Consider the following 230,384-nt stretch of genomic DNA (forward strand, 5'->3'; position numbering starts at 1 on the left):
GGGCCAGGAGAGAGGAGTCCTGGGTTCCTCGCCTGCCCAACTCGGGGTGTGAACCCTGTCCTATGTCCATTGCACACGTGATGAGTCCAGAAGCACACCCTCTTACGTAGTCCTGCGCATAGGTGTAGTGGGAAAGATGACTACTTCACAAGACGGAGCTAGGTAGACACACACCTGGATGGATGGCTCTAGGGCCACAAGAGTTTTGCTCTGCGCAAGTCTCCATGGCAACAAGAGCCCCAGGCAGGACGGGACAGGGTTAAACACAGCAGATGAAGCACCCCTGTGGTGCTCAGAGCTGAGCTGCAGGATGTGCAAAACTCCCACCCTAAAGGACCTCCCAGCCAGGTGCAGGAGGTTGGAAACTGATCCACCGTGGCTGCTCCTAGGCTTCGAGCAGCTCCAACCTCAGGTGCAGTCCAAGCCAGCTCTTCACCTGCAGACTCTGGTGCCTTCCATCTGCCACTCCTGGGAGGCTGTGCACCCCAAATTGGATCAAACGCCTGGTGATGGAATTACTAGGAAGTGCAAGGAGGACAGGGGGTGCTGCCGGGGGGAAGGAGAAGCATGGGCAGCAGGCAGGGAGGGGGAAATTGCTGCAAAAAAGCAGCCAGCAGCTGCTGCAAAGGCCTGAAGGAGAGGCAAATGAGATCTGACCAGACTGAGCCAAGACAAAGGAACAGACAGAACCGGGCTCCTGTCCGGGGTCTGCTGACCACCTGCTCCAGACGGGAGGGGCGGTGGGCAGCCCCACAGAGAGTTAGCCAGAAGGAAGTGTCCCTTCCTTTCCCACCTCCCCAAACGATTCTACTCAGCTGAATCGTGAATTTGCCAGCCTCATGGGTTGGCTACTCTATAGGACTGTAGCATGGCAAGGACTCCAAAATAAACCTAAACACAGAAAGCAACCCCCATTCCTAGGGTGGGGAAGGAAGTTCCACTATCAGAGACCCCTTCTCCTCTGGGGAGGAGGCTCCAAGATGTTTGTCATTTGTCAAAAGGCCAATTTAGCGCCCTCAGAAATCGGAAATCAACAGATTTCATACCATCCGTCACTGGTACCTCCCTGTTACGGAGTTTATCTGAAAGGACAGGAAATATTCCATATGGCTCTTGTCAGAATGGCCCTGAAGAAGGAGACAAGATGCCCCCAAGAGTGGTGAAGAGAGAGCAAGGACGGGAATTTACCCTGAGATTAAAAGAGTGGGAGGAGGAAGGAGGCAACAAGAGGCAATGGAAAGAGACGCAGAGGAGAGGGAGGGCATGGGGCGCCAAGGAGAGAGAGAGACTCCTGCCGGAATGATGACGTCATGTTTTCCACTTATCTCATCTGGCATCAGCCACCCAGGGGCTTGTTTTCATATGAATGAGAATGTTACTCAGCTTGGTCTTTGTGTATTTCCCCCCCAAAAGCTATTTGTCTTAATCAGCATCTCTAACCGGAAGGCGGAAGGCGAAGGCACCCCACTCCAGTACTCTTGCCTGGAAAATCCCATGGACGGAGGAGCCCGGTAGGCTGCAGTCCATGGGGTCACGAAGAGTCAGATATGACTGAATGACTTCACTTTCACTTGTATGAATTGGAGAAAGAAATGGCAACCCACTCCAGGGTTCTTGCCTGGAGAATCCCAGGGACAGGGGTACCTTGTGGGCTGCCGTCAATGGGGTTGCACAGAGTCGGGCACAACTGAAGTGACTTAGCAGCAGCAGCAGCATCTCTAACAGCCCTTTTTCCACAACCTGCCCTTCTGGAGGCTGAAAACAGACATCCATCTGGATACATGGAGAACACCTGCACCAGGCAGGAAAACTAGAGGCACGAGAAAGATGCGGGGCGGAGTCACAGCTGCCCTTAGAAGGTGACCCCGGCAAGAGGCATCCACAGTGATCTCTCACGCCAGGAGGTGGGTCTCTGCTTTTCTCTGCACGATTTGCCCAGGAATGTCCACTCTGCCTCCAAAAGCCTGACTCGAAGACCTGGCATGCATGTGCGTGCGGGTTAAGTTGCCCCAGTCATGTCTGACTCTTTGTGACCCCATGAACCATAACCTGCCAGGCTCCTTTGTCCATGGGATTCTCCAGGCAAGAATACTAGAGTGGGTTGCCATGCCCTCCTCCAGAGGATCTTCCCAACCCAGGGATCGAACCCAGATCTCTTATGTTTCCTGCATTGGCAGGCAGATTCTTTACCACTAGCACCACCTGGGAAGCCCGGCAGACCTGGCACCTGGAGCCAGCTTCCATCAGAATCAGGGAAGAAATGAAATGAGAAGGAACCGGCTGAGTTGAGGAGAAAGAGATGCTGAGTTTAGGAAGCCTCAGTGCTCTTGCGGCTGTGGATTGAATATGATCCTCAGGCCTCAGACAATAAACCAACCAACCCAGACAATAAACGGGAAAGTGAAAGTCACTAAGTTGTTCCGACTCCTTGCAATCCCATAGACTATTTAGTCCATGGAATTCTCCAGGCCAGAATTACCAGGGTGGGTAGCCTTTCCCTTCTCCAGGGGATCTTCCCAACCCAGGGAGCAAACCCAGGTTTCCCACATTGCAGGCGGATTTTTTACCAGCTGAGCCACAAGGTAAGAAGCCCAGGAATACTGGAATGGGTAGCCTATCCCTTCTGCAGCAGATCTTCCTGACCCAGGAGTCGAACTGGGGTCTCCTGCATTGCAGGTGGATGTTTTACCAACTGAGCTAGGAGGGAAGCCAGACAATAAAAGCGGCAGACATCTGGAGGTAGAGATAACAGGTGATGAGCAAGTGCCCATCTGAAGCATCGCCTGTCCCTCAGCTCAGGTCAGACCTCTCCTCTCTCAGTCCCTGTTTCCTGGCCTGCAAAACCAGGACAACGTTAAATCACTTCACTTATTCCCTCCATGAATGAGTATAGAGTCAGGCCCAGAGACTGGGGCCAAGAGCTGGGAAAACGAAATACTACAGCCCTTCAACTAAAAGCACCATGCCTCCCTATTGAGCCGTCTTCTGAGCTTGCAGAGGGCCTTCACGTCTGACCCCACCCAGCCCGGGAGGGAGGAAACCTCCAGATGAAAACTCCAAGGATGCGGGGCTTCAGTGCTCTGTCCACAGCTCCATAACCGCTCATGGCTGGACCGGGCTATGGAATTGGGTCTCCAAGGTAGGAGGCCCACCCAGGTGGCCCACAGGTTTGAGGGTAGACTGTAATGGAGAGGTCTTGGAGGGGGGAGGTGGGTGCTATAGGCTGGAGGTTTGTGCCCCCCGAAAATTCATGTTGAAATTTTTTTTTTTTTTTAATTTTATTTTATTTTTAAACTTTACATAATTGTATTAGTTTTGCCAAACATCAAAGTGAATCCACCACAGGTATACATGTGTTCCCCATCCTGAACCCTCCTCCCTCCTCCCTCTCCATACCATCCCTCTGGGTCGTCCCAGTGCACTAGCCCCAAGCATCCAGTATCGTGCATCGAAGCTGGACTGGCAACTCGTTTCTTACATGATATTTTACATGTTACAATGTCATTCTCCCAAATCTTCCCACCCTCTCCCTCTCCCACAGAGTCCATAAGACTGTTCTATACATCAGTGTCTCTTTTGCTGTCTCGTACACAGGGTTATTGTTACCATCTTTCTAAATTCCATATATATGCGTTAGAATACTGTATTTATGTTTTTCCTTCTGGCTTACTTCACTCTGTATAATAGGCTCCAGTTTCATCCACCTCATTAGAACTGATTCAAATGTATTCTTTTTAATGGCTGAGTAATACTCCATTGTGTATATGTACCACAGCTTTCTTATCCATTCATCTGCTGATGGACATCTAGGTTGCTTCCATGTCTTGGCTATTATAAACAGTGCTGCGATGAACATTGGGGTACACGTGTCTCTTTCCCTTCTGGTTTCCTCAGTGTGTATGCCCAGCAGTGGGGTTGCTGGATCATAAGGCAGTTCTATTTCCAGTTTTTTAAGGAATCTCCACACTGTTCTCCATAGTGGCTGTACTAGTTTGCATTCCCACCAACAGTGTAAGAGGGTTCCCTTTTCTCCACACCCTCTCCAGCATTTATTATTTGTAGACTTTTGGATCGCAGCCATTCTGACTGGTGTGAAATGGTACCTCATAGTGGTTTTGATTTGCATTTCTCTGATAATGAGTGATGTTGAGCATCTTTTCATGTGTTTGTTAGCCATCTGTATGTCTTTTTTGGAGAAATGTCTATTTAGTTCTTTGGCCCATTTTTTGATTGGGTCGTTTATTTTTCTGGAGTTGAGCTGTAGGAGTTGCTTGTATATTTTTGAGATTAGTTGTTTGTCGGTTGCTTCATTTGCTATTATTTTCTCCCATTCTGAAGGCTGTCTTTTCACCTTGCTAATAGTTTCCTTTGATGTGCAGAAGCTTTTAAGGTTAATTAGGTCCCATTTGTTTATTTTTGCTTTTATTTCCAATATTCTGGGAGGTGGGTCATAGAGGATCCTGCTGTGATGTATGTCGGAGAGTGTTTTGCCTATGTTCTCCTCTAGGAGTTTTATAGTTTCTGGTCTTACGTTTAGATCTTTAATCCATTTTGAGTTTATTTTTGTGTATGGTGTTAGAAAGTGGTCCAGTTTCATTCTTTTACAAGTGGTTGACCAGATTTCCCAGCACCACTTGTTAAAGAGATTGTCTTTAATCCATTGTATATTCTTGCCTCCTTTGTCGAAGATAAGGTGTCCATATGTGCGTGGATTTATCTCTGGGCTTTCTATTTTATTCCATTAATCAATATTTCTGTCTTTGTGCCAGTACCATACTGTCTTGATAACTGTGGCTTTGTAGTAGAGCCTGAAGTCAGGTAGGTTGATTCCTCCAGTTCCATTCTTCTTTCTCAAGATCGCTTTGGCTATTCGAGGTTTTTTGTATTTCCATACAAATTGTGAAATTATTTGTTCTAGCTCTGTGAAGAATACTGTTGGTAGCTTGATAGGGATTGCGTTGAATCTATAAATTGCTTTGGGTAGTATACTCATTTTCACTATATTGATTCTTCCAATCCATGAACATGGTATATTTCTCCATCTATTAGCGTCCTCTTTGATTTCTTTCACCAGTGTTTTATAGTTTTCTATATATAGGTCTTTAGTTTCTTTAGGTAGATATATTCCTAAGTATTTTATTCTTTCTGTTGCAATGGTGAATGGAATTGTTTCCTTAATTTCTCTTTCTGTTTTCTCATTATTAGTGTATAGGAATGCAAGGGATTTCTGTGTGTTGATTTTATATCCTGCAACTTTACTGTAGTCATTGATTATTTCTAGTAATTTTCTGGTGGACTCTTTAGGGTTTTCTATGTAGAGGATCATGTCATCTGCAAATAGTGAGAGTTTTACTTCTTCTTTTCCAATTTGGATTCCTTTTATTTCTTTTTCTGCTCTGATTGCTGTGGCCAAAACTTCCAAAACTTTGTTGAATAGTAATGGTGAAAGTGGGCACCCTTGTCTTGTTCCTGACTTTAGAGGAAATGCTTTCAATTTTTCACCATTGAGGATAATGTTTGCAGTGGGTTTGTCATATATAGCTTTTATTATGTTGAGGTATGTTCCTTCTATTCCTGCTTTCTGGAGAGTTTTTATCATAAATGGATGTTGAATTTTGTCAAAGGCTTTCTCTGCATCTATTGAGATAATCATATGGTTTTTATTTTTCAATTTGTTAATGTGGTGTATTACATTGATTGATTTGCGGATATTGAAGAATCCTTGCATCCCTGGGATAAAGCCCACTTGATCATGGTGTATGATCTTTTTAATGTGTTGTTGGATTCTGATTGCTAGAATTTTGTTAAGGATTTTTGCATCTATGTTCATCAGTGATATTGGCCTGTAGTTTTCTTTTTTTGTGGGATCTTTGTCAGGTTTTGGTATTAGGGTGATGGTGGCCTCATAGAATGAGTTTGGAAGTTTACCTTCCTCTGCAATTTTCTGGAAGAGTTTGAGCAGGATAGGTGTTAGCTCTTCTCTAAATTTTTGGTAGAATTCAGCTGTGAAGCCGTCTGGACCGGGGCTTTTGTTTGCTGGAAGATTTTTGATTACAGTTTCAATTTCCATGCTTGTGATGGGTCTGTTAAGATTTTCTATTTCTTCCTGGTCCAGTTTTGGAAAGTTGTACTTTTCTAAGAATTTGTCCATTTCTTCCACGTTGTCCATTTTATTGGCATATAATTGTTGATAGTAGTCTCTTATGATCCTTTGTATTTCTGTGTTGTCTGTTGTGATCTCTCCATTTTCGTTTCTAATTTTGTTGATTTGATTTTTCTCCCTTTGTTTCTTGATGAGTCTGGCTAATGGTTTGTCAATTTTATTTATCCTTTCAAAGAACCAGCTTTTGGTTTTGTTGATTTTTGCTATGGTCTCTTTTGTTTCTTTTGCATTTATTTCTGCTCTAATTTTTAAGATTTCTTTCCTTCTACTAACCCTGGGGTTCTTCATTTCTTCCTTTTCTAGTTGCTTTAGGTGTAGAGTTAGGTTATTTATTTGACTTTTTTCTTGTTTCTTGAGGTGTGCCTGTATTGCTATGAACTTTCCCCTTAGGACTGCTTTTACCGTGTCCCACAGGTTTTGGGTTGTTGTGTTTTCATTTTCATTTGTTTCTATGCAAATTTTGATTTCTTTTTTGATTTCTTCTGTGATTTGTTGGTTATTCAGCAGCGTGTTGTTCAGCCTCCATATGTTGGAATTTTTAATAGTTTTTCTCCTGTAATTGAGATCTAATCTTACTGCATTGTGGTCAGAAAAAATGCTTGGAATGATTTCTATCTTTTTGAATTTACCAAGGCTAGCTTTATGGCCCAGGATGTGATCTATCCTGGAGAAGGTTCCATGTGCGCTTGAGAAAAAGGTGAAATTCATTGTTTTGGGATGAAATGACCTATAGATATCAATTAGGTCTAACTGGTCTATTGTATCGTTTAAAGTTTGTGTTTCCTTGTTAATTTTCTGTTTAGTTGATCTATCCATAGGTGTAAGTGGGGTATTAAAGTCTCCCACTATTATTGTGTTATTGTTAATTTCTCCTTTCATACTTGTTAGCATTTGTCTTACGTACTGTGGTGCTCCTGTGTTGGGTGCATATATATTTATAATTGTTATATCTTCTTCTTGGATTGATCCTTTGATCATTATGTAGTGACCTTCTTTGTCTCTTTTCACAGCCTTTGTTTTAAAGTCTATTTTATCTGATATGAGTATTGCTACTCCTGCTTTCTTTTGGTCCCTATTTGCATGAAAAATCTTTTTCCAGCCCTTCACTTTCAGTCTGTATGTGTCCCCTGTTTTGAGGTGGGTCTCTTGTAGACAACATATGTAGGGGTCTTGTTTTTGTATCCATTCAGCCAGTCTTTGTCTTTTGGTTGGGGCATTCAACCCATTTACGTTTAAGGTAATTACTGATAAGTATGTTCCCGTTGCCATTTACTTTATTGTTTTGGGTTCGAGTTTATACACCGTTTTTGTGTTTCCTGTCTAGAGAATATCCTTTAGTATTTGTTGGAGAGCTGGTTTGGTGGTGCAGAATTCTCTCAGCTTTTGCTTGTCTGAAAAGCTTTTGATTTCTCCTTCATACTTGAATGAGATCCTTGCTGGGTACAATAATCTGGGCTGTGGGTTATTTTCTTTCATCATTTTAAGTATGTCTTGCCATTCCCTCCTGGCTTGAAGAGTTTCTATTGAAAGATCAGCTGTTATCCTTATGGGAATTCCCTTGTGTGTTATTTGTTGTTTTTCCCTTGCTGCTTTTAATATTTGTTCTTTGTGTTTGATCTTTGTTAATTTGATTAATATGTGTCTTGGGGTGTTTCTCCTTGGGTTTATCCTGTTTGGTACTCTCTGGGTTTCTTGGACTTGGGTGATTATTTCCTTCCCCATTTTAGGGAAGTTTTCCACTATTATCTCCTCAAGTATTTTCTCATGGTCTTTCTTTTTGTCTTCTTCTTCTGGAACCCCTATGATTCGAATGTTGTAGCGTTTAATATTGTCCTGGAGGTCTCTGAGATTGTCCTCATTTCTTTTAATTCGTTTTTCTTTTATCCTCTCTGATTCATTTATTTCTACCATTCTATCTTCTAATTCACTAATCCTGTCTTCTGCCTCTGTTATTCTACTATTTGTTGCCTCCAGAGTGTTTTTAATTTCACTTATTGCATTATTCATTATATATTGACTCTTTTTTATTTCTTCTAGGTCCTTGTTAAACCTTTCTTGCATCTTCTCAATCCTTGTCTCCAGGCTATTTATCTGTGATTCCATTTTAGTTTCAAGATTTTGGATCAATTTCACTATCATTATTCGGAATTCTTTATCAGGTAGATTCCCTATCTCTTCCTCTTTTGTTGGTTTGGTGGGCATTTATCCTGTTCCTTTATCTGCTGAGTATTCCTCTGTCTCTTCATCTTGTTTAAATTGCTGAGTTGGGGGTGTCCTTTCTGTATTCTGGCAGTTTGTGGAGTTCTCTTTATTGTGGTGTTTCCTCGCTGTGTGTGGGTTTGTACAGGTGGCTTGTCAAGGTTTCCTGGTTAGGGAAGCTTGTGTCGATATTCTGGTGGGTGGAGCTGTATTTCTTCTCTCTCCTTTCGAAGAGTTGGGTTGCTTTTCTGGGTGCCTGATGTCCTCTGCCGGCATTCAGAAGTTGTTTTGTGGAATTTACTCGACGTTTAAATGCTCTTTTGATGAATTTGTGGGGGAGAAAGTGTTCTCCCCGTCCTACTCCTCCGCCATCTTGGCTCCTCCCTCTTGAAATTTTAACCCCCAAGGTGATGGTATTAGGAGGTGGGGCCTTTGGGAGGTGATACGTTCATGAGAGTGAAGCCATGAATGGTTTCAGTGCTCCTATAAGAGGGGTTTAAGAAAGCCCCCTTGCCCCTCCAGGCATGTAGTTATAGTGAGAAGACGGCCATCTGTGAGGAAGTGGGTTCTCACCAGACACCCAACCTGCGGCACCTTGACCGTGGACTTCCATCCTGCTCATCGGAACCTGTGTCCTTGGAGAACTGAGCTTCCATGCGTGAAATCCCACTCTCCTAAGATGACATCCCCGAGAGACCATGTGGCAAGCTCTGGATGGCAGCCCCCGCCACGCCCATGCTTCAGAGAGACACCTGGTAGGTGAGCCAAGAAGACTTCTGGCCTCCAGAGTCCAGCCATGGACGTCTCCCCAGGCACCGCAGAGCCAAGGAGGCCTGTGCCCTTCTGCATTGCCTGCCCACCATTTCCGTGACATCATATGGTCATTGTTTTACATCCTGCAATGTCGACAGAGTTGCTCTGCAGCAATGAATCAATCCCAACAAAGCCGGGCCTGAGCTAAGGACACTGGTCACACTGGTCTGGCCCCAGGTGCTGAGGATGACTCTCCAGGGCAAGGCGGGAGAAAGTGGCTTGAGTGTCAGTCATCCCAGCACCAGGAGAGACCTGCAGGGAACTTGGAAGCTCTGCAGCCAAGGAAGTGAGGCTACAGGTGAGGAGGGACAGCTCCGAGTCCTGGCAGTGGCGAAATTAGCGCTCCCTTGGCAGGCAGGCAAGGCTTCTGATGGTGTTCTACAGCCCACTCCTCTGGCCTGTCCATGGATCTTGGAAGCACGCTGCCCCCAGTATTAAATCCTTTTTTTTTTTTTTGCAGATGAAAGCCAGAGCAGTGTCTGATACCTGCAACTGAATCTGCCCGGGGCAGAGTCCACTCACCCTGCTTAGATTACCGATCAAACCTGATGCTGATCCATTTCAGAGACCACATCCCAGCCTTTTCACTGATTCTCTGCGCTCCCCAGAACCCTTCCAGTAAATGCCCTTTGCTTTGCCAAAATTGCTTTCTGTTGCTTGCAACCAGAAAACCCCAACCGAAATAAAAGTTAAGTTGCAAATTACAAGGATATGTTCTATTTAATCCCATGTTTGAAGAACTCACTTTTCAGATGATCAACAGTGTAGAAAAGAATGATGATTTCCATAGGATGGAAAGATGTAATTAGGAATTTTTTTTTTTTTTTGGTCTTTAGGAGTGGCTTTTTTGTATTGAAAAGAATATTCAGGAGCTACTTTGTATTTAAAGTTAATACTCAGGTAATTCAAAGCCTTGGTTTTCTTGAAGTTTTTAAGTTCAATTTAGAAATAAGTTCTATTTATAAATCTTTCAAATTTTCACAAATGATTTTAAGAAGACTTTCATAATTTAATTGAATTCCTTTAAATATTTTTAGCTGTACTGATAAAGCCAGCACACTCAATTTCCTTTTTAAAGTAAGTCAGTGGCTGGCAAACCGAACAACTTTTCCAAGTACCTAAGAAATTCTTAGAAATCTAATAAAATTTATCGAGATGATGATTAAACTCTTCTACATATTCCTATGTTGTTTAAAGACTAAAGCTGTCTTGGACATTTCAGCTTAAAATCTAGATGAACTGCTCAGTCCTCTAATAAGCCAAATTCTCCAGATCCTCTGCATAGTCACTGCTGGGGCCCAGCTTTGCACAGACGAGGCCTGACAGCATCTCCACCTGCAGTTCCTTGCTTTTCACCCTTGTCTTGCTTCTCAGTTCCAAGGCCAAGGACCCCTTGTGAGCCACTCACTGTTCCTGAACACACGCACCGACCCGGAAGTGTAAGGGAGTTGAGGTCATGCGGGAGAACCCAGAAGCACTGGTTTCTTGCTCTGGTCTCCTCCACTGTCCCTTGAGCAGACCATTCCCCGGTGTATTCCACACGGTTCCTCAGAGGTGCTTGAAGGATGGGGCCTCAGTGACCCACTGCAATGACCAACTCAATTGAGAGTGAGTGGAAGTCGCTGTCATGTCTGACTCTTTGTGACCCCAAGGACTGTAGCCCGTCAGGCACCCCTGTCCCTGGGATTCTCCAGGCAAGAATACTGCAGTGGTTGGCATGCATGCGCTCCTCCAGGGGAATCTGCCCTGACCCAGGGATCGAACCCGAATCTCCCACGTTGCAGGCAGATTCTTTACCATCTGATGCACCCTGTTTTATTGTGTTACTCCTATTCCCTGGCTTTCCTTATCAAAACAAATTACCTGCCCAAATCCCATCATAGCAGCTCTGCTTCCCGAGGTGAGGTAGCGGGTGGGATGGGGGTGTGTGGGCTAAGACAAAGACCGGTACATGCAAATTATTACCAGATTTTACACGAAAGTGACACCATGGATTTGGTTTGCCTCATAATCTCTGTTGTCAATTCCAAGTCACTCCCAGGTTAAAGGTTTCACTAACTGGGTAGCTTAAAACCATTGAAATTTATTCTCTCATAAACTTCTGGAGGCTGGAAGTGTGAGATCAAGGTGATTTCAGGACTGTCCTCCCTGTGAGCCTCTGGGTAGAATCCATCCTTACCTCTCCCAGCTTCTGACGGCAGGGGGCAATCCTTAGAGTCCTTCAGCTTACAGCTTCATCGGTCAGGTCCACTCTGCCTCCATTTTGATATGGCATTCTCGCCGTGTTTCTTCATGTTGTCTTTCCTCTGTGTGTGTCTGAGTCCAATTTTCCCCCTTCTATAAGGATACCTCTCACAGAATTAGGGCCCACTCTAATGACCTTATCTTAACTTGGATAAAGCTGCAAAGACCCTTTTCCCAAGTAAAACCACATTCTTTTTTTTTTTTTTTTGACTATGCTGGGTCTTAGTTGCAGCACTCAGAATCTTTGCTGTGAAAATGAGGGTTCTTAGTGGCATTCTGGATCTTTTTCCCTGACCAAGGATCAAACCCAGGGCCCCCTGTATTGAGCTCAAAGTCTTAACCACAGGACCAGCAGGGAAATTCAATATCGAATTCTGAGATACTGGAAATTAGAGCTTCAATTTGTCTTTCAATTCAATTTATAACGCCCACGGAGGGAACAATTAAGTAATTCTAATCATCTAGTGGGTTTCCAAGCAAACTTTGAGGTTTCCCTTCAGCTGACCATTTTGCAAACTGACCAGAGATTCTGGCAGGAGGTAAGAATGCAAACTGTAGGTCTCCAGGATGTGGAGAAACTGAATCATCTTCCATAGTCATTGTGCCAGGGTGAGTCTAAAAGCCCAGGCCTTCTGAATGGGATTATGGAAACAGAGATCATAACCTACAAATTCTTTCATTCAGCTTCAGCTAGAAAATGGGAGAGGAAGCAGATCCCCAGGAATCAGCCGTTGTTAAAGAATCCTGAGAAAATGAGAGATTGTTGATACAGGTGCTCTCTAGACAGAAGTCCTGGGGTCGCCATTAAATCTTGTTAGGTAGAACAGGAAGTAGTAGTGAATATTTACACACCTGTGAACAAATAACATAAGCTAATTCTGTTTACACTCGGTATCTTGTCATCAGAGTTGAAATTCTGTCTAGTTTGCTAGAAAGTACAAAGATATTTGCTGTAATATTAAAAGTTTTACCCTTATATTTCCAAGGATTTTGACTTAAAATCTTAAGACTAATATGTTTGTTTTTTGCAACTACATTTGAGAGGATGTTTACTGTAGAAAATGGTGTTTGTTCACTTGGAGGTATAAGCTTCACTTGTCAGAGGAGGTTGATCTTTCCCAACAATCTTGGTGACAAATTAATTCACTATGACAGCACTTGTCTGGCTCAGATGAACTCAACTCGTAGAAAAGGACTGGACTGTTTTTCTTATTATTAGGCACCTAGCTAAAGGGACATGCCTGTGTGCAACATGCCTTTATTAGTAGAGTGATTCTAATGGATTACCTTAACCACAATCTGTCAGGGTGATCCTACTGGTTAAGTTGCTTGAATTCATCACACCTTTCCTCATTCTTGAGTTTGAATGATCGTGTTCCTAAGTCACTGGCAGCCGCTTGAGGGGATGTGACTATTTACTTTTTTTCTCTCATGAATTCTTGTCATAGTCTCCCTACAATCCACAAATCCATCTGAATGCAACAAAATGCCATTTGATTGAATTCTTCAGATCTCTCTGACTTTATCTAGCTTAATAGTCATAACCTTCACCATCATACAAATGACAGGAGGTCAACTTCTCAAAGAACAAGCATCCGACGGGCACCCACTTTCACAGTTGCCATAAGGAATTTCCAGGTGAAAAGTAAGTAAAAACTGAGAGAAGTCTGATCCTTACAATGAATAGTTAAAACCCCTTATAGAAAATGAGTGGATCTTTGGCAAACGCTGTGTTCATTCATTCGTTCAGGTGCTCAGTCCTGTCCTACTCTTTTGTGACCCTGCGGACTGCAGCCCACCAGGCTCCTCCGTCCATGGGTTTTCCCAGGCAAGAACACTGGAATGGGTTGCCATGTTCTTCTCCAGGGGATCTTCCTGACCCAGGGATCAGACCCGTGTCTCCGGCATTGGCAGGTGGATTCTTCATTGCTGAGCCACCAGGGAAGCCTTTAGTGTGTGTATATATACATACATACATACATATGTATATATACACACATATATATGTATGTATGTATATACACACACACACATACACACACATGTATACAACAGACTATTACTCAGCCATAAAAATAATGAAATTCTGACATTTGCAACAACATGCATGGATCTCGAGGATATTATGCTTGGGAGAAAAGCCAGACAGAGAAAGGTAAATACCATATATTATCGTTTATATGTAGGCTCTGAAAAATGAAACAGATGAGTGAACGCAACAAAACAGAAACAGACTCTCAGATATTGAGAACAAACTAGTGGCTACCAGTGGGGAAGGGCAAGATGATGGTAGAGTATTAACAAGTACAAAGCACATTTATAAAATAAATAAGCTCCGAGAATATATTGTATGACACAGGGAATTCAGCCAATATTTTAGAATAACTTTAAATCTAGTATAATCTCTAAAAACATTGAATCACTATGGTCTACACTTGACACCAATATAATATTGCAAATTACACTTCAATTAAAATAAAGTTTAAAAAAAAAGAAATCAGGAAAGATGACACGCAATAGTAAAACCCTTCCATGGCAAAACGAAAACAAAACAAAAAATGCTCCACCCACGAAGAATGTGTCCCAAAGGTGGGAGGCATGTGCCCACAAAGCCATGCCTCTCTCTGTCTGGGCCTTGACCTGCCCACATGGCCCCTCGAGGCAGGCACTTCCTCCAGGACCTGTGAGTACGCACGCCTCTATTTCAGTTTCTCATACGGTTTGTTGAACTGGGAGACTCACCACCAGCACCCTGAGCTCCACTTAACAACTGTTCGTTTCACAGTATCATATCAACACTAAACTTGGATGAACCTTAAAAACGCTAAACAAAAGAAGACAGATTCAAAAGACCATATATTGTACAACTGCATTTATAAGAAATACCCAGAAAGCAGATTAGCGGTTGCAAGGATGTGGGGTGGGGGCAGGGAGGGGGGGTGAGAAGTAGAAGTGTTTAAAGGGTACAGGGTTTTCCTTTGGGGTGATGAGAAAGTTCTGGAACTGTAGAGTGGTGATGAATGCAAGACACTGAATATACTTAATGCCATTGAATAGCACACTTAAAAGTTATTTAAATAGTGAGCTTTCTGTTATAGAAGTATTATCACCAAAAAAAAGTCAAAAAGTGGAACAAAACAAAAAACATACGGACAAGGAGCTGGCATGGAGTGAGGGAAATTAGCCAGTCCCAGGAAAAAGGGGGAGGTGCTTCTGCCGGGGCAGCCCCTAGCCAAGGCGAACCGCAGGGCAGGGCCATCTCAAAAGCCCAGACATGCACCTGCAGTTTTCAGGTAACAAGGTAGGCTAATCCTTACACAACTGCCAACCAAGTACAAAAAGCTTCAACAAATTCTTATCGAAGGGCTGGAGACAGAAACGAAAGAAACTTTCTGCCTTTGTGGTGAAGAATGGTACCTTCCCCTCCCACCTCTACCTGCAGCAGCAGGACAAAAGCCTTTCCAACTCCGAGAGTTCCCGCTGTGCCCTGGAAATCCTGCACCACCCTTTTCCCTGGAGGACTCTGAGCGGAAGAAAGGCAGGGCGTTGGCGCCCTCCTCTGGTCACTGAGCGGCTTTGCTTTTCTCCGTCTGATTAAGGTGAGTCTCACCGGCTGGCTGAAAGGGACCGCAGTTTGCACTCGCTCCATTCCTCGAGGTGTTAGGGAAGCTGAGAAACCACGGTCCTGAAGGCAGCACAACCTTTATCTATATAATTAAATTTACCATTTAAACCATTTTACATGAAAGGTTCAATGGTGTGCTGTGCTTAGTCGCTCAGTCGTGTCTGACTCTTTGTGACCCCACAAACTGTAGCCCACCAGACTCCTCTGTCCACGGGATTCTCCCCAGGCAAGAATACTGGAGTGGGTTGCCGTGCCCTCCTCCAGAGGATCGTTCCAACCCAGGAATTGAACCCGGATCTCCTACATTGCAGGTGGATTCTTAAGTTTGTTCTCATTGTTGAGAAATATCACCACCATCCATCATCAGGATATTTTCGTTTTCCCAAACAGAAACTCCATGCGCATTAAACACTAACTCTCCATTTCCCTCTCCCCCAGAGCCTGGCAATCCCTAGGAATGTGACTACTCTAGGTACCTCAATTTCAAATGAAATGGTTTATTAGGTTTATATCTGGTTATATATATAGATATATATAACATGATATATTGGCATAAAAGTAATTGAAGTTTTGCATTGTTGAACACTGCCATTTAATATTGGAATTCATTCTTAAATAAATGTGGTTATGTTATACATCAGTTTAATGAGCACTTCTCGCTATTTTTTTTGCTATTGACTTATTACTGTTTATTTTATATTTATTTTAGACTACAGAAATTATACTGACAAAAAGCAAATTCAAGCAATTTTTTTATTCCAATTCAAAATGGATCGTACAGCAGTGGGAACAACCCCCAACATCAACAACCTGGCCCAGGAACTGCTAACGAACGTACAGTGTAGTAGCGGTTGAATAAGTTTTCAAAAGAGATGAGAGTGTTGAAGATGAGGAGCACAGGCCAGCCATCAGAAGTGGACAACAACCAATTCAGAGCAATCATCGACGCTGACCCTCTTACAACTGCACAAGAAGCTGCCGTAGAACTCAACATCAACCATTCTACGGTCATTCAGCATTTGAAGCAAATTGGAAAGAGGAAAATAAGTGGGTGCCTCATGAACTGACTGGAAATCAAAAAAATCATCATTTTGAAGTGTCATCTTCTCTTATTCTATGCAACAACAATGAACAACTTCTCATTTAGATTGTGACACGTGACAAAAAGTGGATTTTCTATGACAACTGGTGATGACCGGCTCAGTTGCTGGACCAAGAAGAAGCTCCAAAGCACTTCCCAAAGCCACGCTTACACCACAAAAAAGGTCATGGTCACTGTCTGGTGGTCTGCTGCCCCTCTGATCCACTACAGCTTTCTGAATACCAGCAAAACCATACGTCTGAGAAGTATGCTCAGCAAATTGATGAGCGCCACGGAAAACTGCAATGCCTGCAGCCGGCATTAGTCAACAGAAAAGGCCCAATTCTTCTCCATGACAGAGCCTGACAGCATGTCGCACAACCAATACTTCAAAAGTTGAAAAAATTGGGCTATGAGGTTTTGCCTCATCTGTCACATTCACGTGACCTCTCACCAACTGACTACCACTTCTTCAAGCATCTATCTAGACAAACTTTTGCAGGGAAAATGCTTCCACAAACAGCAGGAGGCAGAAAATGCTTTCCAAGAATTCTCAAAGCATGGATTTTTACATTACAGGAATAAACACACTTATTTCTCATTGGCAAAAATGTGTTGATTGTAATGGTTCCTTAATAAAGATGTGTTTGAGTCTAGTTAAAAATTTAAAATTCACGATCTGAAACCACAATTACTTTTGTACCAACCTAATAGTATTTGTCCTTTGGCTTCTTACACTTTGCATAAGGTCTTTATCAATATTTTTTTCTTTCTTCCTTTTTCCCTTCCCTCCTTCTTTCTTTTCTGCCACAAAGCATGTGGGAGTCTTACTTCCCCAACCAGGGTTTGAACCTACAACCCCTGCATTGAAAGCGTTGAGTCTTAACTAACCCTGGACCACCAGGGAAGCGCCTTCATCAATATTCTACCTTTGAAAGCAGCAGAGGACTTTTTAAAAAATTACTGATACCTGGGTCATAGCCCTAGAAAGTCTGAGGTCATGGGTCTGTGGTACAACTAAGCACCTAGGTAAGACCCTTCAGGTGATCCCAATGTTCAGCCAGGTGGAGCGCTGTTCCCAAACCAGGCTGCACATCAGAGTCACCCGAGGTGCTCCCAGCCTCGCCTGTCCCACCTCTGACCAACTCGTTCAGAATGTTCAGGAACAGGCCATCTTCAGCAACACCCTGAGTGACTGCTCAACACCCAGGAAACCCTTTGACAGAGCCCACTTTGCCTGCCGGTGACGCTGGGAACCCATCATGCAGATTGCCCCCAGCTGCAGCATTGACCTGCAGAGGGCGCTGTCCCCACCCCCCAGCTGCTGGAAACAAGATAGGAAATACTGCTATCAATATTTAAAAAGAGAAAGCTGAGTTTCAAAAAAAAAAAAAATAGTGATAATGACCATTTCCAGACTTAGCTATGATAGTCTAGATTCTAGCATAATCCTACTTAGGGAGGGAGGTTACAGGGCAGACATGCAGTTTCTTGTACTGTCCTCGTACAGAATGAGTGGAGAGGCTGTGGGAACCTCTGACAGATTCATGCAGCGGTGAGGACCTTACCCCTGCCTGGGCCCCAAACAGCCCTGACAGCTAAAAGAGGCATGTGGATAAATGCACAGGAACAGGGCCCTTATGAAATAGAATATGGAATTATTGATTATCAATTGTAGCAGAAAAAAAAGTCAGGGCCAGGCCAAGAAGGGAGGTTCACCTGGGGCTCCTGCCACCTGCATCTAAGCAGGGGTACCCCCCCCCACCAAAAGTTCTCTGCATGGACCCCTGGTCTAAGATAGCAGGCTTTGGGGCTGCAAAGGGTATTATACCCAGGGCTGAGGGCCCCTGGTGATGACTTTCAGAAGAGGAGGTGAGAAGGGGTCTCACGAGGCTACAGAGAGAAATGAGGAGGGCCTCACACCTGCCTCCACTCCATCCAGCTAGGCTGCCTCTGCCCGACATCACTGTTAGCTGTCACCCACTCAGAGCGCCTCTCTTCCCAGGAATATTCCATGCAGCCAAGGTGAAGACCTTAGCTCATACCAGGCCAGCCACGTGGGCAGAATCCTGCAGGCAGCACTTCCCAATGGGGTCCCAGGGAAAGAGCAGCAGTTCTTAATATAGAAGGCCTTCTCCAAGAAGTGCCAAGGTCCTAGTTGGTCTCCAAGAGCCCTGAACTCTTAAGAATGTAATGATGGATGGGAGAAGGGATTTACTGCTAGAGCCCAAAAGTTGGCTGTAAAATCCTAAGGGCCTCAGGGGAAAGAAAAGAAAGAAGAGAAAAATGTGAGCCCGGTTAGACTGGGCTATTTGCTACAGTGGATGGAGGTGGTTTTAAAGCAACTCCACTGAGTTTTCCAGCACTCTTTGAAATACAGGTTCTTCCATAAGTAGTGCATATTTGGGAAAGTTTCTCTCTCTGCAGGACATATATCTTGTACCCACACACACACACACAATGCCCCACTGAGTTCTGGAAGTTATACCATTAAAGGAATAGGCTTAAATTTGGTGAGAAATAGCAGCCTAATGACAGGAGGGGGTGGACAGCAGTCCTAACGGACCACGCTTGCCTTCCCTGTAGACTCTGTGTAGTTAGTTCAGCTTGTGCTGTTAAATAGTCCTAGAGAGGGCAGGGCAGAGTGGGGTACTTGGAGATCTCCAGGGCAGACTGGGGCACTGGGATATCTCCAGGCAACCTTCAAACCTGCAGTAACAGTGAATAAACCAGCAGAAGAGTAAGAAGCCCAAACTGAGTATCAAGTGGTCACTCAGGGAGCTGACCCGGAAGTGAAAGGGCTGTGCTCAGAAAAACAAAGAAAAGGGCCTGCTGGGCCCTTGGGGGCAGCTCTGTTCGCAACAGGGTGGGCGAAGCTGGGGGCGGGCGGGCAGGGGGTGTTGTTTGTTTTCTTGTTTGTTCGTGCAGCAAGCTGGATTTCAGTTCCCCAGCCAGGAATCACAGGGATCAAACCCAAACCCCAACCCCACCCCACCCTCGTGGCAGGGGAAGTCCCAGGAATTGAGTTTTGAGGCCAGAAATGATTTCCACCCCCTCACCCTGCACACCCAGCAGGCAAATCCCATCCCAGCAGGAACCTTTCAGTGGGCCCCTTGTTGTATTTTGTCCAACACCTCTTCATACAAAACATCACATAGCACAGAGAGTGCGTTGATACAGCCCAGGGAAGCCCGGGGAGGGCCAGAAAGAGAAGAAGGGAGGAGTGAGCGGGAAAAGAGACAAGGCAGTTGCCAGTTGGTTTTTCATTTTGAGTGGCTGTTTCATGCCCACCCGTGGGGAAAAAATCTTTGTCTGGTGCCTTCACTGCTTGAGAGCTCACCATTCACTGCTCTTACTAAATGAAAGTCAAAGTGTTAGTTGCCAAGTCGTGTCCAACTCTTCGCAACCCCATGGACTGTAGCCCTCCAGGCTCTGTCCATGGGATTCTCCAGGCAAGAACACTGGAGTGGGTTGCCATTCCCTTCTCCAGGGGATCTTCCCAGCCCAGGGATCACACATGAGTCGCCTGCATTGCAGGCAGATTCTTTACCATCTGAGCTACCAGGAAAGCCCTTACTAAAAAACACTGTAAGTGAAAAAAGCCTGAGATTCAGTCCTCTTCCATGGACTTAGGCCACTTGCCACACCGCAGGCTCCAACTCTAGGAATACTTAGAAGCACCCAGGGTAAGATTTGGACGCTTCCTTAGAAAAGGTATAAACCCACATTCCCCCTCCATCACCTCCCCACGCTACAGTCTGAGAGGGAGGCAGCTGGGAACAGCTTTGCATCGATACAAGGGAAACCAGAAGTTACAGGCTTTGATCCCTCAGGCAGACTTCATTTATTGACATGTATGTTTAAATCATATTTAATAAAAAGCCTTGTGATGTCCAAACTGCTAGGCTAGCCATTACTTTTCTTGGGAAAAGTAGCGCAAGGAGGTTCATCCATAGTTAGGTCTAGAAATCAACACAGATCCAAGTAAGCAAATGTTATTGCAGGTCTAAACCACTGCAATAAAGCAAATACTGTAATAAAGTAAGTCACAGGATTTTTTGTTTGTTTGTTTCCCAGTACGTATGAAAGTTATGTTTCCATTATACTGTAGTCTATCAAGTGTACAATAGCACTTGTCAAAAAGCAATGTACAACGTACATCACTTAATTTTAAAATACTTTATTCCTAAAAAATGCTAACCATCATCTGAGCCTTCAGTGGGTCATAATCTTTTTGCTGGTGGAATTCTTGCCTTGATATTGATGACTGCTGACTGATGAAGGTGGTGGTTCCTTGGGGTGGCTGTGGCAATTTCTTAAAATAAGACAAGAGTTTGCCACACTAATCACCTCTTCCATTCATGAATTATTTCCCTGTAGCATGCAATGCTGCTTGAAAGCATTTTACCCACAGTAGAACCTCTTTAAAAGCAGAGTCAATTCTCTCAAACTTCGCCACTGCTCTATCAACTAAGTTTAGGGAATAGTTTAAATCCTTGGCTTCCCTGATGGCTCAGTTGGTAAAGAATACACCTGCAATGCAGGAGACCCCAGTTTGATTCCTGAGTCAGGAAGATCCCCTGGAGAAGGGATAGGCTACTCACTCCAGTATTCTTGGGCTTCCCTTGTGGCTCAGCTGGTCAAGAATCCGCCTGCAATGCAAGAGACCTGGGCTCAGTCCCTGGGTTGGGAAGATCCCCTGGAGAAGGGAACGGCTACCCACTCCAGTATTCTGGCCTGGAGAATTCCATGGACTCTATAGTCTGTGGGGTCATAAAGAGTCGGACACAACGGAGCGACTTTCACTTTACTTTACTTTTGCTAAATCCTTTGCTGCCATTTCAGCAGTCTTCACAGCATCTTCACCAGGAGTCGCTTCCATCTCAAGAAACCATTTACCCGTCTATAAGAAGCAACCTCTCCTCCATTCAAGTTTTATCATGAGGTTGCAGCGATTCAGTCACATCTTCAGGCTCCACTTCTAGTCCTAGCTCTCTCGCTATTTCCACCACCTCTGCAGTTACTTCCTCCCGTTAATTATCTTACCTGGATTTTTTGGATAATTTGCTGCGGCTTCTACATCAGCACTTGTTGCTTCAGCTTCTACTTTGACATAGTGGAAATGGCTTCTTTCCTTAAACCTCATTGACCAACGTCTCCTGGCTTCAAGCTTTTTTTCTGCGGCTCTCTCTCCTCTCTCGGACTTCTTAGAATTGAGAGATAAGGGCCTTGCTCTGGATTTGGCCTTGGATTAAAGGAATGTTGGGACTGGTTTGATCTTTCATCCAGACCACTAACACTTTCTCTAGGTCAGAGTGGGCTCTTTCACTTTCCTATGATTCGTTTGTTCACTAACTGCTTAGCACAAGAGGTCTAGTTTTGGCCTGTCTGAGCTTTTGACATGCGTGATGTGTGTGCGTGCTAAGTCACTTCTGTCGTGTCTGACTCTTTGCAATCCATGGACTGTAACCTGCCAGGCTCCTCTGTCCATGGGCAAAAACACTGGAGTGGGTTGCCATGCCCTCCTCCAGGGGATCTTCCCGACCCAGGGATCGAACCTTCATCTCTTCGGTCTTCTGCATTGGCAGGCAGGTTCTCTGCCACTAGTGCCATTTGGGATGCCCAAGGCAATGGCACCCCACTCCAGTCCTCTTGCCTGGAAAATCCCATGGACGGAGGAGCCTGATAGGCTGCAGTCCATAGGGTCGCTAAGAGTCGGGCACGACTGAGTGACTTCACTTTCACTTTTCACTTTCATGCATTGGAGAAGGAAATGGCACCCCACTCCAGTGTATGGCACCCCACTCCAGTGTTCTTGCCTGGAGAATCCCATGGATGGAGGAGCCTGGTAGGCTGCCGTCTATGGGGTCACGCAGAGTCGGGCACGACTGAATCGACTTAGCAGCAGCAGCAGCTTTTGACATGCTTTCCTCATTAAAACAAAAGTTAGAAATGAACAGGCTTAAAATGAGAGATGGGCTCCTCTTCCTTTCACTTGAACACTGAGCGGCCACTGTAGGGTTATTAACTGACCTAGGTTATTAACTGACCTAATTTCAATGTTGTTTTGTCTCAGGGCACAGGGAGGCCCGACTAGAGGGAAAGGTGAGGGGACAGCTGGATGTTGGAGCGGTCAGAACACACACAACATATATGGATTAGGTGCACTTTCCTACATGGGCATGTTTGTGGCCCCCAAAACAATTACAAAAGTAACATCAAAGATCACTGATCACAGATCACCTTAACAAATATAATCATGCCAAAGTCTGAAATATTGCAAGAATTACCAACATGTGACACAGGGACACAACGTAAGGCACAGGGCACCCCTAGCGTGCTCGGCCGGAGAAGGCAATGGCACCCCACTCCAGTCCTCTTGCCTGGAAAATCCCATGGACGGAGGAGCCTTGTAGGCTCCAGTCCATGGGGTCGCTAAGAGTCGGACACGACTGAGCGACTTCACTTTCACTTTTCACTTTCATGCATTGGAGAAGGAAATGGCAACCCACTCCAGTGTTCTTGCCTGGAGAATCCCAGGGACGGGAGAGCCTGGTGGGCTGCCGTCTATGGGGTCGCACAGGGTTGGACACTGAATCGACTTAGCAGCAGTAGCGTGCTTGGCGCAGGCTTGCCACAAACCTTCAATTTGTAAAACATGCAGTATGTGGGAAAGGCAGTACAATGAGGCTCAATAAACTGAGGGCTGACTGTGAACAGACTCACGGTGTGTATTCCATTGTCAAGCTAATAGCCTTTCTTTGTTTACCGAGCATTAATAAGAAACAACACTTACAAATAAAACCAGTTAACCATCTAAACAAGTACACTGTGTTTAATACAGGAAATTGGATTTGTTCCCTTAAGTCATAAAATTCTGTTTAGGGAATTGAATTTGTTTGCTATGGTTGTAAAACGAGCTCACTAGTGAATTAATTTAATCCAGCATCCTGCACATGGTGTTGATTTTCCTGCTGGTCAGAAAATCTCCGATTCCTTGGATTGTTCTTCTCAGGCTTATAAGGGTCTAAAAAAATAAACTGCCACTCTAACAGCTCTAAGTCCAAACAGATTGCAACTTTTGTTTTTCCCTAACAGAGTCATAAATGTTTTGAGTTAAACTTGATCCCAATATTTCAGGGATCTAAAAAAAAAGTGCCATGATTTCTGAACACGGCTATCCTATCATAGAGAAAAGGTTTGGGTGTAACTAAATTGTACAAAATAGATCCACGTTGAACTTGTAAACGGAATCCTATTTCACAGAGTAACAGGGGGACCTGTTATCTGGCAAAGCATCTTGATGTAAAACCATGTACCATAGCTAATTTTACTGTTTTTAAGATTATTATATATTGACCGTTCCTTTTAAACAGAAGCCTGTGTTAATATTGTAGTTCATTCTTTCTACCACTTTCCCTTGGATAAATAGGCTACGATAATGACTGACTACTATTCCTCATCTTGGAATAACAATTTACAATTTACACAGACTGCTTCATCTGATCATCAGAATATCTTGTGTGGTGAGTTTCTCTCCCATCTCACAGATGAAGGAACCAAGACTCTGAGAGGTTATATGACTTGCTGAAGGTAACCAGCCAGTAGGTGACAAAGTCAGGGAGCGTTTTCAGATGCCTAGTCCTGTGTCCTTCCAGCACACACGATGTCAAATTAGGGAGTCAAGCTTCTCTCCTTCTCCAGGGAGGCTGTATCTGCCGATAAGTCAGTGCGAGTGAGCACTCGGAAAGCTTTAAACTTCTGTTCACATATTTTGCTATAGCAGAGCCCTGTGTCTCTACTAGCAAGGCTTAGCAAACAATTTTAACTCTCTGATCTACATTTCTGAAAAACATTTCTTCTTGAAGGGAGACATTCGGGCCATTTCCTGGTTAACATTTGCAAAGCGCTGCAGGAAACTCATTAGCTTGAAAGGAACAGGATCACGGCAGTCGAATTTGGAAACAGAAGGTGAGGCGTTAATTATTAACATGATATCACCCGAAGATTCACGCAGAATGATTAACGGTGCTGTTGGGAATGTTAGGACAGAATGAACAGAGCCCTTGAAGCCATTCCCGGAGCAAGAAAAGGCCTGGCTCCTGCTCTGAGTGTTCACAGCAAGGACCCAGCGGGAAAGAACAACTTGTTATTCTTATTCAGTTATGATTCTTCCTTATTAAAATGCATTAAGCCATTCCAACGCCTACAAGGTGACAGATTCAGGCTTTGTTGAGGCACCAGCATTTGCAATTCTATAAACTCAGACATCTTTGTTGGGCTGAGGCTCAAAGTTAGTCTTGGGTGCCTGGTGAGGGGCAGGGTGCACAGCTGCCCCTGGGATTCCAATCATTCACTGGGGAGGATCAGGATCAGACTCACATCCCCACGCTGCAGGCCGGAATGGACCTCGCTGAACACCTGGGTGCCTTCAGGAAGAGAAGGAACAATATCTGGAGAGTGGGTTGCGGGTGAGGAGCAAAATTAACTGGTGTTTGCAGGGCACCATCTATGAGCCAAGCACTATGTGAAGTGCTCCCTGTTATCTAACTGAATCTTTGTAGAACAACAACTCTGAGTTATCGTTTCCATTTTAGAGATCAGCACACTGAGGTGTGGTACACTGACTTACAGGGTCATGCGGGTGAGTGGCAGAGCCAGATTCACACTCGTGGGGGCAAATTCTAGGCCCCATCCTCCCAACTGCTCTGCCCTCCCTCGGGAGAAGAAGGGCGGTTGGAATTGACCCAGGGAATGGTAGGTGGAAGCAAGGACATGGATGGTGAAACATTCAGGAAGTAGGAATTTAAGAAGTGCCAAGGGAAATTAGAGGTTGGTGTCTATGAATAATCTTATGTGTCAGGCTTAGAGGTCTGTGCTTAACTTGGTAAATAATAGGAGCCTTTTAACACATACATAAATACAGAAAACACTTACTATACTAAGGTCGGACTGGAAGAATGTAAACTCTGTAATATAAATACACCGATAGTCAACCATAAGCAGTTTCACTTATCAACAGGTTATGTCATCAACAAGTTAAAACAGAAATGCCACAAAAGAACAAAGGCAAACACATATTTACTGAGAGTGAACAATGGCCATCCCAGGCTTTTCAAAGCATATCACTTTATACACTGATAGGCATTTAATTTTTACCTTAAAAGACCATTTTGGTATGTGTTCTATGATTATAAAAGTAATACAGGCTTACTGCAGACAACTTGGAAAATGCAGAAAAGCACCAATATGTGTCTGCCTGGTTTATAGCACTACCTGCTGGCTCTCCTACTCAGCTGCCATTTCTTTTAACAAAACCCACTCTAGTGTTTTTCTAACGTGTGAAGCATTCTCTCAATTACTCCCCAGGATTCGGTTCACACCGATGACCAGTACTAACCACACTTGTTAGGTCCTCAACTTCCTTCTGTGTCTTTTTCTCTCCCTTCTCCTCTCCCTTTAAGAAAACCCCATCTCATGAGTGACCTAAAGCCGGGGCCAAGCTACATGCACATCCCCACCCTGACCGCTTAGCCTGGCAGTGCTTGAACTCTTCTTTCGCTCTCGTTCATTCGACAGTCCCGATGTCTAGGGTTTAAAAGTAAGAAATGTCAAATCATGGCCTTAGGCTGGCATTCAGATTAACAAGCACCGCCTGGGGAAAGAAAAACTTTAAATACATAAGCATAAAAGTAACCTGTAGATGGGTTATAAGGAGAGAAAGGATCACTTTCATTTGTCAAAACAGGCTCCTCCTGAGGAGTGATAACTTCAGATGACTTTCAGACTCTTCCTCCTTGCAGTCAACATTCATTTTCTAATCACTTACTGAGCACCTATGAGGTCATACAGGAGATAAAAGGGTTTCCCCGATAGCTCAGTGGTAAAGAATCCACCTGCAATATGGGAGACACAGGAGATGTGGGTTCAGTCCCTGGGTCAGGGAAGATCCCCTGGAGGAGGGCATGGCAACCCACTCCAGTGTTCTTGCCTGGAGAATCCCATGGGCAGAGGAGCCTGGCGGGCTGCAGTCCATAGGGTTGCAAAGAGTCAGGCACGACTGAAGCAACTGAGCACAGCACCGCGCAGGAGACACAAAAATATGTGAGGTAGGGTGAGGCCTTTAGCAGTTTCAGACCTACAGGTTAAAAAAGTTTTCAGTGAGGTAAAAGATGTTAAGGGGCCTAAGGTGGCTGGAGTGCTCTGGGCATTCAGAGACGGGAATTCTCCCCTGAGGAAGGGGATCAGGCGTCTGATTCAGGTCTGGGAGTACAGACAAGAGACACACGTGAGATGTGCATGTGTGTGCGTGTAAGTGTGCCTGGGTGAGTGGGGGAGGGGATCTGAAGCAGGAAGAACAGACGGTACAAAGGCAGGGAGCCCTAGAGACCAGGCAGTGTGCAGGGAAGAGAACAGCCAAACTGAATGGAAGCAGAGAGAGGAACAGAAGACACTGGAAAGGAAGCGTGTGAGCCCATGGCTGAGAGCCCGGGATGGCAGAGTTTGGACTCCATTCCCACTCGTCTGGAACTACTCAGTCATTCACCAAATGTTTCCTCATCATGATGTGAAGTGAAGTGAAAGTCGCTCAGTCGTGTCCGACTCTTTGCGACCCCATGGACTCATCCAGGACTTCTCCAGGCCAGAATACTGGAGTGGGTAGCCTTTCCCTTCTCCAGGGGAATCTTCGTAGCCCAGGGATCGAACCCAGGCCTCCTGCATTGCAGGCGGATTCTTTACCAGCTGAACCACAAGGGAAGCCTGTTTCCTTATCATAGACCCCATCAGATAGAGACAGAAAAACAACTCATGGGCCCTTGCTCTCACCACGGAATTCCATGATGATTTAACTTTCTAGAAGGATAGTTTAAACTCAAAGACAGCTTATTTAGAGAAGAACAAAACCAGCCAAAATGCAACACTGGTGACAAGAATTTTTCCTGTTTTTGCTAAGTGATAAGCTGTCCCAAAAGTTAGTCACTAAAAACAACACTCACTTGATTGCGTACTAAATTGATTCAGTCATGTCCGACTCTTCGCGACCCCATGGACTGTAGCCTGCCAGGCTCCTCTGTCCATGGGATTCTCCAGGCAAGAAGGCTGGTGTGGGTTGCCATGCCCTCCTCCAGGAGATCTTCCTGACCCAGGGATCAAACTCATCTCACTTACATCTCCTGCATTGGTAGATGGGTTTTTTACCACTAGCGCCACCCGGGAAACCCCGCTCACTTGATTCCGTACTTGTACTTCTGCAGTTTGGGATGGTCTTGATGGAGACAGCTTATCTCTTTTCCATGTGGTGCTAGCTGGGGTAGCTTGATCGACAGGGTCTGGCTAGAACGGCCAACTTGTGTCCTACATCTGGGTCTCAGAACTCAGCATGGGCTGGTGTGGCCTGCACCCTGAAGACCTGTGAGCTTTGCAGTTGCCCAGCCTTGAGGCCAGAGACAGCAAAGAGCCGAGAGATGGCAATGGGACATTGATGGTTTCTTAGACAGGGGATCTGACACAAAGGCTCCTGGAGCAACAACTCACCATGTGCAGCAGAGGGCAGGCGGGCCATGCCAGCAGCCTCCTTCTCTACTCCAGGAAGGAGGAGGCTACCATTTACAGGGGGGAATTGATAGCAGGTGGCCTCATCAGTTACCAGGGAATAATTAAGCCTTATAATTAAGAGAATTGTATAGTCATGTGAGTGAATCGGGGACTGGCCAAGCAGGGCATACCCAGAGAGCAAGAGAACAACCTTCTTGAGAGGGGGAACCCCATAAAAGGGGTCCTCAGTTCTCCTCCACATGGCATCTCCGTGTAGTTACCTTGGTCTTCCTTCCAAAACGGAGACTTCAGCCATTCTTCTTCCTTCCTGGTAGTCTGGCTGTTGATGCAGCAGCTGGCTCCACCCAGACTGCAAACCAGGAAGCTGCTGGGGCTCTTAAAGCATAGCTAGAACCGGCACGTGGCCCTGCCAGCGCGTGCTAGTGGTTACCGCAGGTCCCAACTGCTACGTCACTTCCTGTCTTGACAGGAAGAAAGCAAGCCCACTCGTGCCTGGCTCCAGCCGCCCCTTCTGCCCCCTCCCACAGCCTGTCCCTCCCAGGACACATCGCACCCCCTTGTCTGTGTGATGTGGTCCTGTCTTTGGAGAGCTAGGACAGAAAACTGAGGCCCTGGTGCTCAGACTGGCATTACGATCCCCCTGCAGCATCTGTGGCCTTCTAGTGTTTTCCAGTTTCAAGGCTGGACATAGTTGGTCCAGGGATGACCCAAACGCCAAGATCAGCAGTAAATACCAGGATTTCCAGGAGAAGACTGAGAAGCCATCTGGCTGGAGGGAAGGTGGGAGGGACTGTGAGATTTTCCTTCTTGTAAGATTTGTAAGACTTTTTGCTTTTTATAAATCTATAAGATTTTTATAAGAGGGACTGTGAAATTTAACTCATTATAAGATTAATGTGACCCCACTTATAACTAGGATTGATCACCAAAAAACTGACATAGTAGCCAAGAGATGATTAATAAAAATGTATACTCAGTACACATAAAAGCAAAAGTTAACTGAGTCAAACAGAAGAGCAGCAGTGGCAGGTTTTTTTAATTAGTTTTATTTTTTTTACATTTCTAACCATCCATCAGTTATTCCATAACAAGGCAGTGTGCTGACTGAATGTAGGCTCCTGTAGTCAGGGTTTGAATTCCGCTTCGATTAATTTCTGGGTAATCTTGGGCAAATTAATTTCCCTGGGCCTTAGTTTTCTTGGGCTTCCCTGGTGGCTCAGATGGTAAAGAATCCGCCTGGAACGAGGGAGACCTGGGTTCGGTCCCCAGGTTGGGAAGATCTCCTAGAGAAGGGAACGGCTACCCACTCCAGTATTCTGGCCTGGAGAATTCCACGGACAGAGGAGCCTGGCGGGCTATAGTCCATGGGGTCACAAAGAGAGCGACTTTCACTTTAGTTTTCTTACCTATAAAATGAGGGTACTAATAGTACCTTTCTCACAGCTTGTTGTGAATATTAAATAATATTTGCAAAGTGTGTAGTACCCAGTGAACTGTAAACATGCTCAATACACATTATTCATTATTAGTATTCCACATATTACCATTACCTCGAGGTTTTTCAACACATGCTTCATCGATTTTTTTTCTCTTTATTAACTCTTGTTTGGAATGATCTTGGAGACACTGGCTGTTGACAATGATGAGCATCTAGAAACTGCCCTCCACACTAACTTCTTAGTACCTTGGCCAACTCTAAATAGGTCTCGCCAGAAAAAGGTATTAATAGCAAATGGCAAAGGATCAATAGCAGATTAAAAAAAAAACAAAAAAAAAAACTTCAGGTAATATTCTCCTAAACCTTAAAAATTAAAAAGAAAGGTTGGTGACAGAGATATCCTTAAGAAGAAAAATGCTGAGAAAAAAGCACTGAATCCACATATACTTTAAATGTTTTAAAGAAAGGACGCACCTTACCATCAAACTTGTGTGGAAGAAAATGAGATACGCTATTTAGAATTTACTTTCGATGTAACTATGCAATTCCACGGTCTTAAGTTTGCCATCAATTGCTCTCCCAACATCCCATTTTCTATTGCAATCACCAGAGGCAACGGAGCATCCGAAGGGTTAAAAGAGGGGGACTACCAGCCCCCAGTCATGCGCTCCGGGACCCACCTCCCTGCTGCTCTGTGTTTACAGGATTTTATTTGCATAGAAGAACTGCAGGAGCTCAGGATGGTAGTGGCTCTGAAAGAAATTGGCAAAGGGACACGTGAGGGACGGATCCAGTAAAGCTCCTCGACTCTAGAACCAGTAGATGGTCATCAAAGGCTGAGCTTGAGGATAAACAACTTTCAGGTTCTCAGAGGAGGAGGCATCATCACTGGCATTCACCCAGAGATCTAAGACAGGTGGTGCCAGTGGTAAAGAACCCGCCTGCTACTGCAGGAGACATAACGCAGGTTCCATCCCTGAGCCAGGAAGATCCCCTGGAGGAGGGCACGGCAACCCACTCCAGTATTCTTGCCTGGAGGATCCCCTTGGAGCCTGGTGGGCTACAGTCCATGGGGTCACAAGGGGTCGGACACAACTTAAGCGACCTAATACACACACACACGCAGAGATCTAAACAGGAACTGCCAATGTATTCTGTGCACAGTCCTCTGGGCGTTTTGCCATTTACATTGCGTTGTGGGTCAATTACAGTTGAAACATACAGTTGTTTTATGGGGGCAACTCCCTGGTGTGCCGACCACCTTCCGCCTTACACCGGCATCGACTGCGCAGGGACTGGAAGAACGTCTCCTGCCCTCGCTCACTCACCAGCTGCCGGCAGAGCTTAGGGTTCCTTTGATCCTCCTCATTCTGGAAGCTGTAGTCCTTGCTTTGTCTCAGATACGGAGAACAGGCTCGAAAAGTTGTTTTGCAGGCCTGAGAGAAATAATATTACCACCTAATGGTCACAAACGTGAGAGAGTTTTATAATTCCAAGCGAGGAGGAGGAATGCGCCGATCTGTGGTCTAGGGACCACTGAGAGGGTGAACTTCACTTCCAGAAAGTTTGAAAATTTGAATCTTAAAGGATTTCTGCTTATGTTTTTTATTTTATTTTTTCAAACTTTAAGCTTTTTATTTTGTATTGGGGTATAACTGATGAACAATGTTGTGATAATTTCAGGTGAATGGAGAAGGGACTCAGCCATGCGTATACATGTATGCATTCTCCCCCAAATTCCTCCCACCCAGGATGGCACATAAAAACTTTGAGAGGATTTATGCTTATGCAATGACCATGTCTATAACTTGGGCCTGTAGGGGAGGGCAGAGCCTGGGTTTACCACAACACTTCCTGTCTCATCAAAAGTAGTGCTGGATTGCTATATTTAAATGGGTAACCTACAAGGACCTACTGTAGAGCACAGGGAACTCTGCTCCATGTTATGTGGCAGCCTGGATGGGAGGGGAGTTTGGAGGAGAAGGGATACGTGTATACGTACGGCTGAGTCCCTTAGCTGTTCTCCTGAAACTATTACAACATTGTTAATCGGCGATACTCTAACACAAAATAAAAAGTTTAAAAAAAAAACTATTTTAAAAAGTCATGCTAGATTCCTAAATTCAATCTCAATCTCTCTCTCTCCCTCTCCCTCCCTCATGCACCGCCTTAAAGAAGATCAGTGATTTAGTGGAACCCTTTGCTGGGCTTCCCTGATAGCTCAGTTGGTAGAGAATCCACCTGCAATACGGGCGACCTGGGCTCGATCCCTGGGTTGGGAAGATCCCCTGGAGAAGGAATAGGCTACCCACTCCAGTATTCTGGCCTGGAGAATTCCATGGACTGTGTAGTCTATGGGGTCTGACCAAGAGTCAGACAGGACTGAGCGACTTTCACTTGCTCCTGATGGTTTTGAAACTCTCACCTGCTCTAAAGCAGCCCTGAGGTCCACCCAATCCCATGAGGACACATTTTCTCCAAGAATGAAACAAAAGTTTCATGGCTCAGACAGTAAAGAATCAGCCTGTAATGCAGGAGACTCGGGTTCAATCCCTGGGTCGGGAAGATCCCCTAGAGAAGGGAAAGGCAAGCCACTCCAATATTCTTGCCTGGAGAATCTCTTGGACAGAGGAACCTGGAGGGCTACAATCCATGGGGTCACAAAGAGTCACACACAACTGAACGATTAACACACTTCTCATTGGAGGAAGAAATGGCAACCCACTCCGGTGTTCTTGCCTGAAGAATCCCAGGGACGGGGAATCTGGTGGGTTGCTGTCTATGGGGTCACACAGAGTCGGACACGACTGAAGTGACTTAGCAGCAGCAGCAGCAGCACTTTTCATAGGAAGCTAAGAAGCCAAATCTGAACCAGGTGGAAAATCTGAACCAAGTGTGCTGACAAAAGCTAGCTGGGCATGAACGAATCTCCTCTGAGAGGAGCTGCTGCCCTAGAGAGTCAGCCAGCACCTCCCTGCCCCGTCTCCATTAACCTGACTGTATCTGGCATTGACAGGGGCCAGAACCAGGCAGGCAGGGCAGGAGCAGATGGAAAAGAACACCCCTGCTCAGAGAGGAATCAGGTAGCCATCAGAGAGGCACTTTCTCCAGGACTCACACGGATGCTCCTCTGAGCTTCCATGATGGACCTGGCCGCAGTGGAGGGCTTGACATCCCGACTCAGCAGGGCTGCCTCCCCGCTCCCTCCGCAAACGGTGCTGTGGTTCCAGGTGTTTGGTTGCCAGGAGAGGCTCAGACTTACCTTGGCCACCTGGGGATTCCTGTCCTGTAAGTGGGTCAGGAGGGAGTCCTGAGTCTGCTTCACCTGACGGGTGAAGAAGCTCCTCCACTTCCGTCCAGCAAGGTCAGCCAGTTGCCCAAACAAGACAAAGGCCGAGTATCTCAGGCTGTCATTCTCCTGTGGGTCCCCCGTGAACAGAACAACAAACCCCGGTCAGTACCACAGAGAGCTGCATCACGGGACAGCGCGGCCCTGTTCCCTGCACGTTCCAGGTGAGCCCTGACCTCCCGTCTCAGCACTCGGCCAGCTGGGCTGGGGGATGGAGAGAAGACCCCCGAGTCTGCACTGAGGCCCTCCTCCAGCAGACACGGGCATCACTGTGGCTACTCCCAGCTCCCCAGATTTTTTCTTCATTATTCAACGTTGTGGAGATTGACGATGTTTACAGGGTTTGAAATTCAAAATAACCAAGTATTATGGGCTTCCCTGGTGGCTCAGATGGTAAAGAATCTGCCTGCAATGCAGGAGACCCAGGTTCGATCAATTCAAAATAAACCAAAAAGGTTTATAAAAAAAAAAAAAAAAAAAAGAGTAAGTCTCCTTCCTACACTTCTCCACCTGCCACCAAAGTTCCCTCTCCACAAAGTCATATATTTTGTATGCAGCCCTTCGGAAAATTAAGAAGGAAAAAATAAAATATATATTATTATATAGCCCTTCCCACGTTTTTACACAAATGGACATGGACCATTCCACTGTTAGGCACCTTGGTTTTTCATCAGTCTCTCTGGGAGCTCTTTTCCATGTCAATCCAAACAGAGGTTTTTGGCGGGGCGGGGGGTGGGGGGTGGTGCTGTGTCATAGTTCATTTGACCCACTCCCTGTTAATATTCCCAGCATTTTTGCCAGGCCATCTCTATGTTGGTCTGAATTCTCCCACATGCAGCAGAAATCATTGATGAGGAACAGAGAACCAGAGTGGTAACCCAGTCTCCTGACTCATGGTGAAGGAATTTTTATATCAGTGTTTCCTGATCCTCACCAGCTCTAGGTGAACCAGAGGGAACCGGACTTGGACGGGCCTCCTCACACAGACGTTCAGCAAGACTGGACACCACTGATCTCTTGTGAAACAATTTTTAGCACGTGTAACACATACAGAAATTGCTTTAGTGTTGCACTTTCTCCACTGTTCTACCGGTGTGTGTGTGTTTAATTCGATTCAGCTGGTGCTCACGGAGTCCTGACTCCATCTGAAGCACTACCCTAATGCTGTGAGATGTACAGAGGTGTGTAAGGGGCTGTCTGTCCCCCCGGGAGTCTGACAGTCATCTGAAGGGGACATAGCACAGGCAGGCAGGGAAGAATGCTCTGACAGAGTTACAAACTGTCAGAAAGAGCTCCCCACAAGTATCCCCAGGTTTCACTTTGACAAGGGCTCTCTGATCAAAAATCAGTCTACCTAGCTTTAAAAAATGATTGCATGAGAAAATGGGTTACCTCTTTACTCATTAAAGCCAGACCTGGGGCAAGTTCCTTGACCCTCCCGGCCTCAGTTTCCTTAGTCACAAGATGGAGCTGATAAAAAGAGCTCATAGTCCATTAACCAAGAAACATGGGGCCAGAAACTTCTTGGAATTCCATTTTTCACCTCTCAGATATGGTGTCCTTAAGCGTTTGTTTTATGCATTACATAACACTCCCACGGAAGGGTCTGCAGAGTACCCCCTAAGCAAATGCGCTTGGAAAGGGGACTGAGGAGTTTCCCCTGAGGCCCTCGAAGTCCTCGTCCTCCCCGGCTCCTCCTCCTCGAAGTCCTCGTCCTCCCCCAGCTACCCCTCCTCGAAGTCCTCGTCCTCCCCAGCTATTCCTCCTCGAAGTCCTCATCCTCCCCGGCTACTCCTCCTCGAAGTCCTCGTCCTCCCTGGTTCCTCCTCCTCCTCCTCAAAGTCTGCGTCCTCCCCAGCTCCTCCTCCTCAAAGTCCGCGTCTTCCCTGGCTACCCCTCCTCGAAGTCCTCGTCCTCCCCGACTACTCCTCCTCGAAGTCCTCGTCCTCCCCGGTTCCTCCTCCTCCTCCTCGAAGTCCTCGTCCTCCCTGCTACTCCTCCTCGAAGTCCTCGTCCTCCCCGGCCACCCCTCCTCGAAGTCCTCGTCCTCCCCGGCTAGCCCTCCTCGAAGTCCTCGTCCTTTCCAGGTACTCCTCCTCGAAGTCGAAATCCTCCCCGGCTACTCCTCATCGAAGTCGAAGTCCTCGTCTTCCCCAGCTACTCCTCCTGTGCCCCCCGCACACACGACCTTAATGCCTAACTGCTCCTCTCCTCTGGAGGAAATCCAGTTTGCCGGGACCGTGGTTGCTGATGTGCACAAAGAATCCTCCCTCTTTCAAGGCCCATCTTTGACCACCATGTACACACACATAGGGTTCCATCACCTAGGATTCCATCACCTGCCCGCCCCCCACCCCGCCCCACCCAGGAGGATTCACTGTAATGGAGCCGTGAGTATATACACTCTGATGACGTTGACTCCCACATGTGTTAAATGACATTCCAGAGACTTGATAGATTAGGATTGATGCCCTGATCCCCGGTCCTATTTAAAAAATCCCTCCCTTTTCCCCTAAGAGTCCTTTCAGGACTCTCATGCCTGGAATTCTAGAACAAAGGCTTATGCTGCGCCCCCACCCCCACCCCTCAAGGTCGCATGGCAAACAAGCCCTGGCGATTAAGATGGCACCTCCAGAGAGACTTAGAGACACCTCCCTGGAGATACCTGCTTAATACTCCAGGGAGGTGGAGTGGAGACCTCCCTCCCCACCCCAGAGAGCCCTGGTTCACATCGAGCACAGGCCTCCCTGTGAAGGAGGGGAGGCAAATGTCCCAGCAGCTACTCATAAGCTTCAAGCTCCATACTTTGCGGGTTTCTCTTCCTCCGGTGGGGTGCAGGCACCCGGCTCTCACAGAGTTACTCCTGAGGAATCAGGTGTGAGGAACTCATGCAGGATGCTCTGTGAGTAAATGCAAGGTCTGCTCCCTGCTCTACAGGTCTTGCGTGTATGTGTGTATGTGTGTGTGTGTGTGAACTATGGTAAGCTAACTGATCAGCTGTGTGTGTGTGTGTGTGTGTGTGTGAACTACAGTAAGCTAACTGATCAGCTGTGTGTGTGTGTGTGAACTACGGTAAGCTAACTGATCAGCTGTGTGTGTGTGTGTGTGAACTACAGTAAGCTAACTGATCAGCTGTGTGTGTGTGTGTGTGTGAACTACGATAAGCTAACTGATCAGCTGTGTGTGTGTGTGTGTGTGAACTACAGTAAGCTAACTGATCAGCTGTGTGTGTGTGTGTGTGTGTGTAACTATGGTAAGCTAACTGATCAGTTCCCGAGCCCTCACATTCTGTGTCCATGCACTTTTTGTTCAGCCTGCCTTGTCACCCAGCAGTTAAGAGGGCAGGCCCTGATTGTAAAGCAAGTATCCAATTAAAAATCAATTATAAAAATTAAAATAATAAAATAGATAAGCAACAAGGATATATTGTACCAAGAATTACAACCATTATCTTGTAACAACTTTTAATGGAGTATGAACTGTAAAAATACTGAATCACTGTGTACCTGAAACTAGTATTGTAAATCAACTATACCTCAATAAAAACAGAATTCAATTAAAAAAAATTTTTTTTTAAACAGGAAAAAAAAAAGTGCAGGCCCTGGGCAGAGGGCCTAGTTTCATACCCACTTTCTCACACCACGATCCCTGGGAAAGCTACCTAACCTTTCGAGGCCTTGGTTTCCTCCTCTATAAAGTGAAGATAACAGCGCCTGCCTCACCGGGTTATCATGAAGGTGAGACGATCCATGTAAACTGCCTGGAGACAGGCCTGCACACAGTAAGACCTCACTAAACATGGACTATGCTGATCATCACATTTGTAAGAAACCGTTGAACACATGTGGGCGTCATCATCGTTAAGTGTGTATATACGCATCGGTTCTACTATGATGAACACTCCTTGAGGGGTGGTGATGGAATCCTTAATATCTTTATATGTCTTCCATAACCCCCAGCACAGTACCAGTCTCTCAACAAGAAAGTTGAAAGTGAAAGCCACTCAGTCATGTCCGACTCTTTGCAATCCCACAGACTATACAGTCCATGGAATTCTCCAGGCCAGAATACTGGACTGAGTAGCCTTTCCCTTCTCCAGGGGATCTTCCCAACCCAGGGATCGAACCCAGGTCTCCTACATGGCAGGCGGATTCTTTACCAGCTGAGTCACAATTTCTTAATAACTAGCGAATAACAGAGGCCTTGTTTCCCGAGCAACGCGTCACCCAGGGCTCACATTTGACTTTAAGAACCTGGAATTTTCCCGCATCGTCTCACTTACGTCATCGAGCAGAGTTCGGGTCTGGAGGGTGATGTCTATGAAGAAGGAGCCCAGGGCTTTCCCCTGCATCTTGCCCAGGATGATGGTCAGGGTTTTCATGCTTTCATGGATGACTTCAGAACTCACCGGGTCATACAGACCATGCACCAGCAGGTCTAGGATAATCTTCTTATACTTTCTCACCTGTTAGCAAGGTTTAGAAAGTGTTAGCAGCACAGCAATCGCTCTGCAGGGGTTGGAAAGCAACTCCACTTCTAATCATCCAATAACCTGGGGCTTTGGACTAAGAGGTCGTGGCTTTCTTCAGCACAGGATGCAATATCTCTCGGCAAAACAACAAACACTTTCACTAATCTGACCCAAGAACCCAGCTCGGTCTTGGAAGCACGGAAAGAGCAGTCTGGAGCCTGGCCTGTGGGTGGGTGAGGCTGGGGAGGGCATGTTAAGGAGGGTGGTGGGCTGGGTGACCTAGGGACCTGTGGCCTATTGGGGATTTTGACAGGGGATGAGACGAAATGGTCACGGAAGTGGACAGATGCTGAAGGAAGAAGTGGGGAAAACATCTTTTCCTAAACAAACATAAATTCTTAGAAAAATTAAATTCTTCTACTAAACATAAATTCTTAGAAAAATTAAATTCACCAGAGGGTGATGTCCAGCCGTGTGTTAACCTTGCCTGCGGTTCCGTATCCCAAGGCTGATGATACTGAGCAATGATGCTGACCCCAACGGAGTCACATGAGCCTCTGTGCAGTCTCCTGCCTTCGAGGGTGGAAGGAGCCAGTGACTTTGAGAGCTTCTGATCTCTCAAAGGTCACGGTGGTGATAGACGTCGTTCCCATGGTTCCCTTAGATCCCATGGCAGACAGGAGCGGGAGACACTCTCCTGCTGACGATGAAGAACTAAAGCTGCCGTGCTGTGTGAGGGCGGCCTCTGGGATCCCACGGCCAGTCGGCAAGAAAGGAGGGACGTTAGTTCTACAACCGGAAAGAACTGAATTCTTCCAACAGCTCCCAAAGCTTGGAAGATGACCCTGAGCTTCAGAAAGGAATGCAGTCTGGCCCACACCTTGATGGCAGCCTTGCGGGCCCCTGGGCAGAGGACCCAGCTGAACTGTACCTGGACTCCTGGCCCAAGGAAACGGCGAGATACGAACGCCAGGCCATGGAGATCCTTTACACAGCGTGGACCCCCAGCCCTGGGGACTCCAGGCCACGAGGGCTGGCCGAGTGCCCCCTGCCCTTCCTACCTTGTCCGGGGTCTCACAGGCCATGGTTCCCAGGCCTCTCATCACCATATGACGCTTTTTAACACTGGGGTCCCGGGCTGTCTCTGCCAAGATGAAAAACACATTCTTCAGAGGTTCCTGCTTCTGGAGCCTCAGATTCCAAGAGACCTAGGTGGTGGGTCAAAAATACATTGATTTGGGAGTGTTCAGAGTGACACCCTACCCATCACCAACCCTAATCCCTCCCTGTAAGAAAAACCTGTTTTGCTGCTCCATTTTACTCCTTTCTCCGCCTAAAGACACCTGGCTTTTACTGGGAATATATTGTTTAATCTACATATTGGAGAAAAGAATGGAGGAAGAGAAAAAGGGGTGGAGAAAAGTGATGCAGAGCTTATGTTGAGGTAGGTTTGGGGAGATTACAGAGAGGGGTGCCTGGGCAGCTGTGGATGTGACAGAGCTGAGACAACGGGGCTTTAGGAGCATTCATGAGATCTGAGAAGCCCAATCTCTTTAAACAGGACAGGGGAAGCTGTGTTCCCCAAGTCCCAAAGAAGGGTTTCCTTGACCTTCTTCCTCCCACAGCTCTTCTTGTTTTTCTGCTCCACCTTGTAGCTAAACCTTGAAAAACGTGTCTATACTCACTTTCTCCAGCTGCTCCATTCTCTCTTGAACCTTCTCCCATCAGGCTGATGGCACCCATACCCCCTCCCCTACTCTCTGTCCCCAGTATGACTAAATCCCAGGGTCAATTCTCAGTGTTCATTTCACTCAACCTCTCAAGAGCCTTTGACACAATTAGCAAAGCACATCGACAAGCATTTTGGGGCACCTGAAAGATGTCCTACCCCAGAATGTGAGCATCTGAGCAATGATTAGGAAAAGAAACACATAAATAATGCATATTGGGAAGCACTGTGTGGCTGATGCATAAATCTGGACTTCAGAGTCTAAACTCTAACTGTAGGGCAAGAGATGGGATATTAGGGCTTTGAGCCCTGACACCAAGAAGGGCGTGTTGTCCTGGGCATCACAGGACACGGCAATGTGTTGGAGTCAGAACCAAGACAATGCAAGATTAAGGCAAGATCCAAATTATCCTTAGTAGAGGGGGTGGGGTGGGGCTGGAGACGAGACCCTCAGCCCTATTTGGAGTTTGTGTGATACCAAGGCTCATCAGTATTTCTGAATATTCATTGCAGTTCATTCTATATTATTAAGTTCGCAGCAAGCTAAATTCTTCCCAACTCATCTTCTTGTTATCCTATAAACATTTCACTTGTGTTAAGAGCTGCCATCAAACTTTTTTCAGAAGAGGCACCTCAGTAGAAGGAAGGGAAGGAACCCACAAGCACACGTATCACAAAGTGGCTACTGAGACAGCCCATTTGTTCATAGTAATTTGTCTCAGACCTTGGAAAAGAAAGACATCACTGATGTGCTTCTCTTCTTGGGCTGGGTGGTGGGGCTGGAAAGGGGCTGGCCCAGCATTCTTCTCGGTGTTTGGTCCATGGAACTGAAAAAAGAACAAATCATCATATGAGCCACAGACACTCAAAGCCCTGTGCCAGGTAGGGCTATAAAGAAGCAGCATCCCTGAGGTTTGTCCTGGGGAACCTGTCACCAAGGAGATGGACCAATCACATCAGAAGATAAAGAGCAACACCAGCATCACAAATCATCAGGGAAATATAGATCAAAACCACGGTGAGATACCACCTCTGGGAGTGTACCCTCGGTCAAAGCCCACAGTGGGTTAGGGCTTATTCCTTGAAGAACCAGGTGGTAAGCCAAGCTATTTGTTCTTTGTTTATATACAGCTTGCAATTTTACCACGTGTGTATATTATTTAAAATATATCGGGTTGGCCAAAAACCCGAACGTTTTGGCCAACCCAATACATTATAAATAAATACAGCTTGCAAAGTGATTCTGATCTGCAGCCTGGTTTGAGACCCACTGGAGTAAACCAGCGCTTCTCAGACGTGAGTTATCAGAGGAACTTTGTAAAATGCAGATTCGGACTCAGTGGGTCTGGGGTGGGGTTTCCTGCCTTTCTTATAAGCTCCCAGGTAACATCAAGGCTGCCAATCCTGAGTACCACGCTTTGAGAGCAAGGATGCAAAGTTGGAAGCTACAGGAGATAAGACTATGCACTGGAAGTGCTGGCAGAGATGCCCCACTGCGCGTGAGAGAGCTTCAAAGGAGAAGCTGAAGCACACTGAACACATCGAGGTTCCAGTGGGATTCCATGCAGTAAGTTACACGGGAGAGGTAATAATAGCAATTAAAACAGGGAAGTGGTAGAAGATACGGCAACAGGAAGTAGTTAAAGGCCAGCCATGAAGGACTGACTAGAGAGTTTAGTTTTAATTGTAATATTAAATTAAATTTGATTAGCTTAATTATGTAATTAAATTTAATTTAGTTTTAATTTGTATATGAGTGAACCATTGGGTTTTTTTTAGATGAAATCCATGTAACATACAATTAACTATTTTAATAACATTGTGCAACCACCACTTTTATCTGGTCCTAACCTAAAATGCTTTCATCAAAGAAAATCCCATACCCATTAAGAAATTACCATTCTGCCCTCCCCCACCAGTCCCTGGCAACCATTAATCGGATTACTGTCTCTACGAATTTACCTACTCTGGATATTTAATATAAATGGAGCCAAACAATATTAGGGCCTTTTGGGTCTGGCTTCTTTCTCGTGGCATGATGTTTCTGAGGTTTATCCATGTTGTTGCACATACTCGTACTTTATTCCTGTTCATATCTAGGTAATATTTCATGGTATGGATAGCCACACTTGCTTAGCCATTCATCTTTTGATGGACAGTGGGTTGTCTTCACCCTCCAGGTGCTTCGAATAGCGCCTCTGTGAACAATGGTGAACAAGTGTTTGAATATTTGCTTTAATTCTTTGGGTGTATACCTAGGAGTGGGATTGCTGAGTCATATAGTGATTCTAAATGGGCTTCCCTCATAGCTCAGTCAGTAAAGAATCTACCAGCAATGTGGGAGACCCAGGTTTGATTCCTGGGTCGGGGAGATCCCCCAGAGGAGGAAATGGGAACCCACTCCAGTATTCTTGCCTGGAGAATCCCATGGACAGCAGAGTCTGGCGGGCTACAGTCCACAGGGGTCACAAGAGTTGGACACGACTTAGCAACTAAACCATCACCATCGTGATTCTATGTTTAACTTTTTGAGGAACTGCCAAACTGTTTTCTGCAGTGGCTATAATATGCAAGAGTTCCAATCTTCCCACATCACCAAAAGCTTAGTTTCCAGTTTTTAAAAATTATTATTACATTCATCCTAGTGGGTGTGAAGTGGTTTGCCCTTCTGGGTTTGATTAGCACTTTTTAAATGACTACTGGTATCTTTTAGTATGTTTATTTGTGGTTTGTACACCTTTTTCAGAGCCATGTCTATTAAAATCCTTTGCCTGTTTTTTAATTGAGTTGGTCTATCTTTTTGTTTATTAGTTGTAGAGTTCTTTACATATTCTGGATGTGTGTGTGTATGTGTGTGTGTGTGTGTGCTTAGTGGCTCAGTCGTGTCTGACTCTTTGTGACCCCATGGACTGTTGGGGATTCTCCTGGCAAGCATACTGGTGTGGGTTGCTTGTCCTCCTCCAGGGGACCTTCGCAACCCAGGGATCAAACCCAGGTCTCCCACACTGCAGGCGGACTCTTTACCATCTGAGCCACCAGAGGAGCCCCATACTCTGGATACTAGACCCTTATCAAGGGCTTCCCAGATGGCGCTAGTGGTAAAGAATCTGCCTGCCAAAGCAGGAGACCTAAGAAACCTGGGTTCAATCCCTGGGTTGGGAAGATCCTCTAGTGGAGGGCATGGCAACCCCCTCCAGTATTCTTGCCTGGAGAATCCCATGGACAGAGAAGCCTGGTGGGCTACAGTCCATGGGGTCACAAAGAGTCAGACACGACTGAGCCACGAAGCACACACACACACACACACACATCCAGAATATGTAAAGAACTCTACAACTAATTCTCTGTCCATGGGGGTCACACACGACTGAAGCGACTTAGCCCAGCACAGACCCTTATTGGACATTTGATTCACAAATACTTTTTCCCACTCGGTACATTGTCTTTTTATTTTCTTGACAATGTTTTTTATGCACAGTCGTTTTTAGTTTTAACAAAGTCTATCCATTTTTGTTGTTGTCATTGTTGTTGAGGCTTTCAGTGTTATATCTAAGAATTCACTATCAAATCCGGTCACAAATATTTACCCCTATGTTTTCTAAGATTTTTATGGTTTTAACTCTTAGGCTGTTCATCCATTTTGAGTCAGTTTTTGTGTATAGTGTGCAGTAGGGGTTCAGCTTCGCCAAAACCATTAACCTTTGTTTTGGTTTTTTAAAAAAACTTTAGTAGAAGAAATGACAGGTATGTAGCTACAGTGGTTCTCAACCCTACTCATGTTGGAATCATCTAAGGAACTTTGAAATGTTTAACACCCTGTCTACACCCCAGACCAAGTCTACCATCATCTCTGGAGGTGGGCCTGGGAATCAGTATTTTAAAAAAACTCACCAAGTAATTCCAATATGCAGTTACTGAATAGACTAGTGACCAATCATCTTGTTTTGCCCTGGTGATACTGTGATTAATAAGAAGAAACATATATTTGGTCTTGGCCCCATTTCTGGCACGGAGGTCCTAAAACCCTTGGAATTCCCTAAGTGATTAGAACCATAAAAGCATCTTCTCTTACGCTAATGAGGTGGCCCTAAGTCATCTGAAGGTGGGGACTGGTTGTCAGGGGAACCAATCCAGTGATCAGAGGGCTGGAACTTTCAATTTCACATCTTCTTCTCCTGGGAGGAGAGAAGGGCTCGAGATTGAGTTCAGTAACCAGGGGTGAATGATTTGATCAACCGTGCCTAGATAAAGAGGCCTCCACAAAACCCCAAAAGGATAGAGAGCTTCCAGATCAGTGACCACATGGAGCTTTAGGGCAGGTTGTGTACTTGGAGAGGCAGGGAAGCTCCTTGTCCTTTCTCCACATCTTCCTGTGCATCTCTTCCATCTGGCTGTTTCTTAGTTATATTTTTATAATAAACCCTTGATTCAGGAAGTAAAATGTTCCTCTGAGTTTTATGAGCTGCTCTAGCAAATTAATCGAACCCAAGGAATGGGCTGTGGGAACCTTCAGTCTACAGCTGGCTGGTCACACATACTGGTGACAACCTGGCCTTGGGATTGGCCTCTAAAGCATGGGGACTGAGCCCTTAACCTGTGGGATCTGATGCTATCTCCAAGTAGACAGTGTCTGAGTTGAACGGAACTGAACTAAATGGAAGTGAATCGTGCGGCACCCAGACAGTGCCCGCCGAGGAACTGGAGAATAGATTGGTGGTGTGCAAAAAAAACACACTGGGGCATGGCCCTGATGGGTTTCCTGGGACATGGGACTTTCAGAGCTAAGAGCCGAAAAGTCCTGGGCAAGCCAGGACAAGTTGGCCCTGCTAGTTTTGCTGGAGTTCTGAATTTATTTAATGCAGGTGACTGCTAGAACCCAGTCCTGTTAAACAGCTGTGCTTTGGAACATTTGACTCTTTGACCTGGAGGTACACGGGGATTTGGCTTCTCCATTATCTTTGCCCCCCTACCCCAACCCAAGCTGGTTTCAGTAATGCTCTCTTAGTCAGAAGACACTCAGGAGACCCATGAAAACACCTCTTCACCCTGTAACCCCTGTCTCTGTTGCTTCTTCATCCCTGGACAGCACACCTCCCCTCACCACTGCAATGAGGGACCCCCAAACCCCCCAGAACACTGCATTCCCACTAACTAGCAAGATTTTTTTTTTTACTGCAACGTGGCATGTGGGATCTTAGTTCCCCGAACAGGGATCAAACCCACACCCCTTGCATTGGAAGAGTGGAGTCTTAACCACCGGACCAGCAGGGAATCCCCTAGCAAGATGGTTTTTGTTGCTTGAATAAAGGCGTTCCCACACACTTCGCACTGAGCCAGTGGTTCTCACACCCAAGTGCACACCCAAATCACCTGGAGGATCTGTTAAAACACAGATTCCCAGAGCCCGTCTCCAGGGTTTCTGATTCTCTACACCTGAAGCAAGACCCATCAGTCTGCATTTGTAAGAAGCTCTCAAGTGATGCTGGGATGCTCCCAGTCCAGGCATCACCATACTTTGAGATCCAGGGCCTTTTAAAAAAAGAAACCACAGTATTACTATGTCATCCCCTTCCAGAATGAAGGGATTTAAAAATTTACACTAGCGCATGTATACCTGTGGAGGATTCATTTTGATATTTGGCAAAACTAATACAATTATGTAAAGTTTAAAAATAAAATAAAATTGGAAAAAAAAAAAAATTTACACTGAGGCAAAAAAAAAAAACAAAAAACAAACAAAAAAAACAAAAACATGCTTGGTTGTTCCTTTCTGGGGAATTTCTGGACACAACCCTTTGTATCAAGGAACCTGCCACTCCTCAGGCTGAATGCTCTGGATCGGAGCTGACGGGCGCTGAGCTGCGGGTATGTAGAGCTTAGAAGAAGAAAGTTCCCTCAATGGTCACTCCCCAAGGAGGGCACAGGCCTCAGTAATAAACTGCTGGTGTCCCTGTTCTGCTGCATAAGAAAATCATGCCTGAAGCTTCTCCCCATCATGCCTGAAGGAAGGAAAGCCAACCCGATTCCCTGGTCTTCACTCTGGCCTCTCTTGCAGGATTAGCACAGCACAGCTGAGGGCTTTAACCACCCAGGCCGCTTCCCCAGGCCTCAGGAGGGAAAGGCCTCACCTCTTTTTAAAATTTTTATTGATTTATTTATTTCTGGCTACTCTGGGTCTTTGTTGTTGCAGGCAGGTTTTCTCCAGTTGCAGCGAGCAGAGCCTGCTCTCCAGTTGCAGCTCAAGGGCCCTAGGGTGCATGGACTTCAGTAGTTTCGATTCCCGGGCTTTAGAGCACGATGCACAAGCTCATTAGTTGTGGCACACAGGCTGAGTTGCCCCATGGCATGTGGGATCCTCCCGGACCAGGGATCGAACCCGTTTCCCCTCCACTGGCAGGCAGACTCTTAGCCACTGGACCACCAGGGAAGTCCCAGCCTTGTCATTTCTTAAGAGCCACATCTAATGGAATTTAAGGCCATGGAAGGCTCTCAAGCAGAGCAAAGTACTTGAGGTTGAGCACCCTGCTTGGGGGATTCAGTTGTGTTTAGAAAAACACAGGGCCGCACAGTAGCTCACCAACGCCCACCTCCCCAGCACAAGAGAAAAACTGTGATCTCGTTTAGTCTCGAGGTATCAGGGCTCATCTCCATCTTTGGGGCAGGGAAAGCAAAGCATTTCTCACCGTGTTGGCTGGGCCTCCTATGTCAGAATGCCCCAGAGTGCTTGTTAGAAGTGCCAGGCCCGCTCCATAATTACGGGATCCGAGTCCCAGGGAGCAGAGGACCTGATGGCGTTTACAAGATGCCTGGTGACAGTCCACACAGCTGGCATAGAAGAACCTCTGGAATATTCAGGAGGAAATTTACCAACTCCAGAAGTGGCAAACTCCACTCACCTAAGGCTGCACATTGAATTTCTCTTTCAAAATAAAATTAAAATCAGGCCAACTGTACAGGCTATGACTTGGACATACCTCTTCGATACTCTTCTTAAATTAAAGGTTTGCTTTAAGAAATACAACAAATCTAAAAGTTACTTTGAGGCTGCTGGGCCCTTCACCTGAGTTTTGTCTCCCGAGCTGTGGCCTCTCAAAGGCTTGCCTCCACCCACCTGCCTTGCTGCCTGCCTCCCTCCTCCTCTCCGAAAATTAAGTCCTTTCAACCCAAACCAATCAAACAAAAGGATCATCTCCACCTGCTGCAAGACAGGATCTCCAAGAGGAATGTTATAAACAAACTGTGAAGAAACAGAGTGTGTGGATTTGAAGGCTTAGGTGTTCATAACTCCACCCATAAGCCCACTGGCCCCCAAACAGCCGTTCTTTGCCACGAGAATTGGGCTCTTCTGCTGGGTGACTTGGACTCCTGGTCTAGCATGACTGAGTCCGCTCAGTCCGGAGGACATCTGGACACCTTGAGCCTAAGGCCAGGCTCTGCTTGGAGTTTTGTTCACCCCTGTGCACATTCTTCAACAAATTCTTCCCCCTCTGGAAAGTCCTTCCCTCTATGCTGATGACTTGCCCCCGATGGGGACAGTTTCACCATCACAGCGACCCTGAAGCTTGTCTTCATGGCCCCATTGTGTTCTTACCTGGTTTTCCTGAACAGACCTGGATTTGGGGTGACTTAGATGAGTTTTGCCCTTGAGGCTGACTCCCAAATGCCTTTGCAAATTTAATTCCTTCTGACTGAAAATGTTAGATTTATAATCAATAACCTTTTAACTCACTAAAACTGAAAGCTATATTATGAAGACCAAAATTCTTATCTGTTAAATGAGGGAAAGAAACTGTTAGGTTTGCAACAATCCTTCCAACACTGAAGTTATTAATGATAACAATAATTAGTAGCTACCACCACTGGACACTCGTGTATGCTAGGCACTATACTTAGCACTTTGTATACACTGCAGGCGAGGCTGTTTATGACCTCTATGAACCAACCTGCCAGGTTAACCACATTCTGCAGGCCCTCTGTGAATGGTACCTACCAGTGCTTGTGGCCCATCGTACTCTCTGCTAACTTCTGCTGCGTTAGTCCTCATATGCTTACCAAGAACCGGTTTATAACAGCTGTACTTGTTACTGTAACCGTGAATTTTAACTATTATAGAAACTGATGAAATATGAGAAAGGGAGTTGTTTCTGTGAAAGCAAAATTGAATATTTTGGGAGGTTTCAACAATGGGGAAGCAGCTTTAAAAAAATGCTGTCCAATTAAGATTTGTGTGGGTGGACAGAAGTTTGAAAACAGTGTTAATAATCTGGAATGATTTACTGGAATTGGGATGTTCGTACAGAAAGCGATTTTACCTGAGTCTTCTCAGATGTCTTTAAGTTCTCACTACACTGAAAGAAACCCAACCTAGACCTCACAGATGCAGTGTTATGCATGTGGCTCATGCAAAAAAAGCTCAACAAACACTCCCTGGAGGATTCTATGTTCAAAGAAAAGGCCATAGCCCCACATTAAAAACTGGGAAATTCTACCTTTTAAGGTAAATATTTGATGTGATGTTTTATATCAATAATTCACTCCTTCAACCATAAGCTCTCTAAAATCCATTCCCAATCTCTCAAATAAGTCTTTGTTTTATTTCATTTAACCTTTACAATAATCTTGACAGATAGGTTTACTTATGCCCACTTTAGAGGAGAAACTGAGGTTTAGAGTGGTATAAACAACCTATGTCGATGTGTGCAGGCTGAGTCACTTCAGTCGTGTCGGACTCTGCGACCCTATGGACTACAGCCCGCCAGGCTCCTCTGTTAGTGGATTCTCCAGGAAAGGATACTGGAGTGGGTTGCTATTTCCTCCTCCAGAGGATCTTCCCCACCCAGGGATCAAACCCGCGTCTCCTGCACCTTCTGCATGGCAGGTGGATTCTTGACCACTGAGCCACCGGGGAAGACCGTAAACAACTCAAAGTAGAATAGCTACTAGCAGAGAGGAGTTTAAGATGCCAAAACTACACTTCCCATAACTGTGTCCTAAGCCTGTATCCAGCTCCTAGACGATGTCCTGAGTGCGGGCCAGGTGAGGACACACCACAGGGACACTTGAGTTTGAAGCATCAGTATCTTTTCAGCCCCACCCCCATCTAAAGCTCTTAACACAATGATCTTAATATAATCATCTATAATCTATTGGTCATAGATTGGCATAGTTTGTGAAAAGAAAAGAAAAAGTCATCAAATCGCCTACTACAGTTTTACAAAGGGAATATCAACTCTCTGATACGGTGACCCAAGTGACATTCCAGAAAGGTCTGGGGATGCAAGCAGACCGTGGCCTCTTCCAGCCGCAGCCCAGGTGGTCCCAGCCCGCAGCCGGCCCTTACCTGCGGTCACGTGGCGATGCGGCAGGTGCGGCCGGAGCCGGGTCACCGCGCAGAGCTGCTGTTCCCGGGGTAGCCGCCAGATGGGATGACTCGGCTCAATTTTCCCAGCCCTGAATTCCTAACAGAGGAGAAAGGAAACGAGAAGCAGAGTCTGTTCAGGATAACGGGTCAGCGCAGAGTGCTGGAAAGTGAGACTCATATGAGGAAAAACAAAACAAATCAAAGTTTAGATGGACTGAAGTGGGGGAGGGGACCGACCTCTGATAACCATAACGTTGTCTTAGGTGGACACAAGCCCCCTTGTACCCTTTCCTTCCCCAGACCGGGATGAGGTGTTTTCCCACCTCTCTGTGCTGTGTTCGCCCCTTATTCGCCCCTCACTCCGAGTCCCACCCACAGACAGGACTGCAATTCTGAGGCTCCTTCGCCTGCGCGGACAGGGCCCTGCCCAGCCGCGATCCCGAGGGCGGTCACTAGATGGCGGCATCACTCAGTGGACCGGTTCCAGGGAGCCCCCGCTCACGGCCGCCGCTGCGGCGCTTCCCTCCCTAATCCAGTTGGAGCAGTTTTGAATCTCAGGACGGGACACTGTGTTCCCGGCCAAGCGGCTTCATTGTGACTGACTGCTGCACCACCAGCCAGAGGGTTGACCGTTGATGCCCCTTCCTGCCCAGCAAACAGGTCCTGAAAGGACTGATTTGAATTTTCAATAATGTAAATGATTTATTGGGAAAACCAAGCCAAACAAAAAAGCCTGTGTATAAAAAATACTCGCGCAATTAAAGAGCCTCCCTTCCATCATTCTTTCTTCTCTGGATTCTCCACCCAAGTGCATAAATCTATTTGTTGATAATTATTTACTGTCTGGGTGTGTGTTGGGTAACTTGGGCAATGTGTGAGAAAAAGGAAAAAGTTCTATTTTTTAAGTTCTAGGAGCTTATGGTTATGCTAACAGGTAATGTTTATTGAATATTTCTGAGTGCCAAACATTGGGGTAGATAGTGTGTAGACTATCTTGTTTGATTCTTAGGTTAGTACTCTTAATTATGATCCTCATTTTCATGGGGAAATTGAGGCACAGAGATGACCTTGCTCAAGGTCACATGGTTAATTAGTGGCAGAGTTATAATTCAACCACAGGTGGGCTCATGTCAGAGCTTAGCCCGTTAGCCACGATAACTGGGCAGTGGAAAAGTTTGGGAGATCTAACTGGGAGACAAGTGGACAAATATAAACTGAAGTAAATCAGAGTGGAAGTTTGGAAGACAAAGCAGAGGGAGAGAAAACAGATGCCTTAAAAAATAAGAATGAGGCTAAAACAAAACCCTCTCTGGGCATACACGGGCACCCAGGTGACCTCTGAAAATGCAGTTTCAATGGGGAAAAGAAGCTAGACTACAGAGCTGGGGAACTATGTGGAGAGAGAGAATGAAGGCATCTTACTGCAAAAGGAAGGCAATAAAGAGACTAGAGGAGACAACAAGATCAAGAAAGGCACTCCAGTGTTGCTGTGTGATTTTAAAATAGAATACAGCTTGGAAGTGTTTCAAAACAGTTGCAAAGGAGACCTAAGAGGTGGGTAGTGCAAGCAGTGAATAGTGAGATAGGAGCAGCTGAAGGGAGGGAGCAAGGGGACAGGGGAGAGAGCTAGCTGTGCGGGGGAGGGAGAGAGGACCCCCCCCAGATCCCCACTCCTCATTTTTTTATCTGAAACTGGGAGACAACCGCAGAGATGGAGATACATCAATGTGAAAATGAGAAGAATGAGCAAGTTCAATTCATCCAAATCGGCCTCTCTCTTCTCAGGAACACCAGAGTTGGATTATCTGCCTAGAGTGGGAATAAGATTGGGGAGGTCATAGCCTTGTACTGAACTAATCTATGCAGTGTTTAGGATGACCAAAAAGCAGATAAAATTAAACCAGGCCACAGAAGCAGCTGAAGAAATAAAATCTATGCTGCAAGTGTCAGGATTCTCTGCCAAGTCTCACGGGTGATTCAGGACTGAAATATACCTGCCCCCCCCCCACCCCCATGGACGGAAATACAACAGATAGACTATTAATAACCGCTCAGGTCTAAAGTTTCTTTGTATTCAGGTGTTGAGACATTTGGCAGAGAACTAACGTGCTCCTCATTTGCCAGACGGGAAAACAAAAGGGCAGACAAGTCTCCCTGTTTGGTTTCAAGTCACAGAGAAAATCTGGGCACAACCAGAATTGGTACTCAGGAGCCTTGCTGATCCAAATTCTGCTCTGTTCAACACTTCCCACAAAGAGCATGGACACAGCTAACGACCCCAGAGAGTCCCAGACACAGCACAAACCTGGGAAGCGTCCAGACCAGGACACAATGCCCAGGGAACAAAGGTTCACCTAACATGGCTTTGGGACACCGCACAGCTCTTCTGGGAATGAGAAGCCTCTTTGATAATTTGATTGCAACAGATTGATGTACTTATGACACAATATCCTTCACATACTGTAATTATTTTATTGTTTAACAACTCTATGTTCACTCGCTCAATTAATATTTCCTTATTGTCGGAAGTTCAGGGGCTGATGCCTCTGGAAAAATCAAAGAGGGTAATTACTGAGTCTGCTGTTACTGATGAAAACGACGACAGGCAGAACTAAATTGGTCAGCAATTCACTGTCGACTTAGACTTGGCACATGAGGACAAATGCCTGGCAGTGATCAACACGGTTTCCTCTTTAGGGTCAGGATGTTCAGAAGACCCTCCTTCTGTACTTGTGTGTGGTCCCAGCAGGAAACTTGCCTAAAAGGGACGGCAAGTTTTGAGTTTCTTCCCTCTCGTCTTTTTTCCAGAAATACGTCCAGGTCAAGCCAAACTCTCCCTTCATTTTCACTTCTAAAAAGAAATCTAATCAGCTGCCTGCTGCTGCTGCTGCTGCTAAGTCACTCAGTCGTTCTGACTCTGTGCGACCCCATAGACAGCCGCCCACCAGGCTCCTCTGTCCCTGGGATTCTCCAGGCAAGAACACTGGAGTGGGTTGCCATTTCCCTCTCCAATGCATGAAAGTGAAAAGTGAAAGTGAAGTCGCTCAATCGTGCCCGACTCTTAGCGACCCCATGGACTGGAGCCTACCAGGCTCCTGCATCCATGGGATTCTCCAGGCAAGAGTACTGGAGTGGGGTGCCATTGCCTTCTCCGAATCAGCTGCCTGCTCAGCCACAAATTAGGAATGCCAGTTCCTCATTCATTCTTTCCTTGTTCTTCAGTTGCTTATGGAGCTCATAGTTTCAACAAGGCAGAGCGCTCCCAGGTGGCACTGTGCCCTCTGGAGACCGCAGAGGGAAGACATGGTCTTTTGTGTCTGTAGACATTGGTGAGGGCCCAGGACAGGAGGTGACAAAGAGCAGTTCCCTCAGGCTAGCCGTCGTGAAAGAATGCACCTCAGCACCTGGGCTTACCAGAAGCAGTTTAGCTGGGAGAGGCAGAGAAGAAAGGCTAAGGTGCTCAGGGTGCAGGGTCCCAGCTGGAGGACCCTGGATGAGTCAGGGAACCTTGTGCTCCCCAGATTCTTCCACAAGACCCCCTCATCCCCACCCCACACCAGTGGAAGCCCAGAGCTGCCACCACAAGCAGGAATCCCTTGGGAAACTCTTCTCCACCATCACCCTCCACCATTTGCCTCCCATTGGCTTCCCTTGTGGCTCAGCTGGTAAAGAATCCGCCCACAATGTGGGAGACCTGGGTTTGATCCCTGGGTTGGGAAGATCCCCTGGAGAAGGGAAAGGCTACCCAATCCAGTATACTGGCCTGGAGAATTCCATGGACTGTGGAGTCCATGGGGTCACAAAGTGTTGGACACAACTGAGTGATTTTCACTCTTCACTTTCTGCTACATATCTGGTTTATTTTAATATAAAAGCAACAGTCTTTTTGTTTCAAATCTTTGAATACAGTAGATAGCACAAGGAGAAACACAGGGCTTATCCCTCTTCAAATACCCTCAGGCACAGAGGGTAGAATACAGGGAGGCAGGAGCCTACCTACGAAGTCTCTCCAGTTCTACCAGCTATGAGCAAGAAGCTGCTCTCAGCCGTTTCCTTGTCCAGCCCACCATCTGGCTGCCCTGCGGTCTGTTTTCCTGACTATATCACTTGACAGTCATTGTCAGTACTGAAAGCAAGAATATGTTCCAACTTTTCTGTTAAGTAGCCTGAGATGATCTCAGAAAACAGTTTGCTACTCAACCCAGAAAACCCACTAAGTCATGCAAATCGAGAGGTTCAAACCTTCATGTTCACTGCCCGGACCATTGAAGTGTGTGTATCTGAAAAGCCGGCAAGTCTCTGAAAGATGTCACTTTGCAGAAGCAACATGTGCCCCTCTGTCGTCCCAGTGGCTGAACGCCCAGGCCGAGAGGGCTGGCACAGGGTTGGTGAACCCTAAAGAGTGCTGCGCGTTTGCCGCAAATGCTTTAATGTGCTGAGGGTGATCCTGAACTAATCTGATGTCACTTCTCACTGGGCATTGAGCTCATCCAGGTGAGCAAAGCCCCAGGGTGTGCCTCTGGGTTTACAGAACTCATGGTTGGATTAACCCCCACGAACTCCTGCCACTGTCCAGTGAGCCTTACTGAAAAAGGGCAGATGGCTGCACAGAGGAAAACGATGCCCCAGAAGAAACTGAAGAAGCAAAACCTTGTGTTGCAGGAATAAATTCAGCATAAAGTAAGTGCAAATAAAAGTAAAAAAGAGAAGAAGTTCAAGCTTTTGTTTGTTTGTTTGTTTGTTTATGACTCCATGGACAGTCTCTTGTGTCTATGCATGGGATTTCCCAGGCAAGAATACTGGAGCGGGTTGCCATTTCCTTCTTCAGGGGATCCTCCAGACCCAGCTATTGAACCCAAGTCTTCTGCATTAGCAGGCTGATTCTTCTTCTTTTTTCTTTTTTAAGAAGTTTGAGTTGAAACATCTTTCCTATCTGAGACATTAATTACCCACACCATCACCAGTACCCCCACAGCATCACCAGAACCCCTTACTTGCAAAAATAATTGTAAAAATATGTAAACATTTCCGAGCCCAACTGGTTCAATCTATAGCAATCGATGAACTGTGTTGAGCAACAGTGTTGAATAGAATCGGTTGAATCCAGAAAATACTCCGTGCTGTCTTACCTGAGCTGGGTGATGAGGCCTCCTCCTCGTAACTCATCCTGGTGAAAGACGAAGTGATTACTCCCAGGAACATCGAAGTCCTTTAAGCAAGCTCGGGGCTGGCCGTCAGTTGCGTTCTTGTCCTTGAAGATGAAACATAGGGCAGATTGGCATTTTATCACGAGTGGGAAATGCATAATAAGGCCTTTTTAGGCTATCTGTCCCTGACAGTTGCTAGAGATTCATTACAGGCCATACTATTTTGCAAACTTTGAAAAATTTTTTGTTCGTTTCCTGTTTCTGCCAGCGCCCAGAGAGAGAGCCCCAGGAGCCTCACTGCCGCAGAGAATTGAAACAAAAGATAGCCCGAGAGTCAGATCAAGCCTACCAACACGACCACAGGTCACATTCTCCCTGCTCTTCACATCCTCAGGCATTCTCATGCTCTTTGCCCTGTTGTCTCCCGCAGTCCTAGGAAGGGGATCATTCTCAGGCCTCTTCGACAGCAGGGAGGCTGAGAGGCTGGCAGAGTGAATAGGGGTCTTGCCCAAAGACGCCAAGCTGGTTGATGGGACCGGGCTTCCTCTCCTGCTTTGAGCAGCCAGAGTCGTTGGAGGGTTCGGCCACTCACCTCTACGGGCCGTTCGCACTCTGAGATCTTCCCTTCTCTCACCCTTGGCCTTTCTCACCTTGGTTTCTGCTCCCCTCCCACACCTCCCTGGTCCCTGTCTTCAGTTTGCTGTGGGCATTGCTTCCCAGGCTCCTTCCTCCTCAACGACTTGGTGTTAGGATTGTGTTTACTTTCCCTTCTGTGTTGCATTTACAGTAGAATCCGATAGAATTCCCGATGACAAGTGTGTAGGCATTTGATGACAATGAGAAAGACCTCAGTCACAGTTTGACCAACAGAACCATACATCCACATTCAGAAGTGCTCTATAATGTGGGCTGGATTAGAAACCCAGGCTGTGGGACTTTCCCGGCAGCCCAGGGGTTAAGACTCTGCCTGCCACTGCAAGTTCAATACTGGTGATACTGGTCGGGGGAATGAAGATGCCACATGTCACAGAATGGGGTCAAAAATTAAAAAAAAAGAAAGAAAGAAAAGCAGAAAGAAAGAGATCCAGACTATGACTGGGACAGTTGACTCTTCCTTGAGAGACTGGAGAAAATTACAGTAGTAGAGTAGAGCACTCTTTGTAATAGCCCACAACAGATGTGTTTCAACAACTCCATCTTTAATCCCACAACACCAACCTCCCACCATAGCTCCATCACAGTATTCCTGCACCTTTCCTGATATTGTTCATTTAATCGCTCCAGAAAAGAACAAAAGAAGTCAATCTGATCAACACACATCTGTTTAGGAATCAAGTCTGTAGCTTTAGGTTCTAGAGCAGCTGCTTCTCTTTCCTGCTGGTCTCTATTCCTTTGAGAAACGATACATTAGATGGTCCCCTGGAAGGAAGGGAAAAGGAAGCAACAAGCAAATCACCCAGTTTCACCCACTAGGACTTCTTTTTTTGTAGCTCTTAAGTTTGGGAGGGAAAGTTGACAATATCGACTAAAAGTCCGTGTGCCCCCCCACTTTTTTTGGCTGTGCTGGGTCTTCATTGCTGCACTCGGGCCTTCTCTAGTTGTGGGGAGCAGGGGCTACTCCCTAGTTAGCGGCCCATTGCTGTGGCTGCTCTTGTTGCGGAGCACGGGCCCTAGGGCAAGCGGGCTTCAGTAGTTGCGGCTCCCAGGCTCTAGAGTGCAGGCTCAACTGTTACGGCCCACAGTCTTAGTTGCTCCGAGGCATGGGAGATTTTTCCCAGACCAGGGATCAAACCCGTGTCCCTTGCGCTGGCAGGCAGATTCTTTACCACTGAGCGACCAGGGAAGCCCTCATGTGCCCTTTGATTCAGCAATTCTGTTGATCGTTGCTCACCCAGGGCAGAGATGATTTTTTTGTAAATTAGAAAAAAAGAATTTCTTCCTCAAGGCATTTTATGTTTATCTGCCAGAAAATTATCATAATAAGTATTTACAGGTGTGACATCCACCTGAAACTAACACAACATTGTAAATCAACTATACACCAATAAAAAAATTTTAATAAAATGAAAAATTAAAAAACTAAAGTTATGACGTCTACAAAGTGATTGGTGCCCATATAAAGGAGTCACTTTGTGTAGTGTACAACCTGTACAATTGTATACATTAGCCCTGCCTGCGTGCATGCTCAGTGGCTTCAGTCGTGTCCGACTCTTTGTGATTCCATGGACTGTAGCCTGTCAGGCTCCTCTGCCCATGGGGATTCTCCAGGCAAGAATACTGGAGTGGGTTGCCATGCCCTCCTCCAGGGGATCTTCCTGATCCAGGGATCAAACCAGCGTCTCTTATGTCTCCTGCGTTGCCAGGAAGGTTCTTTGCCAGTAGCACCACGTGGGAAGCCCACATTAACCCTGGTTACCTTATAAATACATACGAAGAACAACATCAGGATACACGTTAGAAAGTGCTGAGAGAAACTGGTTTTGTAATAACAAAAGGATTGTTGCGATGTCCATCGGTAGGGGACAGTTTAAATAAAAATTTGGGGCACATTTATATAATGGAATTCTAGGGAGCCTTACAGGAAAAAAAAAATGGAGATTTATCAGTTCAGTTCAGTTCAGTCGATCAGTCGTGTCCGACCCTTTGCAACCCATGGACTGCAGCACACCAGGCCTCCCTGTCCATCACCAACTCTGGGAGTTTACTCAAACTCATGTCCACTGAGTCGGTGATGCCATCCAACCATCTAATCCTCTGTCGTCCCCTTCTCCTCCGGCCTTCAATCTTTCCCAGCATCAGTGTCTTTTCCAATGAGTCAGTTCTATGCATGAGGTGGCCAAAGTATTGGAGTTTCAGCTTCAGTACCAGTCCTTCCAATGAATATTCAGGACTGATTTCCTTTAAGATGGACTGGTTGGATCTCCTTGCAGTCCAAGGGACTCTCAAGACTCTTCTCCAACACCACAGTTCAAAAGCATCAATTCTTTAGTGCTCAACTTTTGTTATAGTCCAATTTTCACATCCATACATGACTGCTGGAAAAACCATAGCCTTGACTAGACGGACCTTTGTTGGCAAAGTAATGTCTCTGCTTTTTAATATGCTGTCTAAGTTGGTCATAACTTTTCTTCCCAGGAGTAAGTGTCTTTTAATTTCATGGCTGCAATCACCATCTGCAGTGATTTTGGAGCCCCCCAAAATAAAGTCTGTCACTGTTTCCACTGTTTCCCCATCTATTTCCCATGAAGTGGTGGGACTAGATGCCATGATCTTCGTTTTCTGAATGTTGAGCTTTAAGTCAACTTTTCCACTCTCCTCTTTCACTTTCACCAAGAGGCTCTTTAGTTCTTCTTCACTTTCTGCCATAAGGGTAGTGTCATCTGCATATCAGGTAATTGATATTTCTCCTAGCAATCTTGATTCCAGCTTGTGCTTCATTCAGCCCAGTGTTTCTCATGATATACTCTGCCTATAAGTTAAATAAGCAGAGTGATAATATACAGCCTTGATGTACTCCTTTCCCAATTTGGAACCAGTCTGTTGTTCCGTGTCCAGTTCTAACTGTTGCTTCCTGACCTGCATACAGATTTCTCTAGAGGCAGGTCAGGTGGTCCGGTATTCTCATCTCTTTAAGAATTTTCCACAGTTTGTGGTGATCCACACAGTCAAAGGCTTTGGCATAGTCGATAAAGCAGATATAGATGTTTTTCTGGAACTCTCTTGCTTTTTCGATGATCCAACAGATGTTGGCAATGTGATCTCTGGTTCCTCTGCCTTTTCTAAAACCAAATTGAACATCTGGAAGTTCATGGTTCACATACTGTTGAAGTCTGGCTTGGAGAATTTTGAGCATTACTTTGCTATCATGTGAGATGAGTGCAATTGTGCAGAAGTTTGAGCATTCTTTGGCATTGCCTTTCTTTGGAATTGGAATGAAAACTGACCTTTTCAAGTCCTGGCCGATGTAGATCTGTATGTGCTGATATAAAGAAATGTTCAATATATATTACTAAGTAAAAAAAAGCAAGGTTCAGAGGAGAATATATTATAACTCAATGTTGTAAAATTTTTAAAAGAAATCTGATACAGCCCTTTTTTTCTTCCAAGACACTCAAGAAATCATTAACCAGAGTCTTTTTGGAGGACAGTAACTGCAGGAAGAAGGAAGCTTTTAGTTCAAATGTATACCTTTCTGTGTAGTTTGAACTTTTCTTACCAAATGTATTTATTGCTTTCAATTTAAAAAAAATAAAAAATAAATCAACAGGGGTAATCAGAATAGAAAGTTACAGGTCTTTTAAATTTTTTATTTATTAAAAAAAATGTTTGTTTATTTATTTGGCTACACTGGGTCTGAGTTGCATACATGGGATCCTCAGCTGCAGTCCTAACTCCCTGACCAGGGATGCAACCGGAGCCCCCAGCATTGAGTGCTAGAGTCTTAGTCAGTGGAGCACCAGGGAAGTCCTTACAGATCTTTTTTAATTCTTGCACTTTTGAGCATAAAAATATCTAAGAAACATTTTTTAATTGCTGTGCACATCCTCCCATAGAATACATTTAAAAAATAAACTACGGTTTTTTTTAGTTTGTAAATATTGTTGTTAAAACTTTTTTTTAGTAAAAGAAGTTCAGTTTATAAATATTTAAGGTAACTTGAGAAATACATAGTAAAAAAGAGAACAAAGCCCAATACAAAGATTTAGCTAATATGCAAACTCCTGTTCCATCTACATTTGGCATATGCAATCTACTTAACTGATTTGCTTCATGTGGTGAATTTTTTTGATAAAATTCAGCATTCCACCCTGGTTATCCTTGTCAAGCGCATAAATGTATCACTTTGCCCCCAGTGTTTTGGGTTGTCTCTTGTAGCAGTGGGGCTGAGAAGTGGGAATGGGTAGGAAGCTGGTGGAGGAAAGGGAAGACAGAATCCTCTGCACCTTTTAGGGCATTTTCACCTCTCACTTCATGCCTCTGAAAACAGAGACTAAACTCATGTATCTGTTAGACCACAAATACATTTAATCATAGAACAAGAGCATCATTAATCTCACTTTATTAATTCAGTTCTTGTTGGGTGTAAATTCAGCGCTTCCTGAGTTGCCTGTCATTTAAAACCAAGAGACCTGGTAGAAAGCCGATAATTGTATGTCATTTCACTTTATAGTACAAAGTGGGCGTAGAAGAATCAGATGAGCTGTCTTTCTCCCTTTGATCTCTGGAGAAAAGAGAATTCTAATTGTTCCTCTCTATTTGTTCCTGAATTTAAAACTTCGTTAGCATGGAAAAAAAAAACTGAATTCATTATTACAAATTTTGTGCTAAGAGTTCATTCTTCTCACATGAATATTTATTTAGGCTTCGGATACATAATTCCAAAAAGAAAAAGAGAGAGAAGGAAAAGAATGATTGTTTTTGGATGAGCAGAAGTGACATTGAATATCATTAAGTAACATAGCAACCCCAACTCTAACGATGAAGTGACATTTCTTTTTTTTTTTTTTTAAGAAAGAACTATTTGTATTTCTTTTAAAAGTCTCTCCGGGATGTAGGAGGAGGGCACACTGAATGTGATAACTTTTACAGAACATTTTCTACTTGGGAGTTTTGTATCGTGAATCACGCATTTGTTCCGGTGTTAAGGGTATCAGACCTCAATTTTGATTACAAGTTACACACATTCTACACGTTAGAAAGTAAGTTTTAAATACTGAACTCCAGGGCAAGGTCTTCCCTCAACCCATTAACGTAACAAATACTCTTTCTACTTCGCTGAATTTCTGTTTGGAGACGTTATTTAGAGCCCAGTATTTATTTGCTGGCCACATCTGCCCCGGGTGTCCCCCGACTGTGTCATTAAACAAATATTTGTTCATTCAATAAACATTTATTGAGAGTCTCCTCTGTGCCAGGCTCTCTGCTCAACACGAGGGTATAGGGAAGATGAAGATAAATATATAAAGAAAAAGACATGATCCCCACCCCCTAAGAGGTCACAGGCTGGCAGGCTATGGGCTCTTCCATCCAACGTCCATGAGGATGATTTTTCCTGTGCATTTCGGGCCAGGACTGAAGTAAGGCCAATTTACACAGTAGGACAAAATTCTAGGAGCCGCTCACTGGCAGGGGTGAGCGAAGGCAGACGGCATCCCCTGGCTGCCCGAGCTCCCCACGTGGCCTTTTCCTCCTGTCTGCTGCCCTTCTCTCAGTTCACTGACACACTCACGCTTATCTCAGTCAGTCCCCCCAAGTGTTTACACTCGGTGTCTATTTCTCACGCCCAGGTTACCCTCCCGGTAACCATCCTTCGTTTAACCACTTCTTCCAGGCCTTGTTCAGTCCCCACCTTGAACGTCCTTCCCAGGCCTAAGAGCCTGGTCAGCTTCTCCCCACGCACTTGCATTCCTGCAATGGCCTTTATCACCAGCCAACTTTTTAAAAAATAATTTTAATTTTTTTTGAGACACTGCCTTGGGAGAGACCTTGGTCTTCTCCTTACTTGTTGTTCAGTTGCTCAGTCGTGTCTGACTCTTGTGCCCCCGTGGACTGCAGCACGCCAGGTTTGCGTGTCCTTCACCATCTCCTGGAGTTTGCTCACGTTCGTGTCCATTGGGTCGATGATGCTATCTAACCATCTCATCTTCTGCCACCCCCTTCTCTTTTTGCCTTCAATCTTTTCCAGCTTCAGTCTTTTTGTAAGTAATAAGTCTTTCCTTTTCCCTGAAAAAAATTTTTATTTTTAATTGAAGTATACGGTTTTGTTTGTTTGGGGTTCTTTTTGGCCATGCCACAGCTTGCAAGATCTGAGTTCAATACTATATATATGGGCTTTCCAGGTGGCGCTAGTGGTAAAGAACCCAAACTGCCAATGCAGGAGACAGAAGACAGGAGACAGGTTCAGTCCGGGGGTTGGGAAGATCCCCTGGAGGAGGGCATGGCAACCCACTCCAGTATTCTTGCCTGGAGAATCCTATGGACTATAGCCCACAAGTCTTCTCTGTCACAAAGAGTCGGACACAACTGAAGCAACTTAGCACATACAAATACCATCTATATAGCATCTATATAGTATATAGTAAATATATGTAGTATGTGTATAGTATATATATATATATATATACAGAATCTGAAAAAGAATATTCTTTTTCAGATTTTTTTCATTATAGGTTATTACAAGACTATCACCAGCCTATTTGTATCCAAATTATTACCTAGGAACCTGTCTCCCCAACCTGGGGTCGGGTGCCCGTGGAAAGCAAGGCTTGCGTTCCAGTCTTTGCAGACCTCACTCCAAACCTTCGGGACCCAGTGCAGTGCTTTACACGGGTGTGTGTCTTAGTCCACTCAGGCTGCTATAACAGATACCACTGACCGGGTGGCTTAACAACAGACACCTGTACTTCTCACGGTTCTCAGAGTTCACAGGAGGCAGTGAAGCCCAAGGTGCCGGCGGCAGTGGCTGGTGAGGGCTGGCCTCCTGGTTGGCAGACGGCTGGCTGTCTTCTTGCTGTGTTTTCACACAGAAGCAAGTTCTCTCTCAGTTCTCCTGTGTAAGGGCACCAACCCCTTTCCTGAGGGTTCTGCTCTCTCGACCTGGTCACCTTGCAAAGGCCAGACCTCCAAATACCATCACACTGGGAACTAAGTTTCAACATAAGGATTTAGGGAGTCAGTCCTGTAGACCAGAGTTTTAGCAAATGATTCCTTTATTTATCTGATTCTTTACAATCTTCAGCACATTTTTAGGCTTTCTTTTTAACAAAAGCAAACATTGATCTAAGGCATTCCCAGCTCTTGAATTTAATTCTACAGAAGCAAAATAGGAATTGTAAGAAGTTAGCTTGCTAGAAAATAAAAAATGTGTTTTTTTCCCCTAATGGCTAATTAAATGCAACAACAGATTAAGTAAACGAACATTTTGTTCAGCACTAATTTCCTCTGTGGGGCAGGGAGGGAGTAAATTGGTTAGGACAAAATAGGCTTTCTATTTATGGTGTAAGAGATGGCTACTGGGTGAAGGTCTAGGGGCTACTATTGAATGGCTTCTAATAAAGAATCACCCTGGTGAGCCTCTTCAAACTGGGCAACAATCGCAAGATCTTCTCTTTCCTGGTGATGAAAATGTGTTGTGGAATAGAACTGGATGCAGCCAATTTTATAAGCAGCGTTTTCTATGTATTGCTAAGGCACACCACTCCCTCATTGTAGGAAACACTACGCACATAGCACAGATGGTCATCCAAGCACATGAGTTAGAGTGCTTCTCAAGATGGTGCCCTTCATGCGCTATGTTTAAAGTGGATAACGAACATAGACCTACTGTATAGCAGAGGGAACTCGGTTGAATGTTATGTGGCAGCCTGAATGGGAGAGGAGTTTGGGGAATAATGGATACATGCATATGTATGGCTGAGTCCCTTTGCTGTCCGCCTGGAACTGTCACATTATTAATCAGCTGTACTCCAATATAAAATAAAAATTTAAAAAAGAGATGGTGTGCTGGAGGAGTTAGTGGGCTGGGCCTTAGCATAGTTTTTACCAATGGCATTCGCTCTGTCCCGTGGCATTTGATCTGTCACAGTTATTTCGGTATTGATCCCACCCGAGCTTTTGTGAAATCCATCCTGAATCTGCCCAATCACTGGCCTCGAGAGTAGTCCTTCCATCTTCTTGCTGTTGCCGCACACCAAGGGCCTGGTGGAGGAGCCGTTTGTCTTCATGTGGTGACTATATAATGCAGTTTAATTTTGCTAATATAGTTTAGGCCAGCAAATTCAGAATACTGAATGGAAACGCGTATCTTTCTTGGAAGATCTTCGCTAAAGGTCTCTGTGATCTGTTTTTCCTCCCTCCACATCCAGGCATCAATCCTCTTCCACCTTAAGGACGCAAAACTCAAAAGAAGCACCACTTGCTGAATGTGGAACAGAGCAGGGTGTCTCTAACCCACGATGACTTTACAACTGCCATCAATATAGGCTTTGTCAACTAGGAGCAGTTCCAAATATAGGCTTTGTCAACTAGGAAGCCCCAGGGCACATTCAGGAGACGTGCTCTGAAACATGGGAACATTGTAGCCAGAGGGTAAATAAACCTCAGAATATGTGTTTCTGAAATCAAGGAGATTTTTAAATTAGTTAATTGGAAGTTGATTGTTTTAAAGGAAAGAGGAATGAAGAATTCTCGATTTTTATCTGCTTGAAAATTTTGACTTAAGGGCTACCAAAAAGTATGGAGGGTCCTCAAAAAGTTAAAACTATAACTACCAAACATATCTATGAAACAGAAGCAGACTCACAGATAAAGAGAACAGACCTGTGATTGCCAAGGGGGAAGTGGGATGGGGAGGGAAGGACTGGGAGTTTGGGATTAGTAGATGCAAACTATTATATACAGGATGGATAAACAACGAGGTCCTGCTATAGAGCACAGGGAATTATATTCAATACCGTGTGGTAAACCATAATGGAAAAGAATAGAAAAAGGATATATATATATATGTATATATATACATATATATATAAATAATTGAGTCATTTTGCTGTATAGTAAAAATTAACATAGCATTGTAAATCAGCTATACTTGATAAGTTTTTTTTAAATAAATAAAATCATTTTCATAAAGTCTACTTTTTCTTTTTTGCGGCTTTTTTTTTCCTGGATAAGTTAGCTCTCTGTACTTTTCCTGTTAATACCGTTCAAACCAATTTGAACCAGTATCATTTAATCTTTCTACAAACATTGACAAAGCTCTTTTTTTGTGTCTCATTCTGGGAATATAAAAATGGAGAAGAAACCATGTTTTTGGTCTACAAGCAGTTTATAATGTAGAAGAGACAGATTTATAAGCCAATAACATATAAGAAATTGGGTGTCATACGTCTACCAGAGAATTATAAGGGTGGAGGACAGAAAGGGCAGAGTCATCAGTTCCTGATGAAATAGAGTCAGAATTTAAGAATCTGAGTCATTAACATCAGAGACCTTTTCCAGAACTAGCATTTTCTGAGTTGATTGTATCTTCAAGGATTCCTCAGATGTGTCTTCCCTTAATTAACAATGGCATATGTCAAAACTCCTTTTTTTTTTTTGGTTGTATCGTGTCTTAGTTGAAGCACACAGGATTTTTTTAGTTGAAGCATAAGAGATCTTGTTCCCTAACCAGGCATCAAACCTGGGCCCCCTGTACTCATCCAGCACTCTTAGCCACAGGATCGCCAGGGAAGTCCCTGTCATAAGCTCTTTAATAAAGTCCTATTAGTTGGGGAAACTCTTTGTGTTTTCAGTGATGATAGATTCATTTGTCTTTGCCTATCTTGACGATCTCTGGTTCATAGGAAGATAACCAAAGGGCAAATTTGAATTCCCAGTTTCCTTCAAGGTCAATGGGAAATCACTCCCTTTTTTCCCTCCGGTCACTTGGCTCTCCTGATGTACAGCAGTACACAGCGCTAGCAACTGAGCGGCCAGCTGCTTGTGATCTCCAGCTTCTGAATTCATCCCCTCAACTTTTAGCTAAATATGGATGAAATTTAAAATTCCGTGACTTCTTATATCAACTAGTATTTTTAACCTGCAGATTGTGACTCATTAACAGGTCATGAAATCAGTTCAGTGGGTCTTAATCAGCTTTTATAGAAAGAAGTAGGATAGAAGAAAGCAAAATAGAAAATATCAGGATGCATTTCATCAAGTAAGATAAAAACTGGTGAAACTTTTTATTCCCACTTTTGTGTGTGTGTGTGGCCACAACATAAAATGTATTTCTTACTGTGTCACAGGGAGAAAATTAAGCCACTAGACTCTAATCTAGACTCTAATCATCATAAAGGCACTTATAACCAACTAGCAAATATTTGTTGAATCGACCTGATTTGTACGTGTGTTTGTGGATTTACTCAACAAACACTATGTCTGTATGTGTATATGACATTGACCATTGCAACCCCTCATTTAAATTTTGTGAAAATGAAGGATGAGAGCAGGCTTTCAAAGGTTAATCAGCTTCAGTAAATGCTCTTTTTTTTTTAAGAATAAATCATTCTGTTTACCAGGACTGCTTGATAACCTTTAATCTGGCTGGTATAAAATAGACCCTAAGGTCTCTAAATCATGTCCAAAACAGATCCTACAAAGCAGGAAGCGCCTGAGAAAGAAAGAAAGTAAAGTCGCTCAGTCATGTCCAACTCTTTGTGACCCCAAGGACTGTAGCCTACCAGGTTCCTCCATCCATGGAATTTTCCAGGCAAGAGTACTGGAGTGGGTTGGAGAATAGCTACTACTGGAGAAGGAGAATATCCCCTTCTCCAGGAGATATTCCGGACCCTGGGATCGAACCGGGGTCTTCCGCATTACAGGCAGACAGTTTGCCATCTGAGCCACCAGGGAAGCCCCTGGGTCATAAGCAAACAGAGCTTTCAGATCCTAATCTGTCCTGTGCTGGCCCAAACTGTTGCCTAACAGCCAATTTGAGCCGCTCAGCACACGTTCCTGGCCCCCTAGCATAGATGCTGTCTCAGGTACCTGTCCCTGTCTCAGGTAGCATAGATGAGAATAGATTAAAAGAACCTATCTTAAGGACTGAGTATAGTATCTGGCACATAGATAAACAGAGCAGGACCCTGTGGTCCTTGGTCTTTCATGCCATGAGGCTGAGTGCTGATTTTTTCTGGCTATGATGACTGCCCACCCCCACCGGCATTGCCACCATAGGCGTCGCTCTTCCTGGGAGCCACAACCTCCCTGTCCCTCGGTGGGCGGAGCCACCACTATCCAGAACTCTCAGTGCCCACGACGGTCACAGGCTGTACCCAGCTTGCAGATCTGGGCCAAGCCTGCAGGGGCCTGCACCGTCCCATCTGCCCTTCTGTGCTTCTGTCTCCCTGCTGTGTGGGCTAGATCATCCTACAAATTCTTCAGTTCTCTGCCTGCGGGTCCAGAGGAGTGGAATGGGGTGTTGGGAGGAGACTGGGGGGAGGGGAGTTGTGGCAGGGGTGTCTGGTGATGAATGCAGTCAATAAGACTCAGCCTCTGACCTGCTTGCAGCCCGGTGGAGGGCATCGGACTGTGATGGTCCACAGATAATCTGAGCAACTTGGGGAGGTGGCGGGGGAGGATCGCAGAGGCCCCCTTGCCATCCCTACAGCAAAACAGAGTGCCCTTCAGCAGGACCAGAGCTCTGAGGTTTCACAGCTGCTGCCGCAGCCCATGTTCCAGCGCTTCCTGGAGCAGGGGCTTATCGCGTCCCCTGTTCCCACCCCTGAAGGTCAGGCATGTTTCTCCCATCTAAGCGCCAAACCTTCTTTTGTGGGGAGCATAGACGTGGCTCCACTGAGATAGAACACCAGAGCCTACTACCCAGATAGAATCTGCAAAAGGGTCCATTTTTGTGCCCTCTGTTTTCCCTGGTGGCTCAGTGGTAAAGAATCTGCCTGCAATGCAGGAGACCTGAGTTCGATCCCTAGGTAGGGAAGATCTCCTGGAGAAGGGGATGGCTACCCACTCCAGTATTCGTGCTGGGAGAATTCCATGGACAGAGGAGCCTGGCAGGCTACCGCCTATGGGGCCGCAAAGAGCTGGACACGACTGAGCAACAAATAGTTTCACTTTTCCCAAATTCAAACATCACAGCAGCCTTGTCTGTGTCTTAGAGCAACGCAGAGTCCCAGCTTTCCAACGTAGACAGCTAATGAATGGAGCAACATAAAAATGAATGCTGAAACTCCCTTAAGGGGCTCCTCCTCAGAAACTGAAGAGAAATTCTTGCTCACTCCTGTGTGATCTGGAAGATCAATTGCATTCCAGAATCTTCTAGTTTAAAAAAGCAAGCAACCAGCAAGGAGTTTTAAATCTGCCATTTGTCTGGTTTTTGGCACAGCAGCAAAATGGCTAAATCTAGATCTGGGGTCAAATCCCAGCTTTGCCACTTAACATCACTTAACCCTCTAAGCCTCAGTTTCTCTCTCTATAAAATAGGGATAATCCCACAACCTACCATATTAGGTTGTTATGAGGATAGATTAAAAGAACCTATCTTAAGTACCGAGTATAGTATCTGGCACATAGGTAAACAGAGTAGGGGCCTGTGGTCCTTGGCCCCCATGTCCTCTGCCTGCCCTTCACAGACTGTGAAAAGCTTTAGCCAATAAATAAGTTTAATCAAGGAAGTGAGAACATGCAGAAACAAAGGAAAACAGTCAAAGGAGACCAAATAATAATAGTTTAGTCATTAAGCATAGTCAAGGACCTTGAGTTCCTTCTCAAGGGCTATAGATAATATTCTGAGCCATATCCTGTGAGCTGTCTGATAGATACAGAAACCAGCACAGGGAGAAGTGAACTATGCGACGGCCGATTGCAGATGATATAAGCTGCCACAGTTCTGAGGACTGGCCTCAAGAAATGGAAGCACACCGACCCTGAAATGAAGATTAACTGTATGTAAAACAATCGAGATGACGCTGGGCAGACAGCTGATGACCAATTTCGAGATGACTGTCAGAGCTGACTGAGCTATCTCTGCTTGTAGGCCTCTCCGTCTGTCTACAAACGCTCTAGCCACTGATCGTCGGTTGTGGGGACTCAGCCTTTGGACAGGATGGCCTTCCCCGTTTGCCAGCATCCAAAATAAAGCAGACTTTCCTTTCCGCTAACCTTGTCCTGCTTTGGCTTTTGAACAGCTGCACAGCCAGACCACACTTTCAATTACAATAGGAAACAATAAATGTTCATTGTTGTTGTTACAGTTATTAGCAATTATGAGAAGTGGTGAAAGAGTAGGACAAGGTAATTCAGACTAAGACAAATGATAGGGAGTTCATAGACATGTGTCCTTACTTCAAAGTAGAAATTAAATTTACTGTATTTCAGTGTATCCTACTTGTTTGCTTGTACACATGCCAAAACCAGAGACACAGCACATCATACAGTGGAAAGAACATGGACTTCAGGGTCAGACTGTGCTCACATCCCCGTCTTTTACTTCCTGAGACATTTGGGTGAATCATCTAACCTCTCTGAGCCTCAGTGTGCATGCGTGCATAGTTGCTCAGTCATGTCCAACTCTTCACAACACCATGGACTATATAGCCTTCCAGGTTCCTCTTTCCATCAGATTTTTTAGGCAAGAACACTGGAGTGGGTTGCCATTTCCTCCTCCAGGGGATCTTCTTGACCCAGGGTTCGAACCCGTGTCTCCTGCCTCTCCTGCATTGCAGGCAGATTGTTTTACTGCTGAGTCTTCAGGGAAGCCCCGAGGGTCAGTGCATTCATCTACAAAATGGAGTCATAATAAACTTGTACGATTGTGCTGAGGATTTAAAAAAACCCCTCTCTTCTCCTTCTCTCGCAGGCTGACACTCTGTCCCATGCGAACAAACAATTCTTACCCTATAGGAGCCCTTATCACATTGTACCATATTATCTCCCCCACCATAGTGTAAACATCTTAATTGGAGCGAGCCTGTTTTGTTTGCCTTTCAATCTCTGGTATTTAGTGAGGTCCTTGGACGTAGCTGGTGCCCAGCAAAAGCTTGCTAGCTGACTGAATGAATCACTGAAAAGGCAGAAAAATACAGTTGATAGGAAAACAAAATTCATTTACTCCCCATCTTCCCGAACAAGCTTAGTATCTCTTTCATAAGCGAATTGTGTTGTATGCTGAGATTTTCTCACTGTAGGAGATGGAATCTGATTCGTGCTTCATCTAAATCTTCACGATAAGTGGTATTACCATGCATCCCACTATATTCCAATGTCCTCTGGGTTCTGTGTTATCTGACCTTGCTTCTAAACTTTCTGCTGAATGGAAATCTTTTCTTAAATTATCATTACACAAATAACACACAATCACAAAAAATCATAAGTCTGGAAAAGTTAAACTAAAAATAAAACTAAAACACTCCAAATTCTACCAATAAATTATTATTAATATTTTAGGTATAAGCTTCTAAGATTTTTTTTACACAACCTTATTGAACTACAATTCATTACATTGTTGTATTAGCATTAGTTTGTATTACTAATTGTATTCTTGTATTAGTTTGCTAGGACAAGATATCAGTTAGGGTTCTCCAGTGAAACAGTAAAGGGTGTGTGTGTGTGCGCGCATGTGTGTGTTTGTGTGTGTGAGAGAGAGACAGAAAGAGAGAGATTTGTTGATTAATTTTAAGGAATGGTTTCACACGATTGTGGAGGTGCAAGTCCAAAATTGACAGGGCAGGCCGGCAGGCTGGAGACCTGGGGAAGAACTGCAGCCCAAATGCAGTCTTCTGGCAGAACTCCTTGCTCAGGAAGGTCAGTCTTTTGTTCTATTAATGCTTTGATTGACTGGATGAGACTCACCCACATTAGGGAGGGTAAACAGCTTTACTCAAAGTCCACCATTCAAATATTCATCTCATTCAAAAACACTTTGACAGAAAAGTCCAAAATAATGTTTGACCAAATGATTTTATTTTCTTGGGCTCCAAAATCACTGCAGATGGTGACTGCAGCCATGAAATTAAAAGACACTTGCTCCTTGGAAGGAAAGTTATGACCAACCTAGATAGCATATTGAAAAGCAGAGACATTACTTTGTCAACAAAGGTCTGTCTAGTCAAGGCTATGGTTTTTCCTGTGGTCATGTATGGATGTGAAAGTTGGACTGTGAAGAAAACTGAGCACTGAAGAATTGATGCTTTTAAACTGTGGTGTTGGAGAATACGCTTGAGAGTCCTTTGGACTGCAAGGAGATCCAACCAGTCCATTCTGAAGGAGATCAGCCCTGGGATTTCTTTGAAAGGAATGATGCTAAAGCTGAAACTCCAGTACTTTGGCCACCTCATGCGAAGAGTTGACTCATTGGAAAAGACCCTGATGCTGGGAGGGATTGGGGGCAGGAGGAGAAGGGGACGACAGAGGATGAGATGGCTGGATGGCATCACTGACTCGATGGACGTGAGTCTGAGTGAACTCCGGGAGTTGGTGATGGACAGGGAGGCCTATGTGCTGCAATTCATGGGGTCGCAAAGAGTCGGACACGACTGAGTGACAGAACTGAACTGAACTGAACTGAAATATATGGGCACTGGCTGTCCTGCCAAGTTGACACTTAAAAGTAACCTTTGTAGGCAGCCATGACAAAAATACCACAAACTGGGTGGCTTAAGGAATAGGGATTACTTCCTCACAAATCTGGAGGGTACAAGTCTAAGATTAAGGTGTAGCAGGGTTGATTTTTTTCTGAGGCTGCTCTCCTTGGCTTGCAGATGACTGTCTTCTCCCTGGATCTCCATATGGTCTTTACTCTGTGTGTCTGTGCCTTAATTTCTTCTTCTTAAATAGACACCGGTCATATTGGACTAGGCTTCATCCTAGTAACCTCTTTTTAAATGAACTTCTTTAAAGACCCTCTCTCCAAATATAGTCACATTATGAAGGGCTGAGGGTTAAGATCTCAACAAATGGCTTTTGAGGGGGCCATAATTCAGCCTGTAATGGTACCATTTTGAAACTGGGCAGGACCCTGTGGGGCCCTCCTGGTACAAAAAGACTTTCTGTGTCCCCTGTTTCTCGTTGGTAAAGAAAAGGCTTCAGCCTCCTAGACCTTCCCTGAGTACCAAAAAGCAGATTTAAACAGTTGTTAACCAGGGAACTGAGGGGATGCAGAAAGAAAGGAAGAGTCGTCAAGAAAACAGTAGTGCAGCAGTAAAGCAGAGTCCTCTGAACTGTGGTGCTGGAGAAGACTCCTGAGAGTCCCCTGGCCTGCAAGGACATCCAACCAGTCCATCCTAAGGGAAATCAACCCTGAATATTCATCGGAAGGACTGATGCTGAAGTTGAAGCTCCAGTGCTTTGGCCACCTGATGCAAACAGCCGACTCATTGGAAAAGACCCTGCTGCTGGGAAAGATCGAAGGCAGGAGGAGAAGGGGATGGCAGAGGGTGAGATGGTTGGATGGCATCACCAACTCAGTGGACATGAGTTTGAGCAAGCCCCATGAGATGGTGAAGGACAGGGAAGCCTGGCATGCTGCAGTCCATGGGGTTACAGAGTCAGACATGACTAAGTGACCGAACAACAAAGCAGAGTCCTAGTTCCTCCTCAAGCAACATACAACACATCTCCAAGTTCTTCCACAGGAACTGAGGCCCCCACCCTTACTTGGTGGAGGATGGTAACCACATGCTGAGACCTCAGACCAACAGAGGGCTGATGGTTGGGATTCCTAAAGTCCCACTCTGTTACTTCAGGACCAACCAATCAGAAAAATTCACATGCCCTGTAGCCCTCCCTGAATATTTTGCCTATAAAACTCTTCCTGGAAAACCATCAGGGTGTTTGAACTTTCTGAGCATGAGCTACCCATTCTCCAGGCTTGGCCCTGAGATAAACCTTTCTCTTCTCCAAACTCGAACAATTTTGGTTTGCCTGGCCTCATGGTGCATCTGACACACGAATTTGCATTCAGCAACAATTCAGTTCACTCACTGAAAGTGTATAATTCAATATTTGTTTTGTTTTTTTTTTAACATATTCACAGAGTTGTACAACTGAACTCTGGTCCACTCCCCTGCTGCACAGCAAAGTCAATGAGCTGACACTGGATTGTAGTGAAGGAGAGTACAGCGTTTATTTGTAGGGCACCAAAAAGCCCAGACACCCTGAGATAAATTTCAGGGAGAGTTTTTTTTTTAATTAATTAATTTATTTGGCTGCACCAGGTCTTGGTTGCAGCATGCGGAATCTAGTTCCCTGACCAGGGATTGAACCTAGGCCCCCTGCACTGCGAGCTCAGAGTCTTAGTCACTGGACTGCCAGGGAAGTCCCCAGGGAGGGGTTTTTAAAGGCAGCATTTGGAGTGAAGGTTGCAGCTCATGGACTTCCTTTTGATGGGTTGGTAGTGAGGTTCTTCAAGGAAAAAAGATAACCTTTTTCTTCCACTTTGGTCTGGTGTCTACGTGCTTCTGATCGGTAAATAGTCACCATTCTCCACTTGGGTGGGTGGTGGGGGGGTCTTAGTATCTGCAGAACAGCACAAGGATATGTATCATATTGCTATGTATATCCCTCAAGGTGGAACTAGGACTCTATTTCATTGCCAAATGATTGTCATTTCCTTTTTTGCCTAACTGCTTTTCTTTGGTCTCTGTGTTCCCTCACTTTCCTAATTAGTAACAGACGTGCCTGCTCTTTGGAACTCAGGGAAGTACTGGGAAACTAAAACCTTTTTCCTACAAACGAGAAACAGAGGCACTTTTGTATCTGGGAAGGCTCCATGGGGTCCTGTTTGGTTTCACAACCATCACCGTAATCAAATATAGACCAGTTTTATCACCCCCGAAAGAATTCCCATACCCATTAATAATTGCTCCCCATTCAGCACCCCCAGTAAAGGAAGGATCTAAAGCTCTATTCATAATTAAGGAAATGGAGGCCTGGAGATTAGTCCAGGGCTAGAATCTAGCTGAGGAAAACCACAGGGCTTCCTCCCAGGGAGGAATTTGAGATACTGATAGACAGCCACCTGTTCAGTCATACTCATTTTTCTAAGTGCCAAAGTGAGAACTGATATTCCCAAGAATTTTTCCATCTGTCAGTAAATCCCACGGCTATCCCAGCTGTATGATTGTGGAGCTAGATATCTGCTTCTTGTACTCATGTTCATCAGGGTGTTACAGTCTTTTGCTTAAGCATCTTGTTTATCCCCTCTTAGAAGCAGGTACAAAGTGCCCTTCTCAGAGAGTAAAGAGCCATCCAAGTCTGAAGCACGAGCTACCCACACACCTAGGGTTTAGTTCATAACATGGATGTCAGCAAAAAAAAAAAAACAAAAACACATGATATTAATTGTTCAGAAGTGCTGCCACAATATCCCCACTTGGAAAAGGCAGCCATTTAGTTCTCTTTACATTCTTTAGAAAGGACGATGGGAAATGCCACAATAAATTATGTCATGGGTTACACAGTTTTTTGGTTGAAAAACAAAATACAAGGAAGGGGGATTTCCTTTCTAATGATGTGCATCCCTAAGATGCTAGTTTCTTTAGACTTTTTGTCACTTTTCCTTACTAAAGTGACTTCAAGCACTGCACTTAGCAGCCCCATCAAACTTCTAGCCCCATAGGCTTCAAGCATTATCTTCAAAGACGTGCAGTTTAAAGATTCCCACCTAGTACACTACTGTTTTATAAAACGAACAAATAAGTAAAATTATTCTGGGGTGATGGGGTCTCTATAAAAGAAAGCATGGTAGGAGACAAGTTTATATACTCTGTCCACAGTACTCTGTCCACAGTGGGGTGGGGTAGGTACCAGATTGCAAAATAGCTTAATAAACCCAGAATCAGCTCTGGTTTGATGGCCAAACTAGGCTAGGGCCGAATTCCTATCAGTGAGCTAGGCTTATAGACACTTGCTTGGATTTTGCTTTGCAGTGTAAAGATATTTCAGACCTAAAATTTGATCTCTGGCCCAATAACACTTTTTTTTTTTATGACCATGTGGCAAGCAAGACTTTAGTTCCCCTACCAGGGATCAAAGCCCTCCACAGTGGAAGCTCGGGGTCCCAATCACTGGACCACCAGGGAAGTCCCATAAATTTTGAATCAAAAGTCAGAGCATGGTCAAAGTTGCTGATATACTCCTGTTTCAATTCATGCCCCTTTTAGTGTGACAAGCCAGTCCACATCCAGATTTCTAGCTCTTCAGGTCCAAGAATAGAACTGGAAATGTGCACCAGCCTCAATGTAGAAAAAGACCAGGATTCTACAAAGGTATACAAACTCTGCCCAGCCATATACCTCTCCCTCAGCCAAAACAAAGAGAGCTTATCAATTTTTGAGATGTAATCAAAAAGGATAATCCAGAACTTACATGCAGATTACGTGTTTGCTTCTCTATAATGTAATTATCTATTAGTAATAAAATAAGTTACCATTAGCAGCATTAATTGACTTTCATATGAATTCATTGAAATAAAGGACCCTGAATGTACAGACAGATCCAGGTCAACAAGAAGAATTACAAGGACCCAGAGTTTCTTCCCTTCAACTTAGGGAAAAGGTTTCTTTCCCAACACCCCTAGCTTTGTTGTAATGCTATTTCTTAATCACTTAAAATTCCAAAAGAAGTACCTTTGACCCACTTTTCTTTCTTTTGTGGCCATAATCCCTTTAGTCATCAATTTCCAAGCATTATTTCCTTGAAAAGTCTCACATCCTCCCTTCTTCGGTCCTCAGCCAGGGCAGGTCCTCAGGAACTACATGCCGCTCACGTCTTGCCCTAAGCTCCTCCCCATCTAATCCGCTTGGTACATCCATACCAGAACCCCTGTAATGCCATCTTCATTGAGTCATTCCTCAGCACAAACACATACAATGGTGGCCCCCTGGCACCTCCAACTTCAGCCTGTAATCCCCTACCAGGTTTTTGAAGTCCTTCACAAACAAGATTCCTCCGCTAGACTTGCTACTCTCGGATGGCAAGGGTGGTCTTAACGATCCCCCATTGTAACACAGAGTAGGCAGGGAGAAAATTCCAGCCAAACGAACCACCAACAAACCTTGAAGTCCACAGAGTAGGTCATACCACCCATTTGACCATAATTACTGGGACAGAGAGTTAATGAGTAGTGTGGATGTTTTGCGTTTATACCGGTGAGAAAGCACAGGAAGGGCATTTTGACAGGTCAGTACTTTGCCTGGTCTTGTAAGCGCTTGCAATCCTTCTCTTGAGTGCAGAACAATAAAACACAATTATTTCATGAGTACTTTTAAATGGTAGTATAGGCTCAGAAGAATTGATGTCAAATATTTCTTAAAGTTGACTGCAATGTGGTGATTTATAGGAATAATATATGTTTGGTCTTCATCCACAGCTCCCCAAACCCTTGGAATTTCCTGAGCAATAAGAGCAATGGGATATTTGGTCTCTTGTCTTCTGCTCCTGGAAATACTTCAGGGAAGTTGACATTTAGATCCCACTCAAGCATGGGACTGGCTGCCAGGAAAACTGACCATGCATTTAGAGGGTTGGAACTTTCAGTACCACCCCCATCTCCACTCCACGTTTCTCATTTCTGGGGAACATGGAGGGGTCAGAGGTTGAATCAGTTGCCTTTAGTCAATGATTTAGTCAATCATGATAATGCAATGAAGTCTCCATAAAACCCCCAAAAGGACAGCTTCTTGATTGTTTTTGGGGGAGCTTTCATGTTGGGGAACCAGAAAACTTCTCTGTCCCCTGAGTCAGACCCTAAATACATCCATCACAGAAGCTCATTTGTTCAGGACTTCTCCTTATGTATTTCTTCATCTGGCTGTTGATTCATGTCCTTTAATATCCTTTTATAATAAACTGGCACTCTAGCAAGTAAAATGTTTCTCTGAGTTTTGTGAACCATTCTGGCAAATTAATGGAACCCCAGGACGGGGGTGTGGGAACCTCTGATTGTATGGCCAATCAGTCAGAAACACAGGTAACAACTTGGACTTGCTCCTGGCTCCTGAAGTAGGGGGCAAGCTTGTGGGACTGAGCCCTTTACCTGTGGAATGTTATTCTATCTCCAGGTAAGACAGTGTCAGAACTGAGTTGAATTGCAGGACACCCCGCTGCCGTCCACGACTTGCTCGCTGTTGTGGGGAAATCTCCAAGGACTCTGGATGGAACTGGGTCCAGAAACCCTCTTCATTTACTGCACAGAATTCAAGGCTGTGGTGAATACCCTGTCTGACCACAGAACACTGTTTTGTTTGATCGCATACCCTTTCACACAAATCAGATATACTATAAATAGCACCACTTGAAAATATAAAAATAAAAGAACACATCACTGGGGAGATCACTTAACATTTCTAGGCCTCAGATTCCTTATCTAAAATGAGTTTGTACAAACCGGATGATCTCTGTGTTCCCTTCAATTTTGATGTTATTTGATTTCATATGCTAGACAACCATCTTCTGCTCCATAAATTAGTAAGTTAATTAGCTTGAGCATTTAGTTTTAAGAGCACACAGCCCAGTAAACTCCTGTATCTCCAGTATATTTCTATGGAATATTCAGAGGGTTGGAAATTATTTATTTTGATAAGGAAGGAGGTTTTTTTTTTTAATTTTGAGCACAACCATGCTGCCAATCATTACCATCATATCATTTTAAGAAGACATTTTAAAGCCAAAAATTTAGTCTCTGGATAAAAGATAAACCTTATATTTAAAACATTTACTTTATTTTTAAAAACTCATTGCAACCTCTTTATTTGTCTCATTTCACCACAGACTAAGGAAAACTTAGTCACAGACTGATATCTGTTGTCATCCTGACATCATTTCTTTTCCTCTGTGTGACCTAGAATGTATTAAATCCAGCTTCCCCATCTGCACATAAGGGTACAAGTAAATCCACCATTTCATCATCTATAAATATAAAATATAAAATTTTGGCATTGGAAGATGTATTAAATAGAAGAACCAAAAGACGTATTCCACCCCAATGTTTATAGCCGCACTATTTACAATAGCCAAGGTACAGAAGCAACCCAAATGCCTATCAACAGATGAATGGATAAAGATGTGGTATTACACTGGCGCAAAAGTAATTATGGTTTCGAACCTGAATTTGAAATCATTATAACTAGGCTCAAACACACTTTATTAATCAAAATAGGAGCCATTACAATCAACACATTTTTTAAAATTTAATTTTATTTTATTTTTAAATTTTACAATATTGTATTGGTTTTGCCAAATATCACCAAATGAATCCACCACAAGTATACATGTGTTCCCCATCCTGAACCCTCCTCCCTCCTCCCTCCCCATACCCTCCCTCTGGGTTGTCCCAGTGCACCAGCCCCAAGCATCCAGTATCGTGCCTCGAACCTGGACTGGCAACTCGTTTCATACATGATAGTATACATGTTTCATGCCATTCTCCCAAATCTTCCCACCCTCTCCTTCTCCCACAGAGTCCATAAGACTGTTCTATACATCAGTGTCTCTTTTGCTGTCTTGTATACAGGGTTATTGTTACCATCTTTCTAAATTCCATATATATGTGTTAGTATACTGTATTGGTGTTTTTCTTTCTGGCTTACTTCACTCTGTATAATAGGCTCCAGTTCCATCCATCTCATTAGAACTGATTCAAATGAATTCTTTTTAATTGCTGAGTAATACTCCATTGTGTATATGTACCACAGCTTTCTTATCCATTCATCTGCTGATGGACATCTAGGTTGCTTCCATGTCCTGGCTATTATAAACAGTGCTGCGATGAACATTGGGGTACAGGTGTCTCTTTCAATTCTGGTTTCCTCAGTGTGTATGCCCAGCAGTGGGATTGCTGGATGATAAGGCAGTTCTATTTCCAGTTTTTTGAGGAATCTCCATACTGTTCTCCATAGTGGCTGTACTAGTTTGCATTCCCACCAACAGTGTAAGAGGGTTCCCTTTTCTCCACACCCTCTCCAGCATTTATTGCTTGTAGACTTTTGGATCGCAGCCATTCTGACTGGCGTGAAATGGTACCTCATAGTGGTTTTGATTTGCATTTCTCTGATAATGAGTGATGTTGAGCATCTTTTCATGTGTTTGTTAGCCATCTGTATGTCTTCTTTGGAGAAATATCTATTTAGTTCTTTGGCCCATTTTTTTGATTGGGTCATTTATTTTTCTGGAATTGAGGTGTAGGAGTTGCTTGTATATTTTTGAGATTAGTTGTTTGTCCGTTGCTTCATTTGCTATTATTTTTCTGAAGGCTGTCTTTTCACCTTGCTAATAGTTTCCTTTGTTGTGCAGAAGCTTTTAAGTTTAATTAGGTCCCATTTGTTTATTTTTGCTTTTATTTCCAATATTTTGGGAGGTGGGTCATAGAGGATCCTGCTGTGATGTATGCCAGAGAGTGTTTTGCCTATGTTCTCCTCTAGGAGTTTTATAGTTTGTGGTCTTACATTTAGATCTTTAATCCATTTTGAGTTTATTTTTGTGTATGGTGTTAGAAAGTGGTCTAGTTTCATTCTTTTACAAGTGGTTGACCAGTTTTCTCAGCACCACTTGTTAAAGAGATTGTCTTTTCTCCATTGTATATTCTTGCCTCCTTTGTCAAAGATAAGGTGTCCATATGTGCGTGGATTTATCTCTGGGCTTTCTATTTTGTTCCATTGATCTATATTTCTGTCTTTGTGCCAGTACCATACTGTCTTGATGACTGTGGCTTTGTAGTAGAGCCTGAAGTCAGGTAGGTTGATTCCTCCAGTTCCATTCTTCTTTCTCAAGATAGCTTTGGCTATTCGAGGTTTTTTGTATTTCCATACAAATTGTGAAATTATTTGTTCTAGCTCTGTGAAGAATACCGTTGGTAGCTTGATAGGGACTGCATTGAATCTATAAATTGCTTTGGGTAGTATACTCATTTTCACTATATTGATTCTTCCAATCCATGAACATGGTATATTTCTCCATCTATTAGTGTCCTCTTTGATTTCTTTCACCAGTGTTTTATAGTTTTCTATATATAGGTCTTTAGTTTCTTTAGGTAGATATATTCCTAAGTATTTTATTCTTTCAGTTGCAATGGTGAATGGAATTGTTTCCTTAATTTCTCGTTCTATTTTCTCATTATTAGTGTATAGGAATGCAAGGGATTTCTGTGTGTTGATTTTATATCCTGCAACTTTACTATAATCATTGATTAGCTCTAGTAATTTTCTGGTGGAGTCTTTAGGGTTTTCTATGTAGAGGATCATGTCATCTGCAAATTTTGCCAATAAGAAATAAATTTGTTTATTCCTGTAGCAAAAAAATCCATGCCTCAGGATTCAATGAACTCTTGGAAAGTATTTTCTGTGTGGAAAATGTGAAAGTATTTTCCCTGCAAAAAGGTGTTGAGATGCTTGAAGAAGTGGTGGTCAGTTGGCAAGAGGTTAGGTAAATATGGCAGATGAGGCAAGCCTTGTAGCCCAATTTGTTCAAGTTTTGAAACATTGATTTGCAACGTGCAGTTGGGAATTGTCACGGAGAAGAACTGGGCCCTTTCTGTTGACCAATACTGGCTGCAGACCTTGCAGTTTTTGGTGAAGCTCATCCATTTGCTGAGTATACTTCTCAGATGTAATGGTCTCGCTGGGATTCAGAAAGCTGTAGTGGATCAGGCCAACAGCAGACCATCAAACAGTGCCTGTGACTGCTTTTGGCGTAAGCTTGGCTTTGGGAAGTGCTTTGGTGCTTCTTCTTGGTCCAGCCACTGAGCTGGTGGCCATTGGTTGTCATATAAAATCTGCTTTTTGTTGCACATAACAATCCAGTCCAGAAATGGTCTGTTGCTGTTGCATAGAATAAGAGAGGATGACACCGCAAAATGACAATATTTTTGATTTGTGGCCAGCTCATGCAGCACCTACTTATGGAGATTTTTCACCTTTCCAATTTGCTTCAAATGCTAAACGACCATAGGACGGTTGATGTTGAGTTCTTCAGCAACTTCTTGTGTAGTTGTGAGAGGACCACCTTCATTGATTGTTTCCAGTTGGTCATTGTCGACTTCCAATGGCTGGCCACTGCACTCCTCATCTTCAAGGCTCTCATCTTCTTTGCCAAACTTCTTGAACCACCACCGCGCTGTATATTTCTTAGCAGTTCCTTGGTCAAATGCATAGTTGATGTTGTGATTTGTCTCCTCTGCTTTATGACCCATTTTGAACTTGAATAAAAAAATTGCTTGAATTTTCTTTTTGTCTAACATCATTTCCATTGTCTAATATATAAAAGAATTAGCAAGTAATAATTCTTTAGCAAAAAAACATAAAGCAAAAAATGTGCATTAAAATGATGTATAACATAACCACATTTATTTAAGAATGTATTCCAATATCAAATGTGAAATTTCAACAATGCAAAACTGAAATTATTTTTGCACCAACCTAACATGTATACAATGGAATATCACTCAGCCATAAAAAATGAAACAATGCCTTCACAGCAACATGGATAAATCTGAGACTATTAAGCTTAGTGAAATAAAATACTGCATGATATCACTTACATGTGGAATCTAAAAAAATAATACAAACAATTGTATATGCAAAATAGGCTCACAGATGGAGGAAAAAATTAGTGGTTACCAAAGGGAAGAGAGAACGAGGGACAGGCAAATTAGGAGTATGGGATTAAGTGATATAAACTACTGTATATAAATAGATAAGCAACAGGAATACAGAACAGAGAATTACAGCCATTATCTTGTGATACACTTTTTTTTTTTTTTTGGCTATAATGAGTAGATTACTGCCTCGCAAAGTCCATAATTGAGGTCCTGTTAACAGTAGCCTCTGTAAACTCATTTCTTTCTAACCTGCAGCTGATATAGAAAAAAAGGAGGATGTATTCTGTCCGTCAGCATAAGCAGAGACAGTGGAGACCATGTTCCAGCCCCAGTGGCTGCCAGCAGACTGGACACCTGCATGTGATGAAGGGATGGGGTTCCAGGAGGAGCTGAGAGGTGCGTTACATGTTCAGATTTGAAAAGCATCAAACCACCCCTCCAGCTACAAAAACACCTTTGAAAAACATGACATTATCTTTTAGAGTAAAAAAAAAATTTGTCATGCAGTCACTCAGTCATGTCCATCTCTTCATGACCCCATGGACTGTAGACAGCCAGGCTCCTCTGTCCATGGGATTTCCCAGGCAAGAATATTGGAGTGGGTTGCCATTTCCTTCTCCACTGTGATAGGTTTAAAGAGAGAAAACCTCTTTTACAGAGTAAACTCTGTAAAAATACTGAATCACTGTGCTCACACCTGAAACTAATATGATGTTATAAGTCAACAATGTTTCAATTAAAGAAAACAAGCAGTAAGGTTAATTGGGCCCATCCATCCATCAGAGTGTGTTCGCATTCTTTCTGGTGCACCACCACCAGTTATCCTAACAAACAGTTGACAACTGGGCTGTTCTCGGATTCCCAAAGTAAGAATGGAATCATAACCACAGACAACCCTGAAAAACGCTTATTTACCATCAGCTTCCCTGTTACAGATCCCACATCTGCTTTCTGCACTCTGAAAAGAGACTGAGAAACATAAACTTGGTTAAGTGTATGCATTCGGTCTAACACAGAGAGAGGCCCCATCTGCACACGCTTCAGTTCAGTTCAGTCCAGTCACCTAGTCGTGTCCAACTCTTTGTGACCCCATGGACTGCAGCACGCCAGGCTTCCCTGTCCATCGCCAACTCCTGGAGCTTGCTCAAACTCATGTCCTTTGACTCGGTGATGCCATCCAGCCATCTCATCCTCTGTCGTCCCCTTCTCCCCATGCCCCCAATCCCTCCCAGCATCAGGGTCTTTTCAAATGAGTCAGTTCTTCACATCAGGTGGCCAAAGTATTGGAGTTTCAGCTTCAGCATCAGTCCTTCCAATGAATATTCAGGACTGATTTCCTTTAGGATGGACTGGTTGGATCTCCTTGCTGTCCAAGAGATTCAAGATTCTTCTCCAACACCACAGTCTAAAAGCATCAATTCTTCAGCACTCAGCTTTCTTCACAGTCCAACTCTCACAACCATACATGACCACTGGAAAAACCATAGCTTTGATTAGATGGACCTTTGTCAGCAAAGTAATGTCTCTGCTTTTTAATATGCTGTCTAGGAATTATAAAAGACGCTTACTTCTTGGAAGAAAAGTTATGACCAACCTAGATAGCATATTCAAAAGCAGAGACATTACTTTGCCAACAAAGGTCCGTCTAGTCAAGGCTATGGTTTTTCCAGTGGTCATATATGGATGTGAGAGTTGGACTGTGAAGAAAGCTGAGCACTGAAGAAGTGATGCTTTTGAACTGTGTTGTTGGAGAAGACTCTTGAGAGTCCCTTGGACTGCAAGGAGATCCAACCAGTCCATACTAAAGGGGATCAGCCCTGGGATTTCTTTGGAAGGAATGATGCTAAAGCTGAAACTCCAGTACTTTGGCCACCTCATGCGAAGAGCTGACTCATTGGAAAAGACTCTGATGCTGGGAGGGATTGGGGGCAGGAGGAGAAGGGGACAACAGAGGATGAGATGGCTGGTTGGCATCACTGACTCGATGGACATGAGTCTGAGTGAACTCCGGGAGTTGGTGATGGACAGGGAGGCCTGGCGTGCTGCGATTCATGGGGTTGCAAAGAGTCAGACACAACTGAGCGACTGAACTGAACTGACTGAGGATGGTCACAGCTTTTCATCCAAGGAGCAAGTGTCTTTTAATTTCATGGCTGAAGTCACCATCTGCAGTGATTTTGGAGCCCAAGAAAATAAAGTCTCTCACTGTTTGCATTGTTTCCCCATCTATTTTCCATGAAGTGATGGGACCAGATGCCATGATCTTCTTTTTTTGAATATTGAGTTTTAAGCCAGCTTTTTCACTCTCCTCTTTCACTTTCATCAAGAGGCTCTTTAGTTCCTCTTCACTTTCTGCCATAAGGGTGGTGTCATCTGTGTATCTGAGGTTATTGACATTTCTCCCAGCAATCTTGATTCCAGCTTGCACTTCATCCAGCCTGGCATTTCGCATGATGCACTCTGCATATAAGTTAAATAAGCAGGGTGATAATATACAGCTTTGCCCTACTCCTTTCTTGATTTGGAACCAGTCTGTTGTTCCATGACCAGTTCTAACTGTTGCTTCTTGACTGGCATACAGAATTCTCAGGAGGCAGATAAGGTGGTCCGGGATTCCCATCTCTTGAAGAATTTTCCATAGTTTGCTGTGGTCTACACAGTACATGTTTCACTTGTCTCTAATTTTCAAGGCTTAATTCAAATGTCCTCCCCCTCCAGGAAGTCTTCCCCACCCCTTCCAACCAGAAGCAATCTGCCCTTTTTTGAATTTCCTCAGTCTTGTTTCATACTATTTTATCTCACTTTTCAGTTTCTTCCAACTTTGTATTTAGTACTATAGTGCTATGCTATGCAAGTTGCTCAGTTGTGTCCAATTCTGTGCGACCCCATGGACTGTAGCCCACCAGGCTCCTCTGTCCATGGGATTTTCCAGGCAAGAGTACTGGAGTGGGTTGCCATGCTGTCCTCCAGGGGACCTTCCCCATCCAGGGATTGAACCCACATCTCTTATGTCTCCTGCATTGGCAGCCGGGTTCTTTACCACCAGCGCCATCTTGGAAACCTTGAATACTGTACTTTACCACTAGTGCTACCTGAATATTATAGTAAAAGATGTAAAAAAAATCTTACTTGCTCTAGTCAGTTGTAAAGTCCTTGGTGTTGAGAATAAAGTCTTTGGACTTCATGTGTAGCTAGGCACATGTAGCAGAAGATCCTACAGGAAATGGATTCTCAGTAAACTCAGGGAAGAATGAAGCAAGGGAAGAAGGAAAAACAACAACAACAACAACGAACAAACAAACCTTTAAGTCTGTAAGCTAAAGGAGAGGACTCTCTACCTGGAGAAGTCCTCTAAGGGAGTATTCAAGAGAAAGTGAAGAAGCAGAAAAGGAAAGAGAGTTGTGTTAAAAAGCCAACAGATGAGAGAAAGGGATTTTGTCTAAACAAACAAGGGGCAGAGAAAGTGGGGGAGAGGGATGCAGCTGGGAACATTTTCTTTATGGAAGATACTTTGTTTCATGACCTTCCCTTCTCTCCTCCTGCTTTTCCAGTCTGCTTGCTCAATGTGTTGACTTGCTACCAGAAAGAAGTTAGAGCTAGGCATGTATATGGGCTAACTGCAGACAGGCTTGCACTCTGAGAAGCCAAGTTAATTCCTTCCCTAGAATGTAAGGACTACTCCTCTGAGAGCAATCAACTGACTCACTCAGGAATTTTTCTCCACTGCCAATGAGCAGATTCGTTCCTACAAGGAAATCACTGGAACATCTTGTTCAGCCAAATCATTTCTTCTTCAACAAAGTCCAAGCCAGTTCTCACAATGCCAGGCTGTCCCTTGCTCACCCGGGATTTTGTCTGGATAGATCATCTTAGCCTGGGTCAGCAGGGGGTAGGACAGAACCTTCTGTCTTAGATAGAGGCATATCACCCACATACTGCTGTGTGATCATCCTTGCCAACTCAGAGCTATATCCATTTGACACTAGCTTCGTTTCAACCATTTAGCCTATCAGTTCAGGTCTGGTCTTAGAGCCCGCACCTCAGACTCAAGTATCCAGAACAGAACCCTTCGCCTTTTCATGCATCGTTTGCTTTTCTTCCTGATTCCTCAAGCCTTGATTTAACATCACTCTCCCAAGTCAGGAAGCCTTCAGATCTATCTACTAACCAGCCCTAAAGGCTCTTTCTCTCTTGGGCCTAATAAGATATCAGGATCTCCACCCATCTCTGCTGTAAACTCCAGAGATGAAGCCAGAGTTCCCCTCTTTATGCAAAAGTTGCCACTTAAGCCAATATTAAGTGAAAAAAAAAAGGAAAAAGAAAAAAAATCACACCTACCGTATAGCACTGGGAGCTATACTCAGTGTCATATAATCTACAGTGGAAAAGAATCTGAGATGGAATATATATATATATATCTACATATTTACCTGTCTATATATCTGAATCATTTTACTGTATACCTGAAACTAACACATTATAAATCAACTCAGTTCAGTCGTTCAGTCATGTCCAACTCTTTGCAAACCCATGGACTGTAGCACGCCATGCTTCCCTGTCCATCACTAACTCCCGGAGCTTGTTCAGACTCATGTCCATTGAGTCAGTATGCCATCCAACCATCTCATCCTCTGTCGTCCCCTTCTCCTTCCACCTTCAATCTTTCCCAGCATCAGGGTCTTTTCTAAGGAGTCAGTTCTTCACATCAGGTGGCCAAAGTATTGGAGCTTCAGCTTCAGCATCAATTCTACCTCAATAAAAATTTTTTTTAAAAAAAGATAATGACTATTCACACCACACAAAACAAAACAAAGCTTAAGCAATTTTTCTAGGAAGAGTTTTATAGCCACTCCCTTCACAGGAACACTAACTATCTATAAATAAACAGTGCATAGTTTCAGTTCAGTTCAGTCACTCAGTCGTGTCCAACTCTTTGCGACCACATGAATCGCAGCACGCCAGGCCTCCCTGTCTATCACCAACTCCCGGAGTTCACTCAGACTCATGTCCTTCGAGTTGGTGATGCCATCCAGCCATCTCATCCTCTGCCGTCCCCTTCTCCTCCTGCCCCAATCCCTCCCAGCGTCAGAGTCTTTTCCAATGAGTCAACTCTTCACAGTGCACAGTTTACAGTGTTCAAAAGTCACAGCCTTAGGGAGCTCCCAGGCTCTGTTTCTAGAGGCAAAGCTCACCACCCAGCCCCTTCCTCTGGCTGGATCTTCACCCCAGGAGTGGACAGGGCTCACAGAATAGTTGAGCTGTCCTCTATCAAGAAGTGGTTTGCATTTCTAAGACTCTCCTGTTCCATGTCTCTGACCAAAGAGTGATCACTTTCCATTTTCTTAGGTCTATTTTTTTTAGCTAACTAGTCTTAAAATTTAGAATCATTCCTCCCTCTCCCGCAAAACTGCAAGCTCTATCCTCTGTCCCTTCCTTTCCATTCCATCCCCATTGTCCTGGTTTAGGTTCTCTTAATATTAATAGGTTAACTAGTCTAGCTTATCCCTCTGCCCTCCTAACTGATCACTTGATTTCTGATATCATCCCAGAATGATACTTCTGAAGCACATTTTCATTATGTGACTACTTTCACTCCATGCAGGTATGACCTCTCCTAAAATGCTCAGCAACTCCACTGCTTACAGAACAAGGACACGATTACTGAGCAAGGCTTCCACATTTGAGCCCCAACCTGCCGCTCTTATATTCTCATAGTCTACATTCTGGCTATTGGAACAAGATCTAAGACTTCAAATCTCTCTCTCTGTCTGGAATACATTTTTACTTATCAAAGTCCTAGCAATCCTTTACACAAAACCCTGCACATGGGTGTTCTATAGCAACTTTATTCCTAACCAGGGAATCTTGGTTTGGGCCCTGGCTAGGGGGTCCTTTCTCTCCTACCAGTGGGGTCGTGAAATATTACTGGCTTTTAATCTGTTTTCCATATATAATGAAACCTCTTCCCTCAAACTCATTATGACTCACAGCAACTTGGTAAATTGTAACTTGGTAGGCAAAACTGAGACATTTATCTTTTCAGTGTACCCAATCCCTCCAGAAATTGGAAACTTAGGTTCCCAGCAGCCTTAGGGTGAATAAGAAAGGTCACCACCTGACAGCTGCAGGAATCTCAAGAGATTTGGGGGAACCTGAAAAGAGATGGATCCACCCAAATCTACAGAACCTGGAGGCAAAGCCCTTGGCATGGCTTTTGAGAGGCCTTTTAAAAGTTCAGTCTGAGCAAACAAGTTAATCTTAATTTGGCTATATTTGGCAAAAAATGAAGGTAATTTTAGAGAGAAAAAGATTATGTTTCAAAGGATATTAAATTCTAGTTTTCTTAGTTGGGGTCCATATCTAAGACTCACCTCCCAGCTAATTCTTTGTTATGTAACACAATTGTAAAGTTTAATTATTAAAAGATAATTTGTTTCTAAATTTGTTTCTGAAGCTTATCACAATGATTTATCTTTGGATAAAAATCAGATGCCCCACAAGCTGCAACCAGGAGATTATGCATACTGGAAAGGGCATAATTTGAAGAACTGTCTCCATCCTAGCTAAAAGAACCCTTACTGGGAGAAGGAAATGGCAACCACTCCACTGTTTTTGCCTGGAGAAACCCATGGCCAGAGAAGCCTGGCAGGCTACAGTCTGCCGTGTCACAAGAGTCAGTCACGACTTAGCTACTCCACAACAACGACTGGGTACTCTTCACTAGCTTGTTATGAATTCCCAGTAAGAAAGGGCCTCTGCCCTGGGCTGGTCTATAGAAAGGACTGCTGACCTGAACTGACACCCGTATCAGTGGAAGAAGACAGCAGCGGTAGGGAGCTGAACCCGAAACCCAGACCAGGCCTGTAAGACCCATCCGCCCAACTCAGCTGAACTGTTTCCCAAATGTTTGTCACCCTGTAACATTGAGTGGTATTGCTTTACTTCTAATCTTACTGTTGCCCCCAGTGTTTAGGATAAAAAGAAAATTCTCTAGTCACAGAATGTGTACTACTCATGACATGAATCGCTGCTTGCTTTAAGTCCACTGCTAAAAGCCCACGTAAAACGTTTGTGTTATAATCAGGTACAATCGATAACATGCATAGCCTATAAATTAGCATACCTCTGAGCTTCTTCACAATGTCTGATTGGTTTTCCCCTAAAGTGGATAACTACCCAAATGTGTAAACACACACACACACACACACACACAAAGAAGACCTACCTAGCACCGAGGGACAGGATGGACACGGGACAGGAAGTAATCACCCTGGGGTCAAGGGATAAATACTGAAAGATTGGCAAACAAAAGGGGAAATGATAGAAGAAATACTCACATTCTGAAGTATAGGGAAGTCCTTCTAGTTTAACTTGAACTTAATAATGACTAGAGCAGCCTGTTTGGTGGCCCACTGATCATGCTTTGTACATCTGCTTTGGCTCTTGAGGAAGGGAATGCATTTGAAAGTCAAAATGGAGTGGCTGTGGTTCAGGCATCCAAAGTGGGGCTGTGCGGCCACTGTGGGTAAGATTTTGGACACATTGTATGGCTGAGGACTTGAATTTTCTGAACACTGTTGGACTTGGGCACACTACCAGTTGCTTTCAAGCAGTGTCCCCTGGCAGCTGGCAACTGAAATGAAACCTTATGGTCTCAAAGTCTCCTCGTATAAGTATTAAATTTTTTACTTTAGATTAGATTTCAGCATAAAAATAAGACATATGTGTAATGGCCATAGCTCCTGTTATGTGTATAATACCACTTCAGAAGTTAAAAGCTAGTTTAGATAAAATTAGGCAACTGACGACCTGGCTACAACAAAATTTCCCCAGAAACACCAGGTCCAGATTGAATTTCAGGCTTATTTTCCTGAATTCCTCAGGGAACGAGATCTGTTTTCCCAAGATTTATTGGAGTTTGGGTTGTCACGCTTCCTTCTCCTTTTAACTGGGTCTAGTGCACCAGAACGGTTGACCAAGGTGCTCAGATCTTAAGCACACATTCTCCCTGCTCAGCGTGCACAATACACACTACTTTCCTTCGCCACAGCCTGGTGTCAGCCAGTTGGCTTTGCTGCACCGTGGGCAAGTGGATGCAAGTTCAATTCGGCAACAAAACTAACTGCATAACATCACAGTCATGGATAAACGTTACTCATTTGCACAAACCCATAGAATGTACAACCACCAAGAGTGAGCCTTAATGTAAAAACTATGGACTTCAGGTGAAAACGATGTACTGACTTTGGTTCATCAGTTGCAACAAATGGACCGCTCTGGGGTCCGGGGATGTTGATCTTGCATGTGCTGTGCAATGCGTAGGGTCAGAACGTATGGAAACATTGTATCCTCCTCTCTGCTTTGCTGTGAACTTGAAACTACTCTAAAATAAACAAAGTCTATTAAAAAAACAAACCTGAGCAATCCTTCAAGGCTCAGAAATAATGACGCTACTTCCCAAGCCTTCCTTGATTTTCACTACCTGAAAAGCTTTCTCCCTGCTCTGTGCTCACAGCATTTCCACACACCTTCTCCAGAGCACTCACCTGTTATTTGTATTACAGTAACATGTTCACATCCTATTTCCTCTTCCAAACCACAAACTCCAAAGGCCCAAGAAAGAACTATTCATTTTTTTAAAAATTTATTTGACTGCTCCAGGTCCCAGTTTCGGCAGGTGGGATCCTCGTTGCCTTATGCAGGATCCTTAGTTGAGAATCAGGATCCAGGTTCCGGACCAGGGATCTAACTGGGACCTCTGCACTGGGAGCACCGAGTCCCAACTACTGGACCCGGGAAGTCCCTGATTTTTATGTCTTTCAACGTCTAACACATTTCCTTACATAAATTTCCTTAAACACTATTTGTTAAGTCCTTTAATACACCAATGTTGAGTTTCATCAACAACTTTGTGTGTCAATAAATAGCTTTCAGTTCAACCTACAAACACTGGGACTTTTGCCAGGAATTATGTTAATCATTTCTCATATAACTGTACTCTCAGTCTAAAGGTTAATCTATACAAAGATAAACTTAAATAATAATAAATCCAAGTACGTTCCTGATAACTGTATGCTTATCTGGCATTTTACATAAGAACTGGTTCTTTTGTATTCCCTGAGTCAGAGAAGGAAAGGAAACCAGACAGATAGGGAACAATTTAAGGTCCCAGCAAATGAAGGATGAGATTAGATTTAGAATTTTGCAGGGTTGAAGGAAAGGTTCTTGCTGAGCTCCCTGGTGTGCCAGCTGATGAAGCAGCTGACTGAAGGTGCCGATTGATAAACAAGGTGATTTGACCAGCATCTTGCACATAACGCTAAAGAAAGGTATCTAGCGGGCAGACGACTGTCCCAGCAGTACGGTACGTTCTGGGTGAGTTCTGGCCCGGCATTCAGAGGAGCTGGGTGTTAGCTGGTCCTCACTCACTGAAAGGGCTTTAGGGGACACATTTACTCACCTGTCTGAGTCTCACTGCATCTCCAGAGAATGATTATGGCAGACTGAGCATTAGATCGCTCTAATGCTGCGATCTGGAGCAATCCCTTTGCTTGATCAGGTATTCTGAGTGAGTGACTTTGTTGCATCTATGGGAAGTATGAAGGGAGACTAAAACTAACACAGTTGAAAAAAATTAACAAAGTGGGGAACAGAATAGGGAAGAAACAAAATAAGCTCCACTCATGGAGAGTCTGGAGAGTTGGGCTATAAAATATGACCTTGATACAGGAAAGGGGAAGAGGGCAGAAAATACTGGACTTCAGACTTTTACAAAACCTCCCTTATCTCATCAGATCTTCACAGTAAGCACCCTAAGAGTTGTGTGAGATAAAGGGATGGTAAGCAGGTTCATTTACAGGTGAATAAAGTATTTCAGGACCCCACCCCAACGATAAAGTCCTTGAACAAATCTTGACAAGCCCCCTTCTGCACCTTTAGGCTCCTGTAATTTGTATTGGCTTGTTGCTGGTGCTGGCTTTACTCTGTGACTGCCTGGATTCCAGAAAGATGAAGAATCAAAAAATAACAAATAAAATATTTGCTAGACTTATGACTTGAAGTTGATTGCTTCTTCCCGCTACTCTGACATGGGGACATAATGTGACAAAAGTGTTATTTTTGAAAAATAAATTAGACAACCATTAGTGAGATGGAAGAGCTCTGGAAGAGAAGGGAGACAGAAATGTGACCAGGTAGGAGTTGTGGCAATTCCTGAAGGCTAGAGAAGGCAATATAAAGAGAAGGAATTGAGTCTTGGTGATAACTGGATTATAGGAGATGAAGGAAAAATATTCAGATTCGACTGTTATCTATTGAGCATTGATTATATTTCTTGTTTTATAGTTGGGTAGGTGCTTTCACATGCCCATTTAATTTGCTCTTCAGAATGACCCTGCAGAAATAAGTTTTATAAGAGATATTGAGGAAATCACCATGGTCTATGGCTAGGAAAGGATAGAATTTGAATCTAGATGTCTTAACTCCGACTTCCATGTTCTTTTCAACACATTATGGATATATGGGACTTCCCTGGTGGTCCAGTGGTCAGGCATCTGCCTGCCAGTGCAGAGGACATGGATTCTATCCCTGATCCCAGAAGATCCCACATACCACATGGCAACTAGGTCCATGTGCCACAACTACTGAGCAATCTGGAGTCCACGTGCCACAGCTGCTGAGCCTGTGTGCTGGGACCACTGAAACCCACGCAGCCTAGAGCCCATTCTCAGTAACATAAGGAGCCCACGCATCGCAACTAGAGAAAGCCCTCACATGCACAGAAGCAAAGACCCAGTGCAGCCAAAAATAAAAAACAAATACCTTTTTATAAAAAGACATTATGGATCTAGAGAAGCAGGATTTACAGAAACAGCACAGCTGGAGGAGCGGCCCACAGAAGGGACACACATTGGGTTTGATTCTGGATCCATGAATGTGAGCCATGGTGGGACATCCTGGAGATGTTCAGTGCTGACCTGGCTCACAGTCTTGCTTTCCATCCCCATTCACTTAAACGCAGTCCCTCCCCAGAGCCTGGGCCTGCACTGCACCTCTTCCCCGGGTCACACTGGATTCAGCCATTTCAAGCAACTGCTCCACCCAGTTACCCTAGCTGCTGCCCGTGACTGCCGAGCCTCCCAGGTTTGCGGTTTTCTCATTCCCATTCAGTTTAGTTCAGTTGCTCAGTCGTGTCCAACTCTTTGCAACCCCATGGACTGCAGCATGCCAGGCTTCCCTGTCCATCACCAACTCTGAGAGCTTGCTCAAACTCATGTCCATTGAGTCAGTGATGCCATCCAACCATCTCATCTTCTGTCATCCCCTTCTCCTCCTGCCCTCAATCTTTCCCAGCATTAGGATCTTTTTCTAAGGAGTCAGTTCTTCACATCAGGTGGCCAAAGTATTGGAGTTTCAGCTTCAGCATCAGTCCTTCCAATGAATATTCAGGACTGATTTCCATTAGGATGGACTGGTTGGACCTCCTTGCAGTCCAAGGGATTCTCAAGAGTCTTCTCCAACATCACAGTTCAAAAGCATCAGTTCTTTGGTGCTCAGCTTTCTTTATAGTCCAACTCTCACATCCATACATGACTACTGGAAAAACCATAGCTTTGACTAGATGGACCTTTGTCAGCAAAGTAATGTTCCATTACATATGCTTTGACTTTCTGGAAATGTTGGTCCCTTGCTCTTTCTAATCTATTTTTCTTTTACTTTTCTTGGAGCCTCCGTCTCTTCAAATGGCCCCAGACTCCTCGGCTGATCATTTAGATCCTGCTCTTACCAACACCTTTTATTCCCTTGCACCCTCTTCCTCTGTAGCATCTCAAACAACACTTCAAGCCTGGCTCAGTGTTACAATCTGCTTTCCTGCTTACTTAATTACTAGAGAAAAATGTCTCAATCTTGCAGAGAACACTTACAAATCCTCCAGCTTCAGCTGCACCCTCAGCAACTACCTCAATCCTTTCCCTGCCTGGTTTCCCTGTCAATTATTGTTGTTATTTAGTCACTAAGTTGTTTCAAACTCTTTCGTGACCCATTGGACTGTAGCCCACCAGGCTACTCTGTCCTTGGGATTTCCCAGGCAAGAATAACTGGAGTGGGTTGCGATTTCCTTCTCCAGGGGATCTTCCTGATCCAGAGATCGAACCCAAGTCTCCTGCATTGGCAGGTGGGTTTTTCACCACTGAGTCACCGAGGAAGCCCCTCCTTCTCTCTTGCCTCCTGTGTTACAGAGAAAACCTTAAGAGCACCTTGCATGCTCTCCCTGTCACCCTCCCACCTAGAAATGTATCAACACCCACTCCCTTCCTTACTGTGTTTCCTCCCATGACAGAGAATGGACTGTCCCTTCTGCCCAAGGCCAGCCCCCAGCCTCCTCTGCTCCCTCACAAGCTACACGCCATCTCTCTTCCTCTGCCGGCTCCTTTCTTTCAGCTTCTAAACGTGCTCCAGCTTCTCCTCCTAGACCTCCCCTGCCCTCAACATCCCCTTAGCTGTTGCCCAACTTCTCCGCTGCTCACCCAGACTGCTCGAGAGTCAGTCTCCACTTCCTCACCTCACACTTGCCCCTCACCCTGCTACAGCCTGACTTTCACCTCCAACCAGCTCATAAAACAACGTTCTGAATTGAGAGTGTTTTTATCTTCCTGGACCTCTCTGCTCTATTCTGTGTGTGTGTGGCAAAACACGCATAACATAAAAAGTACTGTCTTACCATCTTTAAGTGTGTAGTTCAGTAAGTAGTAAGTATATGCACAGTATTGTGCAACCATCTTGTAAAACTGAAACTCTGTAACCGTGAAACAACTCCCCATTCCCCTCAGCCTCTGGTAACCACTATTCCACTTTCTTTAAATCTGACAACTCTAGAGAACGTATATAAGTGTCGGTGTGTGTGTGTGTGTGTGTGTGTGTGTGTGTGACTTATTTCACTTAGCGTAACGTTCTCAGAGTTCATCCATGCTATAGGATGTGTCAGAATTTCCTTTCTATTTAAGGCTGAATACCATTTCATTGTGGGCTTCCCTGGTAGCTCAGACAGTAAAGAATCTGCCTGCAATCACAGGAGACCTGGGTTAAATCCCTGGGTTGGGAAGATCCCCTGGAGGAGGGCATGGCAACCCATTCCAGCATTCATGCCTGGAGAACCCCATGGACAGAGGAGCCTGGTGGGCTACAGTCCATGGGGTCGCAAAGACTTGGACATGACTGAGTGACTAAGCACAGCACAGCACACCATTTCATTGTATGAAGAGACCACATTTTCTTGATCCATTCATCTGTTGATGGACATTTCAGTTGCTTCCACCTTAGACTACTGTTTGCTGCAAACACATGTATGAAAATCTGAGACCCTGCTTTCCATTCTTTCGGATGCCCAGAGAAGCGGGGTTGCTAGATCAGATCATCTGCTCCGTGTTTAAAGCCCATCCTTTCCTCCTTCCTAAAGCTCTCTGCTCCACTGTTTCTGTGGACACCGTCCTTGTTGTCACATCCAGTTCTCTTTGTACCTCGCTTTCTCCATTTCCTTTCTGGATCTCCCTCTGCCTGCCCTCGGGGTCTGCGCCCATCAGGATCCATTCAGAAAAACAGAAACTGCCTTTCAAAGAGAGGGTCTTTGATGCAGAAAGTCGGTTATAGAGTCAATGGAAAGTTGAGAGGATGTGAAGGGGGATGTCAAGGTAGCCCAGCTCAAAAGCCACAGGAAGCCACTCCCACTCCCAGAACTGGGGAACAAAGGAAGAGATGAGGTGAACCCTCATCGTCGTTGGGGCTCAGGGTGGGCCTCCCCAAAATTTGCCACCGTGGCATATTATTTTGAATTAAAATTACTTAAGAAACAGGCTATGGGGACGTCCCTGGCGCTCCAGTGTTAAGATCCATGCTTCCACCGCTTGCAGGTTCTATCCCTCTTCGGGGTACTACAATCCTGCTTGTTTCAAGGTGAGGCCAAAACAAGAAAGGAACAGCCTATAAGAAAAAGACACCCGGGCACTCCTCCCTAAAAGCAGGAAATGAATCTCCCCTGTGAAAGGTGCCCTCCTTGCACCTGGAAGAAGGACGCCCTCGTTGCCAGAGCTGGGAATTCAGGCAGACAGGTCTGTATCCACAAACCCTGTTACTTCTTTAATGTACCACCCCAAGGCCAAACTCTGTTTATTTTTTTTTTTTACTTTTATTTGCATTTATTTTTTGCGGCATTTATTCCCGGGCCATAAGTTTTTGTTTCTTCAGTTTCTTCTGGGATATCTTTTTCTTCTGTGCAACCTCCTCTTCTGGTTTAGGAACAATCTGTTCTTTTTCAGTAAGGATCATCTCAATGTGGCATGGAGAGCTCATGTAGGGGTTGATCCGACCGTGAGCTCTGTAAGTCCTGCGCCGCATCTTGGGGGCTTTGTTCACTTGGATGTGCTCAATGACCAGAGAATCTACATCTAAGCCCTTAAGTTCAGCATTACTCTCTGCATTTTTGAGCATGTGTAGTAAAAATTCAGCACTCTTTTTGGGCCACCGACCCTGCGTCCAGCCCCACTGTTTAGCCTGTGCACACCTACCAACTCCACCGTTGTAACGACGGAATGGCACACATTGCTTCTTTAAAGTGACATCCTTCAGATACTTGGTGGCTTTTCGGATATGCATACCCTTTATGGCCTGGGCAGTTTCACGAGTGTTCTTAAAATGAACACGAAGATTTGAACCTCTTGATTTGCATGATTTTGTGGGGTTTTCTGGGTCAAGTGAATAGTGCACCATTTTTAGGGGTCACCTCAGGCCGCTTACCGGAAAAAGCCAAACTCTGTTTAGATTCTTCGCTAATTACATACCCAAAGTCTAGGTTTCTTTGTCCTGTCAATTCTTCACAAGTTTATCATTTATCTAAAAAGTATAAACGTGCTTATAGACATCTATAAGACCTCCATGCATAAATTGAACCTGTTTTGTTTTTTTTTCCCCCTCCTATTAAACTCTGTTATATCCGTTTTAATTATTGGACCAGCCAAAAGTACACAAGAAGGGTAAGGGGGAAATGTCCCCTCCCCCACATCCCCAAGGGGCAACTAGAAGTTCTCAGAAGGCCCCTTCCATGCAGTCCAGCTGGTACCTGGACGCTCACCCAGGGTGCTCAGTGCTGAGACTTGAGTAATAATGGTAACAATTAGAAGCAGGAAGAAACTCCATTCTGCCCCCTTCATGCTTCCCTGTCTCCCTTTAGTGGGTCTCACTGGCAGAAGCCAGCAGGAATCCAGCTGGTAAGGGAGGCGGAGGCGGAGGCGGAGGTGGGGGTGGTGGGGGGGGTGGGGGGGTGGGGGTGGTGGGGGGGGGTGGGGGGGGGCGGGAACCGGAAGTCCCAGCTGCAGCCTCAGCTAGCACAGCCTAGAGGGCAGATGTGGAGCTGGAGACGTTGCACAAGCGCTGAGCCTGGGCATCTAGCCTGGGCCCACCATTCTCACTAAACACACTTGAGGGGAGGCTTTTCAATTTTCTAGGAGTAAACTCTTACGTGCTGCCATGCCAAGCTAAGTTGCTTCAGTCCTATCTGACTCTTTGCAACCCTATGAACCTGTAGCCTGCCAGGCTCCTCTGTCCATGGGATTCTCCAGGCAAGAACACTGGAGTGGGTTGCTATGCCCTCCTCCAGGGGCTCTTCCTGACCCAGGGATCGAACATGCATCTTTTAAGTCTCCTGCATTGACAGGAGGGTTCTTTACCACCAGCCCCAGTAAACTCTTATGGTGACACCCAAACTTGTCTCTTTCTACTGAACTTCAGACATGTTTTTTCCTTCAATTGCCCGCTAGAAATCTCCAGTGCAGTGGCTCACAAATTCAACAGGCTACAAACTGGACTTGTCATCTTTCCTCCTCAGCCTGCTTCTAACCCTGTTCTTTGTCTCTATCAGGCCCCACCTAAGCCCATTAGCTCACCCAGAAGCCTGCAGTCTCCTCCTCTCAATAGCTTCTTTGCCTCTTAGATATCTCTTCAGATCCTCCCTCCCTTCTGCTCCATCTCTGCTCCATGGTCCCAGTTTGGGCCCCCATTCGGTTCCCCCTGGAGGATTCCATAACCTCCTCAATGTTCTGTTTCTTCTTGCCCCCCTTAAACTTACACAGTTGCCTAAGTGGTCCATTCAAAACCCATGTCTCTCCCTTCCTTTAATAAACTCTTTGGGGCTTCCCTGGTAGCTTAGAGGTTAAAGCGTCTGCCTGCAATACGGGAGACCTGGGTTCAATCCCTGGGTGGGGAAGATCCTGTGGAGAAGGAAATGGCAACACACTCCAGTATTCTTGCCTGGAGAATCCCATAGAGGGAGGAGCCTGGTAGGCTACAGTCCACAGGGTCGAAAAGAGTCGGACACGACTGAGCTACTTCACTTTCTTTCTTTTCTTTCTTTCAGTGGGTCCCACTGTCCTTCCCTCCTCTGGCCCTGCCTCCCCTCTGGCCCTGCCTCTCCTCCCCAGCATCATCTCTTGCCCCTGCTCCCCCATCCTGTACTCTGCTCCAGCAATTCTGAATTGCCCGAGCTATGCTATTTCTTCGGAGAAGGCAATGGCACCCCATTCCAGTACTCTTGCCTGGAAAATCCCATGGATGGAGGAGGCTGGTGGGCTACAGTCCATGGGGTCGCTAAGAGTCAGACACGACTGAGTGACTTCACTTTCACTTTTCACTTTCATGCATTGGAGAAGGAAATGGCAACCCACTCCAGTATTCTTGCCTGGAGAATCCCAGGGACGGGGGAACCTGGTGGGCTGCCGTCTATGGGGTTGCACAGAGTCGGACACGACTGAAGAGACTTAGCAGCAGCGGCAGCAGCATGCTATTTCTTGGGCTTCCCAGGTGGTGCTAGTGGTAAAGAACTGCATGCATGCTATTTCTCATCTTTTGTTTGCTCTGCCTGGAAAACCTTTCCTCCTCCATGGCCCCTTGGAGCTAATGCTGTGTGGCATTAGGGAGCTTAGTTTCCCAACCAGGGCCAGAACCTGTGCCCCCTGCATTGGGAGCACAGAGTCAACTGCTGGACCATTAGGGAAGTCCCTTCATGAATTTCTAAGCCAGTTTACCTCCCCATCTTAAACACTCTCTGGGACTTTGTGCTTCTCTCTTTGGAGAAAATATCTCAGTTATAAAATTGTATGATTGTTTAATGTCTGTTTCTCCCACTTAGTAGCTGACAAGCTCCACAGAGGCAAGGACTAGGCTTGTCTTGGAGTCTTAGTGCCTGACTTGATAACCAGCACATAGTAGGTCCTTGCTATGGTTTGTTTCTTGCTATGGTTTGTTGAATGAATGTCAATTAATGTTTGAATTAAAATTAATGTTTTCCTTTAATTTAATCCCTATATGAGAGGATGGATGTTCATTAAACTTATTGTGGTAATCGTTTCATGATGTATGTAAGTCCAGTCCTTATGCTGAACACCTTGAGTTTACGCAATGCTGTGGGTCAATTATATCTCAGTAACACTGGAATAAAAAATAATATGACACAATTAAATGAAAGTAATGTTTCCTCACCCTTATCTCAGATGCGTTAGGTGTGTCCTCTCTGTGTCCCCATTATACATGGTTCTTGTCCAGTCGCTCAGTCATCTCTGACTCTTTGTGACCCCATGGACTGCAGCCCCCCAAGCTTCCGTGTCCTTCCCTGTCTCCCTTAGCTTGCTCAAACTTGTGTCCATTGAGTCGGTGATGCCATCCAACCATCTCATCCTCTGTTGTCCCTTTTTCCTCCTGCCCTCAATCTTTCCCAGCATCAGGATTTTTTCTAGTCCGTGGGATCACAGAGAGTCAGATGTGACTTAGTGACTGAACACGCATGCAGGCACTCAAGAAAAATGTTTACTGAATGAATGGAGCCTCTTGAGGGGAAAAGAATAGGATCAAAAGTGGGAATTCATCATAGGACCCAGATTTATGCATCATCTCAATGGGTCACATTTAAGATTGAACTTTTGGGGTCAACCATCATTGAGGGGAAGGAGGGAGAGGAGATAGCAAAGGCAAGGCCAGAGATCCAGAGGGTAACTGCGCCAGGGACGTTAAAGAAAAAAAAAAAAGTTTCAAGAAGGAAGGACAAGTCTGCTGGGTCATATTTTGCTGAACAAATAAGGAAGTTGAGGACTCAAAAAAAAAAAAAAAAAAAAAGGGTTTAATTCCCCTAAAAAGAGGAAGTTCTGCACAGTTTTTAAAAACACTGTGGAAATGGAAGCCAGATTTATGAAAAAGAAGAAGGGAATGGTTTCCCAGGAGAGAGCAGAGACGTGGACTGTTTCTTGAAAGGGCTTGGCAGCGTGGAGGCGAGGCCAGCTCCCCTATTTGGATAAAGTAAAAGGAGCTCCCGAATACTCCCTCTCATGTTTTCTTCTCACTTCTCCTTTCTGTCCTTAGAAGTACAGAATGGGTTGAATTCATGACAGAGAGTTCAATTTCCCATTTCTTGCTGTTAGCATATTGTTTATTGAATACTATTTTCACTGCTGGCATAAAATAACATTCTCTTCCTTCCCCAAACTTACATAAGGACTCTGGTGACTTTTCATGTCTATTCAGAAATTGTGAATGAAATCTAAAAACATAAAGTCTTTTTTTTTTTTTCACAAAAGGTGCTAACATACATTTTTCTACCAAGAAAAAGAAAATTGAAAATGCTTTTAAAAAATATCTTCATGGACTCTCTAAAAAACATATTCTAGAGCAATTTTACTCCAAGAGTAAGAATGTGGAGAATAAATTACTTTCTTAACATGTCTAACAGTATGTGCCTCTGGCAACAGGGAGAGACGTGAACAAATGCCTCTTAAGAAGGATCAGAAGATGACAAACAGGAGTTTTCTAAATTAAACACCTTGGAGGCTGGGAAATCTAGCCAAGTTTCAACCTGAAAGCAACCTCTGCAATGCTGGCCAGATAAATCTGCCTTTGAGTCATAAGGCTGAATCACCAGAGTGAGGGAAAGCCCAGGCAACACTGTCCCAAGCAACGCTCAACAGGTGACAATGGAGGGAAATTTACTGAAAGTCACCAAAGACCTTTTGACAGAGAATGTCTCAACATAACTGTGAAATTGGAGCTCTGATGAAAGAAATTGCTACAGGAGACTATTTTCCAGTAATGAGAGTTGAACTCATAAATTGCCAACAGGTGGAACGAGGTTCCTAGCTGAACTCATACAAAGGCAGCCTTACTGGGAGTATGTGAACTCGGACTGAGAAAAGTTTATTCATTTTCAGCAAACTCTACCTGGAATTTAGCATTCTTTTCAATTATGGATGTAGGTAACAAACTACTAGGATTATAGAAACCATGAATTTTTGTACCGCCTTCCAGCTATTGCAGGCACTATGTAACATGATTTACACTCATCATTACTAGTTATTCAGCCTATCACTAGATTTTTATTTAATGCATTATAAAGTAGCATATGTATCATAATGCCAGAAATTTGAGGTTTAAAAATATTTTGTAGCTTTATTTCATTATAATTAGATCTTCAGTGACTCCATGTATTTCATTTTATGCATTAAAAAAAAAATTCAGAGGAGTCTGTAAACTTCACCAGACTCTCAATGCTGACCATTACACACAAAAGATTAAGTACCCTGGCCTAGTACTTTATGAATAAAGCTTATGGTTCATCATTTCTAGTTTCAGGCACAAAGATATGGACAAGATTTATACCATTTGGTGCCTTAATAAGTTAGAATCCAGATACAATTTTTGCAAGGTTGTGTTGCTTAGGACTGGTCATTTACTCCATGTTGTTCTGTGCAACTTAATTTTGGTTCAAGTGGAATAAAGGAAAGATGTTCTACCTCCCTTTGGATGCCTGTTAAGGCAGAATGTTCCCAGTTAATTGCTGGAACTGGTGTAGACCCTGACGTGAACCATCAGAATGGAATCAAATCTCCAGAGTGGTCCTGGGGTCCCCCAGACATTCCTAAGGCAATGAATGGCTATGGAAAGAACACCTAGAATTCCCAGGCCAGGAGTGCAGCTTGGTGCTGGTGGTGATTCATTCTGGGAAGCATTTCAGAATGCTAGTAAGTCTAAGGTCAAAGAGCACTGGAGGAGAGGCAGCTAGGTTTCCTTTGTGGTTAGACCACATCTTGTTGATGTAAAAAAAAGGTGAAATATCCAACTTAACAATGTCAGAGCTGTTTTAGGTTTCTGATATTCCATGTACCAAGCATTCATCATTTATTGCTCAGTAGGAAAACATATTGGATAATCAAACTCTCTTTATGAATTCAGGTTCTGTAGTTACCCTCTTGGCCAGAGAAATCTTCAACACTTTATAGAAATATGTCCCTGTACTGCCCCCAAGAGATAGAACCGCAGAGCTAGCTTTTCATCCCATGTAGTCAGAGAAACACGAAGCCTGCCTGGTCTATTAAGGACCTGTATACAGAATTATACTCAAGATACCAGGAACACTATTTGGATAATCAAGGCAAACATTCCTAAGATTTTGTTCCTAGACATCACTCAGACTTTGCATGCATCCTATTCCATGCAAACATTCCACCTGGTGCCTAGCTCATAATTACACATCTGGAGAATTAACAGAAAAATTGCACTGCTCATGATTTAAGCATTACAAATCCTCACTATGAGAAGGAAAGACTAATTGCATTTTCCCTGGCTCAGGAAATATTTGAAGGTATACAAAGTAACACTGGCTTATTATTCTATACTTAGAAATGATAGAAAAGCTATGATAAACCTGGGCTTCCCAGGTGGCGCTAGAGTAAAGAACTCACCTGCCAATGAAGAAGATGTAATAGATGCCAGTTTGATCCCAGGTGGGGTAGATCCCCTGCAGGAGGGCATGCCAACCCACTCCAGTATACTTTGCCTGGAGAATCCCATGTTCAGAGGAGCCTGGCAGGCTACAGTCTATAGGGTCGCAAAGAGTCGACATGTCTGAAGCAACTTAGCTCACATACATTCATGACAAACCTAGACAGTATATTAAAAAGCAGAGACATCTCTTTGCCAACAAAGATCCATATAGTCAAAGATATGGTTTTTCCAGTAGTCATGTATGGATGTGAGAGGTGGACCATAAAGAAAACTGAGCACCAAAGAATTGATGTTTTCAATTTGTGGTACTGGAGAAGAATCTTGAGAATCCCTTGTATTGCAACGAGATCAAAACAGTCAGTCCTAAAGGAAATCAACCCTGAATATTCATTTGGAAGGTCTGATGCTGGAACTGAAGCTCCAATGCTTTGGTCACCTGATGCCAAGAGCCAACTCATCGGAAAAGCCCCTGATGATGGGAAAGATTGAAAGCAAAAGAAGAATGTGTTGGCAGAGGATGAGACGGTTAGATAGCATCACTGACTCAATGGAAGTGAATTTAAGCAAACTCCAGGAGATAGTGAAGGACAGAGGAGCCTAGCATGCTACAGTCCATGAGATTACTAAGACCCCCCATTCACAGCAACATGAGTTCACAGAATCTAGGACTTCAGGAGTCTACTGTGCTTCTCAAGTGCCAATGTGCGTGGAGCCACCTGAACCTGTTCTAACAAGCTCCCAGGTGATACCAAAGTTGCTATTCCTGGAGCCCTCCCTTAAGGGTTTATAGACAATGATGATGCCAGGACTAGGATTTAGAATAAGTAACACTTAGCAGCAGCAGCAGCAACACCACCAAGCAACCAGCTCAGGAAGATCTTAGGGGCAGCCTTAGCAAGACCGAATCACTTTGGATCACTTAGAGGGTATTTTCACAATGACAATGACAGTAGTAAATTTTTGCCTTACTCTTTCCAGGTTTCTTGAAAGTCCTAGAGAAAAATAAATTGTGATGCAATATCATCCATAAGCATCAAAATGCTACTTTTCCTTGGGGGTAAAGTTTCTTCTATTATTAATAAGCCTATGATATTAACCTCTCTGTTCTTCACAAAGATTTCCAGAACTTTCCTTAAAATATTTTGGTAATGATGCTAAGTCACTTCAGTCGTGTCCAACTCTGTGAGACCCCATAAATGGCAGCCCACCAGGCTCCCCGTCCCTGGGATTCAAGACACTGCTTATTATGGTATTAGTTGACTCTTTCAGACAGTCTGCAAAGTTAGATTTATTTTAATTATGTAAGGAGTTGTTAGCACTTTTTTGGAGGTAATTATCATCATTAGCATGTCATTGTATTTTGGGAATAACAAAAACATTATTGTTTCTTAATGATAGTATTTACCTTCACCAAACGTTTTTATGTCTCACTCCCAGACTAGGCTAACAGGTTTGTTGCTACAGTGTCTAACACAAATATCTTTTGTGTTATACTGTTTACTTTCTCTTGTATTTTTAAACAGTTTGCATTTTTAATAACCCTGATTTATTGAAGGATAACTCCCAGTGCCACAGTCAGAATTCATTATTAATACTGCCTATTCTAAGAATTGTATTTATACAACTCTAACAAATAGAGTTGTATAAATCTAGTGATTAGGACAGTCTGTTTTTGCTATAGATAATGTGCCAACCTGAAACCAATGATGCTGCTCACATATATTCTCATTACAAAGAGACTGACCTTCCATAATTCTCTGGAACCTCAACAATATGGATTTCCCTTATGGAAACATGGGCTTCCCTGGTGGCTCAAACAGAAAATAATCTACCTGCAATGAGGGAGACCCAGGCTCGATCCCTGGCTTGGGAAGGTCCCCTGGAGAAGGAAATGGCAACCCATTCTAGTACTCTTGCCTGGAGAATCCCGTGGACAGAGGAGCCTGGCAGGCTACAGTCCACGGGGTCGCACAGAGCCGGACACGCCTGAGCGACTGACACTAGCGCTATGGAAGCACACTGCAGTGCTGGGGTGCAATCCAGCTGCTCCAGAGCGCGCCCTGGCAGTCCAGGGTGTCCAGTGCTGGGGCCGGGCTCATCCCCGGTTGGGGAAGAAGCCGCTTGGCATGGCCTAAAAATAAGGAAGTAAATCAAGCCGCTCTATTTCCATGGCATGTTTTTCCAAGCATTTTTCACTGATCTGGAGAAAGTGGGCAAATGTGTATCCATCTCAAGACAACTGGCTACACACCTCCTTAAACTGTGCCTCAGGAAGAGTTTTACAGGAAAGTCGTGTAGCTAGGTGTACACCGGCAGCCTGACCCTCATAGCTCCTCCCGCTTCACAGGTGGACCAGCCAAACCAAAGGCAAACCCAGAGATCCCAGCCTCTATTCCCAACAGCGCAGGACTCACACAACCATTCCCCACCCGTGTCCTTTTCTATTTGTTCTGCGACGTGCCCCAATTACCTATTTCCTCCTCCTTGTTTGCTGTTGATTTGGGCCTTGGCACCTTGTTTTACCTGATCATCTGCTTTGTGATTTACCCTTCCATGAAAAGCTTGTGCCTTCTTTCCAGGCTCAGCATCTCTTCTATTTTCTGCATGACTACTTTTTTTTGGCTGCTCTGCAAATCTTGTGAGATCTCATTTCCCCTACCAGGGACTGAACCCAGGCCAAGGAAGTAAAAGCATGGAATCTTAACTGCTAGGCTACTAGGGAACTTCCCTGCATGGCTATTTTGACAATCCCACAAGGCCTGGTGAGCCACATTCTGGGCAGCCAAGAATGGTCCCTTCCTTTTTCTTAGTGTGTCTAGTGGACGACAAGGAAGAAGCCTAGAAGAAAGGTATTAGATCCACAACAGTTTCCACAGGGAATGTCTGCTCCAAAAGAAACAGCAATGCATAATGCAAATAGTTTATTTTATGATCCCCCGGAGAAGGCAATGGCTACCCACTCCAGTATTCTTGCCTGGAAAATTCCATGGACAGATGAGCCTGGTGGGATACAGTCTATGGGGTCACAAAGAGTCAGGCACAACTGAAGTACTAACACTTTCACTTTAATTTTTTCAAACATGTATTTGTTGGAGTGGATATAAAATTCGTGCAGTAAGGTGTATGAGTTATGTCACTGAAATCTGACAAATGTTTATACTTGTATACACTTGTGTAGCTCCTGTCCAGACTGTGGTAAAGAATGTTCCCTTGTGTCTCTTTTCAGCCAACCCCCCTTAAACCTGTTTTACTGACTTCTATCATCAAAATTTCTCCTTAAGGAATTCCCTGGAAGTCCAGTTGTTAGGACTCCACACTGTTCCCGCTGTAGGCCCAGGTCTGATCCCCAGTTGGGGAACTAAGATCCCATTAGATGCATGGTGTGGCCAAAAAGATTAAAAAAAAAAAATTCTCCTTAAAAGCTAATTTCTTTTTCACTCAGTCATTTCTGTACTCATAGCACCAAGTAAAGTGTCATGATTGTCTCTCACACACACTAAGTCTAGCTTTTTAAGTATTATAATAAGCAGTATTAAAGTAAAAAATTATTTGCTTAATCCCAGAAAAATCAAAATTAAGAACTACAAACAGCCTTTCCCTAATTTTTTGTTCTGTAAGAAGGACTGTACTTTGGGATGATACAAATGGATCTTCATCACAGCTGCTTGGAGCCAGCTGTGTTTCAGAATCTAGAAACTTTGGGATTTGGGAAAACATTCCAAGGAGCATACACTGTATGTTTTATAATGTCCTCAGTGGGATCTGAGGTAGTGCCATAAAAATATTCATATTACTAAAGAGAAATATATGAATACTTACATCATGTTGGGAAACAAAGACTATAGACAGATGTGACAATTTCTTATTTGTCATCAAATAAACTCTGACACCACCAAAGTAACAGAATCCCCCCAGATGGGGAAAAAAACATTTTGGGTTGTACAATTATGGATAAGAGTTAGTGAACTTGTATGTAATATATTAAAAAACTTCTCTGCTTAAATCAAGATTCGCTCTTATGTTGTATCCTCCACCAAGCCTTCTAGGTAACATACGTTGAAGAAATAATTACTTCTGGGAGTACCTCTCTGCTTGCCAGATGAGATGCTGCTGGGATTCATGAATAAAGCCGATTAGATCTTCTAATTTACTGTTAAATTTTGTTTTTTTCTTAGCAGATTGGAGACAGTGATGGGCTCCAAAGTGAATTTCCAAAGGCCTTTGGAGACAAGCAAGCAGAAACATATGAACAGCACCCAAGAACTCTGAGTTCACTGTATTTTTCACCATTCATGAGAGCTGTTGAATGAAAACATATTTCCTAGTATGGAGGAAGCCGGGCAGCAGTGGGAGGCAAGAGGCTGTGAGCAGGGTGCAATGGTTACCCTCAGAAGCTTCTCACACTAGCAGCCTATCTCTCCCATCAAACTAAGTCAGCCCTGCATGCATGACCTCTACCTGACCATACAGACACATGCAAGAGATCTCATGATTGAAGATGCCTGCTCCAGAGCTATATTGGGCTTCCCTAGTAGCTCAGAGAAGAGTCTGGAGAGTCCCTTGGACTGCAAGGAGATCCAGTCCATCCTAAAGGAGTTCAGTCCTGGGTGTTCATTGGAAGGACTGATACTAAAGCTGAAACTCCAATACTTTGGCCACCTCATGCGAAGAGTTGACTCATTGGAAAAGACCCTGATGCTGGGAGGGATTGGGGGCAGGAGGAGAAGGGGACGACAGAGGATGAGATGGCTGGATGGCATCACTGACTCAATGGACGTGAGTCTGAGTGAACTCCGGGAGTTGGTGATGGACAGGGAGGCCTGGCGTGCTGCAATTCATGGGGTCGCAAAGAGTTGGACACGACTGAGCGACTGAACTGAACTGAACTGAGTAGCTCAGACAGTAAAGCATCTGCCTGCAATGCAGGAGACCCAGGTTCAATCCTTGGTTCGGGAAGATTCCCTGGAGAAGGAAATGGCAACCCACTCCAGTCTTCTTGACTGGAGAATTCCATGAACAGAGGAGCCTGGCAGGCTATAGTCCATGGAATCGCAAAGAGTTGGACACAACTAAGCAACTAACACACACACACACACACACACACACACACACACACACACAGCTATATTACACAATTCCATCTAATCTGATTTAGGTGATACGATGGTAATGTTGATGAAAATAATCAATAAACAATCTATGAGAAGAACGAAAAAGAACTTCATCTGAGCCAAGCCGAAGACTATAGCCCAGAGACAGATCTAGTGGAGGTGATGGAATTCCAGTTGAGCTATTCCAAATCCTGAAAGATGATGCTGTGAAAGTGCTGCACTCAATATGCCAGCAAATTTGGAAAACTCAGCAGTGGCCACAGGACTGGAAAAGGTCAGTTTTCATTCCAGTCCCAAAGAAAGGCAATGCCAAAGAATGCTCAAGCTACCGCACAATTGCACTCATCTCACACGCTAGTAAAGTAATGCTCAAAATTCTCCAAGCCAGGCTTCAGCAATATGTGAACCGTGAACTTCCAGATGTTCAAGCTGGTTTTAGAAAAGGCAGAGGAACCAGAGATCAAATTGCCAACATCTGCTGGATCATGGGAAAAGCAAGAGAGTTCCAGAAAAACATCTATTTCTGCTTTATTGACTATGCCAAAGTCTTTGACTGTGTGGATCACAATAAACTGTGGAAAATTCTGAAAGAGATGGGAATACCAGACCACCTGATCTGCCTCTTGAGAAATTTGTATGCAGGTCAGGAAGCAACAGTTAGAACTGGACATGGAACAACAGACTGGTTCCAAATAGGAAAAGGAGTTCGTCAAGGCTGTATATTGTCACCCTGCTTATTTAACTTATATGCAGAGTACATCATGAGAAACGCTGGGCTGGAAGAAACATAGACTGGAATCAACATTTCCGGGAGAAATATCAATAACCTCAGATATGCAGATGACACCACCCTTATAGCAGAAAGTGAAGAGGAACTCAAAAGCCTCTTGATGAAAGTGAAAGTGGAGAGTGAAAAAGTTGGCTTAAAGCTCAACATTCAGAAAACGAAGATCAAGGCATCCGGTCCCACCACTTCATGGGAAATAGATGGGGAAACAGTGGAAACAGTGTCAGACTTTATTTTTCTGGGCTCCAAAATCACTACAGATGGTGACTGCAAGCCATGAAATTAAAAGACGCTTACTCCTTGGAAGGAAAGTTATGACCAACCTAGACAGCATATTCAAAAGCAGAGACATTACTTTGCCAACAAAGGTTCATCTAGTCAAGGCTATGGTTTTTCCTGTGGTCATGTATGGATGTGAGAGTTGGACTGTGAAGAAAGCTGAGCGCCGAAGAATTGATGCTTTTGAACTGTGGTGTTAGAGAAGACTCTTGAGAGTCCCTTGGACTGCAAGGAGATCCAACCAGTCCATTCTGGAGGAGATCAGCCCTGGGATTTCTTTGGAGGGAATGATGCTAAAGTTGAAACTCCAGTACTTTGGCCACCTCATGTGAAGAGTTGACTCATTGGAAAAGACTCTGATGCTGGGAGGGATTGGGGGCAGGAGGAGAAGGGGACGACAGAGGATGAGATGGCTGGATGGCATCACCAACTCGATGGACATGAGTCTGAGTGAACTCCGGGAGTTGGTGATGGACAGGGAGGCCTGGGGTGCTGTGATTCATGGGGTCGCAAAGAGTCGGACGCGACTGAGCGACTGATCTGATCTGATCTGATCTGAGTTGTGTTCTGCCAGACTACAGAATGGGGGAGGCTTATAAAAGGCAAAGCCCACAAAACTGATTAGTTGTTTGTCAACAATTAGGATTGGAGCTGGCAAAAATTTAGTTTGCTTATTCAGCGAGGATTGGTTGGGGTTCAAAATGGTGACATAGTTATGGGGGAGGCATTGAAACCATAAAGTTGCAGCTGCTAGCAGCCATTGTTTTGAGAAAAGCTGGTGGTGTCCTTGAGTCTGATTACAGCTCCAAAAACTCAGGTTCTCAGTAACGCAGGAACGTGTCTGAAACCACATCCACAATGGCCATCAGACTTTGTTTTGAATGCTTGAACCACAGTTATCCCATTTTGAGTATTCAAATGCATTGTTTTCTTTCATGGTTATAGTATATGTGCAATGCACGTTTAATAGGCCACAAAATAGGCTGTTCTAGGTAGCATAGGAGAAGGCAATGGCACCCCACTCCAGTACTCTTGCCTGGAAAATCCCATGGATGGAGGAGCCTGGTAGGCTGCAGTCCATGGGGTCGCTAGGAGTCGGACACGACTGAGCGACTTCACTTTCACTTTTCACTTTCATGCACTGGTGAAGGAAATGGCAACCCACTCCAGTGTTCTTGCCTGGAGAATCCCAGGGACAGGGGGGCCTGGTGGACTGCTGTCTATGGGGTTGCACAGAGTCGGACACGACTGAAGCGACTTAGCAGTAGCAGCAGTAGCAGGTAGCATAAGGTTTAAATTAAATCAAGTTTAAGACAAAATGACTTTTTCATACCTCAGTGTGAACATTTCTTCCATCAGTAACAAAAAGGAAATATTTTTTAAAGCTTTTCACTGTGTTTAGATTGATATGGAAGCACTTCTGTTTAAATTTATTATAAAAGTCTTCAGAAGGGAAGTCAAATGATAATTGCCATTGCAGAAACAAAGACTGCTGGGATTTTATATTTTGGAAAACCTAGAGAAGCAGGAAAAGAATTTTAAAATGTTCATTTTGAGTTAACATCTCAACATTTCAGTTTATGAGGTCATAAATGCAATTAATGAAATAAAAGAAGTAATCACTTCTTCTGAACTACTACAATGCTTTGAGCTTATTCTTTACATGTTGCCTTTAAATTTTTTATAAGGAAATGTTCAATTATACACAGAAGTAGAGGATATAGTATAATAAGCCCCCTTAAAGACAGGACTCAGTCTTAACAAATGGTGGCATTTTGCTAATCTTGTTTCAACTATCATCATTTTCCTCCCTAGAACAATGTAAAGGAAATTCATGACATCATGATTATGTCATTTCATCCATAAATACATACCTAACAACCAACTTCTCTTTGAATTCACCCATGTGAAAAAATGCTTTATCTCCATATTATAAGGTAGACTCCTTGAAGACAAGCAGTTTATCTTTTTCATTCCTGTTTCCCAATTAGCTCATCTCAGAAGAAACTTTTTAAATTTAATTAATTAATTTTATTTTTTGGCTGCACCAGGTCTTCACTGCTGCTCTCAGGCTTTCTCTAGTTGCATCGAGCAGGGCCTACTCTCTAGGTGCAGCGTGCAGGCTTCTCACTGCCGAGGCTTCTCTTGTTGCAGAGCATGGGCTCTAGAGCCTGCAGGCTTCAGTAAACTGAGATGCGCAGGTCTAGTTGCCTTGAGGCGTGTGGGATCTTCCTGGACCAGGGGTCAAACACATGTCCCCTGAACTGGCAGGTGGATTTCCAACCACTGGACCAACAAGGAAGTCCTCACCAGAAACTTTGATATACACACAAAATAAACTACACTCTGAGCATTGCTTAATGAACACACGGCCTCAGACAGTGGTTCTTAAACTTGAATATGTATCCAAATCAACAGAAGGACCTGGCAAAACACAGATTACTGGTCTCCAACCATGGAGTTTCAGCTTCAGTTGGGTCTAGGGTGGGGCTTGACTATCTGCATGTCTAACAAGTTCCCAGGTGATGATATGACCATCCAGAACCACGCTTTGAGAACTCTTTCATTAGAACAAAGAAGACGTCAATAGTCTAAACCTGCCCACTAATTATTCAAACATTAATCATATGTGAGGACTTAGGAGGAATACAGGGAGAAATGATTTTTATAAACCCCCACTTTCATGAAGCTTATATTGGATGAGAATTACTTTAAAAAGAAATACATGCACGAGAACTATTAAGAAACACAGGAGCTGAAGTCTCACATTGGAAGATTCTTATGTAATTGGTATAGTGACCGCAATGCATTGTTTTAAGCTCGAAGGTAATTCCAATGTGTATTTACATACTATTACACCAGGGTTTGGGCTTCCCCAGTGACTCAGCAGTAAAAAAAAAAACCCCACCTGCAATGCAGGAGATGCAGGTTTGATTCCTGGTCAGGAAGATCCCCAGGAAGAGGGCATGGCAACCTAGTATTCTTGCCTGGAGAATCCCATGGACAGAGGAGCCTGGCGAGGTACGGTCCATAGTGTCACAAAGAGTCGGACACGACTGAAGAGACTGAACACGCATGCACGCATGCACGCACACACACCAGGACTCACTGAAGAGATTAGAGTTTGAGTTATGAAAGAGATTTTAATAGTTTAAGTGGGGAGAGGCTTCCCATTTCCCAGGCTAGGGGTGGGGGTGCCATTAGTTCCAGATGCTCTTTCTGGTCTTTCCAAGACGGTGAACTGCACATAAAAATACTCAAAAGTATTCAGAGTGTACACAGCATAATTTGTTTCTCTCTTCCACTTATTAGTGGTACCCTTGGGCAAGTCAACCTGTAACTCCTTTTGTAAAATGGGGATAATAATTATACCTATATCATAGTGTTAAGACAATTAAGTCATTTTAATATATACACAGGGAGACTCAGAGCCATGCTTAGCAGATAATAAGTGTTCATTGCATAATTATTTATTGAGCATCATCTACATGACTGGCAGAGAGACTGAGTGAGAATGCTTCACTTGTATCTGTATTCCTTTAACTTTACAAAGCCCTTGCTTATTTTTCATCACATTTCCTCCTTTCAAGGGCCTTTGATACAGGATGGGGGAGTTTAATTTGGTTCACCTGACAGGAAAAAGATGTTGGGTGATTTTTCAAGAGTGTGATAGATAGAATCATGTATTCAAACCTCCCAAAGAGTACTCTTTCTTTTGCTATAAATAAGCAAACAAAAACAAAAAAATTGAACTGAGGAATTTGTTCAACTCCTTTGCAGATATACCTTCCTATATACACATACATGTTCACAGGGATCTCGACCATCTTCTATCATTCCCAGATGATCTATAAATGGGATGTCTAATCTATCGATAATCTATATTCTACTTGGAGTTGTATTTCTCATTCAGCTGTATTTCCAGTCAAGGACTGTCAGCTCCTAACTCCATTTTCTGAAGAGAATTCTACATTTCAGAGAGGTCCTTTCATTCTCTCAAGGAAATTCACAAAGTGGAAAATGTAAAACAAGTTTGAGTAAGAAAGTCCTCTTCTGCAACATACCCATGCATACCGAAAGTTAATATAGCAACTAACATGTTCCTTTCATGTCACAGGTACTTGGAGATAGGTTACATAATGAAAGCATAGGAAAAAAGACAGATATAAGGAAAACATGAGTAATCATTAACAGAGACATAAAATCTAAAACCTTCCAAACTTTCTCTGATGGTTTCTATTAGCAAGGACCACTCCAAAAGACACAACTCCTGTAATACAGTGGTTGTTATTCTGTAATACACTGTAATACAGTGGTTGTTATTCTGCAACCAGTGAGGAATTTTCTGTATGATTGCAAACAAATATGTGGAAACTCATTCCAACACTTTAAACACAATTCTCTTAAGCTTTGAAAAACACTGTACTCTTTTGAATTTACCTTTTTAGCCTCTATCCAAAATTCTTGCTTGAATTGAGCTATTTCATCTGTAAGTGATGCTATTTTGATACAGTAATAATTAAAGTGAGACACCAAGATGTCTCAGTTCAAAGTTAAAAGGCTAAGTGCGATCACATACCACATCCCTAGGTCTCCAGAAATAATTTAAGCATACAAACAAATTTCAAGTATAGAATTATTTTTGAATGAATTTAAAGGGCCAGTATCTAATATAGTAGGTTAGTGGCACACAAAATCAAAGCAGTAATATTATCATTATTAATACAGTAATAAAATTTTAATATTAATATAGTAGTAAGTATTAATACAGTAGTAAAATAGCAACTTTAGATCTGGCATCCTTAATTTGACCTAATGGGAATTATGAGCTATCCTAAAGAAACAAGTATAAAATTAAAATAATATGACAAGATTTCTGTGCATTTTAACAGTAACTGTTAGATGTCATTGTTAGTCCAAACAACAGAAAACCTTATTTGAGGTGATTTATTCAAGCAGAGGTTTATTTCACAGAATAAGAAATATGGAATAAGAATCAAGGTGGACTGTGGCTCAGTAATACTATTGGGGATCCAGGTGCTTTGATCCTGCCAATATACTTATAGGCCTTCATCTTCTTGCTTTTCATCCTATGGGCCAATAATGGGTGCCAGGACTTCAAGCATTTCTGGTAAGAAGTGGGATGTGAAACAAAAGGTACATGCCAATTGAGTCTTTCTTAAAAAGCCTTTCCTTCTTTTAAAAACGCCTTTTCCAAAGTTCCATCTAACAGCTTCCATATATGTGGAAGACTCCAACAGGGTCCTCTTAGACCAGCACTGTCCCACTGAAATATAACGTAAGCCACAAACTGGAGTTGTACATGCAATTTTAAATTTTATGATAGCCATGTTAAAGAAGTGAAAAGAAAGAGATGACATTAATTTAAATAATATATTTCACTTAACCCAAAATATCGAGATATTATTTTGACATGTGATCAATATTTTTAAAATTGACATATTTCACCTTTTTTTTTGCACTGTTCTGGAACTCAGTGAGTATCTTAATTTAGAGTTGCCATATTTCAAATGCTCAATAGCCATGTATCACTGTACTGGGAGGAAGCCTCAAACCATTCCCCAAAGTGACTAAGAAGTGAATTGGGATGGACCAGCAAAACAGCATCGTCTGCCTCTTTGACATGAACAGATACTTCATTTACTAAGGAATGAGCTGATCTCAGTTTAACCGAAAGAAATCCCATCCATGATAAGCTCTCTGCAACCCTTCAAGTTGGGATGATTCTACTGTAGGACGGACTGTCTTTCAAAGACAAAATAATTTTACCTCTACTAATGAAGCATTTATAATGACACATAATTTTTAAATTTTCTGTTTTCAGCTTGAAGCATCTTGACAGTTTCTGGCAAGCAGGGTTGAGGTCATGCGTATTTTTAAAATACTTTTATTTATTTATTTTTGGCTGTGCTGGATCTTCCTTGCTGTGTGCAGGCTTTCTCTAGTTGCAGAGCAGGAGCTACTCTGTTGCAGTGCACAGGCTTCTCACTGTGGTAGCTCCTCTTGTGGAACACAGGCCCTAAGCACTGGGGCTTTAGAAATTGCAGCAGGCAGGCTGAGTAGTTGTGGTCTGCAGGCTCTAGGGAATGGGCTCAGTAGCTGTGGCACACAGGCTTCGTTGCTCCAAGGCATGGGAAATCTTCCCAGAGCAGGGACAGAACCCGTGTTTCCTGCATTGGCAGGTGGGTTCTTACCCACTGCACCAGCCAGGGAAATCCCATGTTTTTTCTAGTCTCTCTGTTCCATTGGTGGTTACTATAGCAGCCATAGTCACCATTTATCCTGTAACTACTAGGAAATGGCAACCCACTCCAATATTCTTGTCTGGAGAATCCCATGGACAGACAAGCCTGGCGGGCTACAGTCCAGGGGGTTGCAAAGAGTCAGACATGACTGAGCCGCTAAGCACAGTTTCCCCAACATGCCCCACCCTTGGATGCTCAGACAGGCACGGCTGCTCCAAATTTTACAGGATCGTCAGAGTTTAGGAGGCTAGAATTCACTTTTCTCTACTTCTGCTCAATCTTCTCTATCCTACATTTCCATCACTTCATGTTCTCATTCCATTTGCTTTGCCTCTTCTTCACCCTTTACATCTTTAAAATTCTATTACTATACTTTAAAAGCACACAAACTCCATTACAGCAAAGCATTTTCGGTGGCCACATTTTCTGAAATAAGGATGAAGAACTATCCTCCAATATCATAACCATGGGTGAATTATACATATATTAAGGTAGGGTCGCACTACTTTCACCATGTCCATTTAGGGTGCCAGTGCTTTTTTCTGAGAGAGAATATTCGAATATCTACTTATGGGGATGGTGATGACAGTAAATTCCCTGCGGGTCAAAAGTTGTGTCAGCCCATGGTTGATTCATGTGAATGTATGGCAAAACCCATTACAATATTGTAAAGTAATTAGCCTCCAATTAAAATAAATTAATTAATTTACAAGAAAAAAAAAAGCTGTGTCAGTAACCATGGAGAGCAGCAAAGAATTTGGCAGAAGAGCAACTCGAAGGCAGACAAAAATTGCTCAAAAACATCAAGTTGTTCCTCAAGGGCAGAGGCTTCACATTTCCCAGGCCCGCTTTCTTCTGCGTCTCCATTCTCCTGGTTGGCATCCTGGTCTTCGAATCTCTGCTTTCCTCTCCCTGCCTCCACAGGCAGTCCAGGAGCGGCCCACACGCCCAGCCTTCGTCGCTTCCCGCGTTCGGGTCCTGGTACCCGCCGACAGGTCCCACCCCGCCCCATCCCCGGCCTCGCCCGCGCCTGCGCAGAGCCTCTTCTCGCGCGAACGCGCGGCCATCTCCCCCGACCTACCCCAGCGCCCGTCGCCAGGATGGGAGGTCTGCGGTTAGCCAGCCCCAGCTCTTTCCGTGGGGCGGCAGCTGTCCTCTGCGTGTCCGGACTCCTCCCACCCTACACGCCTGCGGGCTCACTCCTGGCGATCGGGCCCATAAGGGCACCTGCCAGGCCCCCAAACAGTTACCTCAGGCTACCGGGCAGAGGAAGGTCCTTGGAGGCTGGGACCCGGGCGCCGGCGGCGAAGCCCCTCCCCTTAGGGCTGGCTTCCTGCCTCCGCATTGGCCCGCGCGCCCGTCAGTCTCACCCCCTTCGTGGGGCCGCCGCGGCGGTTCTCCCCGGTCAGTCTCCTCGCTGCGCGGGTGTACTGGCTGCCTCGGCTCGAGTCCAGCAGAGCCGGCTGGTCGGAGCCTGAGCTGGCGCCGGCTCCCTCCGGGAAACCTCGGGAAGGGGAGGGCCGCACTCGGCCCGAGCTGAGCATCGTCCGGGTGGCCTGCGGGGCCGCGGCCTCTCCGCCGGCAGCACCACCTGTCGCGGGGCAAGAAGCGGGGTAAGGGTTTCGCGCGGCGCGCGGCCGCGGGCCCCCGGGGCCGGGAGTTCCGGGATGCGAACGGGCGCCGGCCTTCTCACCCCGGTGGGCGGAGCCGCGCGTTCGGCCCGCGAGGACCCGCTGGGCGGATGGGAGACCCGGGTGGAGGGAAAGGAGCTCGCCGAGCCCGGGCTGAGAGCTCGGGGAGCGGTCGGGCAGCGGCTACACCCTCTCTGACCGTGGACACCTCTTCCCTTGCGCACGGTTTAGGAACGCGACTTAACCGAGCGAGATTCGCTGGTCCAGGGCGCCCCCCTTCCCGACCCGGAGAAAGGCCCGGTGGCCTCCGTAGCGCGAGCATCTTTTCTACCTTATATTCCTGCTCCCCTTAAAGACCGATTTTGTGGCTCTGTATCCCTTTGTCAAATAGTTCTCATTTTCTGCAGGGATGGATTAATGGCAGGAGTTAGACACTGTGTGTGTGTGTGTGTGTGTGTTTGGATCGTTTCCTCGCTTTAAAGGAAGTTTGTCGCAGGCTAGAAAGTTCCAAGATTGGAACAATTCTGACCATGTGAAACGACATCTGTGGACTAGCATTGGCAGGTGTTTCTTTGACGCAGGTGATATCCATTTTTGCCTGTGTGATGTTACACAGTGAGGTCCTGGATTTGACTTTCTTGGTCCGGAGATAATTCTAGAAAATTTACTTTGCCATTTGGTGGGAAGAAGCTTAATCCAAACAACGAATCTCAGCAGAAGTGCTTCCTTACAGAACACTTTCTCTCGTATCTGTTTATCTTCTTAATGTTTATGGCAATCACTTCAAAACAAAGCAGTTGATAGCACTGTAATTTGTTTTAGTGTTGCAATCGATAACAATGGAAGCACGGATTAATGTGGCACTCCACTCCAGTACTCTTGCCTGGAAAATCCCATGGACGGAGGAGCCTGGTGGGCTGCAGTCCATGGGGTCGCTAAGAGTCGGACACGACTGAGCGACTTCACTTTCACTTTTCACTTTCCTGCATTGGAGAAGGAAACGGCAACCCACTCCAGTGTTCTTGCCTGGAGAATCCCAGGGACGGAGGAGCCTGGTGGGCTGCCGTCTATGGGGTCACACAGAGTCGGACACGACTGGAGCGACTTAGCAGCCCCAGCAGCAGAGGCCGGAGCGCTGTTTCCTGCAAGAATTATCTCAAAATAATGCCCTGAGATTGTTATTCTTTATTATCTCCGGTTTAGAAAGAGAAGGGAAGCTGGTGGCCTAGTGGTAAAGAAGCTACATGCCGATGCAGGACCGCAGGAGACACAGGTGCCATCTCTGGGTCCAGAAGATTCCCTGGAGTAGGAAATGGTAACCCAGTCCAGTATTCCTTCTTGGAGAATCCCATGGACAGAGGAGTCTGGTGGACTCCTGTCCATGGGGTCACAAAGAGTCCGACGCGACTGAACAGGCATGCATTACAAAGGAGGATTAGGAAGGTTAAGTAACTTGCCCAAGATCCCAGGTTTTAAGTGGCAAAGCCTGGATTCAGATTCAGGTAGTCTAACTTAATAGCTTCAACCTCCTCTTAACCTTGTATGCTCCTTAAACATTGTTCATGTTGTAAAGCTAATTGCAGTGTTGTGCTCCTAAGTTTTGATCTTTAGTTGCCAAGCTTTCTGGATTTTAAAGAAGAAACAGCCGTTTCCTTACCCCTCCCACATACACACATACTGTAGTAGTTACACAAATGCTAGGTAAATATATATTGTGTAACTACGGTAACAGTTAAGTTACATGTTACATTACATGGTTTGCAGAAGTAAAGGGAAAATAGTTTAGCAATTTTCTTCTAGTGGTGGACCTTTAAATAGTCAACTTTGAGCACCGCTTTGTAACCTGTATCTGATTCTTTTATGGTAGCAATAAAGACTTGAAAGTTAAGCATAGAGGGAAGAAATGCTGATATAGCTTTACCATATGTTAGAGAAAATGTTGGGCTATGCTTTTGTAGAAGTTTTGCATTTTCTTGAGAACTAAAACTTCCTCAATGGTAGTAGTTTAGTTGATAAGTCGTATTTGACTCTTGCAACCCTATGGATTGTAGCCTGCCAGGCTCCTTGGTCCTTGGGATTTCCCAAGCAAGAATACTGGAGTGGGTTGCCGTTTCCTTCTCCAGGAGATCTTCCCAACCCAGGGATTGAACACTGGTCTCCTACATTGCAGGTGTATTCTCTACCACCTGAGCCACCAAGGAAGCCCAATAGTTATTCTTGCTCAATGCCGCTGCTGCTACTGCTGCTGCTAAGTCGCTTCAGTTGTGTCCGACTCTGCCTACTCTGCAGCCTACCAGGCTCCTCCGCCCATGGGATTTTCCAGGCAAGAGTACTAGAGTGGGTTGCCATTGCCTTCTCCGATTCTTGCTCAATAGTACTCCTAAAAGAGAATTGCTTACAGGTTTCACTTTTATAAGGTGTTTATGTATAATGTTTTTGTCTTTCAATATATTTGTTATGAAAACACTTTAAAATTCATAAAAGAAATACCCATTTACCACTTGAGAGTATCTTTTGTAAATTAACTCTTACTATGAAGCTGTTTGTGCATAAATTGTATTTAATTTCATATAAAAAGTAAGCTATTTTAAACTGCATTACATTTTATATTAAAGTAAAATTATAATCTGTTTTGGTGAATTTCAGGCCAACTCAACAACCATATTTTAAAACATAAATAACACTAAAATGTGTAGTTGTTTACTAAGGATCAATATTGGAGAAAATTCATACTAAATATCAAAGTTACTCCACATATGATTTAATGAAATGGTAATCATTTTATTAAAAGCTAACTAATTGAAAGTAACTATTTTAATTATTATACCTGCCTATTACACCTGCCCTGATCAATATATACAAATTTTTAAAGTTATGAAGAATATATTGATTATATTGTTTAGGATAACATTTGATATTTGCCTGGATCTGTATGCCATCCAAATTCTCATTCTTGACCTAATGATTTCAAATCATTTAAATAAATGTTAGCCATGATTATCCTCATAGCCTCATGTTTTTAAAGTTATATAGGGGTTCTTTTTTTAGACAAATTTTTATTGAAATATCGTTAATATACAAACTTTGTAGGCTCTTAAAATGGATTTCACTTTGGAAGATGATTCAGAAACAGCCTTTTAGAAGGCACCTTCTGACCTCCTTAGTTTATTACTACTGGTAACAATAATACTTAAATAAATAACATAGAGCACTTAGAGGGCACTGTGATAAGCATCTTACATGGATTATGTGATTTTAATCTTAAAATGGCCCTATTTAATAGGTCCTGTTGTTTATCATCCCTGTTTGACTGCTACTCGAGGAGATTGAGACTTAACTGTGACCTAGTCAGGATCATGGAGCTAGTAGTGTCTTAGGGGCAAAGCTAGAATTTAAGTCCCGTGATTTGATCATAGAGCTTACTTTCGACCACTCTGCCGGATTGCCTGGATGTGGATCTTATTGAATGAACCAAGTGAAGTAGTCAAGCTCTTTGTGATGATGATAAAGCTTTAAGGGGTTGATGCTACCGCTGCTGTTTAGTCGCTCAGTTGTAGCTGACTCTTTGCAACCCCACGGACTGTAGCCTGCCAGGCTCCTCTGTCCATGGAGTTCTCCAGGCAAGAATACTGGAGTGGGTTGCCATTCCCTTCTCCAGGGGATCTTCTGACCCAGGGATTGAACTTGGGTCTCCTGCACTGCAGTCAGATTCTTTACAGTCTGAGCCACCTGGGAAGCCTTGAGGACTTGATACTATATTTAAATATCATCATAACTGCACACAGCTGCTTAATAGGTTCCCTTCCCTTCCCTATTTTGTTGATGAGAAAAGTGAGACCTTCAAGTTAGGGGTTCCCAGACTTTTGGACTTCATCAGCAAGTTTAAAAAAAATAAAGTGTGTGTGTAGGTGGGCAATTGGGATCAGATGTAAGGTCCCCAGCTTTTAGTTCCATCGACGTTATGGACCTTTTTTAGAACTACTACAATCTACCATCCCCATCCTTTAAAAAAAAGTTTGTTTTTTATTTTTAACCACCAAAAAGGGAGGAAGATGATAATTACGACGTGGAAACAGACAATAAATTTTGTGTCATGAAAAACTATATTGTCCTAGTTTTTCTCATTTGGTTATAGGTCAGTGAAAAATGTGTTCCAGACTGATGCCAATTCAGAGACCATTTGGGAATGCTTGGGTGACACAATGATTCCAGACTGGTAATTAGCTGAGTCCAGATTCAGACTGAATGCCGAGCTTATGCTCATTGCACCTGGTCATAAACAGGAGAGAGGGTATGCTCAATTGTGTCCACCTCTTTGCGACCGTGTGGGCTGTACCCGCCCAGTCTCCTCTGTCCATGAAATTTTCCCGGCAAGAATACTGGAGCAGGTTGCCATTTCCTACTTAAGGGGATCTTCCTGACCCGGGGTCTCCAGCCTTGTCAAGTGAATTTTTGACCACTGCACCATGACTTCTCTCCAACTGACGTCTCCATTTCATTGAACTTCTGCTTTCTACCCCTAGCTAGGCAGCTGGGGAGAGGAATCTTCAGCAGTCAGTGACCTAGCAGTTTCAGTCCCAGTTGGGTTTAGAAATACCACCCAGAGTGTGAACTCACTGCCCACCCGCCCCTCCCTGCAAGGCAAGGTGAATGACACACCAGAGGAAGAAACCACAGGCATACCTCAACATCCAGGAAACTCGAGTAGTAAGCAGCTTCATTTTCCATATTTATTCAAAATGGGAAGCCCCACCTTCTTTTGTTTCCTGTTTTTACTTAACTCATTTTTACAGTTCTTTCATCCTGTCTTATAATATGAGGAGTTCAGGTGTGCGTTTTCCCCCTTTTATCTTGTTGCCTCCAGCTGGTATTAAGCCTACTGTCTGTCTCTCTGTCTCCTTAGTCCTTGGTTCTATTTTTGGCAGAAATGGGATTTTCTCCTTAAATTGTTTTTTGACTGATGCCTACTTGTTTTAAAGACATTATTAAAGTTACTTTTATTTTTTTATTTTACTCTCTATCACTTAGTAATAAAGTAATAATTTGAGTGCTATGACACCACTTCTATAAGTCTTTAATATTTTTCTGCATCTGTTCTCTCGTTTGATCATTACAATTATCTATGAGGTAGATTTGACAGGTAGTCTTTATTTTACAGAATAAATTCAGTATTTGACGGAAGCAAATTTATAGCCAGGAACTGAAGATAGAAGATTTTATGTCAGAATGTTGATCTTAAGTACTGAAAGGAAAAACTTGTTTCTTCCTACTCGCAGGCTCAGTTCTTTTGGCCACCAAGTGTGTTTTTTCCCCACACCTAGTTCTCCCCTTCTAGGCAGACACTGCCTGGGTGTGCTTCAGCTGAATTCTAACACTCTCTACCTGGAGATAGCTTCCAAGCCCACAAGTTAAGGACTCACTTCAGAAAGACTGCCCTCACTTCAGATGCCAATCAAAAGTCCCAGGTTTTGACCCATGCTTCTGACCAACTGGTTGTAGATCAGGGCTTCCCACACCGCCCTCCTCAGGTTAGATAGTTTGCTCTTCTGGCTCACAGAACTCAGAGAGACACTTATTTGCAATTACTGGTGTATTATAAAGGGATACATCACAGGAACAAATGGATGGAAAAGATACATAGGTCTGGGTATTGGGGCTGGATGCAGGAGGGCATGGCACTTCTTTATCCTCTGGGCTTGTCAACCCCGGACACCTAGATGAGTTCACCAACCTGAAAGCTCATCACCTCTCCTTGTTCAAAAGTCTTTATGGATCTTCATCTGTATTGGTCCCACCCCTTTTCCCTAGGGACCTGGAGTGGTACTGCAAAGTTTCCACTCTAATAATTACTTGATCTTTCTGATGATCAGCTCTGTTGTGAGGTTATGCAGTGGGCTCATCCTAAGTGAGTTCAGTGAGTTCAGTAGCATAAACTCAGGTATGGTCAAAAGGGTCTCCCTATGAATAGCAAAAGATACTTCTGTCACTCAAAATTTCAGTGGCTTTTAGGAGCTCTGTGCCAAGAACTGGGGACCAAGACCAAATATATTTTATTATACTTGTGGTATGACAAAATGTTGCTTTTTTTTTTTTCAGATAGTCTTTGATTTTAAATTAAAAAGTTTTTCAAACTCTTTTTTAGATTTGCCTACGTCACCACTAGACTACAATACTAATCCAGTCTTTTGGTACCAAAGTTTTAATTGTGATAAATAATGCTTTCTCTCCTGGAAGACCCATTGAAACATGATCAGCACTACAGTTTCAATTTCTGTCTTTTCAAAATTTATTTTGAAATACTTTGAAAGACTTGGTTGTATACATTATATTTCATTATACTTCATTAATTCTTCACTGTGTATTTTTAGAACAGGGATACCTGTAAATATGGTTATCGAACTCAGAAAGTTTTAAAGTATACAATACTTATAGTAGATTTTCCAGTTATGCCAGTTATCCCCAACCATGTCTTTGATAGCATTTTTGGGGATCAGATTTTGCATTTAGGTGTCTTGTCTTTTTAGTCTTCTTTGAATTGCAGTTGTTACTTAGTGTTTTTCATGACATGAACATTTTTGAAGAAAACTCGTCTGTTATTTTATGGTATGTCTCTCGTGATTTTTTAAATTACTGTTATTGAAATATATTTAACATAAAACACTGTGAAAGTTTAAGAGGTACAACATATTAATCTGATACATTTATATATTGTAATTATTGCCATTGTACTGATAATTAGCACCTCTGCATGTTATATAATTATAATTTATCTTCAGTTATTGGAATAATTAAGCTCTAGACTCCTTGCGAGTTTGATTGTAATACAGTATTGTCGCCTGTGTTCACCAGGCATTAGATCTCTTGGACTTCTCTCTTACGACTCTTGTTGGAAGAGTCTGATGTTTGTACCTTTAAACAACATCTGTCCTGTCCCTTACCCTTATTCCCATCTCTCATGATTCTTGATCATTTAGATTGCTTGATTCTGCAGCCATAGTTAGATACCACATTTATATAAAATATCCAGAATAGGCAAACTCAACACAGAAGGCAGATTGGTGGTTGCAGGCACTGGGGTAGTGGGGTACACCGCTTAATGGGTGTGGTGTTTCCTTCTGGGATGATAAAAATGTTTAGGAACTAGATAGAGGTGGTTGTGCAACATTATGGATTTTCTAAATCCCTCTGAATTGTTCATTTTATGTTATGTGAATTTCTGTTCCATAAAAATTAACTTAAAATCCTAATGTAGATGATTTTGCTGCACCCCCATATACAGCCTGGATTTCTCCTCAAGTAGAAATTCCATTAAAAGCTGTTGCGTGGAGGTTTCCCTGGTGGCTGGCTCAGTGAGAATCTGCCTGCCAATGCAAGAGACACAGGTCTGATCCCTGGTCTTGGAAGATCCCACATGCCGCAGGGCAGCTCAGCCCATGTGCCACAACTATTGAGCCTGTGCTATAGAGCCCAGGAGCCGAAAGTGCTGAAGCTCGAACCCTCTAGAGCCTGTGCTTTGCAACAGGAGAAACCGCCGCAGAGAGAAGGAAGCCTGTGCATTGCAACAGGAAGGTAGCCCCTGCCCACCGTAACCAGAGAAAAGTCTGCGCAGCAATGAAAACCAGCACAGCCAAATAAATAAAATCATGTTAAAAAGCTGTTGTATGATAATTACGATGGTTTGTGATGATTAAAGACATGAGCATTGTAAATTGATTTTTAGTGGAAGAATTGATACACAGAAGAATCCATTATATATTCTCATCAGTAAATATTTAAGATTTAATATGTAGTTTTCCATTTTGAAAAATTCCCATAATGTTTGTGATGAATGTGAAAGGACAAAAACATGTTTTCTAGCCAATTTGCATGATTTTAAAATAGTAATAGGTTTTCTACAAACAACGTTTTAGTACATTGAATGTAAATATTGACTTTATTAGTACCTTAAAACTTGAAGTCTAGATTAAGAATCGGATAGTTTCTCTTCCTCTGAATGTATGTATTCCAGGCTTTTTTCTGTTATAAGTCTCCACACAATGTTTACATTGAACCTCAGTTCAATCGCTGAGTCATGTCCAACTCTTTGCGACCCCATGAATCGCAGCACGCCAGGCCTCCCTGTCCACCAACTCCCCGGCCTCACCCAAACTCATGTCCGTCGAGTCGGTAATGCCATCCAGCATCTCATCCTCCGTTGTCCCCTTCTCCTCCTGCCCTCAATCTTTCTCAGCATCAGGGTTTTTTCCAATGAGTCAACTCTTCGCATGAGGTGGCCAAAGTACTGGAGTTTCAGCTTCAGCATCAGTCCTTCCAATGATCACCCAGGACTGATCTCCTTTAGGATGGACTGGTTAGATCTCCTTGCAGTCCAAGGGACTCTCAAGAGTCTTCTCCAACACCACAGTTCAAAAGCATCAATTCTTCAGCGCTCAGCTTTCTTCACAGTCCAGCTCTCACATCCATACATGACCACTGGAAAAACCATAGCCTTGACTAGACGAACCTTTGTTGGCAAAGTAATGTCTCTGCGTTTTAATACGCTGTCTAGGTTGGTCATAACTTTCCTTCCAAGGAGTAAGTGTCTTTTAATTTCACGGCTGCAGTCACAATCTGCAGTGATTTTGGAGCCCCCAAAAATAAAGTCTGACACTGTTTCCACTGTTTCCCCATCTATTTCCCATGAAGTGATGGGGCCAGATGCCATGATCTTAATTTTCTGAATGTTGAGCTTTAAGCCAACTTCTTCACTCTCCTCTTTCACTTTCATCAAGAGGCTTTTTAGTTCCTCTTCACTTTCTGCCATAAGGGTGGTGTCATCTGCATATCTGAGGTTATTTCTCCTGGCAATCTTGATTCCAGCTTGTGCTTCTTCCAGCCCAGTGTTTCTCATGATGTGCTCTGCATATAAGTTAAATAAGCAGAGTGACAATGTACAGCCTTGACATACTCCTTTCCCAATTTGGAACCAGTCTGTTGTTCCATGTCCAGTTCTAGCTGTTGCTTCCTGACCTACATATAGGTTTCTCAAGAGGCAGGTCAATGGTCTGGTATTCCCATCTCTTTCAGAATTTTCCACAGTTTATTGTGATCCACACAGTCAAAGGCTTTGGCATAGTCAATAAAGCAGAAATAGATGTTTTTCTGGAACTCTCTTGCTTTTTCCATGATCCAGCAGATGTTGGCAATTTGATCTCTGGTTCCTCTGCCTTTTCTAAAACCAGCTTGAACATCTGGAAGTTCACGGTTCACATATTGCTGAAGCCTGGCTTGGAGAATTTTGAGCATTACTTTATTAGCATGTGAGATGAGTGCAATTGTGCGGTAGTTTGAGCATTCTTTGGCATTGCCTTTCTTTGGGATTGGAATGAAAACTGACCTTTTCCAGTCCTGTGGCCACTGCTGAGTTTTCCAAATTTGCTGGCATATTGAGTGCAGCACTTTCACAGCATCATCTTTCAGGATTTGAAATAGCTCAACTGGAATGCCATCACCTCCACTAGCTTTGTTTATAGTGATGATTTCTAAGGCCCACTTGACTTCACATTCCAAGATATCTGGCTCTAGGTGAGTGATCACATCATCGTGATTAGCTGGGTCATGAAGATCTTTTTTGTACAGTTCTTCTGTGTATTCTTGCCACCTCTTCTTAGTCTCTGTGCTTCTATTAGGTCCTTACTATTTCTGTGCTGCATTGTGCCCATCTTTGCATGAAATGTTCCCTTGGTATCTCTAATTTTCTTGAAGAGATCTCTAGTCTTTCCCATTCTATTGTTTTCCTCTATTTCTTTGCATTGATTGCTGAGGAAGGCTTTCTTATCTCTCCTTGCTATTCTTTGGAACTCTGCATTCAAATGCTTACATCTTTCCTTTTCTCCTTTGCTTTTTGCTTCTCTTCACAGCTATTTGTAAGGCCTCCCCAGATAGCTATTTTGCTTTTTTGCATTTCTTTTCCATGGGGATGGTCTTGATCCCTGAACTTAACATTCGCTGTTTAGATGTTTCATACCCTGCCACACTTGTGTGAATTACAGAAAGGGTAAATATTTGGCTAACTGTAGTAGGTAATGTGTAAACAGTAGCAATGATTATTGTCATCGAAGGACTTGAACTGTTGTCAGAAAAAATAAATCTTTGCCTTCACACTGTTGCTTACTCTTTTATAATCCCTTCTATCTATAGAAACACAAATGTACTTTGAAAACCTTTTCATTTGTGGAAAGTGAAGCTTTCTAAATCTGCTTTTGAAAACTTGTCCCTGATATACCTACAGTTCTATAATAGGTTTCTCATTATCTTTATTTGCTTTGTTTTTCCCAGGTGAGAAAAAAGATGCTGTCCAGGTTTAAAATAGTCGCCACTCCTTGTACTCTGGCATGCCGCCATTTGCACACAAAAGAGAAAGGCAAGCCACTTATGCTGAACCCAAGAACAAACAAGGTTAGTAACATTAACACTATCATACATTTTCTCTCTTCCTGGTAAAGGTTTGATATATTTTAGATAGATATAGTATGAAAGATTTGTATTGTGTGGCTTTATACTAAAACTATTCGAAAGTGGGTTGTTTTTTTTTTCTTGCATGAACTTTTCTCTTTTCAGCGTTGCTTTATACCTTCTAAATTTCACCATCTCAATTTCTACCATCCAGAAAGAGTTGACTTTGTTTCCTAGTTCTAGCTTAAAAAAAAAAAAAAATCCAAGAATAGCAGATAGGTCAAGAGTTTTGGCCAGATGCAGTATATTTAGATTGACTTCATTTAGTCATTTTATTGCTTTTATAAATAAATGAATAAATGTTCTATAATTTCCTAATCCCTGATGGATCATTCATTCTCACTGTACTTGGACGGAAAGAAATAGAAGAGGCCTTTTCTTTTCCCCCTAGTATGCTTACCTGCACAATGAAGAGTCTAGTTAAGGGATTTTTATCAATATTGTGTCTGAAGGAAGATAACTCAGGATCAGCTAAAGTGGGTGCACTTCTGTGTACATCAGGAGGGCATTGTTGTGTCCACGAGCAGAAGACAGGTTTGTGAAACAAGTGGTGATGGAAGACAGAAAAGAGTAGAAGGGCAAGTGAGAGGAAGGTTGTTTCTGCTTTCAGGGCATCCGTTTTAGACTATGTCACGTTCACTTACTAACTCCGGGCCAGCAATTTAAGAATTTTATCAACTTTTATTATAAATGCTCAATACGTAAAATTATTTCTTTAATAACCATTTTGATTTCTCCTGCGCATTATAAATAATGGTTTTGAGTGTCCCTTAAATCTAGGGACAGATTTAAGGTAGGAGATAGGCAGTAAAACCTTGTGTGGCCAACTCATTTATCTTTAGCAATAGGATAAGCATTTTTAAATGAACTGTGTAGCTTATTAAATGAACTACACAGTTCATTTAAAACTACATAAAAACTCAGGGTTTTAACCCCTTTACATTTCCCAGTCTTAGATAAAATCTTATAAAGAGGAACATGACACACAAAAAATTTAGTGATTTGACTTTTTTTTTTTTTTTTTTCATTCTAAAGGTTCAACAGTTTTATAAGGTCTTTTCCAGAGAACTAACTTTTGGTTTAATTTTTAATTTTTCAGTTTTTTTTTTCTGTTTTCTATTTATTTTCACTCTAATGTTTATTATTTCCTTCCTTTTCGCTTCAGGTTTAGTTTGTTCTCCTCCCCCGCCACCCAGTTTCTTAAAGTAAAAGATTAAGTAATTGATTTGAGATCATTCTGCTTCTTTCCGCTACATCTACAGCTACAAATTTCCCTCTTAAAATTATTTTCACTGTATCCTATAAGGTTTGGTGTGTGTGTTTTAATTCATCTTAAGGTATATTCTAATTTGCCTGTGCTTTCTTCTCTGCCCACTTGCTTTTTATAGGACTGTATTAAGATTCCCCAAATATCTGTTTATTTTTATTTATTTTTTTCCCTTTATTTTTAATTTCTAATCTTGTTACACTGTGGTTGGAGATCATACTTCGGAAGACTTAAAACCTTTTAAATTTATTGAGACTTGTTGTATGGCCTGACAAAGGGTCTGTCTATCTGTACAAGGAGAACATTCCTTGTGCAGATGAAAAGAATGTATATCCTGCTTCTGATGAAGGAGCATCTGCTGGGTCTAGTTGGTTTATGGTGCTCTTCAAGTCTTCTTTTTCCTTGTTGATTTTCTGTCTAGTTGTCTTCTCCATTATTGAAACTGAGATACTGACATTTTCAGCTTGTTGAATTATCTTTCTCCCTAATTCTGTCAGTTTTGCTTCATGTATTTGGCCCTCTTTTGTTATCTTACAAGTATGTTTATATACTTAATGGAGTGTATCTTCTTAACTGGAGTGACCCTTTCAGCAAAAGGTTCTCCTCTGGTAATGTTTGTTTCAAAGTCTGTCTTCCCTGTTACTAACGTACCTCTTCCAGCTCTGTTTTGGTTACTGTTGGCATCCTGAATCTTTTTCCATTCTTTTACTTTACACCTATTTGTATCTTTGAATCAACATGTGTCTCTTGTAGTCAGCATGTAATTGGATCATGTTATTTTATCAGTTCTGCCAGCCCTTTTAATTTTAGAATTTCATCCATCTACATTAATATAATGTCTAGTAGGGTATGATTTATGTCTGCTATTTTGCTATTTGTTTTAAAAGTCTTATGTGGTTTCTGTTCCTTGTGTTAAATGTTTTCCATTATACTATTTAAATTCCCTTGTCTTTTACTGCCTATTTCTGAGTTCTTTTCTCAGTGGTTTGCCCTGGGGACTACAGTTACTGTCTTTATCACAGTCTAGTTCAGTTTGATACTAGTTGAATTAAATAGTTCACCAGAACTTTGCTCCTGTAGAGGTCTATCTCCTTTTGTGCTGCTTTTTTGTACAAATTATATTTTATACATTGTATAACCATCAACACAGATGTATAGTTATTATCTTACATAATTGTCTTTTAAATTGAGTAAGAGGCAGAAACCTACAAAAAATATATTTGCACTGTTTTTTATATTATGCAGTCATCTCACCCGTGTTCTTTATTTCTTTGCATGGATTTGAGTTACTGTCTTGTGTCTTCCATTTAGGCCTGAAGGATCCCCTTCAGTATTTCTTGTGAGACAGGTCTGTTAACAATGGATTCTCTGTTTTTATTTATCTGGGAATGTCTTAATTTCTTCATTTTTGAAAGATAGTTTGTAGAATTAGGAAGTTCTTGGTTGACAGTTGATTTTTCCTTCAGCACCGCCTATGGCTTCCGTGGTTTCTGATAACTTAGCTGTTACTCTTTTTCAGAATCCCCTGTATGTGATGAGTCACTTCTCTTTGCTTTCAGATTTCTCCTTTTGTCTCTGGCTTTTGACAGTTTGAATAGGATGTGTCTGGGGTAGAGCTCTTTGTGTTTTTCTTGATTGGAGCTATTGGGCTTCTTGAATGTGTGGATTAATGCTTTTCATAAAATTTGGGAAGTTTTTGCCCATTATTTTTTCAATTATTTTTTATCCTTTTCTCTCCTCACCTCTGGTACTCCTGTTATGTATATGTTGGCGCTCTTGATGGTATCTTTCAGGTCTGTTCATATTTATTCCATATTTTTCCTTTCTCAGACTGGATTATCTCAGTTGACCCATGTTTAATGATTTTTTTTCTTCTACCACTCAAATCTGCTTATTGAACCTCTTTAATGAAATTTTTATTTCAGTTGTATACCAATTTGAGAATTTGTTTGGTCCCTTTTTATAGCTTCTCTGCTTATCAATATTTTCTGGTTAGTGGGAGGTTATTCTCATCCTTCCCATAGTTTGTTAGACAATGGTGTTTTTTAGTTTTTTTGATGTATTTAGAGTAACTAACTTTTTTCTTTTTTTACTGAAGTATAATTGATTTACAGTGTTTCAGGTGTATAGCAAAGTAATTCATGTTATGCACACATATATATACTTTTCCAAACTCTTTTTCCTTATAGTTCCCTGTGCTATACAGTATGTCCTTGTTGTTTATCTACTTTATATATAGTAGTGTGTTAATTCCAACTTATTTATCTGGGAAACAACTAGATAAAAACTAGAACAACTAATTAAAAATCTTTGTCTAGTAAGTACAATATTTGGACTTCCTTGGGGGCAATTTCAATTAACTGCCCTTTTTTCTTATATACGAGTCAGACTTCGTGTGTTTTTTGTTTGTTTGCCTTTATGACTTTTTGTTGAATAGTCATTCCTCCCAGGGTTTGTAGTGTTGCTGTTGTCTGTTTAGTATCATTTCTGAATTCTTTCTTCTGGTTATATTTGCCTACTGCAATCTCTGCTTTGTTAACTTAGTAATCAGCGAATGATTAAGCAGAAACTTAAATACCTGGAACCATTCTTTGCCAAGGAGCTCTGTGTATCTGTGGGGGTGTGCCTTTAATTTTCTTTCTTGCATTCTCAGTTGTGTCCGACCCTCTGCGACCGCATGGACTGTAGCCTTCCAGGCTTCTCTGTCTGTAGGACTTTATTAAGGCAAGGGGAGGGTACCCCAAGGAGACTCTTCCAGGGGATTTTCCCGACCCAGGGATGAAACCAGTGTCTCTTGCATCTCCTGCATTGGCAGACAGATTCTTTACCACTTGAGCGACCTGGGAAGCCTGGGGCGTGCCTTTAGTACTCAGCTAAGCAGTTTACAGGGCTTCCCAGGTGGCGCTGGTGGTAAAGAACTCACCTGCCAATGCAGGAAACAACCAGGTTCGATCCCTGGATTGGGAGGATCCCCTGGAGGAGGGCATGGCAACCCACTCCAGTATTCTTGCCTGGAGAATCCTATGGACAGAGGAGCCTGGTGGGCTACAGTCCATGGGGTCACAAAAAGTTGGATACCACTGAGATGACTTCTCTGAACTGTGGTGTTGGAGAAGACTCTTGAGAGTCCCTTGGACTGCAAGGAGATCCAAACAGTCCATTCTAAAGGAGATGAGCCCTGGGTGTTCTTTGGAAGAAATGATGTTAAAGCTGAAACTCCAGTAGTTTGGCCACTTCATGCAAAGAGTTGACTCATTGGAAAAGACTCTGATGCTGGAGGGATTGGGGGCAGGAGGAAAAGGGGACAACAGAGGATGAGATGGCTGGATGGCATCACTGACTTGATGGACATGAGTTTGAGTGAACTCCGGGAGATGGTGACAGACAGGGAGGCCTGGCGTGCTGCAATTCATGGGGTCACAAAGAGTCTGACACGACTGAGTGACTGAACTGAACCGACCTGAACTGAGGTGACTTAGCACAGCACAGAAGCAGTTTACAACTATGTGTCAGCCTTCACTTCCTGTTTACACAGAGCCTCAAGGCTAGCCAGAGGTGGCTCAAGTCTTTCCTGGACATGCTTACAGCTATGCATATGACCCTCTAGGTTCTTAAGAATATGTCTCAGCTTTTCAAAGATCCCCCTGAACTTTTCAGTTTTCCTTTTCTGTTTTTTGGTTAACCTGTTTGCCCCATATGTTATCTACTGCCTTGGGGAGATGCTGCGTTAAATAATTACCTCTGATTGTTTACAACAAACTGTTCTGGGGGCTGGGGGAGAAGGCTATTCACACTGCCCGAGCTGCAAGTCAGGTCAAATAAAGACAGCCTTGTAGATAGGGTCTTCAGGTCTAACAATGACAGTTACCTGGATACTGGGCTTTAGAAGAATCTCCGACCCTTCCTGCCTTTCTCCAATGACAGCCAAGCTCTAATTTTCAAAGTGACTGCTTCACAGTGTTTGCTTTTTCAAGGTTACTGTGGAGCTGGGGAGGGGAGAATAGGAAGAAGGAAAGTTAAAATGCCATGAAGCTTTCTGTTCTTACTGAAATTCAGCAGTTTTTCTTGAATAAATGATCTCCAATTGCTGAAACCTTTGGTTAGTTTCCGGAATTCTGAACTTTTGGCCAGGGTTCTTGTTGCTTTTATGAAGGAAAATATTTTTTTAGAAGTCACTGACATCTCTTTGATAACAAAAAATTTAACCCATAGCTGAATACCAGAAATTGAAAAAGTTTATTACATAGGTTAATTTGTCTTAAGTGTCATTTCTTCTTCCCTCTTCCCTCTGTTCAACCTCATTCCTGTCTAGTCATGGTAACCTCTTAGTTTGGTTTGTATTCTTTCAAACTGTCTGTTGCTTTCATTTTTAATATGTGTGTGCATCTGTATATAACATGTAGTTTATGGGGATTTTCTAAACATAAAATAGGGAGTTTGTTTTGATTTTCAAGTTAACTTTTTTTCCTAACTGTGTATCTGGCAGGTCTTTCCACTATACACTTAACAACATATACAGATATGTTTATCTGTATGGAAGTGTCATAGGTTCGTAATTCTTCCATAATTGATGGACTTTTAGTTTGAAATAGACTGGAGAACTAGAAACAGTGCTACAACTAATCTCTTCGTATGTACCTCTTTGTTTATGAATATTTCTCTAGAATAACTAGGTAGAAGTAGAATTGCTATATGTGCATTCAAGATAGGGAAGCAATCTCAGTGTCCATCAACAGATAAATGGATGAAGAAGATACACACACACACACACACACACACACACACACACACTAACAATGGGATAGCACACAGCTGTCAGAAAAGAATGAAATTCTGCCATTTGCAACAGTATGGATTGACCTAGAGTATTATGCTTAGTGAAGTAAGTCAAAGACAAATGCTGTATGATGTCACTTATGTGTGGAATCTAAACAATAAAACAAGTAAATGGATGTAACAAAACAGACTCACAGATATTGAGGACAAATTAGTGGTTACCAGTAAGGAGAGGCAAAGGGAGAGGGACAAGGTAGGGATAGAGAATTAAGAGATACAACTACTTTGTATACAATAAATAAGCTACAAGGATATATTGTACAGCTCAGGGAAATATAGTCATTGTTCTATAATAATTTTAAATGGAGTTTAAAGAAATTGAATCACTATGTTGTATACTGGAAACTAACATATTGTAAGTCAATTATACTTCAGTTAAAAAAATAAAATATGTGCATTAAAAAAAAAATCTAAGAATACTTTAAAATTGGCTTTCAAAAAGCCTAGAGCAATTTATATTCCCAGCAGTGGTATGAGAGTAATTCTTTTACTATATTCTTACCAGTACTAGATATGATCAATCTTACAAATTTTTGAAAGTCGGGGCCAAAATGTTATCTGGCTGATCTTTTTATGTTTAAATTACATTTGGTAGGTTACATTACATTTGTTACCCCTGTAATTAATAATTTTTAATTCTTTTATTTTTTTCCTTTTTAGGGGATGGCGTTCACATTACAGGAAAGACAAATGCTTGGTCTTCAAGGACTTCTACCTCCCAAAATAGAGACACAAGATATTCAAGCCTTACGGTTCCATAGAAACTTGAAAAAGTTGAATGGCCCTTTGGAAAAGTGAGAGTTGATTAGACGTTTAGTTTTTTTTTTTAATTGATGTTTTGATCAAAAAAATTGGGAGTACTATTATGTATTATGTATGTATTATGTATGCATGAGAAATAAGTCTCATAATGAAACTTGTATTTTAGTTGATTTATTTTATAATGATTATATTTCCTTCACTTCAGTGAATAATTCCCTTATTTTCACTGTAGTAAAATTCAGCAGGAATCAGTTTTTTATAGTTAAAATCACAGAGCTTTAAGGTTTGAATTGAATGGTAGAAGCAGAGACACCCGTTCTGTTCAGCTTTTATTGATCACCTACTTTGTGTGCTGTTGCTAGCCACTGAGGATATAAAATGAGTAATAGACAGGGTGGCCATATAATATATCATCCAATCCAAGACACTTTGGGGAGTGAAAAAGAGGTAAATGAAACTGTCCCAGGCAAACTGGAATGTACGGCCACCCTGGTAACTCACAGCCTGCCTTCTAGGAGCTCATCCATACGGAGTTATGCTATGACCATCATTGTAGCTGTACTGCAGTGTGCAGGACAGCGAGGAAGAGGGACGTGCAGAGTACATTCTGAAAGCATGAAGACGGATGCCTTCTGCAGCCTGGGAAAGCACTTCCTGGAGGAAGTGATGCTTTAGTTGAATTTGAAACAGTATGTTACAGGGAGCAGGCAAAATGAGAAAGAAGGGCAGGGTATTTTGGGTAAAGGGATCAGTCTGACTATAGGACTAAAATATTCATTTGGTTTGTAAAGCATAGGGGATTATTGGATATTGGTGACAAGTGAGACTGGTTTCTTTGACATTATGGGGCATAATGTCAAATGAGTGAGTGAGTGAGAGTAATGAGTGAGAGACTACACACATATACATACGTACACACCTGTGTGCTGTGCTTAGTCACTCAGTCATGTCCAATTCTTTGTGTGACCCCATGGACTGTATCCCACCAGGCTCCTCTGTTCATAGGATTATCTAGGCAGGAATCCTGGAGTGGGTAGCATTCCTTCTCCAGAGGAACCTTCCCAACCCCAGTCTCCTACATTGCTGGAATCGTTACCGTCCGAGCCACCGGCAAAGCGCATATATGTACGTACGTACATATGTACGTGTGTGTGTATAGTCTCTCACTCATCACAGAGGGGAAAGAAAGTCAAAAAGTGGTGTGAGGGTCACAGAAGGAGTAGGGTGTTATGGGACCTGAAAATCGGAAAATCTAAAATGTATGTATGTGTGGTGGGGGATGGGAATGACCGAAAAAGACAGCAGAGAGTGCGCCACCTCCGCTGCGTTTGGAGAGCATGAGTAGAGAGGACTCTGCCTGAGTAGAGGGTGTTCCAGGCAGCAGGTGCGTCGTCGTGTGCTGCAGTGCCAAGGTGAGAGTTCTGGTGCGTTTGAGAAACTGAAGCAAGTTCAGTACAAAGACGAGGCTGGAAAGTAGTCAGGGAAATCTACTTAACTATTTTAAGAGCTTACGGCTAATAAAACTGGTGTTTGAAAGCCATTCAAGGAGAAGAGAACTGATCAGAGGTATGTTTTTAAGAGAATAGATTGGAGCAGGGGAAGTTGTTTGTATAGAGACTTGTTAGAAAGGGAGGAAACAACTGTGTGAAAGGTATTTAGCAGATAGTCTCTGTAGGACCTGTGGATTTATTAGGTTGGGATTGGGGAGGGTGGGAGAGGAAGAATTCAGGAATGGACTCCAGATGGATTCCCATTTGATCAGATGGTAGCAGGAGGAGGAACAAAAGAGAGGAAAAAACGAGTCTATTTTATGTTTAATTCAAGGTGATAATTGATTTTTCAGCCCAACATCTCCCTATTTTCTAAACTTTATTCTTTAAAAGCTGTTATTTATAGTTTTATATGAATTAACCATTGCGTCCTTCATGCTGCTTCTGTGCACTATAATAGACTTAAAATGCTTCTAAGTTTCCTGGATTATAAACTCCACGAGAACAGTGGCACTTCTTACATCTCTGGAGTTTACGATAGTGCCTGGCACATATTTAGTATTTAGTGAATATTTGAATGAATGCACTTTATTTTGTTTTCTTGTTTACATGTCAATCACCTTGAAGATTAGCTCCTTAAGGGTGAGGTGGTGGTTTAGTTGCTCAGTCGTGGCCGACTCTGCGATCCCTTAGACTGTAGCCCACCAGGCTCCTCTGTCCCTGGGATTCTCCAGGCAGGAATACTGGAGTGGGTTGCCATATCCTTCTCAAGGGGAATCTTCCCAACCCAGGGATTGAACCCAGGTCTCCTGCATTGCAGTCAGATTCTTTACCGGCTAAATTACTAGGGAAGCCCCTAAGGGTGGGGGCCTCATGGTAATTTTTGCATTTCCAGTGCCTGGTTCAGAGCCTGACTCACAGGGCTCAGTAAAGGTTAGCTGTTGCTTCTGATTCTTTTCATCATCATCATCTACCATTTAAGTGCATTTTTATTTTTTAATCCTGGGTATTACATAAAGATATATAGGGTTTTGTTTTCCAGGGGGAGGGGATCCTCAATTGTACATGTTTAAATTTCATTTCAAAGGCTAAAATCTTTAATGCTGTCTGATGTAGACATTATTTACTGTGCTCAATTTCAGATACATCTATATAATGGGAATACAAGAAAGAAATGAGAAATTGTTTTACAGAATACTGCAAGATGATATTGAAACTCTAATGCCAATTGTGTATACACCAACAGTTGGCCTTGCCTGCTCCCAGTATGGACACATCTTTAGAAGACCTAAGTAAGGCTTATTTTTAAAATATTTTTGCAAATTAACTATTATATAGGAAAAAAACCAGCACCGATTACATTTCTATTTTTTGTGTTGCAGTCTTATCCAACCACAGTTCCCTTCCTTAAAAACTTTTCCCTTCCACAAAAACTTAATTTGGACAGAAAGGGATTCATAAAAATCTAATATGTCATATTCTTCATTTTGTGGAAATAGCATCATTCATTCCTAACCTTCTTTAAGTTTTGATTGTTAGAGAAATTGTGCATTTTTGTACCGAAAAAATAAGTATTCTCCATTTTGGTAGCATATTCTGCAGAATAATCATAAAACTTTTTGACAATCTGGCTGACTAAGAGAGTAAATCTCATTTTTTATCAGTTTTATTTCTATTGCTTGTTGATTTTTATGATCTTACACAAATTTTAATTTCACATAGTTCAAGCACTTCCAAATATTTTAAGTGGAAAGGATGCTGGGGTGAGTGTTGGCTCAAGCCTTTGAGTAAGTAAGTTACTTTATCCCTCTGAATCCATTTATCATAAAATAGGGATTTCAGTACCTTTAAAAGAGCTGCTGAGAAGGTCAGATGGGGAAACTGATATGACAGTTCTTTATAAACTTTTAAGTGTTGTGTAAGTGCTATTTTTACTTAATTTGAGTTTTCTTGTCTTGTTCCTCTAACCTGTAGTCATTTCCCACCATCCTTATATCTTTCCAATGTCCTGCTTACATACTGATACAAATGTAGAAATTCAAACACCGTGTGACAGCATTTGTCCTCAGTCTCCTCTCCTCTAGTCTGGTGGCTCTCAAACTTTAACATGCATATGGAAACATCTGTGGGACTTACTTAGTGTTGATCCTTGCCAACTTTTCCTCTCCTTCCTATTCCCAAGATTCTGATGAAACAGAGAAAGGTCTGGAGGTCCGGATTGTAATGAACACCGTCGGTGATGGTGTTACAGGTATTCCCCGGAAGACACTTTTGAAAACACTGTCTGTTCTGTGCTATCAGTTAATGTGTCTAAACATTTCTGTGATATGGCCCAGCTCTTCAGCTCTTTTATCGTTTCATTTTCTCTTAGAGTAGTAGTATTTCTCAGTTCAGATAAAGGGAAGATAAAGGGAAAACAAAAGGATCCTGATGCCCTGCTCCCCTCCACCATACACACAGAGGTTCTGATTCCTTTAGTGTAGAGTTGGGCCCAGGTACTACTGTTTCATTAAAGCTCCTGGTGTGATTTTGTTGTGCACCAGAATTAAGAACTCACATGAAACATAAAGAGCTTTTGGATGAGGGCAGATAGTATGTATCATTTATGCAGTGACAGTGGGTTTTTTTTTTTTACATAGGAGATGGTCGGTGAGTCTTGGTTGGTTAACTCCAGGCCAGTTAAATCGGAATCTCTGGGGTAGAACCCTGGAATTTTTAAAAAGCTCATCAGATGATTCTACTGTACTAGGTAGTTATGGTTGAGAAACTGTTTAAACTGCTTTGAGCTAGGATAGTAATGCCAGAGTTAAGATGTCAATGAGAAGAATGGATAAACAAGATCCTACTGTATGGCCAAGGGAACTATATTTAGTGTTCTGTGATAAGCCATAATGGAAAAGAATATCAAAAAGAATGTGTGTGTATGTATATATATGTGTGTATATATATATATATATATAAAACTGAATCACTGATGTACAGCAGAAATTAACACAACATTGTGAATCAGCTATACTTCAATAAAAAAAATTTTTTTAAAGATATCAATGAGAAAGTTAAATATAAGAACCTATTGGCCCTCATTTCTACTTTCCCTGTTGTCCAGAACCTATGTTTCTTTCTCTCTCTTTCCCTTCTCTCTTCTTTTTTTGAAACCTGGATTGATTATCTCAATTGGATAACAATATACTGTATTTAGAATAACTTTTTCCTTTTTCCTAATGCTGCAAGGATGTATTTTTTATTTGAGATTACTGTAGTTTTCTTCTCTCCCTTCCTGCTTCTTCAGATTTCAAACTCCAGTGACTTTTAACAGTAGTTTACTTAGTGGTTTCATGTTCTGTTGCATTGATGGGATGTCTTTATATTGATTTTTGGAGGTATTTTATGGAGGTATATTGAGTTTATTTGAGCAGGAGATATGGATACATTTCTTCTTGGGTAAAATGATTGCATCATTTAATAAGAATCTTTGTTGCAGCTACTGTGTGAACAATGCAATTACAGCTTCAAGTAGCTGAAAATATTTGAAAATAAACCAGTGTTACTTAGATCTGCTTAGAAACTACACTGTGTCTTGATGTTTTTATTAAAATATCTAAATATTCCAATTATGAACAAAAACTTAGAAAAAAACCAAAAACTGTCATGAAATGCAAAGGTGTTTTTGTTCTGTTGCAGGGGATTATTTATTTCAATCTCAGACAGAGGTCATGTTAGATCAATTGTGGATAACTGGCCAGAAAATCATGTTAAGGTACTAATAGCACAACCTTCCTTTCACAATGTTTTTTCTTCCTATGTAAGTTACCTCTCAATTTCCAAGAACAGTTTTTTTCATTGTTGCTCTGTTTTACTTTATACTTACATACATGCAGATTTAGTGCTCTGAGAAAAACATGATTGTCTTTACAAAAGGGGATGGTATAGAGTTTGCCGTGGGAAAGCAATTGCAGTAAGGTGAGCCTGCTCACTTCAGTACCACTGGTACCTCCTGCCTTCAATTAATATTGTTCTAGGTAAAGAAAATACATTAAAATGCCCTAAAAACTTCTATTCTGGTGGGTGATGAGGAGGATTCATTATGTCTTTTTTCTTATAAATCCAAGGTAGATTTAGATTCTTAATCAATCTGGCTGTCTTTCACAAAACAAAAACTAAGGACTTATTTAAGATCTTTTTGTAGGCTTTTGTGTTTATTATAGGCAGTAATCTTGCTTGCCTTTGTTGCGTGTCTTCCTCACCAAAATAATCTTTGAATTATCATTTGTTCAAAGAGCCTAGAAAAAATTCAGTCAGATCATTAAGTTCATAGTATCATCTTAAAACTTTGTAGGTATATTTTTTATTTTACATTTTTTTCACCATTGCTGAGATTTTTCTTGTTTGGCTTCGGTTGTTGTTTGGAGTAGCATGTGATTTCTAAACTCCAGATGGCAACACACTCCAGTATTTTTGCCTGGAGAATCCCACGGACAGAGAAGCCTATTGGGCTACAGTCCATAGAGTCGCAAAGAGTCGGACACGACTGAGGACTTCACTTATTTTTCTCTTAGGATTAATCCTTATCAGCAGTTTGTTCCTCCCTACCCTGTTTAGTCATTTGAACATATTTAAGTTGATCCTCTAGTCAGGGGGCTTCCCTGGTAATTCAGACAATAAAGAATCTGCTTCCAATGCAGGATGTCCAGGTTATTTCCTGGAGAAGGAAATAGCAAACCACTCCAGATTCTTGCCTGGAGAATTCCAAGGACAGAGGAGCCTGGTGGGCTATAGTCCATGGGATCACATGGACACGACTGAGCGACTAACATTTAATACTTTCTAGTCAGAAGCATTCTACTCCTAAACCAGAGACAAAGAAATCAAATCTAGTTAATTCTCCTTTTTACATCTAGAGTCTAGAAATCCTCGAATTTTAAATATTCTTGGGTGGTTTATTTTAAAAGTTAGTTAAGAAACAATTTTATTTTTTAAAGTGAGAGTGAAAATATGTGAAGAAAATATTTTTTTAATTTCTTTTTTATTTAATAGCTTTTCTGAGATATGATGCACAGACAATGCAATTCACCAGCTTAAAATGTAAATTCAGTAATTTGTAGTATATTTGGAATTGTACAGCCATTATAATTTAGAAGACTTTCATCACAGCTCCCTCATCCCCACCCGCCAGAAAAGCCCTGTACCCATTAGTGGTCATTCCCTTCTCCCCAGCCCTAGACAACCACTAATGTACTTTCTTTCTCTGTAGATTTACGTATTCATGTGAATGGAATAATAGAATACGTGCTATTTTGTGATGAAGAGAGTCTTTTTTTAAAATGCTTTTGTTTAGTGCTCCATTTTGGAAAACTTTTAATTGGTATTTTTTTTGTGATTAAGGCTGTCGTGGTGACTGATGGAGAGAGAATTCTAGGTCTTGGAGATCTGGGTGTCTATGGAATGGGAATTCCAGTAGGAAAACTTTGTTTGTATACAGCTTGTGCGGGAATACGGCCTGATAGATGTCTGCCTGTGTGTATTGACGTAGGAACTGATAATCCGGTGAGTAAAATTACTTTCCCTCTCTGATCCTTCTCCCACAGCTTTATTGCATCCCTCTTTTAAAGATAAGAAGAGAAAATTCTGTGATTAGATGTTAGCCTTTTTCTTAAACCTCTTTTAATATCTATATGAATAACAATAGATTAATACTATTAAAAGTTTTTTAAGAAGAGCAATATAGTTATATTGTTATAATAATTATTAATTTTTTTATACTTTACAGTTTCTGTTTTACAGAATATGTTTACATTGGTTATGTAATAAAAAACTTCACATTTATGTTTGTTCTGTTTTATAGGCCCTCTTAAAGGATCCATTTTATATGGGTTTATATCAGAAAAGAGATCGATCACAGCGTTACGATGACCTAATTGATGAGTTTATGAAGGCCATTACTGACAGGTATTTTTTCTAAAGTTTGAGTATATGAAAGCGTCTTAAAAAAATAGAACCACTGTTTTGTTTTCCTTTATCTTTTGTGAAGATAGAGGAGAGTAAACGTTTGAGAACTTTGGTTCTTTCCTACCCAGTGTGATGTACTGATATGTGGTAGTAATGCTTTCCGCTTTGCTTTCCTCAGTTATCTGACATCCTGAGCACACTGAAATCTTGAAGTCTGTACTCACTGCTCCTAAGTAATACCTTCACTGTGCAGTTCTTTCAACCCTCAGCATCCAGGCTCACTTCACCATTTCAGTGAAATTCTTGTGCAGCTTTCATATTTTAAATTTTGGTCTTTTCTCTCCTCCTGTCTGCAGCATCTGACCACGTTTTCCACTGCTACATCCTTGAAATTTTCTCTTCTCTTGAACTAAAAGACTTTCCTGACTTAATCTTTCTCCAGCCGTTTTTGTTTCCTTTGTCATCTCCACTGATTTTTTTCTTGTTCTCTTCTGGTAAATGTGGGTGAGTATATAGTTCTTTCCTCTTTTGAGTCATGTAGCCTGTGACTTTTATGCTTGTGACTCTCAGCCCATGAAAACCTATCTCTGTAGTCCCACCTTCCTCTGAGGCTTGCATTTCCAATAGCTGGAATCCTCCCTCTAGAGGTTTTGTTGCTATCTCCTTCCCTTTCTAAATTGTCTGAAAGTGAAAGTGAAGTTGCTCAGTCATGTCGACTCTTTGCAACCCCATGGACTATAGCCTACCGGGCTCCTCTGTCCATGGGATTTTCCAGGCAAGAGTACTGGACTAGGTTGCCATTTCCTTCTCCAGGGGATCTTCCCTACTCAGGGATCGAACCCAGGTCTCCCGCACTGCAGACAGACACTTTACCTGTTGCCTATCTTTAATAAATCTAGCCTCTGTTAATAGCAGTAGCATGTACCCTCATCACCAAACCTTTGATCTTGTCTAATCTTTGACTCTTCCTTCTCTTCTGTCAAACCCATATAGTGTCATTCAGTCCTCACATCCAGTTGGTACTACCCCGTACAAGCCTCAGAAATGCATCTTTTCTTTTCCATTGCCACAGCCTCTTTGCAGATCCTCATGTCTCTTTTGGATTCTTCAGAATCTTCCTCTAGCTTTTCTCCTCACTGTTTCCTCTCCACCTTACCACCAGATTAGACTTTTAAAAACTGTTTTTAAACTACTGACATACTGTTTGTTATGTCATTCTTTGGCTTAATTTCCTATTGCTGAAGGGTAAAGTCCAAACATTTTATGATCTAGCCCTGCGCTACCTTTTTTTTTTTTTTTCCCTGGCTGCCCCTGGTGGCATACAGGATCTTAGTGCCCCAGCCAGGGCTCAGACCTGTGCCCCTTGCAGTGGAAGCATGAAATCTTAAACACTGGACTGCCCAGGAAGCTTTCCTGCCCTACCTTTTAGATTACTGGTACATGGACGATCCTAAAAATTAACTCCTTTTCAGAGTCAAAGTTGTTGCCATATCTAAAACTAAACTTTTTATCATCCCAGACATTGCCACCTCTTCCCCTTCCCCTTTTTAGTCATCCAGGCTGCCTTGGCATTTCAGTTGCTTTTCCCTCTTCCCAGGTGTGGTCCTCATCATCAAGTTCTGTTTGTTCATTCTGATGTCTCATAATTATCCCTTTCACTTCCTGTGGCTTCTGCTTCACGTCTTCTTGTTTTCGTGCCTCAGTACCTTCCTGATTATTTTCCCTTCTTTCTCATCTCTCTGTGCATTTGATATGTGCTACGCCTCACTGGCAGCTTTATCCTTCCTCCAGGGAGTCTTAGATGAATTTTTCCCTTCTCAAGCCTTCAGTGATTCTATATCAGACACAGAAAAAAGTCCCCTTCCCCAGTTTTGCTTTCAGAATTCTCCCTTATCTGGCTCTAACCTCCCTTAACCAACTTCTCCCTTATACTTTTATATAAACTCTGAAATATGTAGCCAGATTTGAAAATTCAGGAACAGCAAAATAGACCTTGTATTTCTTCCTACCACTTTACTTTCTGTTCTTTTGGAACCCAAATAAGGTTCCACCTCCTTTCATGCCTCCCCATACTTTACCTCACCAAGATGACTGATATCTTTTTTTGAAAGCCAGTGAACTCATACAGCAGTTTTTTTTTTAACTGCTTATTTAATATATACTTTACTGTGTTGCTGTTAACTGTGAACGTAATGAAAATTCACATATCAAACACATACTTTTTGAGACTCAGAGACAGAAATCTCTTCCTTTTTAGGAAGTTATTTGTGTATATATGTGCTGGGCACCCCCCTGAAAGTGAAAAGTGAAAGTAACTCAGTCGTGTCCAACTCTTTGCAACTGCATGGACTATACAGTCTTTGGCACTTGAAAATAGTTTGTACAGATTAGTATCCCTTTGGTCCATCATGGTGCTACATTCATTTTAACCATCCCATAAATTTTTCTGAATAATAGATTTTTCTATATGTTGAGTCTAGTCTTTCACAGACTCTAAAAATTGTTAGTGTGGCCTTAAGTGAACTAACTTAGTATATTATTTTAAAAATGTTTAAAAGTGGTATTTCATCACAACCATAACGGGCTTTGCTGTTTTTTAGATATGGACAGAACACACTTATTCAGTTTGAAGACTTTGGAAATCATAATGCATTCAGGTTCTTGAGAAAATACCGAGAAAAATACTGTACCTTCAACGATGATATTCAAGGTAAAGCAAAAACAAAAACTTAGGTTTTTTATTCCTGCTTAAACCTTTTTTGTAGTGTGCCCATTTTTCACTGTACCATGTTTTGCCTGTCTTACAGGGACGGCTGCGGTGGCTCTGGCCGGTCTGCTTGCCGCGCAAAAAGTCATTGGGAAACCGATCTCAGATCATAGAATCTTATTTCTTGGAGCAGGAGAGGTAAGTTTCTGTGAGCTTTTAAGTTTGAAAACCAACACTGTGCTTTAGACTGGAAAATGGGGCATAATGAACGTCTAATTTTGTTGAGATAGAGGGCATAAATTCAGGATCTCTGTTGTGAAATAGGTAATTTAGAATCTTCGGAAAAATATCACAAAGAATCAAGTTTTGTGTGCTTCATAAGGGAAGAATAGATCCAGTATTTCTCATACCATTATAATTCTCATATATAAAGTAACTTATAATATCGCATCACACTCTAATCTTTGTTTTTGAAATTTCTGTTTTGTTGGACAGGCTGCTCTTGGAATTGCAAATCTGATAGTTATGGCTATGGTTGAAAATGGCCTCTCAGAAGAAGAGGCACGAAAGAAAATTTGGATGGTTGACAAGTTTGGTTTATTATTTAAGGTAAGGTATTCTAAACCTTGGAGAAGCAAAAGTATGTTGTTATAATGATATTTTTAGAGTTTTCTTTTCATATTCAAATCATAATGTCTATGTTGGCACCAGATGTATTCTTTCTTGCTTTGTTTTCTGACTCCTGACTCTTTTAAACCTAGTGGCTTTTAATGGGAAGTCAGAAGTTCCTAATTAAATTGTTAGCAGGACATCTGATCATTTGAACAGAAATCCTTTAACTCTTTGGAGATCACAATCTCTTGTAGCAACCTAATAGAAATTTATGGACCTTTTCCCCAGAAAAAGGCATGTATTCCTAAGGTGAAATGATGGATGATAGGTTTATCCCAGGTCAACTTGGTATCCTTTATTCTTGCCCACCTTCCTATCATTGATCGCCATTTCTAATAGCTCAAGAAATGCCTTGTATCCTATACTGTGTAACACATCAAAGAATAGGTAAACTGTTTCATAGTTGAGCTTATGCAGTACACAATGCTGTTATATTTCTGTGGTGTTTATTGATATTTATAAACTACTTGTCATTTACATCTTTGGAGCAAGCTTATATCATTTACTTTGCTCTAGTTCCTGAAATCTTTTCTTAATTAGTAACAGTATTCTATTAGTACAAAAAATGAAATAAAAAACTGAAGTATATGAATGAAAAATCTTGAATGTTTAAATTTTAAATAATTTCTTAAGTATTTAAAAAGTGTATCACACATTGTGATTAACTTATTTAACCTTTTTTTTCCCAATCTCATTTGATCTTATCAAACATTTTTTGAAATTTTACAAATGAGGGAAGAGGTTTAAAAAGGTCAGGTCATTTTTCCAAGCTTGTAAGTCATGGAGGTGGAATTCCACCCAAGTAGCCTGACTATGAATCCTATGCTGTTAGTCATTCAACTGTGCCTCCTCCCAAAGCTATAACTGCCATATTTACTTGTATGTCAGATGCAAGGATTATTGAGACCTTGTACCTGGAAGACCATTGGAGAGTGTATATATTTTTGCTAGTACACAATGAGTTTGGTGCTTCTGTTTGTGATGTTTGTTTTCATAAATGTTTTGGTTCTTTATCATGTTTGCAGTAATCAAGTCTAGGATGATGTATGTGCATCTGCAAGTTCAGGGTATGTTTTTCCTTTAGCATGAGTTTTAGGCTTTGTATCTCTTCTTGGGACTCAAAACACTGTCCTCTTTTTTGAGACTTTGAGAGTTTCCGATTGAAGTCCTCATGGAAGAGATGTGGTCTTCTTGGGAGCAAGCATGTGAAGCCACTGTTCTGAGAACTTGGATCTACTGAGGCTGTATTTCAGTCTTTTAGTTAATTCCCCAGCCAAGTGATGATGGAGTTTTGCTTTTCCAGGCCCCTGCTTGTCATCACAGACAAGCTGGGGCTTGTCTGGAACTCTGATGTAAAAAATCACCTTTGCCGAGGGAGGTCTTTTCTTTTGCCGAAATAAGGATATGAATTTGTCATCCTGGTTGGTTTTTGCATTCAACAGGTTTTTGTTTGCTTTAAACTATTGAGAAATTAATCACTGTTCTAACATGTCAGTGGTATATCTCCCACACTTGTGACGCTACTATGGAGTTTATTTTTAATGGGTTTTGACCTGGGATTTGGTGAGGAAAGCATATTACTTCATTCAGCTCTTTTAAACCAGAATTCCCCTTTCCTGAACTCTTGGTAGTATAAGTCCATAATGTCTATCTAAAATTCTGAAATCCCTGAGTTTTTCCTGAAATTCATTTGGTAATAAATCTGACAGACCTGAAATTATATGCTAACTTTAGTAGCAAGACCAAAGATGATATTTCTAATTTTCACCTTTTGTACTTGATGTGACTATTCATAACTTCCGTTCAGTTGTGGAGTGCCCACTGAGAGAGTGTTTGTGATAAATTACACACCCTAGTATTCTTGCCTGGAGAATCCCATGGACAGAGGAGCTTGGTGGGCTATAGTCCATGGGATCGCAGAGTCAGACACGACTGAGCAACTAGCACTTATAATATATTATCATAACACATTTCTGAAATATGAAATTCTAAGCTCTAAAATGCAGCTAGCTCACATAAGGAATTGTATGCCTTTGTGCCCTGTTGGATTTAGGAAGACTTCACAGAGTAAATGAGTTTTTGAAAGGGATTATAAATTTTTGGTTATAATGGAATTTGATGCATGTTTTATATTTGGGTTTATGGGCAGTATGAAGAAAGAATTGGAAGATAATGAGTTGAAGAGAAATGTAAATGAAAAAGAAACATTCTTACTGTAGTAACAATATGTGACTTATAATGATGTCTTCTCAACTAATCCTCAATAAACATTTACTAAAAAATTGTATTTTATCTAAAAATTCAGGGGCGGAAAGCTAAAATAGAAAGTCATCAGGAAGCATTTGCTCACTCAGCTCCAGAGAGCCTACCTGATACTTTTGAAGAGGCAGTAAATATACTTAAGCCTTCAGCTATAATTGGTGAGTAAAGTTGTTGCCAAGTCATTCTGTTACTTACCTGTATAATGCCAGGCCTAACTTGCATGCAGGATTACTAAAAGTGAAATGACATATTTTACCTAGCTTTGAGCATATATGTTTCTGTGATAGCTTTGTTTTTAAATTGATCTTTATTGGAGTATAGTCGCTTTACAATGATGCATTGGCTTCTGCTGTACAGCAAAGTGAATCAGCTATATGTATGCCTATATTCCCCCTCTTTTTGGATTTCCTTCCCATTTAGGTCACTATAGATGTGATAGCTTTTTTTTTTTAACTGAAGTATACTTGATGTGGAGTATCATATAAGTGACAGCTGTACAGTGTAGTGATTCACAAATTTTAAAGGTTGTACTCCATTCATAGTTATTAAAAATGTTGGCTGTGTTCCCTGTGTTGTATGTGATAGCTTTTAGGTACAGTGTATACAGTTCTATTAACAGATGTTGCTTGTACTTTTAACTTCTAGAAGCTGTGTGATTGCTCATGCTTTGCTTTTAGAGTTGGTATGACTGGTGGGCTCAAAACCTGAAAAAGACCAAGGTTATTTGACAGACTGTACCAAGAAAATCCCTTGCAGAGTCAAAGATTTTCATTGACAACAAAGCTGAAAGCTTTTGGTATGTTTTAAGAGTCAGGCATTTAATAGCTGTCATCAGACTGTGTAACATAGCATTAACAGAAAATGTAAAGAGTATTTAAAAGAGGGACTATTTCATTTCCTATACAGCTATAATAAGATTTGTATATATATATCATTTTATATATGTATCATATATATATATACATCATATATATATATACACACACATATATATATCATATATATACACACACACACACATATATATATGTATCATTTTTCTTATATTTTACCAATTTCTTGGAGGAGCCCTATGGAATTTTAAATAGTAAACTGTTTTAAGTCACCAACAGTTTTTATGGTTAGGAAAAGGATATCTGTATTAGGTTCTTTACTAATTGAAACTCACAATTTTTTAGAGTGGGAAGTAATCTTTAAGATTGTGAGTGCATTTCTCTCAGAACTCAATTTTTTGTTGTTTAGTTGCTAAGTCATGTCCGATTCTTTTGTGACCCCCACAAGACTATAGCTCACCAGGCTCCTCTGTCTATAGGATTTCCCAGGCAAGAATACTGGGGTGGGTTGACTCAAGATGGAAACCTAAGAATCTGTCCATTGACTCCGGCCCTGGAGGATGAAGGAAATGAGAAAAAAAATGTTTCATTCTTTTAGAACTCATGGATTCCTAAGAATATGTCCACATACCCCATGTGACTACATGGGAAAACACTGAGTATACATTCCTTTTTCACATGAGGAAAACAAGCGCAGAGTTATTAAACAACTTGCCTGAGATGTTGTGAGTATCTCATATAGCCAGGAGTGACAGAGGAAGCACTAAAATTCTGGTCTCCAGATCAGTATTTCTCTTTATTACATGTCAGTTTATAAAATGGAATTTAAACTTTCTTTGACTGTTGAATGTAAGTCTTTTCATTGGATGAACTACGTAAGCGTTCAGCTGAGGCGTTCCTTGTCATCCCAGTTCCCACTCTGGGCTGAGTTCTTCTTTCAGCCATGCCTCTGTGCGCTGCACACTGAGCGCCCGGGACTGGTCTTCTGGTTTTCTCTTTACTCTGTTGTTTTCTCTCTCAACTCCTAAGCTGCCTGCATTATACTCACTTTTATATCCCAGTGACCTACATACAGTGTCTGAGACATTGTCAGAGCTTACTAAAAGTTCATTAAACTGATCTCTATCAAGAAAGTGGATGACTATAGTCAAGAAGATCTTTTTTTCCCTTCTAAACTCCTATTATTTTATAATGAGTACCACAGAGTATAACAAGTTAACATTTAGAGATGCAACTTTTTCATTTAAAAAAGAATTTTAATTGTGGTAAAATATATATAACTTAAAATTTGCCATCATACCCATTTAAAAGTATACAATGAGGTAGTGTTAAATGCATTCACATTGTACAGCCAGTTTGCGGAACTCTTCACCTTTTAAAACTGAAGCTCTGTGCTTATTAGACAACAATTACATGATGGAAGTAGTCTTTTTTTTCTTTTCCCTGTTGCACCATGTAGCATGCAGAATCTTAGTTCCCTGACCAGGGATCAAACCTGTGCCCTCTGCATTTGGGAGCATAGAATCCTAACCACTGGACTGTCAGGGAATTCCCTGGAGGTTGTCTTATACTCTTTTTTTTTTTTTTGCTCACAATTTACTATGTCTGGGGTAGATAATAAATATTTAAGTAGAAATTTTAGTGTTTTTATTGTTTCTCTTTTCAGATGTAAGATTGGAATTATCTTAGCAATGCAAAATTGTATCTTTGTAATGGGAGTTTACCTGTGCTTTTGTTATGTTAAACCTATTGTAGAAATGCTGTTGATGGGAATGCTGTATTTTACTTGTAATGAAGTTGCTTTTTTTTCCCCCCTTTATTTATGATAGGAGTTGCAGGAGCTGGCCGACTTTTCACTCCTGGTGTAATCAAAGCAATGGCTGAAATCAATGAAAGGCCTATAATATTTGCATTAAGTAATCCTACGGCACAGGCTGAGTGCACAGCTGAAGAAGCATACACGCTTACAGAGGTATTAATAACAATATGAAATGGTTATGTCTATTATTTTCCCTCTATTAAGGAGAGTTTAAATTTTAGTTCTTTTGAATTCTTTGCCACTGCCACTGGTTTATATTCCAGTTATAAATATCTGCTTATATACCATTGGAACAGTTGGATTTTCCCCTCCTATTCCACAGGGATATAGTTGTAATCTCCACAATGTAATCCCTTTCTGTATTGTTCTTGCAAGTGACCTTTAAGAGGCTCTAGGAAGTAGGTTTTTTCTTTTTAATTTGGGTACAATATTGTGTTAGTTTCAAGTATACAGCAAAGTGATTTGGGTTTGTTTTTTTTTTCTTTTTTCAGTTTTTTGTATTCTTTTCCATTTTAGGTTTTTACAAGATATCAAATGTAGTTCCCTTTGCTATACAGTAAATCCTTACTGTTCAGGAAGTGATTTTTAAAACCTTGTTTAACAGTGATATATAGCAGTAATTATTGAGACATGGCCTTAAGAATAATTCATATGTCTTAATTTTTAGTGTTCTATCTCTATTAAAAGTTGTTTTATTATGGAAAATTTGAGGTATATACAAAAGTAGAAAGAATGATACAATTTAACTCCCGTGTACCAATGTTTTTGTTATTTAGTTGCTAAGTCATATCTAAATCCTTTGTGACCCCATGAACTGTAGACAGCCAGGCTCCTCTGTCCATGGGATTTTCCAGGCAAGAATACTGGAGTGGGTTCCCTTCTCCAGGGGATCTTCCCGACCCAGGGATTGAACCCAGGTCTCCTGCATTGTAGGTGGATTCTTTACCAGTGAACCACTGGGGAATCCCATCATGTACCAATATTCAGCTTCAGAAGTGGTCAGCTTATTGCCAGTCTTGTTTCTTTGACATCCTACTCACCTTAGATTAGGAAGCCAGACTCAGGTGTATCATTTTATTATTAATATTACAGTATATCTCTCAAAAGTTAAGAATTCTTTTAAAAATATAATCACAGTATCATCATCACACCTCACAGGTTTTTTTATTTATTTATTTTTAATTGTGATTATTTCTTTATTTTTGGTTGTGTTGGGTCTTCATTGCAGCTCATTGGCTTTCTCTGGTTGTGGCAATTGGGAGCTACTTGCGGTGTGCGGGCTTCTCATTGCTGTGGCCTCTCTCGTGGAGCACAGGCTCTAGGTGCATGGCCTATCACACTTCACAGTTTTAACAATTTTTGAATGTTTATTTGATGCTTTTGTATAGCTCTTGGTTCTCTACTAAAATTTTGTCTTGGCATTTAATTTCTTGAATACATGAATTATAATTAAAGTAAGTATCTGATAGTAACAAATATCTTGCTATCAATCCATTTCATTATGTGTTTTGTTTTCTTCTTGGTTATCCAGTTCTTGTCTTCGTAAGCCGACTTTTGCTTTTCACTTCTTTGTTGACTGCTAGGTAGTGCAGATAAAGAACTGTAGCAATAATTTGAGGCTCAAGATGAAGTTAGCTTCCTCCACGGCGACTTTACCTATCCTTCTGGAGACTGGGGTGGTGGTGGTTGGTGGTTTAGTCACTAAGTCATGTCCGGTTCTTTGTGACCCCCTGGGCTGTGGCCTACCAGGCTCCTCTGTCCAGGGGATTCTCCAGGCAAGAGTAGTGGAGTGGGTAGCCATTTCCTTCTCCAGGAGATCTTCCTGAACCAGGAAGTGAACATGTTTCTCCTGTGTCTCCTGCTTGGCAGGCAGATTCTTTACCACCAAGTCACTTGGGAAGCCCTCTTTCTGGGGTAATCCCCCGTAAGTTCATCAGGATGTAGTCCATGAGAGGCCTCATCTGTGTTCACAGTTAACCTTTTCTCTGGAGTATAAGTCAAAAACCCTGGAGTATTTATTGGCACCTCACCCCTACCCCTAGTGGTCTATAAACTACCTTTTTTCCATCATCATGGGACTCGTGACACTTTTGCTGTTCAGGCTCTCAGCCACAGATTTTCCTTTTGAAATCACTCACCTGAAGGAGGAGAGCTTCAAATGCTGAGTTCGAATGTCTTGTTCTCCTCATTTTTTGAATCTTGACCATCTCTACCTCCAAGCCCTCCCTATCTAGGTTGCACTCCTATTTCCTTGAAACACATGTTTAATATATTTTATAGAGTTTTTCTCACTGTTACCAAAGGGAGAATTGGTGTGAAGCAACCTAGAAGACTATTCGCAAAGTAGAACTCTGTCTCAGAACTTTCCGAACTTCATATTCATGCTTTTGATATATTTAGCATTATATTTCTCGTTGTTATAAATTTTATTTTGACACATATATTCTCTCAAAATTCCTTCTGAGTCTATATTGCCATTTTGGTTCAGTTCAGTTCATTTCCTCAGTTCAGTTCACTTCAGTCGCTCAGTCATGTCCGACTCTTTGCAACCCCATGAATCGCAGCACACCAGGCCTCCCTGTCCATCACCAACTCCCGGAGTTCACTCAGACTCATGTCCATCGAGTCAGTGATGCCATCCAGCCATCTCTTCCTCTGTTGTTCCCTTCTCCTCCTGCCCCCAATCCCCCCAATCCCTCCCAGCATCAGAGTCTTTTCCAATGAGTCAACTCTTCGCATGAGGTGGCCAAAGTACTGGAGTTTCAGCTTTAGCATCATTCCTTCCAAAGAAATGCCAGGGCTGATCTCCTTCAGAATGGACTGGTTGGATCTCCTTGCAGTCCAAGGGACTCTCAAGAGTCTTCAACACCACAGTTCAAAAGCATCAATTCTTTGGCACTCGGCTTTCTTCACAGTCCAACTCTCACATCCATACATGACCACTGGTTTGCTCAGTCATGCCCAACTTTTTGTGACCCCATGGACTGCAGTATGCCAGGCTTCCCTGTCCATCACCAACTCCCGGAGTTTACCCAAACTCACGTCCATCAAGTGATGGACATTCAACCGTCTTATCCTCTGTCGTCTCCTTCTCCTCCTGCCTTCAATCTTTCCCAGTATCAGGGTCTTTTCCAATGAGTCAGCTCTTTGCATCAGGTGGCCAAAGTATTGGAGTTTCAGCTTCAGCATCAGTCCTTCGAATGAACACCCAGGACTGATCTCCTTTAGGATGGACTGGTTGGATCTCCTTGTAGTCCAAGGGACTCTCAAGAGTCTTCTCCAACACCACAATTCAAAAGCATCACTTTTTTGGCGTTCAGCTTTCTTTATAGTCCAACTCTCACATCTATACATGACTACTGGAAAAACCATAGCCTTGACTAGACGGACGTTTGTTGGCAAAGTAATGTCTCTGCTTTTTCTAGATTGGTCGTAACTTTTCTTCCAAGGAGCAAGCGTCTTTTAATTTCATGGCTCCATTCACCATCTGCAGTGATTTTGGAGCCCCCAAAAATGAAGCCTGTCACTGTTTCCATTGTTTCCTCATCTATTTGCCATGAAGTGATGGGACCAGATGCCATGATCTTAGTTTTTTGAATGTTGAGTTTTAAGCCAGCTTTTTACTCTCCTGTTTCACTTTAATCAAAACTAAAGGTTATCATCCCCCAAATTATCAATTAGTCTTATACAATGCCTGTTTGGTACGTATACTACATGTATTATGGGCCTTGGCATTTCCAAAATATAAAAAACTTAAATGTTTTGGGCGTATCAGTAGAAGACTGTTCAAACATTTAAGAATTTTATTTTTTAAGATGTACACTGAATGAGTGACAACTCCCCAAAGAGACTGGTTTGGTATACTCTATTCCGTTAGTTCTCAGTTGCAAATTTTTATATAAATTTTGCCTTAGTGTTACATAAAATAATGATATATATATTTGTCAATTCAGTTCAGTCACTCAGTCATGTCCGACTCTTTGCGACCCCATGAATCGCAGCATGCCAGGCCTCCCTGTCCATCACCAACTCCCGGAGTTCACCCAGATTCAACGTCCATCAAGTCAGTGATGCCATCCAGCCATCTCATCCTCTGTCGTCCCCTTCTCCTCCTGCCCCCAATCCCTCCCAGCACCAGAGTCTTTTCCAGTCAGTCAACTCTTCACATGAGGTGGCCAAAGTACTGGAGTTTCAGCTTTAGCATCATTCCTTCTAAAGAAACCCCAGGGCTGATCTCCTTCAGAATGGACTGGTTGGATCTCCTTGCAGTCCAAGGGACTCTCAAGAGTCTTCTCCAACACCACAGTTCAAAAGCATCAATTATTCAGCGCTCAGCCTTCTTCACAGTCCAGCTCTCACATCCGTACATGACCACAGGAAAAACCATAGCCTTGACTAGACGGACCTTTGTTGGCAAAGTAATGTCTCTGCTTTTTAATATGCTGTCTAAGTTGGTAATAACTTTCCTTCCAAGGAGTAAGCGTCTTTTAATTTCATGGCTTGCAGTCACCATCTGCAGTGATTTTGGAGCCCAGAAAAATAAAGTCTGACACTGTTTCCACTGTTTCCCCATCTATTTCCCATGAAGTGATGGGACCAGATGCCATGATTTTCGTTTTCTGAATGTTGAGCTTTAAGCCAGCTTTTTCACTCTCCACTTTCACTTTCATCAAGAGGCTTTTTAGTTCCTCTTCACTTTCTGCCATAAGGGTGGTGTCATCTGCATATCTGAGGTTATTGATTCCAGCTTGTGTTTATTCCAGTCCAGCGTTTCTCATGATGTACTCTGCATATAAGTTAAATAACAGGATGACAATATACAGCCTTGACGTACTCTTTTTCCTATTTGGAACCAGTCTGTTGTTCCATGTCCAGTTCTAACTGTTGCTTCCTGACCTGCATACAAATTTCTCAAGAGGCAGATCAGGTGGTCTGGTATTCCCATCTCTTTCAGAATTTTCTACAGTTTATTGTGATCCACATAGTCAAAGGCTTTGGCATAGTCAATAAAGCAGAAATAGATGTTTTTCTGGAACTCTCTTGCTTTTTCCATGATCCAGCGGATGTTGGCAATTTGATCTCTGATTCCTCTGCCCTTTCTAAAACCAGCTTGAACATCAGGAAGTTCACGGTTCACATATTGCTGAAGCCTGGCTTGGAGAATTTTGAGCATTACTTTACTAGCGTGTGAGATGAGTGCAATTGTGCAGTCGTTTGAGCATTCTTTGGCATTGCCTTTCTTTGGGATTGGAATGAAAACTGACCTTTTCCAGTCCTGTGGCCACTGCTGAGTTTTCCAAATTTGCTGGCATATTGAGTGCAGCACTTTCACAGCATCATCTTTCAGGATTTGGAATAGCTCAACTGGAATTCCATCACCTCCACTAGCTTTGTTCATAGTGATGCTTTCTAAGGCCCACTTGACTTCACATTCCAGGGTGTCTGGCTGTAGGTCAGTGATCACACCATCGTGATTATCTGGGTCATGAAGATCTTTTTTGTATAGTTCTTCTGTGTATTCTTGCCACCTCTTCTTAATATCTTCTGCTTCTGTTAGGTCCATACCATTTCTGTCCTTTATTGAGCCCATCTTTGCATGAAATGTTCTCTTGGTATCTCTAATTTTCTTGAAGAGATCTCTAGTCTTTCCCATTCTGTTGTTTTCCTCTATTTCTTTGCATTGATCGCTCAAGAAGGCTTTCTTATCTCTTCTTGCTGTTCTTTGGAACTCTGCATTCAGATGCGTATATCTTTCCTTTTCTCCTTTGCTTTTTGCTTCTCTTCTTTTCACAGCTATTTGTAAGGCCTCCCTAGACAGCCATTTTGCTTTTTTGCATTTCTTTTCCATGGGGATGGTCTTGATCCCTGTCTCCTGTACAGTGTCACAAACCTCGTTCCATAGTTCATCAGGCACTCTATCTATCAGATCTAGGCCCTTAAATCTATTTCTCACTTCCACTGTATAATCATAAGGGATTTGATTTAGGTCATACCTGAATGGTCTAGTGGTTTTCCCTACTTTCTTCAATTTAAGTCTGAATTTGGCAATAAGGAGTTCATAATGTGAGCCACAGTCAGCTCCTGGTCTTGTTTTTGCTGACTGTATAGAGCTTCTCCATCTTTGGCTGCAAAGATGTTTTTTTTTGTTTTTGGTGGAGGGATGTTTTGGTGTTACTCTCACTCCCTCTGCTGCTGAGTGAGAAAAATTCTTAAAAAATTTTTTTTCATATTTTATTGGTCAGTTAGTTGCTCCTACAACAAAGAACTTCTACTGAACATGGACTTCAGAATGAGACTTCTGTTAATAAGTTCTTGCCACTATAGGTTGATTATGAAAGAAGAATTTTAAAAGGATGGCCTGGAGAAGATGAACTACAGTTGAATCTTGCCATTCTAGAGAAGATGCCCAAGATCTTTCTAAATCTCCAAATTTACTGATGCCATGAGGACATAACATTTTCCCCATGAAGAGCTATATTGTATAGCCCACTTAATAAATCTATTAAAATTAATGGTGGCACAAAGATAACCTATATTACACACATTGTGGTAACACACATGGCATTAGCCATGAACTAACCCTTAATCTGGCTTCCCTGTGGCTCAGCTGGTAAAGGATCCACCTGCAATGTGGGAGACCTGGGTTCCATCACTGGGTTAGGAAGATGCCCTGGAGAAGGGAAAAGCTACCCACTCCAGTATTCTGGCCTGGAGAATTCCATGGACTGTATAGTCCATGGGGTCACAAAGAGTCAGACACGACTGAGCGACTTTCACTTTCACAACGTAAATCTTCAAAGAAAAAATTTTTTGTCACAAATAAAGCTGTACTTAGAACAGGTAGAGAATGGGACTGGCTACAGCTGTCTGGATTTGTAAGTCCAAGACAGTCACCTGGGCCCACCACTGGCGCAGTTGACTTGTTTCTGTACCTAAACCTAAGATCATTTTGAAACTGCAAGTATGTCTTGTAAAAGTAATAATTACTATACATAGTAGATCTTCAGAGTGTCCAAAGGGTCAAATTCTTGAGTACTAAATCCACTAGGGTCTACTGTCTTTCAAAGGACACTCACTCTTGGTATAATACACATGTTTGCATGTGCTCGTGCTCAGTCATGTCCGACTCTTTGCAACTCCGTGGACTGTAGCCCACTAGGCCCCTCTGTCCATGGAATTTCCCAGGCAAGAATAGTGGAATGGGTTGCCATTCCCTCCTCCAGGGAAATCGTCCCAACCCAGGGGTTCACCCCACGTCTCTTGCACCTCTTGCATTGGCAGGTGGATTCTTTACCACTGTGCCACCTGGGAAGCCCAGTGCACATCTTTTGATGTAGGGAGAAGCAGACAAAGCATTATCTAAACACTTAACATATTGTGGACTTCCCTGGTGGCTCAGTCGGTAAAGCATCTGCGTACAATATGGGAGACCCGGGTTCGATCCCTGGATCGGGAAGATTCCTTGGAGAAGGAAATGGCAACCCACTCCAGTATTCTTGCCTGGAAAATCCCATGGACAGAGGAGCCTGGTAGGCTATAGTCCATGAGGTCACAAAGAGTTGGACATGACTGAACAACTTCACTTTCACTTTTAATGTATTACATGACATTTCAGAGCACAGTACTAAAATTGATGGATACAACAATTTTGGAGACTTCCTTTTCTTTAGAAGACAACATGCCATATATTTTTGGAGTGACTGGTTACACCATATGCCTTTTTTATAAACTGGGGGCATTGTAGCATAATAGAAAAACCATGCGTTTTAGAGTTATGAAAACCTAGGTTCAAGGTTAATGGCTACAGTTGTGATACGTGACTTTTTACAAAGTATTTGGAAATATTTAAGCCTTAGCTTTCTGAGATTTTTAAAAAAATACATATTAGTGAAATGAGATGATAATCTTACAAGCCTTTTGTGTGGGTTAAATTAACTGAGTTAACACATATAACGGAGAAGGCAATGGCAACCCCCTCCAGTACTCTTGCCTGGAAAATCCTATGGATGGAGGAGCCTGGTAGGCTGCAGTCCACTGGGTCGCTAGGAGTCGGACATGACTGAGCGACTTCACTTTCACTTCTCACTTCCATGCACTGGAGAAGGAAATAGCAACCCACTCCAGTGTTCTTGCTTGGAGAATCCCAGGGACGGGGGAGCCTGGTGGGCTGCCGTCTATGGGGTTGCACAGAATCGGACACGACTGAATCGACTTAGCAGCAGCAGCAGCAGCAGCAACACATATAAAGCACCTGGTACAGAGCCAAAAACAGCAGATGTGCAGTAAATGGTAGTGATATAATTTTTGATGTTCCCCCCTCATTCACAGATGTGTATAGTAGTCCTCATTTATTATTAGGGATGATATTTTCTTACCATCTACATTTTTAAAGTTTTAAAGGAAAGAGGAGTGTCAGGTTTTGAATTTATTAATGGACATTTTTCAACTTTATTTGAATGTATGCTGTGCATATAACAAACCTCATTCTAATAAGGATTTTAATAAAAGGATGGGGAACACATGTATACCTGTGGCAGATTCATTTCGATAAATGGCAAAACTAATACAATATTTTAAAGTTTAAAAATAAAATAAAATTTAAAAAAATTAAAAAAAAATAAAGTAAATTGTGCCTTTTGCAGGTAATATGTTGATCTACTACAGATTTTAATTTTGTTTTCATTCACCTTAATTGTCTAGTCTACATAAAGTGACAAAATTGAGATTATTTCATTTCTCAACAGGGAAGGTGTTTGTTTGCCAGTGGCAGTCCGTTTGAGCCAGTGAAACTCAGTGATGGGCAAGTCTTTACACCAGGCCAAGGAAACAATGTATATATTTTTCCAGGTAAGTGCCATCATTATGTTAGAGTACTCATTAGTTACAGTAAAATTCTTCTTGAAATTCTTTAGAAATTAATATTTGAAAAACAATAGTATTTACAGGATTTTGCTACAAATGTACAGGAAAAGTCAAGGAATTAAGCAAACCCGTTGTGCTCTATTTCCCCTGAAAATTTATTTAATCATACTGTTCATTAAATTTGTTTTTATTACAGAAATAAAATAGTACATGGTTCATAAAAATGCAAAAGGAACAGAATGTTAAAAAATTAATTAACTGTGTTTATCTCCCCTTGATACCTCCTTATCATACTTACAAGCTATAACCACTGTGGTTTCCTTTGAGTCTTTGTGATGGTTACCGTCATGACTGGCACACGTATCTCCCCTTACCTTGATTCTTCTAACTCTAGACTGATACATGTGAACTTCCAACTATGACATCTAAGTAACAGTCCACACATACCTCCTATTACCTTCCTTTGTCTCTACTCTCAATTTCTGTTACTACTTTTAGTTTTCCTAGTAGTCAGCTTTATCTCTACATAATGAACTTAAAAGAGCTTTTGTAAGCAATTTAATATAGTTTTATTAGCTTGCCACAGTGAAAAATGAAAAAAAAATCTGGTATTTAGCTTCCTTATCTCTTATTTCATCTCTCAGCTATAGTTAGTTAATATTTCTGTTGTAGAGAAATTCTTGAAATTTACACTGTATTTTGTTGTTTTCCATGTTTTGTCTTTGGATTGATTCTGAAATTAACTGATGATATGTTATTCATGTCTAAACAAGAGTGTGGTTTGATAAATACAGTAGAACATGCAATTCTATATCACAAAATTTTTGACATTCAGAGTCTTTTAAGTGTCAGGTGTAATGAATCCTCCTTTAATTTCTTGCTTGCTTGCTTCATTTCATCTAATCCTACCCCACAGTAAATCATTTCTGTGGTGGTTCTCTTGCCCATGTACACTATTCCTTTGCTGATGTTAGCCTGAGCTATTTAAATTCCACTTGGTTTTCTTTTAAATTCCTTTGTTGTTGTTCAGTTGCTAAGTTGTGTCCTACTCTTTTGTGATCCCATGGACTGTAGCCTACCAGGCTCCTCTATCCATGGAGTTTCCCAGACGAGAATACTGGAGTAGATTGCCATTTCCTTCCCTATGGAATACATCTTTGAATAAGTTTTTGTTTTTAATAAAGCGTGGATGAAAACTGAGTTTTTATGTATATGAAATGTCTTCATTTTTTTCTCTGTTGGTTGGGTGAAGATTTGCAGATTCAAAGTCTTCTTCTTTTTAGTTGTGCTGTGTGGCTAGCTGGGTCTTATTTCACTTCCCTGACCAGGGATCGAACCCAGGGCCCCAGCAGTGAGAGCACTGACTACTAACCACTGGACTACCAGGAAATTCCCTCAAAGTCATTTTGTCAGACCTTTGAAAACATTTCTCCATTCACTTTTAGTGGCCAGTGTTGCTGACAGAAAATCTGGTGTTGATGAGATTCTCATTCCATTGTACATACTAGTTTTGTGTCCCTGAAAATGTTTCAGTGTTCTGTTTCTCTTTAGGATTTCTGAAAGATTGGTAAAATGCATTCAGGTTTGGGCTTTATTTCCATTTATCATGCATGTCTGCAAGTGGGCCAATTTACTGTATCTTCTTTTCCAAAGGATTTTTTTCCCTGTTTTTATTTTCCCCCATTAATTTCCATCCATTATTTCTGTTTTTTCCTTATGGAACTTGGGTTAGACAACCATGGTCAAATCCCTCTGTTGTCCTTGACTTGTAAATTTTATTCATGTTTTTGCCTCTTATCTTTTTTGTTCTGTAATATTGGGGATTTCTGTGGTGTTCATTCATTCATCTGTATCTGTTTTGGTTTTTAGCACTTCTAGTATATGTTTTGTTTCAACAGTCTTCTTTCTTTTTATTATGGAAAATTTCAAGCATATACAAAAGTAGAGGGAAGAATGAAGTCCCGTGTTGCCTTCTCCCACCTTTTGGCAGTTATCAACTGGTAGCTGATATATTGGAGAAGGCAATGGCACCCCACTCCAGTACTCTTGCCTGGAAAATCCCATGGATGGAGGAGCCTGGTAGGCTGCAGTCCATGGGGTCGCTAAGAGTCGGACACAACTGAGCGACTTCACTTTCACTTTTCACTTTCATGTATTGGAGAAGGAAATGGCAACCCACTCCGGTGTTCTTGCCTGGAGAATCCCAGGGACGGGGAAGCCTGGTGGGCTGCTGTCTCTGGGGTCACAGAGAGTCAGAACGACTGAAGCGACTTAGCAGCAGCAGCTGATATATTTAATCTATATTCCCACCCATTCCACCTTCACTGGGTTATTTTAAAGCAAATCAGAGACATCATATAATTTCATTAATAAGTACTTCTGTATGTGTCACTAAAAAAGTGAAAACATTTTTTTACTTAAACATAACCATAGTACTGGAATCACATCAAAGAAAATAAATGATAATTGCTTAATATCATATCAACTCAGTAGGGTCAAATATTATTTTTTTTTATTCCCAGTAACCTTCTATTCATAGAATAACTCTTTAATGGCCACTTTTCTTTTTAAAGCTAGCAGTGTCCTTTCAGCTCTCTTCCTAGAGTTAGTAAGACTCTTTTAAATATTTCTTCCTTTGTGTTGTTTTATTTTCCAGCAGTTTCTGGTGATCCTTCATTTATTTGTTTTAATGAAAGAATCATGTATAGTAAAATAGTGGCTTGGCATAAGTTTCCTTTGTACTTGTGTCTTTTCCTTGTGGGCTCTCCCTGAGCAACCGCAGCCAGCTGTAAGACTTTATGACAGGTAGAGCTATAGCATGCAAAGGCTGGCATCAAGGCAGCATGTTGTTATAACTCTTGTTAAAATAAAGATTTGGGACCTGTGAATATCCTGGTGCTCTTTCCTCCTCTTCACCCATGTAGTTGTGATTGTCTTAGAGTTCCACTCTGCTTGTCTCTTGAGAGATAGCATCTGTAACAGAAATTCTCCCATCATTGACTATCTCTTTCTAGAACTTATAATGTTCAAAATCAGTCTGTCCCATCCGACATTATTTCTCTAGCATAAAGCCTTAAAAACATGAATACTTTTCTGTTGACTTACCAAAGCCATTTTTAATATTGCATTTGACCAATAGAGCACTTGACAGTTGATTACTTTTATATAACACTTCCCTGTCCAAACTTAGCAATAACAGTTATTAGGACTATAAATATAGACATAAAAAATGACTTGGTAGCAGAGGTTAAAATGGATTTAAAAACAAGATTGGCCAAAAGAATGTTCATGAAGCAAGTAAAAACTTCAGGCTCTGTTTGAATTGTGTGCTGTAATAGTTATAATTGGATGAACAACAGAAATAGAACCTGAAAAGGGACTGAGGTTTCCTAATGAGGAAAAAGTGGCCGAGAGGTAAAGCTGTGCTTCTCAGCGAGCGAGGACAAGAGTTGGAGTCTGGCGCCTGTGGAGGGTGGGCTGCTAGTGAACCATCTCCTCCTCTAGGCTGAAACCCTGAAGGACTGTACTTTGGAGTGTGGGGATAGTTTACCCTTGAAGTTACCTGTAAAACCTCAAGCGTTTGTTTTGGCCTGCCAGTGCCCAGAAGTGCTCAGCAGAAACAAAGAGAGATCTTCTCTGGTACAAGACAACAGTATCCTGCTCCTCAAGTTACTCTTACAAATAAATCTTCAAATTCAACCCCAGTTAAGAAGTAAACAAGAAATGAGGCACATGAAGAGACAAGACAAACATAAGCCAAAAGTAACAGATACAAGCCAAAAGTAACAGATACAATAACAAATAACCCTCTGGAACTCTAGATATCAGACAAATGCTCTGAAACAAATAACTTATGTTTGAGATAAAAGCATTCAGCCAAGTAACACTAAATTCTAGAATTGAAAAATACAATGTTAACTCAGTTAATGAGGCTTATAGAGATTAGACCAAAGAAAATTAATAAACTGGAAGATAGACCAGAAGAAACAATCAAGAGACAAAAAAAAGATATATTAATAATTATATTAACATATTAATTGAGGTACATTTAATTGAGGTCCAGAGGAAGCTGTGAGTAAGAATGAAGAAGAGGCAATATTTACAGGCTTCATGGCTGAGAATTTCTTAGACCTGACAAAGGACATCAATACACAATATTCAGGAAGCTCGGTGAAATCCACATCTAGGGACATCATCATGAGGCTTCAGAAAATGACAACAAAGAGAAGACTATGCATGCAGCCAGAACAAAAAGGTTTCCTTCAAAGGAACAATTGTTAGACCAACAACTGACTCCTCAACAGCAGCAAGATGTCAGAAGGCAGTGGAGTGATCTGTGTAAGTGGCTTTTACAAAATACTTGTTAAGCTTAACTCGTTACACAGTGTAAAGAACTTTCAAGAATGAAAACAATGAAGACTTTTTAGAAGGGGAAAAAAAAAAGTTTTCACCGTCTATCTGCAGACATGTAAAAATGTAGAGTAAATTCTAAAGAATATTCCTTAGACAAAGGAAATATAATTCCAGCTAGAAGTGCAGAGATGTAGGAAAGAATGAAGAGTAAAAAAGCTGTGATTATTTGAGTTAAACAAAAGGAATGTCATATATATAGGGGAAAGCAATAATGATATATGGGATTTTGAAAAATACATAGACAAAATACACAATAATAAGAGCTTATTGGTTACACAGAGTTAAACTGTTAAGGAGATACTTCCATTGCCTGGCAGGAGGGTAAATTAAAAATTAGCATGAAACTTTTAATCAGGATGTATGTTACAAATTTGAGGATAACCACTAGAAAGCTAGGAGAAACTTCTAAGCTATGATAAGAGAATATGAGGGAAGAAAGTAAAATGATTTTTTTTTTAATTCCAAAGGCAAGAAAGAGGAAAGGGAACATGAAACAGACAAAACAGTATAAGAAGACAACAGATCTTGCCCCCAAGAAATTTCAAGGAGAGAAAAGAAAAAAGGAGGGAAGGAAATTATCGAAGACTGTTAACATTTCCCCAGATCCAGATTTCCAGATGGAAAGGGCCCACCTACCACATGCCAGATATGGTGGGTGAGAGTAACATACCTCAAGGCACATCATTGTGAAATTACAGAACATTAGATACAAAAGAAAAAAAAAAAAAAGATCCTATGTCATTCCAGAGATGCAAAAAAAAAAAAAAAGATAATCACAGGAAACGTATCTGGAATCACATTGTCACCAGACTTATCAACAACAATGCTGGAAGCTGGAAAGTATTGAAATAATGTGTCACAATTCTGAAGGAAAATTACTTCCAAACTAGAATTCTAAACCCAGACAAACTATCAAATAAGTGGAAGGTAGTAAAAGTGTGCGTGTACATGTGTGTTGAAGGACCAGTGAGAGCTCTTCAAAAATGCAAGATTTAAAAAAATGTATCTCCCATGTACTGTTCTTTAGAAAACACTGGAGAGTATAGCCTACAAAAAAAAAAAAAGAGAGAGAGGAACAAAAATACTAGGAAGAAGTGAGATTTAGGAAATGGACTCAACTTAGAAGCAAAGGGAATCTGTATGAAGGTGAAGAGTTTCCAGGAATAGCTCCATATCCAGGATGGAGAGCAACGAGGCCAGATTGGAGCTTCAGCAGATTTATTCTAGGGGTGAAACGAGAGAAATGTGAGGTTGTTGAAATTGCTAGATGATTGAGACAACTAAATGAATGTCTCAGCATGAAATAATTTTAAGTACTCAAAAATCAAAGGAAAAGCAAAAAAGACAGTAACTTTGAGAGAAATAAAGTTATGCAGAAGAGGAAAAGTTAAGATACAGTGTTAATACACTGTTAATAGCACTTAAGAAGGAAGTCATAATAATATAAACACTGAATATTGATTCAACCAAAATTATGCTCTAACTCTATTGGGAAGAAGGATGGAAATGTGCCAGAAAGCTAAATATTTGTTTGCCACAGGAATGAGTCCGTGATCTCCAAAACTAAAAGTCAATCAGAAGAAATAGAGGCAAGCTTTGTGAGAGAGAAATGTTACTAGGTTAGTGAGAAAGCAATTGCGGTTTTGGACCATGGATTTTAAGTCATTGTAACTAGGTTCATCATGACTTCCCTGATGGCTCAGCAGTAAATTATCCTCCTGCAGTTCAGCAGACACAGGTTCAAGCCCTGGGTCAGGAAGATCCCCTGGAGAAGAAAATGAACCCACTCCAGTGTTCTCGCCTAGAGAAGAATCCCATGGACAAAGGAGCCTGGTGGGTCACAAAGAGCCGGACATGACTGAGTGCACATGCACATAACTAGGTTCAAATACATATTTATTAATCAAAATAGAAACCACTACAATGAACACATTTTTGCCAATGAGAAGTTTGTTTATTCTTGTAGCATAAAAATCCATGCTTTCAGATTTGACGAACTCTCAGAAAGCATTTTCTGCCTCCTGCTGATTATGGAAGCTGGTTTTCTCTGCAAAAAGTTGTTGAGATGCTTGAAGAAGTGGTAGTCAGTTGAGAAGAGGTCAGGAGAATATGGTGGATGAGGCAAAACTTTATAGCCCAATTCATTCAATTTTCGAAGCATTGTCTGTATGACGTGCAGTTGGGCATTATGAGAAACATTGGGCCCTTTCTGTTGACCAAGGCTGGTTGCAGACGTTGCAGTTTTCGGTGCATCTCATTGATTTGCTGAGCATACTTTTCAGATGTAATGGTTTCACCAGGATTTAGAACCCTATAATAGGGGCAGCAAACCACCAAACACTGACCATAACCTTTTTTTGGTGCAAGTTTGGCTTTGGGAAATGCTTTGGAGCTTCTTCTCTATCCAAGCACAGAGCTGGTCATCGCCTGTTGTATCAGTTCAGTTCAGTTGCTCAGTCATGTCCTACTCTTTGAAACCCCATGAACCGCAGCACGCCAGGCCTCCCTGTCCATCACCAACTCCCGGAGTTTACCCAAACTCACATCCATTGAGTAGGTGAGGCCATCCAACCATCTCATCTCTGTCGTCCCCTTGTCCTCCTGCCCTCAATCTTTCCCAACAGCAGGGTCTTTTCCAATGAGTCAGCTCTTCACATCAGGTGGCCAAAATATTGGAGTTTTTCAGCTTCAACATCAGTCTTTCCAATGAACATCCAGGACTGATCTCCTTTAGGATGGACTGGTTGGATCTCCTTGAAGTCCAAGGGACTCTCAAGAGTCTTCTCCAACACCACAGTTCTAAAGCATCAATTCTTCGGCGCTCAGCTTTCTTTATAGTCCAGCTCTCACGTCCATACATGACCACTGGAAAAACCATAGCCTTGACTAGACGAACCTTCATTGGCAAAGTATTGTCTCTGCTTTTTAATATGTTGTCTAGGTTGGTCATAACTTTCCTTCCAAGGAGTAAGCGTCTTTTAATTTCACAGCTGCAGTCACCATCTGCAGTGATTTTGGAGCCCCCCAAAATAAAGTCAGTCACTGTTTCCACTGTTTCCCCATCTGTTTGCCATGAAGTGATGGGACCAGATGCCATGATCTTTGTTTTCTGAATGTTGAGCTTTAAGCCAACTTTTTCACTTTCATCAAGAGGCTCTTTCGTTCTTCTTCACTTTCTGCCATAAAATCTACTTTTTGTGACATGTCACAATCCAATCGAGAAATGGTTTGTTGTTGTTGCGTAGAGTAAGAGAAAGTGACACTTCCAAATGACTATGTTTTTTCATTTTTAGTCAGCTCAGGAGGAACCCACTTACTGAGCTGTGTTCACCTGTCCAATTTGCTTCAAATGCTAAATGACCGTAGAATGGTCGATGTTCTTCGGCAACTTCTTGTGTAGCTGTGAGAGGATCACCTTCGATGATTGCTCTCAGTTGGTTGTTGTCGACTTCTGGTGGCTGGCCACTATGCTTCTCATCTTCAAGGCTCTTGTCTCCTTTGCAAAATTTCTTGAACTGCCACTACACTGTACATTCGTTAGCAGTTCCTGGGCCAAATGTATTGTTGATGTTGTGAGTTGTCTCTACTGCTTTACAATCCATTTTGAACTCGAATAAAAAATCACTTGAATTTGCTTTTTGTATAATATCATTTCTGTAGTTTGAAATAAATATAAAATAAACAGCAAGTAATAAGTCATTAGCAAAAAAAAAAGCAAAAAATGTACATTAAAACTATATATAACATGATCACATTTACTTAAGAATGTATTCCAATATCAAATGGCAAAATTCAACAATGCAAAACTGCAGTTATTTTTGCACCAAACTAATAAAATAATCAGCTAAGAGAATTAAAAACAGTCACCTCTGTAGAGCAAGAAGTAGAGGATTAGAGATGGACTGGGAATTAATGTTTTTGTAACAACTGTTGATGAATTATATACATTTGTAAATTTGATAAATGTGAAAACTAAATTGCGAAAAGCCATTTGATATTTCTAAAATTATTTTTTCTAGTAAATGAGAATTGTAATAGTTAAAGATCATTTGATTTTAGTACTCAGATTTCTGTTTTCTCTTGGCTGCTTTGTTTTTTCAGATAGGTTGTTTGGGGGAGGGATGCCTTACCATTAATTTGGTTTAAATCTAGGAATTTTATTTCACTCCTTTCATAATTTGAAGTGACCTTACTAAAAAAACTATTTTAAATGTATTCCAGGTGTGGCTTTAGCTGTTATTCTCTGTAACACCCGGCATATTAGTGACCATGTGTTCCTGGAAGCTGCAAAGGTTAAGTGTTTTAAATATTGTTTGGTTATTTTATAAAGGATGAATTATAAAAATGAATTTATCTTAAAAACAGAGAATGAGTTAAATCTGCCTTATGAATGAAAAGGAAATGACTCATCCATTGTTTTTTTGATATACCTTCTTCTTCTACATAAAATTAATTTACCATGATTTTTCCAGTGTTTAATTGCAAGCTGTGAATCCTTTCATATATACTCTACCTGTATTATACATATCTGAAGGTTACATAAGTGATAGCACAGATAAAATGTCTCTAAATATGATTAAAAGTCTTTGCTGCTGCTGCTGCTAAGTCGCTTCAGTCGTGTCCGACTCTGTGCGACCCCATAGACGGCAGCCAAATGTAAATATTTACTGTTTAGTGGAAAGCAGTTTTAATTTCTGCAGTGGATTAAGTGTATTCCTGCTAGAAACAAGAATAACAGAGAATTATTCTCTGTTCCCCCAACCCTTTTCCCATTTCATTTGTCCTTATTACTCTGTTATTTATGCAAACAAAAATGAAATTATTTTCTTTCTCTTCAGGCTCTGACAAGTCAGTTGACAGATAAAGAGCTGGCTCAGGGGAGACTTTACCCACCACTTTCTAATATTCAGGAAGTTTCTATTAACATTGCTATTAAAGTAAGTAATAATTTATACCTCTTCACAGAAATTTTAATGGTGTTTTTACACAACTAACACAGGTTCGAGAAAAATTGGGAACATTTAGAGGGCAGACAAGAAATTTTAGGTTGCTCATATTCTTACTACCAGAATGTAAGTCTGCTTTGATGCCTTCTAGTCTTTTTTTTCTTCCCACAAACATATAAAATGCACACAGGTGTAGTCACCTGTGCCTGTTTTTAAAACTGTTTCCTCACTGCTTTGTTTCCACTTAATATATTGTAAGTATAGTATGTAAATCAATAATAATTCTTAGGAGCACTAATATTTGTGGAATTCTCTTTGTTGTTAGATCATAATTTGTTTAACCATTTCTCTGTTTTGGGGGACATTTAAGCATCTTCTGTTTCACTAGAAATAATATTATAGTGAATATCCTTAGATGATATTATAGTGAACATTCTCAGATAATATTACAGTGAACATCCTCAGGTAATATTATAGTGAACATCCTTAAATAATATTACAATGAACATCCTTAAATAAGTCTTTATATGCATTTGTGATCATTTTTTCTTAAGGTAAATTTCTCATCATAAGAACAAAGGATTGACATGTTAAGGCTTCTGATAAACATTGCCACGTGATTTTTCAGAAAAAAAGTATTGATTTATACTGCCCTGTTAGATAGGAATGTATTCTGCCAATACTTAGAATTACTTTTTTAATTGCACATGTTACTTTCATTTAAAGCATTTACTTTATTAAATTGAATATTTTTGTTTTTATTGAACAATAGTATTCCTTCTGTATTTGTCTTCTACTTTCTAACAGTAGGCTCTTTAAACAGTAAGGGTAATGATCCTTCTGTTTTCTGTGCTGTAGGTATTTTCCCCTTTGTCATTTACTTTAACTTAGTGCCATTTTTCACACTTTTTTTAATGGAATGATCCATTTATGGATTGTTTTCTTACCTCCTGTGGATGTTGATGCTTTCTCCCTCTCCAAAGTCATAAACGTCTACCTGTATTTTCTAATAACATAAAACTTTTTTTTTTTTTTTTAACATAAAACTTTTTAATCCCTCTGAGATTTTAGTGTATGATATGAGACAGAGAAACATTCTTTCCTGAAAAGTTAACCAGTTGTCTCAGCACCAACTGACTGGGAATGCTACTCTTGTTAACATAAAAACAAACATTGGTTCCTTTACTAGGAGTCTGTTGTGACCATATTTGCCTATTATTAGGCACTGTTTTTGTTTAATAATGTTTGCTATTTGATACTACCCAATTATACATATGAAACCATCATTATGGTTTTTTCAGGATTTTCTTTCTATTCTGACCTTTTTATTCTTTTGGATGAATTTTTGAGTCAGTTTTTTTAATTCAAAACCCTTCAAACTGAGACTATGTCATATTTATAAATTGGTGAAATTGAGTCTGTCTGTATTGACTCTTCCCTATTCGATATCTCTCTCTCCATTTACTAAGGTTTTTCTCTAAGTTTTTCAGTATAATTTTGTTGTTTTCTTCATTGAAATGTGGCATGTTTCCTATTACTTATTTTCATAGATATTCAAAATTTTCGTTATCCTTTAAAATAACATTTTCCCTTTCCATATATATTTCCTCACTGGTCATGTCTAATATATAGGGAAGGTATTTATTTGATAACAGGGTTCTTTGTTGAACTAAGTTAATTCTTTTGCAGTTGTTGAGTTGTGAATTATCTGAAAATGACTGTTTTTTAATGTATATAACTCACTTTTTCCCTATTTTACTAAGTCACTTGCTATGTAAGAGCAGTTTTAAATAATTGAGTTGATAAGGGCACACATCCTAGTATTTTAATAAGGATTGAAATAAGTACTTTTAAAATCTTTTTGAAGAAGTAGGCTTATGTTCCTACTGTTTACTAAGATTTTCTTTTTTATTTTTGGCTGCTCTGCATGGCTTGTGGGATCTCAGCACCCAACCAGGGAGTGAACCCAGGCCTCTGTTCCACTAGGCCACCAGGAAGCTCCCAGATTTTCATAAATATCAGGATTAGATGTAGAATTTATCAATTGCACTTTCAACTTAAATGCTGATGATCGTAAGATTTTACCCCTTTGAGTATTAATGTTATTGTTGCATTATATTAATACTCATAAAATAAGCAAAGATTGGAAATTGATAAAGAATGATATGCCTAGGAAATAATCAATTCAGTTGACCTGGAGTCTAGAATATAGATGGGAAAAAGGCATTAGGTAAGATTTGAAATTAAGACTGGCTGTACAGATGCACAAACGCCAGGTTTAGGACTCTGAATACTATTGTAAAACAACTGAAGAACTTAGAGCCCAGCATTTAGATGAATAGAGTTCAACTTTAGAGTGTTATAGGTGGGACAGATTTTGGAAGATACCAGTCAATTAGATTACTAGTATGTGCACATGAAACGTAATATATAAGGAAGAAGATCTGTGCTTGGGGGTGGTATGGGAGCAGAGCCCCCAGGATTGTGTCTCTTCCCCCTCTTCCTCCTTCTGTGTCCTAAGGTTTTCCTTTTATGGAGCCAGGGGATCAGGAGAGTAGACAGTGCTTTGTGTCTATCCCCCAGTGCTACCCAAGGCCACCGGGCAGCTCCACATAGCCACTGGTCACCTGCTGGATATCTGTGCAACCTCCTTGGCCCTGCCCCTAGTCTTTCCTGTGAATACAGACGTGTTTCCTACAAAAGACTAGACAATACAGGTGACCCTTGAACAATGTGAAAGTTAGCTGCTGACTCTCTGCGCAGCTGAAAATCTACATATTACCTTACTGTTGGTCCTCAGGGTCTGAGGTTCTGCATCCACAAATTCAACCAACTGGGAATCCCGTGGTATATATTTAGTAAAAGAAATTCACATATAAGTGGACCTGTGCAGTTCAAACCCTTGTTGTTCGAGGGTCAGCGGAATTTGACACATTTTCCATCACAAAATATCATGAGAGTGAGCTCCTAAGACCAAGTTCAGTTCAGTTCAGTTCAGTCGCTCAGTTGTGTTCGACTCTTTGCGACCCCATGAATCGCAGCATGCCAGGCCTCCCTGTCCATCACCAACTCCCGGAGTTCACCCAGACTCACGTCCATCGAGTCAGTGATGCCATCCAGCCATCTCCTCCTCTGTCGTCCCCTTTTCCTCCTGCCCCCAATCCCCCCAATCCCTCCCAGCATCAGAGTCTTTTCCAATGAGTCAACTCTTCACATGAGGTGGCCAAAGTACTGGAGTTTCAGCTTCAGCATCATTCCTTCCAAAGAAATGCCAGGGCTGATCTCCTTCAGAATGGACTGGTTGGATCTCTTTGCAGTCCAAGGGACTCTCAAGAGTCTTCTCTAACACCACAGTTCAAAAGCATCAATTCTTAAGCATCATCCTAAGACCAAGGATTACCTTTAATAACCATCATTTTTCCTTAAATATTTCTTTTAGAAAACTGAAAGAACTAATAGTAATCATCATTTAGAATGAAAATTAGAGGAGGAGACATAATTGTTTGAAAAAATAAATTTTTTTCTATCATGTATCACTACGTTCTTTTTAAAGTTAGACCATAACTTCAGAACTTATCTATATGATAGACACTGTGCTACCCTGTGAGGAAGCTTTTTCATTCTGCCTCATTTTACAACATAACTAAGACTCAGAGGGTTTATCTTTACCACCAGTCATGGTGTGTGGCTTGCTACAAAGATCAGAAATTCATTCAAGCCAGTTTAGGTATGAAGTACCTAACTTAACTTTTTAGGGTGGTCTGCGGTCTAGTCTCAGAATGCTGTGGGCTTGAAACATATTTCTCACTTTAAATACCTTGGGCAAGTTACTTAAACTCCTCAGACTTTGTTGTTCTCATGTATAAAATGAGAATAATAATAACAGTGGAAACAGTATCAGACTTTATTTTTTTGGGCTCCAAAATCACTGCAGATGGTGATTGCAGCCATGAAATTAAAAGATGCTTACTCCTTGGAAGGAAAGTCATGACCAACCTAGACAGCATATTCAAAAGCAGAGACATTACTTTGCCAACAAAGGTCCGTCTAGTCAAGGCTATGGTTTTTCCTGTGGTCATGTATGGATGTGAGAGTTGTATTGCGAAGAAGGCTGAGCACCGAAGAATTGATGCTTTTGAACTGTGGTGTTGGAGAAGACTCTTGAGAGTCCCTTGGACTGCAAGGAGATCCAACCAGTCCATTCTGAAGGAGATCAGCCCTGGCATTTCTTTGCAAGGAATGATGCTAAAGCTGAAACTCCAGTACTTTGGCCACCTCATGCGAAGAGTTGACTCATTGGAAAAGACTCTGATGCTGGGAGGGATTGGGGGCAGGAGGAGAAAGGGACGACAGAGGAGGAGATGGCTGGATGGCATCACTGACTCGATAGACGTGAGTCTGGGGTGAACTCCGGGAGTTGGTGATGGACAGGGAGGCCTGGTGTGCTGTGATTCATGGGGTCACAAAGAGTCGGACACGACTGAGCGACTGAACTGAACTGAACTGATAGAGTTCTTGGGAGGGTTAAATGAGATACCCATGGAAAGCACATAAAAACATGCCTGACACTCAGTGATGGTGGTGCTGAGTTATTACCATGTACAGGTTCCAGTCCTTACTTTACTTGACCTTATAGTTCTAGTGTCCAACACCTGGTTTGTAATAATTTCTGTGTCCTTTCATCGAAATTGTAGAGCAAAAACACCTGGCTCACTTGGGTTAGATTTTCACCCTAGCCCCGTCAGCTGTGACCAGGAAGTCGAGTCTCCCACACACATCTCAGCAGGGCTGTGGGAAAGGACATAGGCAGGGCAGGCTACCCAAGCAGGTCTGCTGGACCCGTACACGATAAGCGGAAGGTTACTGCAGTGTCAAGGAAATGTTGATATTTCAGGGCAAGGGGAACTTTAAAGTCACTTTAAAGCATATCAAACTTATGGTAAGAGTGCAGATATTTTTAATCTTCTAATAGTTTCTGAATGTTTTGAAGTGAGTCCAAGTAATGTTATTTTTTCTTTTGAAAAAAACACCATCCTTCCAAATTCATTACTTTGTGATTTAATAATACCTTTTCTTTTAAATAGGTTAATACTCAGAGCCATACAGTAATCTTATTATTTTTCAGGTTACAGAATACCTGTATGCTAATAAAATGGCTTTCCGATACCCAGAACCTGAGGACAAGGCCAAATACATTAGAGAAAGAATATGGCGAAGCGAGTACGATTCCCTGCTGCCCGATGTGTATGAGTGGCCAGAGGCTGCGGCGCACCCTCCCCCCATAACAGAATAGAAGCACACCACTGATACTTTCCATGCATCAGGGAGCTCCTTTTTTTCAGACAGAAAGAGAGAATGTTCTTAAATTCATGCTTTTTTCTGTTTAACTCCCCCCTCCACTTTATTTTTGCCCATGAATCCACACTTCTGTACCAGGGTGGATGTGTTGACTACTCTGCCCACCTGCACCCTGCAATCAAATGACCATAATGCTTTTACTCTCGTTTGTAGCTCACGTCATATCAGAGATATTAAAAATGTTCTTGTGAATGTCTTCACTTGTGCTCTTGTTCACTCTTAGCAAAATATTTGCTAGTTACTACTACAGCTAAAAATCCCTTGTCCAGTTCTTGTAGGGCTACTAAAATAGAAATTTACTTCTGTGGATATGAGTACAGAATTTTGAGAAGAAGCCAAATTTAACCAAATTCTAAGGACAAGTTGTCAGCATCTAAAAATATCTTTTTATATCTGCTTTATTTGACCTTCATCCTCTGAAATGCCTTTCCAGTAGACAGATACAGAAAAATCTACCCTATTATTTATTTTCTGGGACTAAACTGAAGCTTAATTATAAAGTGAAACAGGAACTATTGCTGCCTTTCGACAAATTAAATAGTCATTGTTTTCAACAGTGTGTGAAAATCACAGTGTAATTTTGTAAAATAAAGGTAATATCTTAAATTTAATTGCTTTAATTATGATATTTTTATTGCATAACTAGAAATTTAGGTTTGCTTATTATGAAGAACACATTTTCATTTTCTCCTGATTCTAAAGAACAGGGTATAGGTAGACTTCATAAATTATGATTTTTGACAAGTGATTTTTAACAAACTGACCATGTGTTTCCCATCTGAATGAGTCACATTTAGACTCATCTATGTGAATCTATACCCTTATTCCAGTAGTGATGGTCTTTATTGAGATAATTTTGGAATGTTCCTATGATATGTTCCTTTAAATATCATTAGTAGTAATAACTAACTCCTTCTCCATTGAAGATGGATTTAATTTTTTGAAGTCACCAAAATTAATTTAGAGCTAAGTGGGAGTGAATAGGTGTTTAGACCAGTAAATGTCATTTTTAGTCCCAGTGACATGGGTAATAACTACCTAGTCAAATCAATTTTCTTATGTGGCTTATACATTGGAGAGTTCTAAAGGAAAATCCCAAACATTTTGAGAAGTAGTCTTGCTATATATAACCCTAACATAGTTGCTTTGGGGCAACAAACAAAACTTTAAAATGCCCATTTTACAAGATAAACTATAAAAAATTATTCATGGCTGCATATCAATGTGCACATTGTTTGAAGTTTCCCTCCACAGTCCTTGATACGTTAGATGTAATATTCTGGAGGGGGATAGAAGGGCTTCATTTTTATGTTCCTGTTTCCTTTTACCTGATAGGTAGAGATTAATTGAGTCATAGTAATTGTGAATGTAATTCAATGTTTTAAGAATGCGGCATTGCCATTTTGAGTATGGAAAAATGCAGTTGGTTAAATATACTTAACAGATGAGTAAAATCAGGTATGTTTTATCTGTTTGGTAAAATAAACAGATCACTGTTTTCCTCAATTAAAGATGAAAGGCTTATGGTTATCATGTTACCTTTGTCAAAATCATCCACAAAAATACTCTCTGTGAAATCTTGATTTTAGTTTAACATTACAAGTAAAATAATTACAGACCTGTTTTTTCAATCAATTCTTCTTGAAGACAGGAAAATGCAAAATTAAAGTAATTTTACTCAGATGTTTGCTTATTCAAATGTGTCTAATACAGTATACATGGAAATATTTTAAGGAGAAAGCAAGGCTAAATGGCATATAGCCTGCTTATTCAAATAAGACAGAATAAAAGCTGCCTACTCTCATTATGTGTTATTTACGAACCAGAATTTCAACACATAACAATTTTTGGATGTAAATTAAAATGTTCTATTATTTAAGCCAAGAATACAGGCAGGAACTATCATCATGGTGGTAGGGGGAGGGGTGGCATCATGGCAACAAATTGGAAAAGAACCATTTGAACCTAATAGGAACGGACAGTTATTTTCGTTCTTTTGAAGAAATTCTGTAGATCAGGCTGTCAAATTATTTAGTAGGGAAAAGTGAGAATGCATGTTTTTCGAATCTGGAATGACCTATCACCTGTACTGTGAAACAAATTGGATAGCGAGTGAGGGTAAAGGTTTATTGACTATAATGGGAAAATGTCAAAGATTTTAGTTAAAAAAAATTTTAAGGGATGGATTCTTAACCAGGAGTGGCCACCAAATTACTGTGAAGTTTTACAATGCAGATGCCTCTGGCCCCTCCTCTAAGGGCCCTACAGCACCAGCACCAGGAGCTGGGTGGTCGCGGGGAGCTAACCGACCCTCCTGCTGACGCAGCGGGCCTGAGATGGGGCCTGAGATTCTGCACTTCAGATAATCTCCTAGGGGTGCCCATGCTGCTGTGCAGAGGACATGTGTGTGACACTGCTCCTGAGTCCTGAGTGTAGTGTGTGTTTAAGTGCTCAGATAGTATATGCTGTCTCTGGAAAAGAAAACTGAAATTCTGTTCTTAGACCAAATTTGTTTCATCTGCTTTTGTTATGTATAACCTATATAGGATGTTCATAAGAACAAAAATAAAAAACTTTTAAACAGCTGCTTCTGAAAATACGTCATTAGAACATTGTTCAGTTCTTAGTTAGATTAATATACTTTGTTAAGTAAAACCTAGCAACTAGTTTTTCACTTATAAAAGATTATCAAGTAGATATTTGTTCTATTATTATTTGTTTTATGATATAACTTACCCTATCTTTTGTCTTTTCTTTCTCTAAATTATCAGCCTCTGGAGAAATAAGATTCCACATTTTCCTTTGCAAAGGAGTTGCTAATGAATTAAGACCAAAGCATAATAGTTATTGAGGGGCATGGAGCATTATTTACTCTCAGATTACTGAAAAAGCCCAAGGGGGATGGCAGGGTAGTGGGAAAACTCTTGCCTTAGGAAAAGCATTTCATCTGGACGCTGCTGTTGCTTTTCCCAAGCCCATTCAGTATCCCTCAAAAATAACCTCTTCAAGCCCAGAACAGCTCCAGGGTTCTGTTAAATTGACCGAATCAGAATCAGCTCTGCTGAGCATACACAATACTGGAGAACATTAATATAAAGCTCAAAGCTCTCTACTGGGATTCCACTTAAAGGGACTGTCCTAGTGAAGTAGCACCAATATCATATTTCCAGCCAAGGTAGGTACACGTGTATTGCTGACTTTATAGAAAACGGCAGAGATACTCCTTGTCTACTTCGGCTCTCAACCGATGTATGACTGGCATTTCGATGTTCATCCAGATTTTAAAAATATCAGTCCTCCACAGACAAGCTAAATAAGAGTAACATACATAATATTTAAAATGATCAAGACAGTTTTACTACAGAAACCTTACCCCTCATCTGAAATCAAGATTAGAAGTGGAGAAAAAGCTCAATGCTTTGTTCCGAATTTTATAAATTCAACTGGGCCTAATTAGGACACGATTCTTATTGCATAATTCCCTTAATCCTTGCCAGGAGTTACTCAGATAAACCAGTGATTAGATTTTAAAACAATAATTATTTTCCTTACATGGATACGGAAGACAGTGCCTCTCAAGGAGAAAAAGGTCTGGAAATGTGTGCATAGTTCAGTGACATAAAATACACAAATTTAAGTCACGTGACTTGGATGCTTTGCATCTTTCTGTAACAGCTTTTTGCCAGTAAACTGACTCTTTCTTTGATGTGGCTATTTAATCAAGCCTGTTTTTCCCAAATAAAGATGTATTTGCTACTTTGCTTTATGGGAAATTACCCCTACAATCAGCACACTTAAAAGTTTTAAGACAAAGGGGAAATTAATGGGTATTTATTCCCCAGTTTTCAGTATGTCCTTTTATGTTCTGGGAGAACTGTTCTCCTTGACTTTCCTAATTTTAAGTGTCATTCTAGCAAATCGTTGATTCCTACATAGTCACTGAATTATCACCAACACATCAGGTATGTTCAGTTAGCAGATGATGATAAACTAAATTTTATGGATAGCACCTAGTCTGCTGGTCATTGTTCTAAGCATCTTACATGAGGCAGCATACTTAATCCTCATGACCACCTTCTGTCACTAGCCTCTCTCAGAGAAGGACACAGATGCACAGAGAGATTAAAAGATTTGCCCAAGTTCTCTGCTGGTAAGAGGCAGAGCTATGCCTCACCTCAGCCCTTAGTGGGGAAGAGGGGCCTCTGTGACAGGCGATTTTATCTAGATCTTAAATACCTTACTTTTAGGAACTGTTATTTCAAGTGAAAATTTTTCACTTGTTCTCGTAAGATTAGTCTTAGGTCCTTTTTCATGTTGTTTACTGGTTCATGTGATTTTTTTTTTTTACTTTGTTCCCATTTATAATTCAAATACAGTATAAACCTATTTAATCCATTAGTCTTAAGCATTTTAAGTACTGAATGTAAACAATAGATCTGGTTTTGAATTTAGTAAATTACACTAAAACTTCCAGATCACTAATATCTTTTGATTTGGTAATCTTCAAAAATTACCACAAAAGGGCTTCCTTTGAAGCTCAGCTGTTAAAGAAATCTGCCCTCTATGCAGGAGACCTGGGTTTGATCCCTGGGTTGGGAAGATCCCCTGGAGAAGGGAATGGCTCCAGTTTTCTGGCCTGGAGAATTCCATGGACTGTATAGCTCATGGGGTTGCAAAGAGTCGGACAGGACTGAGTGACTCATTTTCACTCACATTTTCAGCTGCCAATCTTCAAAAAACCACCAACCGCTATCACTGTTTCAGGAGCACTTAAACACTTTGTATTTTGTTTTAACTTTCTTTTTTAAATTATAGTTGCTTAACAATGTTGTGTTGGTTTCTGCTGTATTACATTTTGTATCTTGACATCTGCCAATGTCAACGTGAATTGGGAATTGTAAGATGTATTTTTAATGATATCTATTATATGCATGTCTATAACTTCTTCCATTAAAATGTCATAATGGAAAATATTGATAGTAGCATCAAATGTATGCAGAATAAGGAATTTAGGAATTTCTGAAGCCTATTTTAGTTAAGTATTTGACACAATAACATTTCTGCCTAATGTTTTATTAAACTTTGTCTAATCACCTTTAAAATTAACTGAAATTAAAACTTTTTGCAATTGATATTGTATTTCCTTTGGTAACATGTGAAGCATTCATTATTGACTTGAAGGGAGTTGCATGTAGCAAAAGTCATTACCCTTTCTCACCTTTGTATTTGGAATAAGCAGTGTTGTGGAAATAGCCTATGGAAATACCAGTTTAAGGGGAAAGCCTTGTGTAGAGTGTATTATACCAGATTGACATATTCCAGATGCTTCCAAGAGTCAGTCTAAAAACTTCCTAATGGTATGAACTATTTTTTCTCATTTGTGATATATAAGTTCTACTGAAATGTGTGTATTTTCTTTTTTTAATGGAAGTATATAGTTCATTACAACATTGTGTTAGTTTCAGGTGTACAGCACAATGATTCAGTTACATATATATATTCTTTTTCAGATTCTTTTCCCTTAGAGGTTATGACAAGATACTGAATATAGTTCCCTGTGCTATACAGTAGGGCCTTTTTGGTTATCTATTTTACATATAGCAGTGTGTATACGTTAATCTAAAACTCTGAGATGTGTGTATTTTCTTAATAAAATTTTGCTATGTATCAAAAATGTGTTATGATCTTGTTTTTAAAGGCAGCTGTAAGGTATTATCTTGGTATTATCTTAAAACACACGCACTTGGTATTAAACCGTAAACGCATGCCAAAATACTTGATCCCCTGAGAATATGCTGTTAGACTGAAGTTCGCTGTAGACCTAGTGATTCTGCTCATCTTTTCATTTCCTTCTGTCTGTTTCTTTACCCTCTTTCTCTCCTTATTTTGTTTAATCAGAGGAGTAAAGGAATGATTTCTCACCTCTTCCCCCACCACATACACCTTCCCAGACCTTAGTGTTAGAATACTAAAGCAGAAAGACTGTACGTTGATTCTGTGATTAAGGGAGAAGATGGCATTAGAGCTCATACTTACTGAGTGCTTCTTCAAGCCAGGCCCTGTCCTAAGTACCTGATACTTTTTTACTCATTCAAGCATCACAATGAACTTCTGAAGTGTTGACATTTCCCCCATTTTACAGATGTAGGATCTGAGGGGGTCACATAGCTACTAAAATGCAAAGCCACGATTCAGAGCTCTTGTGACATGTTTGTGACAGAAACTTCAGTCCCGTTTAGACTCTCCTCTTAAGCACAGCCCGCCCTGCACAACAGGGCAGCTGAACATCACGGTCCTGCTGTCTCACCGAGTCAGAATCACGAACTTCAAGACAGCCTCAATGCTCCTGGCGTATCCCAGTCCGGTAACTCCGGTACCTTCCCTTCTCTCAGATCCCTGATGTTCTCCTGCATCCTAGCTCTCAAGACAGCCTTGCTTCAATCTCACAGAGAAATGGGACGATCAGAAGAAGGTGTCCCCAAGCTCCTCTTCCTCTCATCTCTCCAGGAACCTTGAGAAAGTGAAAAGCGGCAGCTCTCAACTTCCAGGAGCTGACCTGATACTAGGAACTCACGGCTGAGCTCTCCTGTTGAATGGGATACACTCACTGACACCCAGAGTTCCCCCCGTGAGCTGTCCCTGCGGTAGTGAGTGATGGATATCTCACAGGACATTGACAAGGCGACTGTGACCACAATGGATTAAGACAAAAACAAGGTCACTCCAACATCACGTCTTGTTTAGTCACTCAGTTGTGTACAACTCTTTGTGACCCCATGAACTGCAGCATGTCAAGCCTCCCTGTCCATCACTAACTCCCAGAGTTACCCAAACTCATGTCCATTGAGTCGGTGATGCCATCCAACCATCTCATTCTCTGTTGTCCCCTTCTCCTCTTGCCCTCAATCTCTCCCAGCATCAGGGTCTTTTCCAATGAGTCGGTTCTTTGCATCAGGTGGCCAAAGTATTGGAGGTTCAGCTTCAGCACCACTCCTTCCAATGAATATTCAAGGTTGATTTCCTTTAGGATGGACTGGTTTGATGTCCTTGCAGTCCAAGGGACTCTCAAGAGTCTTCTCCAACACCACAGTTCAAAAGCACCAATTCTTTAGTGCTCAGCCTTCCTTATGGTCCAACTCTCACAACCATACATGACTATTGGGAAAATCAGCATTGACAATACGGACTTCTGTTGGCAAAATGATGTCTCTGCTTTTTAACACACTGTCTAGGTTTGTCATAGCTTGTCTTCCAAGGAGCAAGCGTCTTTTACCTTTGTGGCTGCAGTTACCATCTGCGTTGATTTTGGAGCCCAAGAGAATGAAATCTGACACCATGTAGACCGTCACGTCTACACACGGGCAAAACCTGAGTATCATCCAAACCACAGAAATGACCTCCCTTTGCACCCAGAGTTATCCTTTTGTTAAAAACTAATAAACAGGGGCTTCTCTGGTGGTCCAGTGGTTAAGACTTCAAGCTCCCATTTCAGGAGGCCCTGGTCTGACCCCTGGTCTGGGAACTAGACCCCACATGCCACAACTAAGACCTGGCACAGCTAAAGAAATAAGTAAGAAAAAATATATATATTTTAAAAAACACATTGAGGTATCATATTTTAGAATTTGTTGTTCAGTCACTAAGTTATATCCAACAACTGTTTGTGACCCCATGGACTGCAGCATGCCAGGCTCCTGTGTCCTCTACTATCTTTGCTCAAATTCAAGTCCCTTGAGTTGGTGATACTATCTAACCATCTCATCCTCTCCCATCCTCTTCTCCTTTTGTCTTCAATCTTTCCTAGCATCAGGCTCTTTTCCAATGAGTCAGCTCTTTGCATCAGGTGGCTGAAGTATTGGAGCTTTCAGCTTCAGTATCAGTCCTCCCATGAATGTTCAGGGTTGATTTCCTTTAGGATGGACTGGTTTGATGTCCTTGCAGTCCAAGGGACTCTCGAGTCTTCTCCAGCACCACAATTTGAAAGCATCAGCTCTTCAACGCTCAGCCTTCTCTATAGTCCAACACTTTCTCAACAGCCATTTTTCACCTTTCAGAACATCTATCATCAAAAAAATCTCAAACAACAAATGTTAGCAACAGTGTAGAGAAAAAGGAACCCTCCTACACTGTTGGTGGGAATATAAATTAGTGCAGCCATTGTGGAAAACACTAAGAAATGTTGTGAGAAAACAGAGTTTTCTCAAAAAACTAAAGAAAGAACTACCATACGATGCATCAATTCCACTCCTGGTATTGATCCAAAGAAAAGTAAAATGTTAATTAAAAAGATACATGTATTCCTTCAATTAAAAAATAAAAAAAAAGACACATGTACTTGTGTTCACAGTAGTACTGAGAAATCTCCATATTGCTTTCCACAGTGGCTGTATCAATTTACAATTGCCAAGATATGTAAGCAACCTACATGTCCATCAACAGACGAACATACAGAGAAGATACGGTATCTATATGATGGAATATTTGTTGTCATTTAGTGTCTGACTCTTGTGACCCCATGGACTGCAGCCTGCCAGGCTCTTATGTCCATAGGATTTCCCAGGTAAGTATACTGGAATGGGTTGTGATTTCCTTCTCCAAGAGATCTTCCTGACCCCAGGTTCAAACCTGCATCTCCTGTATTGGCCAGCGGATTCTTGATCACTGAGCTACCAGGGAAGGGCCACTCAACCATAAAAAGAGATGAAATTTTGTGTTTGCAACATGGAGAGACTTGGAGGGCATCATGGTAAGTGAAAATATCAGAAAACAAGTAATGTATGATATCACATGTTGAATGTCAAAAAATAAACTAGTAAATATGACAAAGAAGAAACAGAACTCACATATATAGAAAACTATTAGTTATCAAGAGAGAGAGGGGATGGAGAAGGAGTGAGATAGGGTTAACAGATTAAGATAACTATGTATAAAATAAATAAGTTACAAGGATATATTGTATAACACAGGGAACAAAGCCAGTATTTTATAATAACTGTAAATGGTTAATTAAGGGCTAGGTTATATTTGCAGGGGCAGGGTTCTAAGTGAAAAAAACTGGACATAATAACTATTGATGAATGATGATTCTATATAGAGGTTCATTAAATGTTTTCTCAATTTTTGTGTATGTTAAAAATTTCCCATACATTTTTTAAATGAACATAAAGCACTGTCTAGAACTCTCTAAAGCTATAATAACCTCTGAGAAAAGCAGTTGTAAGAAATCTTGATTGGGGTGGGCATAGGGGATGGTAGGTTTAAGCCAGGAACCTCTGGAATGGGCAGATCTATTGGGGGCACTGCTACAGGGAACCCCTAGCCGAGTTGTGGTCAAGACCTAGTTGTAGAATGTGTCTTCCTGAGCATTTCTCAGCCAGGCAAGTGTCCGAATAAACAACGTTCAAGGTCCTGTTTTTTAAAATGTTGATAAACCAGTTCCCGCTTGAACAAATCCACCTTATTTCCTTATTTTTCCATTTCCAGGAGATTAATCCAAGTCTCAACCTTCCCACAAGACCCAGCTCAAGTCTAACCACCCCCTGCTTTTTTTTTTTTTGCAAGGCAGTGAGGTCTTAGTTCCCTGACCAGGGATTGAACCCACCCCTGGCAGTGTAAGTGCAGAGTCTTGATCACTGGACTCCCAGGGAATTCCCTAACCCTTCCTTAATTTAATGATCTCCCTATTTTTGTCACTCTCTTTGTTTTCTCCTTTGCTCCCTCATTTTATTAGTGACTTTCTGCTACTTCTTTTTCCAACCTTGGTGTATGCTCCTAAAACCAGGAACCATGACATGTATTAAAAATTCATTATCAAAGTCGGATTCTCTCTCCACAAAGGCGGAGCTTAAGTAACGCTTGCATAAATAAAAGCTTTGAACAGGCCCAAAAGTAAATGATCCCACTCTCCAGGTAGTGTTAAAAACCCTCCATCCACAGCACTTCTAACCTTGTTATGAAGCTGCTGGATACTTTGACCACCTCCAGCATGTAAGCAAAAATCAGTACATCTGACACTACGCAAGAGTGTGAAGCTTTGAAAGCTGGAGTTTGACCTGAATCAGTTTTTCCACCAGGGCCACGTGCAGTTTCGGCCGGGGCTCCTCACCCACGTGTCCAGGAGGCGATGCTGTGGCTGTGCGCTCCGCGCAGCAAGTGAAAACACCGGCGACCCTGCTGCGGGCACAGCACCCGCAGCTGCGAATTTTTCAGGAGACATTCCGCGGTATCCCTGGAAGTGCAAAGTGGAATCGAAAGAAGACTTGGAATCTAGAGTAAGTTCTACTATGAACTCTGATTCCAAAGCACCGCACGCTTCCGTTTTTAGTGCTTCAGATAGATTCATCCCCATAAAATCACAGACTTTACGCAAATATGCCAGAGCAAAGCATCTGGGAGAACGCTCTTGTTTGAAAACGTTCAGTTCAGTACAGTCGCTCAGTCGTGTCTGACTGAGCACGCCATGGACTGCAGCACGCCAGGCCTCCCTGTCCATCACCAACTCCCGGGGTTTACCCCAACTCATGTCTATTGAGTCAGTGATGCCATCCAACCATCTCATCCTCTATCGTCCCCTTCTCCCACCTTAAAACTGTCCCAGCATCAGGGTCTTTTTAAATGAGTCAGCTCTTCGTATCAGGTGGCCAAAGTATTGGAGTTTCAGCTTCAGCATCAGTCCTTCCAATGAACACTCACGGCTGATCTCCTTTAGGATGGACTGGTTGGATCTCCTTGCTGTCCAAGGGACTTAGAAAAGTCTCCACACCACAGTTCAAAAGCATCAACGTTACATGGCAAAAAAAAAAAAAAAAAAGCCATACAGTAGGGACTTCTCTGGCGGTCCAAGTCGTTAAGACTTTGGGCTTCAAGGGCAGGGGGTGAGGGTCTGATCGCTGGTTGCAGAACTAAGACCCCACATGCTCCCAAGCAGTGGCCAAAAAATAAAAATAAAAAAGCAACCCACACAGCAGACATTTTTCACTTCAGGCGCTCTGGTCTTCCCGGGATACCGCAGCCCTCTTAGGGGCAGTCCCACTCGCCGCGGGACAGAGCGGCGGACCCACAGCTCAGCCTCACGCCGGGGTCGCGCTCCGCGGAGAACCACCGAGCGCGGACCTCCGGCGCCTCCTAGAGCGGTGGGTCGCGGACTCGGCCGGCGGCGCACTTCCGTCCGCGCGCGTCGCCGCCCCGCGGACGGCCGGGCCTCGCCGCGGGCCTCGGGGAGTGGGTGAGTGGGGCACGGCGCGCCCGAGGTGGGGGGCGGGCCGGGGTCTGCGCCACCGAGGCCTCCCCCGCGCCCGCCAAACCGATCGAGCGCTCGGGCGACCCGCGGAGTCGCGGGCTGGGCCGGAAACCGAGGACCCGAGCCGGGGAGCTAGGACGCGCCTTGTCCACCCACCGCCCCTCATCGCGCCTGCTTACCCCGACCTGCGGGCCGAGGACACCCTGCCCCGCGCCTCTGCCGCCTCCCACCCTCCTTTTGCTCGATAGGCGTGGAGGAGGTGCTGGGCCGGCCGGCGGTCGGAGACCCGGCCTCTGGCCACAGCTGGCTAGGCCTTGGCCTCGCAAAGGCCACTCTCTGTGCAGAGGGCCTCGGCCCTTTCATCTCTAAAATGGAGGATGACAGGACCTGCCCTGCCTGCACCGCTTGGGTGGATTGCAGGCTTGGCACCGCCTCTGCCTGAAAACTCCTTCGGAGCCCGACAGTCTTTAGAATCTTCCGGGGAGCTTCCCCAGTGCTGAGAACCCCAGAACCACCGGGCGATTGTAGTCTGCAGCCAGGACTGAGAGCCACTAGCCCAGAGTGTCAAGTGACCCTACTGAGCTCGATCGTGTGTTGTATTCTCGCTAGGAATGTGTACTATCAGAAAACAAACGGCTGAGTTTTGTTTTGTTTTGTTTTGTTGTCCAAGTAGACAAGACCCAAAACCTGGTTTGCTTACTTATTTCCTAGTGGTGCATAATGCGCACCAGTGATTAAATTTCTGGTTACTTCCCGACCTAATGGAAGAGTTTTGGTTATTTGGCTTGCTTTTAAACTTTTTATTATGGAAACTTTCAAATCTATACAAAAACAGAATCGTGTACAGAATGTACCAACTCATGTACTAATCGCTAATTGATCTAGTTGCATCTGGCACCCTCACCCCCACTGGATTATTTTAAAGCAAATCAAAATGTACCATTTCATCCATTAAATACTGGCTTATGTTTATACAACACAGTAACTCCTTGAACATAACAGCATTATCAGTCTCATAAGAATCTCCTGTTACTCTCTGGTGAAGTTTACATTTCCCCTGTGCTCTCATTTTTTTCCCCCTCCCATCATCTGGTGGTCCAAATCAGGATTCAGACAAGCTAGACATGTTACGTTTGTTTGATGGCTCACATCTCTTTGTCTCCTTCTCTCTCTCAATTATTATTTTTCCTAGTATTTAGGTTGTTGAAGAAGTCAAGCCATTTGTCCTGTACTGTTTCTTACACACTGATTTTTGCTTTTTCCTTCGCTGTGGTGTGCTCTAATAAACGTGTTTAGAAGACAGCCTTTTCCAGATACACGTTATATTTTTTGGCAAGAAAACCTCATCGGTTACTGTGTGCTTCATATTGCATCACGTCAGGAGTTGGATTAGGTCGTGCCTCCATGGTGTTAAGATTGATCACTGGCTCTTTTCCATACAAATTGTATTGCAGGGTGACTGATTGATCAGGGAATTACAGAAGGATACTAATAACTACAGAAGGAATGAGAGAATATCACCTTTTGACAACCCCTAATGAAATAATGTTTCCTGGAAAGGATCACTAATGGTTGCTAACATCAGAAAAAGAGAGACAGTCAGACAGCTTGTGCTCCCTGGTGGAACTTCCCAATACCACTTGTTACATATTCTTAGGTGGTAGATGGGGGATAAAGAGGAAGCAGGATTGACCTTGAGTTGATAATTGTTGAAGCTCAGTGTGACAGTACGTTACACTAATCTCTCTCCTTTTGTGTGTGTTTGAAATTTTGCATAACAAAATTTTTTTTATTTTTTTAATTGACTTGTTGACTAGTGAGTTCAGTTCAGCCTGATCCATCCATTGTAGTTCTCCACTAGCCTTTCACTAACTGGTTCTCAAAACTGACTGCATGTTAGGATCACAGGGGAAGAATTTTTCTTATTCAGTTCTAAAACACATGTCTCTTGCGGAATTTCCTGTTGATTCTGGGATGGAGCCCAATGGTTGATGTTTTAAAAGATCTCCAGGTGATGAGTACTTCAGGATTCTGTATCACTGGCTTAGATCTACTATCAGTTACACATGCAAAGTGTTTATATTCTCTTACACCCTCTGCATTTATTACCTTAAATTTTTGACTTTCTGTATTCACTTTACTCTTGTGGCTCTTGCAAACTGCAGTCCAATCAGAAAGCCTTTGCAAATTAAACTATAGAGTTATCAGAGGAAGTCTTGATCTTGGAAGTGAAAATGTGGAGTAAGGCATGGAAAGGTCACTAGCAATAACCTAAAAACTCATGTGTGGGGTGGAGAGATGTACAACCCACCTGCTGTGTGAGGTGTGGGGCCGGGGTGGGGAGCTGACTGTACCCCCAATGGAAAGGGAGATGAGGTGACACATAGTCAGAAAAGCATGTTTAGCTTTATGACACATTTTTTTTAAGTCATGAAGTAAATTAAATGCAAAATAAAGTCAAATAGGTAAATAAAATGCTGCTTATTGCAACCAAAAACAATTCAAGGATTTTTTAAAAAAGTTAATCTCCACCACCATCATTTTAATCACCCCCGAGATAACCATTGTAGCAGTACGGTGTATATTGTTCCTCACCAGACTCTCTCTGTCTTGTATAACATAGATGTTTGGGCATTGTTTTAAAAATGAGATTATGCCATAGCCATCTGTAACTTTTCTCATTGTCATCCCTTCAGTGCAGGAGTCACAGACCTGGCTGAGCTATAGAACAGATAGTTCATGATATGAATGTACAATAAAATACTCAGTTGTTTCCATATTTATATTTATCTATCTATCTGTATATTCAGATGGTTTCCAAATTTTAGCCACCTTAAAAGTTTCACAGTAAATATCATTCATGCTTATTGGCCCTTTGGATTTCTTTTGTGAATTTCTAGTGTATATTCATTGTTTTAGTTTCCTATTTTGTACTTTTCTTTTTTAATGCATTTGCTTGAACCATTTCTTAGGGGCATTAAATAGTGAAGTGAAGTCGCTCAGTCGTGTCCAACTCTTTGCGACCCCATGGATTGTAGCCTACCAGGCTCCTCCGTCCGTGGGATTCTCCAGGCAAGAGTACTGGAGTGGGTTGCCATTTCCTTCCCCAGGGGATCTTCCTGACCCAGGGATCAAACCTGGGTCTCCTGCATTCCAGGCAGACGCTTTAACCTCTGAGCCACTAGGGAAGCCCCTTAGGGGCATTAACCCGTTATCAAACAGTACAGTTTTTTCCAGATTTTTTTTTTTTTTTTGGCAGGGGGAGGTCCTTTGACATTAAGAGTCTTTTGATATATGAAAATTTTTATGTAGTAAAAATGTCTTTTTAAAAGCTTTGTGTTTCATGTCTTGCCAGTAAGGGATTTTCATCCCCAAATTTGTATACATATTCTCCTAATTTTTTTTGAACACTTTTGTTTGGACCTGAAAGGTCCAAATTTAAATGTGAAACATTTAAATTTCTGAACCATGTGGAATGTATTTTTATATAGGATGCAAGATAAGAATCTTGCTTCACTTTTTCTGCGAAAATAACCAATTATGTCAGCATCATTCATTTAAAAAAGCCACTCTTTTTACATTTCTGTTACATATTGATTTCTGTGTGTACCTGGGTTTATTTCCAGACTATCCCTTCTCTTACTTACAACTTTATGTTTGTGGCCAATAATGTATCTTTCCATTGTGCGTGATTAGTGTCATGTTACTACCTAGAAAAGTAAATCAGTACTCACTACTTTGTATGCTTTTCTTGCCCATTCTCAGACCTACTTTCTTTCTTTCATGTGATCTTTGGGTTACGTTTGTTCCAAGATGAATCGCACTGGAAATCTGATAGAATTTGCATTAAATATACATGCATTAATTATGGAAAGAGGCATTTCGGTGATAGTAAATCTCCTATCAGAGAAGCTAATGTATTTCTCTCTTTGAGTCTTTTAGGGCCTGTTCCTTTCTCGTTAACTTTATTTCTAGCTATAAGACTTTTTTTTTTTCTCTTGTGACTGAGGGTTTTTTTCATTTTTGCAAGGACTGAGAAAAGTTTCTGATAGGTTTCTTTCCCCCTGTAGATAGTATATTTATCCAGCTCCCTGTCAAGTTTTCCTGTTTTAGTAGTTTTTCTTAAACTTACATGTTTGTTTCCTTCCTTGCCATCCATGTGGATAATCTGTAATTGGTTATATATAACTTTGGCAAATAGATTCGGAAACAGTGGAAGCTGACTTTATTTTTTTGGTTTCCAAAGTCACTGCACATAGTGACTACAGCCATGAAATTAAAAGAGACTTACTCCTTGGAAGGAAAGTTATGACCAACCTAGATAGCATATTAAAAAGCAGAGACATTACTTTGCCAACAAAGGTTTGTCTAGTCAAGGCTATGGTTTTTCCTGTAGTCAGGTATGGATGTGAGAGTTGGACTCAAAAGAAAGCTGAGCACCGAAGAATTGATGCTTTTGAACTGTGGTGTTGGAGAAGACTCTTGAGAGTCCCTTGGACAGTGAGGAGATCCAACCAGTCCATCCTAAAAGAGATCAGTCCTGAGTGTTCATTGGAAGGACTGGTGTTGAAGCTGAAACTCCAATACTTTGGCCACCTGATGTGAGGAACTGACTCATTTGAAAAGACCCTGATGCTGGGAAAGATTGAAGGCAGGAGGAGAAGGGGACGACAGAGGATGAGATGATTGGATGGCATCACCGACTCAATGGACATGTGTTTGACTAAACTCTGGGAGTTGGTGATGGACAGGGAGGCCTGGCGTGCTACAGTCCACGGGGTCATGCAGAGTCGGACACAACTGAGCGACTGAACCGAACTGAACTGAAGTTTGGGTTTATTTTACTTGATGCGTATCTCCTGTCAGAGAACTGTATCAGAGGGGTTTCCCTGGTGGTCCAGTAGTTACGAATCTGCCTTGCAGTGCATGGGGCACCGCAGTGAGAAGCCTGCACACCAAATGAAGAGTGGCCCCCTCTTGCTGCTGCTAGAGAAAGCCTGAGTACAGCAGTGAAGACCTACTGCAGCCAAAAAGTAAATCAATAAATCTTTTTAAAAAGGAACTGTATCAGAGATAGATATGCCCAAAAATAGTGAAAGGAAAAAGAGATATCAGGAGTTGGCAGAAATCTACACACTCCGCAGGTTGTTGCTGATCACCTGTGAGAGCAGAAGCCCAAGCGCTAACCCCTCATGGACCCTCTTATCAGGGGAGTGAGACGTTCCCTCAGCGTTACTGTGTGTTACTCACATTGCTGTCGAGTGTTGTAGCGTTTTGTTGTGGTTTCTGATGGTTCAGAGAAAGGGCTGCTCACCATGAGCTGCTCACCAGAGAGAGATCACTTAGTGAGCATAATTAAGTTCCCTCTCCTGCCCAGAACCTCACTAGAGCTGTTTATTATTAGAAGGATTTTCAAAAAAATTAATCAGCAGGAAGTACAGAGTCCTTATATACCCACTCCCCACCACTGCCCCTCATCAGATTCCCCTAGTGCTGACATCTTACGTTAGTGTGGTTCAACGGTGATGAGCCAGTATTGACCCACAGTTTACATTAGGGCTCATTCACGTTTTGTGTTGTATATACTATGGGTTTTGACCAATGTATGATGTGTCTGTCTTTACTGTATCATGCAGAATAGTTTTACTGCCCTAAAAACCCCATCCCTCCCTCCCTTCCCCCCCAAACCACTGTCTTTTTACTATCCCCATAGTTTTGCCTTTTCCAGAATGTTGTGTGGTTGGAATTCAACTACAGTTTGGTTACATATATATATATATATAATTTTTTGTATTTATTTATTTTATTTTTGGTTGCGCTGGGTCTTCGTTGCTGCACAGGCCTTTCTCTAGTTGACGCAAGCAGGTTCTAGTTGCTGTGCACAAGCTTCTCATTCTGATGGCTCCTCTTTTTTCCGTTCCCGGGCTCCAGAACACAGGCTCGATAGCTGTGGTGCACAAGCTTAGTTGCTCCACAGCACGTGGGATCTTCCCAGACCAGGGACTGAACCTGTGTCTCCTGCGTTGGCAAGTGGATTCGTTACTATGGAGCCACCAGGGAGGGCTCTCCAAGTGGCTCAGATGGTAAAGAGTCCGCCTCAGTGCAGGAGACCTGGGTTCTATCCCTGGGTCAGGAAGATCCCCTGGAGAAGGGCATAGCAACCCACTCCAGTATTCTTACCTAGAGAATTCCATGGACAGAGGAGCCTAGCGGGCTACAGTCTATGGGGTCACAAAGAGTTGGACACAGCTGAGTGACTAACACTTTCAGTTTCACCAGGGAAGCCCTCAACTGTAGTTTTTAATTAACTGAGTTTGGCTTTTTTTTTTTTTTTTAATTTATTTTTATTTGCGTGAGCAGTCATACAAGGTTTGGTAATTTGTAGCTTTTACTGATTAAGAGTTACTAAAATCTTTCTTTAGATTTCTGCGGAAAACTATTAGAGAACAGGAATCCACACTGTTCTCAATATATAGAAGTTAGATAACCGTGAAACTCACAAGAACCTGTTTTCGGTGATTTTGAGCAGTGATGTGTGATAATCCCTAAGTGACCTTCTCGTTGCAGGGTGGAAGATGTCTATGGATGTGACATTTCTGGGGACAGGTGCAGCATACCCATCCCCGACCCGGGGTGCCTCCGCTCTGGTCCTTCGGTGTGAAGGCGAGTGCTGGCTCTTTGACTGTGGGGAGGGGACCCAGACACAGCTTATGAAGAGCCAACTTAAAGCAGGTGAGTATACGTTCTACTTTCTAATTAGGGCTGTCTCTTGCTCGTCTTCATTTTCTCGGCTCTCCTTGGGCCTTCTACCCAGAAACAACCCCAGCAGTTGTACCCCATTTCAGTGCTGGAGCCCTGGCAAGACTTGGAAGGCATTCAGGCATCTGGCCACACCCAGATGCCTAGATGAACTAGCTGAATGACTACCCAACTTACTTCCTCCTTCTCCTTCCTTCCCTTCAGTCCTTCACTTTTCATTCTTCCTGTAAATTGAAGAGGAAGGATGTACATAGGCTTAGGGCATGGAGAATGGAGTGGGATACATCGGACACGTTAAAAAGACACTGCTCAAGCACGGGAACATGCTTACTTCCCCCAGGAGGTGGGTGTAAGTATCATGAGAGGGAAGTAGGTGTTCTGAGGAGTGAGTGGTTCTTTTCTGCTTGGGGTCATCAGCGAAGACATCTGAGAGGGGGTGATATGTGAGTTGTTGAAGGAGGAGGAAGGGCTCCCTGGGCTGAGGAGAAGAAGGGCATTTTGGCCAGAGGGAACAGAGCGAGCCTCGCCCCAGGCCCACCGAAGGGTCCAGTGTTCACAGAGCCTTGGCCCAGAGTTGGGTAGACCAGTATTCCAGTCCCAGCTGTGTCTCTGCTTATCACCTTAGCAGAACCAGCAAGCTTGAGTTTTTCTTCTCTCATCTTTAAAATGGGGTTAAAACCCCCCTATCAGGGCTTTCCTGATGGCTCAGCTGGTAAAGAATCTGCCTGCAATGCAGGAGACCCCGGTTCAATTCCTGGGTTGGGAAGATCCCTTGGAGAAGAGATGGGCTACCCACTCCAGTATTCTTGCGCTTCCCTTCTGGCTCAGCTGGTAAAGAATCTGCTTGCAACGCAGGAGACCTGAGTTCGATCCCTGGGTTGGGAAGATCCCCTGGAGAAGGGAGAGGCTGCCCACTCCAGTATTCTGGCCTAGAGAATTCCATGGACTGTATAGTCCATGGGGTTGCAAAGAGTCGGCACGACTGACTCACTCACTTCACTTAAACCCTCCACTTAAAAGGGGTGATGTAAGAATTGTATACAATAATCCCTTCTCTGTGTGGTTGTCTACTTCTCATCAGTTAAATCTCAACCCAAATGTTGTCTCCTCAAAGGCTTCCCCCAAACTTCTTGGGTTAAGTAATTTCTCCCTCACCCCAGGCATTCTCCTGCTTTGTGCTGGTTCTCCTGACTTTTTAGCATCATCAGGGTCTAAAATTGTGTTGCTCAGGAAGTTGTTTCTGTGTTCACTGTGTGTTCCCTGTACGACTAGACTCGCTGAGCATGTGCGCACCTAGGGGATGCCTGGTGATATCTGTTAATGCATGAGTAAGATGTTCAGCTTAGTACCGGGCCTCTCACTTGTTAGATCTTGATAAGCGGTAGTTACTGAAATTATTCCTACGGCTCATCACAGCACCTGGCGTTTAATGACTAAAAGAAAGACAGCTCTAGCATCCGAGGATCCCTTGGTCTAGTGGTGGAAACTGACGTGCAGACAGTCATGGTGAGATGTGACAAGTCGGAATTAAGAGGTGTTTTCTAGCTACTTTTGAAGCACAGAGGAGGAGGACACAAACTGTTCAGAGAAAGCGACTCAGAGATAGTAACAGTCGGGCGAGGATATAAGAGATGAATAGACGTTTCTCTGGGAGGAGAAGCAGGGATGGATATTCAGGGAACAGATGACAGAGTGAGCAGGAAGTAAGGGAGTTTCCAGAGACATGATGTGTTTGGGGAATCCTAAGCCATCCAGAACTCTGAGTACTTGACTGCAGAGATGAGAGACAGGAATGCTTAAAGTGAGGGCCGGCTGTGAAGACTTCGGTGGTATTCTAAGGTATCTGGGCCTTATTATTTAGGCTGTTGTCAACAAGAAATAATTAAATACTTTTTAATCCAAGAAATGACATGGTCTGATTTGTGTTTTAGGACAGTTTTCCAATAGCAAATGTATTGGGACAGAGAGTGGCATCAGGCCCAAGGCAGTTGCATTCACCTGGTGAGAGAGAGAAGATGAAGATGCTGGAGCAGAAAGTAGGAATAAGGATGAATTTGAGAGACTCAAAGAGATATGTGTAGAGCCAGCAGGAGACGTGACTGAGTGAATGTCTTAGGATGTGAAGAAGTACAGAATTACTCCAGGTTATAGGTGGTGATGTCCCAGACCTAGATAGAGGGTTAGGAAGAGAACTGTTGGAGGAAGGAACCAGGCATATCACTTGGGACAGGTGTACACAGTTCAACCCTAATCACATACTGTCTTATGTTGAAACCCTGTGGTCAGAGCAGTGTTATGCTTTACTTCCCTGGGATCACACAAGGCTTCCTTTCACGAGACCTGGCAGGGTAGGCACACGCCAGAGTGGTGGCTGTAATATTTAGAGAGTAGGAGTTGAGGTGGCAGGGTAATTAAAATAGAAACAAGTGACTGTTGTATTAAGAGGTTTGGGTTTAGGGATAAGTCTCCAGTTTTCACTCAGTACCTGTGTCAGTTATCTAATTCTGCACAACGGATTAAAAATTTAGTGGGTTACTTGCATTTATTATCTCATAGTTTCTGTGGGTCAGGGACTTCAGGCCAGGCTTAACTGGATTCTCTGTTCCAGGATCTCAGCAGGCTGCAGCCCAGGTCTTGGCCAGTGCTGGGGTCTCATTTCAGAGCTCACTCAGGTTGTTGGCAGAACCTTCTAGGTGCTGAACGAAGGCTGCTGCGGCAACCTGAGGCCTGCTGTCGGTCCTGGTCATGGGGGTTTCTGCTGCAGGCTAGCCTGCTTCCTTTTACTGCCTGGAAGGGAGAAGGAGACTTAAGAGCAAGTCTGCCAGCAAGATGGACTCTTAGAACATAATCGCAATGCATCCTTGTGCCGTGTTTCACTGGTTAGAAGCAAGCGCCCAGTCCCACCCACACTCACAAGGAAGGAATTATAGAGGGATGTGGACAGCTGGAGGCAGGGGCCACGGGTACCGCCTTAACTCTATTTGCCGTAATACCTTTCTCTCATGTTTTATATTTTACAGTTATTTTTCAACAGATCACAAAGCTCAAGCTTTTTAAAATAAAAGTTTGGCCAAAAAATAATAATACTAAAATAAAATCTAAAGGGAACTTTTAGCTTATTAAATTTTTATTGATTTAAAAAAAGAATTCCTGGCCTCAGGGAGGAGATGATATGGTAATCCCTGAACATCAGCAAAGACACTCTAGCACTTCTAAAGCCCCAATCTCAACCTGGAATCCTCAATACATCTTGGTTTCTCTCAGTAACCAAATATGGACCCATCACTGTTGGAATCTTCGAAAGCCTTTTAGCTTATACTACCTCCTGGGGTAATAATATTTTATGGGTTTCATAAGGAAGTACTTTCTGTCTGTCTAAATATACTTCTTTCAACTTTCCATGGTCCTGATATCCAAGCATCTGATTAAAAAGTGTGCGTTTGTCATATCTATTTTTTTTCATAATTTTAAAGGTAAGCTTAAGCTTTTTTTCCCCCTCAAAAATGATTACAAAAAAGTATTATACAAGTATAATTTTAAAATGATTATAATAAGTATACATGTTCATTGTAAAAGTTTAAACAAAACAGAAAAATATAAATAAGAAAATCCCAAATCTCTCTGGTCAGTGAATTTTCTATACATATAGTTATGGTAGTGGTGCAGGTATATTTGTGTGTGTGTTTGTATATAATTTTGCATAAATGCAATCAAACTATATTTGGTATTACTTTTTTTTTCCAACTGAATATAGTATGTATCAATAATGTAGACATTTTCCTACCGCAGTAAATATCAGTGCATCATTCCTTTGGGCGTAGAGGATGCTTAGTCTTCTACTCCTATATGGATGACATTTTCCCTGGTAATTTTCGTGTTCTTAAGTGAAAGGGAACTCAGGCATTTTTCTTTTTTCATTTGATAGCTTCCTCTTACCTTTGATAATTGTGGTTGCCATTCCTTCTCCCACTGAAATCAAGTTTCTTAAAAAATGAAATGTCTGTCTTCCATGAAACTGTGATAACTGTGGAAGTTACTTTTTCTTACCTAACGTGTCTCACTTGCTTTGAGTTCACTGATTGTTTGGTATTCAGCTTTGGCTGTGCTTTGCAGTAAATAGGGAGAGGCCCCGGAAAGTCTGACTTGGCAGTTTTGAGGTCAGTGTGAGACCAGGACTCAACAACTGATGCAGTTCTTTTGTCTGCTGATTCTTTAGGTCCCACTTGGGAGGGTGGGGGGCTGTTGGCAGCCCAGACAGCAGAAAGGGGGAAATGAAAGGGTTCCAGAAGTAAAAAAACAGCAAAAACAAAGACTAAACCAAGACAACAAAAAGGAGCATGTTGGGGAAACTTCTAGTGTGCCTCCTGGGGATTCTCAAGGTTCAAGATCAGCCCCTACCTGGTCCATTGTTCTCTGCTACAGTGCCTGGCTTGATGTAGTAACACTGAGAAGACTCGCTTGGAGCACACTGTTACCTGGATGTCACAGGACAGATCCCATCACAATAAACTAAATAGGCAGGTCATGAGCTATATTAAAAATATGTTAATTGTGATTGTTACTTTCAAAAGGCTTTGTGGTACATCTCTGAAAAACGTTGATGTGGCATCCTGCCACGTACCAGGAGTAGATTCAGTTTGTTGTTCAGTCACTCAGTCATGTCTGACTTTTTTGTGACCCCCATGGACTGCAGCCTGGAGGGTGTTTCAGTCCATGGAATTCTCCAGGCAAGAATACCAGAGTGGGTTGCCATGCCCTCCCCCACGGGATATTCCCGACCTAGAAATCGAACCTGCATCTCCTATTTTGGCAGGCAGATTTTTTACCTCTGAGCCACCAGGAAAACCCATACAGTTTACCATTGGCTAAATCAAGTTACAGCCTAAGTCAATATGCACTGGAAGAGCTGCTGTATTAGTTCAGACCGAAAGGAAGGGATGGACCCACGTGCCTTTACGAAACACCATGGGGGGTTTACCCTCGGATATGCACTCCAGCATCTGTTGCCTCCTCCTCCGTGGTCCTTCACCTCTATCCCTTTCTCCTGACCTCCTTCTCCCTCCTCCCTGTCCTCCCCTCCCTCATCCCCCTTGCTTTTTCCTCCTTCTCCTTCTGTCTCATCCAGGCAAGCAGGCTCTGGCTTGGTTAGTTAGTCTTTGGCCAGTGTGGAGTCCTTAAAAGGCAATTTTGGTTTCAGGCACTGGTCCAGTCTGTTGGAGCCAAAGGAACGTTTGTTAGCATGCTGGGAGTACACACTTGCTGTTCTGAGAGGGAGCAGCAGGGGGCAGTGTAACTGCCAGATACTTTCGCACTTGAGGCCTAGCTGATTACTGAAGTGAATCATTTTGGTACACGTTTTCCTTTTTTCTTTTTTCCAGTGAGAGAACTTCCCTGGTGGCTCAGATGGTAAAGCGTCTGTCTACAATGTGAGAGACCTGGGTTCGATCCCTGGGTTGGGAAGATTCCCTGGAGAAGGAAATGGCAACCCACTCCAGTACTCTTGCCTTGAAAATCCCATGGACAGAGAAGCTTGGTGCAGGCTACTATCCATGGGGTCCCAAAGAGTCGGGCACGACTGAGCCACTTCACTTCACTTCACTTCTTTCCTTTTCTCATTTTTCCAGTAAGAGGATGTATAGGAAAATACTCTTAAAACTGTAACACTGTATAATTTGAAGATGTTTTATGAAAAAAGTTGTATCTTATTAAAACCTTCCAGTGAAATAATACTTGTCTTTCTTGCTTCTGGAATCATGTAGAAAAATACATGCATGTTTCAAGCAGCTTTGTGTGGGTTTTATTTCTGAAAAATTCAAAAATTTGTTTTTCTGCTTCAATCAAAAGGGAGAATTACCAAGATCTTCATCACGCATCTTCATGGAGACCATTTCTTTGGCCTTCCTGGCCTCCTCTGCACAATCAGCCTGCAGAGTGGGTCCATGGTCACCAAACAGCCCATCGAAATCTATGGCCCTGTGGGGCTTCGGGACTTTATCTGGCGAACCATGGAACTCTCTCACACGGAGCTGGTCTTCCCTTACGTGGTCCATGAGCTGGTGCCTACAGCGGATCAGTGTCCTACAGAAGAACTGCAAGAATCTGTGCAGGTGGATAAAACAGACAACCCCCCCAAAGAGGGAGAAGGACGAACTATCCTGTTAGACTCAGAAGAAAACTCGTACCTCCTGGTTGATGACGAACAGTTTGTTGTGAAAGCGTTTCGCCTCTTTCATCGAATACCCTCCTTTGGATTTTCAGTCGTGGAGAAGAAACGCCCAGGTAAACTCAACGCACAGAAACTGAAAGATCTGGGTGAGTGTTTGTTTGTTTTCTCCTTTCTCCTCAGTTGAGTTGTGAGCTGAAACAGTTAGAAGTGTCATAGAAACCTTCCTTTCTTGTTTCCCAGGCCTAACACTTAAACATTTTCTCCACTTACTTCCTTTTCCTGAAGTTTGTTTATTAAGGGAAATCTCTGGGGCCAGAAGATGCTATTCAGAGCAAAAATGAAGTATGTATTTGAAGTCTCTCTTCAGCTCTCTAGAGGCACATTCTTGATCTGCCTTATCTTCAGCTTTTCCTATCTTGGTTGGTGGGGTGATGGTGGATGTCTCAGGTCTGGGCTTTTATTTTCTCATGTCATCTTTTTGAAGTATGTTTGAGTGGCATCTTTGGTCAGATACTTTTCACCATAGTTCTCAACCATGCAACTTCAACTAGCTGCTTTCTGAGTTTTCCTTCTTCATTGACTTGGCCTAGTCAGTCAACTTTGATTAAGTTATTAGTAATTTGGTGTTTGGAACACTGCCTCAACCAGTTTTATTTATTTATTTATTTTTTGACTGTGCCAGGTCTTAGTTGTAGCACGTGAGGTCTAGTTTCCTGGGGAGCGAACCCAGGCCTCCTGCATTGGGAGCATGGAGTCTTAGCCACTGAACCACCAAGAAAGTCCCTCAACCAGCCTTATATACCTGGGTTCATCACACTTGGAAGCAAGCATTCAAAGATTGGCTTGGGGCCCAGCCAAGGCATCTTACCTTCTCCATGCTAGGCCATCACACGCCCAGGTCCCTCAGCACCTCTCCCAAAGCAGCGCCAGGCACATCAGCCCTCTAGTATCACTGCCTTCCTTGCCATGCCGACGACAGAACCTGTGAAAAGCATGGCAGTGGTTTTTCATGTGTTCTTTCTCTTTATTTACACAATCTCTTCTTTCTTCCCCAACTAAAACAAAGCACTAAGTAATGAGGAAAACTGCCTTAGACCAAAGATATTTTTAATATCTACAAACCTGTGAGAATACCAGTGTGTTGGGAAACGGTAAACATGATCCATGTTGGAATTAGTGAACGTACTCTGTTTGCACGTGTTGCCCAGAGTGATCATCAGGTGCTATTCTCGATTAATATGAGATTGAAGCCCAGTTCGGTAAGCATGGAACTGCCTCTGTTTAAAATGAAGATTGATTGTGTGTAACTACCTGAAATTCTCCTCGATGTTGTGATCCAAACAGTCCCCTCTAACAACTTTTTATTACGTTAATCAGTTTGTCGGTAACTTGTCATTTAAATGGGCTCTTTAATTTTACCTGAAGATAAGCTTATTAAATGCAGCACACAAAAACTTATTCCCATGCACAGCAGAGGATCCCAGCTGTTACCTTGACTATAATAAGGTTTTAGGGGGACTTAAGAGCTTAAACTTATCTGAAACGTGTGCTTGGAAATGTTTTCAGTACTTGGACATTGCTAGTATCAATAGCCAACAGTGAACTTTTAAAAAATGTATAAATATCCCAGTTTCCCACAAGTAATAAAATATTTATAACAATTATGAAAAGAATTGGATGCCTTTTCCATTTGCTATTTGCAGTGCTGTTGAAACAGACGCTCTTTAACAAGTCATAAATTCCATTCCCGTGATGTTTTGGTATCTGCGTCCATCTTTTAGGTGTTCCACCAGGTCCTGCCTATGGGAAGCTGAAAAACGGAATTTCTGTTGTTCTGGAAAATGGAGTTACAATTTCTCCCCAAGATGTCTTAAAGAAGCCTATTGTTGGAAGAAAAATCTGTATTTTGGGTGACTGTTCTGGGGTTGTGGATGATGCAGGAGTAAAGCTGTGCTTTGAAGCAGACCTGTTGATCCACGAAGCGACCCTGGATGACACCCAGATGGACAAAGCAAAGGAGCACGGCCACAGCACGCCACAGATGGCGGCGACATTCGCAAAGCTGTGCCAAGCAAAGAGGCTGGTTCTGACTCACTTCAGTCAGAGGTACAAGCCAGTTGCCTTGGCCAGAGAAGGAGAAGCAGATGGGATTGTAGAACTTAAAAAGCAAGCTGAATCAGTGTTAGACCTCCAAGAAGTGACTCTCGCAGAAGATTTCATGGTGATCAGCATTCCGATCAAGAAGTGAAACCAGTATTCCTGACTGCATTCTGATGTGTCTGTAAATATGTTATTGAACCAACAGTCACATTTGGTTTTTTTGTTGTGGTGGTGGTGGTCATTGTTGTTTTGGTCTAAAGTTATTTGAGTCCTCATAATCCTGAAAAGGATGGAGCTGCATTGCTGAACTAACTCAGCATTGAGAGGGAGCAAGCTTTTTGATAATAAATCACTTTAAAAAGAATGAAACCAGCATCCTTCTTAAAGTCCACATTTGACAAAATGATAGGCTATTCAGGTATACATGCTTTGTGGCTGCTGCTTCAGAGATTAGCCAATGCACCATGCAATCCTGGGCTTAGCTTCTATCTAGCTTTATTGCTGTTGTTGGCAAAGTATGCAGGACTTGGCCCTTCTGGCTAAAAATGGTATTTTGGCAGTTTGTGTTGAATCTGTTCATGTTATTAACAAAAGAGAAATGTAATGAGATATTGGATATGCAGAATTGAAGCTGGCACGTTAAATCTTGAATTCTTTGCTAGAAGACTGAAGGCAGGGTCAGGATAGGTGTTTAGCCTTCAATTAATATTTTATTAAACTTTGCAGTTTGCTCTAAACCCAGGGTTCTCGGAGGTGATGCTGCTCCCTTAGATGGAAGTTTGAAGTTGTGGGATGTCTCTTGTCAAAACTAGAAGGGGTTACTACCAGCAGTTAGTCAGTACAGGGCAGGATGCTAGATCGTAGAGAATTCTGGTCAGTCCTAAACAATGAAGAATTATCTCATCCCACAATACATATTGCAGGTCTATTGAAATACACATCAGGATAAAACTTATACTCCTACTGTGAACATACTTTATAAAAATTCAATGACATAGGAGTTCAGGTGTTTTGGGGGCATGAACCACCAGTCTCCTTGCATGGTCCTGCAATAAACCTTTCTCTACTCAAAAAGAAAAAGAAGAAATAGTGATGTAATGAGTTGAACTACGAGGTAAGTCAAATTCTGCAACAAGTCCTAAAAAGCTAGCTAAGTGAATGAATATATTGGAATGTCACATCAAACATTATTTGTCAGAAATGAGCTAGGAGCTGGAGCTTGCGAATCTGGAGGTTAAAAAAATGACTGTCTGTCCAACTTGGGTTTAATTTATGTGTTCTGATAAATAATTCTTTGAACACCATTTTAGTAAAATGTTCTTTCTAGAATAGCTTTTCCTGCTGAGTTGCTTCCACATCCCTTCTGTCTGTCATGGGGTATCTCTGACTCATTTGCCCACAGTATTTCTCAAAATGTATTACATGGAAAGGTAGTCTCAAGTACTGATTCAGTCAAAAAGGTTCCCTAATCAAACTGGTTTGGGGAACCCTGTATACTGTGGGTCCCTCTGGCAGAGCTGTAATGCCCACCAATGTATTAACAACAGCACTGCTTCAGTGATCACCAGTGCCAGTCTGTGATGCCAGAAAGACCTGATTCCAGAGTCCCATTCTGCGCCTCACGACGGTCCCTGTGTGCTCTGAAGCAGGGTCCTTAGATCTGCTGATCTTTAGCTTGCTCATCTCTAAAAGTGAGGAAAATAATAGTAAGACCTACCTCTAGAAGTGCTGTAAAGATTAAATAAAAACAGTGTATAAAAGGAGCATAGCACGTTGCTTCAAGGCACGAAGTCCTAAAGTACAGAGGCTTGTCAACTTGAGCCCCTTTCTAAAGTCCTATTTCACCATATACTGTCCGTTAACATCTTAAGAAGCTAGAGAGTTTTATAGTATACTTATTCAGAAATACTGTCATGGTGTATAGTACACTATTGGATTCCTCTGGTCCTGGGGCTTTTCTAGTAAAAATTGACTCCCGGAGGGGTCTGGCATCCCTGAAGTAGTGATGGTCTAGCTACTCAAGATCTCAGTCATTCTGAAGCAGCCTCCAGAATGGGCTGATTCGGCCCTACTTTAGGCTCCTGGCCTGCCAGAGTACCAAAGTGGACCAGAACTAATGCATATCTTGATTTCTGAACTCAAGTCAAACCAGCATTCATTAACCTACTGTGTGCTGAATGGGCTTCCGCGGTGGCTCAGCAGTGAAGAATCCACCGCAGGAGATACGAATTCAATCCCTGGGGTTGGGAATATCCCCTGGAGGAGGGCATGGCAACCCCCTCCAGTATTCTTGCCTGGAGAATCCCATGGACAGAGGAGCCTGGCAAGCCATAGTCCACAGGGCCTCAAAGAGTTGGGCACAACTGAAGCGATATAGCACACATGCACTCAACGTGTGCCCAAACCTGTACAAGAGGGAATGGCTAGTACTAGTACTTCTGATGCCTGGAGCTCTGGTGTGTAAAGGTTGTAGTTTGGTCACCTCTACATTCTTGGAAATACCCACTGATACTATGTCCTCAGAAATGTGTATGGAATGAAACGAGACCACAAAATTTAAGACCTAAAGTTTAGAACCTGTGCCTAGCCCATTTTACTGCTGGGTTTGTCCAAAACTGTAAGTGCCTGATTGGTGGTATTCCATTTACTGTGTTGGAAGTAAATGAATACAAGACAAAATTTCAAGCTCGCTGTCTTCAGTGGTAGAGACTAACAGGAAAACCCAAAGTGAATATGCAGTTCTTTCAGATCTTTCTGATCTTACAGCCTATCACTCAGTTTTGCTGTTCCTGAGCATTATTTGATAGCTGACTTGAGCTGTGCCTTTAGAATCAGGCTCTATTAATATATATGTGGGCTAAGCCCTCAGAGAACACAGGAATGTGGAACAAATTGATGTGTTGGATTAAGTGTGGGGTATCAGTTCATGGCGAGAATTCTTTCTTGGACCCTCTTCTGGCCTAGAATTTGTTCTTAATGGTAGGACACATTCTAAGAATTTTTGGAGCTAGAATTGAGTGAATTTTTTTTTCCCCCTGTTAGGCCGGGCCATGCAGCTCGAGGGATCGTAGTTGCCCACTCAGGGATTGAGCCAGAGCCATGGCAGTGAAAATGCCAAGTCCTAACCACTGGCCTGCCAGGGAGTTCCCGAGTGAACCTTAAGTTGGACTTCCCGGAGCCTGTAATTTGTTCATGGTTATATGACTCTCTAGATTAGAATATGTGTTGTGCCTCAAACATATTTGATCACTGAATCCTCTTTTGCCAAGGAGCATCTTATAACATGGAGAAATGGTGTTCCTTAATACTATTGAAAATATTAACAGTCACCAACTATGTCCATCACCGACTTGATGGACATGAGTTCGAGCAGGCTTATGGGAGTTGGTGATGGACAGGGAAGCCTGGCGTGCTGCAGTCCATGGGGTCGCAAAGAGTTGGACACGACTGAGCGACTGAACTGAATACTGTTGAAAAGCATTTTATTTATATTTTTTACCTGCAACTTTATTGAGGTAGTAAATTCCATGTCTACACCAAATATAGTATTTTTTTTGTCTTAAGCCAACTTTCCAATTGTCAGAAATTCATACTCCTGCTTATTTAGATAAAAAATAGGCACTTTTCTGTTTCTCAAAAGGTATTTAGACTTGCCCCAATAGACCCCAAATCATCTCTGTTTTCAAATACTCATGCTTCATTAGTATACTTTTAATAAACTTTTAAAAGCAGCATATGCCCAGTGATTTTTAAAAATAAAAAGATTTCAAGAAAATAAGATGACTACTCACAATTCTGCAGGAGGCTTCCCAGGTGTTGCAGTTGGCAGGAGATGCAAGAGATGTGGGTTCCATCCCTGGATCAGGAAGAGCCCCTGGAGAAGGAAATGGCAACACACTCCAGTATTCTTGCCTGGAGAATCCTATGGACAGAGGAGCCTGGCAAGCTACAGTTCATGGGGTCGCAAAGAGTCAGACACAACTGAGCGACTGAGCATGCTCACACTCATAGTTCCACCAATCCAGAGAGTGATCCTGAAACTGAAATGTGAGTCGGCATCACTCAAGGTGGTACACAGGTGGACAAGTGTGCATAGGCAGACACAGATCCTTGGGTTCTAATTCCAAGACTAATTCAGTATGTCTGGGGTAGAACCCAAGAATCTGCATTTTTAATAAACCCCCCCTAGGTGATTCTGAAGTATGTGAGTGCTAGGCCACATGCGGAGAAAAAGCTGTATTTAGGCACTTAGAAAAACTGAGGTGTACATAAATATATTTTATATATTTAAACATGCTTATAGATGAATGTATATTACACACAGCATATTTTTACATGTAGGTTGACCTCAACTGTTTTTCTCATTTAACATGAGCATTTTCCCACAGCATTAACTGTTCTTTGAGAGCATGAATTTAATGATTTTAGATTATCCCATTCTATAGATGTAATATATGTTTTCATACTTTTGAGGCATTTGAGGTTGTTTTCCATTGTTATAAATAATACTGTCGTGAATATTCTGAGGCATAAATCTTTGTTTCTCTGAGTATTTCCTTAGCATTGATTTCTCTGGAGGTCAAAACATCTAACTTATTTTTCTGGACTCTGGTCAAGAATCTCTCACTTGTTTTCTAGCTCACACTGCGCAGCTGCAGGAGAGAGGCCTGTTTTGCTGCTCCATTGATAGATGATATTGAATATCTTTGATCAATGACCTTTCTAACACTTCTCTTCCCAGACATTTGTCTTATAAAGATTATTTTTGCCTGCTAGTGAAAACAATTTTATTATGTCTTGCAACTAGCACGTATAATTCAACTGTGATTTCCTTGAATATTCTTATGTCACCTTAAAAATGCAGTTTTTACGTAAAAGGTAAAAATCCTTACTGCTTCAAATATGCTCATGATAGATGTACAGTGAAGGTACTTTTGTCTTCCCAAAGTTATATATTATGGTGAAATATATTGATCCTGTCCTCACTGATTGATGGATTTTTTAGGTACTGAATGAGTATTTTTTTTTTTTAACATGGGAAAAATAAAAAGGAAATGCTGGTGATGCTCATTCTTTGGCAGGACAAGGATAGAATTTGAGGGGGCTGTGGTGGGATGTAAGGTAAGATTGAGGAATTCTTTTAAACAGTGTTTAAAAACTAAAAAATAGTACATTAACCACACTACATTTTTAAAGGGGGTGGGGTGCGGGATGATAGTGAATACCAGATGAATGGTTAAGAGTGGAAGAAGGGATCCTTAGCAATCGCTATGGGAAGAACTGTGACGAGGACTGTCTTATACAAGCCTAATGGCGCTAGTGGCTTCCCTGGAGGCTCAGACAGTAAAGAGTCTGCCTGCAATGCTGGAGACCTGGGTTCAATCCCTGAGTCCTCAAGATCCCCTGGAGAAGGGAATGGCCACCCAGTCCAGTATTCTTGCCTGGAAAATCCCATGGACAGAAGAGCTTGGCGGGCTACAGTCCATGAGATTGCAAAGAATTGGACACAATTGAGCAACTAACACATGTGGTATTTTGAACTATTTGTGTGTGTGTGTGTGTGTGTGTGTGTGTGTGTACATGTTCATTTAGTTTAAAAATTACATTAAAATACCTACACAACAGATGAAATGCTGCTCCAAATAAGTATGTCAATTGGGGTTTCCTTATGGGTGCTCCAGGCAGTTAACTGTTCCTTTCAAGACTTTTTAACATTCCACTCCAGTCCCCATACTGCAAAGAGGTTTTTCAAAATGCAAATCTGAACCTAGTACCCAGATCTGAATGACCTTGCCCTATCCCCTTTCCAAGCTAATCTTATTCCGCTATTTTTGCAGCCCCAGCCATGTGGGCCTTTTAGTCCTTTGTCAGAGATTTCTGTTGTTGCCCAGTCTTGGCACGGACCGCTCCCTGGGCCTGGACCCTGCTCCCTGGGCCTGGAATGCTTTCTCCTCTCCCCAGGTTAACCCTTCCTGAGCCTTCTGCTCACAGCTCTGCAGCCACATCCTCCTGGAAGCCTTCCCAGACTTCCCCACTAGGTAGCGTGTGACTGGACCCCACGTTCCTGTTGCTTGTCACTTCGTATTCTCATTTTGTTCCTGTGAATATCCAGTTGATGTTTCTCTTTGCCTCCAGCACTGTAAGCTTCACAAGAGCAGAACTGTGTCTGCCTGTGCTTCCCTTTGGGCCCCAGCTCCTAGGCCAGTGCCTGGAATGTATTAGGCACTCAATAAGTAGTGGTGACTGGTTCCATTTTCCTTGCCTTCCTATTATTCTATACCATGCTCTCCTAGGGATTTTTCCTGATTAATATTAAAAACAAAAAAGCAAACATCCTCCCTTTAATCTCTAAACTAAAAACCAGGAGGAAGAGAATGGTTGCCTATAACCTTCGTGATGGTAGTTTAGTTGCTAAGTCATATCCAACTTTTGCGACCCCATGGACTGTAGCCTGCCAGGCCCTTCTGTCCATGGGATTCTCTAGGCAAGAATACTGGAGTGGGTTGCCATTTCCTTCTCCAGGGGATCCTCCCAACTCTGGGATCGAGCCCACGTCTCCAAATGAGGCAAATTTTTGTAAATACTAATTTTAAAGCTTTAGCTTGGTGTCCTAAGGAATGCAGGCAGATACCTAGAATTGGAAAGGGCTGGAAAAAGGAGTTTCTCTAAGAAAGTGGGATGTTGGCTTTCACTATGCAGAAGTGTTATAGCCACGTGTTCCGGGAAACAAATTCACTCAGAAGGACAATGCAGATAGTGGAATGCAGTCTATTACACCGGCAGGCCCAAGGCAGAGTCTCTTCTTAGCCAAGGACCCTGACCAGTTTTTGTGAAAACCTTATATACCCTAAGTGTACGTGGCCAAACCCACCTCCCCAAATTCCCTGAAACTAGTCTGAACAAAGGAAAAGAAAGATACAATCAAAGTTAACCCGTGATTCATATGCCTTAAGCCTAGGTAGTTAACAGGGGACAATTATCAATAGGCCTGTGGTCATACCCCAATAAACATGGTTCTATTCAGTTACACAGATAAAAATTAGGGTTTTCTTTTAGGCGGAGAGTCTAGGTATGAGCCTAGACTAAGAGCCTAGACTAGATATGAGCCTAGACTAAGAGCCTAGGCTCTTCCTTCAGGGGGCCTGGCTTTCCAGTTGGTATGTTGTTTCCATAAGTACTGGACATAGAGCTCAAAGTACACAGTCTGGCCCTAGATGGAGTCCTGCTTTCAAGATGGAACCTGTTCTGTCTGTTTCCTCCTTCGTAAGAAAGTCAGGAAATAAAGAATGAGAGGAGAAGGCCAAGCAAGCCTATGCAGGAGTCTGGAGCCCCGTGCAGGGTAGGGAAATGGTGGGATAGCCTTCAGAACACAGATGTCTGATGTTCAATCTTGCGGTGGCTGTGTGGATTGAAAGTGAGTCCCTCTATTTCCCTCAAATTTTCTTTGAAGTCTGCTGGACACTTAGGATTTCAGGATCTCTCCTCAACCCTTGACACCGCCAAACAAGAGGAGGTCCTGAACTCCATCACTGGGTTGACCTGGTTGGGAAATGGGCAGCAGGAGTGAAAGAATGAGACAGCCCCAAACCGATACGGTTCAGAGCCGTGGAGTCGGGTGACCACAAGGACCCGTCTCCCCGGAAGTTTCGGGAGTCTGTAAGGAGGGCACTGACCCCATGTCACCCACCAAATGGGGAGGTAATAAGGACAGAGTAACTCTAGGTGATGCCTCGACACAGATATTTATGTGCCTTGACATATTTTTAAGGATTAAAAAGCTGTCATATTTAGGATAAGGAAGTTGAAGGGGGGTGCCTAAGTTTATCCAAAGTAACAAATATTTCCACTCCAAAATAAAGCTAGCTGAGAAACACTGTCGCTCTGATGTCAGCATGCTAATTATACTCAGCAGACATGGCAGGTACAAAGATTAAATTCACCCATGAAAAAGTAAAAGGGGAAAAGGGAAGGATCAAGTTTCCCTGCTATATAAATCCCCCTGTAACTGACAAAACCGTGAGGCAGACTCAGATAGAGCTAAGGCACACCGAGCTCGGTGTCACGAAATGAAACCGAGGCTATTTTGTCTAGCTCATTGTTGTGGCTGCCAGATAGGCCTGTCTGAATGACGCCGTATCTCTCAAACGTCCTGGACTAGATCTGACCTTGTAGACGTACCCATGTCTGGGGCAGCAACCCAAACGCTGTTCCTGACTGGCTTACAAAGGGGCTTGTGTGGAACACACCGTCATACGGCGAGCAGACACTGGAACGTGATTGATCCCCTCCCTTACATGCCTACACTGAGAGGCAGTATAGCCTACTGCGGTAATCTTCAAACAAGCGTATCTGTGCCCCTGAATAGCTGCAAAGACTTTTCTAAGGATATACAGGCATGCTTTCACATGAAATGTTTCTTAAAACCAATCTCCCTGAGCACTAGCATAGGCAAAGTGTCTTACTGGTTCCATCGTACCATGCTCCAGGACACCAAAGAAGGGGATAGTTGAAATACTGGTATTGGGGTGAAAACATGGATAATTAGGTAATAAATTCTTTTCAAGTTGGGTAGTTTCCAATATGTTACTTTGATAGAATTGAAGGAGGATCTAACCAAGTTCAGATCAAGGAGTAGTTATTCTGTCCAATAATAGATTTTAATTGCTTTCTTGAGATATAATTCACATACCACACAATTCAATGGGTTTTCACATATTCATGGAGTCAGGCAACTATCACCACTATCAATTTTAGAACACTTACTTTATCCCCAAAAGAAACTATGGTGACTTCCCTGGTGGTCCAGTGGTTAAGACTCCGAGCTCCGAATGCAGGGTGCACAGGTTCCATCTCTGGTTGGAGAACTAAGATCCTGAATGTCATGTGTGCTGTGCCAGCCAAAAAAGGGAAAAAGAAACTCCATACCCTTTGGCAGTCACTCTCACTTTCATCCCAAACCCCAGAGTCTTAAGCTGCTTTCTATCTGCTAATGTACTTTCTTCCAAGGAGTAAGCGTCTTTTAATTTCATGGCTGCAATCACCATCTGCAGTGATTTTGGAGCCCCCAAAAATAAAGTCTGACACTGTTTCCACTGTTTCCCCATCTATTTCCCATGAAGTGATGGGACCGGATGCCATGATCTTCGTTTTTTGAATGTTGAGCTTTAAGCCAACTTTTTCACTCTCCAGTTTCACTTTCATCAAGAGGCTTTTTAGTTCCTCTTCACTTTCTGCCATAAGGGTGGTGTCATCTGCATATCTGAGGTTATTGATATTTCTCCCAGAAATCTTGATTCCAGCTTATGCTTCTTCCAGCCCAGCGTTTCTCATGATGTACTCTGCATATAAGTTAAATAAGCAGGGTGACAATACACAGCCTTGACGTACTCCTTTTTCTATTTGGGACCAGTCTGTTGTTCCATGTCCAGTTCTAACTGTTGCTTCCTGACCTGCATACAAATTTCTCAAGAGGCAGGTCAGGTGGCCTGGTATTTCTATCTCTTTCAGAATTTTCCACAGTTTATTGATGGACGTGAGAGTTGGACTGTGAAGGCTGAGCGCCAAAGAATTGTGAACTGCTTTTGAACTGTGGTGTTGGAGAAGACTCTTGAGAGTCCCTTGGACTGCAAGGAGATCCAACCAGTCCATTCTGAAGGAGATCAGCCCTGGTATTTCTTTGGAAGAAAGAATGCTAAAGCTGAAACTCCAGTACTTTGGCCACCTCATGCAAAGAGTTGACTCATTGGAAAAGACTCTGATGCTGGGAGGGATTGAGGGCAAGAGGAGAAGGGGACGACAGAGGATGAGATGGCTAGATGGCATCACTGACTTGATGGACGTGAGTCTGAGTGAACTCCAGGAGTTGGTGATGGACAGGGAGGCCTGGCGTGCTGCGATTCATGGGGTCGCAAAGGGTCGGACACGACTGAGTGACTGAACTGAACTGAATGTACTTTCTGTCTCTATGAAAAAAGAGAAAGTGCAATTGTTAGTTGCTCAGTCATGTCCGAATCTTTGTGATCCCATGGACGATAGCCTGCCAGGCTCCTCTGCCCATGGAGCTCTCCAGGCAAGAACACTGGAGTGGATAGTCATCCCCTTCTCCAGGGAATCTTCCTGACCCAGGGACTGAACCGGGGTCTCCCACATCGCAGGTAGATTCTTTACTGTCTGAGCCACCAGGGAATTTGTCTCTTCTGTACTTTTCATACAAATTGAATCATATGGTATGTGGTCCTTTGTGACTGGCTTTTTTCACTTAATGTTCTCAAGATGTTTCCATGGTGTAACTTAGATCACTAGTCCATCCTTTTTATGGCCAAATAATATGTTATTGGTATGGACACACCAAAGTTTATTTATCCATCAGTCAATCCATTAATAGATTATAAAAGTATTTGTTTACAATATGCCTATAAAAGAATGCAAAAGGAGACATTACTACAGATCTTTTAACAAGTCAAAAGAAGATAATATAAATAACTTTAATTTTAAATAAAATTACTAAAAACTTCCTTAAAAACACAACTTTCTATGACTGACTGACACAAGAAAAAAGTATAGGACTATTCATGTTTTCTATTTATTAAGGAAGTTGAATTTGTAATTAAACCCTCCCTACAAAAACAACAAACAAAACTCCCGGCCCAGATGGTTTCAATCGTGAATCAGTCTAAACAATTAAAGAAGAAATATACCTTTCTTTCCACAGACACGGCCAGAAAATAGAAACAGAGGGAACACTTCCCAACTCATTTTATAGGATCAGCATAACCTTGATGCCAAAACTTAAGGACAGGAAAATCACAGGCTAATTTCCCTCACAAAAACCCCAAAGAAAATAGCTAGTTGAATCCAGTGACATAGAAAAAGAATAAAACATTTTGACAAAGGGAGTTTTGTTTAACACTTGAAAATCAATGTTATTCACTATGTTAACAAAATAAATGGGGGAAGGTGGTAAAATAATCTACATAGGTGCAAAATTTTCTTTGGTAAAATTGATTACTCGTGTGTTAATATAATAAGGACACTTAGTATATTAAGAACAGAAGGGGACTTCTCTGGTGGTCCAGAGCTTAAAAATCTACATGCCAATGCAAGTTTGATTCCTGCTCTGGGAAGATTCCATCTGCCTCAGGGCGACTAAGCCAGTGTGCTACATTTACTGAGCCCACGAGCTGCAACTCCTGAGCCAGAGAGCCTCGGGGCCTGTGCTCTGCAACGAGAGAAGCCACCAGAAAGACGCCCGGGCCCTGCCCCTGGAGAGGAGCCTCCTCTCCCCAAAACTAGAGAAAGCCTGAGTGCAGCGGTGCTAGCTCCCATGCAACCAAAAATAAACACATACTTTTAAAAAAAGAAAATCAATTTTATTTCTATGTTTCAGCAATAAACAGATTGACATTTTTTAACGTAACACCATTTGCAGGAACATTGAAACCATCAAAAAGCTAGGAATAAATCTAATGAGAGGTATGTGAAACTCCTCCATTGAAAACTACAAAACATTGATATTTATTAAAGAAGACTCAAATACACAGAATGGCATACTATCTTAATGAATTTGGAAGATTCAGTATTGGAAAGATATCATTTATTCCTAAATTGAACTGTAATAATTCCAGTTGAAAGCTCCACAGCATTTTATGTGGATATATATATATATGATGGAATTGATAAGTTATTTCTGAAGTCTATATGGACATGCAGAGGACCAAAAATAGCCAGAAAAATCTTGAAAGAAGAAAGAAAATTTAAGAGTTAACACTAGCAGATATCAAGATTTATTGTAAAATTGCAATCATTAAGACAATGTGATATTGCTTTAAGGAGGACAAATCAACAAAGGAGTATTAATAGTATAAAGCCCAGCAAAAAAAAAACTCCTCACATATACGGTCATTTTACTCATGACAAATATGGAATTCCTGTGCAATGGGGAGAGGATTATCTTCTCAATAAATGGAGAGTCAATCAGATATCTGTAATGAAAAATAGTTACCTTTGATGCCTACATTAAACCACTCTATACAAAAATCAATTACAGATGGATTTTCTATATAAATGTGAAGATAGCATAGAATAGCTCCTTGACCTGGGAAAAGCAAAGATTTCTTAAACAGAATACAAGCACTAACAATAAAGGAAAAGATTGTTAAACTGGACCTTAAAATTAGGAACTTGTAATTATAAACAATATTATCAAAAAAGTGAAAAGGCAAGCCATGGAATGATAGAATATATTTACTGATACCAGCCATGAAATTAAAAGACGCTTACTCCTTGGAAGGAAAGTTATGACCAACCTAGATAGTATATTCAAAAGCAGAGACATTACTTTGCCAACAAAGGTTCATCTAGTCAAGGCTACGGTTTTTCCTGTGGTCATGTATGGATGTGAGAGTTGGACTGTGAAGAAGGCTGAGCGCCGAGGAATTGATGCTTTTGAACTGTGGTGTTGGAGAAGATTCTTGAGAGTCCCTTGGACTGCAAGGAGATCCAACCAGTCCATTCTGAAGGAGATCAGCCCTGGCATTTCTTTGGAAGGAATGATGCTAAAGCTGAAACTCCAATACTTTGGCCACCTCATGCAAAGAGTTGACTCATTGGAGAAGACTCTGATGCTGGGTGGGATTGGGGGCAAGAGGAGAAGGGGACGACCGAGGATGAGATGGCTGGATGGCATCACCAACTTGATGGACGTGAGTCTGAGTGAACTCCAGGAGTTGGTGATGGACAGGGAGGCCTGGTGTGCTGAGATTCATGGGGTCGCAAAGAGTCGGACACGACTGAGTGACTGATCTGATCTGATCTGATCTGATAGCTGATAAGGACTTCTTGGTGGCTCAGATGGCAAAGCGTCTGTCTACAATGCAGGAGACCCGGGTTCCATCCCTGGGTTGGGAAGATTCCCTGGAGAAGGAAATGGCACCCCACTCCAGTACTCCTGCCTAGAAAATCCCATGGACGGAGGAGCCTGGTACAAGCTACTGTCCATGGGGTTGCAAAGAGTCAGACAAGACTGAGAAACTTCACTTTCACATTCATAGCTGATAAAGGGTTTGGATCTAGGATTTAATAGAGGTCATATGTTGCTACATAACCAATTACCCCCAAACATTGTTATTTAGTATCTCACAGTTTGGTAGGTCAGGAATCTGAGCACAGCTCAGCTACGTGCTCCTGATTCTAGATCTCTCGTGGGGTTGTAGTCAAGCTGCCAGTTAGAGCTGCGGGTTCATCTAAAGACAGCTGACAGGGTCCATAGTTCCTATACAAGGAAGCTTGTCAGCAGACCTTGGTCCCCTGCCTTGTGGGCCTCCCCACAGGCTGCCTCATGACAGAGCAGCTGGTTCCCTACAGGGCAAGCAACCTAAGAGAAAGCAAGCACTCAACACAGAAGCATGGTCTTTTTTACAATTCAGCCTTGAAGATGATATCCTATCACTTCTTCCATATTCTATTCAGTAGAAGTAAATCGGCCAAGTCCACACTCAAGGGAAAGGCATTATGCAGGGCAAAAATACCAGGAGGCAGGGGTCATTGTAGGGGGCCATCTTAGAGGCTGCCTATGACAACAATACATTATGAAACTCTTTAAAGTCTTGTCTTAGACGGAGGTTATATGCATATGTTTCTGGAGTGTCAGACTTTATTTTTCTGGGCTCCAAAATCACTACAGATGGTGACTGCAGCCATGAAATTAAAAGACACTTACTCCTTGGAAGGAAAGTTATGACCAACCTAGACAGCATATTCAAAAGCAGAGACATTACTTTGCCAACAAAGGTTCGTCTAGTCAAGGCTATGGTTTTTCCTGTGGTCATGTATGGATGTGAGAGTTGGACTGTGAAGAAGGCTGAGCACTGAAGAATTGATGCTTTTGAACTGTGGTGTTGGAGAAGATTCTTGAGAGTCCCTTGGACTGCAAGGAGATCCAACCAGTCCATTCTGAAGGAGATCAGCCCTGGCATTTCTTTGGAAGGAATGATGCTAAAGCTGAAACTCCAGTACTTTGGCCACCTCATGCAAAGAGTTGACTCATTGGAGAAGACTCTGATGCTGGGAGGGATTGGGGGCAGGAGGAGAAGGGGACGACAGAGGATGAGATGGCTGGATGGCATCACTGACTCGATGGACGTGAGTCTGAGTAAACTCCGGGAGTTGGTGATGGACAGGGAGGCCTGGCGTGCTGCGATTCATGGGGTTGCAAAGAGTCGGACACGAGTGAGCGACTGATCTGATCTGATCTGGAGTGAAAATAATCGAGCTATTCAATTGTGACTTGGGCATTTTTCTGTATGTAGGTTATACATTAATGAACATTTGAATTATAAGAACATTTTTGAATTATATGTCAACTATATCCAACAAAGGTGGTAAAAAAAGAAAACATTTTTGTTGAAAAACTCAGGCAGAATTCTAAAGACTCTTATTCTCTGGCTATGCAGTCTAGCACCGAACTTAGGCTAAAATGGATTTTGCAAATAGAATTAAAGTCCCAAGTAAGTGGATTGTAAAGTACATATAAAAACTTTTTGTTACAGAAAAATATGATACAGTGATCAATAAAAGTATGAGAAAAGGAAAGAATACTATCAATAAAGGGAAGTAGAATGGAAAACAAGTGAGGGAGAAAAGGAAGAGTGGCGCATTTCACAGGGAGGACCAGTACTGGTGTAGTAGACTGGAACACAAACTCTGAAATCAGACTGTCGTGTGGGCTTGGATAAATTATTGCATCTCTCTTTGGCCCTAGTTTCTTCATCCACGAATCTGAAATAGTAATAGGATTACCATGAATAAACTGTTATTAAGATGAAATGATTTACCATAGATAAACAATTAGAACTCAAAATGTTATATGTAAGTTATCATTGTGAAACCTCCAATCTGAGCCTGGGGTGTTCCCTTATCATTCACTTCAGTCTTAATTTCCAGCCCAGAGGGTGGCAAGGAAGTGCCGACAACCCCCTAGTTTGGGAAGGTTGGGGCCAGGGCACGCTACTTTGGACCTGTTTAGGCCACGAGCCGTATGTGCTAGTGAGTACCTGAGATGTAACTAGTCCATTTTGTCTGAAAATATTCCCTGGATTTCAGACAAAATGAGAAAAAGGATGTAAAATATTTCAATCATTTTGATTATGTGTTGAAATGATATTTTGGACATATTAAGTTAAATATAAATAAAGTACATTATTAAAGTTAATTTCACCTGTCTCTTTCGACTGTTTTATATGTGTAGGGGCTTCCCTCGTAGCTCAGTCAGTAAAGAATCTGCCTGCAAAGCAGGAGACCACCTGCAGCACAGGAGATCTGGGTCGGGAAGTTCCCCCGGAGAAGGAAATGGCAACCCACTCCAGTATTCTTGCCTGGGAAATCCCACAGACAGAGGAGCTTCGTGGGCCAAAGTCCATGGGGTTACAAAGAGTCGGACACAACTTAGCAACTAAGCCACAGCCATAATAAGCAATTTCAAATAACATATGTGGTGCTCATTGAATTTCAACTGGATAGTGCTTCTTCACACAGTCCGCCTCAAGGTCAGCAATCAGAGTGATCCTTTAGAAAGATAATTCAGGTCACATTACTACTCTGCTTAAAAATTCCCAATAATACTGCATCTCACTTAAGAGTAAATGTCAAAATCTCAGCCAAGGTCGACTAGGTCCTCAGTGACCAGTTTTACCCATTGCCACCTCCAATCCCTCCAGTCTCGGCTGGGACCCAGGTTGTGCCCAATCTGAAGCTTCCACCGTAGGTGAACAGGAGGGAAAGTCAAGAGGGACTCGGGTCTTCAATAAGGAAAAGAATACAAACTACAAATATAAAACTAAGTACAGAATTGAGAGCTAATTTACAGTGAGAGAATAAATCTCAACAGTAAGTCCCTCTCCTTTGATATTCCTTTAGACGATTTATCAGACACATGTACATGGAAATGCTTCCAGATTGCAGCCTGGCTCACCACCCCACCTAAAACTCCCCGCAACTCCAAAATCCCCCACAGGAGCAGAGGTCCAGGCAAGTGTTATTGGCCTCACGGTAAAGGCCACTCTGCTCCAATCTCATCTCCTCATATCCGCCACACTCTCTGCCTCCTTGCTGTCCCTCACACCAAGCGTGTGTCCACCTTAGGACTCCTCCACTTGCTGTTTCCTGAGCCTGAAACATTCCATCACCAGCTGCCCTCGGAGCTTGCCCTCTCATATCCGTCAGGTCTCTGCTCAGACGTCATCTCATCCGAGCAGCCTGGCCCCACGCTGCTCTCCTCACTTCCTCTTCTCTTCACCCTGCTTTGTCTCCAAAATATTATCACCAACTGACATAACATGTATTTACATGTTTATTTGTTATCAGTCTCCCTCCTTTAGAAAGGAAAATCCAAGAGAACAGGAACTTGGTTTCTGATGGGTATACCGAGCACCGAGAAGAGTACCTGGTCTTTGATAGACACTCAAAAAATTTTGTTGAATTGAATGAACATATATAAATCGAGTGACAGGGAAGACCTATCATTTTTCAATATGAAATCATTTCTTCAAGGAAATAATTGACTCTGCACTCCTAACCCATATCCTCAATCATCACTGGTGGTGGTGGTGGTTTAGTCACTAAGTCATGTCTGCTCTTGTGAACCCATGGATTGTACCCTGCCAAGCTCCTCTGTCCATGGGATTTCCCAAGCAAGAATACTGGAGTGGTTTGCCATTTCCTTCTCCAGGGGATCTTCCCGACCCAGGAGTGGAACCCAGGTCTCCTGCATTGCAGGCAGATTCTTTATCGTCTGAGCCTCCAGGAAAGCCCCTCAATCATCATTACTTAGGACCTACTAGGTATATGGTAGCTTTTGTTTTTTTGTTTACCTGGCATGCTTCCTACTCACACCATCCTACTCCAAGTGCTACATTCAGCATCTACTTGGTAGCCTACTCCCCAGCATCCAAGGACAAGCACACATCCTAGGTCTGGCCAATGGGAGTGCTCCAGAATGATTGGTCAGGGATGAGTTCGTGACCTGAGCTCAGCCAATCGGAGTCTTCTTCAAGATTGGTCTTACTGGAGCTGAGGGAGAGGAAGTAAAGAAGCCCAGACTGTTGTGTCTCTTAGTTCTGCTAGAAGGCTGTGAAGTAAGGGCCCTGGATGCTGTATTCTCTCCCCAGGCAGAGAAGAGATGAATTGAAAGGAAGTGAGCTCCGGCAGCATGGAGTCCTGGGTGATCTTCTACTTCCTACAGCTCTCGCTTTCCTCTGTCTTCAACCCACAAGCTCCCCCAGCATCCTTCCAACACATTTCTTTCTTCTTTAACAAATGCCAGTTGGGCTCTGTCACTCACAATTAAACCTCCTCAATAACACCGTGCATCAGGCGCTGGGCTGCTGGCTGAGGATGCAACCATGATTTGGACACTATACTTGTCCTCGAGAGGCTTACAGCCTCCAGAGAGAGACAAGGAGGGAAAACAACTTGCAAAGAAGTACAAATATCATGGGATTGGAACTCACCAGAATTCAAGGCTTGGACACATCTTTCATGACATTGGTCAGATCCTTAAGTTCTTAGGATGATTTTATGTTCAAAGCAATCTAGGTATCTAAGATAATAAAGCCCATGATCAAATCAATAAATACCACCCGAGCCCCTACCATATGCAAGCTCAGCGTGAAGTGCTGCAATACAGGCTTAGAAAGCACTCTAAGAGGGTTAGGAAGGTGCACTTGCAAAAACAATAAAGCATATATAGTAGAGGAGGTTCAGGAAGAAGGGGATATATGTATACTTATGGCTGATTCATGTTGATGTATGGCAGAAACCAGCACAATATTGTAAAGTAATTATCCTTCAATTAAAAATAAATTAGTTAAAAAAAAGAATATATAGTAAATATGAAGTGAAGTCATAGGATGTTTTATTCCTTCCTATCTGTGTGTTTGTAAAAGACCAGTTTAGCATGGTTGCTAAGAGTATAATCTTTAGAATCTTCGCTCTGTCTCTAGCATGCAACCCTGGGCAAAGACACTGTTTCTCTGAGATTCAGTGTCCTCCTCTGTAAACTGGATAATATAACAGTATCTATCTCATAGGTTGATGGGAAGATTAAATGGGTTAACATGAGTAAAACACTAAGAATAGTACCTGTTACATACTAAGTCCTCAAAAAATGTTTGCAAACAATAATATATGTAAACGATATAAACTCCTGGAAAGCAGAAGCCCTGGCATTCTTTGTGCTCAACTAACATGTAGAGCCCACTCAAGATTCTTCCACTGCTTTGGCTCAGCGACATTAATTTATTAGCAGATGCAGGCATTGTCTTGCTTTCTGGTTTCTCCATCTGCTCGAAGTTTATTACTAAATAAAAACAGTTGTGGGGTGGAGAAGGTTTTAGACATCTTTGGTCCAAATCCATTGGGCTTTTGTTTTGTTCGAAAGCTGTAATCTAGAGAGAATTTAGAAGCATCTGCTGAAGACTGTTTTTAGGCATATTTTGCAGAAATCTGTAGCATCTACTTATATTGTTATGTGCATCCATACTTGGAATCTTCAACCATTTACATGTGGTAATATCCTAACTGATGTTCCAAATTTGATGCTACTCTATGTATGAGCCTGCATATAGTTCCTAACTCTTTATAAGCTATGGATGTTAAATCAAGTTGATTTATGAGAAGCTGTACACTTTTTCACTCTTAGAATAGTCACAATTCTGCAATCCCAGGTTTGAATACAGATGTCCAGGAGTAGGGCCCCGAGATTAAACTTTACATTTGTTTGGTGCATAACAATATCTTATGTCCGTATTATACCTTGTTTAATGGTTACAGTCAGTCAGTGAGGTAGGCAAGAGGGGAGTATCATTTCATAGATGAAGAAATTCGAACCAAGAGGTGTTAACAGACCTGCCTAAGTTTGTTACTAAGCAATTCACTTTTTCACTCTTAGAAGTACAATAGTCACAATTCTACAATCCCAGGTTTACTAAGTGGTAACAAGTGGCAGAGCCAAGACTGTGCTATTTTCTAACCACCAGCCAGTGCCCTTTTCTACTCTGCTGGCAGAGGGAAAAGTTAGGAACTCTTCCACCAAGTTTTACAGCCAACTGTACAAAGGACCTGGCAGTACTTGCCAAGAGTGGCCTGTGTGTGAGCCTTAGTAAATCCTGGGCTTCCTCTGGTTAGCCCCAGTAGGTCCCAGCCCCTTGACAACAAGGATTTATCTGAGGCAAATGTTGCAGATAACTGTGTTTGTTTGTTTGTTTTGTTTTGAAAGATTTATTTTTTAATGTGGACCATTTTTAAAGTCTTTACTGAATTTGTTACAATAATGCTTCTATTTCACGTTTTGGTTTTTTTAGCCATGAAGCACATGGGATCCTAGCTCCCTGAAAGTGAAAGTGAAACTCCCTCAGTTGTGTCTGACTCTCTGTTACCCCATGGACTATACAGTCCATGGAATTCTCCAGACCAGAATGCTGGAGAGGGTAGCTATTCCCTTCTTCAGGGGATCTTCCCAACCCAGGGATCGAATCCAGGTCTCCACACTGCAGGTGGATTGTTTACCAGCTGAGCCATCAGGGAAGCCCCCTAGCTCCCTGACCAGGGATCAAACCCACACCTCCTGCACTGAAAGCAAAGTCTTAACCATTGGACCACCAGGGAAGTCCCAACAGTATTTAACTGCATCTGCTAGAACTGAGGAACTCTGGAATTGAAAGATCAAAAACAATCATCGAAGAAATAACTTGAATCATGGCGGAGAATCTTCTAGTCAAGTACTCAACCTTTCTGCTCCTCACTTTAAGCTAAAGCAGCCCATAAAACCCCACATAGTGTAGCAGCAGAAGGTATTTTTGGAAACAGAACTTTTGAACAAAAGCAATAATAGTTTTGTAGAGTCTGTTTTCATTAAAAGAGAGAGCCACCACAGTAGAATTTTTTGGTTACTAAATAGATGGGTCACAATAAACTGTGGAAAATTATGAAAGAGATGGGAATACCAGACCACCTGACCTGCCTCTTGAGAAAAAATCTGTATGCAGGTCAGGAAGCAACAGTTAGAACTGGACATGGAACAACAGACTGGTTCCAAATAGGAAAAGGAGTACGTCAAGGCTGTATATTATCACCCTGCTTATTTAACTTATATGCAGAGTACATCATGAGAAACGCTGGGCTGGAAGAAGCACAAGCTGGAATCAAGATTGCCGGGAGAAATATCAATAACCTCAGATATGCAGATGACACCACCCTTATGGCAGAAAGTGAAGAGGAACTCAAAAGCCTCTTGATGAAAGTGAAAGTGGAGAGTGAAAAAGTTGGCTTAAAGCTCAACATTCAGAAAACGAAGATCATGGCATCTGGTCCCATCACTTCATGGGAAATAGATGGGGAAAAAGTGGAAACAGTGTCAGACTTTATTTTTCTGGGCTCCATAATCACTACAGATGGTGACTGCAGCCATGAAATTAAAAGATGCTTACTCCTTGGAAGGAAAGTTATGACCAACCTAGACAGCATATTCAAAAGCAGAGACATTACTTTGCCAACAAAGGTCTGTCTAGTCAAGGCTATGGTTTTTCCTGTGGTCATGTATGGATGTGAGAGCTGGACTGTGAAGAAGGCTGAGCGCTGAAGAATTGATGCTTTTGAACTGTGGTGTTGGAGAAGACTCTTGAGAGTCCCTTGGACTGCAAGGAGATCCAACCAGTCCATTCTGAAGGAGATCAGCCCTGGCATTTCTTTGGAAGGAATGATGCTGAAGCTGAAACTCCAATACTTTGGCCACCTCATGCGAAGAGTTGACTCATTGGAAAAGACTCTGATGCTGGGAGGGATTGGGGGCAGGAGGAGAAGGGGATGACAGAGGATGAGATGGCTGGATGGCATCACTGACTCGATGGACGTGAGTCTGAGTGAACTCCGGGAGTTGGTGATGGACAGGGAGGCCTGGCGTGCTGCGATTCATGGGGTCGCAAAGAGTCAGACACGACTGAGCAACGGAAATGAACTGAACTGAAATAGATGGGATGCAGCACGGTTAGAAGTAGAAAGAGGGACTTCCCTGGTGGTCCAGTGGTTAAGAATCTGCCTTGCAATGCAGTGGATGTGGGTTTTATCCCTGGTTGGGGAACTAAGATTCCATATGCCTAGGAGTAACTAAGCCCATGAGTCACAACCAGAGAGTCTGTGCTCCGCAACGAAAGATCTCATGACGTAGTGAAGATCAAACTGGCGTAGACCGGTGCAGAGCATTTGAAGTGAGACGTGGAAATGGGTGAAGAGAAAGCCAGACAACATAAAGGATCTATTACATACAATAACCCCCTTTTTAGAGAAAATGTTCCTACTCCAAAATTTCCAGTAATATTCTTCTACATTTCCTTCTCCTGGTGTTATTGCTTTTCAAAGTTAGGACTTTAATCTCCTTGAGGTTGTTTTTTATACCTATGTTGTGAGATTGAACTTGATTTTTCTCCTTAAAGTGAGGCAACTCTCCCAACTGTGCACTGAATAATTCACTGATTTCCCGCTGAGGAGTGATGTCTCAGTCCCCTTTGTTACCAAGGTTTTGCTTCTGACCTCCTTTGGTTCACTGCTCTACTTGCTGTTCTTGCATCAGTACTGTCCTGATGATTCTAGCTTTGCAGTATATCCCTTTATTTGGAAGGGCACATACCCCTTCTGCCCTTCTTTTGAGAAGTGTCTTAACTATCGATAGATGTGCTTTTCCCACATATAGTTTAGAATCAGATTCTCTTCAACTAGGATTTTGATGCAATTACATTTAATTTGTAGATTAATTATTGTGAGAATTACTATTTTTACGATGTTAAGCCCTTCTACCAACGAACATAAAATGCGCTCTCGATTATTCAGGTTTTCTTTTATGCATTTTAATAGGCTTTTACATTTTTAATTCAGATATAGTCATCCTTCAGTATTCATGGGAGACTGATTTCAGAAGCCCCTCAGATAGCAAAACTGCAGCTGTTCAAGTGTCTTATATCAAATGGCATAGTATTTGCATATAACTTATGTGCATCCTCCTGTATACTTTTAATTCTTTCTAAATTACTTACAATACCTAATACCATGTCAAAGTTATGTAAATAGTTGCCAGCATGTGGCAAATTCAAGTTTTGTATTTTGGATCTTTCTGGACTTTTTTCCCCAAGTATTTTTGATCCAGAGTTGGTTGAATCAGAGGATGTGGAACCCATATTTCATGGGCATTCAACATTTTTTTTTTTTTTTTTTTTAGTTCTACTAGTTTATTGCTACCAACCCATCTCCCTCCACCCTCTTGCATGCAGGCTCAGTCGTGTAACCCCATGGACTGCAGCCCGCCAGGCTCCTCTGTCCATGGACTTTTTCAGGCAAGGATATTGGAGTGGGTTGCCATTTCCTTCTCCAGGTCAAAGTATGTTTAATTTCAACATATGCTATAGTTTCATGGCTATTAAATGTAGCATCTTATTTACTGGGTTTTGAAGGTATATGGGAATACTACTGATTTTTGTATATTACCTTGCTATCTAGCAACCTTCCTAAACTTTGGTGGTGGTTTAGTTACTGAGTTGTGTCTGACTCTTGCGATCCCATGGACTGTAGTCGACCAAGTTCCACTGTCCATAGGATCTTCCAGGCAAGAATACTGGAGTGAGTTCCCATATCCTTCTCCAGGGGATCTTCCTGACCCAGAGATTGAACCAGGGTCTCCTGCACTTCAGGCATATTCTTTACTGATTTGAGCTATGAGTGAAAGTGAACTTTATTTAGACCTAATAATTTGTTAATTCTCTTGGTTTTCCAGATAAATGGAAATGACATTTAAATGTCAAAAACAACTTCTCCCTTTTCCTCCAGTTCTTAGTCTCTCTTTCGCATGGCAATATATTGGTAGTCCTCTATTATAAACCAGAGAAGGCAATGGCACCCCACTCCAGTACTCTTGCCTGGAAAATCCCATGGATGGAGGAGTCTGGTGGGCTGCAGTCCCTGGGGTTGCTAGGAGTTGGACATGACTGAGCGACTTCACTTTCACTTTCCACTTTCATGCATTGGAGAAGGAAATGGCAACCCATTCCAGTGTTCTTGCCTGGAGAATCCCAGGGACAGGGGAGCCTGGTGGGCTGCCATCTATGGGATCGCACAGAGTCGGGCACGACTGAAGCGACTTAGCAGCAGCAGCTATGATAAACGGCAGTGGTGGTAGCGGATTCCTCTGTTTTCTTTCTGAATTAAAAGAGATCAATCTAAGGGCTCACTGTGTATAGTCTCTGACTTCTAGATCCTCTTTTAAAGAGCTGCTTGATTAGGTCAGACTCACATAGGATAATCACTCTTGATTTATTTAAAGTCAACTGATTAGGAACTTTAATTGTATCTGTCAAATCCTTTCCTATCCTATCCCTTAGCTATAATAAAACCTAATCACAAGAATTGCATCTCGTCAAGTCACAGGTCCTGCCCACACTTAAGAGAAAGCAATTATACAAAGGCTTGTCCCAATGGGAATCATCTTAGAATTCTGCCTACCGCATACTTTCAGTTCAAATTCAGGACTACCTAACTTCTTCCATCTTCCACCATTATCTCTTTTCTGCATGTCAAAATCTCAGTTCTCAGTAACACCAATACACTTATTTCCTTTATCTTGCAATACACACTAACAGTCTCAGAATGATAATAAAACCAAAACTCCACCACCAATGTGATTCCAAAAAAAATTTTAAGGACTTACTTGGTGGTCCAATGGTTAAAGCTGTGCTTCCAATGAAGGGGGAGTGTGTTCCATCCCTGGTTGAGGAACTAAGATGCCACATGCCCTGTGGTATGGTCAATAAGTTAATAAGATAAAATAAGTAAAATTTCTTGGAAATGTTTGACCTTATGTGTGTATGTGTTTGTGTGTGTGTGTGTGTGTGCGTGCACACGTGTTACCATTCTTTCATCCTTTGGGTATATCCCACCAGGCATGTACAGTCCAATTATTTGTTTTGAGTAATCAACTTGATGCACAGTTAGGTTTTATTTGTTTCAATTTGTTTTCATTTTTTAGGGATTCCCTTTTAATATAAATTGAATTTTATTATGTTAAATGTTTACATAGTTCTACAATAAAATCTGCAGAACAGATATATTTAGAGAATCCTAGCTTCTCTATTATTGGCTCTTCCTCACAGGCAGCTTTTTTATGATTTCGTCTCCCATTATTTTTAAATATAAGCAAATATGTATATATGTTTGTATCTGATGGAGGGAATCACATTACGATTTCACAATTTTTAATGATTATTTTTCTATTCAAACTTGTTTCTCCTTGTGTCATTAAGTATTTTATGTTTTTCCAGCTTTGAATTCCTTTCATCTAGATTTTCCAATTTATTAGCATTCAGTAGTTCATAATCTTTCTAAAACTATTTTGACTGTAAATTATTTCCTCATTATTTTTTGCATTGTTTACATGTATACCTTTCTACTTTTTCTTGGTCTTACTACAGAATCATCTAGTCTTTTCAACAAATTGTTTTTCATTGTTATTCATATTTATTGCTTTTCTTCCTTCTCGCCCACCATCATCAAATATCATTGATTTTTTCTCTTATCTTTTGCATTGAACACTTAGCTCTTTGGTTTCAATATATCTTGTTTGTCAAATAAATGTGTGTGATGCTATAAATCCCTTTTAAGTACTATCTTACACACACTTTGACACTTGGTGTTCTCATTGTATTTTGCAGTTTCCTTTATTACAATTTCTCTATTCTAGTATGTAATAGTATTTTTTACATTTTCAGATTTTTAGGAATTTTAAGCTACTCTTTTATTATTGATTTCTAAATTTATTGCATTATGGTCAGAGAGCATGGCCTACATGATGTTAATTCTCTGGAATTTATTGAAGGGCATGGCCAGTACATGACTGATCTTTGTGACTATTCCTTATATTCCTTGGAAAGAATATGTATCCTTTATTGGTTGAGTATAAAGCTCTCTATTAGAGTGAACTGACTAACTGAGTTATTAAAATATATTTTATCTTCACTTTTTAAATATAAACTATTCAGTCTATCAGCTTCTAAGTCCATATACACAGTTCCCGACTTATGATGGTTCAACTTGAGATTACTCAGCTATATGGTGATGGGAAAGTGATACACTTTCAGTAGAAACTGTACCTTGAATTTTGATCTTTGATCTTTTCCTGGGCTATCAGTATTCAGTACAGTATTCTCTCCTGATGCTGGGCCGTGCAGTGAGCCACAGTTCCTAGTCAGTCACAAGATCACCAGGGTGCACAACTGATGCATTTACGACCATGCTGTACCCAAACAACTGCTTTGCTTTTCACTGTCAGTACAGTATTCAAGGTTTCCAAGATGGCGCTAGTGGTAAAGAACCCGGCTGCCAACGCAAGAGACATAAGAGATGTGGGTTCAATCCCTGGGTTGGGAAGATCCCCTGGAGGAGGGCATGGCAACCCACTCCAGTATTCTTGCCTGGAGAACCCCATGGACAGAGGAGCCTGGTGGGCTACAGTCCACAGGGTCGCAAAGAGTCGGACACAACTGAAGCAACTTAGCATACAGCACACAGTATTTAATAAATTACGTGAAAGAGTCAACACTTTATTATAAAGGAGGCTTTGAGTTAGATAATCTTACCCAACTGTTGGCTAATGTAAGTATTCTGAGCATGTTTAAGGTAGGCTAGGCTAAGCCATGATTAGTAGATTAAGTGTATTAAATGTTTTCAGTGTTTTAACGTTTCAATGTTTTCAAGTGTTTGCAAGATAAAACTCCTTTGTAAGTCAAAGAAGATCTCTATATTAAGTGTCCAATTCTGCTTGCTGATTCTTCTATCAGTTGTTGCTTTCTATTTTTTGAGGGGATATTGTTGGGTGCATATAGTTTGTTATCTTTATAGCTTCTCAGTCTTGTACTGCCTATGAAGTCCTCTTTGTCCCTTATGAAGGTTTCTATTTTAATGCCTATTTTGAGTGATATTAAATGGTTTATTTTGATTCATATTTATACTGTATCTCTTTTTCCATCTCTTAATATTTGAATAATGATTCACTGGGCACTCTCTTTGGCAGTGTCATACAATAAACATCAGGATGCCCCCGAGTCCAAGTTCAGCTCCTCAAGTTGCAACAGGTAGCCTCAGCTGTCTCTGATCCTGCACTGTACCCTGCTCATTTTCTCATCATTTTTCTCTCCCACAACAGTCTTGTTCATTATTATATTCCTATGTTGTAGCACTGTACCTGACATTTAGTAGGCACTCAGTAAATATTTGTTCAGTATGAATGCCCTCAAAGAACATACAGCCTTGTTAGGGAAATAAGATCCCTTTAAGAATAATTGATGGAACACTTACTATCTGTGAAATCTTTCCCACACATATCCCCTCTCTGATCTCATCTCCAACCTTCCCCTTCCCTCTGACTCTGTTCTCTCTGCACTGATCCTACTGTTGTTGCGTTTACCAAGCTCATTTCTGCTTCAGGATCTTTATACCTGCTCTCCCCCCGACTTTTCATAGCTCACTCCTTTACACTTCAGGTCTGCTTGGATGGCATATCTTCAGACAACCTTCCCTAATCATCCTATTTAAAACACTACCCTCTCTCCCAATCTAGTCATTCTCTGTGGTAATTTTTTTTTTTAAGTAACAGTTATTACTGTATAATATTACATTATTTGTTTGGCTACATGCTTATTGTCTCTAGAATGTAAGTTCTGACTTCACTTTATTTTTTCACTTTCATGCATTGGAGAAGGAAATGGCAACCCACTCCAGTGTTCTTGCCTGGAGAATCCCAGGGACGGGGGAGCCTGGTGGGCTGCCGTCTATGGGGTCGCACAGAGTCGGACACGACTGAAGCAACTTAGCAGCAGCAGCAGCAGGGCAGTGCCTGGCAAAGAGTAGACACTCACTAAATTTTTGTTGAGAGAATTTTCAGTCAATTCTCAAGTAAAAAGCTTTAAAGAAGTGTGAGGGTACCTATTTTTTTGGATGAAGTAAATAAAGCTGCTGCTGCTGCTAAGTCGCTTGAGTCGTGTCCGACTCTTTGTGACCCCATGGACTGCAGCCCACCAGACTCCTCCATCCATGGGATTTTCCAGGCAAGAGTACTGGAGTGGGTTGCCATTGCCTTCTCCAAAAATAAAGCTGAGAAGTTTCAGTAACTTGCAGGAACACAGCGATGGAGCAGGATGTGAAGGTAGGTCCCTTTGACTCCACAGCCCATCCATAATCCCCACCACCGTGTTACTGTCTCCTAATGAGGGAGATGCAAACACACGACTGCAGGGAATCAAGTGCGAGCTGGGGGCTTGTGGTTTTTCCGATGAGATCAGCTGGGATGAAGTCATTGCTCAGCAGAGGGCTGGGCGCTTTGGATGACTGAGAGTTGGAAAGGTAGGGACGGGAGCGAGGGCAAATCCCTGGCTTGGTCCATGATTGCTCACCGTAGCCTTGTCCTTGGCTGAAGAATCGGTTCTGATTTGCTCCCTGGGGGAGCAGGGAGGGTAGAGGGTAGGCTGTAGGGGAGAAGGGCATGAGCCTGCCCTCCAGGGCCTTTGGGTCAAACACTTCAACAAAGAACCCTTACCAAGGAGCCTTGTGGACTGTGGTTAGGAGGGAGGAACAGATGCGAATTCTAACAAGTGCAGCCTCTGGTTAAGTTCAGACCAAGTCTAAACTCCCCTTTGAAGCCGATTATCTGTGTTGGGGAGAGCAGCTGAGGGGCGGGGGGCGGACATCCAGGCTGGAGGGGGCTTCTGAGCCAGAGCTTTTATTTATTCATTTATTATTTTTGGCTGTGCTGGGTCCTTGTTGCTCCATGCGAGCTTTCTCTAGTGGCAGTGAGCGGGGCTACTCTCTGGTTGCGGGGCATGGACTTCTCATTGCAGCAGCTTCTCTTGTGGAGCACAGGCTCCAGCTGTAAGGGCTTCGGCAGCTATGGCGCACCAGCTCAGTAGTTGTGGCCCATGGGCTTAGTTGTCCTGCAGCATATGGAATATTTCCAGCTCAGGGATCCAACCTGTGTCCCCTGCGTTGGCATGCAGATTCTTAACCATGGGGCCACCAGGCAAGTCCCAGGGTGTCTTATTTAGAGAAGATAGGGGTTACTGTTGAACCGGGTAGGAGCTGACCTGATAATCAGCCTCCCCCAGAAAGGATGAGGGTGAGGAAACAGCTTTGACCACAAGTGGCGTCCAGGGCCTTCTCATTTCCAGCGATGGAGGAGGCTCGCTTGGCCTGGGAGAGGGCTGTGGCCCCCGGACGTCTTAGGAGTAGACCGTGGCTCCTGCCACGCTTCCTCACAGGGGTCACCTTGTGGGCCAGGCTCCAGCCAGTTCTGGATAACCAAGGCAAGGAGAGAGCAGAGGGCAGGAAGTGTGTAGGGACAGTTCAAAGGCAGCAGCTGGGGGCAGCTTATCAGCTGTGCCTGGGAAGTGAAAGTCAGCCAGGCAAAGGAAAAGGGAAGAAGCAAAAGCAGAGAGGCATCAGCCACCACCGGGAAAAAGGGAAAGAAAACTCTCAGTGGGCTCAAAGTGTTCTGGGAGCCTCAGAGAGTGAGGGTCCTGCTGGCCACTTCTTTTTTTTAATTTTAATTGTAATTATCTATTGGCTACCCTGGGTCTTCGTTGCTGGGTGCGGGCTTTTCTCTAGTTGCAGAGCATGAGCCATGCTTCAGTTGCAGTCCGCAGGCTCCTCATTGCGGCGGCTTCTCTTGCTGCACAGCACGGGTTCTGGGGTGCAGCGGGCTTTAGAGCAGTTGTGTGCATGGGCTCAGTTGCCCCACAGCAAGCAGAATCTTCCTGCACCAGGGATCGAACCTGTATCCCCTGCATTGTCAGGCACATTCCCAAACACTGGACCGCCAGGGAGGTCCCTGGCCAAAGGTTTTCCTGGAAGAAGGGGACTGAAAGGCTGAGTCTTGGAACCAGGTATCCTTATCCTTTTCAGGGCTCCTTCCTGAGAGGTAGATGTGAGGTGTATGCTGCTCAAAGGCTCACAGCATCCTTCTTCTTCAAACTGTTGTTTAGTCGCTAAGTTGAGTCCGCCACTTTGTGACCCCATGGACTGTAGCCCGCCAGACTCCTCTGTCCATGGGATTTCCCAGGCAAGAGTACTGGAGTTGCCATTTCCTCCTCCAGAGGATCTTCGCGACCCAGGGATCAAGCCCGCATTATGGCTCCTAAATTGGCAGATGGATTCTTTACCACTGAGCCACTAGGGAAGATCCTTCTTCAAATGCCTCTTCCCTAAAAGATGGCACTTGATTATCCTCAAACCTCTGAAAAGGTAGTAACTGTAATTTTGGTCCTAGGTAAGGTCAATTGTTTCCTTCAAGGTTGTCTCCCAATAAAAATGCTTTAAAAATAATAAAAGATGTTGGTGATGTTAAGGTAAGATATCTTCCCCCTCAGGGCTGAAAGCTAAAAGTCCTTTGTACAAACACTCATTATAAAATTATTATGTCACTAAAATGATGCCACAGCACAAATGCCAACTGTTTTTTAAATGTTTTGTTTCTGCTTTTGACGAAATCATCATTTACAGGGCTCCCTGCCTGCAAAGTTCTCTCTTGTGCCTGTGAGGCGAAGTGAGACTGTTGGATGACAAGTTCACTTGTTGGGCTAAAAGCTGTCTAGATTTAAGGCTGATTTGGAGTCTCCTAGGACAAGGAAAGACTGGATAAATTATAACTCTTTCAGTTAATGTTAATCATCATTCAGTTCCTTACTCTAAAGTATGGCACCCCATTAGGCTCACTCTGTGTCTTTACTGAATGACAGAATGTTTGAAAAATGAAAGCTTTTGGTTGAAGAGCATTTAAAGTACATAGAATCACAACCGTGGACCATCTCCTAAACATTCCTTTCTATTCCTCCCCTCCCCCATAAATTTTGCATTTTAGGCCCTAGAGTTCTGGACCTTGCCTTTGGAACTCTGATCCAGGGACCAGCAGTATCTGCCTCTTCTGGAAACTTGTTAGAAACACAGACACTCCATCTCCACCTTGGATCCACTGAAGGAGATTCTGCATTGTAACAAGACCTCCGAGTGATTTGTGTGCATGTTCAAAGTTGGAGAAACACTGCTCCAAGGCACCTGGGCCCCCTCTTTCCTGGGGCATCAGGTCAGGAGGCCCTGTTGGGGCCTGGCTTCAGCAAACAGCTATTAGGGTCACTGGGCAGCTCCACAAAGCAGTGTGTGGAAGGCTGGAGGCTACAGAGGGTTCAAATTCCAGTGGTACTGCTGAAGGAACTTTATCACGTGGGCAAGTGGCTTAAAAAATTTTAATCTTACAGAAAACTTGCAAGAATAGTACAAAGAACTTCCATATGGCCTTTATCCTATTCACTGATCATTAACATTTTGAAGAATCTGCTTGCCAATTTAGGAGATGTGAGCTCAATCCTGGGTTGGGAAGATCCCCTGGAGAAGGCAATGGCAACCCACTCCAGTATTCTTGCCTGGAGAATCCCATGGACAAATAGTACATGGGGTTGCAAAAGAGTAGGACACAACTTAGCAACTAAACAACGACAGCATAATATACTACTACTCAACAATAAAAAGGAACTAGGTACTGATACATACAACAGTATTTTGGATCTCAAAAACAACATGCTGAGTGAAAGAACCCAGTTACAAAAAACCACATACTATAAGATTTTATTTATGTGAAATTCTAGAAAAACCAAAACCTTAGCAACAGGAGGCATGTCAGTGGTTACCTGTGGTCTGGAGTATGGAGGTGAGGACTGACTGCAGAGGGGTAGAAGGGAACATTCTGGAGTGATGGGAGTGTTCTAAAACTGGGTCATCGTGGTAATTGCACGATGTATACATTTACCTAAATTCACTCTCTACTTAAAAAAAGTTAATGTAGATTATAGTCTAATGCAGATTATACCTCAATAAAACTGTAAACAAAACCCAAATGTATCTGTCTTCCGCTGGAGTTCAACTCATGAGCATGTCTTCCTTCACAGCCTGGCTCCAAACCTATCTTCCCGTCTTAGCTCCCACCTCTCCCCTCCACGCATTCACTCAACAAACATTCAAACATTCCATGAATGGCCCAGTGTTAGACATTCTGCAGAGGGCCAGAAAAGAGAACCTCTGTCCTCAGGGAACTCACAGTCCAGTCTAGGAGCAGAAAGAAAGGGTGCCCAACCCAGAAAAACACCAGGGATCCTAGAGGATCACTGAGTCTTAAAGGAGACAAAGAAGAAGATACATTCTAGTCACTCTGAATTTCAAGTTTCAATTAAATCTTTTGAACAGAGACTATGGATTCACGCTCCATTCACATTCCCTTCCCCACCCCATCCCCATGCTCCACTCTGGGATTCAGTCAGCTTCTGTTCACAGCTGCTCTTGTGGCCCTTGATGGATCTGGCTCTTACAGGCATTTACTAAGGAAAGAAAAAAGAGAGAGAGGGACAGAGGAAGGAAGGGAATGGAGCCTTGGCTCCATCTGTCTACTCTCTTCCTCATTGAGCCTGGCTTTGGCCACCTAGAAAGCTAAGAGGGCTTCCCTGGTGGCTCAGTGTAAAGAATTTGCCTGCAATGCAGGAGACACAGGTTCGATCCCTGGGCTGGGAAGAGACCCCAAAGAAGGAAATGGCAACCCGCTCCAATATTCTTACCTGGAAAATCTCCAAGGACAGAGGAGCCTGGTGGGCTGCAGCCCAGGGGTCACAAAAGAGTCAGACTTGACTTAGTGACTAAACAAAACAAAGCTAAAAGAACAAATCACTTGAAAAGTAAAATGCACGTCAGTCATACTTTAAGTCAAAGGAGATGACAGGGTTTACTATAGTGCTTTTAGGAATGTGGGAATCACTTGTAGTATTCAGGTTAATCAAAGTCAAGTGATTTTGCAAAAGCAACTTGGATAACTGTAAATATAAAACAAAATGCTGGGTTAACTCTAAAATCTCTATGTACTAACTCTTGCCTGGAACTGTGAGCTGTTAACTGCTAGGCCATTTCCAGAGGAATACTGTATTATCCTATTCCTTCCTAGGTGGGCAGTGCAAGAGGTGAGAGCTCTCTGTCTCTACTTCTGGGATGAAAAGGTTAAAGCTCTGGATTCTCCTTACCCTTTCGTTGTTCAGATGTTAAATTGTGTCTGACTCTTTGGTACCGCGTGGACTGCAGTATGCCAGGGTTCCCTGTCCTTCACCATCTCCCGGAGTTTGCTCAAACTCCTGTCCGTTGAGTCAGTGATGCCAACCGACCATCTTGTCCTCTGTCGCCCCCTTCTCCTCCTACCTTCAATCTTTCCCACCATCAGGGGCTTTGGGGAAGTTCCATTTCACAGGAGGTGGAGCCATCAAAAAAGACAAAAGAGGAAGAAAGCTTTCAAGCCTTTGCCTGCCCAGGACAGGATGGATCTGGGAAATGAGACGTTTCATTCAGGGAGGTTTTAGGAAAGGTGGCAGCTTAGCTCCTCTGCGGCTGTGGTCTTCAAAATTTCTTACTTACCTCCTAAAAGAAATTTGACAAATTATGTTTCTTCTTGTATTTTTAAAGGTCATATGTAAAATGTTTCATCTTAAGTTTAAATAATTTCTGGCATATTACAGGTATTGCCATTAAAAATAAGATTGTTACATCATTCTTTAAATGTATCCAAGGGACTCTAAATACCATGATGCATCTAGCGTCCATTTAAAAAAACATGAACAAGCAATTCTTTAAGAGAAATTTAACACAATTCTTTTTCTCCTTATCTTGTATTTCTATTCCACTTGCCCCTGAACGTTTTAATGTGATATTTTAGGCTGCACAGTCTTTTATTGATCAGCCTATTGTGTTTCCTTATAAAAAATTGAAAAAAGCTCTGAGTCCCTAAGTTTAAAACATTTATCTTGATCGTATTACCAATACAATTTTGTTATTTTTGATTCAATTTTGAATATCTAATTTACCTAAATTATATATCATGAATTTTGATCAACTGTTAAAATCACAGCAGAAAGGAACCCAACTTTGTAAAGCAATTATCCTCCAATTAAAAAAAAAAAACAACTGTTAAAGTGTAAAATATTTTTGCTGGAATAAAATAGGGTTCAGAGTCAACTCTATTTCTAGTTCACACTTGTAAGGATAGAAGCATGAAACATTTTGTTCATTCATTCAACAAATTTTTACTGAGCGCCTCCTACATGGCAATAGGAATTCTAGGCACTTGGGATAAACTAGTAAACACTACAGACAAATCTCTGCTCTTGTGGAGCCTACATTCCAGGGGAAATGACAATAAGC

At 42.3% G+C, this 230,384-nt stretch overlaps 4 protein-coding genes, 2 long non-coding RNA genes and 1 pseudogene across 12 annotated transcripts; 2 read left to right on the forward strand and 5 right to left on the reverse strand.

The window, feature by feature from the left end:
- Nucleotides 1–28,700: 28,700 nt before the first annotated feature.
- Nucleotides 28,701–113,900, reverse strand: MRO (maestro). Of its 5 annotated transcripts, none has more exons than XM_070779091.1 (8): nucleotides 48,267–48,433; nucleotides 48,009–48,126; nucleotides 39,393–39,495; nucleotides 38,001–38,147; nucleotides 36,751–36,933; nucleotides 32,382–32,537; nucleotides 30,448–30,555; nucleotides 28,701–29,871 (listed from the first exon to the last, which is right to left on the reverse strand). In XM_070779091.1, exons 3-8 carry the CDS (start codon nucleotides 39,489–39,491, stop codon nucleotides 29,818–29,820), a joined length of 747 nt encoding a protein of 248 aa, XP_070635192.1. In that variant the 5' UTR covers nucleotides 39,492–39,495; nucleotides 48,009–48,126; nucleotides 48,267–48,433; the 3' UTR covers nucleotides 28,701–29,817. The 5 variants fall into 5 exon arrangements, with proteins under 5 accessions (XP_070635192.1, XP_070635190.1, XP_070635189.1 ...); XM_070779089.1 differs by lacking the exon at nucleotides 48,267–48,433 and adding exons at nucleotides 53,159–53,280; nucleotides 113,770–113,900 and having other exon boundaries at nucleotides 29,258–30,555; XM_070779088.1 differs by lacking the exon at nucleotides 48,267–48,433 and adding exons at nucleotides 53,159–53,280; nucleotides 113,601–113,705 and having other exon boundaries at nucleotides 29,258–30,555.
- LOC139179482 (histone-lysine N-methyltransferase SETMAR-like) lies at nucleotides 76,145–81,054 on the reverse strand (annotated as a pseudogene).
- On the reverse strand, nucleotides 93,425–94,065 carry LOC139179483 (large ribosomal subunit protein uL22-like). Its single transcript, XM_070779082.1, has one exon. The coding sequence runs from the start codon at nucleotides 94,023–94,025 to the stop codon at nucleotides 93,471–93,473; it is 555 nt and encodes a 184-aa protein (XP_070635183.1). The 5' UTR covers nucleotides 94,026–94,065; the 3' UTR covers nucleotides 93,425–93,470.
- Nucleotides 113,901–113,998: 98 nt separating the features above from the next.
- On the forward strand, nucleotides 113,999–171,428 carry ME2 (malic enzyme 2). 2 transcript variants are annotated; one of them, XM_070779083.1, is made up of 17 exons: nucleotides 114,005–114,132; nucleotides 116,321–116,473; nucleotides 124,468–124,587; nucleotides 131,408–131,541; nucleotides 134,142–134,291; nucleotides 136,681–136,756; nucleotides 138,382–138,543; nucleotides 138,842–138,945; nucleotides 141,546–141,655; nucleotides 141,753–141,850; nucleotides 142,148–142,261; nucleotides 144,630–144,744; nucleotides 147,249–147,391; nucleotides 155,983–156,085; nucleotides 164,735–164,805; nucleotides 165,352–165,450; nucleotides 170,585–171,428. In XM_070779083.1, the coding sequence occupies exons 2-17, from the start codon at nucleotides 116,375–116,377 to the stop codon at nucleotides 170,750–170,752; spliced, it is 1,866 nt and encodes a 621-aa protein (XP_070635184.1). In that variant the 5' UTR covers nucleotides 114,005–114,132; nucleotides 116,321–116,374; the 3' UTR covers nucleotides 170,753–171,428. The 2 variants fall into 2 exon arrangements, with proteins under 2 accessions (XP_019842265.2, XP_070635184.1); XM_019986706.2 differs by lacking the exon at nucleotides 116,321–116,473 and having other exon boundaries at nucleotides 113,999–114,132.
- Nucleotides 162,393–181,850, reverse strand: LOC139179485 (uncharacterized). The gene is made up of 2 exons (XR_011563848.1): nucleotides 180,764–181,850; nucleotides 162,393–164,167 (listed from the first exon to the last, which is right to left on the reverse strand). It is a non-coding gene; the product is annotated as an uncharacterized lncRNA (long non-coding RNA).
- Nucleotides 181,851–181,955: 105 nt separating this feature from the next.
- On the forward strand, nucleotides 181,956–197,285 carry ELAC1 (elaC ribonuclease Z 1). Of its 2 annotated transcripts, none has more exons than XM_070779085.1 (4): nucleotides 181,956–182,041; nucleotides 188,624–188,788; nucleotides 194,660–195,127; nucleotides 196,763–197,285. In XM_070779085.1, exons 2-4 carry the CDS (start codon nucleotides 188,632–188,634, stop codon nucleotides 197,227–197,229), a joined length of 1,092 nt encoding a protein of 363 aa, XP_070635186.1. In that variant the 5' UTR covers nucleotides 181,956–182,041; nucleotides 188,624–188,631; the 3' UTR covers nucleotides 197,230–197,285. The 2 variants fall into 2 exon arrangements, with proteins under 2 accessions (XP_070635186.1, XP_070635187.1); XM_070779086.1 differs by lacking the exon at nucleotides 181,956–182,041 and adding an exon at nucleotides 185,491–187,089.
- On the reverse strand, nucleotides 191,227–196,811 carry LOC139179486 (uncharacterized). The gene is made up of 2 exons (XR_011563849.1): nucleotides 195,850–196,811; nucleotides 191,227–191,602 (listed from the first exon to the last, which is right to left on the reverse strand). It is a non-coding gene; the product is annotated as an uncharacterized lncRNA (long non-coding RNA).
- Nucleotides 197,286–230,384: the final 33,099 nt, after the last annotated feature.

The sequence above is a fragment of the Bos indicus genome, chromosome 24, assembly GCF_029378745.1.
Source record: "Bos indicus isolate NIAB-ARS_2022 breed Sahiwal x Tharparkar chromosome 24, NIAB-ARS_B.indTharparkar_mat_pri_1.0, whole genome shotgun sequence".
Classification (NCBI taxonomy): domain Eukaryota; kingdom Metazoa; phylum Chordata; class Mammalia; order Artiodactyla; family Bovidae; genus Bos; species Bos indicus.

Coding starts and splice junctions, on each gene's coding strand:
- MRO (XM_070779089.1), bottom strand. CDS start 39,491: ATGGACCAAACACCGAGAAGAATGCTGGGCCAGCCCCTTTCCAGCCCC. Junction 38,148..39,392: donor TGATGTCTTTCTTTTCCAAG/GTCTGAGACAAA, acceptor CCCACCACCTAG/GTCTCTTGGAATCTGAGGCT. Junction 30,556..32,381: donor GGAATCCCCAGGTGGCCAAG/GTAAGTCTGAGC, acceptor TATTTCTCTCAG/GCCTGCAAAACAACTTTTCG.
- ELAC1 (XM_070779085.1), top strand. CDS start 188,632: ATGTCTATGGATGTGACATTTCTGGGGACAGGTGCAGCATACCCATCC. Junction 188,789..194,659: donor GAAGAGCCAACTTAAAGCAG/GTGAGTATACGT, acceptor TTCAATCAAAAG/GGAGAATTACCAAGATCTTC. Junction 195,128..196,762: donor ACAGAAACTGAAAGATCTGG/GTGAGTGTTTGT, acceptor TCCATCTTTTAG/GTGTTCCACCAGGTCCTGCC.
- ME2 (XM_070779083.1), top strand. CDS start 116,375: ATGCCGCTGCTGCTACTGCTGCTGCTAAGTCGCTTCAGTTGTGTCCGA. Junction 124,588..131,407: donor TGAACCCAAGAACAAACAAG/GTTAGTAACATT, acceptor TTTCCTTTTTAG/GGGATGGCGTTCACATTACA. Junction 134,292..136,680: donor CACATCTTTAGAAGACCTAA/GTAAGGCTTATT, acceptor GTTCTGTTGCAG/GGGATTATTTATTTCAATCT.
- LOC139179483 (XM_070779082.1), bottom strand. CDS start 94,025: ATGGTGCACTATTCACTTGACCCAGAAAACCCCACAAAATCATGCAAA.